At 37.2% G+C, this 276,222-nt stretch overlaps 36 protein-coding genes, 2 long non-coding RNA genes and 3 pseudogenes across 54 annotated transcripts; 26 read left to right on the plus strand and 15 right to left on the minus strand.

Annotated features, from left to right (window-relative positions):
• Window positions 1–13,651: 13,651 nt before the first annotated feature.
• On the plus strand, window positions 13,652–17,269 carry LOC137720800 (uncharacterized). Its single transcript, XM_068459908.1, has 2 exons — window positions 13,652–14,254; window positions 16,221–17,269. Exons 1-2 carry the CDS (start codon window positions 13,794–13,796, stop codon window positions 16,855–16,857), a joined length of 1,098 nt encoding a protein of 365 aa, XP_068316009.1. The 5' UTR covers window positions 13,652–13,793; the 3' UTR covers window positions 16,858–17,269.
• Window positions 17,270–17,383: 114 nt separating this feature from the next.
• On the minus strand, window positions 17,384–20,484 carry LOC137720801 (uncharacterized). The gene is made up of 4 exons (XM_068459909.1): window positions 20,321–20,484; window positions 19,065–19,291; window positions 18,881–18,988; window positions 17,384–18,405 (listed from the first exon to the last, which is right to left on the minus strand). The coding sequence occupies exons 1-4, from the start codon at window positions 20,344–20,346 to the stop codon at window positions 17,714–17,716; spliced, it is 1,053 nt and encodes a 350-aa protein (XP_068316010.1). The 5' UTR covers window positions 20,347–20,484; the 3' UTR covers window positions 17,384–17,713.
• A 4,257-nt stretch (window positions 20,485–24,741) lies between these two features.
• LOC137720855 (GPCR-type G protein 1-like) lies at window positions 24,742–30,265 on the plus strand. 3 transcript variants are annotated; one of them, XM_068459965.1, is made up of 12 exons: window positions 24,745–25,163; window positions 25,298–25,398; window positions 25,512–25,870; window positions 26,099–26,183; window positions 26,449–26,537; window positions 27,053–27,145; window positions 27,330–27,356; window positions 27,475–27,561; window positions 27,926–27,997; window positions 28,496–28,626; window positions 29,367–29,528; window positions 29,925–30,265. In XM_068459965.1, exons 1-11 carry the CDS (start codon window positions 24,949–24,951, stop codon window positions 29,518–29,520), a joined length of 1,413 nt encoding a protein of 470 aa, XP_068316066.1. In that variant the 5' UTR covers window positions 24,745–24,948; the 3' UTR covers window positions 29,521–29,528; window positions 29,925–30,265. The 3 variants fall into 3 exon arrangements, with proteins under 3 accessions (XP_068316068.1, XP_068316066.1, XP_068316067.1); XM_068459966.1 differs by having other exon boundaries at window positions 24,746–25,163; window positions 26,105–26,183; XM_068459967.1 differs by lacking the exon at window positions 29,925–30,265 and having other exon boundaries at window positions 24,742–25,163; window positions 29,235–29,509.
• Window positions 30,266–31,506: 1,241 nt separating this feature from the next.
• On the plus strand, window positions 31,507–40,815 carry LOC137720025 (ASI1-immunoprecipitated protein 2-like). 6 transcript variants are annotated; one of them, XM_068459018.1, is made up of 14 exons: window positions 31,515–31,625; window positions 31,766–31,955; window positions 32,229–32,377; window positions 33,340–33,921; window positions 34,019–34,309; window positions 34,996–35,081; window positions 35,188–35,282; window positions 35,378–35,668; window positions 35,843–36,346; window positions 36,521–37,241; window positions 37,399–37,629; window positions 37,745–37,869; window positions 38,278–38,666; window positions 39,438–40,815. In XM_068459018.1, the coding sequence occupies exons 3-14, from the start codon at window positions 32,375–32,377 to the stop codon at window positions 40,482–40,484; spliced, it is 4,365 nt and encodes a 1,454-aa protein (XP_068315119.1). In that variant the 5' UTR covers window positions 31,515–31,625; window positions 31,766–31,955; window positions 32,229–32,374; the 3' UTR covers window positions 40,485–40,815. The 6 variants fall into 6 exon arrangements, with proteins under 6 accessions (XP_068315120.1, XP_068315119.1, XP_068315121.1 ...); XM_068459019.1 differs by lacking the exon at window positions 31,766–31,955 and having other exon boundaries at window positions 31,507–31,625; XM_068459020.1 differs by lacking the exon at window positions 31,766–31,955 and having other exon boundaries at window positions 31,563–31,625; window positions 32,301–32,377.
• A 464-nt stretch (window positions 40,816–41,279) lies between these two features.
• LOC137721014 (uncharacterized) lies at window positions 41,280–44,373 on the plus strand. Its single transcript, XM_068460138.1, has 4 exons — window positions 41,280–41,364; window positions 41,789–41,970; window positions 42,969–43,049; window positions 44,027–44,373. Exons 1-4 carry the CDS (start codon window positions 41,280–41,282, stop codon window positions 44,165–44,167), a joined length of 489 nt encoding a protein of 162 aa, XP_068316239.1. The 3' UTR covers window positions 44,168–44,373.
• Window positions 44,374–44,892: 519 nt separating this feature from the next.
• On the minus strand, window positions 44,893–56,337 carry LOC137721255 (8-hydroxygeraniol oxidoreductase-like). The gene is made up of 8 exons (XM_068460357.1): window positions 56,060–56,337; window positions 47,123–47,216; window positions 46,839–46,981; window positions 46,614–46,651; window positions 45,890–46,304; window positions 45,536–45,778; window positions 45,245–45,403; window positions 44,893–45,145 (listed from the first exon to the last, which is right to left on the minus strand). Exons 2-8 carry the CDS (start codon window positions 47,172–47,174, stop codon window positions 45,035–45,037), a joined length of 1,161 nt encoding a protein of 386 aa, XP_068316458.1. The 5' UTR covers window positions 47,175–47,216; window positions 56,060–56,337; the 3' UTR covers window positions 44,893–45,034.
• Window positions 56,338–61,550: 5,213 nt separating this feature from the next.
• LOC137720308 (V-type proton ATPase subunit H-like) lies at window positions 61,551–65,283 on the plus strand. Of its 2 annotated transcripts, none has more exons than XM_068459358.1 (12): window positions 61,551–61,629; window positions 61,799–61,908; window positions 62,085–62,210; window positions 62,435–62,537; window positions 62,646–62,718; window positions 62,797–62,862; window positions 62,959–63,076; window positions 63,286–63,447; window positions 63,534–63,659; window positions 63,805–63,930; window positions 64,138–64,317; window positions 64,838–65,283. In XM_068459358.1, the coding sequence occupies exons 2-12, from the start codon at window positions 61,879–61,881 to the stop codon at window positions 65,084–65,086; spliced, it is 1,359 nt and encodes a 452-aa protein (XP_068315459.1). In that variant the 5' UTR covers window positions 61,551–61,629; window positions 61,799–61,878; the 3' UTR covers window positions 65,087–65,283. The 2 variants fall into 2 exon arrangements, with proteins under 2 accessions (XP_068315459.1, XP_068315460.1); XM_068459359.1 differs by having other exon boundaries at window positions 61,560–61,629; window positions 61,831–61,908.
• A 3,572-nt stretch (window positions 65,284–68,855) lies between these two features.
• LOC137721563 (large ribosomal subunit protein uL6-like) lies at window positions 68,856–69,573 on the minus strand (annotated as a pseudogene).
• A 698-nt stretch (window positions 69,574–70,271) lies between these two features.
• LOC137719673 (uncharacterized) lies at window positions 70,272–71,226 on the plus strand. The gene is made up of 2 exons (XM_068458712.1): window positions 70,272–70,493; window positions 71,026–71,226. Exons 1-2 carry the CDS (start codon window positions 70,348–70,350, stop codon window positions 71,156–71,158), a joined length of 279 nt encoding a protein of 92 aa, XP_068314813.1. The 5' UTR covers window positions 70,272–70,347; the 3' UTR covers window positions 71,159–71,226.
• Window positions 71,227–75,099: 3,873 nt separating this feature from the next.
• On the plus strand, window positions 75,100–79,049 carry LOC137720785 (WEB family protein At3g02930, chloroplastic-like). The gene is made up of 3 exons (XM_068459896.1): window positions 75,100–75,280; window positions 75,776–75,998; window positions 76,163–79,049. Exons 1-3 carry the CDS (start codon window positions 75,264–75,266, stop codon window positions 78,479–78,481), a joined length of 2,559 nt encoding a protein of 852 aa, XP_068315997.1. The 5' UTR covers window positions 75,100–75,263; the 3' UTR covers window positions 78,482–79,049.
• Window positions 79,050–81,562: 2,513 nt separating this feature from the next.
• On the plus strand, window positions 81,563–82,912 carry LOC137720786 (uncharacterized). The gene is made up of 2 exons (XR_011066583.1): window positions 81,563–81,861; window positions 82,422–82,912. It is a non-coding gene; the product is annotated as an uncharacterized lncRNA (long non-coding RNA).
• A 3,677-nt stretch (window positions 82,913–86,589) lies between these two features.
• Window positions 86,590–90,316, plus strand: LOC137720784 (WEB family protein At3g02930, chloroplastic-like). The gene is made up of 3 exons (XM_068459895.1): window positions 86,590–86,767; window positions 87,315–87,537; window positions 87,702–90,316. The coding sequence occupies exons 1-3, from the start codon at window positions 86,751–86,753 to the stop codon at window positions 90,018–90,020; spliced, it is 2,559 nt and encodes an 852-aa protein (XP_068315996.1). The 5' UTR covers window positions 86,590–86,750; the 3' UTR covers window positions 90,021–90,316.
• A 3,029-nt stretch (window positions 90,317–93,345) lies between these two features.
• On the plus strand, window positions 93,346–96,058 carry LOC137720766 (uncharacterized). Its single transcript, XM_068459882.1, has 6 exons — window positions 93,346–93,724; window positions 93,891–94,008; window positions 94,300–94,415; window positions 94,802–94,990; window positions 95,392–95,534; window positions 95,718–96,058. Exons 1-6 carry the CDS (start codon window positions 93,495–93,497, stop codon window positions 95,897–95,899), a joined length of 978 nt encoding a protein of 325 aa, XP_068315983.1. The 5' UTR covers window positions 93,346–93,494; the 3' UTR covers window positions 95,900–96,058.
• Window positions 96,059–96,307: 249 nt separating this feature from the next.
• Window positions 96,308–98,571, minus strand: LOC137720765 (cinnamoyl-CoA reductase-like SNL6). 2 transcript variants are annotated; one of them, XM_068459880.1, is made up of 5 exons: window positions 98,139–98,571; window positions 97,560–97,711; window positions 97,252–97,461; window positions 96,667–97,028; window positions 96,308–96,568 (listed from the first exon to the last, which is right to left on the minus strand). In XM_068459880.1, the coding sequence occupies exons 1-5, from the start codon at window positions 98,320–98,322 to the stop codon at window positions 96,463–96,465; spliced, it is 1,014 nt and encodes a 337-aa protein (XP_068315981.1). In that variant the 5' UTR covers window positions 98,323–98,571; the 3' UTR covers window positions 96,308–96,462. The 2 variants fall into 2 exon arrangements, with proteins under 2 accessions (XP_068315981.1, XP_068315982.1); XM_068459881.1 differs by having other exon boundaries at window positions 97,560–97,708; window positions 98,139–98,560.
• A 2,037-nt stretch (window positions 98,572–100,608) lies between these two features.
• Window positions 100,609–104,489, plus strand: LOC137720400 (protein FAR1-RELATED SEQUENCE 4-like). Its single transcript, XM_068459468.1, has 4 exons — window positions 100,609–100,731; window positions 100,887–103,111; window positions 103,264–103,317; window positions 104,118–104,489. The coding sequence occupies exons 2-4, from the start codon at window positions 100,964–100,966 to the stop codon at window positions 104,238–104,240; spliced, it is 2,325 nt and encodes a 774-aa protein (XP_068315569.1). The 5' UTR covers window positions 100,609–100,731; window positions 100,887–100,963; the 3' UTR covers window positions 104,241–104,489.
• A 152-nt stretch (window positions 104,490–104,641) lies between these two features.
• Window positions 104,642–106,597, plus strand: LOC137720401 (inositol-tetrakisphosphate 1-kinase 2-like). Its single transcript, XM_068459469.1, has one exon. It carries the CDS (start codon window positions 105,188–105,190, stop codon window positions 106,313–106,315), a length of 1,128 nt encoding a protein of 375 aa, XP_068315570.1. The 5' UTR covers window positions 104,642–105,187; the 3' UTR covers window positions 106,316–106,597.
• Window positions 106,598–111,040: 4,443 nt separating this feature from the next.
• On the minus strand, window positions 111,041–112,632 carry LOC137721017 (transcription factor MYB53-like). The gene is made up of 3 exons (XM_068460144.1): window positions 112,618–112,632; window positions 112,328–112,575; window positions 111,041–112,103 (listed from the first exon to the last, which is right to left on the minus strand). The coding sequence occupies exons 1-3, from the start codon at window positions 112,630–112,632 to the stop codon at window positions 111,041–111,043; spliced, it is 1,326 nt and encodes a 441-aa protein (XP_068316245.1).
• A 7,759-nt stretch (window positions 112,633–120,391) lies between these two features.
• On the plus strand, window positions 120,392–122,911 carry LOC137721018 (microtubule-destabilizing protein 60-like). The gene is made up of 7 exons (XM_068460145.1): window positions 120,392–120,651; window positions 120,892–120,958; window positions 121,081–121,200; window positions 121,329–121,427; window positions 121,841–121,900; window positions 122,420–122,629; window positions 122,894–122,911. The coding sequence occupies exons 1-7, from the start codon at window positions 120,392–120,394 to the stop codon at window positions 122,909–122,911; spliced, it is 834 nt and encodes a 277-aa protein (XP_068316246.1).
• A 2,939-nt stretch (window positions 122,912–125,850) lies between these two features.
• LOC137719458 (histone acetyltransferase MCC1-like) lies at window positions 125,851–129,226 on the minus strand. 3 transcript variants are annotated; one of them, XM_068458493.1, is made up of 7 exons: window positions 128,972–129,226; window positions 128,360–128,402; window positions 127,794–128,017; window positions 127,558–127,702; window positions 127,208–127,307; window positions 126,899–127,127; window positions 125,851–126,310 (listed from the first exon to the last, which is right to left on the minus strand). In XM_068458493.1, the coding sequence occupies exons 3-7, from the start codon at window positions 127,982–127,984 to the stop codon at window positions 126,121–126,123; spliced, it is 855 nt and encodes a 284-aa protein (XP_068314594.1). In that variant the 5' UTR covers window positions 127,985–128,017; window positions 128,360–128,402; window positions 128,972–129,226; the 3' UTR covers window positions 125,851–126,120. The 3 variants fall into 3 exon arrangements, with proteins under 3 accessions (XP_068314594.1, XP_068314595.1, XP_068314593.1); XM_068458494.1 differs by having other exon boundaries at window positions 128,927–129,226; XM_068458492.1 differs by having other exon boundaries at window positions 128,999–129,225.
• A 326-nt stretch (window positions 129,227–129,552) lies between these two features.
• LOC137719459 (syntaxin-22-like) lies at window positions 129,553–132,357 on the minus strand. Its single transcript, XM_068458495.1, has 7 exons — window positions 131,897–132,357; window positions 131,606–131,699; window positions 131,384–131,523; window positions 131,130–131,204; window positions 130,486–130,643; window positions 130,270–130,370; window positions 129,553–130,051 (listed from the first exon to the last, which is right to left on the minus strand). Exons 1-7 carry the CDS (start codon window positions 132,133–132,135, stop codon window positions 129,986–129,988), a joined length of 873 nt encoding a protein of 290 aa, XP_068314596.1. The 5' UTR covers window positions 132,136–132,357; the 3' UTR covers window positions 129,553–129,985.
• On the plus strand, window positions 132,181–134,821 carry LOC137721019 (binding partner of ACD11 1-like; annotated as a pseudogene).
• Window positions 134,822–135,113: 292 nt separating this feature from the next.
• Window positions 135,114–138,429, plus strand: LOC137719460 (TOM1-like protein 1). Of its 2 annotated transcripts, XM_068458496.1 has the most exons (5): window positions 135,114–135,251; window positions 135,537–135,625; window positions 135,872–136,436; window positions 136,985–137,230; window positions 137,776–138,429. In XM_068458496.1, exons 3-5 carry the CDS (start codon window positions 135,918–135,920, stop codon window positions 138,199–138,201), a joined length of 1,191 nt encoding a protein of 396 aa, XP_068314597.1. In that variant the 5' UTR covers window positions 135,114–135,251; window positions 135,537–135,625; window positions 135,872–135,917; the 3' UTR covers window positions 138,202–138,429. The 2 variants fall into 2 exon arrangements, with proteins under 2 accessions (XP_068314597.1, XP_068314598.1); XM_068458497.1 differs by lacking the exon at window positions 135,537–135,625 and having other exon boundaries at window positions 135,117–135,251.
• Window positions 138,430–138,798: 369 nt separating this feature from the next.
• LOC137719461 (probable arabinosyltransferase ARAD1) lies at window positions 138,799–141,980 on the plus strand. The gene is made up of 9 exons (XM_068458498.1): window positions 138,799–139,342; window positions 139,416–139,589; window positions 139,822–139,979; window positions 140,075–140,222; window positions 140,580–140,695; window positions 140,781–140,919; window positions 141,053–141,163; window positions 141,359–141,427; window positions 141,548–141,980. The coding sequence occupies exons 1-9, from the start codon at window positions 138,884–138,886 to the stop codon at window positions 141,677–141,679; spliced, it is 1,506 nt and encodes a 501-aa protein (XP_068314599.1). The 5' UTR covers window positions 138,799–138,883; the 3' UTR covers window positions 141,680–141,980.
• Window positions 141,981–145,154: 3,174 nt separating this feature from the next.
• On the plus strand, window positions 145,155–150,323 carry LOC137719462 (cellulose synthase-like protein D3). The gene is made up of 4 exons (XM_068458499.1): window positions 145,155–145,543; window positions 146,016–146,924; window positions 147,488–148,295; window positions 148,433–150,323. Exons 2-4 carry the CDS (start codon window positions 146,050–146,052, stop codon window positions 150,188–150,190), a joined length of 3,441 nt encoding a protein of 1,146 aa, XP_068314600.1. The 5' UTR covers window positions 145,155–145,543; window positions 146,016–146,049; the 3' UTR covers window positions 150,191–150,323.
• Window positions 150,324–150,380: 57 nt separating this feature from the next.
• LOC137719464 (protein TORMOZ EMBRYO DEFECTIVE-like) lies at window positions 150,381–156,408 on the minus strand. Its single transcript, XM_068458500.1, has 14 exons — window positions 156,054–156,408; window positions 155,757–155,939; window positions 155,478–155,627; window positions 154,790–155,004; window positions 154,387–154,672; window positions 153,648–153,782; window positions 153,324–153,442; window positions 152,965–153,121; window positions 152,570–152,816; window positions 152,407–152,483; window positions 151,723–151,842; window positions 151,265–151,395; window positions 151,001–151,175; window positions 150,381–150,891 (listed from the first exon to the last, which is right to left on the minus strand). The coding sequence occupies exons 1-14, from the start codon at window positions 156,348–156,350 to the stop codon at window positions 150,562–150,564; spliced, it is 2,622 nt and encodes an 873-aa protein (XP_068314601.1). The 5' UTR covers window positions 156,351–156,408; the 3' UTR covers window positions 150,381–150,561.
• Window positions 156,409–157,303: 895 nt separating this feature from the next.
• LOC137719465 (4-coumarate--CoA ligase 2-like) lies at window positions 157,304–161,673 on the plus strand. Its single transcript, XM_068458501.1, has 6 exons — window positions 157,304–158,698; window positions 160,264–160,462; window positions 160,585–160,730; window positions 160,909–160,976; window positions 161,100–161,202; window positions 161,289–161,673. Exons 1-6 carry the CDS (start codon window positions 157,526–157,528, stop codon window positions 161,418–161,420), a joined length of 1,821 nt encoding a protein of 606 aa, XP_068314602.1. The 5' UTR covers window positions 157,304–157,525; the 3' UTR covers window positions 161,421–161,673.
• Window positions 161,674–163,410: 1,737 nt separating this feature from the next.
• LOC137720121 (uncharacterized) lies at window positions 163,411–167,448 on the plus strand. Its single transcript, XM_068459132.1, has 8 exons — window positions 163,411–164,009; window positions 164,366–164,461; window positions 164,596–164,706; window positions 164,800–165,109; window positions 165,288–165,378; window positions 165,851–166,181; window positions 166,481–166,629; window positions 166,748–167,448. Exons 1-8 carry the CDS (start codon window positions 163,656–163,658, stop codon window positions 167,262–167,264), a joined length of 1,959 nt encoding a protein of 652 aa, XP_068315233.1. The 5' UTR covers window positions 163,411–163,655; the 3' UTR covers window positions 167,265–167,448.
• A 306-nt stretch (window positions 167,449–167,754) lies between these two features.
• LOC137720123 (NADH dehydrogenase [ubiquinone] iron-sulfur protein 6, mitochondrial) lies at window positions 167,755–169,525 on the minus strand. The gene is made up of 3 exons (XM_068459133.1): window positions 169,255–169,525; window positions 168,254–168,338; window positions 167,755–168,108 (listed from the first exon to the last, which is right to left on the minus strand). Exons 1-3 carry the CDS (start codon window positions 169,369–169,371, stop codon window positions 167,999–168,001), a joined length of 312 nt encoding a protein of 103 aa, XP_068315234.1. The 5' UTR covers window positions 169,372–169,525; the 3' UTR covers window positions 167,755–167,998.
• Window positions 169,526–182,534: 13,009 nt separating this feature from the next.
• LOC137719588 (uncharacterized) lies at window positions 182,535–184,011 on the minus strand. The gene is made up of 3 exons (XR_011066417.1): window positions 183,840–184,011; window positions 183,665–183,738; window positions 182,535–182,725 (listed from the first exon to the last, which is right to left on the minus strand). It is a non-coding gene; the product is annotated as an uncharacterized lncRNA (long non-coding RNA).
• Window positions 184,012–206,334: 22,323 nt separating this feature from the next.
• LOC137721229 (pentatricopeptide repeat-containing protein At1g77170, mitochondrial) lies at window positions 206,335–208,046 on the plus strand. Its single transcript, XM_068460329.1, has one exon. The coding sequence runs from the start codon at window positions 206,509–206,511 to the stop codon at window positions 207,943–207,945; it is 1,437 nt and encodes a 478-aa protein (XP_068316430.1). The 5' UTR covers window positions 206,335–206,508; the 3' UTR covers window positions 207,946–208,046.
• A 380-nt stretch (window positions 208,047–208,426) lies between these two features.
• Window positions 208,427–213,462, minus strand: LOC137721228 (pentatricopeptide repeat-containing protein At5g27270). The gene is made up of 8 exons (XM_068460328.1): window positions 212,786–213,462; window positions 211,133–212,525; window positions 210,707–211,018; window positions 210,331–210,435; window positions 210,159–210,246; window positions 209,950–210,071; window positions 209,515–209,579; window positions 208,427–209,276 (listed from the first exon to the last, which is right to left on the minus strand). Exons 1-8 carry the CDS (start codon window positions 213,368–213,370, stop codon window positions 208,719–208,721), a joined length of 3,228 nt encoding a protein of 1,075 aa, XP_068316429.1. The 5' UTR covers window positions 213,371–213,462; the 3' UTR covers window positions 208,427–208,718.
• A 672-nt stretch (window positions 213,463–214,134) lies between these two features.
• On the minus strand, window positions 214,135–218,199 carry LOC137720710 (transcription factor-like protein DPB). Of its 3 annotated transcripts, none has more exons than XM_068459817.1 (9): window positions 217,711–218,199; window positions 217,164–217,240; window positions 216,936–216,979; window positions 216,283–216,345; window positions 216,038–216,187; window positions 215,857–215,925; window positions 215,575–215,673; window positions 214,982–215,052; window positions 214,135–214,731 (listed from the first exon to the last, which is right to left on the minus strand). In XM_068459817.1, the coding sequence occupies exons 1-9, from the start codon at window positions 217,926–217,928 to the stop codon at window positions 214,485–214,487; spliced, it is 1,038 nt and encodes a 345-aa protein (XP_068315918.1). In that variant the 5' UTR covers window positions 217,929–218,199; the 3' UTR covers window positions 214,135–214,484. The 3 variants fall into 3 exon arrangements, with proteins under 3 accessions (XP_068315918.1, XP_068315917.1, XP_068315916.1); XM_068459816.1 differs by having other exon boundaries at window positions 216,038–216,184; window positions 217,164–217,243; XM_068459815.1 differs by having other exon boundaries at window positions 217,164–217,243.
• A 1,062-nt stretch (window positions 218,200–219,261) lies between these two features.
• On the minus strand, window positions 219,262–220,436 carry LOC137720620 (uncharacterized). Its single transcript, XM_068459708.1, has 4 exons — window positions 220,215–220,436; window positions 219,985–220,057; window positions 219,660–219,749; window positions 219,262–219,548 (listed from the first exon to the last, which is right to left on the minus strand). The coding sequence occupies exons 1-4, from the start codon at window positions 220,374–220,376 to the stop codon at window positions 219,472–219,474; spliced, it is 402 nt and encodes a 133-aa protein (XP_068315809.1). The 5' UTR covers window positions 220,377–220,436; the 3' UTR covers window positions 219,262–219,471.
• Window positions 220,437–221,236: 800 nt separating this feature from the next.
• Window positions 221,237–225,246, minus strand: LOC137720248 (D-xylose-proton symporter-like 2). The gene is made up of 14 exons (XM_068459289.1): window positions 224,882–225,246; window positions 224,273–224,370; window positions 224,090–224,168; window positions 223,947–224,006; window positions 223,739–223,805; window positions 223,514–223,638; window positions 223,315–223,416; window positions 222,757–223,125; window positions 222,625–222,672; window positions 222,450–222,512; window positions 222,220–222,300; window positions 221,996–222,094; window positions 221,773–221,910; window positions 221,237–221,646 (listed from the first exon to the last, which is right to left on the minus strand). The coding sequence occupies exons 1-14, from the start codon at window positions 224,924–224,926 to the stop codon at window positions 221,515–221,517; spliced, it is 1,506 nt and encodes a 501-aa protein (XP_068315390.1). The 5' UTR covers window positions 224,927–225,246; the 3' UTR covers window positions 221,237–221,514.
• Window positions 225,247–226,518: 1,272 nt separating this feature from the next.
• On the minus strand, window positions 226,519–228,959 carry LOC137720624 (probable NADH dehydrogenase [ubiquinone] 1 alpha subcomplex subunit 12). The gene is made up of 5 exons (XM_068459713.1): window positions 228,796–228,959; window positions 228,130–228,156; window positions 227,632–227,720; window positions 226,944–227,053; window positions 226,519–226,852 (listed from the first exon to the last, which is right to left on the minus strand). Exons 1-5 carry the CDS (start codon window positions 228,882–228,884, stop codon window positions 226,694–226,696), a joined length of 474 nt encoding a protein of 157 aa, XP_068315814.1. The 5' UTR covers window positions 228,885–228,959; the 3' UTR covers window positions 226,519–226,693.
• Window positions 228,960–229,065: 106 nt separating this feature from the next.
• LOC137720621 (ERAD-associated E3 ubiquitin-protein ligase HRD1B-like) lies at window positions 229,066–232,734 on the plus strand. 2 transcript variants are annotated; one of them, XM_068459709.1, is made up of 8 exons: window positions 229,066–229,183; window positions 229,347–229,997; window positions 230,369–230,545; window positions 230,871–231,020; window positions 231,114–231,322; window positions 231,654–231,792; window positions 231,984–232,251; window positions 232,340–232,734. In XM_068459709.1, exons 2-8 carry the CDS (start codon window positions 229,465–229,467, stop codon window positions 232,496–232,498), a joined length of 1,635 nt encoding a protein of 544 aa, XP_068315810.1. In that variant the 5' UTR covers window positions 229,066–229,183; window positions 229,347–229,464; the 3' UTR covers window positions 232,499–232,734. The 2 variants fall into 2 exon arrangements, with proteins under 2 accessions (XP_068315810.1, XP_068315811.1); XM_068459710.1 differs by having other exon boundaries at window positions 229,077–229,183; window positions 229,437–229,997.
• A 4,763-nt stretch (window positions 232,735–237,497) lies between these two features.
• Window positions 237,498–240,805, plus strand: LOC137720467 (laccase-15-like). The gene is made up of 5 exons (XM_068459535.1): window positions 237,498–237,966; window positions 238,237–238,388; window positions 238,482–238,726; window positions 238,866–239,936; window positions 240,055–240,805. The coding sequence occupies exons 1-5, from the start codon at window positions 237,850–237,852 to the stop codon at window positions 240,183–240,185; spliced, it is 1,716 nt and encodes a 571-aa protein (XP_068315636.1). The 5' UTR covers window positions 237,498–237,849; the 3' UTR covers window positions 240,186–240,805.
• A 5,243-nt stretch (window positions 240,806–246,048) lies between these two features.
• Window positions 246,049–248,756, plus strand: LOC137720468 (laccase-15-like). The gene is made up of 5 exons (XM_068459536.1): window positions 246,049–246,198; window positions 246,456–246,607; window positions 246,701–246,945; window positions 247,200–248,270; window positions 248,447–248,756. Exons 1-5 carry the CDS (start codon window positions 246,100–246,102, stop codon window positions 248,575–248,577), a joined length of 1,698 nt encoding a protein of 565 aa, XP_068315637.1. The 5' UTR covers window positions 246,049–246,099; the 3' UTR covers window positions 248,578–248,756.
• Window positions 248,757–256,413: 7,657 nt separating this feature from the next.
• On the plus strand, window positions 256,414–257,781 carry LOC137720622 (uncharacterized). 2 transcript variants are annotated; one of them, XM_068459712.1, is made up of 3 exons: window positions 256,414–256,613; window positions 256,820–257,073; window positions 257,161–257,781. In XM_068459712.1, exons 1-3 carry the CDS (start codon window positions 256,583–256,585, stop codon window positions 257,317–257,319), a joined length of 444 nt encoding a protein of 147 aa, XP_068315813.1. In that variant the 5' UTR covers window positions 256,414–256,582; the 3' UTR covers window positions 257,320–257,781. The 2 variants fall into 2 exon arrangements, with proteins under 2 accessions (XP_068315813.1, XP_068315812.1); XM_068459711.1 differs by lacking the exon at window positions 256,414–256,613 and having other exon boundaries at window positions 256,670–257,073.
• A 2,576-nt stretch (window positions 257,782–260,357) lies between these two features.
• LOC137720087 (laccase-15-like) lies at window positions 260,358–263,420 on the plus strand. The gene is made up of 5 exons (XM_068459096.1): window positions 260,358–260,539; window positions 261,082–261,233; window positions 261,308–261,552; window positions 261,824–262,894; window positions 263,072–263,420. Exons 1-5 carry the CDS (start codon window positions 260,381–260,383, stop codon window positions 263,200–263,202), a joined length of 1,758 nt encoding a protein of 585 aa, XP_068315197.1. The 5' UTR covers window positions 260,358–260,380; the 3' UTR covers window positions 263,203–263,420.
• Window positions 263,421–276,045: 12,625 nt separating this feature from the next.
• LOC137721020 (laccase-15-like) overlaps window positions 276,046–276,222 on the plus strand; it is a 2,453-nt pseudogene continuing 2,276 nt past the window's right edge.

Below are 276,222 nucleotides of genomic sequence, written 5' to 3' on the forward strand. Positions count from 1 at the left end.
TCTTGTACTCTCATCATGTAGAATATTTGTTATACTATCTTCGGTACGAAACTGAACTTGGTGCATATTAGGAAGATGTATTTGCAATCGCTCAACAAATTGGTAAATTCGATTAATAATGAACTTGAATATCTTCCATAATGGCTCTGGTGCGCAAACACATCTTGCATCCTGAAACTACCTTATTTCATCGTATTCAGGGTATGATTGCACTTCGGCTGTCACTTTATATGGGCCTTTGTAAACATACTTATATAAGTACTTCACACTTTTTATGCTTGCACAAATTTCAACATTGACGTGACAATCATGCCTTAACAGCAACCATGGATTATATGGAATGACCCAACTATTATCAACCATTATGTTTCTTTGTCGATCAAGTGAGATGGGCAATTGATTTGTTCACCTTTGATAAATTGGATACAAATCATTCCTTTGAACAGTGACTGGGGCAAATGGTTTGGGATACTTTCTCTTACAACTCCCATTTTTCATACATGAAGATTGAGGATTATGAATCCCACACAGGCCATGAATCATATGTTTTAACACCACATTGTAAAGTTGAGGCTCTACGTCTTTGTTTGGTATTTCAGCTCTAACAATTCGATCATACTAATCTGAGTTATTGATCTTATCATTTTCATCTAACACCACCAACATATGCACATATGAAAGACCACATTTTTGAAACTTAATAACGTATGCATAAGCAACAACACTGCCCAGTACCCCATTTTCAATGATGTCTTCTTTTAGTTGCTCAAGTTTTGAACGAAATAATCTAGTGAATAACTCATGACGATCTTGTGGTGTTTGTCCAGCGAGTAATTCGTTTTTTATTTCTTCCCAACTTGGGTTACATGTCATGGTAATAAAAAGATCTGACTTTCCGAATCTTTGAACCAAAGTCATTGCGTCTTGATATCGTTGGTACATGTCACGTGGGCTTCCAACAAATGATGATGGTAAAATAATTCTATGCCCGATGTTACCTGGTAATTTTTTATTTTCAATTAGTAGCTCTATATATTGTACACACTTTGAACAAAGTTATATTCCTAAATAATGATGACTTAAACGATATATATACCTGCATTGTGTTGACCTGCATTTTAAGAGTCTTCAAGTCCTTTGTAGAGATTTGCTCTAACTGTGGCTTGATTAGAACGCAATCATTTAAGTTTTTGTGATTCAATTTTAATGTAGTTATCTACAACATATTGTTGCAAGAGACGCCCACCTCGAAGCAAAAGTAATGATCCATTAAGGCGTATCTGCAAAAGCAAATTTCATATATTGCTTTTAATATGAGAATCATCATTCATCTACTGATAGGAAGTAAATTATGTTATCGGTACAAACCTGCAACATATAAGCATAATAGTCGCAACATGTTATTACTCTTCCACCATCTTCACGACTATTAACATCCCAACCATATTTACCGTAAGGTAGCAATAGTGGATATTGTAACGGATCATAAAATCCGACATAGTCTCGGATGTGAGAAAGTCTTCCACTAATTGTCTCCACCACAATACCTCTTCCATTTGCAATTATGGCATTATCTCTATTTATTATAATTGCCGCAACTTGCGATGTTGACGGTAAACTATATTGACGCCGATCTATTGGTTATTCTTTTAGGATCAACTTACAATTTGGCAAATCTTGGCGTTGTCCAAGACTTCGCAATATATGAACAAAAGGATTATGGTTGTTCAACATCTGTTGTATCTTTTCAACCACACGTCTATCTAAAACTTCACTTTCACACATTCGGTTTTCAACTTCATGTTCAATGTCATATATATAAGCTTGTAAAAATCGCGGATTGTTCCCTTCATTTGGTTAAAGTCCACCAATCTTATGATATAATGCACCTTAAGCACGAAATGTGTAAATCCCACGACCACCAATATTTATTCTTTCATCCACGTGTACTCCCATTGAAGTGAATGCAAATGCATGATTGTAAGCTCGAATATTTTGCATGAAGTGTCTACCCTCATTTGTTTGGTTAGAGAAAAGAGCAACCATTTCTGGTGGAGACTGTATTAGGGGTAAAGCAATTCTTCCTTTCAAGTAACACATATTCATTGTTTCTCTAATAAACAATTGTGCATAACAGTATGGGCATGTGGTTGGAGCAGGTAATTGACAACCTAGGATGCCTTGATTCTCATTATAATTTCTAGCACAATTGTGGTTTCTTCTTGCTCTGTTTTGGCGCACATTACGGTTGGCTTTATTTGCATGTCCTCCTAATATTTATACATGAGTAAATATAAAAAATTGCATAATGTTTTAAGTATGAAATAAATACAAAAAAGGGAATTGAAATAAATACCAGGGAATTGTTGTTGTATATTACTGGGGTCGACCTCAGCACCATAGTAATCCATATCAACTTGTTCTTGTATATTACTGGAACCTACTTCTTGTATATTTAAAAGTTCAAAATTAGATTTTTTTTTTTTTTTTTTTTTTGGCATTAGTATGAAACAAAATTTAAAAAAAAACTTCAAGATTAAATAAATACCATGAATTTATTGTTGTATATTACTGGGGCCTGCCTCAGCATCATAGGTACTTACATCAACTCGTTCTTGTATAGTATCAAGACCTACATGTTGTATAGACATGATTTAAAATTTTTGTAGTTAGATATTTTTTTTGTTGCATGAGTATGGAATAAATTTAAAATTTTGAAATTAAAATGAATACCAAGAGTTGGTTGTTATATGTAACTGGGCTCTGACTCAACAGGATAATCAGGTATATGAATTCTTTGTTGTGTATTACTGGTGGCTGCCACAGTATGATCATCACTTACATTTGCAATTTCTTGTCTTTTTTCTCATGCTATTAGACCTCATCTGGCTAGATATCTTTGATGCTCTTCAGGATTCAATGATTGACGCTATTATCTTGCACAATTGTGAGGATGCTCTATGGAAATTATATCTCAAAATATTAATAAACACCATGAACCTAACATTGAATTCGAACTCTGTGATATTTAACGGATACAATAAAGTACCGCAGTACTATATGTTGTAACACTTCCTAAATTATATAATTTTGCAAATATATTAAACTGGTAAATGTAAGGCCTAGCCTCAGCTTCCATGACACACCCCGATCGAGACCAGGGCATGTCGGGCGTCACGTGAAGGTGACGTAACCATGTGCACAGTGCGGAAGCTTATAAAATAGTAATATAAATAGTACGAATAAATAAAAACTAGTCTTACACCAAGTAATAACAAGTGCAAGCGTAAGTGTGACGCTGAGTTCAGAGCATAAAGCCTAAAGCAGTCCAAAAGAAAACGACGCAACAACAGTACACCCAAAGGTGGCCCTACACTGGTGATCGTCTGTCAGATATGCCGGGGAAATCCTCTGGGAAACCACCAAACGTGCTAGCCAACTAGAACCTGGAGGGGCGCAAAACCAAAGCGTGAGTGGGCAAAAACAAAGCTTTTCGAAAACCATTTAGTAAATAAGTTATAACCCTTCGCCGTAAAACCTGTATACTTCCCAGAAAATAGAGTATATATATATATATACCAATCATGCTCAAGAATATGTCGTGCCAAAACCTCAGAATAAAATGCAAGTGCTCAGGTATAATCATATCACTGTCATAGTATCTGGCAGTCGGAGTCACCTAACGTGACCTGTACGGCTGAATCTAGAGCTCAAATCTCAATCTCACTAACTAAATCTGCACACAAGTCGGAACCACCTAAAGTGGTATGTACGACAGGCCTGGGTGTAATACATAATAACGCTCGAGTGCTACGATCACGTGAAGGTTGTGCGAATAATCGCGGGTCACCTACGAGTCGGAACCACCTAAAGTGGTCTGTACGACAGGACTGTGCACCTAACTTGGATCCAAGCTGAGTGTGTGGTGCGGGAGGTGAACATCACGTGAAGGACTGTGCCCAACTCTGGGCGGGAGCACTAACACCGGGGGTGCAGGTTATGAGCTATCTATGCATCTAAAATCACCACTGAACGTAAATATAAATCACCACTCACCTGGCACTTACCTGTGCGTCCGCAGCACCAATACACACACATATATAAATGCAAGTAACTATGCATAACAAATGGCAATATAATATATGGCATATAACGAATAAACCTTTCAAATCATTTTCTGGGAAAATATAAGTATATAGGTATATACGGAAAACCAAAAGCCCACTCACTGGTATGTGGAAGGGTCATAACCCCCCTGCCTCGAGTGACCACGCTCGTCCTCGGGATAGGTATCACCTATATGCGAAACAACTACAAAAACGTTAATTTTAAAGCACATAACCAAACCTAAGAAATAACTTCTCATACAATGCTCAAATGGGGTGTATGAATACACCAACGTGATCTACTCAACCTCAGGAACATCCCCATATTTTTAAAATAATTTTTCACCGTCGCACGCGCCCCCACACGCCGGCCAAGGCACGGCCACATGCGCCGGCCACGCGCCGGCACGTGCCTGGCACGCTGACAGCGTCAGTTGACGCCGTCAGGAATATTTCGTTATCTTTAACGGTAACCGTCAACGGCGTGAGGAATATTCCGTCGTCTTCTTCGATGAGGCTTCGGCGCCGTCGTCGGCGCCGGAAAATCGGGAAAATTTCAAACCTTTGTAACTTCTTCGTTTTTCACCCAAATTTCACAAAATTGGTACCAAAATGAAGCTTAGAACTAGAGGAACACAATCATACTACTTTCAAGTGCTAAAATCCACAAAATCTCACCTGAAAAATCACCCCAACTCCGGCCAACCTTGAAACTCGTGATCTCGACGTCCAAAACCTTCAAACGAACCACCCCGAGCCTCCTAGGGACCTCACCAAGCTTCCTACAAGCTTGAAATTCCCAAAAACGTGAGAAATTACGTGTGCATGAACAGTACCAAAATCGGGCATCGTGAGTTCGACGTGAAAACGAAGGTATTCTCACCTGAAAAAGGTATGGTTGGACTCCTACGAGCCTCACGAGCCTTCTTCGATCTGTGGAGGTTTGATGAGTTTGTGTGTGTGTCCGTACGTTTCAAGGAAAATGGGAAAGGAATGGGGCTCGGGACAGGGTGCAGGAATAGGGAGAAAAAGGTGTGGAGTGTGGGAGAATGTGTGTGGCCCAAAACATGCCAACAAAACTCAAAAACATAACACAAAACGTAAAGGAAACGCACTAGGGGCAAAACCGTCTTATCACGCGTACGTTTTTAAATTTCCGGGACGGGCTGTCACATTCCACATTATGAAATGCATTTGTATCGAGGGTGAAATTATCAGTTCTTGAATGGAAATGTGACAGATGTGATGCTTTAATTATTTCATGATTTTTTTATCCTGACATTGTTGTGATGTAGTTTTGGATAAAAAGAAGAGAGTTTTAACGAAAAGTTCGTGGTACTATTCACTTTAATGAAAAACCACATTTTTACACTAAAAAGTCAAACATGGTACTATTCACTTTACCCTTTATTTTGTCCTTATCGTTAAAACTTAAAGTGTTCAAGCCATTTTCATTAGTTTTCCTTCAAAATAATGTTTGCTTTAAGCAAGTGACTTGGGGAGTTTCCAAAAAAAAAAAAAAAAAAAAAAGAGTTATGTTATTCATACTATGTTTTTATACCACCTTAGCTAGCATATGATGTGGACAGCCACATCATTTGAAAATTTTGCAAAACCCAAGGAAATGAAGAAGAAAGACTTCTCGTATACCTCAATCATTATTTAATTAACTAGTTTTTCTCAATTATTAGTTTATTAAATAATGAACTAAATTTAAAAATCTGATTAATTCAAATGATGTGGCTGTCCACATCAAATGCCACCTAAGATAGTATGAAAATGTGGTACAAAATATTGTATGAATAACATTACTCAAAAAAAAAAAAAAAAAAACATGCGACTTGGGGAGGTGCATGTTGGTAATTTGGGAGGTATTTGATTATAATTTTTTGTCGGATTTGCAGTTGTTGGAATTTGGGAGCATTCTCTATGATGTCCCAATTCGGAAATGCTCATTAATATGTTCTACTTTTGACCACATGATTGTTTGGTAGCGGTCAAATTAAGAAGCACCAAAAATTGGCTTGAGTTTGATGTCCTTCCTTTAGCTTTTGGTTTGTAAAAACATGGGTTATTTCTGAAAAATTAGGCCAAAGTAGGTTCTTAGAGCCAACTACAAATGCTGAATTTGTGCCAATTTAAGTGACGTGCAAATTTTGACTTTTAATTTAATACAAATTCATTTTAGGTGAGGCCATTAAAACAGTTGATTTTTTTTTCAATTAATGGTTGTTTACAAATTTGTCACTTGAGGTGGAAAGAAAAAAAAATTGTGTGTTTTCATACACCTAACTCTAGAGTGCAATAAAACACAAAACATCATATAAGAAAGAACTTCGTACAGAAGCAGGACTATCCAAATAAGATTCCAGGCCAAGAGAATGGTGATACATGAAATACATAGTTATTCTTATTGTACATAGGAATGATGGATATGTATTCGTCCATAAAAAAATGAAAAATAGGAGAAAGGTACCAATTAACAGAACCGAAGGGAGGTAATGTCTCTATTCTTTATTTGTCCCTCTTCTTTCTGTTGCATTTACGTTGGCGTCTTCAACCGCATCATACAATCTCAGTTTCTTGTCGAGAAAAACGGAGGCATATATATCATCTTATCCTTATAATACCACAAAATACAGCTCACGACATATTTGATTCTCTTTGCAGACACGTATGTTGAGTTGCTTAGATTGGGGATTCCAGTTATTGGCCGGAATTCGAATGTAGAATGATTAGATAAGATCTAAGTCTTAATGATAATAAAGATCATTAGATGTATCACACATCTGTTTTAATGATAACAAGGATCATGATGCTCCCCTAATGTAGTGTTATGAGGAAAATGATAAAGATAAATTAAGTTTAAGAGGATACAGATAGAAAAAATACTTATGGATAGGATACCTTAATGATGTTCACGTTCATTATGTCAAAATTTGCATTATTTTTTTTTTATATAGCTCTTCGCATGTATTGGATTGCAAACTTCACCTAAATAAGCAAAAAGAAAGTTCAAGGTCAGACTTGTCAGAGGTTGTAACAATCATGACTTAGTATGTCCCTACTACTGATAAAGAACAAAACTGCATTGCCCAATATATGCGAGAACTGATAGTGACCATCAGAAAGGCTGTAATTAGAATCAATTTATTCCCCAGTATGAACCAAAATACAGTTACAATATCCCAGAGAATTAAATATGTGCAATCTACTTACAGTGAACTTTGGCAAACTAATTCATATCACACATTCATATCCCACCACCATAGCTTTGTTGCTTTGGTATGTGTTTTCACTGAGAAGAAAAGGAAGCATCATTATTCAATTTAGTCCCAATATACAGAGGACGATTATAATACTACAAAGAATAAAAACGCATAAATTAGCAAAAACTCTGCTATCCTAATCCTAATCAATTCAGGAGCACATATATAACTAATGTGCCCTGTCTCCCATTATAACTAAAAACACCCCCAAATAACACTAGCTAGCCATACAAAGCCACCGGCCACATCAAATATTAGGCACAATTTACGTAACCAAATTCAGAGAACAGAATTCAGATAACGAAATTCAAAGAAGTCAAAATAGTAGAAAGTCTTGGCAAGACAAAAATCTGAAGCACAAACCCAGTAAGAGTTTAGTTCAAGTTTTTAATATAATAAAAGGAAAATTTTCAAACTACTGACCCTACAATGTCTCGCCCACACAACACTAGATCACATTTATCTCCACCGCCCGCACCGAATACAAATAATTTGAAAACCTAATGGAAACAAAATCCATTGAAATAAAAATTGCCATACCTTGATGTTGGAAGCCCCCCACGACCCCCTGCATGCATAAAAAAGGGGATATGTGAATGAATGTTCACCACACACTAAGGTGCTGAAAATTGATACATACACTGAAAAAGGAGAAAAAGATTGTAAACTAAAGCATGCCTTGAAATCGTCACACTGAGCAAACAAAAATAAATTTACAAAAGGGATGGCAAAAAAATTATTGATGAGGGACTAAAGGTAGATGAGACCTCAACTTTAACTGTTAAAGATCAATGCTATCAACGTGGGTGTGAAGAAAAGGAAGAGAGTAGTTTCGTTCTCTGTAAAAACGAAGAAACACAGCATTAACAATGATTCCGAATAGAACCTTGAGTAACTGCATTGTTTTTTTATCCCTTTCAACCGAATCTTGAAACGAAAGGAAGAAAGATAACCCAGTTGAGGGAAAGCCTTATAGGAACATGTGGTAACCTACTGAGCCTCTTATTGTTATTTAAGATGATAAACATGCTTTAATTTGTCTAAATCAAAATTCCTTTTCAATCCTTTTCTGTTTGAGAGATGGACCAAATTAGTGACATAAATTGGTGAAAATGGATGAAGAATAATTAAATTAAGGTTGAGAAACCCTTAAAGCATGCATTTTGTTGAATGAAAAGTTGAAATCGAAATCTAAATAGTAATGAAAGTTGGGGTTAGGGATTTGCACAAAATGGAAAACTTACTTAAATATCGCGATCGGGAAGAGAGAATGGAGGAGGAGCAACGGCCAGGAGACTTTTCTGATCTAATTTGTCTTAATCAAAAGTCCATTTGAAATCAATGCAATAAACAAAATACATAATTCAGAAAGTGGTGTACTTGATTTTGAAAAGCCCCTTGCATGCAGAGCACAAAACCCAGAACGACAACAACAAAGAAGGAGATTTGTGACTGATTTTTTCAATCCTTTTTTGTTTGGAATGAATGGAAACCACGCACTAATTTGCTGAAAACGAAAATGGATTTCCTTCCGATTATTCATCTCTAAATATTAATGGGGTGTGGGTAGTTACTGTTGAACCTCCCAATAAACTCAGTCCAGATCGTGGGAATCTCTAAGAGCAGTTCCACCGGGGGTGGGATAGGCCGGCACACAGCCAAAAAAATGGCCCGGCACCTAAGGAAGTCTCTCTATCCCACGGGATTGCCTGGCACCTTGCCCAAGCTGGTCTCCAGGCAGCACAAAAGTGACAGACCTTGGGACCGGCTCATCTGACGCCAGCGTGGTGGTAGAAGGAAGTTTGAGTTGGAGGCCGTCTCCCGTCGACCTCACGAACACCGCTGGCCGCTTCATCTTCCTGTACTCCATCCACAGCAACAGGTCCGTGTGCTCCAGTGTCGTCCAGATCTTCTCCAGGTCCCGCTTCGAAAACCCGATGGCCACGAACACCTTGTTGAGGTGATCCAGGTTGAGCTCTGCGATCATGCAGTGGAGGTTGAAGCCCTGGGTGTTGAGTTCTTGGTCGAAGATTGAGTATTGATTGGTGAGCGGCGCGACATGGTGAGGTTGAGGGGGAGTGGGAACGGTGGATTAAATAGGGTTTAATAAAATTGATAATATTTTAATAAATCAAATTATTATTTTATAATAAATAATAATAATATTTAATAAAATTGACTAGGCTATTTAGTTTTAGGGATGGAGTTCTATTTGGTCTATTACTGTTCATTGGGGTCTAGCACTGTTCACTGAGTGGATAAATGGGCTGGATGCTGGCGCAAAATCTTTAGGGGTGAAATTGCTAGTAAACTGTCAATTGGTTCCTCGTACGTCTTTTTTAGCACGTATTTACTTTTTATTTTTATTTTTTTTCTTTCAACACAGTTTTTTTGTTTTTACCAGTTTATCCTCATTTTTCGATTTTTCTGGATTTTAATTGTGAAAAAAACAAAGGGGCTTTCTTGGCATTTTGAAATGCTTCATTTATTTGACCTTCTCCCTTTATATATGTAGAATAATATTAATATTTATAATATTTAATTCAATACTTGAATGAAAAATGTTTTTAACCGTTTGTATCAAACTGTATTTGTCATGAAGTGGGTGCCATCTTATACAAAGTGGCGTCACATTGAGTAATGAGTATGGACGTATTAAATGGTGCCATCTAAAAGATGTATGCATGCATCCCTTCGTCAATCAATATCTTCGGCTTTATTTAACCTCATGAACCATGGCATTGTAGGTATAGAAAATTAGAGTTAATTTTTACTCTTGAGAAATAGGGTTTCCTCACTTTGTTTCTCTTATGCTTGGTGTGTTAAGTTCCGAGTCGTATCTTGAAAATACGGAATATATAAAGTTTGCCAAAATCCGAAGATTGAAGTGCTTTGACTTCGGATTATGGATTGTTGAATCCTGGGAGATGGTCGCCTATCGAACTACAAGCACAAGAGTAGGGGTGAAATTCTATCTTTAGAACATTGCATTCATACAAGCCTCAATCCTCAAGTTTGTTAGTTTTTCTAACTTTATCTCTAGTTACTTATATTAATCTCACATATAATTCATGTTGTGAATTTCTTTATGATTATTATCATTGGAAATTATATTGTTTTTCCCATATTTTCTAATACATTTCCAACAGGAGATTGATATCCCGATAGCTTAGATTATTGATGCGGTGAAATCCCAATCATGGATCGCTTCACCTGATAGGTGCTCTCTTTCAAGTGACACTATGAAGATTAATTTTGACGTGGCCTGGTCTTCTACCACCTTGGTAGAAGGTTTTGGGGTAATTGTTAGAAATGCTAATAGGATTACGATTAAGGGCTTGGCCAGATCCTTTACTGTTGGGTCTGCCCTTGAAGTAGGGATGGGTTCGGTTTCATTCAATTTGGTTTTTTGTCAAAATCGAAACCAAACTAAAACTTTGGTTGGGTTCAGTTCGATTTTCTTTCAGTTTTTTTTTTTTTTTTTTTTTTGGTTTCGATTTTTCTTATTATATAAAACTTGATCTTTTTTTAATATGGAATTTAGAAAATAGGCTTGCATTGGTAGAGTAATAATAAGAAAATAGAGAAAGTGAGAAGTTAGTTGGACATATATAAGATCATATAAACCAATATTATTCTATGAATAACATCAATTGCAAAAAAAAAAATTGATCACCGTATCCATTATAAAAGCAAACAGATAGAGAAGCTTTTGCAAGTTCCAAAGCCTTCCAAAACTTTATTCTATAACCAATGGAATATCCTCCCTAATTGAACCATATATGCTCATTGAAAAAGCCTTAGGCTTAGTTTAAAACTTGTCGACAAAGTTTCACAAAAGAAATATCATGGGCATACATTCATAAAGTGTAAAGGGATTCGGTTCAGTTTTCAAACCTTCAAAACCGAAACCGAACTAATAAAATTCGGTTTGGTTCAGTTCAGTTTTTCCTTTTTCAATTTGATTTTTTTTTTGTTTTCGAATTTTTGAACCCACCCCTACCTTGAAGTAGAGGCCAAAACTGCCGTACACGTCCTCAACTTTGAAGTGCAGCAAAACTACGAGCAAGTAGTTTTTGAATCTAACTAAAATGAGGTTATTGCCTGTATCAACACCAAATTGAAGCACCCCCATGGAGCATATATAGGGGTGGAAAAAATGCCCGACATCCTGAACCATCCTAATCCCATCCCGAAATTGGACCGAAAAATGCTCAAACCGAAATTCTCGAAATCTCCGAACCGATCCCGAAAGTTTCAATTAGGGTTTTGGGCTTCTCTATGTATGGAATTCAAGGAGGATGATTGACTGACCTTGTGAAGTCTTGTTTCTGCATCACTTATCCTCTTTTATTATCCGTCAGAGGTCATTCAGTAGAATCTATGCAATTTGTTTCTGAGTGCAGTTGATTAATAAACAACGCAGAAATCAAGCCATGTAGTTTGGTGATGTGTTGTAAATATTCAGTATTGAGAATGAAAAAGAAACGATTAATTCGAATAAAAAAATTTGAAACCATAGATTAGCAACCATCTAGCGTCATCAAACTAATCTTGGTTTGTAAGAAATTTTCAAACAAGAGCGAGAGATCGATCTTCCTGGTTGTGAACATGTCTCCGAAAAATCATCGTATGGTAAAATGCTATCATCATAACTAGCAAGTAGCGTAAAAGATGTCGGGCTCAATCAATATCCGTCATTAAACTGTAAACTCAAGAAAATCAAAACAACATATCTAAAAATGAATTAATTACATAAGAAAAATGAAAAATACATAAAGATCTCAACGTTTTACCAACCTCATCCCCACCAAGGCAGCAACAAGAGCAGCTTCTCCATCTCCACACCCGACCGCGGCTTTACCAGCTTTATCCCCACCACATTAAGATCTTTATGCTTCTACGGCTGCTCTAGGGAGAGAAAGGGAGAGCCTAGTTAGGTACAAGGCTGTAGGTGTTCTTCGGCTTCAATTTTCAGCCGCCGCCCTTTGCTCTTGTTTGGGTAGGCGGCAACCCGCTACTTTCTCCTTTTTCCAGTCTCCTTCTTCCATTCTCATCCTCTCCTTCTCTTCTTCTCTCCTTCCTTCCTTTGCCTTTTTCTTCTATTCCTCCCATCTCACTTCCTCTGCTCCATCCCCCTCCCTGCATTCATCTATTCCTCTCCTTTTTCCAGTCTCTTTCTTTTGTTTTTTTCTTGGTTCTCTCTGAGTTTATCTCAATTTTCCATGGGCTAGATCTCAACTATTCTCTGAGCTTGTCTTAGATTTGAACTTCTTGCCCCTTATCTAGCATCTTTTGCCTACTTTTACTGTAATCTGTCTTTTAATTTTCTGTTCTCCCTCCTCCTTAGTTGTGATACTACATCCTCACCCCACCATGTACTTGGATAGGCAGGCTCCAATCAGGAATGAGATACCAATATCACTCCCCTCCTTCACTCCCCACCCCCCCCCCCAAAACAGCATACATTAGCCTCACCCTCTACCCGTATGATACTTTGTTTGTATATATTTGCAGGGGCTCGTGAAGGAGAATTGGATCTAGTGTTTACTTTTTCGGTTTGGAGTTTGGCTTCCTCCGAAGACGTGACGGCGGCGGCAATGTGGTCTTTGCTGTTGGAGATTAGGATTTTTTTATTGCCTATTTTTTGCTGTCTTCGGGCCTAAGTTTATGTGAGCCTCCCATTGTATCTTGGATTGTTGGTTTCATTTTGCTTGGGTTTTTATTTTTCCTGTAGTTGTTTACCCAGTTTTTTTTGGGCCTTGCACTAGTTTTTATTTTAATGAAAGTTGACTTTGTGATAAAAAAACAAAAAAAAATTCATTAAATTTGCTTTATGACTTAGATTACAAAATTTTATAATCTTAAAATGCTCCTTGTTATGTGATGAAACATTTGACTGTGTTTGTTTGTAATTTATTGCAATTTGGTTAATTAATTATTACTTTAAATTTTATAAGAATTAAAATTTTGAATTGATTAAACGTTCATAGGCACTGGTAGGTGAAATTTTCAAATTTTTTTTTGTTTTTAAATTGTATGATACTAATTTACTAATTAGCGATAGGTAAATTGATGTGTTGTACATGAAAATCAAATTATTTTAAAGAGCGAAGTGAGAATATGCATCTTTCAACGGATGAAATTGAGATAAGATAATATAATCTAGCGAACGATTCATAAGTGGTGAATATAAATTTGAACTTTTTAGGGTTGAAGGGTCCAGTGTCATTTGTGTAAATTTGCCTAGCCTGTATAAAAGGAAGTGGGGTAGAAAGGGCGGAATCGAGGCTGAGAGGCCGAGTGCATCGTCGAAAGAGGACTCAACATCGATCTCTTGAGCTGCTGAAGGTGGACTGACATATTATCAGCCAAAAAGCAGTCCTCGCAGTCGCAGGTGAAGAGATCCAGGCTAGGCATGGAAGAGGAGAAGGCATTGCAGCAGCAGCATCTATTGCTACAACAGCAGCAACAGCAACAGCAGCAGCAGCACCATCAACATAACCAGCAACAGTTATTGCTTTTACAACAAATGCAAAGGCAACAGCAACAAGCCCAACAGGCCGCTGCCATTTCCCGTTTCCCTTCCAACATCGACGCCCATTTGCGCCCACTCCGAGCCATAAATCTCCAGCCTAACCCTAACCCTAATTCCGCTCCTAATCTCCAACAAAATCCTGTTGCCAACCCCCAGCAGCAGCAGCAGCAGCAGCCCCAACAGCCCCAGCAGCAGCAGCAGCAGCAGCAACAGCAGCAACAGCAGAGGGTGATCCGACCCGGGAACCAGGCGGAGCTACAGATGGCGTACCAGGACGCCTGGCGGGTCTGCCATCCCGATTTCAAGCGTCCCTTCTCTTCGCTCGAAGACGCCTGCGAGAGGTTAATTTTTTCACTGATTAGGGTTTCTATCTCGTTGAAATCATTGGGTTCCTTTACGTTTCGGTAGTTGTTACACAAATTTAGGTCCTGATATCTTTATCCCTAATTTGCAAATGGTTTTTTTTTTATTGAAAATTACGACTTAATTCAAACATGATAGACCAACTACATATATTGTTGAGGCAATTGCTAATTTGTTGGGTAATGGAAGAATCCTTGCTCTCACACATCACCCCTTTACCTATTCCAGGATATCTGCTAGCAACACATTCTCACATTGTTATCAATTTTATGTCCGTGTCAGTACCTTGAACTTGATTTTCCCTTTGTACGTGTGGTTTTTCAGTATCATGTCCCTGAAGCAAACCCTCTCTGTCTTTGCTTTACATATTCCATGCTGCTTTGCAATTAATAGGACATAGTTTTACAGTTTCTGATTTTTTTGATTGACTTCATGTGCTTCACCTTTTATCGACACGAGAGAGTTACTATTTTTGCATAAAAGATTCGCTTAGATATATTATCTTCTGCACCTTATGATATTGATATCAGCAGAGAGGACATATGGGAGAAAATTCGTTTCTGGTCTTCATTATGGGCTTCAGTTTCAACAGATGTTAAAAACTTTGCCCTTTTTAGTTATTTGGCTTGATTGGAAAGCTGCTGTCAGTTAGCTCCTTCAGTTTTCTTAACTGTTTTCATTTTTTTTTTTTGTGGGGGGTTCATTTTTGTTTTCTCTCTTACGTTTTGAGGTTTTTTTTTTTTTTTTTTTGGGTGGAGTTCTTGTCCACTTGGGAAGGGGGTTCATTTTTGTTTTCAGTTTTTTTTTTTTTCTCTTGTGGACTTCTTGTCCACTTGTGTAACTTTATTGTCTTAAAATATCGTTTCTTTCTTTAAAAAAAAAAAATTTCACTTTCCCCTCCCCTCGTCTAACCCATGATCTCTCTGTTCAAAAGAATGTTATCACTAATGGATGAGGAACCAAGATGACTTCCATTGAAGTCATGTAGAAGGTTATTCAACATGCCTAAGCAGCGCTAATGGATACTTCAAAATAATTACAAGTTTATCTAGTCTTGTGGACATTTCTGTATGGGTTTTTGGATTATTTAGGATTGTGTCTAAACTGATGTCGCACTCATTTTAATTTCACAACTACTGTACAATAAATTCTTTTTAGCATTGTGTCATTATGTCCTAAAGTAGCACCTATAATTCATAACAGAGTCATACCCTGGACTCATTCCCTGGGAGAGAGGAGAGAGAAAAAGGCGGGGGGGGGGGGGGGGGGGGGGGTGTGTGTAATCTTGTGGTAGCCGAACAGTATATATTAGGAGATGAATATAAAGACCTTTAATCTTGTGTTTCATATAAACATTACCCTTTACAGCTATTACGCCCTATAGAATAGATGGATTAAGCAAAGTTAGTCATCATTACTTGTTGCCTTGGGCTCTAAGTTCATTTACCATTAACTTTCTTATTACTCTTCATTTGTTAGTCTGCATACTGCTCCACGCAGTTGATGAAATGTCGTCTCGAGTCAAAGAGGTTGGTTGTGGATGTGAGTGCAGCTGGATTATATGCTCTTTTGTCCCTATAGTTATATTTCCCCTCTTTTCTCCTTTTCTCTGGGGAGTTGGGAGTGATCTAAACCATTTAATGTGCTCAGATCTAATAGTATGAAATGTGTTGATGTGTGTCCCCCGAACCTGGCCTATATGTTTTTGACACTTATTAGCAGTTGGCGTGGTTGATATTTATGAATAAGGATAATGACAAAGTTGTAGACCATTTTATCTTTAAGATGGTGGTACCTACTTCTAACTTGAATCATTCCCAAATGATGGTTGAAAGTGGTAAGCTTTATTTCCAGGTGTTTATTTAAATTGCTTATGCTTGAACTTTTGAGAATTTGTGGCACTTCTGTGGCTTTCTTATATCTATTCTCCTCTTAAATTGGCAGGTTGCTGCCTTATCATGTAGTGGCAGATTATGAGGCAGAGGAGGATGACAGAATCCTCGACTCTGACACCACAGGCACAATTCCATCTCGCTCTCAGCAGTGGGATCACAACATATCTGCTAAAGTTGCAGAGTTTACAGCAACATTTGAGAAACAGGCACTAGCCTTTAACATAATTTCCCGTAAGCGAGCTTTGGGGGAATTTCGGTCCGAAGAGAGACTTATGATTGAGCAGGCTCTTTGCCAAGAAGAAAAAAGGACGTGTCTGGAATTGAAAGCAGAGTTTGATTCAAGAGAGAAAGCTGGCCGGGAAGCTAAATTACGAATGGCAGCAATTGCTCAGGCAGAGCAAGCTCGGGTTGAGTCACAAGCACATGCTGAAATGTTAGCTCGGGCCCCAATAAGGCCAAGTGCACTTGGGTCTCAAGGCAATGACGTTTCGATTGGGCTTGACATGAGAGAGCAGGAACATGGGGTTAACCAAGAAGAGATGATAAATGGATGGGGAAATAATGTGCAAAGAGATGAGAAGGAGCCGTGTGAGGATTTTTTAAATGATGAAGAGACTGAGAATGGATCCACGGGCATGCAGGACGGCTGGCGTGAAGTTGGGGAGTTTGATTTGAACACTCGTTAACCAATAGAGGTCTTGGCAAATCATGCTTGATCACGGACAGAGAAGCTGTTAATAAACAGGAAGGCCCGTTCCGTTTACATGGCAAATGAATTGGCATCGGTTGTCATGGAATTGTTGTGTGTTTCATGCGGCATGAGAATTGGAGAAATGCTTGTTTTAAAATTTGAATCACTCATAGGGGAAAAGACCAATGAAGCTACATACTGCAGTTACAATGGAAGATGGATAGCTTTTATACCTAGTTATATTAGTGGATCGCACCTTCCACGCTGTCACAGAAGAGGAAATAATGGACATTAGATTAAAAAGGTTCTCCTTTGAGAGAATTGAACTTTCTGTATTTTGATCATTTCTTGTATTTTGAAATCTGGGATTGCGCAGAATGTCCTTTGAGAGAATTGAGCTTTCTTTATTTTGATCATTTATTGTATTTTGATATTGGGAATTGCGTAATTTTCTTCTCTAGGTCTGAAGTTTGAACTTCACCATTCGTTTGCAGGACCAAGGTTTATGGTCATAACAAGGTTTGGACACGGCAATTGCAACAAAAATAGAAATAACCAATGGAGGTAGGAAAGGACCACAACATTTACGGGAAAGGCATCTCTTTACCCTCCCACCACCAGCCAAACTTTTGCCACTCCAGACACCAAAATCTCATTCATCCCGCGTAAATGCACAAAGACAGTCATCAAAAAATTAAGCTAAACTAGGTATGGCAAGGAGAGGGAGGAAAATGATGCTTATGAGCAGGAAACCTCGTATCACAAAACAAGCAAAAGAATACACAAAAACGAAAAATTTCCTACAAAATATTGGGGAGTTGAGAATTCAGTCTCTGCTGCAACTCTTTGATTTACAACGAAAGCTCTGCTTTTTGCTCCTTGGAGCTCTGTAGCAAGTATTCCTTTCCTTCCATTACCTCCTTCAATTCTCCTACTTCCCTATTGAGCATCTCAACCCTCTCTTTGTCCCCTCTTCCTCTTTCAGTTGCATTGAAGTTGCTTTCTCCGTCAGGAAATCCATTCACATGACCATTTCTTTCTTCAGGTTGCCAAATAGTGACATGGGATGATCTGTCATTGGGGCTCGCATGTCCCACACAGTGATCAGCAATTGCCTTCCTAAGCCTTTGGATTTCTCTCTCAGAATCAAAAAAGTCCCTGTTTGCTGAATCAAGTTGTGACTGTAGATTGGTTGAATGTGCCAGCTGCGCATTCAGTGAACTCTGCAGCTCTACAATCTGATCCTGCATCTCTAATATCATGTCATCTCTTCTCTTCAGTTGTTGCCTCAGTTTTTGTATTACTTCCCGCTTACTGAAGATGTCGGACCCAGATTCTGAAACACATGGAGAATCTGAGCAGTTTGAATAGTGGAGGAATGGCTTTGGAGGTAACTCAAGGCGATCAGGAGAAGATGCCCAGACAATGCCATTCTCCTTGTTAAATTCAGGGGCTGGAACCATGACTAAAGGCAGGGCTCCATCAGATTCAGCCAGCATCTGGTCATTGGGCAGGCACTTCATCTCCATCATGCCCTCAGTTCCTATTTGAAACCCATTACATATATGAAACAACCAGATTATTATAATGGATTGTCAAATAATATATCAAGCTATTGCACACAAAACAATAAGGGAGAGCTGCAAATAAATTGCATCAAACATAACGCAATTCAAATAACTCAACTAGCATCAATCCAATTACAGATTGCTGTTTGACAACAAATCTTTCCATACAGTTCTTCAGCCTCACTCTTCGGAAAGAGTTTAACTGCTGTTATTCTCAACAAAGCCAAGTTTGATTAAGGTGCAACATTAAAAACTGAACACTGAGTTTCTCATTGTCTTCTTTTTCAATATGGTTGTATCTCACGATATATCATATAACCTTTCACACCCAAAGGAGAACTATGCAAATGAAGGTAATCAACAACTGGCCAAAACTAATTTTGAATCCTGAATGGAAATTACTTGTTTAGACCCTCAGAAATTCCAAGTCAAGAATTTAGTACTCCATACCTGACATGCAATTAAAGCAACCACCATCATTTTGTTGTTTAAAGGAATAAATGTTTGAGTGCACACAGCAACCTGCAGACTTCCTTCGGTCAGAGGATTTTCCACTTCCTGAAATTGACAACAATGTTAAAAGGTAGGAGTCACTGTAATGAAAAAGCTATACACATTAAAGTAACATTCGAACCATTACTAGCATTCTCTTGGGGCTTTGTGTCAAGCGCTTGCTTTAGCTTGTAACCAAGACGAATTGACAACGTACTTAACAAGGCACCACCAGCAATAAGAACCCAATTAGGTCCATCGCCCTGAAAAGGTTTGGATCTCTGAACTCTAGGAACAGCAGTTGTTTTTGGTTTCATTTTAAAAGCTAGTGGTGTCGGAGGAAAAAATTCTGAATCATCCAAGAATGACCTATGTCAAGAATATACCAAATTTCCATGCTATCCACATGAAAGACATCGTCTTAGGTAAAACTGGATCAGGAAAGAGAAGTTAATCAATCTTGACATGAAAATTGCAATCACTGATGCATGAATACTAAGCAAGACAAATGAAACAGAGAAGACAGTAACCTCACAGATTTTCACATGAAAGATTTAGAATTACTAAAATGACTGGATGTAGAAATCAACAAACACGTGGTTAATTTCACTGCCCGTAAGTTCCTCCCAAGGTACATCTTGTGAATATTCTGGAGGACGTGATTGTCCAATGCCCAAGGATTGCCAATTTAACAAAAGTCAAAGCGCAATTGTCTAAAGCTTAATTGATGTTTTAAGTTTAGGAATTTGGGCATTAAAACTACGGTTTAAGCCTTAAATGGTTTCTAGGCAAAAGATGGCCTCAAGAATTTTCCATTTTTTCCTCCACAATATGGTTACTCAGTTTAAAAATTGGAAACAAAGGAATGCAAATGGTCACATGGCAGGTAGGAATGTGGGATTGGGAGGAATGTCTTAGAAAAATCAGAAAGTAGCGATGTCATATGTAGCTAATTTGAATTTTGCCAGAAATACATAGAGCGTCTTCCTCGATTGTCAGTTATATAATGAAAACTGAAGATTATATATTACATTCATACGATTACAATCTACCAAATCAAGCAACAGTGCAATTACAAGTTGCCCGCCCAAATGTCAGCTCGGAAGAGAATAGAAAGTTTTTCCTTTGAATAAGAATGCACAAGAAATTTTGCAGTCTGGGTCTGATAATATAATACAAAACCTCATTCGTTTAAGACGTCAAATTAAAATAATTCCCGAAAACTATCCAGGGACGAAAACCTACAACTCCAATTCAAAATTGAAATGAAATCCACCAACATTAACCAAAAATATCGATTAAAATTTCGAATTTACACACACACAGAGACGACAGACGAGAGAAAGAGACTGCTATTATCTAATCTATCATTCGAAGCAAAAGAAAATAAAGGCATACCTCGTTCGGTCATTGGGTTCGTCCATTTACAGTGTAGCCATTAGGGTTTCTGAGAATTTAAGCAACTGACTCAGTCAGTCCGCCATTTTTGTTTTCCCTTTTTTGCTTTCCCTTTGTATAAACAAAACAAAATACAGGTTATATTACACTACAGACTTGTGGGTGAGGAGGGTTTTGAAATGGCGGCCTTTTTGCTTATTTACTTCTAAAATAAAAAAGAGGTTTTTTTTATATAGATTCAAAGTAACTAAAAATTGTATCTATTTTAAAAAGTAATTTATAAAATTAGATCTATTTCAAATTTTTCCAATAAAAAATACCCGGACATAACTTCTTACATTTTTTTTTTAGTGCATCGTTTTTTATGCCACATCACCTTTTCATCATGGGACCAAGATTGTCTGCCCTCTCATTTTTCATTCCCTTCCTTCCATCCCCTCATATTATTCTAACCATTGATTTCATGTTGAGTTAATTTAATGCTCCAGATTTTACCACCTCACACATTTTCACTCTCCTTTCTTCCTCTTCGCTTATGATGCTGTATTCACACAGACCAAAAAACATTTTTCCTCTCAACCCACAGTTTTTGTTTTGTTTTGGTTTGATTTGTTCTCTCTCTCTCTTCTCCCTCTCCCCTTTCGCCTTCCCATTATGGATCTCCTCGACTCTCTCACCACCCCTTCTCCTCTCATCTCCTTCTGTCTCATGGATTTCTTCTTCTCAGTCTCCCATTGATTTCTTCACCGCCTACGCCTCTCGATTCACAATCGTCATGGTTCCCGAGTGCTTATTTCAATTTTATATAGTTCTCTCTAATCTGTTCATCCCCAAATCATTACTTTCACATGATTAAATTCATAAATTCTTATTTTTAGCAACACTCTGGATTTTGGGTTCTTCTCTGTTTCTGTAAATTTGCATATAATCCCATCTGGTTTTTTTTTTTTTTTTTTTTTTAATTGATCAAAAAAACCATCTATTGTAAAAATTTGGTGTTTGAATTTATGGGTTTCTCTGAAAATTGGTGACTGTGAATATGGGAATGCTCCATTATGTTGTGGACCATATGTATGGTGCATTCATGCACAAAACGAAGATAAGCCCTCAATTATAATTCAATGGCATTCTTGGTGGAGGATGTTGTTGTTGTGCAGCTAAAAATGTTTCTTGGTCTATGAATGCAGCAGCAGAAGCGAAGAGGAAGAAAGGAGAGTGAAAATGTGTGAGGTGGCAAAATCTAGAGCATTAAATTAACTCAACATGAAATCAATGGATAGAAAAATAAGAGGGGATGGAAGGGAATGAAAAATGGGAGGGCAGACAATCTTGGTCCTTCATCATGAATCTTCGCATACTTGGGCTCCTTTCTCTTCGTTCTCCTTCCCACTTTACTTTTTGACTTTTTCCACTTCGTGTTTTGTTTTTTATTTATTTTTAATATGTATACGTATAGAGGGACATTAGTAAAAAATTAAATATATCTTTTTTTAACTGGGACAATTGGTGGCAACTAATGGTTATCACTCTTTCTGGGTCCGGAGAGGCTATAGAGAAATTTACCCTAACTCTTGGGTTGACACTTAAAATCTAGGTTTTAAACTAACTCAATCATTCTCCAATGGTTGGATGTAGAATAAGTTTGGGTTAAAACCTAAAATTTGGGCAAAACACTAAATACCGGCTAGGGTTAAAAGGCTTGCCAACCTTATGCACGTGCACACGTCCATAAAAGTGGAGACTGCAGAAAGGCGATGCACCCAAAACACGAGACCCGCGATGGTTGGCTGGAATTGGGGCATGCCCCTCACAAGAATGTCGGTCATCCAAAACGAGCTTAACGGCCCTTTTTCGATCCGACACTTTTAATTATTGGACTTTTGGTTGATCCTATAGTCCAGATTCAAACCTATCTAATTTTTAAATATATTAAACCCAACGGCTAAGATCGAATATGATCAAATTTAACGGTAAAAAAAAAAAAAGATCTAACGGCCCAAAGTTAAATCCAACAGCTAAAACAATTTAAAATTTTATTTAAATCAAAATTACCCAAAAACTCTATAAATACATCTTTCATGGGTCGGTTTAGTGAATTTTCAACTTTTTATCGAAGTCTAAATATTTTAAGGTAAAAATGTTCATAGAAACTAATTATTATAATCTACATAAATTCTATTTTTTTTAACAGTTACTAAACAAACATTTAGCTTAAATTCATTATTTAATAATCTCGAATTAAAATTTTAACCTGTAACCATTGGAAAAGAAAAACTATTTTTGGGTTAAAAATTTTAGATTTTAACTCAAAGGTTAGAGATGATCTTAGGGGTTAAAGAGTCGGTGAGTATTTATTTTAAAATTGAGTATTCTAAAATAAAATTTGAGTATTTAACTTCTTCTCTTCAATCACTTATTGAGGTTGCTCAAACTTGAAAAGCAAATGTAGTTCAGAATATTTTTTGAAATGAAGTAAAAGTAAAGCGTATAGGGCAAGTCAAACAAGAAGAGTCAAGTATGAGAGCCTATCTAGAATACAAAGAAATAAAGTCTAGCAATAGCTAAAGAAAGAAAATAGAAGAGAAATCACTAGCTAAATCTAAAATGTCTATGCAAATAGTTTTAATTTGCCAAGGCATCAAGCAGCGATGAAAAGACAATCAATAAGAATTTATGAATCACCCTCCACAGTAAGTCTCTACTAGCTAGCACGTTTAGCAAGAATGAGACCCATGTTGAGAGCAAAAGCTTCAAGCATGAATGAGATCCATTTTGAGCTTTTGAAGCCGAATATGTGAACCAACAAATGTGGTATTATCTCAACATTTTAGATCTGAAATTCTTTATGTATTTTCTTTCAGGGGTCAAATATGTAAGAGTTTCGCTTGATGTTAAACTCACTATAGAGTACGCACCTTATTTATTTATAACTAGTTTAAGGACTATTATGTAATTAGTTGGTAACTAAAAGTTTACAATAATATTTTACCAAAGAATAAAGTTTATAATAATAATATTTGGTACATACAATCACTAATGTCCTTTCTACTTCTTGATCTTGTATCCGAAGCCCATCCTGTTACTGTTAGTCGAAAGGAGGATCATCTGTACTGTATATACATAATGTGCCCGCGTGCGCATGCATAATTTCTTAAGCAGACAAGGACAATATCTGTAGTTTCACGATAATCTTCCGAGGCGATGCAAGTAAAAGGGGAAAACTAAGAGCCAACTGAACTTGTACGGCTTGTCACAGACCAAAGGCCACTCTCTGCACAGTCACGACGTTTTTTGCTTGGCATCCGAATGAGGCCTGTAATCTGTAGTTCTGTGATTGCCCTGCAAAATCGTGCTCTGTGAAAAGGCAAGGTTAAGGATCATGATGCACATCCAACTCAAATTTTTTGTAGTCAATACGAGGCAAAACATTACAGAACATAATCCTTGATGCAGGCAGAAGCAATGCATGCTGTTGCTATGCACCTATAAAAACAAAGCAGATATGTGAAAAACGATAAACAAGAGATGTTGGGATTTGGTTTCGTGACTTAGTATTTTGATCTTTCCATAGAAAATAGTAAGATTATGTCTAGCATCATAAACATCTTTGATTAGGTCAGTTCTTTAGCGGATAATATTGTGCTACGGTGGTGGAGCGGGCCCGGGAAGTGATATGCCCCAGGCCGGGATGTGACAGGTAGCCACAACAAAAATTAAACTGTGCATTTCAACTTAAATAGATGGCCTCCTTCTTCTTCCTCACGAATCATTTGAACTGCCGCTTCTGCAACGCAGCTCCGGCTCACATTGGAAATGCCCATATTTCATCTTATTTCTTGGCTATACGCCGATAGTACTTGGGATTTAAAAAAAAACGAAGTCCTTCGCACAATGGATGTTGTACAACAGTAAAGGAACCAGGGCGCGTTTGCAAGTTTTCCGACTGACTAGTGGGGCGACTACCCACTACTGGGCTTCTTTTCCAGCGAGATGAGGGACGATCGCTCCTCTGTAGATTCGCCCATGAGTGTAAGTGTTAGTGGTAATGGTAAGACGATGGCAGAGGTGGTGTGGGTGGGGTGGCGATGATGAGACGACAGAGGCGGTGGTGGCGGCCAAGTGGTGCTAATAATAGTGACAACGGTGGTGTCATATATAATTTTATTTTTTTCTTAAAAACTCTAAATACCCTTATTTTTATTGTCTCAAGTATGTTGTATCAAGTATGTTGTATCAAGTATATCGTATCTAGTATTTTTGAAAAAATTACTTCCACAAAACAATATGCTTCACATATTTTTCACTAACATGCGCACATAAAAAAAAAAAAAAAAAAAAAAAAAAGAAAAGAAAAAAAACGTTAACGGAACGTAATTTTCCCCGCGACAAAAACTTCATTCTCTCTTTTACCGACAAAACCGAAAAAAGATTCCCTCAGAAAAAAAAAAATGAAACAGAAGAAATCGTTCCTAGTTCCCACTTTGCCAGTGAGTTAACGTCTCGAGATTGAATTGAAATTTGTATGAAAAGTTAGGCGGATGCCCTTACGAATTCGATCAGGATAGTCAATACTCAATAGTGAGGAGGGGGATCGAGGATCGAATTCATTCCCAGAAGAGACAGAATAGATGGGTTGGGGTTGGGCAATCTACGAGGGAGTGGTGGCGTTGGGATCGCTTGGGCTGCTGGGATGGGCGGGGCTGTGGTTCTTGAACCGAAGGCTCTACAAAGAGTACGAAGAGAAGAGGGTCTTAGTTCAGATCATTTTCAGCGTCGTCTTCGCCTTCTCCTGCAATCTTCTGCAGCTCGTCCTCTTCGAGATCATCCCCCTTCTCTCCCAAAGGTTTTTTTTTTTTCATTTTCCTTTTCTGTTTACAAGGAAACTATAATTTCATGATTGATTGCATAATTTAATAATTTGCATTTGCGTTTGATTTCTATAAAATAAATACATAAAATTGTATGATTTGGTTGCAGGGCCCGATGGCTCAACTGGAAGCTCGATTTGTTTTGTCTCATACTGTTACTGGTTTTCATGTTGCCTTATTATCATTGTTTCTTGATGCTCTGCAACAATGGTACGCCTACCCACTGCCTCCAGGGCCCCGTAGCCTCTAACAAACACCTTGTACTACCATACTTACTAGTTTACGAAAATTTAAACTCCAATCGTTTCATCTATTCATCTCAGGGTTTCGGAAGGAACGCGCTGCTCTTGGATCCTTCTTGTTCTTGCTCTCCTTCCTTTATGCTTTTTGGCGCATGGGCATTCACTTCCCTATGCCTTCCCCCGATAAAGGCTTCTTCACCATGCCTCAGTTGGTCAGTCGCATTGGCGTCATTGGCGTTACTGTCATGGCTGTCTTGTCCGGTTTTGGAGCTGTCAATTTGCCCTATAGTTACTTATCTCTCTTTATCCGAGAAATTGAGGAAACTGAGATCAAGTCCTTGGAAACACAGCTCATGCATTCCATCGAGACTTGTATTGCTAAGAAGAAGAAAATCATTCTTTCTCAAATGGAGATGGAACGCATTCAAGGACCAGAAGAGGTTCTCTTCACTATCCTATACTTTTCCGTTTCCAAAGTGTTAAAACTCTTGCATCTTGATTTCTATACTTTTGTCATATTTCAATGTGCTAACTCTATCATAATCTTATTCTGTTGTTCTAATTGGTGTTACTTAGAAACTGCATTTTGTATTAGCGTATCTTTAAGGGTTTAGTTATTAGCAGTGTTTATAAACCTAATCCCGACTTGTGCCTAATTAAATTTATAGTTGCAGAAATTAAAAGCTAGATCTTTCTTTAAAAGAATTGTTGGCACTGTTGTGCGATCTGTGCAAGACGATCAAAAGGAGCAAGGTTGGTATTGCTTTATGTTTTTCCTTATGATAAGATCTTGCATATTTTCTTTTGAAAGAATTGATTGCTTAATTTTTAAAGTTCTCTAATACTTCTCTAGCCGTGTTATTTGCATGCATTGAGACCTACTAGATATGTCGTCGTATTAAGCTTTCCAGACCATCAACATAGTGCAATTACTCTGTAAGGACGTCATAGTTGTCTTATTTCACTTATCTCCCCTCCCCCCACCCTCTCCCGTCCCCTTTTCTTTTTGGTTAATCAGATATCAGAAACATGGAAGCAGAAGTGCTAGCATTCGAAGAGCTTTCAAAGCAGCTATTCCTGGACATATATGAGCTTCGTCAAGCAAAGGTTTACTTCCAGTTCTGTAATTTCAGTTATACGATATAGATTTTAAATGATTCCCTATGGGACTGCTGACCTATGTGATTGTTTGTACTGAACCATGCATCTGTTATTTTAGGTACTACAATTTTCAAAAACTTTTGCTAAAATGCACCTCAGCCATTGTGGTTTTATTCAACCTGGGCGCAAGACTGGAAATTAGGTGCTAGCTTGGATGAAGGGAAATTTCTTTTCAAAACCATTAAGAATTCACCGCGATAGTTTTTTAAAAACAGTTGTCTCTTAATTGAAGGTGTTACAACTTACAAGTGAAGATTTCTGAATTGGAAATTTGTGTAGGCTATTTAAAACTCAATTCCATGTGCCATTCAAGAGTGTCATAGATGATAAAAACGACCCGGTTAACTAAAGTTAGGGCATAATAATGTTTACCCATATTTAATGGCCAAAATGTGGTGAAGCATCGCTGATTGAAAATTGAAAGTGGTGAAAAGAAGATTTATATGAGTCTTACTTGACAGGAGGCTGCTGCTTATTCTCGAACCTGGAAGGGTCATATGCAGAACCTACTCGGTTATGCATGCTCAGTCTACTGTGTATATAAAATGATTAAGGTATGAGATGCCTTTTTTTTCACTCAATGAGGTTGTTTGAATTGAAAATTACATAGTTTGCCAACATTAATTTTATTTTCTTCATGTTAACAAAGATGGAAAGTTTCAAACTTGTCCAAGTGTTTCTTGAAGTTACTATTGATTTTTGGAGTAGTGCCTGACTACTTTTAATTTCTCTGTGCAGTCTTTGCAAAGTGTTGTTTTCAAAGAGGTAATTCTTTCATGTCTCTTGTATTACCTATAATCACTTGCTTACATGTCTGTTTCTGATACCTACCCTATTAGTTTCCATTTTTGTTTTCGGTAAATAGTAATTCGTTCTCTGACAGGCTGGCTCTGTGGATCCTGTGACGATGGCAATTAGCATATTCCTGCAGTTCTTTGACATTGGTATCAATGCAGCCTTGCTATCACAGGTTAGCTAGCTTAACATTTACACCTTCATTGGCAGACCTTTTGGTTTCTATCTAAACCTGCATGCTTGCAGTTAAATAATATATATTGGTGTTTTTCCCTCTCAATGGACAAACTTGCAGTTACATAATATATTACTTTTGTGATAATGTGGACTCCCATTTTAGTGGTACAGGCCATATGCAAATCACAGTTTCAAACAATTGTAATCCTGATTTTGGCCTTATTTCATATGGGCTATTTTTCGTGTGACATTTTTACTACTATGGATTGCAAATATGCAGTTGAATCTTATGATATAATCTTATTAGTGGTTGATTTATTGAACACATGGTTGACACTTCATTTGTTCTCATTTGTCGGCAGTATATTTCACTCTTGTTCATTGGAATGTTGATTGTTATATCAGTTCGTGGATTCTTGACAAATTTAATGAAGGTAATCCTTCTTGTGCCTGCCTTACTATTTATTCTTATTTAAGTTGGAGAACCACAATCCGCTGATTGGATTTCTTGAGACTGACTTTCAAAATGCAGTCTGCAGTTTTCTAGAGGGAAAAGAAATGAGTTCTGAATGCTTGGCTTTTTTTTTTCTTGACCGAGTTGCATACAAAAGGGGTAGGCCACTGTATTAAGGAACTCAGAAGCTGAAAGTTGAAACTTGAAAGACAGTTTTTCTGGATCTGGAGATAAGAACCAGATGTCCCACATTGGTCTTAGGTTGTACATGCTAGTGCCGCAATTATATCAAGAAAATAAATGAATTAAGCTGACCCAGGCATTAGTCCCATTTTAATCACTTTCAGGGAATAGGCCTTATTCCCATTTTAATCATTTTCTGGGAATAGGCCTAGTGGTCTGTGGTTGTTGAAGAGCAACTGATGGAAACATAAAACATCACCTTTATGGTTTAACTTTCTTGCTCTGCTGTGCACAGTTCTTTTTTGCAGTTTCCAGAGTTGGAAGTGGATCTTCTAGCAACGTTGTATTGTTTCTCTCTGAAATTATGGGAATGTACTTTGTGTCCTCTATTCTATTGATAAGGAAAAGCTTGGCGACTGAGTACAGGTATGCTGATATTTTATGTTTGTCAACTTTTGGTTTTGTTCTTCTGTCTTCCCTTGATGTTCAATGGCATGGTTATGTTTATGAATTTCGGTCAGTTGTATTGAGCTTAAGTGCAAGTTTATTTTACTCTTTGTGTAGACAGTGCACCTAAAATTCTTACTTTGAAATGAAATTTATGTACAATTACTTGAAATTAGAAGTTGACTATGTTCTTAGTGAAACAAAAACATTTTCTTCTATTACTTGAAATTTATGTACAATTACTTGAAATTTATGTACAATTCTTCTATCTATACTACATATCGAAGTATCAAAGGGGTTTAGTACAGAAACCGGCCAAAATACTTTGGCTTGTAAGATGAACCCATATAATGACAGTAGTATTGGTGCGAAGATGGTATTATAATACCATGCTATATAAAAGATATTATTACTTCATGACTAAATGAAATTGTTTAAAAGGTTAATAACAATCATATTTACTTGAAAAAAGGTTTACAATCCTAGTCATTGTAAAAGTGTATTACCGTATTTGTATTTAAAATGAAAACGTTGAAGCTTGTAAACTGCAGACTCTGGCTTTAATCATGTCCTGTCTCAAAGTGCAGATTTTCCAAATGATGGCCCTCAGAAGTTTTTTGGTCTTTTGTCATATAAGCTTGATTGCATTCAGTCCGTCATTTAGGTAGCTTCTGAGCTGATGAATGAGTTTTAAAGAGTGAGCCATTATCTCTTGGCAGGATGATCATAACAGATGTATTGGGTGGAGATATTCAGTTTGACTTCTATCACCGATGGTTTGATGCAATCTTTGTGGCCAGTGCTTTCCTTTCTTTGCTTTTGCTTTCTGCACATTATACTTCTCGGCAAGCTGACAAACACCCGATTGATTAATACGGCAAGTATGTAACAAATTTACCTTTTGAATTCCAAAAAGAATAAGAATTGGATCAAATGTAAAGGTTAAATTGTTTGTTTAGACTTTTGCGAGCTTATATGCCAGGATTTTAATAAGAAAAGAAGAGAACTAGGGATTTTAAATGACTGATTGCATAATAGTTACTTCAAATTCATTTTAAATATAATTTATTTCGTTATCTGATATCCACTCAGTCTAATTATTCTATGAAGTAATTTGTAGCCTAGGTATCTTTTGTTGTAGCATGACACATATGCAAGATGTTTTGGATTTTGAATTTCAAATATGGACAAGTATAATTTTATATTGAATTTATTGAAGTTTTCGGATGATATGATAGGCTTTCTTGTATTCTCTACTTATATGGAAAAAATTGCAGCCATTGCCTTGCAGGTGCTAAATGGTATGTTGGAGCTAACTCTTCTTACATGATCGACCAAAGGATGACAAATCCGAATGGATTACATCCAACAACAGTCGGTTGTCATGTTGATGGCGGGGATGGTTTTAAACAGAACGGGCCGAAGGGCTGCCTGGTATTGTATGCTGAGAATGGGAAGGGGAAAGGAAAGGATGAAGGAGGTGCTGCTGAATCTGACAACCACAAAAGTTGCTCCTCCATCCTTATTAGTTTGTTTGTCTTATGCTTTTGCCATAATGCCATCATTGCCACGTACAGATTCTCTACTTTTTCCCATCAACGCTCGAATTCTTCCTACACTTTGGGTTTAGTCCCATATATATATATATATATATTTTTTTTTTTTTTTGCTTTACAATTCTTCAAAGCAAGAAGGGTACTAGTACTAAATATCTCATTAATAGAAGTGAATTGTGACGGGGATGGACTAAATGCAAATTAAATTACAGGAAAACTTATCAAAAGGGCTTGAAAATTTTGAGTTTTAATGATAAGGACAAAATAAAAGGTAAAATGAATAGTACATGATTAATTTTTTAGTGTAAAAATGTGGTTTTTCGTTAAAGTGAATAGTATCATGGGGTTTTCGTTAAAACTCCCTTAAATTATTCCTAGGTGTGCCCGCAAATCCATTTCAGGTTGATTGTGATTCGTGAGGCTCACACTTTGGATTTACATTAATGATAAAAACTTACAAATATTTATGTTTTGGGATCAAATCTTTTTTACGCTCAAATTTGTACCAACAATAGCGTTTTGGGATCAACCTTCATGAGAATTAGGGCCGTTAAGATTGCTCAAGAAGTGCTTCAAGTAAAAACATGTTGAAATTATTATTAAAAAAAAAAACCTTAAAAGCAAAAAGCACTTAGAGTGCTTCTTAAAAGAAAGTGATTCTCTATAAATTGTTTTTATTTAATAGAACTTCTGTCAATAGTAAAGTTTGGTTTGGTCTTTGGTATATGAACCAGAATAATGCTTTCATACTACACATTACTACACGATAATGCTTTTAAGAAGAGTCGTTTAGCATGTGCTTTTCTATAAAGCATTTTTAAGAGCCATGATTATTATTACATCTTTTTAATAATTATAGTAAAAAAGGCTTTTGGTTCTCGTAAATTGTTTTGGCTCTACTAAAAGTAAATATCAAACAAACCTCTGGATCGAATGTGAGAAGTGTGGAATCACTAATCAAGTTGGTAAGGATAATATTTTTTTTGTTTATGGGCAAATTTTACCTAATTTTATTTATTTAATATTTGATGTTACTATGAATTTTTTGTTTTCCTTTTGAAATTGTCATATTTTTCTTAGTTTAGTTTTACCATGGTATTTCTACTTTATTAAAATCCTAACGATTTTTCTGCTAGACTTCATAAGTTTTATTTTTGTAACAGTTCGATCGCAACATATCTAATAGAAGAAAAACCGTGATGTTAAATTGGTAAAGGTCAAAATGAAAAAAAATAAAATAAAATAGACAAGGCCCTTTTAATAATTTAAAATACGGGAGACCCGCATTTAAATTCCAAATCTACAAAAGTTCTCATTCACTCATTTTCTATAGAAAATAAATCTCCACAGAGGGAGAGGATGAAGTTGAAATTCCCCAAGCTCACAAGGAATAGAGAGACGCAACAAGAAAATATATATGAGGTATATATGTATATAAGTAGTTTTTCAAAGACATTTATATATTATATACATAAATAAATGAGATTGTGTGTGGTTAGAGTAGATGGTCATTTTGGTTCTGGTCTGAGAGTTGATTTGAATGCCATTTGCTTGAAAGTTAGGGCTTCAATTGAATCGAATCGAATCGAATCGAATCGAAACGTGCAGCAGCATCGCAGGACATTGGACTACCAAGTGTTTGTTTGGGTTTCGATTAGATTAGATTAGGGTTGGGGCTTGGGACGGACGATTGCCTCGGCGAACGAACGAATGGAGGATGGAAGGGATGAAGGGGCAGTTCTGAAATCAAAGGCGCGTAATTTTCAACCGACATGCTTTTCTTCTCGTCTCTTGATTTGATTACTTGATTTTGTTTTGTATGATCGGATTACTTGCTGAATTGATGATTGGATTGATTGGCAATGGGCAGTGGCTTTGTATTGGGAATTTTGGATTTCATGGTATAGGGTTTTTGGGTCCTGATAGAAAACTCTTTTCTTTAATAATTTAATTTGCGTTTGGTTTGCATCTTCACAGCTGCATTAGCCTCTCTCTAAATTGATTTACTTTTCACTTTTCATGCAGTAATTGGAGTCCGCACTCTGTTATTGGGTACCGGAGATTGGGCTTAATGTAATTCTGGTTATATCGCAGCAGTTTGGAGTTTTGAGTTTGGAGAGGGAGTGATTGCATGCAAGGGCCGGCCTGTTGATCATGATATTCAGAGGACTATGGTGAGATGACTCTCGGTAATTTGCCTTCTTTCTTCTTTGTTTATTTTCAGTTTTCTTTTCCTATATCATGCAGTAGCCCTTATTTCAAAGAAAGTAGGCAATTAAACTTCAGCTTTTTCGTTGACCATCCGACGACCATTAGGGTTTTGATAATTTCACTAGCCATTTCTCGCTTATTAGGAGTGTGTTGTAATGGATGATTGAATTCAGATTTTAGGAACATTGGAGGAATTTCCCTTATACATTAATCTAACCATAAGTTTGAACGAGGAAATTGGAGAGACTGAGAAATTCCAAAATGATACAACTTAAAATGATGGAATTCACTGTTCTAGAATTTGTCAAATTTTTTGTTTGGCTAACCTAAAGTGTAATGGGATTTAAAGATGGAATTTTATGTTTTGTTCTTTTATAGCCACCAATTTGTAAATGTGGGGTAGTGTTTGGTAGATGTGTTCAGGGTGGAAGTGATGGTGGTGATGAACAGGTAGTGGAGGTCATGGCTATGGCGGTGTACATAGTTGTTTTTCTTAAAATACTCACTCTTTTGAAATTTTAGAAATTACAACTATTTAGATGGAAAATTATGAACTTCAAATTATACATCTCTTTGTTTATTATAAATCCAAACAAGGGAATGGTCGTATATCAATTTAAAAGTTCTCTCCTTGTTCCAAATTCCAAGTTTAGTAATTTTCATTTGTGGGAATATTACCGGCCAGTTGAAGGGATTCTCACATGCAGCTTCCTGCATATGTTTTTTTTTTTTTTTTTTTTTCCTTACTCCCTTAAGCTGAGAGTGACATTGAGTGTGGGATTTGTCTCAGTTATTTGATTTTTACGTTGCCCATGCTCTGATACGGTCAGTGCTGCAAAGTCAGGATTTTCCTATAACTTTTTAATCCTCCATTGTTAATTTAAGTATTGCTTCGACTACTAATTTATTTCTTTGTATTTATTAGGTGTCATCTAAATTTTTAAAAGAGTTTGGTAAGCATTCCAGAGGTGGGAAGGTTCATATTAGTGGCGAGTCTGGGACTTGCAACTTGTGCTCTGCTCCCTGTTCATCTTGTATGCATCCTAATAGATCTTTTATGGGGTCAAGGGCTGATGAATTTTCTGATGAAACCTGTCGTGTTAATGCGGCTAGTCAATATTCTATCAATGTGGGAGATACTTCATCTTCTTTTAAGAGAAAAGCATGTGACAGTTTACAACATACCACCAGTGAGACAAGTAACCTGCTTAGCGTTAATTCAAGTCATGATTCTTTGTCTGAAAATGCTGAAAGCAAAGCAACCATGAGGTCTTCTGATACATCCGAAAATGCTGTTGAAGTCCATGATGATAACATTTCATGTATAAGCAGAGCCAATGATGCAAATCTGGCAGTCAATAACCATAACAGGAACGTAGAATGGAAGAATTTGTCTTGTAGTTTAGCTTCAGCTGGTAGTATAGGGACAGAAGAATCTGGAAAGGCACATAAGTCAGTCTTGTCAGAGATGGTAAAACCTGCAGATTCTGGTGATAGCACAAAAAAGGTGCAAACTCTTGCTTTTACTAACGGATTGGTCATCTCTTTCCTTTTATGCAATTTTGTACTGATTTAGGAGAGGATGCATCTCTTATCATATGCAGGGAAAACTGCCAGAATTTTTTGGACATGCTGATTCATCATTTAAGAATGAGTCAGATATTATTGCTGGCCAGAAATTCGTTTCTTATAAAAGTTTAGGGGTCCCTACAAAATTGTGTCCAAAGATAGAAGTAGAGAGTAACGGACAAGACCCAAAAGATGAAGCGTCAAAATGTTTGGATCATGGTGACAAAGATGTTATGTCGAATGAGTTGGCCGAAGTAGCTGACATGCAGCCCTTGCAATCTGCATCTGGGGATGACAGTGATGAATCAGACATTGTGGAGCATGATGTGAGTTCCCTCCCATCCCCCATAAAATTTGTATGTATGACTTGTTTGCAGAAATTCTTGTTTATTCTTTGTGTCTCTTCCCCCTCAATATTTTTTCTGGCTTCACGTGTCTCCCTATAAGGTTTCATATAAAATGATATTTTCTTGGCAGTAGTCTGAAGATTTGTAAATACGCTTCTTGATTTATGTTGTCGTTGTAACTTAATTGTTTGATCAAACCTAATGTTGATTAGCATATTTCAAGATAATAAAGAGAAAACAAGTATTTGCAGCTTTTTCAGTGTCATTAAGAAAACATCCCCCTTTATTTGTTAAAAATTTGTAAATGTTTGCTATTTTCATGCTAGAACATCACATTTTAATTTGAAGGATGTTACCCCAGCGGATCGGTGCTCATTATGAGGGGTATGTGTGATGTATTCATCTGTATTGAGGTCTAATTATCTTATGCTTTAAGTCAGAGATAGTAGACTTTGGATGGTTGCATCATGTTAAAGACAAGGAAGGGTTGTCTATCCATTTTTGTTATTGGCTCCTCTTGGAGACTCTATGAATGCTTCAGTTTTATCTTTTTTAGTTTTATCTGTGGGTGACATGCTTTATAGCTTCTCATTTCCTGTATTGGCTTCTTCACTTATGAGCTGAAAAACTAAAAACTGTTGCCTTTTCTTTGGGGTCATAAACAGGTAAAAGTATGTGATATTTGTGGGGATGCAGGTCGAGAAGATATGCTTGCCATGTGTAGTAGGTGCAGTGATGGTGCAGAACACATGTAATAGTCTTTCATCCTATTTTTGCTGTCAGGATTTTTCTTGTGATATTTTATGTTCTCATGCTTTTGATCAAAATTTTCTAAACATTATTATTGCTGAAAGCAGCTATTGTATGCGAAAAATGCTTCGGAGAGTTCCTAAAGGTCCATGGCTGTGTGAGGAATGCAAGTTTACCGAGGAAACTGACAACCAGAAGCAAGGTAAAGCAGATTGAATTATATTAGTTTAACACATGCTAATGTGCTGGTACTTAGCTGTGAAATGCATAATCTTTTTCTGTATTTGAATTCTAAAGGTTCAGATATGGAGGTGAAAAGAAAGGAGAAAGCGATTATGAGTACACAATTCTCTAATAAGAGACTTGCAGAAAACATAGAAGTGGCTCCTTCTGTGAAAAGGCAGGGTCTTGAAATGCGGGTGGGATCACCAAAGCCATCTAGCCCTAAGAGAATGGGTGCTCTATCACGCGAGTCTTCATTCAAAAGCTTAGATAAGGATAGGTTGAGGCCAGCTTATCAGACTTCTCAGGGTACTAATAATATATCAGAAACTGCACGTTCTCCTTCAAATGGCATAGGGGCCAAGGGTGAGTAGTAATTGCTGCAGGATACATGTTTCATGCTCCCTCTCTACCCCTCTTTTTATCTATAGCAACTCTTTTGCTTTCTGATGTCTAGGTGGGGTTGTTGTTTCCCATTTTTGCATTTTTTAGAGTTCTATATTAAGAAAGAACAACAGTTCATCGTATTTCTGCCTGCAGGTACATTTTCAAAGTCAAATTCGTTCAACACGTTAAATTCTAAACCAAAAGTTAAACATGTAGATGAAGTTGTTCCTCACAAGCAAAAGGGTTTTAAAGAACATGCCTCCCTTGATATGAAGGAGAGGGTGGTGCCCAGAATTATGGGCAAGTCTGTGTCTTTCAAGTCTGCGAGCTCAGGGCGTTCGAATGTTTCTGAATCAAAAGTTAAAATGCTCTCATCAAAGTTTAGCCATGTTGCAGATCTTAAAGGATTGAAACAGGCAAAAGAGCGGAGTGCCGTTGAAAGAAAAAATTTGTCCAAACTAGACCGTCCCATGGCTAATTTTACGACAGCTAATTCTGTTGTCTCAACTCCTAAGAGTGACCTAGCATCTCGTGGTGAAACTAGTTTGCTTTCATCTGTGAGCAATCGTGAGCCAAAGGTTGCACTACCTGATGGAAAATCAAGTTCATCAAAATCTAGTGTAACTCGTGAAGGTTTTGACACTCAAATTACTTCAGGTAAATCTTTTCCTTCTTGATTGTGAAATTGGGCTAGTTCTGTACTTCTGTGTTCTTCAAGCTCGAGGTTTTGCCTTACTTTTATGTTTCTTTGTATGGTTTGTTTGATGGTTATGTATCTTGGACTAGATAGTGTTAATAACCTAAAGTATCACTGTGTGTTTTCCATTGCAGGTGGAGGTTCATCTATGAATGGAATGTCTAGTTCTGCTTCTGAACAAAAGTTAAACCATGTTAGCTTTAAGGATGAATCCTTATCCAGCTCCGTGACTGTTGAGAAATTACACTGTAATGTAGATGGAACATCAGAAGATGTGTTACCACAATCAGGGGAAATGATAGATCAGGATGATAAAGCCAGGGAGAGCTCTGTTCGCTGTACGCCTGCTGTTGTAGCTAGTCCAAAATGTAAAGAGATAGGAATTAACGCGGAATTTGGTAGACCTGTAATTTCACAGGCTTCTGGTACTGATGCTTCTGCTCCGAGAGGTTCTAGGGAGGAGATCCAGAGAGGTAACCGGTTGAAAGATGCTATTCATGCAGCTTCACTTAGAAAGTCTGAAATATACAGAAAGAAAAGAGTATTCGATCAGTCTGATGAGTCTTCAACACCGAACATGGACTCGAGTTATGAAGTAGCTGCTCAAGAGCAATCACCTGACGGACGTGCAATCCTTGGGACTTCTACTTCTGACGCTTCCAAGAATACAACTGTCAATAATTTAAAGCAGCTTACAGTGCAGCCCATTGATTCTGGGTTCCCTTCCAAAGTGGCATACTCTGTATCTGTTGTTCCTGGCAAGCCTACAGTGAAAGATTTGCATAATCATGCTTCAGGGGCGATGTCCGTTCTTGTGAAGACAACAGCCATTCCAGAATATGAATACATCTGGCAGTATGGTTCTCTTGGTTTTTATTAGTTATCAAATCTTGTCTGCTTCATATTCTACATTTTCTTTCCTTTTCTTTCTGGTGTTAGTTTTCTCTTTTTTCCTCTTCTTTTGTTCCATTGACAATGTCTTACAAGATAGGCTTATCTTATTTTCATGCAGGGGAAGTTTTGAAGTGCAGAGAGGTGGAAATTTTATGGATTTATGTGGTGGAATTCAAGCTCACTTGTCCACTTGTGCATCACCAAAGGTCCCTGAAGTGGTAAACAAATTTCCACACAAAGTTTCTCTGAATGAAGTTCCTCGCCTGAGTGTATGGCCATCACAGTTCCGTCAAAGTGGCGCTAAAGAAGATAATATTGCACTTTATTTCTTTGCTAAAGATCTTGATAGGTAGTGAATTAGTGATAGACATACACTTTCATTTAATATTTTCAAAGTCTTGTTATTTCCACAACATTTTTTTTCTATATTTCCTATTATGCAGTCGTTTCAATTTTTGATGCAGTTATGAAAGACACTACAACAGCCTGTTGGATGCTATGGTCAAGAATGATCTAGCCCTCAAAGGGAATTTTGATGGTGTTGAACTTCTGATATTCCCATCCAATCAGCTTCCTGAGAAATCACAACGTAAGGAATTCTGAAGTTTCATTACATTGGGTTAGGTGTTCTACCCAGTGATAATATGTTTGATGCGGTTGTGCTGTGTGTAAGTTATGGCTTAAACTGCTTAATGCTTAAATAAGTTCTGATGCTAATATTGCGAACCTGTAATTATGGAGCATATATAGAAATATGGATAATCTTCATGTTCTGTAATCTGTATGATGCTGTCTTCTTTTAAATAATTGGCTGCTTCTCTCGTCTTGCTGATGTTTTTGCCTTTTTGGTCCTGTCCTCAAGTGCTTTCAGCTTGACCTCATTTTTGGTTATTGGTGCAGTAGTTGCTCTTTATTGTCAACTGTTTGTGGCAATAGCATTGTTCTTGCTGACCTAGAGTCATACTGTCTGCTGAAATCTGTTTTCTGTCATTGGCAGGTTGGAATATGCTATTTTTCCTTTGGGGTGTGTTCAGGACAATAAGGGTGCATTGTTTAGATTTTACCGAGACATGTGTTCCTAGCTTGAGCAACTCATTTCATAAAGCTCCTACTGATGGCATGACATTGTCCGAGAACATATGTATACCTAAGCATATAGATGAATCTTCTCCTTCTGACAGATCTTTTGATGTTCCCTCTGCTTCCAATGCCTCTCTGCATATGGCCCCCACAGTTACCAAGGATTGTGAGAACAAAGATACTTATCCTGAAGAAGTGCGTTTAGGTTCAAAAGTGAACTTGGCAGTACAGGATTGTAGGGTTGATTCCAACACAACAAACAATGCCGGCTTGTCTGAAGGAGTTGAATACATCACTCCTTGCCTGGTAACTTTCTTGTTCTTTTTCCTTTTTTCCAGAATGTATAAGGTGCATCATGGTGGTTGTTGTCCTTGATTTTTGTATTTCAGTCCCTCATTCGGGGTGTGAAACCATATTGTGGCTTGGCTGGCCTCTCTTTCTCTCTCATGCTGAGAGATTAATTTCTTTCAGTGTTTTTCTTTGCAGTGTGGTTGTATCTTTCTAACATCTGTGCTAGACTTCATTGATGTTATCAATCATATGGTTGCACCACTTGTTTCCTTTCACTCTTAAAAATGTGAAGATGAACAATTTTGACCAGTGTTGCTATACTTTTTGAGATGTTTTTAGATTATGATGTTCTGCATTTATTCTCGCCAGTGGTCAAGACCTAAATGACATTATTTCTTTAGTCAAAAGATCCTTATTTGCTTAGTCCATGCACTTTGGTGTAGAAGTATAGATGGCATTACTGATGTCACAGAACTTGACTCCACAATGATCATCCATTGGTCTGAGAATGTTTATTGATGCCCGTGCTATGTGTTGACTCGCTGAGTGATATGTCCTATGATGTACTCTACTCCACTAATTAGCTGTGTTATAGAGGGATAATTTATTGGGAAGGTTTGGTATTTTAAGCTTGGCCCTCGTTTCATGGTTCAATTTACTTACCTAGTCAAAATTTGTTTCTTAAATGTTGGTACTGTGATGTGTATATATTTTTGGGTCATTGAGATTTGTGTGTGTGTGTGTGTGTGTGTATTTACTAAAGGGTTATTGTCTCACATTCTGCAGCAGGAAAGTTGTCTTCGAGAAAGCAGAGTTGGTAAAGAAATTAAGTCTTCTATTCCAACAACTGGGTCAAATAGCTCCAACAAGGGTGAGAAGAGGCAAGTGCATTGGGTCACTTCTGTTGATAGGGAAGATACTGATTCTCTGGAGATTCGTCTTGTTTCCAGTCGAGAGGTAGCCGTTTCTAGGAGTGTTGGGGATGACAGATTTCCAGATAGAAAGAAAAGGGTTGGTATCGCAGGAGGGGTTGAGGAGGTGATTCTGGACAGAGTGAGGATGGATAAAGCTGATTTTAAACAAGAGAGGGAATTGAGGAGAGATTATGGATATAAGGAATCAGAAGCAGCCTTGGTGAGAGACTTGACAGCCAGAGTCAACTCTTGTCAGCCTAGTGATAGAAAACACCCAGACATACCTATTTCAGAGAGAACAACTTCTGCAGCCACAACTCAAGAAATGCCATGGAATGAGGTGAATATCACACAGATGGATGTCGAGATTGATAGGAAGAAGCCAAAAATCGGTTCAAGTGGATTTGATGGCTGTAGCACTTCTAGAGGTACAGAAGCTGTGGTTGAGGACAAGAGATGCTTTGAAGCATGTGAGGAGAAAGTTATTCCAGAGGACTTGGGAAATACTGAAAGGTACTTCTTTCCTTTGGATTCACGTCATGTACAGCATTTTGGGCCGGTTGGCAACCCGGTGCCATGGAAAGATTTCTCATCAGGGTATGTGGATAAGACTCGCGAAGGGTTCCCAAGTCTCGAGCTAGCTCTAGGGGGAGAAACAAAACCACAAAATAAGGGAATACTGCCCTTCTTTGTTGGGTTAGCAGACGAGAAAGTTAACAACCAAGATAAGCCCTTAGAAGCAGCGGTGGTGGATGAGAAAGATGATGACGTGTCTGCGTCACTTTCCCTTTCCCTTTCATTCCCATTCCCAGACAAGGAACAACCTGGGAAACCTGTTTCAAAACCGGAGCAGCTTCTGCCTGAAAGACACCATGTGAATACATCACTGCTGCTCTTTGGGCGCTTGCCAGACGAATGAAGTGAAGATGAATTGCTGCGTTATGTACATTACGTTGCGTTTGAAATGCATGTGGCAATCGTGGTTGATCTTGCCTGGTTGCCGTCGTTCATCTTTCTCAAATATAGGATTTGCTGGTACTTTTTCTTAGTATTTGAATACTGTTTTTAGATGTTTGGTAATTGAGTGCGTTACTATTACTGTTACGGCTGTTTGTATATAAAGAGAAATAAGCCACCATAGTTTTAAGAACCATTAGGAATTTGAAACCAATGTGTTGCTGAATCTTCCAAGTTTTGACTCCTACGTTTTCTTCTTCTTTCGTCTTTTGAATCTTTGATGCGTCTGCTAACTACGATGTATTTTGCCGATCCAATCCTGTCCAACCGTCCAATCCAATGGATGCCTTTATAACTCAAGGACAGCAGTAATTAGCCGTACTTCGGAACGTCGAAACAAATTTAAACTCCTTTTTACTAAACAAACTAAAGTTATTTCCTTGTTACTATTTCATCATTTTGCTTCCAGAAAAAGGAACTGAACGTTTAAAAATATGCATACCATAAGTGCATTATCAAACCATGTTGCATCAATCATCAACTAGTACAATAATCTAGTAATATTATTTTTCACTAATAAGTTGTAATCGACAAATCTCAAATCAATAGTAATATTCTCTTTCACTTGTAAGTTATAACTCAAGGACAACACTTACAAGTCTCAAATCAAGCTCGACTCACTTCATTCAATTCAATTATCAAAAAGAAAAAGAAAAAAAACAATGAATCCAATTAAGCCGAATCGGTGTCCGAGGGGATGGCCCGTGGAGGGTGGCGCGAACGGGGGCGGAAGAATCCAATTAAGCTTTGCTGTATAACTTTAAAAACTGTGATTGCTTCCGGTATTGCCCTCCGTTGTTGAGTTATTGTGTGCGTACAGGCAAATTGAAATTCCCTTGTCAAAGCAACAGGGGCAATTAGGGAAATAAAGTGATTCAAATGTGTACCCTAAGAGTGTTTATCATAATTAATTACAAGACGGGCGGACTATAATTAATATGCAACGCCCATTTCTTGCAGCTTCTCTCCCTGTAATTTCTGAGTGTGTCTTTAAAATCTAATGGCGATCTGATTTGCTCCTCTATCCACCTCATTCGCAGGTATGTGACTCAATCAGAAATCTCGAATAGCAGATTCTTATTGTTAATTAATTTATACAACAAACAACAGTGGCAATGTATTATGTATCTGTAAATTGCAATATCGTCTGTGACTCTCTGTGTTGTTTAGGCTGATGCTCTAGTTCGCCGTTCGTGCCGAGTACAGGTTATATTCCATTTCCATACCAATTCCAATTTCTCAATTGCTCTCCGTTTTATTCCATTCCTTTGTATGTGCTGCACTGCAGTGACGACAGTAGAGGCGGCGGCGGCGGTGCTGATTTCGTCGCTGGTTTTGTGTTAGGAGGTGCTGTCTTTGGGACTTTGGCTTACGTTTTTGCTCCACAGGTGCTTCCATATTATCCCACATATAACTCTTCTGAGCTTCAGTATTCATCGTGTTTCGATTTGTGTTCATCATATTTATTTATTAATTTATTTTCCTAAATATACGCTTTTACACATATTCAACACCTAAGTTCCTTACCCATGGATGGAATGTAGTGGAATCTGTATGCTTACCAAAAGAGAACTGAGTAATATTGTCCTAATTACCATGCTTCCTTGGAGTAATCATTGCTAAGATTTTTTTTTTTTTTTTGTTTTTTGTTTTTGAATATTATTTTTGTAGTGCTCTAAACATAGAAGAATTCTTTGGTAGAGTAAATCCATTATTTGACTGTTGTAGGATGTTACTTTTATATCCTTTCCCTGTAGTATTATGTGATTTACTATACTGTTGATGCAAGCAAAGAGATCACTGTAATGATGCTCTACTGCAGAAATTTGAAATTTGTTGCACCAACTTTGTCTGATGACATGCCCAGTCATAATTGATCACGTAAGTTTAGATTTTAGATTCCCATGCTCCCATTGATTTCAGGATGCAAACTGCTCCGTATGAATGAAAAGATTGACAACTTGTGCTCCTGCTCCTTATCCGCAGATTACTATTATCTGTCTGTCAACATTTAGTGCTCTTTATATGGTCTTGATTCCTGTTGGCTACATGTTTTCGCACAAAGACCCTTAATCTTGTGTTTTGATGAATGATTTCCTGGTACCAAGGGGTTTGAAATGCACTGCAAAACATTAGATAGAGGGATTTGTAAATGACTACTAGAAAGGAGCCATTTGAAAATTCTTTGTGGAGTGACTTTGTAATGCTCTTGTAGTGCATTTTCAATCGCCTTATCTAATGTTTTGTAGTGCATTTCTTGCTAATGTTGACTAAATCCCTTGATACAAAACCCTCATCCAGTCATGCCTTGAAGTATAGGATGACTATTCCGCATCTGCTTTTTCATATGGGTTTTTATTCTGGATTTCACTTTTGTCTTATGCAGATTAGACGATCTCTACTTAATGAAGATGAATATGGATTCCGGAAGGCAAGAAGACCTATATATTACGATGAAGGTTTGGAGGTAACTGGGACATGGATCCCGAGTCTTTACATTTAGCTCTGGTGCATTTACGTGCATTTAGAGAAATCTAAATCATTTGATTGATCTAACAGAACTAAGTCTTCCATATCAGCATAATTCTTTTAAATTAAAAACTTCCGTTTTTTGTTAAAAAAAACTCAGGTTTTGTACCGTATCACTCACTACTTTCTTTTTAAGTTATTTTTGTTTTGACTTTTAATTTTGCCCAGAATCCCCACTGCCTCACAATATAAATTTCTTCATCTCCCAACTCACTGCACCCGATCCAAGCAAAGCCAAAATCCACTTATTCTTTGGTTTATATAATAATTATTTTGTTCATGAAGATCTTTTGAATCCCAATGCAATTGAGATTTAAATCTCTTCAAATTTCCCAACTAAGCAAGTCAACAGGTTTAGGAAATAATGGGTGGGCAAGGCCGACCCCTTTTTTGCGATCAAATAAATTATAGAAGAAAACTAGTCAATCATTGTTAGATACGTCTTTAAAAGCTTTTCAAATGTATGAAAGATTGAGAAAGCTAAAAATTGAAGAGATGGACAAACATATGAAAAATTAAAATGGAAAAAGAAAAGGAATATGACTTTACTGTTCGGTTTTCGACTAGTGAGACGGGAGAAAGAGTAGGAATTTGTTTTCTTACTGGGAAAAGATGAACAATCAACAAGGAGCATGGAGGGTAGAAACAAAATAGAACTCATTAAAGAGGGGGAGTGGTAGTAAGTGATACGGTACAAAACATGAGTTTAAATGTAATACAATTATTCTGATGTGAAATAGTGGATTCCGTTAGATGAATCAAATGCTTTAGATTTCTCTAAATGCAGAGACTTGGGATCCCTATGACATCCGCCCTTTCCCACATGTTGGATATGCAATCCATTAAAAAAAAAAAAAATTCCCTTTTTTTTGGCTCAAAAAAATATTAACTCATTTTCATTTTTCTGGAAAGCAGAAGACTAGGCAGACATTGAATGCAAAAATAAGCCAGCTCAATTCAGCCATTGACAATGTGTCTTCTCGTTTGAGAGGTGGGAACAATGATGCGCCCACTGTGCCAATAAAAATTGATCCTGAAGTAGAAGCTACCATGTGAGATTTGTTTCAGTCTCTTGAGGTACCAATGGTGCCTAATTAATGGGGTTTAAAACTGGATGTGTAACCATGTGATCTTGCCATAATTGTTTTGGAGGATGTTGTTTATTTCAGTACTTTGGTTATAGTAGTCAGACTTTGCAAAGGCTGCCATTTCAATCATAATTGTCATTACAAGTTGGAGGATTAATAAATGGATTTCTAGCCTTTTGGAGTTTGTACGTAATGGATAAATTCCTAGTTCAGATGTCTTCTGATTGAGCTGAACCAAGTAACAATTTAGTATATTTTGTTTCACATGAACATGATTGATCTTTTCAAGTGCTGAAGACGTAGCTGATAGGGTATTTGGCTTTAATTGAAATAGTCCTGTGCAAGGCTTTGGTCAAGTTTAGAAAACAGGCCAAAAGAAGGGCAGCTCGATCGCCTTAGTGGTGTTGGGAGTTGTACTTCTCAGTGTCGAATAACATCTCGCTAGTTTTCTTCCAGCTGGCCATGTGTGATCTTTATGTATTCTTTAGTTGCAACGTAGGATTAGGATTTATCCTTCTCTGTTATTTTTTGCTAGATTGGAGAGCTGCAGTTATTTTCGGAACCTTAGGGCTTTGACTTGATTCTTCTAAGGTAGGTTGAGTTGGGGCTTACTTTCCGGAGTTTCTGGTTGCTGGTTGTACTTATCTATCTGTGTGACTATTCGAATATTGTGATACGGGCGAACATTAGATGATGCTTATATATTTCACCACTTATTCAGATTCTAGAGATCCGAAAACATATCAATGTTCGTTTATTCCTTGTGTCGACAATACATATGGGCTCGAATGAAGTCATTTATTTGTAACAAGATGCATACAGGCAAGCAAGGCCATCAAATCTTGATAAGAACCTTGACGCAATCAGGATGCCTTAAAAGCTCGAGTGCTTGGTTTATGTCTAGCAGAGGAACTTCATGAGTCAAAAGTTCGTCGAGCTGCATATCCTGTGGGGAAAATCAATTTTAAAAACAAATGAAAACGGAAATTGTCAATCACAATCCTCATATCTAGCGAGGACTTTGGGTTAGGAGCTAGTACTTCACCTTGTTCATCCATTTGTCGATTATAACGGGAAGGTCGGTCTTCGGTTTGAGCCCTCCAAATATGGAGCCTTTCAAGGTTCGTCCACACAATAGGGGAAGGGAATTAATTTGAACGCTTGTTGCAGTCGAGGTTCCAATCACTATTGCCGTTCCTGTTCCCTGATACAAGCACAACCATGCATGCAATCAAGCAACAGATAAAAAAGATGAAATTAAATGAACAGATTTCGTACTCCTCGTATGGAAAAACAAAATGATAAAAAGAAAAGAAAAAAAGAGTAGAGTATATACCAATTTTGTGGCTTCAAGCGCTTCATTGATGAAGGGGGCAAAGCCAGTGCACTCGAAGCAATAATCAACACCCATTCCGGCTGTTGAGTGTTTGATCAGCTCAGAAACCGATTTATGATCATCGTCATCGTCGGGGTTTATAAAATCAGTCATTCCGAATGCTTCTCCTTTTCCTCTTTTCCTCTCATTTTTGTCGATGCCAATGATCCTACCCGCACCTTGCGCTCTAGCCCCCTCAACGGCCTGTCGCCAGGCCATTTAATTAATTAGTTGTTTACAGCTGATTACTCGGATGAATACAATAGTTAGTCATTTAATTACTAGTAAATGTCATTACATAGTACTGGTACTTACCCCTAATCCAACAGCACCAAGACCAACGACGGCGACAGTTGATCCCTTTTCAAGCTTTGCTTCCTTCCAAGGAGCCCCAAATCCAGTAGAAAATCCGCACGAGAGGAAGCTTGCGTGGGGGAGACTAGGACTCGTCGTACTAATACCAGGAAGCTTGAGGAGGTAGTTAACATTAACCACCATGTACTCGGACAATGTGGAGCAAGAAAAGAGGTGGTAGAGCTTTTGTCCGGCAACGGACATTCTCGAAGTGCCATCCGGCATTAGACCGCTGAAGGATAAAGGATTTTTCAGGCACAAGTTTGTCTTTCCCGACACGCAATTCTCGCATTCTTCGCACTCTGAGACAAACGTTGGAATCACCACGTCTCCTCCGTTTATGTTTCTTACATCCTCCCCGATGCTCTCCACCACACTGCATGTGCGCGCAAATATGCATGCAGCAAAATTAGTTGGCATATACAGGGTTAAGATCCACGCTTTTGACACACATTGTGATATCTATTTTGTAGGGCTGATTTTATGATGTATTGCAACTCTCCGAACAGTCTAAATTTTAGTACATTATTTATGGACTATCATTGCAAAAAATTAGACAAATCTAAAATTATTAAGGCATACGAAGTGAGCCCCACAAAAACATGTGTCAAAATATGTGTAAAAAAGTGTGTCTCTATATATATATATATAAATGAATAATGAACAATACTACGTATGTACGTACCCAACGCCTTCGTGACCAAGAACTCGAGGGAAGAGAGGCTGAAAAAAAAAGCACACCCGCAGGCCCTCTTAATTAATTGTCAAAATATTTTCACAAGACCATCTTAAATTAAGAAAGAAAATAAACCCTAACTACAAGATCAAATTAATTAAGTAAACGATATAATGATTATTACTGTTATAAATTAAGGGATGAATATTGAGTTGAGGTAGTAATAGTAATTACAATTGGGTGTCCTTTGGAGATCAAGATATCAGTGTGACAGAAACTGGCATAGAGCATCTTCACCCGAACTTCAGACCTCTTTGGAGGCTCTACCTCTATCTCTTCCACCTTCCATGCTTCTCCTACTCCCCAGCATACCACCGCTGCATGCATGCGCCACCACATCACATTTAATTAATTATTATATGTATTAATGAACTTAATTATATATATTTGTATGCATATTATATATGCAATACCTACTGCGTGCAGGCCGTAATTCATTCATTAGGCAATAGACATACCTTTGCATGTTATGACTTGTGATGTGCGGCTCCTCTCTGATATTGATGACATTGTATTTCTGATCGAATATAAGGATCAAACAGGAATCGACATCTGCATGTATATATAGGATTCTGAGTTTAATTTAATTAGTCCCGGTCATGAAAAGCGTCGGAATAAAATATTAATACTCCATATGGAGGCTGATAAGCGATCCCTCCCATACGCCCAGTTGCGATATGAACGCTCTTTGTCTGTCCGTCATCCATGGGACCAGTGTTGAAATATTAATGTAAAGTTGTATTAATTGTTAATGCAACTAGAACTGGGAATTGTGGCGTGTGAGAGAAGTCCTACAAAGGAAAAACTATCGTGTAAAACCCTTGAGAGAGGGAGAACAATGTCTCTCTCCACTGGGAAAATACAAACGGATGGCTAAGAGCTCCCTTTACTAAATTGTTAAAATATTTCTTCTTCTCTTCCTTGTCAAAATTCAAACAACCAGGACTAATTAATATGCAGTAACTATGATAAGTACGTAATTGAACTACTGTTAATCCTTTTTAATAACAACGACTAATGGAAACTTGGAAACCAAATTATTAATTCATCTGGATCGGCGGCTGTCGACCGATCGAATTGAATTGGATAGACTTCTACACTTTTAAATTTTAATTGTTTCTCTGACTTTGACTGACTGACATCATGCATGCATAACATTTACGTATGTTCTTAGTACAATAATGTTTAAGTTGTATGTAGGGTCCAACGGACCATGCAAAGCAATTATGCGACCACATTCAAGTTGAGAAGGTCAGAGATTTTTTTAACGCGTTCGATAAATATGCACATGTACCGTAGGATACTTTAAAAAATAAATTTTTTTATTTGTATAATAATATATAACGTATTATCTCATATTTAAAAAATAAAGATAAGCACATTTCTTACATGAAGAATTATGGGAAATACCATAAACAAAGCAGCATGGGAAATACCATAAACAAAGCAGCATGGGGAATTCCTTTAACAAAGCAGTATGGGGAATCCCATTAACAAAGCAGCATGGGGAATTCCTTTAACAAAGCAGTATGGGGAATCCCATTAACAAAGCAGCATGGGGAAGAAAATATAAAAAGACTCCTTAAACAAGAAGAAGATAAGCACAACTCTTACATAGAGTAGGAACATAAATGTTTCTATAAGTAAAAACTAGCTATCTAGCCAAAACGCTACCAAAAAATCTACCTTAACAGGGGCTATTTTCACCCCAGCTTGGAAATAGCCCCTACAACCAAGAAGGGGGACAAGGGATTCCATCCCTAGACAAAACACCAACAAGAAAGGGGTGGGGCACATAGTCCCATCTCGAAGAGCACACCCCTCCGTATCACTAACGATGCAGCCATATGAGTAGACCTGGCAAACGGGTCGTGTCTGTCGTGTTCGTGTCGTTTTCGTGTAACACCTGTTATCTTAACGGGTCGTGTCGTGTCACACCCGTTATCTTAACGGGTCCTTAACAGGTCGTGTCACTTTACCCAACGGGTAAAGTGACCCGACCCGTTATGACCCGTTATGACCCATTAAGAAAAAAATATATTTTTTTTAAAATTTGCACATACCACACATTGCGACATAAATATTACTTGAAAACATTAAAACATTTCTCGTTCAAGTACTATATCTACACTCGAAAATGAAAGCCTAATAAAAAAAATAATACATACACTACTAATCTATTACAAATATTAAATGTGCAAGGATAAAGAGTTTTTGTTTTTAAGATTGACTAACACTTAGAGTTTATTTATACTTTTATTAAGTATAACATAAGATTTTGTGGTATCCACTTGTGTAAATATTTTAAATTGAAGATCGAATTCATTCATTGTATTCATATAGGGTCAAGGAGTGTAGTTATAAAAAATCATCAAAATCGGAGTTAAAATAACCGTTAAATCGTGATTTTTCGTTTATAACCGTTGAAAAGCTTTGTCCCGTTACTTGATCTCTGAATGTTTATTTTTTTGTGATTTTTTGCTGATGTAATCTCCAAGCATATACAAACAATTTTGACGGTTTGGATCGTTGAAATTAGTTTTGGAGAATTCGTAAAACGATAGATTGACTAACACTTAGAGTTTATTTATACTTTTATTAAGTATAACATAAGATTTTGTGGTATCCACTTGTGTAAATATTTTAAATTGAAGATCGAATTCATTCATTGTATTCAGATAGGGTCAAGGAGTGTAGTTATAAAAAATCATCAAAATCGGAGTTAAAATAACCGTTAAATCGTGATTTTTCGTTTATAACCGTTGAAAAGCTTTGTCCCGTTACTTGATCTCTGAATGTTTTTTTTTTGTGATTTTTTGCTGATGTGATCTCCAAGCATATACAAACAATTTTGACGGTTTGGATCGTTGAAATTAGTTTTGGAGAATTCGTAAAACGATAGATTGACTAACACTTAGAGTTTATTTATACTTTTATTAAGTATAACATAAGATTTTGTGGTATCCACTTGTGTAAATATTTTAAATTGAAGATCGAATTCATTCATTGTATTCATATAGGGTCAAGGAGTGTAGTTATAAAAAATCATCAAAATCGGAGTTAAAATAACCGTTAAATCGTGATTTTTCGTTTATAACCGTTGAAAAGCTTTGTCCCGTTACTTGATCTCTGAATGTTTTTTTTTTGTGATTTTTTGCTGATGTGATCTCCAAGCATATACAAACAATTTTGACGGTTTGGATCGTTGAAATTAATTTTGGAGAATTCGTAAAACGATAGATTGACTAACACTTAGAGTTTATTTATACTTTTATTAAGTATAACATAAGATTTTGTGGTATCCACTTGTGTAAATATTTTAAATTGAAGATCGAATTCATTCATTGTATTCATATAGGGTCAAGGAGTGTAGTTATAAAAAATCATCAAAATCGGAGTTAAAATAACCGTTAAATCGTGATTTTTCGTTTATAACCGTTGAAAAGCTTTGTCCCGTTACTTGATCTCTGAATGTTTTTTTTTGTGATTTTTTGCTGATGTGATCTCCAAGCATATACAAACAATTTTGACGGTTTGGATCGTTGAAATTAGTTTTGGAGAATTCGTAAAACGATAGATTGACTAACACTTAGAGTTTATTTATACTTTTATTAAGTATAACATAAGATTTTGTGGTATCCACTTGTGTAAATATTTTAAATTGAAGATCGAATTCATTCATTGTATTCATATAGGGTCAAGGAGTGTAGTTATAAAAAATCATCAAAATCGGAGTTAAAATAACCGTTAAATCGTGATTTTTCGTTTATAACCGTTGAAAAGCTTTGTCCCGTTACTTGATCTCTGAATGTTTTTTTTTGTGATTTTTTGCTGATGTGATCTCCAAGCATATACAAACAATTTTGACGGTTTGGATCGTTGAAATTAGTTTTGGAGAATTCGTAAAACGATAGATTGACTAACACTTAGAGTTTATTTATACTTTTATTAAGTATAACATAAGATTTTGTGGTATCCACTTGTGTAAATATTTTAAATTGAAGATCAAATTCATTCATTGTATTCATATAGGGTCAAGGAGTGTAGTTATAAAAAATCATCAAAATCGGAGTTAAAATAACCGTTAAATCGTGATTTTTCGTTTATAACCGTTGAAAAGCTTTGTCCCGTTACTTGATCTCTGAATGTTTTTTTTTTGTGATTTTTTGCTGATGTGATCTCCAAGCATATACAAACAATTTTGACGGTTTGGATCGTTGAAATTAGTTTTGGAGAATTCGTAAAACGATAGATTGACTAACACTTAGAGTTTATTTATACTTTTATTAAGTATAACATAAGATTTTGTGGTATCCACTTGTGTAAATATTTTAAATTGAAGATCGAATTCATTCATTGTATTCATATAGGGTCAAGGAGTGTAGTTATAAAAAATCATCAAAATCGGAGTTAAAATAACCGTTAAATCGTGATTTTTCGTTTATAACCGTTGAAAAGCTTTGTCCCGTTACTTGATCTCTGAATGTTTTTTTTTGTGATTTTTTGCTGATGTGATCTCCAAGCATATACAAACAATTTTGACGGTTTGGATCGTTGAAATTAGTTTTGGAGAATTCGTAAAACGATAGATTGACTAACACTTAGAGTTTATTTATACTTTTATTAAGTATAACATAAGATTTTGTGGTATCCACTTGTGTAAATATTTTAAATTGAAGATCGAATTCATTCATTGTATTCATATAGGGTCAAGGAGTGTAGTTATAAAAAATCATCAAAATCGGAGTTAAAATAACCGTTAAATCGTGATTTTTCGTTTATAACCGTTGAAAAGCTTTGTCCCGTTACTTGATCTCTGAATGTTTTTTTTTGTGATTTTTTGCTGATGTGATCTCCAAGCATATACAAACAATTTTGACGGTTTGGATCGTTGAAATTAGTTTTGGAGAATTCGTAAAACGATAGATTGACTAACACTTAGAGTTTATTTATACTTTTATTAAGTATAACATAAGATTTTGTGGTATCCACTTGTGTAAATATTTTAAATTGAAGATCGAATTCATTCATTGTATTCATATAGGGTCAAGGAGTGTAGTTATAAAAAATCATCAAAATCGGAGTTAAAATAACCGTTAAATCGTGATTTTTCGTTTATAACCGTTGAAAAGCTTTGTCCCGTTACTTGATCTCTGAATGTTTTTTTTTTGTGATTTTTTGCTGATGTGATCTCCAAGCATATACAAACAATTTTGACGGTTTGGATCGTTGAAATTAGTTTTGGAGAATTCGTAAAACGATAGATTGACTAACACTTAGAGTTTATTTATACTTTTATTAAGTATAACATAAGATTTTGTGGTATCCACTTGTGTAAATATTTTAAATTGAAGATCGAATTCATTCATTGTATTCATATAGGGTCAAGGAGTGTAGTTATAAAAAATCATCAAAATCGGAGTTAAAATAACCGTTAAATCGTGATTTTTCGTTTATAACCGTTGAAAAGCTTTGTCCCGTTACTTGATCTCTGAATGTTTTTTTTTTGTGATTTTTTGCTGATGTGATCTCCAAGCATATACAAACAATTTTGACGGTTTGGATCGTTGAAATTAATTTTGGAGAATTCGTAAAACGATAGATTGACTAACACTTAGAGTTTATTTATACTTTTATTAAGTATAACATAAGATTTTGTGGTATCCACTTGTGTAAATATTTTAAATTGAAGATCGAATTCATTCATTGTATTCATATAGGGTCAAGGAGTGTAGTTATAAAAAATCATCAAAATCGGAGTTAAAATAACCGTTAAATCGTGATTTTTCGTTTATAACCGTTGAAAAGCTTTGTCCCGTTACTTGATCTCTGAATGTTTTTTTTTGTGATTTTTTGCTGATGTGATCTCCAAGCATATACAAACAATTTTGACGGTTTGGATCGTTGAAATTAGTTTTGGAGAATTCGTAAAACGATAGATTGACTAACACTTAGAGTTTATTTATACTTTTATTAAGTATAACATAAGATTTTGTGGTATCCACTTGTGTAAATATTTTAAATTGAAGATCGAATTCATTCATTGTATTCATATAGGGTCAAGGAGTGTAGTTATAAAAAATCATCAAAATCGGAGTTAAAATAACCGTTAAATCGTGATTTTTCGTTTATAACCGTTGAAAAGCTTTGTCCCGTTACTTGATCTCTGAATGTTTTTTTTTGTGATTTTTTGCTGATGTGATCTCCAAGCATATACAAACAATTTTGACGGTTTGGATCGTTGAAATTAGTTTTGGAGAATTCGTAAAACGATAGATTGACTAACACTTAGAGTTTATTTATACTTTTATTAAGTATAACATAAGATTTTGTGGTATCCACTTGTGTAAATATTTTAAATTGAAGATCAAATTCATTCATTGTATTCATATAGGGTCAAGGAGTGTAGTTATAAAAAATCATCAAAATCGGAGTTAAAATAACCGTTAAATCGTGATTTTTCGTTTATAACCGTTGAAAAGCTTTGTCCCGTTACTTGATCTCTGAATGTTTTTTTTTTGTGATTTTTTGCTGATGTGATCTCCAAGCATATACAAACAATTTTGACGGTTTGGATCGTTGAAATTAGTTTTGGAGAATTCGTAAAACGATAGATTGACTAACACTTAGAGTTTATTTATACTTTTATTAAGTATAACATAAGATTTTGTGGTATCCACTTGTGTAAATATTTTAAATTGAAGATCGAATTCATTCATTGTATTCATATAGGGTCAAGGAGTGTAGTTATAAAAAATCATCAAAATCGGAGTTAAAATAACCGTTAAATCGTGATTTTTCGTTTATAACCGTTGAAAAGCTTTGTCCCGTTACTTGATCTCTGAATGTTTTTTTTTTGTGATTTTTTGCTGATGTGATCTCCAAGCATATACAAACAATTTTGACGGTTTGGATCGTTGAAATTAGTTTTGGAGAATTCGTAAAACGATAGATTGACTAACACTTAGAGTTTATTTATACTTTTATTAAGTATAACATAAGATTTTGTGGTATCCACTTGTGTAAATATTTTAAATTGAAGATCGAATTCATTCATTGTATTCATATAGGGTCAAGGAGTGTAGTTATAAAAAATCATCAAAATCGGAGTTAAAATAACCGTTAAATCGTGATTTTTCGTTTATAACCGTTGAAAAGCTTTGTCCCGTTACTTGATCTCTGAATGTTTTTTTTTGTGATTTTTTGCTGATGTGATCTCCAAGCATATACAAACAATTTTGACGGTTTGGATCGTTGAAATTAGTTTTGGAGAATTCGTAAAACGATAGATTGACTAACACTTAGAGTTTATTTATACTTTTATTAAGTATAACATAAGATTTTGTGGTATCCACTTGTGTAAATATTTTAAATTGAAGATCGAATTCATTCATTGTATTCATATAGGGTCAAGGAGTGTAGTTATAAAAAATCATCAAAATCGGAGTTAAAATAACCGTTAAATCGTGATTTTTCGTTTATAACCGTTGAAAAGCTTTGTCCCGTTACTTGATCTCTGAATGTTTTTTTTTTGTGATTTTTTGCTGATGTGATCTCCAAGCATATACAAACAATTTTGACGGTTTGGATCGTTGAAATTAGTTTTGGAGAATTCGTAAAACGATAGATTGACTAACACTTAGAGTTTATTTATACTTTTATTAAGTATAACATAAGATTTTGTGGTATCCACTTGTGTAAATATTTTAAATTGAATATCGAATTCATTCATTGTATTCATATAGGGTCAAGGAGTGTAGTTATAAAAAATCATCAAAATCGGAGTTAAAATAACCGTTAAATCGTGATTTTTCATTTATAACCGTTGAAAAGCTTTGTCCCGTTTACTTGATCTCTGAATGTTTTTTTTTTGTGATTTTTTGCTGATGTGATCTCCAAGCATATACAAACAATTTTGACGGTTTGGATCGTTGAAATTAGTTTTGGAGAATTCGTAAAACGATAGATTGACTAACACTTAGAGTTTATTTATACTTAGATTCACCACTTCTATTAATTTTCATTTTTCCCTCTCTTTTTTGTTTCCTTTTCAATTTTTTCTTATCATTTTCACTTTTCCCTCCAACATCTTTCCCTAATTGAATTCCCTCACTTTTTTGTTTTATTTTCAACTTTTCTTAACATTTTCATTTTCCCTCCATTTTTTTTTTCAAAAAGGGCGGCAAGTTGGCAAATGGCAATGGCAAGAAATTGATTATTGAAATTTGAGAATGGAAACAAATCACATATGAGTCCTGACGCATCAAATTTCAATGGATGCAAAATCATGCAAATATGCAATGCATGATCATGCATATTAAATTATTAATTAATAATTATTATAGTTTTTATAAAATTTAATATATATATATATATATATATATATATATATAATTAGTATAGATAGACTTAATATTTTGGGGGTATAATTATTATAGTATATATAATTATTATAATTATTATAAATTTTATAGTTAATTTAATATATATATATATATATATATTTATTATAATTTTTAGGGGTATAAAATTGTAAAATTAATGTATATAATTATTACAGTATTTTTTGAGGGTTATAAAATTATAAAAATAATATTCTGCTTATCGTGTATCGTGTTTACCCACGTGTATACCCGACCCAACCCGTTATCTTAACAGGTGCTTATCGGGTTACCCGATAAGACCCGATTCGTTATCGTGTCGACTCAAACACCTGTTAATTTCGTGTCGTGTCGTGTCGGGTTATCGGGTCGTGTCAGAAATTGCCAGGTCTACATATGAGCCTGCTTTGTTTGCAGATCTAGGAGTAGGAATCCAGTTCCAACGAAGAGAAGACAACAAGCAAGCATGTCTCCTTATTTCTTCCGCAATTCTAATGAAAAGAAAAGAACAAACAAGCATGTCTCCATAACATTTTTGCATCATTTTCCTAAGCCACCCTTGATTGGTCATGCTATTATTGCCTTCTTTTTATGTTCCACGACCCCCACCCCCTACAACCATTGGCAAAGCTACAACATGCCTAAGAGCACTTCCACCGTGTGCTCCAGCCCGAGGGACAGGCTCAGGAACAGGGCTTGAATACCCGAGTGATGAAGCCCAGCGTGTGCTGGTGAGCGAGCCCGAGCAGGCCCGAGGGAGAGGCCCGACGATTCGTGCCGTCCCGAGCGCCCGAAGGGAGTATGACATGGGTTGACGTTAGCCACAATATAAAATTAATAAATATTAAAAAAAAAAAAAACCCAAGCTTCAAACTTAACGGCTCTCATCGGAGTTTGTTGCTAAGGCTGATGATACACCCACAGACAAATGGCAGAGACTAAACCCAAGGGTTTCAACTCGAAACACATAAAAAAACCAGAGAATAACTCAAGCAATTGAAGTAGGGCAATAACCTCATCTGGGTTTGAGCATTAGAAGCTTGAAGCTCTCAGCTTCAATGGTGGATCACCCAAATGGTGCTCTGATGATGCATGCAAGGATATATTCAAGTTCCTTTCATCCAGGGGATTGAGATTTCAGAGTTTGTTAGTTTGATTTGCTTCGGTTTCGAAGAAGATGAAGGATGAGAGCTCTCGGAGCTGGAGAAAGAGAATGAGAGAGATTAAAGAGATAGAGGTTTCAGAAATGAGAGAGAAGGAGTGTCGGTAGAGAGAGAGAGAGAGAGAGAGAGAGTGTGTGTGTAAGGGAAATGATAGAGGGTATGTGAGGGAACCGGTCAAATGAAAGGGACAAAGAGAGTGCACTGGAAAAAAAAATGAAAGGGACAAAGAGAGTGCACTGGAAAAAAAAAATGAAAAGGAAAAGGAATAGGAAAAAGGGAATAGGAGAAAAATTAAAAATTGTTTTGTATTATTTTATAATTAAAAAAATACTAATATTTTATTGCCTATTGCCAGGGTTATTGAAGTGCAATGGTAGAGATGCAAAAGGCGATTGCTGTTCATTAAGGGCAGTTACTGTTCACTGGGTGGATAACATAGTGTATTGCCTAGGGAGGCCTTTTCCACGGTGGATCTGCTCTAATGTGGCCAGTTCCGCCCAGTTGAAAAAAACTGTAAGAGTTGCTTCCAATAGAAACTCTAAATTTTTATTAAATTAGCAACAATATTAAAAAAACTATTTTAGCTACTGTTGACTCTGAAAATCACAACGCCCACGTGGCGTGCAGTTCGAACAACTGCTAAGCTAACTTTGTTCTTCTTGTGAATATAGTCGTGCCATTGGCGAAACTAGGAATTTTCGAGGAGAGGGACTAAATTTAAAAGCATAATAGGTTCCAAAAAATGTAGGTAATCAAATTCTTTTAGATAATAGACAATATTAATGTTGTTAATAATTTATCAATACAAAAAACTTGCAATTGTTGTCGGTGATGCTTCATATCCTGAAAACATCGCATAATAGGTTCATTATCAATAAAAGCATCTCAATATAAAAATCAAACTATCACACAATTATTATATATCTATTGCAATGTAAACATCTCTCTCAACGGTTCCTGCATTCTGGCGATTTTCAACGATTTCTGTATTTTGGCCACGTCCCACCTTCCATTGGTCCACTCCCAAAGACAGAATCCAACATACGCTAGCTAGCTTCTTTTTATAGAGAAATTTTTAGGAGTGCCTTCCCTCACTCCTTAGGATTTAGTTTTTTGGATATCCTTCAATTTTATATTTCAATAAATATAAAAAACTAAATCCTAATGAGTGAGGGAACACCATGTGTCATGATGTTCCAGGCACTCCTAAAAATTTCTCCTTTTTATGGGTGAACACGCTAGCTCGCTTTTGCTGACCAACGTATGGCGGAAACGACATTACACACATCATAGATCCAAATTCCCAAGTCAAACAAACGTACATGTATACATAAATGGTGCTTTCTTTCTTTTGCTGCCAAGCTTTATGGTGGTTTTGCTAAACATTAATATTTCAATATAAAAGAAAAAAAAAGATTAGACTATATTGGATTAATAGTTCTTACGGTGATAAGTAATCAGAAGATAATTTTTATGGTGAAATGTTTGGATTTAAATCCTTGTAGTGAAAAATTCAGACTTGAATCTTCATGATGAAGTCTAATTCAAACCCAGAATTAACATTTCCATCGAGTATGTTAACTCATTCAAACTTCATAACCAAAGGGAAAAAAATCTCATTCATCCCAAGATATGAATTCTTTGCTCCATCGATTCCATTCAAAGCTCCTTTGTCCATTTGAACAACTATTTTTTTTTTTTTGCAGCATTAGATAATTGAAGTAACATTTAAAATCTTAGTTATGGTTTCTTACGTGGAACTTTAATTGAATTGTTTGTTAATTTTGTAGGAATTTGGATTTAAACGTAAAACCAAGATATAGCTGAATTTTTTTTAAACAATTTCGCAACCTGATTGAAAACGGAGAATCGAGATTGATCGACGGACGTTGGGTAGTAGTGAGATTGGTTTGAATGTTGGTGAGGAGTGATTCGAAATCAAAACCAGTTTTCAAACACCATTTTTCTGCAACTGAAAACAGAGAGCTGAATCTGAAAATCGAGTCAAAGAGCCCTGTTATCTGAGGGAGTTGAAGCATTTCTGCTTCAGCAACCGAATCTGATTGGACCCAGAAGCTGATTTCACACGCCCGAGTGGAAAAATCGGGGAGAGAAGATCTCTCATCCATTAAACGATCTCTTTTTCAGAAAATTGAAAAAAATTAAAAGTAGTCAACTTCTGATGTTCAGTGGCTTCACGCCTCTAGTCGTCGGAGCCGAAGTGGCTGTCAGCCAGTCAGCATTCAACAACAATTTGATGCAGTAAGATTCTCTCCTTTTATTCTCGTTCCATTCTCTTCCCTCCTTTCATATGTTTTCTTTTATCTCGTTATCTCTATAAAAAAATCAATATAAGATGTTGACGTGACTTAACCGTAACCGTTTAAGTAGAAAGGGAGGAAAGGGAAGAAAATTTATGAGATGAGAGAATTCTCCTCCCAATTTGACAGGGCTTTTAGGGTTCATGGACCACTTGGGTTACCTGGAGAAAAGATGGGTGAAGATGTTAACAAAGAGTTGACGGATATGTTAATTTTAAGTTTAAACCTAACGGACTTCGCGAGAGTTTAAATCCGCGTTTTTTCACCACGAAAATTATGTTCCGATTAACTTATTACCAAGGAGCCAAAAACCCATATTCACTATAAGGAATGACAGTTGCCTATTTTTATTTATTGGCCGAGTGAACTTCATTATGTAATAGATGTCTTGAAAATAGATTTATTTTCTTTCTTGATATACCTCTCATTTGTATGACCCGCTTGCAAGATTTTTTTCTTTTTTTCAGCTATGATTCTTGATACGTGGGTTTGAGAATTTGATTTGGTAGGTTGAGTGCTTGATTTATGGAACCAACAAATTACACATGACTTGGATTAATTATAAGGAATTTTAACGAAAAATTTTCGGTACTGTTCATTTTAACGAAAAACCATATTTTTACACTAAAAAGTGAATCATGGTACCATTCACTTTATCCTTTATTTTGTCCTTATCGTTAAAACTCAAAGTTTTCAAACCATTTTCATTAGTTTCCTTTAATTATAACAAACATTTGCTTACACACTTGTGTGTATGAATATTTTTTATTTTTATTCCTCTATCATTCACACTTTGGAAGAGACTCTAAGAAAAGACTTAGAGTACTTGGATCTAACGGAAGATATGACACAAAACAAAGCGCAATGGCGTTCTAGGATTCATATAGCCGACCCAACTTAGTGGGAAAATGCTTTGTTGTTGTTCTTGTTGTTGTTTGTATCATTCATCTTTATCTTGTCTTGCATTTTAGCTATTTTTGTTGACAAACAGGGTTCTATTAATAGGTCGTTTAGATAAATATTGTTGATATATTGTTAATATTGTAAATTTTATTGACTTTTATACAAAATCACCCATTTTTATTTATGATTTTTTTTATAGAAAAAATTACATGAGTATACTGTTAATACTTAATTGTATATTAAGACAATACTTTTTAAACATTTTAAGTAGAGACAAAAGTTAATACATATGAAAAATAACTATGATTGCCTTTTTTTTGCTCTGGAGTGTAAGTTACAAAATTACTCTGTATAGTGAAAAAGTTTTTTCCACACTTCTATCACTACAACTGTTGCTCCCTTCTCTCTTTTTCTCTCTTCAAGAAATATTGGTTCAATTTAATTATTTGTTGAGCTAATTTCTATTTGTACTAATCTAACAGTGGGATTAGAGTTGAAAAAAAAAATCAATCTAAATGGAAATTTTCATATCGAAATATGCAGTCCAACTTTTATCCAGTTTTTTTCGAAAATGTTTGGATTTATAAGTTTTAGGATTCGAATAAGGCAACTGCGTATATAACAAGGTTTATTAGTATAATTGTCATTCTTTTTCAGTTTGGACTTCCAACAAGGTTTATTAGTTAATTCACATCTTGATAATTCATTAGGGCACCATTTGAATGGAGGGCGGTTGCACCAAACTAGTAAATGGTTTCTTAATGAATGAATAAACTTGTGGATCTACGACCTCTACCCAGCTTGCCACCCCATTTTCATCTCCAATTGAACAGTTAAAGTTTCCATCTAGTTTTAATTATTCTTATTCCCTTTTTTTTCCCTTTTCAAGTTAATGTGCCTTGAAAATGGATTAAATAATGTTCTTCCTGCTTTATAGTATATGATATTCAAATCAAACAAGGTGAGAAGCATTTTAGATCCATTTCGATATTGTTTTGATTTCTCTTTTTTTTTCATTGATTCGACATGTGGGTCGTGTTACAGGTACAAATTCCTAAACTTTTGTACTTTACTTTCTTCCCCATTTTTTCGGTAGCCAAACAGAGCACAAACAAAAAAACCATAAAGGAAAAGCAAAAGGCACATATGGATGAGCAATCAAGAAGCCCTTGAAGGAGTCCCAGCGAAAGGGGCAAATACCGAACTAGCCGAGTCTTTGACCTTGAAGTAATAGACGTCAACGCAGTTGAACAGATTCTGTAAAAATGGTCGAAGAGAAAAGGGCAAACACCAAACTAGCCAAGTCCTTGATCTTGAAGTAGCAGACGTCATCGTGGTTGAACTGATTATGCAAAATGGTTGAAGACAGATTGAACTGTTTCTACAAAAATGGTCGAAGATGGGTTGAATTGATTATACAAAAATGGTCGAAGATAGATTGAACTAATTCTACAAAAATGGTCGACGATGGGTTGAACTGATTTTGCAAAAATGATCGATGAGAGGTTGAACTAATTCTGTAACAAATGGTCGAGGACTAATTGAATCGATTATGCAAAAATGGTCGAGGACGATTGAAATGATTATGCAAATATGGTCAAGGACGCGTTGAACTGATTATGCAAAAATAGTCGATGATTGATTGAACCGATTTTGCAAAAATAGTCGATGACGGATTGAACTGATTCTACTAATAAATGATACAAATTGATTCTACATATAGTTTCAAAACTGATTATGCAGAAAGAGTTAAAAATGGGTTGAGCTTATGGCGTATATTAATTTTGTTGGAGGTGTGAGGGTTAGGGTGTCTTAATGGTCCTAAAGCATTAGGGGTATGCCTGCTATTTTAAAATTGTGTTTCCAAGCTTTTTGGATGGGCTTTAGTTGTTTTAATGTTTTTTGTTCTCCTCGATATGTTTAAAAATTAATTGATAATCTTGAAATATAGTGAAAGTTTTTGTCTCCATATACGAAGCTTTTTTTTTTTAATAACAATCATATTATTATTATTATTTGTTTTGGGCTTGGGCCAGCCCATTGGGGCAACACAAGGCACTCACAACATGTCGCGTCATCATTATGCCACGTATACAAAATAAAATAATTGCGGTTGCCCCTCTCCTCTCCTCTCCTCTCCTCTCTCTTTCTTTCTTTCTTTCCCCGAGTCCAGACGAGGCCACACAGACACAGAGAGGTAAGCTCCCCCGCCGATCCAGAATTGGGATTGGGATTGGGCGTTTCAATTTAGCACTTACATTTGATACTTTCACATTGTTTTAATTCATCTCTAGATACTCGAATTGTTTTAGTTCCAACATGTTGTAATCAATGACTCTGAAATTGTGAGTAAATCTGTCTGATAGATCGATCTGGCGGCTTCTTTCTCCATCTCTAGGTACTCGAATTGTTGAAATTCTGAAATTGATTTTGGGTACTTAAAGCAATGGACCATGCTGAGCTCACGACTGAACAGGTTCGTTGTCCTTCAATCACTTGTTACCATACTTTCCACGAGAATTGGAAATTGGGAATTACAAGTCGAAATCTCGTCATTGAATTGTGTGTAATGTATTGTATTGTATTGTGTCACTGTCTGTCTGTTTGTTTTGTTGACGGAGCTGTTTGATTTCCTATTTTTCCCTTGTCAAGGTTTTGAATAGGGACATCCCATGGGAGACTTACATGACCACTAAGCTCATCACTGGAACCTGCCTTCAGCTCTTGAGGCGCTATGATAAAAGATCCGAGAGCTACAGATCACAGCTTCTCGATGATGTAATTCCTCTTCCTGCTCCTTCCATCTCTATTTCATTTTTGCTTATTTTGATTTGTATGTTCATCCCACACCATGTTGCTCAATGGTGCCTGGCTTCATTCGATCCTTTGCGTTTCCTTAATCTTAGTGGAGATATCTTCTGGATTGGCTGAAAAGATTGATTTATCTTTTTCTTCTGGTTTGTATCTCACCATGATGTTGACAAGCTGTTCAAATGTGGCAGGATGGCCCTGCTTATGTTCAAGTGTTCGTTGGCATTTTACGTGATATTTTCAAGGAAGAAACGGTGGAATATGTCCTTGCTTTAATTAATGAAATGCTTACAGGTAACAAACTGGAACATCTTTTGGATTTCTGATTGCGCGCCCATTCGCAAAGCCAAGAGAAAAAAAGTAAGAAAAAGTAACCATTTTTTACTTTTCTTTTTGTCCCAGCTAACCCAAAAAGAGCAAGATTGTTCCATGATAGTAGTCTTGTTGATAAAGATATCTATGAGCCTTTCTTGAGGTCAGCACATATTTACCAATTATGAGTAATGCTTTATCTATGTACAAAAGAAAAAAAAAACATTGCGTTTCTTTTCAGATTGCTCTGGAAGGGTAATTGGTTCATACAAGAGAAGAGCTGTAAGATACTTGCTTTAATAGTGAGGTACTCAAACATGACACACATCTAAAGTGAAATGCAAATATTCAAAGAATCAACTAAGTGCAGTTTATTTTCATTAATGTTTCCCTTTTAATATAGTGCCAGGCCAAAACCCCAAGATGGCTCTGCTGCAAATGGAGAAGCCTCAAATTCAAAGAGGAAAATAACTACTATTGATGATGTGTTGAAAGGATTGGTGGAATGGCTTTGTGCACAGGTATGCTTTCAGCTTTGGGTTACACATTCTACTAAATGCAACTGGGTCACTCTTTTGTTTTCGGTACCTAGGAAATAGAGCACTTAAATTCCACATTTCCTCAAATTCAATCAGTTACTCTGTTGATATCGCAGCTATTACTTAGTGGTTATCAGTTTGGATGATATTGGTTGTCTAAGCATGCTTCTTATGGTATATGTAATTTGCAGTTGAAGAAGCCTGCCCATCCCAGTCGTGGTATCCCAACTGCCATCAATTGCCTTGCAACCTTACTAAAGGAACCTATAGTTAGATCTTCCTTTGTTCAATTAAATGGGGTGAAGTTGCTTGTTCCCTTAATTTCTCCAGCTTCCACCCAACAATCTATTCAGGTAACTCTAATTGTACTGTGGATAGCTTCCGTATTAGTTCTTGAGTTTGTGATATTTTTATTGACAATATATTTTGTTTCAAACAGCTTCTTTATGAAACATGTCTATGCATCTGGCTCTTATCTTATTATGAACCTGCAATTGAGTACTTGGCTACTTCTAGAACTCTTCCACAACTCATAGAAGTTGTCAAGAGTTCCACAAAGGAGAAGGTGAGGATCTTGACTCCGGGATGCTATATTGTTTCCTTCGAGATTAATTTGTGTATGCTTGTCCATGTTATACTTGTCCTTGTAACAGAGGAGTACGTGTAAATTCATCTTTTATTTGTAATATGGGTTTGATTATTCGTGGTAGGTTGTCAGAGTTGTTGTTTTGACCCTGAGGAACTTGCTCTCAAAGGGGACATTTGGCGCTCAAATGGTGGACCTTGGACTGCCACAAATCGTTCAGAATTTGAAAGCACAAGCATGGAGTGATGAGGTAAGAAACCAAGACACTGTATGCTTCTTTTGATAGTTTGTATTTTATGTGGTCGGACCGGAAGGAAGGCATTTAGGCTAACTTGGTATAACAAGGTAAATGAAGGGAACCAACTAGCTCGTGGAGCTATTGTTGTTCTTGTACATGCGTTCTTTCAAACTATAAATCATTGGTGTAGTTTCCTTAATGAAATGAAGTTTGTTGTAGGATCTCCTGGAGGGATTAAATCAACTGGAAGAGGGTCTGAAGGATAACATCAAGAAATTAAGTTCTTTTGACAAGTATAAGCAAGAAGTCCTCCTTGGCCATCTTGACTGGTCACCCATGCACAAGGATCCAATATTCTGGCGAGAGAATATTACCAACTTTGAAGAGAATGACTTTCAGGTATTAATTTGTTTTTTGCCCAAGATTTCTCTCCTAATTTGCTTTTTTTTTCCTTTTTTTTTTTGTATGTGGAAGAAATTAGATTATTTGCTTAGTTGTTGTTGTTGTATACTTAATTTCATGGTCTATTGTGCTTAGTTAATACAGTGGGGCTGAACTAATCCCTGAAATTATTTGTGCCCCATAAGATGTGTCGCCCATTTTGTGTTGTTATTAATGGCAATAGGGTATCTGTCATGAGTCATAGGTTTATAGGTAAAAATTGGTAGTAGCCACTCAAGGTGGTTCTTGTGTTTTGTTTGTTTGTGTTTTCCTGGATAGCTCTGTTTTTCCAAGACAGTGTTGGCTTCCATTCCATGGAAAAGTGGTAGTAAATTGGGTCCATTTACTTGGTTCTGAAGGCAGTATTAAATTATATAGTGAAAGTAATTGCAGATGTCAATGCTGTTGACTCTTGAGTAATCTTCTGAAGAAGCTTGTGGCTTCCGTAGTACTAATAATGCATGACCTTGTCTTGCAGATTCTAAGAGTCCTGATTACTATCTTGGACACATCCGGTGATCCTAGGGCATTGGCCGTAGCCTGCTTTGATATCTCACAGTTTGTCCAGCAGCATCCGGCTGGAAGAAGCATAGTGACGGACCTCAAAGCCAAGGAACGCGTGATGAAACTGATGAATCATGAGAGTGCCGAGGTCACCAAAAATGCGCTGCTATGTATCCAAAGGCTTTTCCTAGGTGCCAAGTATGCTAGCTTTTTGCAGGCTTAGAGATGCTTTCCTTTGAATGGCGGAGCCGAGCAATGCGGCAGCGTTTGTCTAAATGGTATTGTCCAAAAGAGATGTTTATGAAGGACCGGCAGGGGTGTCGCTGTCACAGTAGTAGTGGTTTACATATTATTGTGTTCTGAGTAATACATTTCGTAGGGCTGTTTGGTTATTTGAAAATTCATCTGTTGCTGTGTTTTTTTAGCTTTCTTGGTTGGTACGTGGTACTGAGCTATAGAGAAATAAATTCCATCTGTAATCTCGCCGGGGGAATAAAATAAAGGGAGTTTTAATGAAAAAGGCTTGAGCTAAGTTTAATTTAATCAAAAACCATCTTATACTATTATTTAACCAAAAAAACTTTATATTTAATCATAAGGACAAAACCAATCTATATCAAACTTCGAACCCATAAACATTTAACACACATGGACTGAACTAAAAGTCCAAAAAGAAATGATTTTTTTTCCCACAATTGGCCCTAACAGCAATGCTATTCTGTCAGCCAATTCCGTTAGAAATAAACTTCCTTTTATTTACAAGTATGCCATTATGCCAGCTGATTCTTTCTCTCTTTCTTTTTTTCTTTGGGTAAATTACATTTTCATACCTCAAGTTTGGAGTCTATTTCAATTCCTTACAACATCTTCAAAACATTTCACTTTCATTACTATTTTATTTCAAAATAATACATCTATTATATTTTCCATCCATGAATCCGTTAAGTACTGACGTGACTGCCAAATGTGTGCCACACGGCAAAAAAAAATTGAAACCCATCCCATCTCCCCGCAACCACCCCCCCCACATCCCTAAACCTGCAACAACAACAACAACAACAAAGAAGGAAAAAAAAAAAAAAAAAACCTAGGAAACACAGATCCCATCACCCCACCCCCAGCTGAAACCCCATTTGAATCTTCAACCAGGAAAGAACAAAGAAAAATCAAAAACAAAAAATAACTTACAAAACCCAGAACCGCCCCATCCCCTTTAGTTTTCATCATCTTCCCCCCTTCCCATCTGTAACCCAAAAAAGAAGGGGAACAAAAAAAAATAAAATAAAACCCATCCCATCTGCAACCCAGAAAATTCATCTTGCCATCTGCAACCTAGAAAAGAAGGGGAACAAAAAAAAAAAAAAAAAAAAAAAAAACCTCATCCCATTTGCAACCCAAAAAAGAAGGGGAACTAGAAAAAAAAAAAGAAAAGAACAACCCATCTCCTTTTCTTTGCAATCCAGATCCCGTCTTCCTCATGAGTGTGAATTTAAGGAGTGGGGTGTGTAGAGGAGGTGCGAGGGTGGGTGCGCAGGTGGGTGCCGAGGAGGACGTGGAGGAACAAGATGTGTTTTTTTTTTTTTTTTTTTTTCTCTCCTTCTTCTGGGGTGGGGGAAGGAAGATAAAGTAGGGGTTGCGTTTGTTTTTGGTTTAAAAAAAAAAAAAATAAATAAATAAAATAAAAAAGAAGATTTAGGTTTAAAAAAAAAAATTTAAATGATTTTTTTTGCCACATGACACACATTTGGCAGCCACGTCAGCACTTAAAGGATCCATGGATGGAAAATGTAACGGATGTATTATTTTAAAATAAAATAGTACTTAAGGTATGAAAATGAAATGTTTTGAAGATGTTGTAAGGAATTAAAATAGGTTCTAAACCTAAGGTATGAAAATGTAATTTACTCTTTCTCTTTTGACCGTTCGTTCTCTCTTTAGGTTTTGCTTTTTTTTTTTTTTTTTTTTTTTAGTTCTTGTTTTCTTCTTGTCGTCCCCCTTCCTCCTTAAAGGAAGGTAAAGCTCAACATTGGTGAAGGATAGTGGCCACCTCCTCAAACCATTTTGCTCGTTTAAAGAAAATGGGTGCAATTGCTTCCCCAATTTCTTTTATTATATATATATATATATATATATATTATATTATATTATATATTGTTATTATTTTATTAGTTTATTATTTTTTTGTAATTAGGTGGTTTAGATTCTTTTGTTGATCAATTTCCATCCTTAATTTCCTTACCACTTAGAACCCATTCTCGTAGAATGCAAGAGCCACTCCATTGGAAATTATCCCAATTTCATTTTCAATTTGTGAATCTTTGTAGATTTGCCAGTGGGGTCTCAACTCTTGACGGATAAAACAATGGTCTTATAGATTTGCTCGTAAAGCTCTGGTATTTTCCGGCTCAGGTGTTTTCAACATCACCTCCTTCTTCTTATTATTTGCCTTTACCGACAGTATTGTTCGTGACTTTATTCTGTCCTAGCAACAACCTAAAAAACAAATCAACAAAAAATGCATTGATATCATACTAACAATTTGATACTTTACGTTTTCAAGTAAAAAAAGGAAAATCAAATAGCTACATTATTTCCCCAAGTAAACAAAATTATCAATTATAAACATTGAACACTAACTATTTCTCGAATTGGATAGGGGTATCAATACTATTTCTTAAATAGAACACTAGCACTATTATTATTTCTAAACTGAATAGTGGCACTATCATTATTTCTTAAACTGAACACTCACTATTTCTTAAACTAAGTAGTGGTACTATCACTATTTCTTAAATTGAACATTCACTATTTCGTAAACTGAATACGAGTATTATCAATATTTCTTAAACTGAATACTCACTATTTTGTATACTAAACACGGATATTATCACTATTTTTTAAACTTAAGACTAATATTATCACTATTTCTTAAACTGAATACTGATTATTTCTTAAGTTGAACACTGACTATTTTTAGAATTGAACATAGGTACTGTCACTATTTCTTAAACTAAACACTAACTATTTCTAGAACTGAAAACTGACTATTTATTAATTGAAAATTGACTATTTATTAAATTGAAAACTTGTACTATCATTATTTCTTAAACTAAATACTAACTATTTTTTGAATTGAACAAATATACTATCACTATTTCTTAAACTGAGTACTAATGTCATCACTAATTTTTAAACTAAACACTATTTATAGAATTGAACATGTGTGTTGTCACTATTTCTTAAACTGAACACTGTTATTATCACTATTTCTTAAACTTAACATTGACTATTTCTTAAACTGAAAATGGGTATTATCATTATTTATGAAACTGAACAGAATTACTATTTATGAAAGTGAACAAGAGAACTATTTATGAAACTGAACACGAGTACTATTGCTGAAATTGAATACTAACTATTTCTAAAATTGAACATTAACTATTTATAGAATTGAACACGAGTAATATCACTATTTCTTAAACTAAACAACGATTTTTTTGTTATGCATGAAACAAAAACACAATTTTAAAACACCTCCAAATACACCACATAAATTTTCATTTACAAATTTATTATTTTCATTTACAAACACACGACACAGCACCCCAAATGCACACATATAATAGCCATCCATCATCAAAGGTTTATAAACTACATCACAAAACAAATCCTTGAGAACATGAGATATTACGTACAAACAAACAAAAAAAATTAAACGAACCAAACTCTCATTTTTATTTTAGCATTCTAATGGCTTATTTTCCAAATCAATACAACTTTGCCTTAAATCTGCCTTCCATTCCAATCAATGCTTCCTCGTACCCAAAAGTAACAAAAGAATGTTCACCCATACTTGCAACGTAACACAGTAGCTTAGTGATTACAAAAGGGCAGCTTTCCTTCAAGTACTTAAATCCATCAGTTTCTCCATTATTCCTCTATGAAATGAATCAAATATATCAACCATGACATATATTTAATATTTTTCTCTCTAATTTCTTACCAAAAACAGCAACACAATCAAACATTCAACAGAACCCGCAGCCCGCATCTGCCCCTTGATATATTTTCTTCCATTGGAACTCTCCAACAAAAGGAATAACTAGCCAATCCCATGAAGAAATTAAACTACATTCAGAAAGAACACAAAAACAAACACCCTTCATTCCTCTGCAACAATGGTTCCCCTCTCGCTCACATATATACCATCAAGAAACTTCCTGATATACAAGATGGCATTTCTGGTTAATCAGGGCACAAGATCGAGAAAAATTCATTTCCATCCAAGATGGGGTTATCCTTGACCTTTTCACATTGGGTGATAGAAACATCATCATATCCACCTTACTCACCTTCTTTCAAAAAGTTACGTGTGTCGATCAACTTGGCCTCATTAGTGATGGAGGCATTGATGGAAAAATTAGCATACACAAACGCATCTTGTAGCGATACCCCTTGGTGATTTCGGTGATGAGATTTCCGATGTGGGAGAGAGCGGTGCGGATGGCAGGGCTGATTTTGAGAGAGCTAAACTAGGCCTTGACCTTCAGCTTCCGCTTTCTGGTCGTATTCCCGTGAGGACCTCGATGATCTTGGCATGGACCTTGATCTTGACACCGTTGGGGATGTCCATGGTCTCAGAGGAGAGGATGGTCATCATTTTCGCTGCTCTGGTTGTTTCTCTCTCTCTCTCTCTCTCTCTCTCTCTCTCTCTCTCTCTCTCTCTCGCTTTGCAGCTCCGGTTGGTGATGAAAGGAGATGAGGAATTTGAGGTTATGGAGGTAGGGAATAGTAGAGAGAAGAAAGGAAGAGAGGATAAACGAACAAAGACTTGCCGTCTGGGTAAAATCGGAAATCTATAGTTTGGACCATTTTAATATTGGGTTTTGATAAATCATTAAATAAATTTAGTACATGATTTTTTATTAACATTTAAAATTTTCTAGCCCTTATCATTAATTTTCTTTAAAATGAATTCTGTGTATTCGTTGCAGCGTTATGTTTGTTGTCAAGATTTTACTTTTACCTAAATGCGTCCGTCCATTGGACTATGTATTGTATAGTACATTGCGATCACTTGATATACGAAGTTGGTGATAAATTTTTGAAAATTAGCTTAATTTTGCTTAATCATAATGGGATTTCTTTTTAATGAAAATTATTAAACGAGGGGAGGAGATTGGCCGGTAATGCGTTCTTACTTTGGTTGGAGGAAAGACTTGGCCGGTCATGCGTTCTCACCCTATCAATTAGTGTTAGACTAGATCAGGTTTTAAGATTTATGTAACAAATAGATTAATAGGGAGCATCACCCTTTATGGTGAGAGTTTTTTTTTTAATAAGTGCTTTTTTACTCACAACAATGAAGTAAGTGACGATAATGTTTCATGAAAAGAGATGAATTTCCTTATATTGCAATTTTCTTTAACGGGTTTTCATATCAATTGCAATTTTCTTTGCCACCGTATCTAAGAATAGAGAGAGATGGAGAAAAAGAGTGGGAGTGAGGAGCATAAGGGAAGGGTACGCAAAAGGTGCAACGACAGCTACAGGGCCTCCTTTAACACCTCTTTCTCATGCCGCTTCCACCCTTCTTTCTTCGTCTGTCGCCGTCACGACGACCAGAAGAGGTACAGCACCTCTCTCTCCCCCCTTTCCAATGAGTTCTTTTTTACAGTAATTAATTTCGTTGAGTTTCGATCTTTGATTAGTGCAGTGGATGGTTGGTGTGAGAAATTTTGTCTTTGTTTAACTGACTAGTGGATGCCAATTTGCATAAACTGTGTTTCTGATGCATTTGGGTTTACTTACTTTCTTCCCCCTTTCGATTTCTATTTCAATTTCGGGTTGCATATCACAATTCACAGAAAGGAATCAGGAGTTTAGGATGGGGTGTGGGTGTGCGACAGCATATATTCTCATACTCAAGTTATTCTTCTTGGCCTTGAAGATTCAGTGGATAATAAATTAGATGAAAGGGATTGATCAAGTGAAAATGTGTATGTCCCATTGTTCTTTGTCTCTTTCATGTACTAGTTATGGAAAACTGTGAATGTTTTCCAGTCGACAAGAAATATTAGGAGAGAGAGATTGATCCGCAATAACTATGCTTCTATCTTTCCTTACTGGGCTGATGTTTTATTATTCTTGACTGGATTGAAGGTACTATGAATTGGGATCCAACGATCCGCCATGCGCTGCCAAGTTCTACGACTGTTGCGGGGCTGAGGATCCTGAGGCATCTGGCTGCACTACCAGTTTCCATGTTTCGTATGATGACGATCGATCCGTGTAACCAAGTTTCTTTATCTCCAATAATGTCATCTCTATTATATGAGAATGAAGTTGATGCATAATTCTTAATGTCCGTGTTTGCTTGCATGGTTGTTTCATGAGGTGATGGTTTGTATATATAGTTTAGATTGCTACGGTTCAGATAAAGTTAGAAGAAAAACAAAGTTATGTAAAGAAAATAAAGCAGGAGACACGATGACGAGGGATATCTAGGCTGGTTGGTTGTTGTTGGTTAGATGTAAGATTGTTACTTTACCTTTTGCATGTATATAATATGAAGATTTGATTCCATTTCCACCTCATTATACTCCACCCCTGACCCATATTAATTCTCGTATGGTCGGTGTATGACATATATTCACAGTTGGTTTGGCATTGTAATTAGTTTGTATGATAGATTTATTCATTGGAATTGGATCTTGTTTCTTTTTCCGATTTCCTTGTAATGAATAAATTATTGCACTATTTTATTTTGAAATCGAAGGCCAAATGGGTTATGTGGTTGTCATCCCTGAAGCTGGAGCTGGAGCTGGGTCTGTATGTATGTGTTGACTCTATAAATTACAAAGCTTACGTGGCGCGTAGGTCGAGTAACTAATTGCCTAACTAAGTCCTTTGGTTGAATGCGGGGCGTGCCAACTTGTCGGCCGAGCTCGGCCAAGGAGTAAAATTCGTTGTTGTCGTGTTGAGCGCGTTGCTGACCTCTTAATCTTGCGACTGCGACCGAGGAAGGAACACTCTCGGTCTTTGGGTTCTAGAGCCTGAAGACGAGGCTGCTAGTTCTACGAAGTTCACAAATCGTCGGTACCTGATTCGGTCACCGTGATTATATTCGTAAGAGTATAAGCACGTCGAATCAACACCAGACTATACGGACACAAATACTCAAAGGTGATGTATATCTTGACAGTGAATGTGGTTCGGCCGTCAGAATGCTGAACTCTAAAACTCACTTATGAATACCCGATCATAAAATCACTCGGCGTCCGATACGCCGAATGTCGTAATTCGTGACACCTTACTCCGTCGAGAAGGCTGATAAGATGACCCTTGCCAATGAGGATTCGAAAACCCCCCTCAGCCGAGACTTGGATAGGTAACCAGTCGGCCTCGACGCAATGCTGTTTATCCAAACTGAAGATGTTCCTTAGTCGGCTGATTCTACGGCGACAGTGCTGTTTATCCAAACTGAAGATGTTCGCCGGTTGCCTTCACAGTGCTGTTTATCCAAACTGAAGGTGTGTTGGCGGAAAAAGAAAATAAAAGATCTCAAGATGTTTGAGAGGTTTTGCGCAGGGCAGTTGTGTGTTTAATCGAAGGTCCTTCTTTATTGCATGATTTCTTGTATTTATAGCACCCACTCCTTGAGACCGAATCGAACCCCTATCTGGATTGGGAGTCCCTGTCCCGTTCCAATTTTACTTCGAACAAACCTACTCCCATTAGGACTTTGAACTTTCCCTCCTTTCGAGGCTTTATTCCTCGCTGCCCGGGAATCCTGGTTGCACCAGGACTTCCTCGACCCCTTTTATTTATCTGGACTACTCCTTCTTAGGATAGGACTCGACTGACCCTGCTAACTGGTCCGGAATCTATTAAGCAGCCCATAGTATTTGACATAGCTTTGGGCCGAGTACAACCCTATGCTCGGCCCAACAATATTATTTCGGGCTCAAACAATATGTAAATTAATTAAATGTTGTTTTCCACCCAAAGAAAACATATATAAATTAAATTCTAAACGGGTTATATAGTTGTCATTCATGGAACGAAAATTCATGGTAAATTATGATGTGACAAATAATTCATAAAGAATTTCACTTTAAGAGAATCTTCTTAACATTTCTCAAGTGACAAAGGTCAACTTTAACCTAACTAATACAATTTAATCATAATTGCTTCATTTCCAATCTAAAGTAATTTGCCTCAACTACAAGATAAAATGAACGTTTTGTTGGTCGGTTTGCTAGTCCGCTTCCCACCTTACAAAACCCGAAAGTGTTTACTTTATCCCCATTTTTTTTACTCCATCATCCATGTAAACTGTCAAGCACTGGAAGTAAATTGAAAAATTCAATTGGCAATTGGCGCGCTACCGTTGGTGTGCGCCGTTGAGGAAATTTCAGATGGCTGAATTAATGAGCAAAGATAAATTAGAAGAAATTCACTCTTAAAAATAATATGCTCTCTCTAAGTAATTAAAACATCTCCTAACAATTATATCTTAATTCAGCCTAAATATGTTGACACTTCCATTTATAAATGATGTAGTTTGAGTCTATATCCAAATCCAACGTCCATGGAAATAACGAAGTTCTCAAAAAAAAACCCATTGCTTTTGAGTTGATTTGTCCTTTATCCTTTTGAATAAGCATTCGTTCTCGTTGAGTTTGGTACTAGCAATTTTTTGGTACACTCAGAATGATACACAACCTAACATGTTTTTCAGTAGGCAGACAAATCTCTTTGGACCCTCAAGCTCACAACATGGCCTGCCCTGAGAAATTGGGGGCCCTAAGCGAGCTTTTTAAGTTAGGTCTTAGAGTTCTTTGACTCCTAACTTTTTGTACATTGATATGTATAAAAAATAATTCTCTAAATACATGAAAAAATTCTATTTCTACATTAAATATCAATAAAATTAATATCAAATATCACTAAATACGTCTATCTTTTCCTTTTTTGAAGACCTAGACAGATACTTTCTGTTTTTGTTAGTAGGCTTACTATTCTGGTGAGAGGCATGATAACTAACTCGTTTCCATACAAATAAAAAGATTTAGAATATGAAGAGAGATGGGAGGGAAGGGAGCGAGAGAATTTAGGATTCATATTAGCTGTTGTGAGGGATGCTAGCTAGCCACGCCAGAAACAATTTTCTGGGTACTGCTTTCCTACAATGCGGGTAAAATCGAATCCATGCTGACATGCTGTAAGATTAAAACAACCGCTGCTTTCCACCATAACACAAATGAATAATTGATATTTCATTTAGTTTCCAATAAAAAAAAATAAAAAAAAGAATAATTGATATTTCATTTAGTTATTTGTTATTTATACTTAACCCAACCATATAAAATAATTTTTTTTTCGGAGCCCCTAGAGGGTCGCCTATTTCAGCTACCTTTAGAGTCAACTCTCAACCATATATATAATGTTTTTTTAATAGGTCAACTTTGGAGGCAATATTCCAGTCTACAATTTAGGAATGTGTACTCACATGATATAGGATTCCCGAATGTTTACTATAAAAATAAAAATAAACATGTAAGAGAAGCAATGAAGAATGAGAAAAAAGGATATAAGTTAAAGAATGCCTTTATATTAACGCGATATCTTTATTTTTTTAGTGTAAAAATATGGGTTTTCATTAAAGTAAAAAATATTATAAATTTTTCGTTAAAGTTCCCTACTTCTTTTGGCTATTATACAGAAGAGCAGTATACTTTTTTACCCAAAGAAAAAAAAAGCATTAATTCTCTAATAAATTTCAGTTGTTTACAAATAAGGAGGTTCTAGTCTCAGACTCGTGTTCCGTTTTAACTAAAGCGATGTGTTATCTATGCATACATATTTTTACTTTTCCCACATTTTCTGTTAATATTTAATTTTTTTAATTTAACGATTGAAAATATATACAAAAAAAATGTGTGAATATCACACTGGCATGTCGAGTGATGAAAGAAAAAACAACAAACAGTGAGCGAGCACAACTACAAAGTAAAAAGTGGAAGCTGAGTTGTGTGTGTGTGGCCAGGGCCCAGGACAGTTGAGAGAACCGACCCAAATACCATTTTCTTGTGTAAATTCCTCCCCGTTTGGGTTCCTCGTCACGTCTGGTCAGTCCAACCGTCCAAGTCCAACTCCTGTTGTCTCTGCCTGCTTCATCTCCTAAATGCTCCTTTTTTAGAGTTTTCTTTATTTTTCACTAAGAAAGTAAAATATAGCAACATGTTATCCGCCATGAAAAAATTGCAAATTACACACACTGAGACTGAGGGAGAGAGAGCAGCATAATTAATTAGACAGCACAAGTGCTCCACTACTACCAGTACCACTCCTCTTCCTCCGCCACTTTTCCCCGTTCTTCTTCCATTACCTTCGCCATGTCTTCCAAGCCCAAGTAAGTCCACTCTCTCTCTCTCTCTGAGACTGAGATGGAGATCTGATTTTGATTTTGATTTTGATTTTGTGTTTTCGGATTTGATGTATGTCCTTTTCCATTTCGGATTTTCTTCTACATATCCCGATTAGTGCGCGCCACGGATCTGCTTTTATCATCTCCACTACCACTACCACTACATTTTTCTCCTCTTCTCTTCAACTCAAAATCTAATATTTGCTCCAATTTTCAACCTTTTACTTTCGTTGGTTCCAAATTGGTTGGTTCTTTTTGCACTTGGCTTGTACTTATTTTTGGATCTGTTGTTGAACAACTTATGCCATACTTTCACATCTACATTTTTTTCTGTCTGTCTCTGTGTTTTTGTGTGTGTGTGTGTTGATTATAAATTTCCAAATTTTGTGGCTGATCCATCTGTTTTTTTATTGGTTGTGTTTGCATTGTTTTGTTTGATGTTCAATAATATGGTTTCTTCTTGTTGATATACTTGAACAGATCTACTGTATCTGATACTCCTAAAAAAGCATCACCAGCAGCAACCCCTCCTCCTCGAGTTAGTAAACTCAGCCGGGGAGTTGCTAAATCCGAATCCGATTCACCTTCTCCTTCGCAAAACTCTCGCCTTTCAGTTGATCGCTCCCCGCGCTCTGTCAAATCCAAGCCCGCCGTTGAGCGTCGGTCACCCAAGATCACCACCCCCACCTCCATTCCCCCTGAAGTGAGTTTTACTTTTACCAACTACACCTACTTGTAGTCTTCTTTTTTCATTTTTGGTACTACATTTCATTTAGTTCCTTTGAACTTATTACAGCAAACGTAAGGGATGGAACCAGTCGTTATTTGTGTATTTTGATCCACATTGTTGCTTTATATTGTTTTCAGAAACAACCGTCACGGGTTGCAAAGGGATCAGAGATACAGGCTCAATTAGGTCTTGTTCAGGAAGATCTGAAGAAGGCAAAGGAGCAGATAATTTTGATTGAGAAAGAGAAGGCAAAAGCAATTGACGAATTGAAAGAAGCGCAGAAAGTGGCCGATGAGGCACATGAGAAACTCAGAGAGGCTTTGGTGGCTCAAAAGCGAGCCGAGGACAATTCTGAAATTGAGAAGTTTCGCGCTGTTGAGTTGGAGCAGGCAGGAATCGAAGCATCCCAAAAGAAGGAAGAGGAATGGGTGAAAGAGCTTGAAGCTGTGAGGAACCAACATGCTCTTGATGTGTCCACTCTACTCTCTACCACTCAGGAACTTCAAAGGGTGAAGCAAGAACTGACCATAACCTGTGATGCCAAAAACCAGGCACTGACTCATGCTGATGATGCAACCAAGATTGCCGAGATCCATGCCAATAGGGTGGAGATTCTTTTAGCTGAGTTGACTCAGTTAAGGGCCTTGCTAGATGCAAAGCTTGAAACAGAGGCTAGCGAGAGCAACAAGATGGTGGTTAGCCTTAAATCGGAGGTAGATTCTCTCAAACAAGAGCTTGATAAAGCAAAAGGTTACAAGGAGAGACTAATAGAGAAAGAGGCTTCCATTGAACAGCTCAACGTTGAGCTAGAATCAGCCAAGATGGCTGAATCTTATGCACGTAGTGTAGTTGAGGAGTGGAAAATTAGGGTTGAGGAATTAGAGATGCAGGTTGAAGAAGCAAATAAGTTGGAGAGGTCTGCATCAGTGTCTTTAGATTCAGTCATGAAACAACTCGAGGGAAACAATGAGTTGTTGCATGATGCAGAATCTGAAATTTCTGCTCTTAAGGGGAAGGTCAGCTTGCTGGAAATTACAATTGGAAGACATAGAGGGGATCTTGAGGACTCAGAACTTTGTCTTGAGATGGCCAAAAGAGAAAATTATGAAATGGCACAAACGGTTGAGTCGCTTAAGTCTGAGCTTGAAACTCTGAAGGAGGAGAAAATGCAGGCTTTAAGCAATAAGAAGCTTGCCTCATCCAGTATTCAAACCCTATTAGAAGAGAAAAACAAACTCATAAATGAGTTGGAAAATTCTAGGGATGAAGAAGAGAAGAGCAAGAAAGCAATGGAAAGCTTAGCTTCAGCCTTACATGAAGTCTCCGCAGAAGCAAGAGAAGCCAAAGAAAAGCTGCTGTCTAATCAAGCTGAGCTTGAGAGTAACGAGTTGCAGATAGAAGACCTGAAAATGGTCTTGAAAGCAACCAACGAAAAGTATGAAGGCATGCTTGATGATGCAAAACACGAAGTCTATCTTGTTACAAGTAACCTTGAACAATGCAAGACTGAGTTCCAAAACGCAAAGGCCGACTGGGAGAAGAGAGAACTTCACCTGGCGAACTGTGTGAAACATTCAGAAGAAGAAAACTCTTTGAAGGAAAAAGAAATAAACAGGCTGCAAAATTTGCTCACAAAATCCAATAAAGAAGCTTGTGCTCTGAAGGACGAAGAAGCCCAGTTGGAAGAGAGCCTGAAGGAAGTTGAATCTGAAGTTATCTATTTGCAGGAAGCTCTTGCAGAAGCAAAGGCCGAGAACATGAAATTAAATGAAAGCATATTGGACAAAGAAAATGAGTTCCAGTGTATTGTTCACGAAAACGATGAACTCCAAGACAAGGAGGCAGCTTCTCTTAAAAAGGTTGAGGAATTGTCTAGGTTACTGGAAGAAGCTGTGGCGAAGAAGCAAGCCGAGGAAAATGGTGAGCTAACAGATAGTGAGAAAGACTATGATTTGCTTCCAAAGGTAGTTGAATTCTCTGAAGAGAATGGGCATGGAGGAGAAGAGAAACCAAAAATGGACCTTGCACCAATTCAAGGTGAGGAGCACAAGACGGAAAGCTTATGGGAAGAGAATAATAATGTTGTCATTAATGGCAAGGCTGAGGAAATGGACTATGCTAAAAGTGATAATGTGAAGGGCAAACCACAAGAAGATGAGAGCAAAGAGAAGGAAGATGAATCAGTAGAGGTGGAGTATAAGATGTGGGAGAGCTGCAAGATTGAAAAGAAGGAATTCTCGCCGGAGAGGGAACAAAAGCAGGAATCGTTTGAAGAGGAAGTGGTGTCAAAGGTGGGGGGTGGCGAGGGGTTTGATGAGATAAATGGAGTAACTTCAACGGAATGTGTGGACGAAAGCAGGACCTCTCCATCAAAGCAACAGAAGAAGAAGAAGCCTTTTCTCCGCAAGTTCGGAAGCCTACTGAAGAAGAAGGGCACAAGCAACAACCAGAAGTAGAGAAGGTTGTTGCATGAATTGTGCCCAACTAGAAGGCAGAAGGCAGGTTAATTCACTGGAAATTGTTTCATGGGTTTGATTTTCGTTTTTTGGTGCTGATTTTCAGAATAGGTTAAGAATGAAAAAGTTTGTATTACGTTTAGGGGTTTTTATTTTATTTATTTATTTTTTTTTTTAAAGATTTGATTTCCGATCTGGGCAGTATCTTGTATGTGATGGGACTTTCATTTGGTTATTCCTTCTCCCTTCTACAATCTTACATAGATATTGTGGAAGGAGTGGTAACATGAACTTGTATCTTGATGTGCTTTCATCTGTTATAAATGGAGATATATAAAAAAATATAAATATATCATTGTTATTTGTTATTTGTCCCAAGGAGTGGTGTGGACATGAACTTGTATCTTTTGCTTTGATCAATCACCCCTCCGTATTTGATATTATTGAACTCCTGGATTGGTGGAATGGCTTTATGCACAGGTACGCTTTCAGCATCGGGTTACACATTCTACTAAATGCAACTGGGTTACTCTTTCATTTTCGGTGCCTAGGAAATAGAGTACTTAAAAAGTTGTTTGACCAGTGGTTTCTACATTTCCTCGAATTCAATCAGTTATTCTGTTGATATCGCAGCTATCACTTGGTGGTTATCAGTTTGGATGATATTGGTTGTCTAAGCATACTTCTTATGGTATATGTAATTTGCAGTTGAAGAAGCCTTCCCATCCTTGTCGTGGTATCCCTACTGCCATCAATTGCCTTGCAACCTTACTGAAGGAACCTTAGATCTTCCTTTGTTCAGTTAGATGGGGTGAAGTTGCTTGTTCCCTTAATTTCTCCAGCTTCCACCTAACAATCTATTTAGGTGACTCTTATTGTACTGTGGATAGCTTCCGTATTAGTTTCTTGACTTTGTGAATTTTTTATTGACAATATATTTTGTCTCAAACAGCTTTTCTATGAAACATGTTTATGCATCTGGCTACTTCTAGAACTCTTCCAGGACTCACAGAAGTTGTCAAGAATTCCACAAAGGAGAGGTGAGGATCTTGACTTTTGGGATGCTATATTGTTCCCTTCAAGATTAATTTGTGTATACTTTACTTGTCCATGTTAAACTTATCCTTGTAACAGAGGAGTACATGTAAATTCATCCTTCATTTGTAATATGGGTTGGTTATTCATGGTAGGTTGTCAGAGTAGTTGTTTTGACCCTGAGGAACTTGCTCTCAAAAGGGACATTTGGCGCTCAAATGGTGGACCTTGGACTGCCACAAATCATTCAAAATTTGAAAGCACAAGCATGGAGTGATGAGGTGGGAAACCAGACTGTATGCCTCTTTTGATAGTTTGTATTTTATGTGGTCGGACTGGAAGGAAGGCATTTAGGCTAACTTGGTATAACAAGTTAAATGAAAGGAACCAACTAGCTCATGGAGCTATTGTTGTTCTTGTACATGCATTCCTTTAAACTATAAATCATTGGTGTAGTTTCCCTAATGAAATGAAGCTTCTTGTGGGATCTCCTGGAGGGATTAAATCAACTGGAAGAGGTTCTGAAGTAGATCATCAAGAAATTAAGTTCTTTTGACATGTATAAGCAAGAAGTCCTCCTTGGCCATCTTGACTGGTCACCCATGCACAAGGATCCAATATTCTGGCGAGAGAATGTTACCAACTTTGAGGAGAATGACATTCAGGTACTAATTTGTTTTTTGCCCAAGATTTCTCACCTAATTTTGCTATTTGTTTGTATGGAAGAAATTAGATTATTTGCTTAATTGTTGGTGTTGTATACTTAATTTCTTGGTCTATTGTGCTTAGTTAATTCAGCGGGGCTGAACTAATGCCTGAAATTATTTGTGTCCCATAAGGTGTGTTGCCCATTTTGTGTTGTTATTAATGGCAATAGGGTATCTGTCATGAGTCATAGGTATACAGGTAAAACTTGGTAGTAGCTACTCAAGGTGGTTCTTGTGTTTTGTTTGTTTGTGTTTTCCTGGATAGCTCTGTTTTTCCAAGACAGTGTTGACTTCCATTCCATGGAAAAGTGGTAGTAAATTGGGTCCACTTACTTGGTTCTGAAGGCAGTATTAAATTATATGGTGAAAGTAATTGCAGATGCCAATGCTGTTGACTCTTGAGTAATCTTTTGAAGAAGCTTGTGGCTTCCGTAGTACTAATAATGCATGACCTTGTCTTGCAGATTCTAAGAGTCCTGATAACTATCTTGGACACATCCGGTGATCCTAGGGCATTGGCCGTAGCCTGCTTTGATATCTCAGTGTTTGTCCAGCAGTGTCCGGCTGGAAGTAGCATAGTGACGGACCTCAAGGCCAAGGAACGTATGATGAAACTGATGAATCATGAGAGTGCCGAGGTCGCCAAAAATGCACTGCTATGTATCCAAAGGCTTTTCCTAGGTGCCAAGTATGCTAGCTTTTTGCAGGCTTAGAGATGCATTCCTTTGAATGGCGGAGCGGAGCAATGGGGCAGCGTTTTTTAGTCTAAATGTTATTTTCCAAAGGAGATGTTTATGAAGGGAAGGGCAGGGGTGCTGCTGTCATAGTAGTAGTGGTATACATATTTATGTGTTTGAGTAATACATTTCATAGGGCTGTTTGGTTATTTGAAAATCCACTTGTTGCTGTGTTTTTTATGCTTTCTTGGTTGGTGTAGGTAATGAGCTAGAGTAAAAAAAAAAAAATTTCATCTGTAATCCCGCTGGGGGGGGATAAAATAAATTATGTGTATTCAGTGAGGCCCATATTTGTTGTCAAGATTTTACTTTTACCTTAATGCATGCACCCACTGGACTATTAGCTGAATTTTACATAATCGTAATGGGATTCCTTTTTAATGAAAATTATTAAAACGATGGCAGGGACGCACGACCAAGCGGCCGGTCATGCGTTCTTAATTAGTTGAATGAAAGATTTGGATTTTGTCATGAGTGCATTTTTGCCCTACCACTATAAAGTGGTGGCGATATCCACCCTATCAATTAGTGTTAGATTTATTTTAAAATTTAAGATTTATGTTAATTCAAAATTATTCAAAGGTACCTGATGGTGAGCAAAATTATTTTTTTAATTTTTGTTTATTAGTGCATTTTTGCTCACAACATTAAAATAAGTGACAATACGTGGGGAATTTCCTTATATTGCAAATTTCTTTAACGGGTTTCATATCAATTGCAATTTTCTTTGCCATCGTATCGAAGAATAGAGAGAGATGGAGAAAAAGAGTGGGAGTGAGGAGGATAAGGGAAAGGTATGCAAAAGGTGCAAGGAAAGCTACAGAGCCTCCTCTAACACCTCTTTCTCATGCCGCTTCCACCCTTCTTTCTTCGTCTGTCGCCGTCACGACGACCAGAAAAGGTATAGCTCTGACCCCTCTCTCCCCACTTTCCAATGAGTTCTATTTTACAGTAATTAATTTCGTTGAGTTTCGATCTTTGATTAGTGCAGCGGATGGTTGGAGTGAGAAATTATGTTTTTGTTTAACTGACTAGTGGATGCCAATTTGCATAATCTGTGTTTCTGATTCATGTGGGTTTACTTACTTTCTTCCCCTTTTGGATTTGGATTTGGATTTGGATTTGGATTTGGATTTCGGGTTGCATATCACAATTCACGGACAGGAATCAGGAGTTTAGGGTGGGGTGTGGGTGTGGGTGTGCGATATCATATGTTCTCATAGTCAAGTTATTCTTCTTGGGCCTGAAGATTCAATGGATAATAGATGGGATCAAAAGGATTGATCAAGTGAAAGTGTATATGTCCCATTGTTCTTTGTCTCTTTCATGTACTAGTTAAGGAAAACTGTGAATGTTTTGCAGTCGACTAGAAATATTGGGAGAGAGAGATTGCTCTGCAATAACTATGCTTCTATCTTTCCTTACTGGGTCGATGTTTTATTATTCTTGATTGTATTGAAGGTACTATGAATTGGGACCCAACGATCCGCCATACGCTGCCAAGTTCTACGACTGTTGTGGGGCTGAGGATCCTGAGGCATCCGGCTGCACTACCAGTTTCCATGTTTCGTACGATGAGGATTGATTTAAGTTTCATCATTTCATTCAGTCTTGCTCTTGCACTCTAGCCAAGTTGTAGATATCATTCTGTATCTCCAATAATGTCCTCTCTTTTATATGAAAATGAAGTGGATGCATAATTCTGAATGTTTGTTTCGTGAAGTGATGGTTTGTATATATAGTTTAGATTGCTACAAGTCAGATAAAGTTAGAAGAAAAACAAAGTTATGTAAAGAAAATAAAGGAGGAGACACGACGACGGGGATATCTGGACTGGTAGCCTAGTTGGTTGTGTTATTGTTGATTAGATGTAAGATTGTTCACTTGGCTGTTGTATTTTTCTAATAAAGACTAATGGTAATATATAATGAAGATTCTGATTCCATTTTCCACCCCATGAGACCCATGACCCACTTTTAATTCTCGTATGGTGGGTGGATGTGGATGACATATATATTCACAGTTGTTTTAGCGTTGTAATTAGTTTGTATGACAGGTTTATTAATTGTAATTGGATCTTGTTTCTTTTTTGGGTTCCTTTTAATGAATAAATTATTGCACTATTTTATTTTGAAAATAAAGGGCAAATTCCTGGAGCTCTGTAGAGCAGCTCAAAATTATTATTTCATTCATATATGTGAATGTATGTATGTATGTATATTAATTAAACATCGTTTTCCACCCAAAGAAAGCATATATAACTCAAGGAAAGATATGAGAAACAGAGAGGATTCTTTCTTCGCTTTTTCTTTTTTTTACTTTTCTCTTCCCACAGAGAGAGAGAGAGAGAGAGAGAGGGCAGTATAGCATAGAAAGACGTATGAATTTGCTCTCCTTTAATTTCCCTTCATTGCCTGAGTTGTGAGGTGAATGATTCATTTGTTGGAAACATAAATCATGAAACATATTTGAAACATGAAACAGGGCATATGCTAGGAGGATGCCGATATTTTAACGCCTTTCTTCCTTCCTTGTCCTGCCTACAGTCCCACCTCCACCCCTCCAGAGACGGATGATGATTCTCTTCGGATTCTCTTTATGCTGATCTTAGAGATCTTCACATCCTACTCATTCATTGTATATTATGTGGTTAGTTTTCGTTAGTTACTATTTGTGTTTAATTTTAAATAATTAAATTCAAATGATTTTTTACCGCACGATGTATGATGAACCACTAAAATGTGAAGATCCCTTGGATCTTCATAATTTAAATTCGGATGAGATCCAAATCCTCCAGAGACATCCTTCGTCAAACTCCCTCCCTCTTGTTAAAATTAAAAAAACAAAATAAAACACCGTGGTGATGACCCATTGTCATGTGGATGTGGTTGTGGATGTGGAGTGGAGGGAGTCGGAGGCCCTAATCCTATATAGTATTGTATATAATTAATTGCAGCTTGATAGGCTGGCTGCGCATACGGCATAGGGGAAATTGAATTATGATATGATTTTATCGATCGAGTTCGAGAGAGAGAGGAAGCAAAGCATGGATTATTGATTATTCATGATCATGATTGTCCCTCCCACTTCATCCATTAATTAAATGACGACCCCTTGCAATTTTCCATTCTCTTCTCTTACAAATGATTAAGATCCGACTCCGACTCCTATCCACATATGATCCACATAACATTGCCTACTAGTACCTCCTTCAATTCCTTATTAGCAGTTTACTAGTTGTACATATTTCACGTTGGCCTTGTTATTCTAATCAAGAAATAATACTACTCGTATCTTTATTAATGTGTGTGTGTGTGTGTGTGTGTGTGTGTGTGTGTAGACGAAGGAAGGAAGGCATGCAAATTACACATACAACAGTAGCTAGGTTAAATTGTTACTTAATTTTTCCAACTAATACAACGTTTCGCCATTTCATTATATTATTTATTTTACTTGTAATAGAAATAGTATGAAGTGCAATTCTTTACTCTAGCGACTAGTGGCTAGTCTACCAGTCAATATGCATGCATGGAAAAACAGCTATATTATATCTTATCTTTACAATTGTTATCTTTCTTCAAATCATAACATGTCCTAGTTTTTATATTTTACCTATTACTTTTACACATACAATAGTACCTACATCGATCAAACTAACTACATATATACATATGTGTGCGCGCGACATCTAAAATTGAAGGCATGCATGCATGCACATCTAAGAGTAACTAAATTGGTAGCCAAAGATATTAAGAGGGATGCCAAAAGTCTATAAAACTAAGAAGCTAGCTAGCACCTCCTCCTCATGCGTGAATCATGAATCGTGATCAAGCAAGTTTTAACTAATTAATTAATATTATATTTATTTGTGTACATGTTTTCAACATTTCTACTAAATCCTAAACCATAATGATAAGACGACATTTTACGTTAAATTGTAAAATGACAAAAGATTCATAAAGAATCTTATTTTAAAAGAATCTTCTTAACATTTATTGAGTGAAAATATCAACTTTCACCTAACTAATACAATCTAATCATAATTGCTTCATTTCCAAACTAAAGTAATTTGCCTCAACTACAAGGAAAAATGAACATTTTGTTGGTCGGTTTGCTAGTCGGCTTCCCACCTTACAAAACCCAAAAGGTGTTTCCTTTATCCCCACCTTTCTTTTTTGCTCCATCATCCATGTAAACTGTAAGGCACTGCAAGTAAATTGAAAAACTCAATTGGCAATTGGCACACTATCGCTCGTGTGCGACGTAGGAAATTTCGTATGGCTAAATTAACGAGTAAAGATATCTTAGAAGAAAGTCACTCTTAAAATGAAATTGTCTCAACATTCAAGTAATTAAAACATATCCTAACCATTATCTCTTAATTCAACCTAAATATGTTGACACTTGCATTAATAAATGATGTAGTTTGAGTATATATCCAAATCAACGTCCATGTAAATTACGAAATCCTCAATAAAACCCATTCCTTTTTGAGTTGATTTGTCCTTTATATTTTGAATAACACATTCGTACTCATTGAGTTTGGTACTAGCAATTTTTTGATGCACTTGAACTAATGCACAACCTAACATATATTTCCGCAGGCACAAAAATCTCTTTAAACCCTCAGCTTTCAACCCCACACACACACACACACACTCTCATATATATATATATATATATATATATTACCTTCTCAATTATTCCCGGATAATAATTCTTTTAATAGGTCAACTTTGGGAGGCAGTATTCCAATCAACAATTTGAGAATGTGTACTCACATGATATTAGATTCCCAAATGTTTACTATGTAAATAAGAAGAAACATGCAGGAGAAGGAATGAAGAGTGAAAAAAAAAAAAAAAAGGGGATACAGAAAAAGAATGCCTCTATGTTAATTAGATATCTTTATTTTATAAGTATTGCGTCATACCCAAATCCTATTGGACTTCACATACTTTTCTATTTCTTAGTTGCTGTAAACACAGTACGAAAAATGACAGTTGTTTTTTTATACTTAATTCTTTGTAAGCAAAAATGTCATTTAATTTTATTAAAATAAAGAAAGACTAAAAAAGGGAAAGAAAAAGTAAAGGTAAAAGTGTTCCATCCAGTTTTTATTTGTATGTCTTTGGCCGTGAATTCATAGTACACTTATTTTGGCTATTATACAGAAGAGCAGCATACTTTTTTACCCAAGGAAAAAAGAAGCATTAATTCTCTGATAAATTTCAGCTGTTTTGGTTGGGTTAATAATAATATGACTAACTAAATTCAGTTACAAATAAGGAGGTCTCAGGACTCGCATTCTGTTTTTACTGAAAAGCCTGGCAAGCGATGAAAGAAAAAGAAACAAAGTGAGAGAGTCGTACAAAGTAATAAGTGGAAGCTGAGTTGTGCAGTGTTCGTGTCTGTCGCCAGGGCCCGTACAAAGTAATACGATCTTTCCTTCCCTGTGTAAGTTCCTCCTCATTTCGGTTCCACGTCACGTCTAGTCGGTCCAACTGTCCAAGTCCAACTTCTGTTGTCTCTGCGTGGTTCATCTACTTTATGCCCCTTTTTTATTGCTTTATTTTTCACTAAAAAGGAAAATATAGCAACACGTTATCCGTCATGAAAAAAATTGCAAATTACAAGCAGGGAAAGAGAGGGAGGGAGGGAGGGAGAGAGCATAATAATTAATTAGACAGCACGACCCCAGCACCGTCCTTAACCCCCATTTCCAAACAATCCCAGTGCTCCACTCCTCTTCCTCCCCCACCTTCCCGTTCTTCTTCCATCACCACCGCCATGTCTTCCAAGCCCAAGTAAGTCTACTCTTTCTTTCTCTTTCTCTCTCTTAATTCTCTCTCTGTATGAGACTGAGATGAAGATCTGATTTTTATTCGGTGTTTTCGGATTTGATGTATGTCCTTTTCAATTTGGAATTTTTCTTCTCCATTTCCCGATTAGTGCTCGACACGGATCTGGTTTTATCAACTCCACTACCACTGCATCTTTTTTCCCTTCTCTTCTCTTCAACTCAAAATCTAATATTTGCTTGTAACCCAACAAAAATACTCTGATATTTGCTCCAATTTTCAACCTTTTACTTTCGTTGGTTCTAAATTGGTTGCTTCTTTCTGCACTTGGCTTACTTATTTTTGGATCTGGTGCTGAACAACTTATGCCATACTTTCACATATTATTTCCATTTACATTTTTTTCTGTCTGTCTCTGCGTGTGTTTTTGTTTGTGTTTGCTTATAAATTTCCAAATTTTGTGGCAGATCCATCTCTTTTTGCTCGATTATGTTTGCAATGTTTTGTTTGATGTTCAATAATATGGTTTCTTCTTGTTGATATACTTGAACAGATCTACTGTATCTGATACTCCTAAAAAAGCATCACCAGCAGCAACCCCTCCCGCTCGAGTTAGTAAACTCAACCGGGGAGTTGCTAAATCCGAATCCGATTCGCCTTCTCCTTTGCAAAATTCTCGCCTTTCAGTTGATCGCTCCCCGCTTTCTGTCAAATCCAAGCCCGTCGTTGAGCGTCGGTCACCCAAGATCACCACCCCCACCTCCACTCCCCCTGAAGTGAGTTTTACTTTTACCAACTACACCTACTTGTAGTCTTCTTTTTTCCTTTTTGGTACTACATTTCATTTAGTTCCTTTGAACTTATTACAGCAATCGTAAGGGATGGAACCAGTCGTTATTTGTGTATTTTGATCCACATTGTTGCTTTATATTGTTTTCAGAAACAACCGACACGGGTTGCAAAGGGATCAGAGATACAGGCTCAATTAGGTCTTGTTCAGGAAGATCTGAAGAAGGCAAAGGAGCAGATAATTTTGATTGAGAAAGAGAAGGCAAAAGCAATTGACGAATTGAAAGAAGCGCAGAAAGTGGCCGATGAGGCACATGAGAAACTCAGAGAGGCTTTGGTGGCTCAAAAGCGAGCCAAGGACAATTCTGAAATTGAGAAGTTTCGCGCTGTTGAGTTGGAGCAGGCAGGAATCGAAGCATCCCAAAAGAAGGAAGAGGAATGGGTGAAAGAGCTTGAAGCTGTGAGGAACCAACATGCTCTGGATGTGTCCACTCTACTCTCTACCACTCAGGAACTTCAAAGGGTGAAGCAAGAACTGACCATGACCTGTGATGCCAAAAACCAGGCACTGACTCATGCTGATGATGCAACCAAGATTGCCGAGATCCATGCCAATAAGGTGGAGATTCTTTTAGCTGAGTTGACTCAGTTAAGAGCCTTGCTAGATGCAAAGCTTGAAACAGAGGCTAGCGAGAGCAACAAGATGGTGGTTAGCCTTAAATCGGAGGTAGACTCTCTCAAACAAGAACTTGAGAAAGCAAAAGGTTACGAGGAGAGGTTGATAGAGAAAGAGGCTTCCATTGAACAGCTCAACATTGAGCTAGAATCAGCCAAGATGGCTGAATCTTATGCACGTAGTGTAGTTGAGGAGTGGAAAATTAGGGTTGAGGAATTAGAGATGCAGGTTGAAGAAGCAAACAAGTTGGAGAGGTCTGCATCAGAGTCCTTAGATTCAGTCATGAAACAACTCGAGGGAAACAGTGAGTTGTTGCATGATGCAGAATCTGAAATTTCTGCTCTTAAAGGGAAGGTCAGCTTGCTGGAAATTACAATTGGAAGACATAGAGGGGATCTTGAGGACTCGGAACTTTGTCTTGAGATGGCCAAAAAGGAAAATTATGAAATGGCAAAAACGGTTGAGTCGCTTAAGTCTGAGCTTGAAACTCTGAAGGAGGAGAAAATGCAGGCTTTAAGCAATGAGAAGCTTGCCTCATCAAGTATTCAAACCCTTTTAGAAGAGAAAAACAAACTCACAAATGAGTTGGAAAATTCTAGGGATGAAGAAGAGAAGAGCAAGAAAGCAATGGAAAGCTTAGCTTCAGCCTTACATGAAGTCTCCGCAGAAGCAAGAGAAGCCAAAGAAAAGCTGCTGTCTAATCAAGCTGAGCTTGAGAGTAACGAGTCGCAGATAGAAGACCTGAAAATGGTCTTGAAAGCAACAAACGAAAGGTATGAAGGCATGCTTGATGATGCAAAACACGAAGTTTATCTTGTTACAAGTAACCTTGAACAATGCAAGACTGAGTTCCAAAACGCAAAGGCCGACTGGGAGAAGAGAGAACTTCACCTGGCGAATTGTGTGAAACATTCAGAAGAAGAAAACTCTTTGAAGGAAAAAGAAATAAACAGGCTGCAAAATTTGCTCACAAAATCAAATGAAGAAGCTTGTACTTTGAAGGACGAAGAAGCCCAGTTGAAAGAGAGCTTGAAGGAAGTTGAATCTGAAGTTATCTATTTGCAGGAAGCTCTTGCAGAAGCAAAGGCTGAGAACATGAAATTACAGGAAAGCATATTGGACAAAGAAAATGAGTTCCAGTGTATTGTTCATGAAAATGATGAGCTCCGAGACAAGGAGGCAGCTTCTCTTAAAAAGGTTGAGGAATTGTCTAGGTTATTGGAAGAAGCTGTGGCGAAGAAGCAAGCCGAGGAAAACGGTGAGCTAACAGATAGTGAGAAAGACTATGATTTGCTTCCAAAGGTAGTTGAATTCTCTGAAGAGAATGGGCATGGAGGAGAAGAGAAACCAAAAATGGACCTTGCACCAAGTCAATCTGAGGAACCCAAGAAGGAAAGTTCATGGGAAGAGAATAATAATGTTGTTACTAATGGCAAGGCTGAGGAAATGGATTATGCTAAAAGTGATGATGTGAATGGGAAACCAAAAGAAGATGAGAGCAAAGAGAAGGAAGATGACTCAGTAGAGGTGGAGTATAAGATGTGGGAGAGCTGCAAGATTGAAAAGAAGGAATTCTCGCCTGAGAGGGAACAAGAGCAGGAATCGTTTGAAGAGGAAGTGGAGTCAAAGGTGGGGGGTGGCGAGGGGTTTGATGGGATAAATGGAGTAACTTCAACGGAAAGCGTGGACGAAAGCAGGACCTCTCCAGCAAAGCAACAAAAGAAGAAGAAGCCTTTACTCCGCAAGTTCGGAAGCCTACTGAAGAAGAAGGGCACAAGCAACAACCAGAAGTAGAGAAGGTTGTTGCATGAATTGTTTCATACGTTTGATTTTCATTTTTTGGTGCTGATATTTTCAGAATAGGTTAAGAATGAAGAAGTTTGTATTATGTTTAGGGTTTTTTTTATTTTTAATATTTGATTTCCGATCTGGGCTGTATCTTGTATGTGATGGGACTTTCATTTGGTCATTCCTTCTCCCTTGCACAATCTGAGATTGATATTGAGGGAAGGAGTTGTAACATGGACTTGTATCTTGACGTGCTTTCATCTGTTTTAAAAGGAGATGCATGTATCCATTGTTATTTGTTATTTGTCCCAAGGAGTGTTGTGGACATGAACTTGTATATTTTGATTTGGTCAATTACCCCTCCCTATGTGATATTATTGACCTCCTGGATTGGTGGGGATGGCTGTGCACCGGTACGCTTTCAGCTTCGGGTTACACATTCTACTAAACGCAACCGGGTTACTCTTTCATTTTCGGTGCCTAGGAAATAGACTACTCGAAAAGTTGTTGGATCAGTGGTTTCCACATTTCGTCGAATTCAATCAGTTATTCTGTTGATATCGCAGTTATCACTTATTTCACATTTGAGTAATGATACGAAGATTAAATTTGTAGATAATGTTTTGGAAACTAAATGACATGAAAGTTGATGATTGATTTATTACTTAAACGTTGATAAACGTATTCATTCTTATCATTCAATTTGCAAATTTAATCTCCAAATTTAATTCCTAGCATTCATTACCCTTCACATTTTCGTTCCCTCAAATCTCAAACTCCCAATCCGAACCTATCTGGGTCAATCTCATGGGTGGGCCTGTCTTATGCACTCATTTCAATTTCAAATGCACGTCAATTAATATGCAGTAATAGTGGAAGAAAAAGAAAAGTAGAAAATATAGAAAAAAGTAGAAAATATAGAAAAAGACCAATCCATCCCCTCGTAGGTCCTCCTCCTACACGTGAAATTACTGATTTAGACATTTCTTTTTTTCAAGTGTTTTTTATATAAATTTTTTAACCTCTTACCAATCTATTTAACTCTTGTTAAGTCTCGTTAGAATGTGTGTTTAGAATAACAGAAAATACATTTAGTAAAATTAATTTTAAAATTAATCATTAATACAAATTTAAGTTCTGAAAAAACAATTTAAGTACTTTATACAAGTGTTTCTTTTAACAAACACACTTAAAAGTACTTTGAAATTCAAAATAATTTCATCAAAACTCTTTCAATAATTTCAAAAAGGGTAAATTACATTTTCATATCTCAGGTTTGGGGTCTATTTCAATTCCTTACAATATCTTTAAAACATTTCACTTTCATACCTTAAGTACTATTTTATTTCAAAATAATACATCTGTTACATTTTTCATTCATTGATCTATTAAATGCTGACATGACTGCTACATATATGCCACATGTCTACCAAATGTCTGTCACATGGCAAATAAAATATATTTTTAATTTTTTTTTTAAAAACCTGAATTTTCTCAAAAAAAGAAGGTAAATTACATTTTATCCCCTCAGGTTTTGGCTCGATTTCAATTCCTTACAACATCTTTAAAGCATTTCAATTTCATACATTTACTATCATTTTATTTCAATTTCTTACATTCATTAAGTGATGACGTGGCAAATATGAGATCCACATTTGTGCTGACGTGGCTGCCAAATTTGTGCCACGTGGCAAAATAAAAAATTTATGCATTTAAAAATATTTAATTAAAGAAAAGTTTAAAATAAAAAAAAAAAAACCCCAGAAACCCATCTCTTCCCCTTCCCTGCAACCCCCCTCTCCTCCTCCAACCGATCTGTTCCCCTTCCTCGCAACCTAAACCCCCCCCACAACCCCCCCACCCCACCCCTTATCATGCGCACCCCTCATATGGTGCTTTAGAACCGGCGATTTCGCCTCCGTTGCGAACACTTGCACCCCATGGACAGATTCGGTCGGCTCAGATCCAGCAGTCACCATTGCCATGGCATTCTTGTTCTCATCCAGAGCCTGCACCACGTGCATCACCCCGGGGTGCCTCAGCCTCGCCGCATCAGCTCAAATGATCTCCAACAACCCATCTTCCGCCGCCTTGGTCAATCCAGTGCACATGCGCGCCTCCGACAGAGCGACGTATACAGTGGGGTCGGGCGTGAGTTCTTCTATGGGATCTGGGTGTGAGTTCTTCTAGGCGTCGGGCATGGAGAGAGAAGGGAGATCTCAAAAACCCCGAAAGGATTCTCAAATAGCCGCTGCAGAATCAGCAGATCGAACACCGCCGTCTTGCCATTGTCGGTCTAGCCGATGCCCAGCACGTCCAGGCCTGCTAGGATTTCAGGGTGAATGTGGCAGCAGAGTCGGGGTTAGGATTTATGGATATTTCGATTTAAAGGTCAGGGGCGGAGGGTGCGGCGGAAATAGGGTTTTTTAAGGGTTTTGAGGATTTGGGGGCGTAGGATTTGAAGAGAGGGAAGTCAACGGCATGGATCGGTTGGGGGAGGTGAACAGAGTGGAGGAGAGGGGTGGGGGGTTGCAGGGAAAGGGATGGGTTTCTGCATTTTTGTTTTTGTTTTTATAAACTTTTCTTTAATTAATTATTGTTTAATGTATATAAAAAAAATAAAAAAATTTGCCATGTGGCACAAATGTGGCTACCACGTCAGCTCTTAACAGACCAATGGATGGAAAATTTAACGGATGTATTATATTGAAATAAAATAGTACTTGAAGTATGAAAGTGAAATATTTTAAAGATGTTGTAAGGAATTGAAATTGACCCCAAACTTGAGATAGTAAAGTGTAATTTATCTTTTTTTTTTTTGAGAAAATTCAGTTTTTTTTTTTTTAAATTAAATTTTTTTTTTGCCACGTGGCACACATTTGATAGCCACATGGCATATATATGGCAACCACATCAACACTTAACGGATCCATGGATGGAAAATGTAACAGATGTATTATTTTGAAATAAAATAGTACTGAAGGTATGAAAGTGAAATGTTTTGAAGATGATGTAATGAATTGAAATATGTCTCAATCCTGATGTATGTAAATGTAATTTACCCTTTCAAAAAACCTTTTCCAATTAATTTTGTTAATTTATTTAGAGAAGTGTTATTCGCACTTAAAAAATCTCATTCTACATCCCTCTCGTAAGTAAGTGTATTTTTCTTTCTTAATATAAAAAAGTTTGTAGTATAAAATAAAATTTTTGAAATGTTAATAATAATTTCTTTTATTTAATTTAAATCAAAACATAAATGAATTTCATAAGATGTGAAAATCACTAACCTTCGCAAAATTTAACTACTACTAAGTAGAGGATTGGCAGATAAATCGATACTGGTTGTTTTCTTTCTTTCACCAAAATCAGACGAACGCGGCGAAGAAATTAGGTACTTTTTTAAAAGCTCATGAGTCAGATTACAATTCAGAATTGAGAGAATTGAGAGATAACAACGAATCGAATCGAATCGAGAGGATGTGGTTAGAGATCATCTGCGGGCTGATAATATACAAGTTTTACAGGTGCTTCGTCTCCTCCGATGACGACGACGTCTTGGACGTGGAGACCTCTGATTCCAAGGCTCTCTTCTCCGTCGGCGACAGACTTGCCAAGCTTTACGGCGGCAAGGTCTACGTCGGCCTTCGCATTCCCGATGCTGATACCGCTTCCCCTCAGACCATCGATTTGGTCCTCGTCTCCAAAGGGTAACGCCTAAACTAAACCCTCCTGTATTTTTTTTTTATATTATTTTCAATTGTTTTTCTTTTCTTTTTTCTGTCTATTATGCTGATGAATCTATCTGTTGTTTGTCTTCGTTTGTGTTTTTTCTTTACAAAAAAATCAAATTCAAAATAATAAAAATGAAAAAAGGGAGGCAGTGGTCGTGAGTGTAAAGAATTTATCAGGATTAGTTTCAGTGAATGCGGATGGCAGCTGGGTTTGTGAAAGCCACAGTAGTAATCACAAAACGCACCACCTACCTGACCCTGTAAGACCCTTCTTCTTCACTCCCTTTAATTTAGCATTTCTTCTTCTACTCCTAAGTCCTAGCAAGCATCGTTGTGTGGACTGTTAAATGCGATCGCAGATCGCAAATCATTTGTAACGGGGCAACACTTTGGTTGAAGGTTTATTTCATGACTCACCAGCGCACAGTTTGCATTCTCCATTCATTTTTATGTGTGCATTCCATTTTCCTAGGCAATGGTAGCATGGATATTCATTCATGACAGTCTCCCGTTTAGTCTTTCTCATCATTGAGTATTACACTTCTTTTCAGGTGTTGGAGACCAAAAAACAAGCTTCAATTCTTGAATCATATTTAGAACAAAGAGGGTGTGCTTTACCACAAGGATATTTGTCTTGCAAAGTAATACTTTCCCATCCAAAAGTTTGGTACGTCTTGGAGTCCTCTCATGTTTTCAATTGCTCTAATTTATTATTACTTGGTCTTTTCTAAGTTCTATTTCCCTCCAAATTGCTAGTGCTTTGCTTTCTCATGTTTCTTGCTTCGAACATGACTAGTGAACAAAGACTGATTCCTGAACATTTCTTCAACTATCAAGGAGGGTGCTAAAGAGGGTTTGAAATGTAGGTGTAGATATATGTGGTTGAGAGGTATTGACGTTTAAAGCCATGCATTGCAAATGGTTTTTAAGAAGGAATTTTAGGATGGTGCAACTGCATTCGAATCTAATTACTTTTCATGCTAATAACATTTCTTACTTTTCTGTGCTTCAAACTCTCAGTGTCTTACTTACATATACGTATTTTTTTTGTAGCACCACTCAGTCAAGCAATTTTCCATCAGAAGTTGTAACCTATGACCAGTTGATGCAGCTGAAACCGGAACCACAAAACATGTTTTCTGGTTGGATTAAAGGTGCCTTCCGTGGTGGAAAGAAAGAGATGCAAGAATCTATATGTCAGAAGCTTGATTTCATTCTTAGTACGGCTCCAATGTGGGATAGGTTTGTTGCCCTTTACTTTTAAAGTTTTCTTTTCAATTTTCCTGGGAATTGGGATTAGGTGTTATCTTATAAGCCATGGCGAACCCGGCTCAGCGCCAACCTCATCTGATTCTCAATTATAATACTCAATACACACTACAAACAACAGGACTAAAACTAAATATATATGGGTAAGCAGATATCCAAATGTCAGTAAACCAACTACGAAGATCTTTAGGGTCGAATTCCTTAACACCGGAGGCAAAGTCAGTGGGGATTTGGGCAGCCTCCTTAACTCTGCTGACTCGAATCATTAAGTCATTCCTTTCCATGCAAGTTGGAATTACAGGGAAATAGGCTGCTTGATGCATGATGAATTCATTTATGTGGATACTGTTTTGTGTTTTTTGATTGGCCTGCAGGTTGGAGCTCGAAGGTAGTAAGTATATTCTTGGTGAATTTCTGGAATTTAAGGGTAAGAAGGAAGATGTTCAAGCTTTGAAAGGTATCAAAAGATCAAAAATTGGCCGCCTTGTTGTCCAAAAGACAAGCATTCTTGGATTTGGTAATTCTCCAAGTTCTTATCTCTCTCTCTATTGAGCATTATTTATGCTGAAGTGATAGAAAATGATCAAGGATGCAAGGGCATACATCTTGATTAAGGTTTGGAACTTGGAATTTTAAAATCGTTGGAATACACATTGCATTTAGGCACATGTTTAAATATTGGCCCTTTTATTTGTGGCAGCCCCTTCAAGGCTTCAAGTTCTGTACTCTCCTCGTGATTATCGGAGCGAAGGAGCTTCAGCTTCCAAGTGGATGGAGGTAAATGTAAGGTCTAGTACAGAGGTCCTCTTCCAACCAGAAAATTCTTCTAAAGTCCGCAAGTTTAAGCTCTCTTCAGTCGTCTCTATGTCACTGAGTGCTTAAAGATTCCTCGTGCTGAATTCATCCACACATCTGTAGTAGCCGTGAATTATATGTGTAATTGTTTCAACCCTTGTACCGATGTTGATTTCTTTTGGATATTGCAGGCATGTCGATATGAAAATGCTAATAGGAATTTGAATTAAACATTACAATTTTTTTTTTTGAGGAAAAATACTTGGGTGTGACTGTAGAACTGTCATGTGGTTACTTATTGCGTGTGAAATGAAACATCATGTGGTAATGTCGCACCCAAGTAGTTATGGTGTTTTAGGCCATTGTGTAATTTGTGTTGAAGAATGAATGATATAGTATAAACTAGACGGATCCAAACATGGGATGCATGCGTGATGCATGTGCATGCCTTGCAAGTTAAGACTTAAAAGAGTAGGAAAAGAGAAGATTGGATGGTTGAAAGTGAAAATTCCTGTTAAGGGTAGTATATATAGATAAAAGCAAAGAAACTCAAAAAATTCTTATGAAAGCGTTCATATCTAACGCACACTTAATTCACAAGCATTCGAAGTTTCGTTATCCACTGTAGTATACTGGTACTAGATTCAAAATTAATCGCGGAGTTGAAGGGCAGTGTCAAAGTTGACCATGAGTTCGTTGAGTTTCTTGTTGCTTATCTTCTGTTGGTACACCACCATTGTCTCTGCCTCCTCCAAACTGCAAATGTACGTTTCAAGTTTCAACACAAAATTGTCTAAATCATTTCATTTCAGACAAGACAGGGAGGGAGAGAGAAGCAAAGCATGAATTCAAACCTTTGGCTTTGGCTTTGGGGTTGCGTTTGGAGAGATGAGGTTTGAGAAGGTGGCAACAGCATGCGGGCAAGCTCAACGGCATCTTTGTAGCAATTGATGACTCTGTCGAAGCATACATATCTTCCGTAGGATGACACGTCTTCAAAGACGGAGATGTGCGCGTCCACAATGGACTTGAGATCAACAGTCACCAACAGCCCGTCTTGGTACATCTCAGCCGTTCCTTTCAGATAAGGGTCCGTGATGGTGAGATCGGGGCCTAGCAACAGCCCCCCATTGATGGACACCATGTTCAGTCCTCGGTCCATTGCTAGAGCCCACGCTGTCCTCTCGGCTAGGGTCTTGGAGAGGGCGTGCCAAAGCTGATGATAAAACAATTTTAAATCATGACGGTCAGCCTACGGTAGAGACAGATTGTAGCATATTCGCCATGTAAAATTACCCAACTGTTAAAACTGAAAACCCATTTACTAACATGCTTTATGCGGTCAAAGACAGGGTAATGGCGCTCAACTGAAATTCAGCTAATTTTTTCATCTACACGATAACAAAAAGACATGTTTATGAAATGAAATGAAATAGTACCTTGAATTTTCTACAAAAATTGACATCGCTCCAGTTTCTCTCATCATCAATGCCACGGGACGAGGAGGACGCCGATGACGCATTACGGTCGTCCCTCCAAATGACAGCTGTTACAGAGGACGTAAAGACTACTTTGTGTATGGTATCAGTTTGGGCACAAGCTTCCAGCACATTATGAGCTGCTCTCACCTCTGCCTCTGCCATAAATTCCTGCATCAAGTATCATATATAAATATAATCAGCATAATTAATCTGGATTGAGTAAAGGCAAATGAGTCCGTCCATATTGAAAAGGATGGGAGACGTACATCATAAGTGGGGTGGTCTGAAGGAGGCTCGAAGGAGTAGAAAAGGGCAGAGCATCCTTTCAAGGCGTCCACAATGCTGTGGTAGTCAAAAGGGTCTGAACGGAATACTCTCAATTTCTTCTTCTTTACCAATTCGTCATCAAAACACTCTGCTTCATCCATCCCACCCCCGCATATAATAATTCATTAAACAACGGCTTTACTATTAATTTAATCAATTCATATAAACAAATGGAAATCGGAAGACTAAATCCTGAAGAAAAGAAAAGAAAAAAGGACCACTTACAGTTACAGCGTACGTATGAGCAAGATGATGATGATGATGATCGCATCATGTACAATTCATGGCACATGCTATAGGAATCCTAAAACATTTTAGAATGTTTATATCCTAAGTTGTAGCTAAAAGACTTGGATATATCCAGCTTGCTAGTTGTTTGGTTTCTATTAACTATGACAAACAGGATTGGAAATCAAATAACATAAAAGACTGGATTTCCAAGGAGGAGGAAGAAGAAAACAGTTCATCAAGATGTACGTGGATTATAGATAAATAAATTAATAGTCTAACATACATACTGTGATGCTTTTGGAGTGCAGCATGGACTGCATAGCCTCTGTGCAAGAGGCGGTGGACGAGAGTGGAGCCTAGGCGGCCGGACGCATCCATGACGCAGACTGTGGTCGTCTTTGAACATGGACTGGTTTCATCAGCATCATCATCATCATCAAAACTACGAATAGCTTCTGCGGCAGGAGGCATCGATGGATGGATGGGATGGGATGGGAATGAGGGACGTATATGAATTTCTGAAAAAGGGATGGATGAATCATGAATGGGAGTCTAAATATAATATAGGGAAAGCAAATGGGATATGGATTGCAATTGAATTAGGGGCCAGCAGCCGGTGCAAGGTCCAAGCACTTAATTATGGAATTGACGCAGGTAGGTGGGTAGTTAGCTGCAACCTACAACTAGTACAAACAAGAGCAGTATTTAATGCGTTTTGGGCATCAGAGGATAGAGGAGGAGAATGAGAGGACTCAGAGGATCTCTCTCTCACACAAACACACTCTCTCTTTGTATTTAAGAAAGAGAGAGAAAGAAGGAAAGTCGTAATATTAAATAAATGAGGAGAAGGAGAGCATTGAGAAAGAGTGTGGTGTGGTCTCTCTCATTAATAATATATAAAAAAGACAGTTTGGAAGATGAGCGTTGGGTTGGACAATTTGGAGAAGGGTAGGGACACCACCAATGCCATGCCATTTCCTACTAGACTAGACTAGGACGTATGTAATTATCATGAATAATATGTACAACTATCAGGACAGGACAGGACAGGACTCCTCAGAACCAGATTCATCCATCAAACCAAACAACTCCTTAGGACTCAGGACCAGATTAGATTACTCATGATAGAAGAGTAGGATTTCAAGTCGTGGATTTTATAGTGCGGTGCAGCTAGTTCAACCACTAGACGATCCAGGGTGCCAGTGATTATATCAAGAGGCTCGCACCTATGACCTCTCCAAAATTCAGTAAGATAGATGAGATCTTGTCATCTTTCAACTGCAGAACCACGTAGAAAGTTTAATTGCTCACATATTTGATAAACGCATAACCAAATCCATATAAATGGGCACAGCATATTATTAGAGAACAATTATTGCTTGATCTGGGACACAAATGGCGTAGCTAGTTCCATTGGATGAATAGACCAAGGGCCTTTTGTTGTATGCAGGGCGGGCATGAACTTCCCATTCTGATAACCAGCCAAGAAGTGACAAGCCGCCTGGCCAGGGGAGAGCTTTGAAACACAAGGCCATCACACGCAGGACACCTGAAAGAAAGCAGCGTGCGTGGATTCAGCCCAAAGATTACTCATGTACAATAAGGGGGCGTTTGTTGTGCCGGACTATCTCGGATTGGATTAGCTTCAAGGACTAAGCTGGACTGGCTTAGACTAGACTAAACTGCACTAACTTAGTGAAGCGTTTGGTGCAGTATTGGACTAAGAAGCTGGATAATAACAACTTCTAATATTATATTATTTAATATATAAATTATTAATATTTTATTATGATCTTATCTTTTTCTTTATCTTTTCCTACCATTTCCGTCCCACTCTTTTCCTCTTCTCTCATCGTCCCACCCTCTCCCTCTTTTTTTCCTCTTAGACCTCTCAATTCATGTCTCTTTCTCATTCCTGGTCAAACTTCTTATTGATTCAAGTCTCTATTTCTCTGTCCTCCCTCCCTCTCTAGCTATGCGTTGTTCGAACGGAACCTCACGGCTTCAATTTTCCCGACGAGTTGCAGGTTTCCCGATGTGTTTTCCGGCCAACCCTCATTAAATTGGATGAAGTTAGCACCGCCAAAAAATTCATCACCATCCCTGGATCGAGATCTTAGCTTTGAATGCTCGAATCTGTCATGGATTTGAAGAAGCCCAAACAGGCCGAGACTTTCAGACCATTTTCCGGCCACATTCGACCACATTTTAGCCTTGATTTAGGTAAAATCGTAATCTTGTCACTCCCAGCTTCAATTTGGTATATTTTATATGAAAGTTGGTTGTGAAATGGATCTGAAAGAGAGTCGGAAAGTTAATGATTGATCTAGGTGACCGAAGATGACGAGGAGTCTGTCGGGAGTGGTCGTTGAGCATGACGAGGACGAGAAAGAGAGGATAGTCTTAGCTAGTCCCATGGTTATTGGGGGGTCTCGCTAAGACCTCTTAGTGAAGGGTTTTGTCCATGCTAGTCCCCTTTAGTCTCATTAATGTTAGTCCCAGCATGGAACAAACACAGTATTGGACTAATAGCTAGTCCAGTCCAGTCCAGTCCAACTTAATGAGGGCAAACAAACGCCCCCTAAGATGCTTAGAGTAGATTACAGTATTAGACGCCGGCAGCAGCGAGCCCATATAAATATTATATGGGCCTATTGGGCTGTAAACCAAGTCCGGGCCTTTCTGGACTCTATCTCTCACTAGTCACCACTACAGTCTACAGTAGCTAACAAATATATAAAAATATAAATATAAAGAAAAATCCCAAAGGGAAGGGGCTGGCTGGGAGGAGCTTGACGAAGAAGAAGCTGACAATTGAAATCGGAGCTCCAAGTCAAGCGGATCTCATCTCATCTGTTCATCAATCTGAAAAGTGAGCGAGTGAGTTGCCTTCAACTTTCTTTCTTCACTAGTTATTGGGGTAGGATTAGGATTAGGGTTACTCTGTCTCATCACTTCCTATTTGTATTTGTCTCTCTCCCTCTCTCTCTAAACCCTATTCAAGCAGTAAAATTGCACCTCCATCCATCAATCAGGCTGGCTACCTTGGTGATGGGAACACTGACCTCCCAACTTTTGAATTTATGTCCATGGGAGAAGCTTCTTTCCTTCCATGTCTGTGGGACACATGAAAACTTTTGCACCCCTTTCCTTCCCTACCACTTTTGAGGGCGGATGCGGAGTCGATTTGAATTTCCCCACCGCCACCACCACCACCGTCATGGATTCCTCTGGTCCTGCCCTCGCCCTTGCCACCACTTCAATTGCAGAGCCTCATGACGCCATGGAGTTTGAATCTCATGAAGCCGCATACACCTTCTACAAAGCATATGCCAAGTCCGTGGGTTTCGGCACTGCTAAGTTGAGTAGTCGTCGCTCTAGAGCATCCAAGGAGTTCATTGATGCCAAATTTTCATGCATCCGGTACGGAAACAAGCAGCAGTCCGATGATGCTATCAATCCTCGACCTTCTCCCAAAATTGGCTGCAAGGCGAGCATGCATGTCAAGCGCAGGCCGAATGGTAATTGGTATGTTTATAGTTTCGTGAAGGACCACAACCATGAGCTTTTACCAGATCAAGCACATTTCTTTCGCAGCCACAGAAACACCGACCCCCTTAACAATGATGTTAGAATCCGGAGACGCAAGAGTTTAGCTGCAGTGTCCAGCCTCTTCAGTGCCTATCAAAATGTTGATTGTCTAGAGAGTTACTTGAGAAATCAGCATGACAAGGGACGGATTTTGGTTTTAGAAGCAGGGGATGCTCAACTGCTGCTTGAATATTTTATGCGCCTACAGGAAGACAACCCAAAATTCTTCTATGCAGTTGATCTGAATGAAGAGCATAGGTTGAGAAATGTGTTCTGGGTTGATGCCAAAGCAATGGAAGATTACACTAACTTCAACGATGTTGTTTTCTTTGACACCACATACTTCTCAAACAAGTATAAAATACCGCTGGTTCTTTTTATAGGAGTGAACCATCACATTCAGCCCACATTACTGGGCTGTGCTTTGATTGCAGATGATACGGTTTATACTTTTATGTGGCTAATGCAAACATGGTTTATAGCAATGGGGGAACAAGCTCCACGAGTAATACTCACTGACCAGAACGATGCCATCAAAGCAGCTATTCCAGCAGTATTTCCAGGCACACGCCATTGCTTTTCTTTATGGAACATAATGGAGAAGATGCACAGGCAGCTCGAGTTTCTAAGCATGTGGCATGATAGTTTTATGGAAAAATTTACTAAGTGTATATTCAAGTCCTGGTCAGAACAGCAATTTGAAAAGAGATGGTGGAAACTTATTGATAGATTTAATCTTAGGGAGGTTGGATGGATGCAGTCATTGTATGAAGATCGTACTCATTGGGCCCCTACTTTCATGAGAGATATATCCTTCGCTGGGTTGTCTCCAACTTCACGGTCAGAAAGTTTGAACTCTTCGTTTGACAAATATATTCAAGGGGAAACTTCACTGCAAGAGTTTATGGAAAGATACAGAGCAATTCTTGAAGATAGGTATGAAGAGGAAGCGAAAGCAAATTTTGATGCTTGGCATGGAACACCTGAGTTAAAGTCTCCATCGCCGTTTGAGAAACAAATGTCGCTAGTGTACACACATGAGGTTTTCAAAAACTTTCAAGTTGAGGTTTTGGGAGCAGCTGCTTGTCATCTTAAGAAAGAAAATGAAGATGAGACAGCAACAACGTTCAGTGTCAAAGACTTTGAAGACAATCAGAATTATACTGTAGAGTGGAATGAATCAAAATCAGATATATATTGTTCTTGCCACTCCTTCGAGTATAAGGGCTATCTCTGTAGACATGCTATTGTTGTTCTCCAAATGTCTGGTGTTTTCATCATCCCTCCCAAATATATATTGCAGCGATGGACAAATGCTGCTATGAGCAGGCATGCCATTGGTGAAAGAGTGGATGAGGTTCAGTCTAAAGCCCGTCGCTACAATGATTTATGTCGACGAGCCATAATATTGGGTGAAGAGGGGTCACTCTCTCAAGAAAGTTATGATGTAGCATTATCGGCCATAAAAGAAGCGTTGAAGCAATGTGCAAGTTTAACCAACTGTCTTGAGAACAATGCAAAGCCTCATGATTCAGCAATACATGGTGTTTGCGGTGTAGATGAAGAGAATCAATGCAGCACTACATCTGGTGCCAACAAGACTCCTAGGAGAGCCGGGTCCGGGAAGGAGGTGGCTAGGAATGGGAATAGCACAAGCAAGAAAGGAAAGGTACCTGATGGTTTATTGGTCATTTTTTTTTGTACTGTTTTTTCATTTGGAAAATAGCTTTTAATTTTGTTGTCCGAATTTGGAAAATAGGTGAGTAGTGAAAAATGATAGAGCATTACTAAGGACTCAAGTTTGCTTAATTGGCATAACAGGTACCTCAGCTGGAAGTTACGAGCTTTGGAACGCAAGTCGGCCATTTCCAAATGGTATGTTTCCTGATAGTAAGTTGCACGCAAATTTAATAGAGGTATTCCTAAAAATGGAGCCACTTCAGAAAACTTCTACTTTTGAAGATTTTGGTCTTTCCAATCAAGACACTTTTCACTGTGCAGAAAACAAAAGCATTAATGCTGGACATGTATCTGATGAGGGGCCATGATCTAATTTGGAAATAAATTTAATCACGGATTCTAATACTGATGCTATAATAGCAGAATTTTACTGACCATAAGCCCATGTAATCGATGTCAAGGGTTTCGGTTGAGGATTCTGACCACCTTTGGTAACCTGACCTGAGAATACTCGAATCTGTATCCCCTTGCAGATTGACAGGGTTGAGTTAAACCATTGGAACGCAGTGGTTTTGTTAACATATTGAACAGTGCTTATACGTGTGCTATTTGAAATATATAGAACCCTTTCTTTGGTGTATGATGTTTGAGAACCTTTTGAACTTGGGTCTTGATGGGTATTGGACAGTGCTTACAGATGTTAAGCATAACTTACTTTCCATTTTATATCTGGTAGATATTTGAATCCAAGTTTAACTATCACCACATCAATAATTTTGATTTGAGTGTGTATCATTATAGTATACCATAACGTATACGGCACTTTTTCTGTTGCTGTGTGTGTGATGTGTGATACTGATATTATTAGTAAAGTGTTGAGTGTTGATCTCCAAGGTAGGATTTTGTATTGAAATTTTCTTCATTGGGGAAGAAAAAAAGGAGGTGGGCATGGAGTTGAGCATATGAGACTAATGGAAACTTGTTACTTGTGGCAGCAACTTTCTGACTCAAGGCCCATGCAGTTGCATAATGCGGTGCCAACAATGTTTCAGAGTGTTGCATCAACACAGCTCCATAATGCGGCATCAACGCATGTGCATGAAAATCTCCCCCAATAACTCAAACATTACCTTCTCCTTTAAAGAGAGACCAGTATGCCTGTACAGACAAACCGCTGAAGGACTGAGTGAGTGAGTGACTGCAGTAAAAGTAAAAGTCGGGTGCGATTGCTGGTAAATTATATGTTGTGCATTTAGGTGGGCAGCAGTTAGATTTCAATTGGTAATGCCCGTGTGAAACAGTTGTTTTGTAAGTTGTGCATTTTATTTTGTTAGCTTTTTGTTCGAGAAGTTGACTAGTTTGTGTGAGCTGTTAGAGTCGTGTGTGTATTTCATTAGGGGTTGGGTTGGGTGGTTTCAAAGTGAGTAGTATAGAAAGAATCATTTACTTGCAGAAACTTGATTGAAGAATGAATGAGACGCGAGGGAAGGGAAGGGCGGGTAATTTTCAGCTTCTTATTCGGACTCTAAATTTGCCTTGGTATGAGGAGAATAAAATAGAGTAAATGTATCTACGCTTTTTCTTTTCCAAATCAGCATCTGATCATCCCAGAATCCGATTCCTATTCTGTAGTTGTTATTAAGAGCGACGGTCGCTGTCGGAGTCACAAGTCAGAGTCGAATACGAACCATGGATCGGATCCCGACGTGTTTGGAATTGAAAGTGAAAAAAGAGGAGCAAACAAAATGAAAAAAGAATTGCCACCGTGGGGTTGGGCGGGGCGGGGTGGACCGAAAGGAAAAGGAACAAGAGCCCAGCTAGTAACTAAACAAACGTTGGACAGAATATGGGATTGTCCGATTGTTCTTGTCCCCATCCATAAAAAGAAACGAAAAATATCAAAGGAAACGGTTTGAGACGTAAGTGGGTTCCCTCCCACCGAAGGTAGCGGCAGCGCGCAGCCTATATATGCCGAGGGCCGCCCCTCCTCTCTCATATACCAATATACCAATATACGATACCAGGTCCATCAGATCCAGCAGGAAGAAGGAGGAGGAGGAAAGAGATGGCGCCAAGAACAAACTCACCAGTATCACAATCAGAAGCAGCACCGGTCCGTCGCTACCGCATCGGGTATGCCTTCGCACCCAAAAAAGAGCAGACCTTCATCCAGCCCTCTCTTCTCCACCATGCCTCCCGTTACGGCATCGATTTCGTCCCCATTTCAATCCCCGTTTCCACCGCTACCGCCAAGACCCTGATCGAGCAAGGCCCCTTCCATTGCATCATCCACAAGCTCTACGGCCCCCACTGGAACCAACACCTCAAGGAATACTCGTCAAAGTATCCACAAACGCTCATTCTTGACCCGCCCGAGTCCATCGAGCGCCTCCACAATCGGGTCTCCATGCTCGACGTCGTCACCGCCTTTGAATCGAAGCCGCGTCGGTCAGGCGACAGATTCCAATCGAAGATCTCGGTGCCCAAACAGGTGCTGGTTGACCATTACCCGGAAGGTGAAGAAGCAACTAATTTGTTGGCGGGGTTGGAGTTTCCGGTGATTGCAAAACCGTTGTTGGCGAATGGCAGCGCCAAGTCGCACGAGATGTGTTTGATTTTTAGCCCCAAGGGGTTGCGCAGTCTTCTGGCCGATACTGATAGTCCCATTTTGCTGCAACAGTTTGTGAACCACGGCGGGGTGGTGTTCAAGGGTTACGCAATCGGAGAGCACGTCCAGTGCGTCAAGCGGAGGTCGCTGCCGGACATTTCGGAGGAGCAGGTGACCGCACTGGAAGGGGCGATGCTTCCTTTTTCACAGATATCAAATTCTGCGAATGACGAGCATAATCTGGCTCATGATCCTCACGAAATGCCTCCGCTGGAGTTTGTTGAGGAGGTGGCGAAGGGGATACGCGTGGGCCTCAAACTCAACTTTTTCAACTTTGACGTGATAAGGGATTCGAAGGACCCCAGCAGCTATTTTGTGATCGACATCAATTACTTTCCTGGGTATGCCAAATTGCCTAACTATGAGCATGCCTTGACTGACTTTTTGCTGAATCTGCTTGCAACAAGTAGTCATCCCCAAAGCCAAAACCAAAACCAAATGGAGCTCCTGCAGCTCAAGGAAGAAGAAGCTGCCACCACTTTGGAGTCCGATGTCAAACAACACAGGAGTCATAAGCAGGAGTAGGAGGAGCCGAGCAAGAGGAGGGAGATTGACAATTGTGTTACTTGGATTGGGTTTTTCCAATTTAGGTAGCTGTGAATTTCTTCTTGTGATGAGAGGCATACAGTCAATGTAGTGGAGAGTGGAAAGCGGTGAGTGCATGATATGATATGAGAGGGGTACGGTCACCATCATCGTGAGCATACATGTAGATACGAATTGCATGTAAGCTGGGTAACTGTCACATATATCATCATGTGCACCAATAAATTTCGAATAATTGCAGTAGCTACCTTTAAATTTGCAGATCACATGTCTATATATACATTTATGGTTTTGGTCTCGTCTTATTTTCCCAGATGCAGATGGAGCGACTGGTTGTCCATGAAATGAGAGCCTTTATAATTTTATGCTTAATTCTCCATCACTTCTCTCTCCCTTCCTCGTACTCTCACTCACTCACTGCCTCTCAGAAGAACAAATCTGAAACAATTAATGTTGATAACTAGAAAAACAAGTGCAACCTCCTTCCGTTTGATCATTTTGAGAACTAGTTCAGATTAATGGGATACAAAGTTTTAACTTCTTCATATTCCATCCTAAGGTATTGAAATTGTTTCGATTTGTGCCTTTAGTCTGATTGAATGCATGATATTCTTAAATTGATAGTGTGGTGAGTTCGAGAACCTTACGTAGGCTAATATGTAAGACACATCTGCACCCGCAATCACAAAAAAAAAAAGAACTCATATTTTAAGGAGAATTAAATGTTCAAAAATTAAAGCTTCATGCCCCTTTTAAAAATCACCACTTAGTATTACAGTTTAATGGTATTTCTTTTCACTTGTAAATGAGAGATATTAGGTTTGATTCTCGTCAAAGACGAATTTGAACTACATTCTTGCTAACCCATTGTAAGGCTAAACCTATTCCCCTAGTGTTGATAATATCGTTTGCTAAAAAAAAAAAAAAAAAAAAATCACCTTAAATTTGAAAGATGTAAAATGTAGTTAGCCTTATAACTAATTAATGCATAAGTTGAATTGAGGTGTTAATATCATTTTTGAAACAAAATCGTTGAGTTGATTCATTCTTAAATAAATTATATTACTCTACTCAGTATTCAGTAGTCATCTTCCACAAACGATATTATGTACTTTTAGAAGAAATGAGATGGACTTAACTTCATAATGGGCTAACAATAATGTAATTCAAATTCACTTTTGACGAGAATCGAACCTAAGACTTCTCACTTACAAGTGAAGAGCAATACCACTAGATCATATCAAACAGGAGTCCTTGAATCAACTCATACAAGATACAACCTAAGTATAGCACCCTTCTATTTGTCAAATATAAAAAATGTTAGGAATATCATATTTTTATACCAGTTACATGATGTGGCACATCAATTAATGATAGTATCTCATCAAATATTGTTGTATGCATCACTTGACACATTATATGATCTTACTATCATTTGTTACTCATATGTTGTTCCGTTATTAACATATACATACATACATACATACATATAAGGAGTGTATTTTTGTTGATGATTATTGTATGATACTAGTAGATTCAAAGTCCTTATATATATATATATATGTATATATATGTATGTATGTATGTATGTATGTATAGCTAAGCAAGGAAATAAGCAAAGACAGCTTATGGTCGTGTGCGGACAAAAAAGTATCACAATATGCTTATATAAATAAATAGCGTACCTATGATCGCTTGCTTGATTGCCCTCTTTTTAGCTACTTATTCGGGAACTAGCTTCGCTCCTCATTTCGAGAACTCAAAGGTGCGTAGCTTGTTTCACAATTAAACGGTTCTGCATGTATCCCCTCACCTAATACCCCTACTCAGGGTTGAAAGAAAGTAGCTAAATCGCCTGTATGACAGATCTATGAATAACCAGCGCCTCTAACAACTTATTTTACGGCGGTTCCTTAGGCATCTTCACATCTACATCTAGTTATAACAAGCACATACATACAAGCAAACTTGAATCCTGTTATTTTAACTTAGAATGCCGTTACTTATAATTACAGCAACACTATTTGTGTGTATCCCGATCATCTGATTGGCATGACAATCATGAAAACTTAGGTGAGAATCTATACATATTTGGCAAGGTTAGGTATAGGGTTGGTTGCGTTTATAGGTCAATACTCAATATATAGGGTACCAACCCTTGTTGTCGTTGTACAAGAAGGTTAGCTTGCTTCTAACTGGGATTTCTCTTTAGAAATCTTATGAATATATTTTGGGTAAATTACACTTTCATACCTCATGTTTAAGGTTTATTTCAATTCCTTACAACATTTTTAAAATATTTCACTTTCATACCTTAAATACTATTTTATTTCAAAATAATACCTCCATTACATTTTCAATCCATTGATCTGTTAAATGCTGACGTGGTTGCCACTATATGCCATGTGGCTGCCAAATGTCTGCCACGTGGCAAATATATATATATTTTTAAATTTGAATTTTCTCAAAAAAAAAAAAATGAAAAAAAAATTGAAACCAGTGCCTTCCCCGCCACCCCCCCCCCCCCCCCAGCGACCCTAACCCAAAACCCAAAAACCTGCAAGATGAAGAAGAAGAAGAAGAAGAAGAAGAAGAAGAAGAGGGAGAAGAAAAAAAAAAACAAAAAAGCCCCAGTTCATCCCACCTGAGCCACCCCTTTCTCCCATCCCCCATCACCCATCACCCCTCCCAAAAATCCCTCATCACCCACAAAAATTCCACCTGAGATTAGGTGGATCTACCACAAAACCAGTCCAAAAATCATCTCAAACTCAAAGTATTTTCAAAATCCACCCGTACTGAAAATCACGAGATTCTTACCCGAGGGGGGCGGAGAAGGGGGGAAGGTCACACGGCCCCACGGGGGGGGGGGGGGACGAACTGGGTTTGGGGGTTTTTTTTTTCTTCTTCTTCTTCCTGTTGCTGCTGCTGCAGGTTTTTTTTTTTTTTTTTTTTTTTTCTCTTCTTCTTCTTCTTCTTCTTCTTCTTCTTCTTCTTCTTCCTGCTGCAGAGGTTTTTTGGGTTTTGGGTTAGGGATAGGAATGTGGGTCGCTGGGGGTGGGGGGGGGGGGGGGGGGGGGGGGGGGGGGGGGGGGGGGGGGGGGGGGGGGGGGGGGGGGGAGGGATAGTGGGTCTGTTTTTTTTTTTTTGTTTTTTTTTTTTTTAAGAAAATTCAGGTTTTAAAAAAATTATTTTATTTACCACGTGGCAGCCACGTAGCATATATGTGGCAGTCACGTCAGCATTTAACAGATCAATGAATGGAAAATGTAACGGAGGTATTATTTTGAAATAAAATAGTACTTAAGGTATGAAGGTGAAATGTTTTGAAGATGTTATAAGGAATTGAAATAGACCCTAAACCTGATGTATGAAAGTGTAATTTACCCAAATATTTTTCTTAATTACTTCAAAATCAATTAAATGGGGTCTGCATGTCACCTTTGCATCCTCCGACACATATATCATAACAAAGTTAAATATACACCCATATATCATGACAAAGTCTTAGCTTTTTTTTGTTTTTTTGTTTTTACAAATCACTCACTAAATACTGGCAGCGGAACTCAAATTTAACCCTTGTTCTAGCAAGTGAATAAACCTTACCAACTCAATGAGTAATGTAAAGTCTCGGGTTTTTTTTCTATCAAAAGTTTGATATAAGTATGAATTAGTTTTTTGTCAAACATCAAATTTGTTAAATTAGATGTTACATCAGGTAGTCAATGAGACTCAAACTCATATCATAATGCAAGAACAACACTCATGTCCATTAATATGGTAGAGGATCACTTGCCGTATTTGATTTGTTGTAGCTAGGGTTTCGTGACTGTACACGTTAAGGAGATGTTTGACATGAGGTTCAAAGGTCAAACCCTATTTTTACTTTTTACTTGAATTGTCTTTTTCACTTACCAATTTCAATTCGTGCCTGGTTTTGTACCATGCACCCACTGTTTGGTCACCATGGCAAGGATCCCCTCTAGGCTCTAGCTCCAATGTCAAATTAAATGAAAATTGGGATTGGAGTTGTGGATTTACCAACAGGATCCTCTCCGATCTTTTTGGTGAGGATTTTAGGAATCAGTGAATCGTTTTTTTTTCATTGTACATCGTGCGGTCAGTTTTTATCAAATATTATTTGTGTTTAATTTTAAATAAAAATATTTAAAATGATTTATGACCACACGATGTACGATGAACGATGAATGACCACGATTCACAGATTCCCAAAATCTTCACAAAGAAGATCTAGCGTGGATCCGGATTCATAGATTTATAGCCAGATCAAGAAACCAAAAAAGGATACATAATAAAAAACGGATCAGTTCAAGCTGATACTATATATGTGGTTCAATAAATTTAAAAAAACTATTACACAAGAAAAATACCATGGGTATACCCATTTTTTTGTTTTTACATAATTGGAAAGCCATCGGTACGTATATGTAGATGAACATACTAAAGTTATTGATCTGGTATACTATATAATTAAATGGATCGATCCAGCTGGGACATGAAATGAAACTGATCTTCTACGAGATTGGCCATGTCTGCAAAGATGCTAAGCTGCAAATTAATGACAAAATATATACATCATTATTCATGCATGCAAAAGAATTAAAGAGCAAAAGCAACAGTTCATTATTAGATAACTAAAGAAAAGGAAATAAACAAAAAAGAGAGAACAAGATTAATATATTATTAGTACTTACGATCTAGGATGATGTGTTTCCAGTAAGAATGATTAGTTGATTCGTCATGATGATCCATAAGATCCCCCCAAGCTTCAAAGGTGGTTGAAGTAGTTGAAGTACTGGGTGAGTTTGGGTCAGAAATTACATGATCTTGATTAGTATTAGGGTTATTAGTACTAGTATCAACAATGTTATTTCCCGTCATTAGATTAATATTGGCAGCAGAACACTCGGGTGAGGGCACCAAAAGACGTAGTTGATGATGATCTGAAGTTACTGTTGGAGTTACATATGAATATGATCCTGATGATGGGCCACCAAGCTGCTGGCCGATCTTGTTCATCATCGTGCCGGCCGTATAAATCAAGTTTGAGGCTGGGCCTGCGCTGCTTGCCACGTATACCGGCAGTGGCTTCTGATCGTGGTCAAGAAGATGAGGAGGTTTAGGTATTATGTTTGGAATAATTAAGTGGGAAAATTGAGTATTAGTATGAACTGGGGCACCAATATTGACGCTAAAACTTTGGGGATGATGATGAGAATGATATTGACCACATATCTGTTGATGATGATCATCGGGAACTGAATTATTATATGAATATGATGATGACCCTAAAAGATAATCAAGAGCGGCCTCCACATAATTATTATTATTTGGAGGACTACTGCCAGTGCTTAGGAGTTGCTGTTGAAGTATGGTTTGCAAGACTTCGGTTTTGGCGTCGGACAAGTGGAGCCCCAGGAGAGCATTCATATTCACATTATTATTGATGTTGTTAATACGGTCCCATTCCCATGGATTATTCAGCATCAGAGGATTACATGTACTAGTGCTTGAACAAGAAGAAGAAGAAGAAGCAGCAAGCAACTGCGGAGCCAAACTGGAAAGAATTTGATTGATGATCATGAGATACTGATGATGATCAATGTTAGTACCAGTGGTTGAGATTGGTTTGTGGGTGACAGGGTCGATTCCCATTTGGAACAGCTTCTTTTTTAAATGGGTATTCCAAAAGTTCTTGATTTCGTTATCCGTCCTTCCAGGAAGATTGCTAGCTATCGCCGACCATCTGCATATATGCGCGCTTTAAGGTAAGTTAATTGCCATGCACTCGATTAATTAACAAAATTTTACATGATATTAATTCCATATGTTTAAATTAGTCTTTATAGAGAGAAATGCATGCATATGGATCATTAATTTAAAGAAAGAGAAGGAGAAGAATTAATACATAATTAATCAAAGATATATTTAGGGACCACCAACGACTGGTAGTTAATCATTAGTACGTACTTGTTGCCAAGAAGAGAATGGAGGTTGATGATGGTTTGCTCTTCTTCCTGGGAGAAGTTACCCCTCTTGATGTCAGGCCGGAGATAGTTGGTCCAGCGCAGCCTGCAACTCTTACCGCACCTGTTCAAACCTGCCAGCTTGGGGAGTGCTCTCCAACTCCCATGCCCATATCTTTCAAGGTATTCCACCAGCTTTTGATCCTCTTCTGGTGTCCATGGCCCTTTCTTTATCATTGTATCTGTGCTGCTCTTTTCATCTTGATCATCATCGCACCACGCTGATGCTGTTGCTGATGATCTCCCCATCATTAATAATAAGATCGATCAATTACCTTTAATATATTATGCACCCAACAAAAAAAAAAAAGAAAAAAAAAAAGAACGAGTTAGGAAAATTGATGGAGGAAATATATACATATCAAGTTCAATTTACATTACAATGTATTGTATATGCATGAACTACTTTTTTTACTATGTGGCAGTTAATTCATTAAGGCACATTTATATATATGATTGTAAAGTACCTAACGATTCAAGAGCAAAAACAAAAAATTCGACAAAATATAGTGTATATGTACGTACATAATATATTATAATTTTCCGACCTCATATAGTATATATCAGTTGTTAGATCGGGCGACGATAGATCGAAGATAATTAAACGGTAGGATTAGCTAGCGTTGGAAATATGCTGCCGAGGAGTACTATATATAGAGCTAGCAAGTGTGTATATGGACTATGGATGCATGCATATGCATATATATATATATATATATATATATATGTATATACATGGTGGATGATGCCTTGGCAATGCAAAGCTTTGACCCCTTGAAAATAGCTTGACTTCTTAAGGAGAACGGATCGAGGACACGTCGATAAAATTTCTCCAACACGGGAAGAAACCTTAGCTCCCTCTAACCCTAATTCACTCCGACAAACAAAAAAAACCTAATTCATTTTTATTAATTTCAATCAATGAATTGGGGCTTGTATTATATTAACCTAATACATAAGCACACGCAAATTACACCATCGATGGACCATTCTTCTCTAGAAAAGTGAGTATGAGGGTCCCGTCAAAGCCTAACTCTAACTTCTAACTTCTAACTTCTAATGTCTAACTACATATTTTTATTTTGTTTGCTATAACTATAATATACAGATACTAGTATATATTTTGGTATCAAATTCGCCGTTAAGATTTTTTACTTACAAATAAAGATCAAGAATATCAATAGACCGTATTATTATGTAACAAAAATACTACTAGCACTAACCAACAATATAACTTGAAAACATGTACCCTAACCATTAGCACTATTCATAATTAATTATTCGTGGGACGTTATATATGTGTTTTTTGTTAATCGACGTTATATATGTGTTTTGTGTGTGTGTGTGTGTGTGTGTATTAAAGGGAGACTCGAATTAGTAAACTTGGGATCTTTAGTTCCTAACGATGAGAGAGAGAGAGAGAGAGAGAGAGAGAGAGAGAGAGAGAGAGATATCATGTATATATGGAGTATTAGGTGGGATCAATTTCAATTATATTAATATATTGTAAATTTCAAGGAATTCTATCAGTGATATAGAAGAAAGTAAATTAATTTTCAAACCATAACCAACTTTATTTCACAGAATATAGTAGGGGTGTGCTATCCAGTCCCCACCGCACACTCCACACTTTCTGGTATATTGATCGTCAGCAATGCTATGCTAATTGCTAGGTCTCTCTCCGTACAAAAAGTTTTGATATATTCGTATATAATATAGAATATAAATATATAGGTCCAGGGAAAGCAATCTCCAATCTCCATCCTCCAACTAATCAACGTCAGGATTGTTGCACAGTTGATCTTCTTTTCACCAGACCAATCTTTGTTTCTTTTTTTTTTTTTAATTCCAGTCTTTCTTTCTTTTTCTTTTTCTGTTTTTAAGAAGAAAAAAAAACCATTAATTTCCAAGTCCACTAACGTAATAGTTTCAGTCCAAAACACATGTATAAGGTGCTCGACAAGGGGAAGCAAGTAATTATTATATCAAATAAAATAAAGTTGTAACCATTCATCCCCAAAAATAATGTAAATTATAGAGACAATAATCATCAATATCATGCCGACATTCCCAATCATAGATATACTACTTACGTTCCAACAAATTAAAAGCTAGAAAATGATTTATAGCAAAGGACCAAGTCGGATTGCCTCCTTCTTCCTCTTCTTCTTCTCTTTTCTATATATCCCTGTAGGCTAGCTGCAGCCTGTAGCTACAGAATTACGGATTTCGGCTTCTTAGCTAGCTGGTGATGACATCATTGCTTACTAGTAGTCAATGTGTGCGGGGGTTAATTAAAAAGATAGTAGTGTGTATGCTGGGCGTTATCCAAATTTACAAGTCACGTTGCTTTTATTATATAGTTTATTGGGCGACCATTTTTATCTCATGAGTTCTATTTAGTAACACACACAAAAAAGAAGATTAATTAGTCTAATTAATTAATTAGATGCTGTGTGGGGAAATGATTAAAAAAAAATTGAAAAGAAGAGGAAGTCGACTAAAAGAATATAAAAAGCGACAAAAAAAAAAAAAGACTAAAAGAATATAAAAAAAGGCGGCCTAGCTAGCTAGGACATACTTTTTCTTATATACTGATTTGAATTCATAAGCAATCGTAAGAACGTTCCGTAACGCCAAGGCATGCGAATAGGTAGCAAGGTTAAAACTTAAAAGGTAGTTGTATACAATTTCAGAGCATGCAGTAATATTAATTTTGGGAGGTATCAAAATTCATCCCGGCAAGGTAAAGCCTCATCTGGGTTCTACCTAGGACTTCCTTATATCTCATTTTCAGATGAGAATGAATCTTGTAGATAGAAAGTTGATTAGCATATATATAATTGCAAGCATGCATGTGGAACAATTAAAAAGGTTAATTTTGCTCTAAAATTCAATTACTGTACTACGAATAAATCATGGCATGACCAAATTAAGCGAGTACTTGCTTGCTGGTCGTGTACGTACGTACTTTCCCTTTTTCTGAAATATAATTAACAATATATATGAAGCAATTTCATTATCCAAACCAGGCCATTTTGCATGCTTAGTCAACGTATATTTATCATCACTTCCGCATAGCCACTCCCTGGGTTTTTTTATTGTTCAAGATGAATGGAGTAAGGTTTTTGCTTGGCAGAGATTTTAAGAATTACTTAAAAGAATTATTGCTATATGACGATTTCAGGAATCAAAGCTTCAATTAAGCTAAAACTCAGAGACCAATGTTCCAATTTTGATAAAAATCCACTTCCAGGATAAAATAGTTTAAGGTTAAATTTCAAAATTCTCTACTAATCACACACAATTCGGAATGCTCCATACAAAAGAGAAGTACTATGAAGTAAGGAAATCTAAACGGTAGCCTGGAATACAAGTAAGATGAATAAGTAAAATGATGGGGTTTTTTACCACCTGCAAAAGTAGGGATAAAAACACCTAAAATACTTGCAAGAATACAAGGTAATCGTACTATAGTCGGCTCTAGCAAGGTTGTTCTCTACAAAAATTGAATGAATATTTATGCCAAACCAAATCTTAATTAATTACTTAAAACAAAGTTCGAGAAAAGGTTGATTTTTGATTTAAAATAATAAAAACGAATTTAATAGAAATAATTAAATAAATCGGCAAAATAAAATAAATTGAAAGAAAATGGTTTTTGAAAATTGAAGTGTAAAAGTACTAGGATTCCGTCATCACCTTAACAATCATATGTAGTTCTTCCAATTACTTATGACTTACACATGCATATTATGAAGGTTAGGTTTTCCTAAAGTATGCCTACTTGGACCTCTAACATAGAGGGTATATCAAACATGCAATCCGTTTGTGGTATTCAAATCAAATCTAAACACGCATGACTCATTAAGTTTTGTGAAAACCCTCTGAAAAACCATGCAACCCTTAGGATGTGGTATTCATCCTAAGTGAACTTGCACATATTAACCACAAGAAGTCTTCGTCAATTTCAGGGACCGATCTCCGACCAAAACTGCATCAAATTTCTTTTCTAAGTACCCTAATGGTGATCAAGCATTAAGACAAATAGATAGCTTAAACACGGTGATTAATATTTCAAACTTGCATGCATAATATCATAAGTAAATTGAAAAGAAATTACATATTCTTGCTAAGGCTCGTGGTCTCGCCCTAGCAAAAGAGAATTAGTTACGAACAATCATAAAACAATTTATTATTGAAAATAGAAAAATGATAGAAAACACTTTGAAGGAAGAATACAAATCCTCAAAGCCTAGCTAAGTTCTCCAAATCGATGCTTCTTCTCTCTAAAACTCTAATGGCTAAATAGCCTTATTTATACATACTACTACATAATAAAATCTTTACTAGAAAAAAGTCTTCTAAAATTAGGAAACATAGCAGAATAAGATAACTAGGAAATACATTCATATTCTAACTTTAAGAAATCTCGCCAGCCACAAAGAATCTTAAGTTTCTGGATCTTTAGGGCTCCAAAACAGGTCCAAAATGACTTGAATTAAAGCTTAGGACGTCCCGAACATAATTGCAGAAGGCCTTGAACCCAAAAGACATCATCTTGGATGCCAAAAAGCCCAAATAAGCCCAAAATGTCACTTTGACAACACTGCGTGCTGCTCTTTTATTTCTTCTCCATACATAAACCACTTGGTAGAAAAATATGAAACTTTGATATGATCAAGCTGAAAGACTAATGAACATCTTACAATTGGAATCACTCCGAAATTCATCCGTTTGCCACTTTTTGCTCAAGAGGAAGTCGAATGTCCTACATTGGAAATATAATTCAAAGTATCAAAATTCTTACAAAATAACCAATAAATTAATACTAAGCTAATGGTAAAATATATAGTATGATATCGACTCATCATAAAAAATTAAAAAAAAAAGTAATTAGTTAGAAAATAAAGAAAACTCTAATTACAACCATTTTGTTGGTGTAAAAAGATTATTGAAGTACTTAAAAGGGTACTATGTCTTTTGATCTTATTTATAGAAAGGGGGATTCGGATTTAAGAGCGTATAGTGATGTAGATTGGGCCTGGAAATTCCTTATAAGTTACTTAGAGTTCTGTTTGAGTTTAGGGTGATGACATTTCAGGCAAACATATGGACAACATATAATTGATTGATATGAAGCATGCAAATAGAAGTATCTCTTACAAAAAATACGCATGTACTTATATATAGATATGTATAACATTATATATACTTGTAGGAAATCCCAAAATTAAGTGAGCTGCATCAGTTCATATTTGGTGCACTTGTATAGACAATATGCTTGCATTTTATATGGACTTGAAAGAGTGGCACACACAGGATAAATGCCATTATGAGAGGGAAAACTTAAGAAAACTAACTATTTGAATTAAGAGCCAGTTGAATGACTGAAAACTGCTTGTAACTGATATCCTTGATGGAAGGAAGAGTTGCAATACATAATATCTTCTCGGTCCCTCTTCTCGGGTGTGGGATTTCATTTCTTGTAAGAACTAGTTCCATTGAGAGTTCAGAAATCCATTTTATATCCAGTTGAGGAGAAGACAAGATTGACTAATGGCTTTGTGTTCTACTACGAGTAAGTGACTAAACTTCGTAATTGAAACCTTAAGCATGCATATAAACTGACTTAAATGCAGTACATGCAATATTGTGATTAATATTGCAATGTAGTTCATTAGGGTTTAGTTGTAATCGATCCTTGTAAACTCCAACATGTGCTATCAGAGCCACACAATTTAAACCCTAATTGAGATTATGTTTGTTTATATGTTTCCGCTGTGCAAGATGATGTTTCGTTTTTGAACTTCTTGTTGTGTATAAGTTACTGCATTTCAATTTAGTATTTTTTGACTGAATAACGTATACATGCTATAATCATATATATATATATATATATATATATATATATATATATATATATATATGTATATATATATAGAGAGAGAGACACACACACACACACACACACTTTCTACGGAAACTATACATACACATATAATATAGAAGAGGTCTAAGAGAAATATATAGAAGTGAGATGATCTATATTATTTTGTGTATGTCGCTCTCTGTCACATGGGAAGAGAGAAGTCAATGTTCGATCGGTGCTTGATCGCATGGGTACACTGGTCGATCGGTCGCAAACAAGTTATAATGACATTGATGTTAGGGCAGAGAAGTAAGAACCACACGATTGACCAGGAGAGAACGACATCAATCACCAGTCATCAGAATGACTAAATATGGTATAGACAACATGCAACTATTAATGACTTGTCTTAGGATTTGAATATTCAAAGTCTCGAGTTTTATTTCAAGGTTTAATTTAAAAACCTCGACATGTTTTTTTCTTCTCTTTATGACTAATTAAATTCATAAAATGGTTTCCACAAATCAAAACCAATTAGCTTGAACATCATGAGTTTGACAAAGAAAACTCAATTTTGTTACAACTTGAAACCTTTGCCTCACTTGACGGATTAACTAACCATACAAATAAAAAATTGAGTGAACTTGAAAAACTATTTGTGCAAATATTAATATTAATTTTGACCTTAAATAGATGAAGTGCAACGCGTACCATCAGAGGAGACGAAACACTCCAATCCAGTAACTCATGATCCACACACGTATTGCATAATATATATATATATATATATATATATATATATATATATATATATATATATATATAAAATCTTCTTGAGTTATCATCTTGACAATATATATAAAACAGAAGTTTTAATGACACACACACACACACACACACACACACACACACACACACAGAGGTATATAAAATCTTCTTGAGTTATCATCTTGACAATATATATAAAACAGAAGTTTTAATGACATACACACACACACACACACACACACACACACACACACAGAGGTTGATGCGCACCATGCATGACTGACCTTGGACTAGCTACCATTGTGACGTGGTTGTGTATATATCTACTAATCAACCAGTTAAAAGAATAATACCGTGCATGGTGCGATTCATATAATCATTCAATTTTTTAATCTTTTTATTAAAATCATTCTTATAAAAGAATTATTTGAAAAGAAGATTGTTTATTTATCCAAATGTTCGCATTTGAAATACATTGTAGATGTTGTAGCTATTTTCTAATCATGAAGATAGAACGCGGATTGAATTAATGGCATTCATACGTCTTAATTAGGGAGTAATGTTATTCATACCATATTTTTGTACTACATTTTCACACCATCTTACACTACTAGAATTATAGTTATAGGACACCAATATTTACACACCATTTACAATTGGTGACTATAGACATTAAGATGGCACTCTTGGCCTTTTTTTTGGTGTCTTTTTAGTTAATGCCACTAATACTAGTGGCCTTCCAATTTGAGATTGGTGGCCTTTTATTTTTGGTGTCTTTTAAGCTGAGATTGGTGTCTTGCTTTTGTGTAAAAATCTAAATCATCTCTCTCCCCCTTCACAAACGTCCAACACCTCCTTCGCTTCATTCTCTCTCTCCTCTCGCTCTTCTCTTCACGCAATAGTGCCAACAACCGGAGTCGAACACAAACGACGGCGATGAGAACACCAATGACCGTCAACTTATGCCTCCAAAATCCTCTTCCCGTCCTCTTTCAAACTCCCAAGTTAGTTTCATCAAATTCGAAGTTGAATTTCCTCAATTTCATATCTAAGAAACGGTAACCACGGGTTTTTCGGCCAATTTACGGCCAAGCTTACCGGAATTGGACCTCGACCTAAGAGGTAAAGATAATCCTCTCCTCATGGGCTGTCCTCCAGTGTAAGTTCTTTTCCAAAGTAAAAACGTTCAGTTTTTTGATCGATTCTAGATTTCAAATCTTAATTCCATTTTTTGTATGCATGTCGAAGATTGGGAATGAGGAAGGTGAATCAAGGTTGCATGCGACCTGGGCCAAGAAGGATGGAAGCTTTTGTAGGTCTTAGTTGCTAGAAGAGGCGAGGAAGAGCGTGCCGAGGAGTGGGAAGGTGATGCATTTTGTTCTGGCGTTTGAGAAGCTGCTTTCGATTATGAACTCCAAGGATTCGAATGGGGAGGAGAAAGCGGCGGAAGAGATTGGGAAGAAGGTGGCGAAGTGGGCATTACCCGGGATGCAGCCTCTTTGTAAGGCGCCGGAAACACAGGTCTCGTCTTCTTTGTTTTTCCCGTCGGACTTGTTCTTAACGTTGAATAATCTCGGTCTGGATCGGCGAACTTCAGTCTCTTCTTCTTGGGATGGAAGTCTGGGAAGGTTAGCAATTATACTTGATTAAAGTTAGCATGAGAATTTGATGCACATCAAGTGTTTGTTGTATGTCCTAACTGAGTTTGGTTGTGCTCTTTTGACTAAACAGTGTCTCAAGCAGGACTTCGAATGGGAGGCAAAAGAGCCGAAGAAATGTAATTCTTGTCCTTACTATTTTTACATTATTTGGAGATTGAAAATGATTGACTAACTCAGGTTACCTCTGTATTCCGATTTGAATTTCAGAGCTCTGAATCTTCTAGCACAATCAGATGAAGGAGATGGAAGAAGAAGAAGCAATAGAGAGCCACTAGTGCTAAGCCATTCAAGCTAACAATAGAGGTAAAGTGTGCTGAAAATGAATGGTATCGAAAAGCACTCGAAAGTTTACTTGGTTTGCGTTGCTTGTAACTTTGTTTTGTGATATCACTGCAGGAAATGGGAAGTCAAAAGGAGGAAGAGTTCACGAAGAAGCTACAAGAGATGATGATGGAGGAGGAGAGACAGCGGATACCAATTGCTCAGGGCCTCCCATGGACAACTGACGAACTAAAGGTATAGATACCAATTCAATGTCCCAAATCACATGAAAAAGACTATATTTAAGTGATTTTATTGCTATTGCAAGACAGACAAGACCGAACCACTAACTTGTATGCATATCTTTGTATTTGTCATCTCAGTGCTTACTGAAACCTCCAGTAAAAGAAATAACAATACCAACAGACTTGAAGCTCCACAGTGACGTGCGGGCAATAGAGCGAGCAGAGTTTGACCATCAGGTGATTTTGAATACTTCACACTTAAGAATATGCGCTTTGTCTCTATATTTTCAATCACTCTCAGTTTAGTAGTGCATATAAACTCTGTTTGAAAAAATTATTTTCAAGTAGCATTTGGGAAATAAGTTTTGACTCGATTTTGTAGAATTAACTTTGTGACATCATTCTAACACGTAAATTACTTGTGGGGACAAATTTTGTAGTATAAATGTTTCTGTTTGCGTCGTAACATGGAATGACAATCTTAACATGAAATGAACAACTGTGAGATATCTGTAAGGACAACTTCATGAAGTTGCTCTCCTTAAATATGTCGCTTTAGAGATAACAGATGTATACAAGTGTTGGTATGTTGGGCATGTGACAACGAATTGCCTTTCTCAATTTGGTTTTTATGTGTGTGCACCCATCAGGTGGCAGAGAAGATGAGCCTGTTTAAGCAATACAAGAAGGACAGAGAAAGAGCGCTGAAGGTAAAGAGTTATTGTACTTGATGAGCAATTTAGTTATTGAGATGATTAAACTCTTGGAAACAAGGTGTTCGAAAGTTTGGTTCCAACATTTGTACAAAATTCTATAAAATATCAGTTATGCAAATTTATAGTTGTATTCTTATATTTTAATGATATAACAATTTGTTTCTCACCAAAAATAGAAAAAGAAATATGATACTCCAATTTGGGTGCCCACAGAGGGCATCCTTTTTTTTAATATTATTTTGCAACTTTGCCACCGATGTGAATTAGGGTGGCACTACAGGAAAGGCACCAATGCAATATTGGTAGCCATTGTTACAATAGAGTCCTCTACATAGGCCACACTCTCTAGTTTAGTGGGTGCTTGGTGGCCATAGAGGTTTGCCACCAATGTGAGTGGCAACACTTGACAATAGTCACCAATGGAAAGGGTGGCTTATAGCCAAATTTCTAGTAGTGTTAGGTGATATTTGATGTGGATAGCCACATCATTTGAATTAAGATTTGCTAAGGCAGTCCCTTCGCTTTGTCTGCTCGTACCAGACCACTGCGACTCTCTCCCTTTCTCCTCACCCCGAACCCAGAATCAAGAACGACCTCATATTCAAACCTCCGAGGAAGATCCCGCTCTCGCCATCTTTCGTTTCACCTCCGAGGAATCAATTTGGGAGTGGGGGGTGTTGGGTCTGTGCAGAGGCTGTGTCTGTAAAGAGGGAGAGGGAAATGGTATATTGGATTTTTTTTCTATTTTAGCACCAGTTTCAGAGACGCAACGAGCCCTCCATTGAATCCTCCACCAAAAGTAATTTATTCAACTGGGTTTTGCATTTTGCTTCAAATTTTGAGGAATTGATGTCCAAGGAGCTAGCTTTAATTAGCTTTGTCAATAAATGGATCTTGTTTGTTTCTTCAGATTCTGAAATTTTGAGAAGCAAATTTAGCAACTTGGAATTAATTTTGTTAATGGCTTATTGGAAATGGTTTTCTCAGGTTAGGTATGACGCATGAAGCTGGATTTCATTTTTCATGTCAATCATGCTTCTTAATCTGACACTTCATTAAATGTTTCATTAAGTTTATACAACTTAGTTTATTCTAAGTCAGTACAACTGTACAACTTAATTAATTTTAAGTCAGTCTAACTTAATCTGTGAAGTTAATTCAGTTCGAGATAATCCGATGCAATAAACTCATCTTAGTATCTTTGACAATGCTTCTTGGCTCCACCAGTATCTTGCTATTTATTTTCCCCATATACTTTTTCGGTTTATCTTTGTCCACTAATATTTCGACATGGGATTTCCACTATTTGTGCAATGAACTAAAAATTACATTACCAAAAAAAAACAAATTGATTTGGGAACATCGAATGAATTAATGTGAAGGATGAATAAGACAAAAGGAAAGAAGGAGAAGAAAATTGCAATTGATCTCAGTTTCATAAATGCGTGGAAATTAAATGACACGAGGTCGTCATGCATGCATGCATGGCTAGTAATCATGTCAGGTGGACAATTAAATGATAAACAAAAAGGGAAAAATTACATGGATCAAGTATCAATTAATACCTGATCATCATGCGACTGGGGGAAGTACTGTCCTCAGTCAGGACTCAGGACTATATAGTAAGAGTAGCATTTTTGAGGAGATAAATTACATTACATAGATGTCCAGCAGGAAGAAGTTCGTGGGTCCCAGACGGCCGGGAGCATGAACTTCATACCATTCTCTCCTATGGCATTGTAGGAGGCACCGGTAGCGGGGTCGACCTCAACCTTGCCGGTCTGGCCTGGGACGGCGCCGCTTCCGAAGATGTTTTCGCAGGCCGTGACGGCTTCGATGGGGTCGCTCTTGGGTCCCGGCTTGAAGAATCCAGTGTTGAATGGGTTGGTGACGGCGGCAGCCAAGCCGGAGGCGAAGTGGACGACCATGGCGTCAATGCCCATGTCGCCGTTGGGGGGCTTCACCGGCACTTGAATAGGAGTACCGTAGTCCAGCCTCTGGAATGGCCAAGCGCAACTCCCGGCGCACAAGATTTCGGGGTTGCCGACGACGATGTAGGGTCTGTTCTCAACCAAGCCATGCTCGTAGCATCTGCCACGGCACAAGCTGTGCACCGTCACTTGGCTCCCGGTAAAGATCACGGTAATAGTGTTGGGCTTTCCGGAGTCGGCCTTCTTTAACAGTCTCTTGATGAACTCATAGGTTATCACTTTTCCGATCGAGTACTTGTCGTCGCTCTGCTGGGTCCCCACCTTGATGCGGAGTTTGGGTGGGGTACCCTTACCGGGGGTTGGACTAGCGAACAATTGGTAGCTCTCGACGATGTCCCACCACCTGTGCACCGCCGCTACGTGATCGTTCTCCGTGTTCTCGAGGGACCTCAGGAAAGTCCGAATCACTTCCCTCTGTTCGGTTTTGAACTCACCATAAAATAGGATGGAAAGGTTAATGTCGCCGGTCATCAGAGGCCCTCCGTGGTATGTGATGGGTCCGCCAACTCCAGGAGCAGGGACGGTGCCGCCGGTAGCATGTGCTGCACCACCGGCGTTTGGAGTTGGAGTTGGATTAACACCACCGGGTGGGACGGTGCCGCCAGAAGCGGGTACTGTACCACCGGCGTTTGGAGTTGGAGTTGGAGTTGGATTTGCACCACCAGCGTCTGGAATTGGAATTGGATAAGCACCACCAGCGTTTGGCATTGGAGTTAGATAAGCACCTGGACCAGCGTTTGGAATTGGAATTGGATTAGCGCCAACAGTTCCAGGTGCTGGCACGGTGCCGCCGGCAGCAGGTGCTGCACCAACAGCGTTTGGAGTTGGAGTTGGCTTAGCACCACCGGGTTTAGCGCCAGCAGTTCCATGTGCACCACCTTTTTGTGGACCGCCATGTTTCTGTGCAGCACCTTTATTTGCACCGCCGCCTTTGCCATGTCCGCCCCCGCCACCTTTGCCATGTCCGCCTCCGCCACCTTTTCCCTTTTTGGAGGCCAAAACCAACGTAGTGGTAGTAACATCGAGGAGCAATACAAGGCAGAGAGCGAGGGCTGCAAGCTGCCGGTTCCCCAGGCGATTACCCATCGCTGGGAGAGAAGATGATGCTGTCATTATAAATTTATTCCTTTTTTTTTGTTATTTTTTCTTCAATTCCAAGTTTATGTGGTTTCTTCTATTCTGTACCTCACCCCTATATATACACACGCACACACATATTAATTGCAAGAAACATGCATGCATGCATGTGTGAGGCTGGAGGCTGAGTTTCCCCCGCTCCACAAATTAAGGGCAACTCTCCCTCCAAATATTTCATTACTTAATTAACGGACACACCAGAAGACTTGATCACACACTAATTTTGTTTCTATTTCCGCCAATTAAAGATGAGTAGTCTATTTTTGGTTGGGGTTAGGGATGGGGATGGGGATGGGGAGGAGGAAAGGAAACTTTATTAGTATTATTATTATTATGATGGTTCGGTTCGATTGGAGATTGCTTGGATACATTTGGAGGCCCCTGCCATTTACATTCTGGACGATACATACTTGCGTGCCCTCCAAGAATTTTTAGGTTTTTTCACTCTAGGAGCCCGGAGGCCAAAGGCTGGAGAAATTTTTAGTTGTAACGAGAACACAAGTGGTACACCACGTGTTTTAATAGGAATGGTGGGAAATTTTATTTTTCAAGTTATTAACTTTTTAGCACGCATATCTCACCATTTGTTTAATAACACGTGATGTACCACCTCATGTACCGATCACACTTAAAAATCTCTCCAGAAGCTGGAGGCGAAGTAAGTAATGTTTTATTTAGCTTATCAGCGACTGAGATGACCTCGTCCTAAATCTTATACCATACGCGAGTCGACCTTTCATAAAGAACAAATGTAACTATTGTGTGGTAGAGGATACCTTGAGAGATCAACAAAGAAGAAAATAACAAGTAAATAAGGATCTCACAAGTGACGCCCTGCTTCTTGTCTTTAAATAACTTCATCCAACTACAACACAACACAACCCAACAACGTTTATTACATCGGGGACGTTATTCCGCGGTAATTTAAAATGTAAAATGTATATTGGTATGGTTCAAACAGAAAGCATGGGGGCAAAGCAACGTTTTATTACTTTGCATCAACATAACCTCCCCTCCTGCTCGCTCATTGCTCCTCTCTCCGTCTCTCTCTCTCTGTCGATCCAACTTCTAATATGAACAAACAAATCAAACACACTCGTACCCTGTACACTCTGCTGCAGTCAGGTTTCTCCTGTTTGGTCCCGTCGATATAAGGCTATGGTTTTCTTTACATTTTGCCCACTTTGACACCTTCCTGTCTTCGTTCTTCCGTAGCATTGCAAACACAGACTTAAGACCATTCCTCATAAAATTCAGCGTCCCTGCAACCAGCTCCCTGCAACATAAAACAATCCCAAAACAACAATCAATAACCTGATCAGTTTAGAAGTACTTGACAAGACAGAGACTTTATTTTCGACAGGTATATAAAACCAGAATGTCACATGCATCTATGCTATGGTTTTCTCGGCTAATGCACGTTTCTTATTATCTTCTACCAGAGAATCCTTTTTTCCCTGCATCATTTTGCTGAGGAATTTCAACAAAAACATGTAAACTCTACGTTTTAAATAGCTGGATGTACAAGTATAATAACTTCCAACTTCAGGAATTCAAGATACCAACATCTAGCAGATCAATGCACATCAATAACAAAAGTTAATTGAAAACTTGGTTTTTGTTATGTCTTCTCCTAATTTTTTAAACTTGTTTATATATTCACATTGCCTCTAAAGAATGAAAATCCATGCCGTAGGTGAAATGAGGGAGCTAAACATTTCCACTGCAGGTAGCCAAAATGTTCAGAAATTTATTCTCTACCAATCTGCAATCATCTTTTATTAAAGAAAAAGGAAAATATTATCTCCATATGTAACAACATGGCATATCAGAATGAACCAAAAATGAAGCATGTTATACTTACAATGGCGAGCAAGGAGATCGGCCACCATTTACATAGTACACAAACAGATATGAATCATAATGCTGACCATTGATCAAGTAAAAGCCTTGCAACCTTCTGACACACATGAATGACATTTTCTTGTACAAATGGATTGCAGAATTATTGTAAGAAATGACATGCAAGTAAATTGCTCTGCAGGTTGGAATACTTGAGGCATATTTTATGACCTCCCGAATAAGTGCTGAAGCTGCAAGTCCAAGGGAAACAAATTACCATATAGTGAAAGAAATTCTTAGACTCCATAACAACAAAGAGACAAACTTTTACCTATGCCAAGATTTCTGAAAGATTCTACTACTCCCAGTGTCAAAATGTAGACTAACGTCTGATCTGAATTTGATGAGTCGAAACTGAGCAAATCCCCTATCTACAACACCAATCATTTTTTCATAAAAGAGTTAGGGTAATTCAGGAAAATTGAACAAACAATGCAGCAAACCATACTTTCAAATACTTGCAAAATCTGGAGTGTCAAACTCTGTAAGTACTCCCAATTTTCCAATGACTTCAGTTAAACCAGAAAGACCAAATAATAACCACAATAATTTACGGTTGTGGTGATTCCTCCCCACAGATTCACACAGGAAAGAAAGAGGCTAGGAATATAGAAGACACACCTCACTTTCTCTTGCAAGAACAATTCGTGCGGTTACAAATCCAATAAGTTCATCACTTTGACCATTTGGACGACTTCGATCAACAGCTGCCCATGACACAATATCATGTCCATTGACGACATTTTGGAAAAACTCAGCCTCATACCTGTAGAGAGATTGGCAAAACCTTTTGTAGAAAGCAGTGTCATGGTAGCAAAGAACATGCCCATGAGACAGTAGCGAATGAGATTATGTACCTAATGGGAAATAAATCGTCATGGATTTTCTCTAAGATCTCAAGGTCAGACGGTTGTATAGGCCTATAGGATATTGCTGGACGACGGGGAAGTTTTGGGTTCACCATTGGGATAGTGTTGTCAATCCCCAGCAAATACTTGATATACTTGGATAATTTGCTCATGAACTTCTCCTTCCATTTATGCCACATCAGCCACAGAGGCCATGCAGTAGTTTACGTCAACTGCAAAAGAAAAGACGCCTTTCAATAATTTTCATGTTGGCAGATCATAAATACAAAAAGCAATACGACATGCACAGGTTTGAATGTAACTCTGTTGTTCCCACAATTGATAAAAAAAAAAAGGGGTAAATTTGTGTATCTTATGGGAAAGCAAATTGAGAATAACAAGTTGAGTACATTATCTACTACGGTTGAAGGCGTGTAGTGTACCATGTGGAAGGTAACCAGTGTAATGGCATTGTTTGCCAAGATAATAAGCACAAGATGTATTACAGAGCAGGCATGCTTATGCACTGTTACTGGAATATAGGTGAAACATAAATTCATGGGTACAAGTATTACCTTGACAATGAGTGGGAAAGTTACCGGACTCTTGAGACGCGACCTGCAGAGTGAAATAGGGATGCCATTGTTATTGTCTTACCAAAGAATCAAGTCTGGAAGTTTATTCCAGAAGAAAGATTATCAGCAAAGGTTTAGGGGAGTTGAATACGGACAGGGATCTTGTATAATCAAGTCAAGATAATGAAGACGATATATTTGGAATTAAGAACATGATATAATAATACTTAAGTAGAAGCAAGAGAAGAGGGCAATTGAGTAGTTGGGAAATCGTGAAATGGTCAAATTGAATCGAATTCTATGAATTGGAAAGGCCTGTAACTGTAAGAAGAACATGTTACGATGAGAGAGGCCAAAGGTCAATTCTTCAAGTGCATCAAATCAAAGTTTGGAGGAATGATGAATTGTCATGGACAACTGATAACATGACACAAAGTGCAAAGACAAAAGAAAGAAATCACATCATCGGGTACAAACTGAATCGAATGGAATCGATTTGAATTCTTAGAAACAAGGTTAATTCGTATTCCACAGAAAATAAAAGAATATTAACAAGTAATTCCTGACCTGATGAATAATTTGATAAAAAAAATTATAAGACAGAAAGCAAACCCAGGTGAGAGATCTCAGGCAGGTAACCTTGGTGGGGTGGGGTGGGTGGCTGAGACGCCGGAAGGAAGGACGGATGGGTTTCTTAGAGAAAATGGTGATTTGGAATCCACTGAGTTTGTCGTCTCAGCTCAGCTCTGTCGAACAAGGTAACATCCATCCATCAAAATTCCAATCCAAGAGACCAAGACTTTGCAGCAAGGAAATTGTTCCCTTGTTTTTAGTTTATTCTTCGCTTTTCAAGATGGTTTGGCTGAGCCATTTATTATTTTCTTGCTTTATTTGATTCTTGTTAAAAATAAATTTGATATTATTTGTTAAGTAAAAAAAAAATATATATATATATATATATATATATATATATATATAAATAAAGAAAGATGCGCTGGGTTGAGGTTCTTGGGCTCAACTCTTACTCTCAAACGGGCTTACAATAACAATCCTGGAATGGGCTCTTCTTACTACTTGTTTTGCCTGCCAAGTGCTAAACTTTCCTTTTTATTTACTTTTTTCTTCTGCGTAACTCAATTAAGGGCATGTTTTGTTATAGAACATAGGAATTCATAGGATTTTATTTAGGGATCTTAATGAAACACTCCACATACTATTCACTTTTAACATTACAAGCAAGAAGAATAAATACAAGCAAGAAGGATTTGACTACAAAAGGCCAAAAAAAAAAAAAACGTGTGAAAATCACTACCTTCAAAAAGAAAAGGATAAATACATCATTAGTTTACGGAGAAAAAAATGATAAATACATTTGTTTGCTGACTCTATGCTTCTAGTCTTGGGGAAGGTTGTACACCCAAGTATACATAGTAACTGTGCATTTTGTTTACAGCCGACGAGGATGCCAACCACTCCAACACCAAGAGTTGAGTCTGAGTCATTTGGCATTAGCATCAGACCCAGCTCAAAGTTGAAGGAGAGGAGAGGAGAGGATAGGAGACGAGACAAGGAAAAGATTTGTTCTTGCAAGGAAATACTTTATATATCATTCCTTTTGATCACTGCTCAAGCCATGATAACTATAATCACAATGATGAGGATGACTCCAAATATCACCAACAGCAAACACGTCTGCCCAAATAACACAAATAATTAGCAACCTCTATGAATCCAATGCTTTATATAATAATAACTGAAATAAAGAAATTAACCAATTATGTATGTCAATCCAGCCTATATATCGCACCCTTTGGTTAAAATTTTTTATAGCAACTTAATCTTGGAGTTGAATACACAAAACAAGATAAAACAGGAAACGGGTTCATGCGTTGGAAGGAAAAGAAAATTACCAGGGACGAATTGGATCTTTGGGTCTTGGATGCCTTCACAAGGTGGGAGGTTGCTTGCACAGTTGCAGCGTGGGAGTTCTCAATGTTAGCACCAATATCATCTGAAAACACACACATGTACAGACAGTGTCTTTCAAAGTAGGGCACACAATGTACAAGTGACTCAACAAACACGAATTCAATTTCTACGTAACAATGAACAGAAACTGGACTAACCGATTATAGCTCCTTGATCATGGACCAGGACAGCTAGATCTTTGAAAATCTCATTAACCTCGCTGATCTGTTGTTGAATTTCTTGGATCCCTTGCTCCCTTTCTTCAATAATGGCTTCATTGAATGCAATCTCATTGTCTGCAAGTACAACCCCTTGTCTGCATACAACATATCAAATCTATAACTTAACCATGGATTCCAGTTGTATCACGATAGGCACTCAACATCAAAGGCAATAACTAGTTTTCAGGGCAAGCCCAGATTACTAGAGAACCTTATGCAGTTAGAAAATGTGTTTCCATAAAAAATAAAAAAAATTAAGAAAAAAAGGGAAAACATCTCCATGGGAAGAAGATACATTCATCTGGCCTATCAAAGCTCGCAAAACAATAAGATTGCTTAACACAATCCGTTTTAACAATGTTATCGAGGAAATGGAGATCCTTTATGATCAGGCACAGAAGAAAAATCCCTTAACTAGTTAAGAAGGTATTTCTTTCCTTTTAAGGGAAGTGACTCTTTTACTTGACTATCTAGAAACTCGAAGATTTCTTTGGTTTTAGGATGATGAATTTTCCTTCAGGGTATTATAGATAGAAATAACAGAAGTTTCTCAACTTATGCAAGTATATTAAGTTGCCCACCTTTTTGATTCTAGAAGAAGAGCTTGGTGTTTAGAACTCCTAGAAGAACTCATCTCCTGCTCATGGGCAGGATAACTGCACAATATGATGAAAGGCATTGATGAGTAGAAGATGCAAGTAATAGAGAGAAAATTAGAGTAAAATCATCGAGAAGAATTACGTAAACTTAGACGTGCAAGTTTACACTTTATAGAAACTCCAATGTTTGTGTTAAAGTGTGTTCCTCTCAGTAACAACATGTGATAAGATAATACCTGGATGGAAGAACATCCTTGGGAACAAAGGGAGCATATGTTGTTTCCCTTTCAGCTGCAAGCCTCTGAGCCTTCTGGAATTCTTTAAGTACGGCCTGGAAATCCTTTGCAAGCTTAGCATCCGCAATCTTCTTGACAACCTGCAGTTTGTCAGCCAAAAGGGGTGAAGTCTGATAATAACAACTTACATAGTTAGACAAGTAAAATGAATTGAATACTTACAGTAACTTGGGCATGGTGATCGGTTTCACTAGCTTGCTTGAGTTTTTGAGAAGTATCTTTCACCAACTGCCCAATATGCGCCCTTGTCTTATGCCTGCCAGTGCCAAGTGCCAAGTGCCAATTTCCCATTGAGATAAACAGTGGATTAGGTTGGAACATTGATAACTCTCATCAACGTACAATCAATCAATCAAGCAAATACTACGTCTAATCATACAAACCTAATAAGAAATAGAAAAAGGGGAAGAATTATTAAGAAGAAGAAAATGGAATATGAAAAGTAGTACTGACAGCTTGTCTCGGAGTTGAAGGGTGTCTCTGGGGGTGCCGAGGGAATTGACGAGGCGGTAAAAAGTGGATACGGCGGTGTTGATTTGGAAAATCCCGGCAGACAGGGCCTGGGACGGCTCGTAAAGATTTTGACTTGGATTTTGCTGCTGGTTCTGAATCGCATTCGAGTAAACGAAAGGTCGTCGTTGTTGGTGTTGCTGTTGGGGAGAAGAACCAGCCTCGAGATCTTGGAAACTCATTCTTGCTCCTTTTTCTTTCTGTGTTGCTTGTGTTTTGGGGGGTTTATGGGGGTTGCGGTGTTTGGTGGTTGGGTGCAGACAGAGACTCAGGAAGGAAATGTCGTTGGTTTGGTTTGGTTTGGTTGTTTGTGTAACCACTTAGAATAAATACCAGAGTTGAATCAATCCAAATATCCAATCCAATCACTTCTTCTTCTCCTCTCAAATCAAAATTCACCTCCACTTCAAAGGAAAGGAAAGGTCAAACTATGCTATTCCGCAAGCAAGGACGACTTAGACACCGACTCTCTCTCTCTCCTGTCCGCAGGTGGGCCCCCACCATACGACATTGTCTTGTTAGTCAACGGACCACGGCACAACGGCTGTTGAAGGCTTTAGGCCTTGATTAATAAGCCCAATCTTATAGCGTTGGATTGAGTCAGCCCAATTGGTATCAACTGACTGACTCGTAAGTTAACATACTTTGCCTTGCATCCCTCCCAAATATTTGTTGGTTGTCCCTCTGACCCTCTCCCTTTTTCTACGTTTTGTTTGTTTTCTTTAATCCGATCCAACTTCTGGCACAAACCAAGTTGTAAATTTTCCAATCTACAAACATCAGTCACTCCATATTCATGCTTACATACATTCTCTCGCACTTTGACATGACTGACAGATAAGGACATTGAAAGTTGGCAATGTCTCCCTCGCTGCAACGGAACATGATTTAAAGGATTTCTTTTCCTTCTCCGGTGAAGTTGAATACATTGAAATTCAACGGTTGCTTTTCTTTTCTCCCTCTCTTTCCTGTTTACTGTTCTCTTAATTAAACACATCGTGATGCAGAAAGTTGATTTCTTTTCTTCTTTACTGCAGCGACAATGAGAGGTCTCAGGTTGCATATGTTACCTTCAAGGATTTCAAGGGGGCAGAAACTTCAGTGCTTCTTTCGGTCATTCACTTCTCAACGCTTTTTTACATTTCTTTTTCTCTTCTTGTCCTTTTTCCCTTCTTTTTGTATAACTTATGATTCCGGAGTTTGGACTATTTTTGTTGTAAACTTGTGTATCCAGTGGAATTTGAGGAGAATCTGATATTCTGATACTCTTAATCAGTTTTGTTGTGATCTCGTCTGGTTTTCTCAATTATGTGTGTTTATCTTTCAGGGAGCAACAATTGTCAATCAGTCCGTTACCATGGATCTGGCTCCAGATTACAAGCTTCCAGCTGCTGTGGCTTCAGCACTTCCAACTGTAATATTATTTTCTAAGGGCACTTTTCCTCTAACATCAATAACAATTGCTTCTGACGGTGTTCAGTTGTTCATCCACCTCAGGCAACGGAAAATGTAAATCCTGGTGGTGCGCAATCTGCTGTACACAATGCAAAGGATGTCGTGAGCAGCATGCTCGCCAAAGGATTCATTTTGGGAATAGATGCGATCAACAAGGCAAAGGCCTTTGATGAGAAACACCAGCTTAGTTCCACTGCGATGGCCACAGTTTCTTATTTGGACCAAAAGATTGGTTTCACTGACAAACTTAGTGCTGGCACAAGCATGGTAAATGATAAGGTGAAGCAAATGGATGAAAGATTTCAGGTTTCTGAGAAGACCAAGGTTGTGTTTTCAGCTGCAGAGCCAACGGCCAGTAGTGCTGGATCTGCAATCATGAAGAATCATTACATATTAACTGGGACATCGCGGGTAATAGGGCTGCCAAGGCAGCAACTGAAGTGAGCCAAAAGACAATTGATAAGGTTTCAGCTCAGGAAGAGGGTGGAAGGAAGTGGTCCAGTCCATTAGTGAGTCAATCCTCCGACATCTGCAATGCTAGCTACTAAAAAGCAACACTCCCATCCTAGCACAGAATCAAGGGTTCATCATCTCATTTGCGTAAGCTTTGAAGTGGTGGCAAATATAATTGATACTTCCTTCTACAACTACACGGTTAGCAGCAGCAGCAGCAGCAGCGGTAGTACTTTCCTGTTTCTTTGGAATTAGAAGTTGTAATTTAGAATAGGAGGGATTGCTGGTCCGTGTGATTTTCTTATGAATGACAATTTTGACGTTCTTTTGTTGCAGCTTATATAAATTCAAATTACGCAAATACAGCTTATGTACAACATCCGTTGTTTTATCCATGTACCAGTCGTTTGTTGAATACAAGCAACCATGTACATCACAAACCATATACACACATATCCAACGCAATTAATTAATATTTACATCGACGTGTTGCAAACTTGCAAATGACTTGATCGAAGTTGTCCAAGCACATTAAGTTAATAGATTAGCAGAGAAAGAAAGAAAAGAGCTTGAATTGTTGCTCCCAATAGTATAGATAGTAGGGCACTCTTTCTATCATCGGTGGATTCTGAATTCAAGTAGAACTCATCTGTTGCTGGCAGCGGCGGCGGTGGTGTCTTACGATTATAGTAATATGGAGGCGTCTGATAAGGTGCATGTGGTGTCTTCGCAGGAGATGAAGGTTGTGGTTTCTGAGATGGAGGCGGAGGCGAAGGTAGTAGCGAACAAGACATTCCAGAGAGGGAATCATCACTCACCCTGTAAACAATGCGTATAAGCTTAAAATTAAAATCAAATAATTTGGAATCCATGAATGCATCATATGTATTCATGTAGATGTAGTACGTATAAAATGAAGTTACAGTAATTTCAACATCTTGTTTCTCTTTTAAGGAATAAAGATAAATTTTTTTATATATTCAAAATATCAAAATTTCATTAAAATATGTCAAATTCAAACACAAAACTTCATGTGCAAAATGAATGATATTAGTCAATTTTCGTCAAAAATGAATTTAAACTACATTATTATGATTAGTCGGTGTGAAGCTTAACTTAGTCTCTCACATTCTTAGTGCAAATAATATCATTTTTTAAATAAATAAAGCAAATATTAAGGTAAAGCTAATTAGGTAGCGTAGAAGAGAGAGAAAAAGGCGCATAAAGGCTGAAACTCCAAGGAATTTTATCGCTTTACAGAGTCGTTGCGCCTTGTCGTCTCAAGAGGAAGACTCCCAAACCCAGGCCCACCCCCGCTCATACTCAGAGAGACAGAGAGAGCTCCCATTTCCTTGAGAATTCTCCTTCCTTCGAGAGACAAAAGAAAGAGGTTAGCAAGCACTCATTTCTCACCCTCTGTTTTCTTATTTACATATTGTTTCCATCCAATATTAATCGGATTCTTTTTCATTCATCATCACTGTTTCTGGTCTGATCGATTCCTTTTTTCATAAATACTTGCTTGTTTGCTGATAAAAGCGTAAGAAAAGTCATCAAACAAAAACAGAGAGCATAAGCAACTAAAATATGGATTGTTGACTTGAACTTGGCATATAGGTAGGGTTTTTATTCGAGGAATCTTTCAAGTAACCTCCTTGAATTGTTGTCTGTTCAGTTTGGTTGTCAAGAAAATTGAAGGCCAGAAAAGAAGGGGATTTCGGGGAAGAAAAGTTGCAGCTTTGCCAATTCATTTTAGGGTTTAAGGTCGATATTCCTCGCAGTTTTCTGCTTTCAATTTCATTCTTTTCGTTTTTGTGATTTTCCTTGTAGTTTTCTGCTTTCAATTTCATTCTTTTTGTTTCTGTGATTTCGCTGTTTCATGAGTTATGCATCTTTTGGGTTTTGAGTTACTCAAAGATAGATGAATATATCAACTTGACTTCTTATGTGATATTTTTATATCCTTCCATCTTTGCAACTCAGCTAAGTGGTATTATCATAAATTTTCAGGAAATTTTCTGAAGGTTTTTGTTTAAGAGTCAAAAGGTCTGCAGCGATGAGTGACAATTTGATGGAGAAAGTGAGCGCTCTTGGTGAGCGCCTCAAGATCGAAGGGACTGAGGTCGGTCGAAAAATGAGCGCTGGATTTAGCTCAGTCAGCTTTAAGGTGAAGGAGCTCTTCCAAGGCCCAAACCAAGCAGATAAGATCGTTGAAGATGCCACATCAGAAGCACTCGAAGAACCTGACTGGGCTATGAATCTTGAAATTTGTGACATGATCAATACTGAAAGAGTTAACAGTGTTGAATTGATTCGTGGATTAAAAAAGCGGATTATGTTGAAGAATCCTAGGGTCCAGTACCTTGTGCTAGTGCTGCTTGAAACATGTGTTAAGAACTGTGAAAAGGCTTTCTCTGAAATAGCAGCAGAGAGAGTTCTTGATGAGATGGTGAAGCTGATTGACGACCCTCAGACTGTTGTTAATAATCGCAATAAAGCTTTGATGCTGATCGAAGCATGGGGGGAATCGACCGGTGAGCTCCGCTATTTACCTGTTTACGAGGAAACATACAAGGTATCTTGTTTTTTCATGACTAGAACATTGTTAAAGACAAATTCCATTTCTGTAACTCCTGAGTTTAGTTGGACTAGTATGAAGTACTTAAATATTTGATGGCCATCACAATTTGTCCTAAGATTCTTCCTATGATTTATGATGTTAGGAAATAAACAATTTAGCCATGGTACTAGAGAGAACAGAAATGAATTTAGCTGGCCAGGTTACTATGGGTAAGGAATACAACGCTAATGTTGAATAAGAAACTGAGTAACACTCAAATTTGAAAGTACACAGTAATTCAGAATTTACATGGCTTTTATGCTACTATAATCCTTATTCACAGAAGACTTGGCACAAAACCAAGTGCAGTGGCGTTCTAGGATTCATACATTAGTGGGATAAGGCTCTGATGTTTTTTTTCCTGTTATTATCCTTATCCACAATCTGATTTTCTCGAGCCTCCATTGCGTTGGGTGGTGCAGTTGTTAGATCTATATTTCTGATTTTTGAAGAAGTGGTTTCATGGTACTTAAACTTTTATGCTTGGACCACCTCCATTTCAGAGTTTAAGATCAAGGGGTATTCGGTTTCCCGGTCGCGACAATGAGAGTTTGGCACCAATATTCACTCCCCCTCGTTCAGTTTCTGCTTCAGAGTCAGATGCTAGTTTTTCCCAGCAGATTCCGGTTGAGATTGCTGCTCAAAGCTTTACGGCTGAACAACCAAAGGAAGCATTTGATGTTGCAAGAAACAGTATTGAGCTACTTAATACTGTTTTCTCCTCTTCACCCCAACAAGATGCTTTACAGGTGATTTTTATATTGTTTTCTCACTTGTATATCCTCTTTTGACTCCTGCATCTAATCTGTTAATATATGGGATTTTTGTCACCTAATTTTGTGAGATGCATGGAACTTTCAATATCGCTACTTTTTTTGCGTTATCGACTGATCAATATGATTTTACTTGCTTTTTGATTTTTTTAGGCAAGACAGTTTTAGGGACACTACCTATACTCAAACTTAAAATGGGCCTTTGAAAATAGGTGAATTTACTACTTAGCCTGTTCCATAAGACCATATCCCATCCAATCTAGAGCCAAGTGGTACGGGGTTGACCTTAGGACAATATCTTCCATGTGGACTGCCAGTTCAAAGCTAATTTAACTCATTGTACAAGGTCAGCCCAACAAGGAATGTGAAAACCCGATGCAATTATAATGCTGTATGAGGGCATATGTTTTCTTATGCAATTACGTATCTTTGTTCAAGAATAACTAGTTATGCATTTATATTTAGGAACTAAGAATTAGACCAAAAGAGAGATGGACTAAATGTTGTTGTCTTATTGGCAGGATGACTTGACGACCACACTTGTACAACAGTGTCGTCAATCTCTATCCACTGTCCAGAGAATTATAGAGACAGCTGGAGAGAACGAGGCCTTGCTGTTTGAAGCGTTGAATGTGAATGATGAGATCCATAAAGCTCTATCCAAGTATGAAGAACTGATAAGGCCTTCAGTTGTTCCAACTGCGCCAGAACCTGCAATGATACCCGTAGCTGTGGAGCCTGATGAATCACCAAGTCATGTGAAAGAGGATTCCTTGATTAGAAAACCAGCTGCTTCTCGAGGTTTGGTTCATGCAGGGAGCAACGATGACATGATGGATGATCTTGATGAGATGATATTTGGCAAGAAAGGTGGAAGTTCATCTGAAGGAAGCCAAGATCCGAAGAAGCAGCAGACGCCAGCAAAGGATGACCTTATCAGCTTTTGAGATGGCTTAGATTTATAATTCAATATACTTGGACAGGAAAACTTTGCCGGTGTTAATACCAGGCTATGTAGGTGTTGATTGTTGGAGACGCTGAAGTTTGATGTTTGAATGATTTCACCTTCATGAACATAAATGTCGGTCTTCTTTTTTTTTTTCTTTTTCCTTTCTTCCTGTTCTTCTCAGTACGTTGACCATTGTTTGTATAAGTAACCAAATTTGGATGCACAATATCTGATGGAGTTATACAAGTATAACACTCTATAGACTTAATTCACGAAGTATCTATACAGTGGCCCTCATAGGTTAGATATCGTTGAGGTGTATACGTACAATCACGTGTTTATCTCTCTTAATATGTAAATAATGGCATAACTCACGTGAAATCCACATGGGCTAATGCTTCCTATTTTTCAAATATGTTAAACAACCTACTTCCTTGCTAACTACCGAAGCAAGGTTTCTATATTTTTATCTCTCGTTACGTGATTCATGTCATTGTGAATTTATGTGAAGGACACAACTAAACTACGGTCCAAGGAAGACTCTAGTGTGTACTAGATAAACAAGTGGGCAATTTAATTTGGAGTAGCAGCATCGCTTCGTCCTTGGAGATGAACAAAACAACGAGGAGTTAAGTAGAAGAATAATAGGGCAGAGAGAGTAGAGAGTGCCTGCGAACCAAATGGCGAGATCCAAATCCCCAGTACTTCTCCTATTTCTGCCTCTCCTCGCCCTCTCCCTCATCTTCCTACTCTTCTCCTTCCACAGCCCCTCCCCCTCCGAACCCTCCGCCATTCTCCACTCATACCAGCCCATTTACAAACCCGAAACCTCCTTCGTCGCCTCCCTCGAGCGCTTCCTCCTCGCCCACAAATCCCGCCCTCCCAAGCCCCGCGATGACACTGTCCTCACCACTCCCACCCAATCCCAACTCACGCACCTGGGCCATCTGGTCTTCCAGAGCGACAGCCACAGGTTGTACGCCGATCCGTACTACCCGCTCAGCTTGCCGATTAGGGTTTACGTGTACGACATGCCCAGCAAGTTCACCTACGATCTCCTCTGGCTCTTCCGAAACTCTTACAAGGAGACCTTCAATCTCACCTCTAATGGCAGCCCAGTCCACCGCCTCATCGAGCAGGTTTTACTAACTCTTTCTTTCTCTTTTTGATTTGATTTGAATTGAATTGAATTTCTGGGGGTATTTTGTGCAGCATTCAGTCGATTACTGGCTGTGGGCGGATTTGATAGCTCCGGAGTCGGAAAGGCTGTTGAAAAGCGTAGTGAGAGTGCATAGGCAGGAGGAGGCAGACCTCTTCTACATCCCATTCTTCACCACCATCAGCTTCTTCTTACTGGAGAAGCAGCAATGCAAAGCACTTTATAGGGTCTGACTGCCACCCCCTCCAAGGTTTCCCTTAATTGCTTGCTAATTGGTGCACATCATACATACATACATATATACACACACACACATATGTCATAAGTTCATATCTCACGTTGTTAGCATCAGACAATGCGCAGTCAACTAAACCTTTTGGCCTTCGAGTTCGACTGTATTTTGAACCCCGTTCATAACGTAAGGTCATCTAGTGTTATTGTTGTTATTTGTGTATGAAGGAAGTCGTCAAGTGGGTTACCGATCAGCCTGCCTGGAACCGATCCCAAGGACGTGATCACATTCTTCCTGTTCACCATCCCTGGTCTTTTAAGTCTGTTCGCCGTCTCATGAAAAATGCAATTTGGTTGCTTCCTGATATGGACTCCACTGGCAACTGGTCAGTATTTCACTCGATTTCTTTTTTAAGTCCTAAATTCACTAATATCATTACTCAGCTCAAGCTTGTTTAACTGTATTTTGCTCTACTATTAGGTACAAACCTGGACAAGTCTATCTGGAGAAAGATCTAATTCTTCCTTATGTTGCCAATGTTGATTTTTGTGATGCAAGATGCATATCCGAGACTCGATCCAAGAGAACAACTTTGCTCTTTTTTCGCGGCCGGCTTAAAAGAAATGCTGTGAGTCTTTTTATTTATTGATGTATTTCTTTTGGCTTCAAAATGTGTTGATTTGAATTGAATCTGCTGAAAAATGATATAACAATTTCTTTCGGGATTAATTAAACCAGAGCCACGTACACTAAAGGAGTTAGGCTTGAGTGCATTGAAAACGAGTCTAAATGATAAAAGAATGCGGCATAGGATATAGATGCGAGGTCTTTTCTGTAGTTAATGGATATCATTGTCAGTGGATCTTAGAATCATTGTGGGATGAAGTTTTTTCCCATTTTCAGCTTAAGAATGTCTGACTCTTATTTGCATGCGCACAAATTGTATTTCAACAGGTATAGCTAATTTACTGTGTTTTGCTTTCAGGGAGGGAAGATACGCTCACAACTTGTAGCAGAACTAAATGGTGCTGAGGGTGTAGCTATAGAGGAAGGGACAGCAGGAGAGACAGGAAAGGCAGCAGCTCAGAATGGAATGCGCAAGTAAAATTTTTTAGATCCTTGCCCTGCTTTGTGAAGTTATTTCATTGTTTCATCGTTAATTTATTTGAGTTGGTTTCTCTGTCAGGTCTGTCTTTTGCTTAAGTCCCGCTGGTGATACTCCATCCTCCGCTAGATTGTTCGATGCCGTTGTTAGTGGTTGCATACCAGTCATAGTTAGTGATGAACTGGAACTTCCTTTTGAAGGGCTACTAGATTATAGGAAGGTATTTATGTCTTAAATTTCAGATAATTGCTCACAGCTTAGTTTCTGCCGAAATCCATATGTCATGGCGATTACTTGTATTGTTAGCCTTATACCCAATGTTCTCAACAGTTGCTTTTTATCTTTGCCTGCAGATAGCTTTATTTATTTCTTCTAGTGACGCTGTACGACCAGGTTGGCTTGTAACATATCTTAGAAACATTAGCCATGCTCAAATAGAGGAACTGCGTCAGAATCTTGCCAAGGTTTGTGACTGAAAAATTGAAGTGAATGTTATTATTTTGTTGTTGCTGCTATCTGTATTTGTATATTTTTGTCAAAACATTGTAGTAGACATGCTTTTTAGGTGCCATGCTTTACTGTTTCTTTATCTTGTCAAAAGGTTGGAGTAGGCATAAATCTTCATGGGGACTGATTTATGCTATTTTTGTCTTTCCCAGTACTCAAGACATTTCCTCTACTCCAGTCCAGCCCAGCCCTTGGGTCCGGAAGACTTGGTTTGGAGAATGGTATGATTATCTTGGTCAATAAACCTGTATTATTTATTACGTGCAGCTGCATTAACAAACATAAGAAGCCTAACTCCAGTTTAGAACTATTGATTTAAGGTTTTTTTTGTTGTGCAACAGATGGCTGGTAAGTTGGTTAACATAAAGCTTCACACTCGGAGATCTCAACGAGTGGTGAAAGAGTCAAGAAGTATCTGCACTTGTGAGTGCAAGCATGCCAACTCTACAACTGCAGGTCACTTGCAACTGTAATTAATTTGTAGAGTATTCTTGTGCGGTCTTATACTTTTGATTCTTCTTTATAGTTGATTTCACGAAGTACACTTGCGCTTTGTATGCATATAATCGATATGATTCTTCTTTACCCAATTTATATGTTGTAGCAAAGGGCTGCTTGACAAAACAAAAACAGGATCATATGATTTGTAGTAACTAGCATGGTATGGGATCGGTCATTGGTGTGTTCTTGCCTTAGTAGTAGTGACATCTCTCTCCCAATACTCTAGGGTATTCTATATTTTGGGATTTTTAACTTTTATATCTCCGGTTAAAGATCCAATGACCAAGGTCTAAAGGTTTAACAGTCTCAAAGTAGCATAGAATTTTCAGTTGCAGTTGATTGTGTGGGAATTGGTAATTCTTCAACTAGTGAGCTGCACATGTTTGGATATTGGGCTGGTTATACTCTCATATTGGGTGGACCGTAATCGAGTTTAGGCATGTAGAGCAGGGCCCAAAGTAGCAGTGTTGATAGTGACATGCTCTCTGTCTCTACCTCAATTCTCAAGTTCAAATTTCAAATGCGTGTTTGGAAAAGGAAAAGGCATCATCTCTCAATATAAAATGAATTTTCTATTTTCATGAAGGCGATCGTTATTCATTCGACTTTACGAGCTTGGTTTGGTAATTGGTTGGTTTGGGTTGGGTAAAGAGACCAAATAATTTTTTTTTTAAATTGTTTATTGGAATAGGATTCTCTCACTTGTTCTTCTCCTTCTTATTTCACAATTTATTTGTCTTTTGTTTTTTTTGTAAATTAATATACTTCATCCGATATGCCCTTTGACGGCTATACATAACATAGAGGTCACACTTGAAAAGGATGGACAATTAACTAGAGCGAATTGCAAAAGAGAAAAAATCGGTCATATTAAAATTATTTTTTAAGGAGGTCTGTTTGATATTCCAAAATTGCTCGGCAACAGTCGAACAAGTGAAAAATGTTGAAGTGAATTTTTTTATATTAACATGATTTAACGGTAGCCGTTGAAATGGAAATACAAACAGACAGAGAGGAATCCCTCTCCTTTTTTCACTCTCTCAAAACAAAAAGGGATGTGGGTGGGAAAGCGGTGGGAAGGCATGTGCTTGCTTGAATGGCGGCCGGTGGGGGGCCCACGCGGTCACACTCCTTCCATGATTACGCCGAGGCAGGAGGCAGGAGGCAGGAGGCAGGAGGAAGGATGGTGTGGGGGCCAACAACAAGAATGACAAACCATGGAGTAGACGTGCCCAACATTAATCGGATTTTGGTCCTCCTCTCATAAACTGCCTATCTTATTATGTTATTATATAAAAGAAGCACTATTACATGGCAGGTGTTAACAAATTAGTATGACAATGACTAAACAAGTACTTAAGAATCTGTTTGGTACTTTACTTGAATTTAACTTTTTAAATTCAAAAATAATTTTTAAATTTTAGACCTTAAAAACTTGTTTTATAGAACTATTTTAAAAAATTAAACTCAAGACTAACTAAAAAATATAGCATATTCTCTAAAAACATAAAAAGTGAGTTTTTAGAGTTTTTAAACTTAAACTCGTTCATTTTCTATCCTTCCTCCTCTCTCACTTCAAATCCATCTCTCTCCCTTCTTTTTTTTTATTTTTAACCTTTTTCATCTCTCTTCCAATCCGCTATATTCATTCTCTCGGTTCTTTCTCTCACTCATCTTTCTCTTTACCTCGTTTAATCCTCTTTCTTTTTTCTGTTTCCTTCAATCATCTCTTACCTTCTTTCTTTCTCCTCTTTCCCCCTCTCCTGCAACCCCCTCTTTGTAGATCTCTTTGTCTAGTTTAAGTCATAAGATTTAAAAATTTTAAATCGCAAACCAATCAAGTTTTTTAGTTTTAAAGAAAATTGTTTTCAAGAAATATTCTTAAAAAATCTTTTGAAAAATGATAAAAAATTTTAAATAAGATACCTAACAAACCCTAATCATTTTTCATTTCACATAACGCGTAAATAATTAACCAAGCGATGGATCTAAGATTTTGTGTTTTATTTTACATAGAGAACATGACTACTCCTGCTGATGCTACTGATTATCATACACTTCATTTGTTTAATTAGTATTATAGCTAATGCTAAGCGAGTGACAATAGATTATGTTTGACAAAACAACACGACTGGTAATCGTAATAGTATAATTTTACACGCTTCTCTTCTTCTTTTTTTTCTTGTTCAAAACAATCACACGTACAAAACACCCAACACGCATAAAACACCGAGCCAGCTCATTATTCACTGTCAGTATCTCTACAAATCAATACCTTTTTATTTTTATTTTTATTACCTACCAAAAAAGAGATAAAAGCAATATCATTATCTCTTCAATCAATACCCTTATACATTTTCCGTGTCCAGTTTCGACCCATAAACAAGGATTAAAATTCTCACTCTGTCCATTATCTTCCATCCATTCTTTTTATGTTCTTTATTTTGTTTTTTTCTTTCTATAAAAAATTACTATAAGATGTTTGACGTGACTTAACTACGATCGTTCAAATAAAAGAAGAAGGAAGAGAAAGGAAAAAAAAAAAAAAAGAAAATCCTACTCCCTCGTACAAACACCTACTCAACTCCATGTCCGCATCCACAAGTATGAACAAGAGAGTCAAAACTTCACCATGTATACACTGCAAAATCTTAGACTTCCCATTTTCGTAATGAGATATCAACAATAAAAATGAAAAGACGCCTAATCTAAACTTAAAGAGTGTCACACGCAATTAATTTGACACCACCATAACCATTAAAACTAAACACCGATGAATGATTCCTTCTTTCTAAATAAATAATGATAACTAAATAAATCCAGAAATTCACAGTTGGAGGAAATCCACCACAATTCTAAGTTATATCCACCAACTCGGAACATTCTCTTTAATTGCCACCATAAATCCCATTGGGTATTATGAATTTTTTGTTTTTTCTTTTCTTTTTTATGAAACACTGTAATATTATGTGAATCAATAAAATATACAAAATGCTAATTATACTTTGAGGTTACTTTTATCCCCCAAGCGAACCTATAAGGTTCACAACACAAAATAAATATTTTTTTTTTTACGAGAGAATAGATTTTGACACGGTACACGTTATATGGACAACAAGTATGATGCTCAGGCTCACATTAGGACGTTTGTTAAAGAAATAAAAGAATTTTTCTTTAAAAAAATGGGCAAAATGATACAATATGAATACTTGTGCTTGTAATTGCATCTTGACAATAATATGTTAACTTGAATGGTATTTGCTAAATTTTGAAATACAGGGTCCAAATTATTACAATCCCTAAACTATCGGGGGGGTCAAAAGAGACAGCACCTCCCCCCGTACGTATTGAGTCATTGACGTGTTTTTATTTTTTTATATTTTTATGAAAAATATTTAAAATTTGAAAAAGAGAGTAATAAAAAAGTGGGGAAGGGAAAGCCGACAATCATGGGCTATTAGTCCTGCTCACGACTCACTCACTAAGTCCCTCCCAAACCCATTTGAACCCATTTCAGACAGGCGGAGATAGAGGTTTTGTTTTCTCTTTCTTCCATTCCATCTTTTGTTCTCGAATGCTGCTGCCGCTGCCGCTGCCTCCGCCTCCGCCTCCTACTAACCCTGCTGTCTCCTCCTTTACTCTCCCTTTACTTGATAGATAACGCAACCCAACGGACAGTTATAGAGAGAGAAAGAGAGATTGTTTTGAAATTTGAATTGAACACTTGCCCTTCTCTCTCTCGCCTCCAGCCAGAGCTTCGCTGAGGCTCTTTGCTACCTGCATCCTCATCCCCCTCCAAACAGATCTTTCAGATCTCTCTTACAAAGACGACGCAGGTAACCCTTCCTCCTTCTTGTTCGACCTTGCTTTCCTTTCTTCTCGCATTTTGTTTGACCACTGTCGCAGCTCTTTCTCTTTTTTACTCTTACAGATTCGGACATGCTCCGCTTTTTTCTCCATTTGACCAAAAAAAAAAAAATGTATAACCATTATGTTTTTCTTCTTGTTGCTCTGTTTGGTTTCTGAGGAAAAAAATGTCCATGGATTTCTGATGAGTTTTAGTTTTACACACTCGATGTGATTTGGATTGGATTCCATCTGGTGTTGGTTTTCAGTGTAGACTTGGTACTCCATACTGGGTGTTTCGTGATTTGTTGTCGAGTTTATGTTTGTGGACAGAGGATCATCTTTTTACTTTGCTTTGCTCTCTTTTCGGTTTTGATATTTACAAGATCCGCTGTTGATTTTTATTTTCCTTTTCAATTGTGCTAATGCAGTTTTGAATTTCTCTTTCTTTGTGAAAAATAGGAACTGAGGATTAATCACTGGTAGTGGTTCGAATATGGCTTCCAGATCGTTCAAGGCGAGCCGATCGAATCTGTCATCAAACTCTGATATGCCGGATTCAAACAACAAGCCTCCCATCCCTCCGACCGTGACATTTGGCCGCAGAACTTCCTCGGGTCGTTACATCAGCTACTCTAGGGATGATCTTGACAGTGAACTCGGGAGTGGTGACTATATGAACTATACAGTGCACATACCACCAACCCCGGATAACCAGCCCATGGATCCCTCCGTCTCACAGAAGGTTGAAGAGCAATACGTGTCTAATTCCCTTTTTACTGGCGGATTTAATAGTGTTACGCGAGCACATCTTATGGACAAGGTGATCGAATCTGAAACAAACCATCCTCAGATGGCTGGTGCTAAGGGTTCATCATGTGCAATTCCTGGCTGTGATGCAAAGGTGATGAGCGATGAACGTGGGGAGGATATTCTTCCTTGTGAGTGTGACTTCAAAATATGTCGGGATTGCTATGCGGATGCTGTGAAAACTGGGGGTGGTATTTGCCCTGGATGCAAGGAACTCTACAAAATCACAGATTTGGATGAAGTGGCTGCGGATAATAATGCACGCCCACCGCTCCCACTTCCTCTGCCAAAAGTGTTGTCTAGAAATGAAAGGAGATTGTCGCTGATGAAGTCAACAAAGTCAGTGCTAATGAGGAGTCAAACTGGGGATTTTGATCACAATCGGTGGCTCTTTGAAACAAAGGGAACTTATGGGTATGGCAATGCCATATGGCCCAAGGAGGGAGGTTTTGGAAATGATAAAGAAGACGAGGTCGTTGATAGAACAGAGTTGTTGAACAAACCATGGAGGCCACTCACACGGAAATTAAAGATACCTGCAGCTGTTCTAAGCCCATATAGGTACATATATTACCTTATACTTATCCAATCCTTACCTTAAGATATACTAGGTTATGATGGCAATCTCATATGCAAAACTTTAAACTTCAGAACATCACCATGCCACATTGAACTTTCGTTGAGATGCATTTCTACATTAAGTGATAAGAAGATCCACAGATACATATATGCAGTTCCGTTCCCATTAGAAGATAATAGGACTATAAGCATAAGTTTAGTGATCGCATGCTGTGATCAATGGTTAATTTTTGAGATTGGAGAATGCATTCGACCTATGTGTCACCGCACCAAAATTTAAATGTCTAATGAGCAACATCTTGGTTTAGTTCTACTGATAGATAGCTCCATGACCATTTAGCCTCTTGTTTGGATTATAAATGTGCTACGAATACTTACTTTTGACAAGTACTGATTATGTAGGATATGTAGTGTGTATTCATCAAGTGGATGGTTATTCTATTGTTTATCTGCCTGGTGACATTCCTGATATTCCTTTTGAGGTCATTCTTTTCTTTGTATTGGGACTAATTGTCTTTTGCTCTCTGTTGCTTTTGTGTCCACAGGCTTCTGATTTTTGTTCGTATGATTGTCCTTGCACTGTTCTTGGCATGGAGGATCAATCACCCAAATACTGATGCAATCTGGCTCTGGGGAATGTCAATAGTTTGTGAGATATGGTTTGCTTTTTCTTGGCTTCTTGACCAACTGCCAAAGTTCTGCCCAATCAATCGTTCGACAGATCTTAATGTCTTGAAGGAGAAATTTGAAACACCTAGCCCCAACAACCCCACTGGCAAATCTGATCTTCCAGGCATAGATATATTTGTTTCCACTGCAGATCCGGACAAAGAACCACCACTTGTCACTGCAAACACCATCTTATCTATTCTAGCTACTGATTACCCTGTTGAAAAGCTAGCTTGCTATGTTTCTGATGATGGAGGTGCCCTTTTAACTTTTGAGGCCATGGCAGAAGCTGCTAGTTTTGCTAATATATGGGTACCATTCTGCCGTAAACATGCTATTGAACCGAGGAATCCTGAATCGTACTTCAATTTGAAGAGGGATCCATACAAGAACAAAGTGCTGCCTGACTTTGTCAAGGATCGAAGAAGGGTAAAACGTGAATATGATGAGTTCAAGGTTCGGATTAATGGACTGCCTGAATCTATACGCCGACGATCTGATGCTTATCATGCTCGGGAAGAAATCAAGGCCATGAAGCTTCAAAGAGAGAACAGAGAGGATGAACCAGTGGAGGGTGTGAAGATTCCCAAGGCAACATGGATGGCTGATGGAACCCACTGGCCAGGGACTTGGTTGACTGCTTCATCTGAGCATTCTAAGAGTGACCATGCTGGTATTATACAGGTATTCCTCTAGTCCCGGTAACCTATATTATTTTGTTCTAACTGCAGATGGTAGATTGTTCATGCATATTTTGTATGTGCACACTATAACAAGTAGGACAACATGAGAATTAACATTTATTTGCCCTGCTGATGCAGGTGATGTTAAAACCTCCGAGTGATGAACCGCTGCATGGAGCTGATGATGATGCTAGGCTTATCGACCTCACTGATGTTGATATCCGCCTTCCCATGCTTGTTTATGTGTCACGTGAGAAACGTCCAGGCTATGATCACAACAAGAAGGCAGGGGCCATGAATGCCCTCGTTCGAGCCTCTGCCATCATGTCCAATGGCCCGTTCATTCTCAACCTTGACTGTGACCATTATATTTACAATTCTCAGGCAATGAGGGAGGGCATGTGTTTCATGATGGATCGTGGTGGTGACCGCCTATGTTATGTCCAGTTCCCTCAGAGATTTGAGGGTATCGACCCTTCAGACCGATATGCCAATCACAACACTGTTTTCTTTGATGTCAATATGCGAGCTCTTGATGGACTTCAGGGCCCAGTGTATGTTGGAACTGGATGTCTCTTTCGTAGAGTTGCCCTGTATGGTTTCGACCCACCTCGGTCAAAAGACACTCACCCAGGTTGTTGCAGTTGCTGCTTTTCTCGTCGCAGAAAGAATGCCTCAGTAGCCCACACCCCCGAAGAAAACCGATCCTTAAGAATGGGTGATTCTGATGATGAAGAGATGAATCTGTCACTGCTGCCTAAGAGGTTTGGGAACTCAACTTTCCTCATTGATTCGATTCCAGTGGCAGAGTTCCAAGGTCGTCCGCTAGCAGATCACCCAGCTGTGAAGAATGGACGCCCACCTGGTGCTCTCACCATTCCCCGTGAGCTTCTTGATGCCTCTACTGTTGCGGAGGCAATCAGTGTCATTTCGTGCTGGTACGAAGACAAGACTGAGTGGGGAGAGCGCGTAGGGTGGATTTACGGTTCAGTTACTGAAGATGTGGTCACTGGGTATAGGATGCATAACAGAGGATGGAAATCAGTTTACTGTGTGACCAAGCGAGATGCATTCCGTGGAACTGCTCCTATCAATCTCACAGATAGGTTGCATCAGGTTCTGCGCTGGGCTACTGGCTCAGTTGAGATTTTCTTCTCCCGCAACAATGCCCTCCTAGCCAGCACAAGAATGAAGCTTCTGCAAAGGATAGCATACCTCAATGTGGGTATCTACCCTTTTACCTCCATCTTTCTTATCGTCTACTGCTTCCTCCCGGCGCTTTCCCTCTTCTCTGGTCAGTTCATTGTGCAAAGCCTCAACGTTACTTTCCTGACTTATCTTTTGATCATTACTCTCACTCTGTGCATGCTTGCCATCCTTGAGATTAAATGGTCTGGGATCGAGCTAGAGGAGTGGTGGAGAAACGAGCAGTTTTGGTTGATTGGAGGGACTAGTGCGCACCTTGCTGCTGTGCTTCAGGGGCTACTGAAAGTTATTGCAGGGATCGAAATCTCTTTCACTTTGACTTCAAAGTCAGGTGGCGAAGACGAGGATGATGAATTTGCCGACCTCTATATTGTCAAGTGGTCCTCTCTCATGTTACCGCCGATAACAATCATGATGGTGAACTTAATCGCCATAGCAGTTGGGTTCAGCCGCACAATATACAGTGTGATACCGCAGTGGAGCAAGTTAATTGGTGGGGTGTTCTTCAGCTTCTGGGTATTAGCGCATCTGTATCCGTTTGCGAAAGGGTTGATGGGGAGACGAGGGAGGACGCCCACCATTGTTTTTGTGTGGTCGGGGCTCATTGCGATAACCATCTCTCTTCTGTGGGTGGCAATCAATCCGCCTTCGGGTGCGAACCAAATTGGGGGATCATTCACATTCCCGTAGAAAGGAGGTCATTCTTTTACTGTTAAAAATCTTGTGTGGAGTTACATTCCTTAATTTGTTTGATACCTGAACAAGTTCCTCCTCCATTTGAATTTTGTCTAGCAGTAACCAACTTTTGGACCAATTTGAGTAATGACTGTAACTTGTGAAGTTATGAATGATGGGGACCAAAAGAGATAGGAGCGGGAGGTTGTTTTCTTTTTCTGGCTTTTTATTGGATGCCTTTTTAAGTGGAGAATTGTTAATTTCAATGTCCCTCAATTTTCACTGCCATTACTTGCTTGTCACCCGCAAATATTCTCTCGACTGGCTGAAATTACCAGTAAATACTCTAGAAATTAATTACAAGGACCAGAACAAGCAAATGCGTGCTATGCCTTAACTTTCTTATTGCAAGTGGAACCATCCTTTGATTTCTTTGACTTCCGTTTCTTCGTAGCTGCCTCTTCTTTCAAACGTTGAGAGCTTTTTCGCTCCTCATCTTCAGGTTCGTTTATTAAAGTCCCTTTCTCATCGTCCGCAGAGGAGTGCATCAGAGACTTGTCATGCAATACTCGCGTATCTGTCTCTGGTTCAATGACTGACATTCCAGTCAGAGTGTAGTTCACCAAATACGTGTTTGTTTCGTGCCTGTCCATTCGGCTAAAATGCCTCTGAGAATATGAGAGGAGACCTTCAAGGATTTCCCCAATGCCTTTTATCTGACGAAACAAAAAATCACTGTCAAGCCTTAAAGCTATTTATAGAGTGCTGCGCTTATCTATGTAACCATAAATAGACGTGGGCGTAAAGGTATGTGAAGACAACTACCTCGTTAATCTTTGTTGGACTGAGGATGTTGAAAACTTTTGAAAGCACAAAGTGAGCAACATGACAGAGCTTTGGCTTTGTATTCCATTCTCGAACATATTCAAATAGTAGCTTGATCTCTTCCTCGCCAAGGGCAAGAAGGGCTTTCTCCATCTGCTTTTCAGTCTCTCTCTTCCTGCAGACAACTTGAATAGTTACGTTCTCAAAGTTTTAAGAGACAACCAGTAAGTGATGAAAAAACATAAATAGAAGATAAAAGCAAACCTCCAAATTTCAGAAAAGCACTGATAAAGCTTATGAGGCCTGCGAAGCTCAAATGCGACTTGGATTGCTTTAGAAAAGTCGGCATCTAATACAGCATTTTCTAGCTCTTGATTCTTTAAAACACCTTCCTCCTGTATAATCATGAAAATTTGCATTATATAAATAATGTCCATCAAGTAAATTTGACATAAACAGATAAGGAGAATACAAATATATAATCTGGTGCCATGCGGGTAGCCTAGGAGCAACATTTGTCCACATTTAATATCATAAGATTTCACCTATCGATATAACTATAAATCTTTGGACAAAACCCTACAATAACCTGATTTATTAATGAATTCAGTTAATTATAACATCAATGGGATTAGATGAACCCCTTCAACTTTTAAGATTTTGCATTTGATGAAACTGTATTACCTCTACACACCAAAAATAAAGGCAATGTGATAACTCACCTCTCTACGAAAAGCTTCCTCTTTATCAGAAGCAGTACAATCATACCACATATTGATGACAGCATCGCTGCTGCCACTTGCAAGCATTTCTGTCTTTTTTCCAACAGCCAAGGCATAAACCTGTAGGGTAAATCCTGTCAATGACAAGGAAAGCAAAAATCTACTTGGTGGGAAGAAAGGAAAAAGTAGCTTGAAAATCCCGGTTATGATTGAAAATCATTTTGAATGTTCCACTAATCATGCATAACAGTAATCGAGAGACCCAACAATCCATTTAAACGGATCTCAAAGGCCAAATCACAAGAGAAGATAAGATGCAGGCTGTAAGGTCTGTAAGGAGACCAAAATCAAGATATCTGACCCAACATATTTTGTTTCTATAATCCAAATGTCCAATCTACAATTTGACTACTACATGTTGATGATCACAAATTGATTGCTACATGAATATCACATGTTTTCCGGTGCATTATCAAATCCCGTACTGGACTTGCAATGAAATGATTAGAACATTCTATATGTGTGATTGCAACATGACGGTCATATGTAAATGATAGACAATGACGAGAATTTCAAACTCCTAACTTCTAACTTTTAACATCTTGTAATATTTGAATATCTCTAATGATGTAGCCTATAATATGCATTATAGTGACAAGTAACTTGAGATACTATTTTCAGCACCTTGTTGTCATGCTGATCATATGTAGCAATGCATTCATCGGTTTTGACCATCCACAGTTTTACCAACCCATCAGCACCTGAAAATGATAACACAGTCAATGCGTATATAATCGGAGTTTCAAGGATGCGAGAAGAACCAAAGTGGGAATTGAGCCTAGTTTACCTGAAGAAATAAATTGGGTTCCACGAGTAAGAAATGATGCTCTTAATACGCTTGACGTATGCCCTTCAAATGTTTTCAAGCACGAACCATCAGATATGGCCCATATCTTTATTGTATTATCACCAGAAGCTGTTATAACACATTGATCAACGGGAGAGAACTCTACAGACCAAACCCCCCTTTTATGACCCTTAAGTACAACTACTGGTACAAGATCCGGAAGCCTCCATACACAAGCAGTGCGATCCTGATCAATGAGAAACCCAGAAAATTTTATAAGGTAGTGTCATTCAACATATTTAGGATCCTCCTTTCTTCCAAAGAAACATCAACTATAGATAGTAATATGATAAATGCAAGAGAATCAAAGAAGCACTGCCTCAAAACCTACAAACCTGTGAACCACTACAAACTAAACTATCATTTGGTGCAACAGCTACTGAATTGATATCCTTATCGTGGGCTGCTACACCAGCCTTTGCTTTCAGATTCACTGGCTTTTCTGTATTGTCTGAAAGCCCATCCAAACTCCACACCTTGATGGTACGATCACTGACAAAGAAATGATATAGGTCATTTTAAGCACCTAATAGAGCTCAACAGAAGTATCCTCCTTGGGGTTGCAAACCATAGGGTGATCTTTTTAACTATTGAAGGCATCACCAGTAAACCCAAACAAAGATAGTTTAGGTAACAATTGTGAACAAACTGTAAGACAGAATTTGGTAAAAGGATGAGCTGCATAAATGCTCACCTACTGCCACTAACGAAGAAATCTTTCCGCTTTTTTGAGAAAGCAATAGCTCCAATACCTCCCATGTGACCTATGCCAAGACCAAGGCAACATTTGCTTTCTGAATCCCACAACCGAACCTAAATGCAAACAAATAACTTATTAACACAGAGATATGGGGAGGGAGAGAAAGAGAGAGAGAGAGAGAGAGAGAGAGAGTCACAGGGGAGGGGTGAGAAATGAGAATGAGGTAAAGGGAAGTGTTTTTCACAAGGCTGGCCTTTCTAATAGAGTTATTGCAATCTATACGACTACCCTATAAGAAGAAAAGAAACTGAAACTTACAGTGTTGTCTTTGCTCCCAGTCACAATAAGTGGTTTTCCACAACTCAATACACAGGTGTCAAGGCATAGAACAATTCCGGTATGACCTGCCAATACATAAGAACATGACATAGACGCAATGTCATATACTCGTACCTGCATGTTTCCAGATTAAATAATAAATCAATAACCAAATATATAACAGATATCATAATTCATAAACACACATACTTGAAGCATGCACCCACATGGTAACTTCACCCAACTAGATAGGAGCAGGTCACCAGGAAAACAACAAAAATGTATGTTTCTGAACAATGTCAACAACAATAATTCCCCAATAAAAGACAATTGGAAATGAACAGATGGATGCTGAGCTACAAAACTCACTAAGAACAGAGAATTTCTTCATGTATACCAGAATATTCATAAAAGAAAATTTGCATGCACAAATTCTAACTCCTCGTCAGTGAAGCAAGGATTTTTTGTAAACATACATGGTGGAAATACATAATGGTAAAAGATTGAAAAAGGGCCTCTTGTAGAAGATTTTAATGTCAAAAACCAATTTTCACCAAAATTGTTAACCAAGAATTCAGTTCAAAGGCCTTTAAGATAACAATGAAGCAACAATCGATTAGCATTGAATATTTTCCTTTCAGAAGAAACTTGCATATTTAGTAGAGACCAATTCTACTTGAGAGTCACCAATATACATAACTTAAGACAGATATGAATCCAGTAGGACCGGTACATTTACCTGTTCAAGATTTGTGGCAACAGCAAGGAATTGTTCCTCATCTCCTACAAACTTCATATCCACAATCTCATCGTTGTAACCTACAAGTCTTTTGCTCAATTCAAATTCCAACGTCCCCTCTGGCAACTTAACTGGGGAATATAAAAGGAACTCCTGATCAGCAGTCACACAAAGCAACCCTTTATCTGAAGGAAGCATGGCGGCTGCGGTGAATCCCCTGTTTGATTCATCCACATCTGAAGATGGAGTGACATCTGAGGACTTTTGCTCATATAGGCAAACTGCACTGTCAAAATCAATAGAGTACCAGCAAACAAACTCACAATTATTAATGCATAAGTAAAATTAGTTATAACTTAAATTACTTCAAACGAAATAGTATAAGAATGCCCTTAGGATTTACCCTTCAGAATTCCAAATCCGTACAATCCCACGGTCACCAACTGTTATAAAACAAGTTTCACTTAATCCACTTTTCTTCCCATTCTGCTTCTTGCAGGAACCCAAATAGGATGACAATGGAGTTCCAGAATAGATTGCACACACAGCTTCAAGAACCTCATATGTTGTTACAGTCTTCATGCAGCTATAGTCATGGAGGTCCCACAAAATTACAACCTAAAACCATTCTGCAATCAATACCTTGTTGACATATCAACAGCAATGGAAACTAAAGAGCATGACAAATAATGCTCAGTGAACTTTCCAGTGAGACACAATAAAGTAGGCATTTGAGAAAATAAGTCAACAAAACAGAAATTCAGGAGTGCATAACAAATAATTGAAAATTAGACAAATGCATATCTTATGTCAAGATAGACAATCTAGTTAAGGTTCGCTCTGAAACCCTTCACTATCCATGATCTACTCATTCATGACCCAAAAAACCCGTCACAATATTTAATTGGGGCAGACTCATATCAAACTTAGCCACCTCTATTGCAAAGGCTAAGGCTCAGAACAAACAAAGAGAGTACTAGTGGGTACTGAATGAAAACATAAAAGTGTAAACTGAGGCATACAGATGCATGCGTATGTAACAAAAAAAAAATAGCATTAAAGTATTGAGCGAACCCAAGTTCAGGCCTTACCTTATCTCTTCCAGCTGTGAGCAATGTCCATCCGTCTTCAGAGAGTGCCATAGAAGTTACTGTGGAGTTATGCCCATTAAGCGTTGCAACGCACTTCTTCGTTAACAAGTCCCAAACATGCACAGTTGTATCATCGCTTGCGGAGAAAAGCTAATAAAATAGAGACAATCAGCATGATGAGTTGTTACAAAATGGACAAAAGAAGTAGTTTCAACCCACTTCATCTGGAAAAATAGAGGCGGAAAAGAGAGTTAAGAGCTATGTGGAGATTGAGCTTACAAGTTGTTTAGTAGGATCAGGATGGAAGAGAACACTAGAAACAACCCCTTTGTGGCCTTTAAAGTAATGAGTGCAAAAGCTGCCATCAACATCCCAAACAAGAACCTTCCTATCAGCTCCGGCGGTCGCAAGCAATCCTCCAGACGGGTGACAAGCCATTCCCATCACTGGCCCCTCATGACCCTAATCCAAAACCGAGAATGACATACTCAATAATTTTTCATTTCTCTTGGTAACCAATTAATATCCAGTCAAAGTGAAGCATTTGATTTAATTTTAACTGAATTAGGAAATTACCTTCCAAGAACGCATGCACTTGAGGGTGGAGAGGTCCCAAATCCTAATTTGGCGACTGTGACCGGCAGAGAAGAGCAGACTGTCGTCGGGGCTGAGGGCCAAAGCGGTAACTTCGTCTAAGTCGGCTTCAATAGTGGAACGAATCGAGGCGTCCAATGAATCCACGATCTTAATGGACTCGCCGCATTTGCAGGCGATGAAGGAGCCGTCGGATGAGACGGCGAAGGGGCCGCCGGAGTAGAACTGTTGCAGAGAGGGCACGCACCGGTAGTTCTTCTTCAAAGGTAGAGACGCCATGAGAGGATTGGTGGAGCTCCGCTGTCAGCACAGGGAGAGAGAGAGAGAGAGAGAGAGGGGGGGGGGGGGGGGGGGGCGGGGCGCGGAAGAAGGGGGCTGTCGAAAACCGTTAGTTGTGTCGAAGCTCAAGTAGGGTTTAAGGTCAGTTACCAACAGAAACAAAATAGGGTTTAACGAAAAGAAAGACGGAGGCAGCCCAAAATATGGGCCGAGGAGGTGGTGGGCTTCAGTTGGGCTGGTGAATTGTAAAATATTGTTAAGATAATAATCCATTTGTGGCTGGGGCTGGAGTTTGGAGAATGAAGGATGAAAAACAATGAAAGTGAAATGGAGCATTACTTCCCCTCTTGTTGTCATCAAGTGGTACCCTGAGATTGTTTCTTCTTTTAATGGATGCTTTGTCAGTTTATTGTTTTAATGCATGGTTTGTTCGTTGGTAGGCAGGAAAAACACTATCTACTTTCCAGCAACAAAACTAGGAAATAAGAACACCGTCGGTGAAAATTCATTTCTTTTGGCAAAATACTAGATAGACTAATTATATCTTAATCGTATGGGAAGGTTTTAGTAATGGCGGCTAAACTGCGCGGATGGTAGGGTGAGTTTGTTTAAAAATTTAGTTTTCATTTAAACACTATATTTCTTTCTATTTTAATTGAAAAAAATAAATATATATATATATATTTTTTAATAGATTATAATAATTTTTTTATAAATTGATTATGATATATAAAGCCTTGGTTGGTTGGTAATTGAATTTGAACGTGAGGTAGGCATGCTGTCCCTCTAACCCAACACAGTACTCAACCTCCATCCGCCAGACCTACCCTTCTCTCTCTCACACACAGCAACGCTTGTTCCTACCTACCTCCTCCTTCTTACCCAACCTGGCCTCTCCTCGTATTTATCACTTCTCCCTAACTCCACTTATCTGTGATCAACAACAACAACAACAACAACAACGCACACGTACGTAGCTACTCTCTCTACCTATCTCTCTCTCCTCTCTCTCCTCTCTCTCCTCTCTCTCTCTCATCAGTCATCATCATTTGATTCATTTCCGCTCCCTGATAAGCTTGCTATTATATATCAAGCCTCCTCTTTCCACCACTTGTTTTTTCTGTATATTGCAATTTGTTTCTTGGTCGATCACGCATAAAGAAGTAACAGACACCATGACCATTGCTTCCAATTCCGTCCAAACTCAAAAGCCGGCAGACATACCTACCAATCTCATGCCGTCTGAAATTAATTCTACCTCCCAACAAAACCTAACCCAATTGCAACCCCCCGCCTGCACCAACAATATTATTGATTCCACCACCGCCACTGCCACCACTAACCATGTATTCAGATCAAAACTACCAGACATACTCATCCCCAACCACCTCCCTCTCCACAGCTACTGCTTCCAGAACCTCCCCGAGTTCTCCGACAGACCCTGCTTAATCGTGGGCTCAACCGGAAAATCATACTCTTTCTCCGAGACTCACCTCATTTCTCAGAAGACCGGCGCAGGCCTCTCCAACCTCGGCATCCAAAAAGGTGATGTCATCATGATCCTCCTCCAAAACTGTGCTGAGTTCGTCTTCGCCTTCATGGGCGCTTCCATGATCGGCGCCGTCACCACCACCGCCAACCCCTTTTACACTGCCGCCGAGATTTTCAAGCAGGTCAAGGCCGCTAATGCCAAACTCATCATCACTCAATCCCAGTACGTCAATAAGCTCCACGAACATCCCTCCTCCGCCGACGGCGCTGACCAAAATAACTTCCCGAAACTCGGCGAAGACTTTAAGGTTGTCACGATCGACGATCCTCCAGAGAATTGCTTGCATTTCTCAGTGCTCTCCGAGGCCAACGAGAAGGAGCTTCCGGACGTGGTGATCGACACAGAGGACCCGGTGGCCCTCCCGTTCTCTTCGGGGACGACCGGGCTCCCCAAGGGAGTCATTCTAACACACAAGAGCTTGGTCACCAGTGTGGCCCAACAGGTGGACGGAGAGAATCCAAACCTCTACTTGAAGGAGGACGATGTCGTATTGTGCGTGCTTCCGTTGTTTCATATATTCTCGTTGAACAGCGTGCTTCTGTGCTCGCTGCGAGCAGGGGCGGGAGTTCTGCTGATGCACAAGTTTGAGATAGGTACGCTGCTGGAGCTGATTCAGCGGCACCGAGTGTCAGTGGCGGCGGTGGTGCCGCCGCTGGTGATAGCACTGGCGAAGAACCCAATGGTGGCGGAGTTCGACCTGAGCTCTATTAGGGTGGTGTTGTCTGGAGCGGCGCCGCTGGGGAAGGAGCTGGAGGAGGCGCTCAAGAGCCGAGTCCCTGAGGCAGTGTTGGGTCAGGTTAGTTGTACAAGTACACATGACTTGTATTTCCGTAACGCATACATACATACAATGACAGTAGCATGTTTTTCGTTTCTCAACGGATTCTTCAATCATTCCTCTCCTCACTTTCATTTCATTCGTGCTAGTTAATTAGCGCCGCCGATCCAGACAAAATCACTGGGAATATTGAATGATCAACTGAAACCCCCTTAATTTTTTTCCATAAATTATTTTCCCGAAACTAAAGGGAACGAGTAGCACTAGGAAAATGGGACCACTCATCAATTACTAATTGGTTAATATGGTCGATTAACTCTTGTTTACTTGTAATCATAGTATGAATGAAGAAGCGGAAAAGAAGAATGGAAGTTGATATCATTCTCGAGTTTTTCAATTGATTAAGGAAATTGTATTTTGGGACTGTAGCTATATTAATAGAATTGGAGCATCTAGTTTAAGATTAATTCGCAATCATTATACATTCTACTCGAGTATTGGGTGTTTAATAGAACTAAATCATCCAACTTAAATAGCATGTCATCACATACTTATATTTGGTAATGTGGAAAAACATGCACCTGTTTGTTTTTCGGCAAAAAAATAGTATTAGTGGGTTAAATTATTAAATATTAAGGAGAGTATCAGTGTGGATGAAACTCGCAATAAAACGCATAGACATTATTAATTCTCGCTACTGCATTAATTTAAACACGAACTATGGATGTGTATGTTTTATTTACCTATTGATTTAGTTGTAAGGCCCTTATTTTCCGGTGTGTATACCACTCTCAAAACATATATATTATAAAAATTCTAGGTCGGATTGGATGACATTAATGCCACTACCCCCTCCATACAATATTCTATAGGACCCAGGCTGAGCATATGAATTGTAAATCTAACATTTCTTTGGCATTACTCACAATTGTTTACAGACGGAACCTAGAACTTCTAAATTATCAATTTCAATGGAATGTCGTGTTAAAGTGGTGTTGTAGGGTAGAGGAAAACGAATGTTGGGTGGTGACATTTGCTGTTATTGTTGATATGGAAATACGGCGGCCGGCATGCTGGCCAGTCAATTAATGTGACATGTGTACACAAACAGTACCACTAACTCTCTTGTTAAAGTGCGTGTTGAAAAACAAATTTACGTGTTCCGAATAATTTTTTCAAATTAATTTAATCCACACCATGGCACCTATATTCCTCTCGTGCACCCCAAAATTTAGCTAATTCCCTACAAAATTTGTTTTATGAAATTTTAGGATCACCTTATTTGATTTCGGGTTATTAGTTTTGTTGTGCTTTTTTTAGACCAATAAATGCAAAAAAAAAAATTAACGAAAAGACATACTCGGAAAAAATAATGATTAATGAAATTAAAGACTGGCGTTGTAAATATTGTTAAACCAAAATTTAATAGCTAATGATTGATCGTTTGTTCATTCAAGTACTAATTAGAATATGCTTACCAGTTATCTTAATTGAGTTAAGTACGTGTAAATCGTAATTAGTTGAAGTTAAGTGTTGTTAAATGATGGTTAACTAATTAATTACTGTGAATGAAATGAATGTAGGGTTATGGGATGACGGAGGCAGGGCCTGTGTTGTCAATGTGCATGGCATTCGCAAAGGAACCGATGCCAACCAAGTCAGGGTCGTGTGGGACGGTGGTCCGAAATGCAGAGCTCAAGGTCCTTGACCCTGAAACTGGTCTCTCACTTGGCTATAACCAACCCGGCGAGATTTGCATCCGTGGCTCACAAATCATGAAAGGTATAATTATTAACTACCTATATATCTTAAATATTAATCTGCTTTAATTAATAACTAATTGATCTCTGATCTTGCTGATGATTAATTTCCCCCAAGTAATTAACCATGCATTAATCTACCAGGATATTTGAATGATGCTGCGGCTACGGCAACCACCGTAGACACGGAGGGCTGGCTTCACACTGGTGACGTGGGTTATGTGGATGATGACAATGAAGTTTTCATCGTTGACAGAGTAAAGGAGCTCATCAAATTCAAAGGCTTCCAAGTATGCACGTGACGATAATATATTTTTGTTAATGATATATGCATGCATTAATCTTTATTCGAGCTTTTTAACAATCATTCGTGAATGACATACATACATACACACACACATATATATATATATATATGTATGTATATTCGGGGGCTTATATATACATAATCCTGTTTCATCTTTACAGGTGCCACCAGCTGAGCTGGAGTCCCTACTTATAAGCCACCCATCCATTGCAGATGCAGCCGTTGTTCCGTAAGTATTTTTACACAATAATGTCTAGTTAATACCATTAATTAATCACTAAAAATGTCCGCAAAACCTTGAACGAAACATAAGATTAACGTATTTGTATATTAATGATACTGCAACGAGCAGGCAAAAAGATGATGCTGCTGGTGAGGTTCCCGTTGCATTTGTGGTTCGGTCTAGTGGTCTCGAACTTACTGAAGAGTCTGTAAAAGAATTTATAGCAAAACAGGTACCTTATATATAAATACATAAGTTTGCGAAGGAATTAATTATAGTTAATTCTGAAATAGTGAAATTGGATGAATGAAAATGCAGGTGGTGTTTTACAAGAGACTGCACAAGGTGCACTTCGTCCATGCAATTCCAAAGTCTCCGGCTGGAAAGATCTTGAGAAAAGACCTCAGAGCCAAGCTTGCAACCGCAACCCCTGCTGCCCTAGCTAATTAAAATTATTTCTGCTGGAAAGATCTCTCTCTTGATTGATGCGTGTTGACTTTTATATGTAATTTTGATGAATCTTCTTAATTAATAATTAGCCTGTCCTGTGCTGTATTGTTTCATATGTATTTATCCAATTTGGAGGGCGAGCCTTGATGTAACGGAAAAATTATTTTTCGGTCATAGATTCGAGTCGTGAAAACAGTCTCTTGCAAACCAAGAGTAAGTGTTCAGGCAAATAAGACTGTGTATCAAAGATGTTCTTCCGACTCTCGCAAAATGAGAAGTCTTGCTAGTTTGGGGTTGTCCTTTTTATCATTTATCCCATTTGATTTGACACAGTGAATTAAACTCATCAGCTCCATCGTGTAATCCTTTGAAAAACTATATCAACTTTGGTATCCAACATCCATATCCTATCAAATTTTGTTGATGGATACGAGTACCGGATTTTGGTATTTTAATATGATTAATATCTCTAGCTTAGCTAGTACTGCTCTCGCACCTTTTATGTGTATTGATGGTTGAGAAGGTTAACTTATCTCATTAAAATTGTATTTTAATTATCTAACAATTTCGTTTTAATTAATTAGCGAATGTTTTAATTTCAACGAAGAATAGACAATTTATAAGCAAAGAAAAGAAAACAAATAAAAATGGTGCAATCGGGGTAAAGGCCCAACAGTGACATCGACAAGAGCAGAAGATGCACTTGCAAAAGCTGTATGGGTGGAAAATAGGGAAATTGAATTGCATTCTTCTTCTGTTGACAATAAAACAGCTTACACCCGAGGACCTAAAACCAAAAGACCAAATGCGTTTTGTACTTGGACCTGCAGGGTTGGCTCAATGTCGTTAAAACCGTTTATCCATTTGGACAAATACTCGTCATCCATTAGCATAAAACTTAACGGAAAAGAGAAATGTTAACGTCAATTTTCATGTTAATGTTATGAAACATTATGCCAAAAACATTAGACAATGGAGAGTCTATGGCAGTTCCACTTTTGAAAGAGTTTTCTTAGCATTTTTCTACTGAAAATTATTCTATACTACATAATATTAAATGCCACGAGTAGTGGATGATATGAATTGATTTGGATTACTTTTCACTTGGTCCTGTGGATCCATGACTTCCAATATTTATAATATCTAATGCTACGAAACACCAAAATGAAACCCTTCTAGAGACACTTACAATTAAACATGATCATCAATTTTTGTTTTTGTTTTTAATACGAGCAACATGAGGGAAGAATTCTTTTGGTACACGCAATACGAGGGAAGACAAGAATTGGACTCAGGACTATTTTGAGTGCATGTGGATTGTTGGGGATATTGAGAGAATGAATCTCACATGGAAGAAATAAGAGACCTTACATATGTCTACAAGAAGTTTGGATAATGATTTTAAAGTGGAACTACAACTTACTTCATGATATTATAGCATATTAAATTGAGCTTAGTGAACCTCGTGCTCACAGGTTACCCAATTTATGTTATCCTTGTCCACATATCAGACTTAAATGAACTCACTTGTTAACAGCTATGTTGAATTTAAGTTAAAACCTTAGCTTCATTTTGGAAAATATTTGATCTATTTGAATTCGATAATTCTTCAAATTCCCTCTAGTGTTAGAGTAATTTAAAATATCACTTTATCAAAAGAAAAAAGAGTGAGACATCAAAAATTGGGCTGGGCTGGGCTTGGCTTTCAGAGATCTTGCAGAAACAGACAGAGGCCTGGCCACTTAAACATCTGAGAAGCCCAGATTATAGAAACAAGCCAACACCCGGTCGCTTGCCCCGCCCAAGTCCTAGTAGCAAGTGTGATCGGCACACGACGTAGTATATCATGTGTTACTATACAAATAGTAGAATATGTATGTTAAAAAATTAATAATTTAAAAAATAAAACTTTACACCACTTACATAAAAACATGTGATATATCCTGTTACAATAAAAAATTTCTCCATTCCCAAAACCCTACAAAAACCCTCAACTGAGAGAGTCTGAACTCTCTACCGCTTTCCATGGTTAGAAAAGAAGAGCCATGTGAGAAAGAGAGAAAGAGTATTAGATAGGTTGATTTTCTTGGTCATCACGACAACATTTTTCTCCCCACAAATATAAATTAATCAAAACCTCTCTAAAACCCTCCTCTCATTTCTCTCTTCCAAAGATCCAATTAATTCCAAAGGGTTTTACTTTTCACTAGAAACCCCCAAAAAGGGATTGCAAAAATGGCCAAGCCCACATATGCATTAGGGCTTGTCGCCGCCGTGGCGGCCTCCGCCTCCTTTTCCAAGACCAACTCCAACTGTGCTTATGCCGACGGCCCTTTCAACTTCTCTCCCTTCTCTTCTTCTTCTTCTAATGCTTCCCAACAACCCTCCACCACTCCTTCTCATCTCCAATCTGCGCCGTCGGTTCCTCCCCCGCCGACCTCCTCCACCGGAGGTGCTGCCGAGCCCCCTCCCCCTCCCAAGGTTCGCAATGATCAACCCAGGACATCTGCCGCTGGCTTCGATCCTGAGCCTCTGGAGCGCGCTGCTAAGTTGTTGGACAAAATCGCCAAATCTTCTAATGCCAAAGAGGTTTGCATTTTTTATTTTCGGAAATTAAATGTGTTGTTTTTAATTGGGATTTGATCTTCCAATTTTATTGGCGGGCTCCATTTGTTATTTAGTTACTTGATAGCAATTGGAATTTTAGTATTGATGGTTCATGTCTAAATTCAGACGTTGGAATGTATGGTTCATGTCTAAATTCAGACGTTGGAATGTATGTAGCTATGGAGTATGCCATTTAGTTCGTCTTATACCTTATCCATGTTTGTGCTTAGAGAGAAGTAACAGGATGTGTTTGAAATTTCATCAAGCAGCCCTTTTGTTTTGATGGTTTTCCGTGAATTGATGTTTGCTTTAATGGTTGCTCTTTGGCCACTGCATAGGTCATTGGAGCTACGGTGAAGCACGAAGAGACAAGGCAGGCTGAGTTGAAGGCAAAGGCTGCGGAGTATGCTGCAATGAAAGCCCAAATTGAAGCGGTAAGTTCTACTTATTTCCCCAATTAGGGTGTTTTTGGATTAGTGACACCCTATAGGCTATATGTTTGTAAACTCCCCAATTGATTTATCTGGCATAAGTTTTTGCTGAAGTTATCTACTTCATCACCTGACAGGATACTAAGAAGGCCATCTACGAGGAGCAGAAAAAGCTAGCTCAGTTTCAAGCCCAAACAAATTCCCAAATGGCTAGGTATCAGGATGAATTAGCAAAGAAGAGGATGGAGGCAAGCTGACTTGAACTTTTCTTGGGATTTCACACAGAAGCTTTTCAGAAAACGAAATTCAATTCTAAATTTAATTCGTTGATGTTACTGCAGAATGAAAATAGATTGGCAAGAGAAAGGAACCAAGAGATGGTAAAATGGCAAGAAGAATCAGCAAATAGGCTGGAACAAGCTCGTCGACAAACAGAAGCGCAAATCCAACATGAGCGTCGACGGACTGCAGAGGAGCAGGCTAAGCTAGAACGTGAAAATTTCGAAAAGAAGGCTTTGGCAGATGCAGAAGGGAGAGCCCTTGAAGCAAAGCTGACTGCAGAAATTAAAAGGGACCTGCTGTTAGAGAAAGCAAAAGCTGAGAAAGAGAAATGGGTTTCTGCCATAAATACCACCTTTGATCATATTGGAGGTACTGTCCATACTCATTACCTTTTTCTCTATTGTATACAAAGAAATATGATTCTTCTTCAAACCAAAAATGGGCGGCTCTTCTATTTGGCATCATATACTCGTTTGAAGTTTGAACTAATGAAAGTTAATGTTATTTCTTAAAAAACTGTTGATGCAGAATTAGCTATTTTCTGCAGGTGGCTTGAAAGTGATTCTGACAGATCAGAATAAACTAGTTGTTGCTGTTGGGGGAGTTACAGCTCTAGCTGCAGGTGTTTACACAACAAGGTCTGTGTTGATATTTTAAACGAATACTTGAAATACTGTATTTTCCCTTTACCTATTTGTGGCCTTTCCTTTGGAAGCTAGGGATCTATTTGTTGCTTTCTATATCCTGGTTCATCTTCTCTTAATTTGCTTAGTAACTTTTGTTTGTTTTTGGGGAGAAAGGAAAAAATAAGAAAAGCTTTGTTGGCATTTTACTCTCTCTCCCCTGTGACCAACTCCCTAGGACATGAAACTCTAGAGTTGGTTATTCCCCTAGTAAATGCCATGAACTGTTAAGTTCTGGAACTTAGTTTGTTTTTTTTTTTTTGGGTATTCTGGTCTGATATTTGATTCACGGAGATAGGGTTGCGTTTAAAGTCATAGCAGGTTACAGTCTACCTTCGCGAAATAATTTGTGTGGGATATTAATTTTACCTTGCCATTTGCTCTCCACGATGCCATAACTTATGCACGTGTTATTTATCCAATGCAGAGAAGGTTCAAAGGTGATATGGAGCTATGTGGATAGAATATTGGGACAACCATCACTTATCAGAGAGTCCTCTAAAGGAAAATACCCTTGGTCAGGATTATTCTCACGTTCTATAAGCGCCCTATCTCCCAGTGGCAACAAAGGTCAAACACAAAATGGGAAGGCCTTTGGTGATGTTGTTTTACACCCTCCTCTTCAGAAAAGAATTGACCACTTGGCTAAGGCAACTGCTAATACAAAATCTCATCAAGCACCGTTCAGAAACATGCTCTTCTATGGTCCTCCAGGAACTGGGAAAACAATGGCTGCTAGAGAGATGGCTCGTAAATCTGTATGAGATCTGATCCTATCTTTAAACCAATCACGTATTCGGTTTTGATTTTCATTTTGTTGCTTCTTCTGCCAGACAATATTGAACACTCCTGGCTGTGCTGTTATTTAGGAAAGTAGTTACTTGCCCTTAACATGAAATAATTTTCTAGAACTGTGTATATGATTTGCATGTTCCATGATGGCTCCATTCATACTCAGATGGTTTTGATCTGCCAGCTTTTGTTTTATTTTCATCCTTCATCCTTAACATATTCTTCCTTCTCATACGTTTCTTTGCTTGATTTAAATTGTCTTTAGGGATTAGACTACGCATTGATGACGGGAGGGGATGTTGCTCCACTTGGACCAAGGGCTGTTACCAAGATACATGAGTTATTTGATTGGGCCAAAAAGTCACGGAAGGGTCTGCTACTTTTCATTGATGAAGCCGATGCATTTTTGTGCGAGTAAGTCATTCAATTAACAGCCATGAAAATGGTGTTTTTAATTTTGTTGTAGTCTCGTCGAAGAGAACTTCCAGTCTCTGTGATTGAGAGGGTTGAATGTGTTTAACATAACTTGCAGGCGGAACAAAACCTATATGAGTGAAGCTCAAAGAAGTGCGCTTAACGCTCTCCTATTCCGCACGGGTGACCAATCCAAGGACATAGTCCTTGCCCTTGCCACAAACCGCCCCGGTGATCTCGATTCAGCTGTGGCCGATCGTATTGATGAAGTGCTTGAATTCCCCTTGCCTGGGGAAGAGGAACGCTTTAAGCTGCTGAAGTTGTATCTGGACAAGTACATTGCTCAGGCTGGTTCATCAAGCAAATCTGGTTGGTTCCGTAATTTGTTTAAGAAACAACCTCAGAAGATAGAGATGAAGGGGTTGACAGATGACATGATTAGAGAAGCAGCGGCAAAGACCGACGGGTTCTCTGGGAGAGAAATAGCGAAACTAATGGCAAGTATCCAAGCTGCGGTTTATGGGAGCAAGGATTGTGTGCTTGATCCAAGCCTATTTCGTGAAGTTGTAGACTACAAGGTTGCTGAGCATCAACAGAGAAGAAAATTTGCAGCTGGAGATAAAGGTAGCGTGTAGTAAGACAGCGTGTCCATTGGCAGGCACTCTTCTTGCTATTAAGTTAGTAAGCCGGTTAGAGAGATAAGGCTGACCTTCACTTTTATTTGGAGAGAGATTCACACAGAAGCCTGGGTTTTCAATTTTGAGCATGAACAAATGATGTTATTCATTATTTGCCCCCTATCAATGGAGGGCTTTTTTTGAGACGTTAACCCGCTGGTATCCATGATGCGCATAATCCCAACATCAACAACAATGAAATACAGTTCATCATCTTGAACGCCGAAGCTCTCTGAAAGTAAGCGGAATGACCAATAAAACAGCACGCATCGGCCATCATATTATGATCGGAAATTGGCACTGCCTTACTTGAGCGTTGTGTGCTTCACTTCAAAGCTTGTCAAAGATGTTCGGCAAGGGGCCCTATCAATCATCCCAGAGCAACTTAACAATCCAATATTTCTTCTTTGGTATTCTAACATTAACACCCAAAAAGCATCTTTGCAAGTGACAAACAATTCATCATAACATATCTTAAATCAGGTAACAAAAATGACAGACAAATTAAGTGCATATGCGCATTCCATGCCTGAAGAATAGCACGAATGGCATCATGCCAAATCCTTATTTTGCCAAATTAGGAAACACAGTATTATCATTACAAACTGAACCTTGTTTATGAAATGGCTTCAACGAAGGTACGGACATAACAGGAATGAAATTTGCTTATCGAATAATCACTTCCAGATTTTCTAGTGGTGGTGATCTTGCACATATCGAAGACCACAATACTTGCAGATAGCTGGCTCATCCAGGTCAAGGCATATGAATTCAATTGGGTGCCCAAGTGAGGGATTGGTGTCTGCAACCAACAACAGTTTTACCCAAGTAAATTGCAGCCCTTGTCTACGTAGTTTATTGAGCTGACCTTGCAGCATACAAATGCACAAGTAGCTTTGTGCTGGATAATCGTAAAAGAAACTAGGTAAAGAATAATGTAAACTAACCTCCTTCACATGCAACAATCCTGCCCTCAACCTTGATGGGTGGGACTTCATTGATCAACTCCATGGGAGATTTCTTGCTTGTATCCTATCAGTTAAGAAGAACAGTGAACCACAATGACTAGCACCTTGTAATCAATACGACATTAAAATCAAAATGGTTTTTGTAACATTGGAAATAGACGCCCAGAAAGAGAGACATTATAATTGTAAATAGGAAAACGCCGCCAGTAGAAGCTTGTGGATAGAACATAGTCATTGTTCTAAAAGTAGGCTGGTCACATCATTGGAGCCGAAACAAGTCTTGGTCGAGTAAAAGATGCTGAGAACTTGATCGATGTTTTCATTGAAATGCAGGATACACGAGTGCACACATACACACCCAGTTACAGTTGCTTCCTCAATCTAGTTTTGTTGGCATATCTGTTTCATTTCCTGCTAAATCATTGCTACGCTCGCTGTCTCCCTAGATTGTTGGTTACTAACCATATTGCAATGATAACAAATAAGGTCGGTCATGGGAACTGGATTGGAAATCCAAAAAAGTTTTTGAAATTCAGTTCTTGTTGCTTTAAAGCTTTACAGCATACCGTCCAAGGGTTTGTTCAGCAATGTTAATTGGTACAAATAAAGAAGGCTGAAATTCAATTCTGAAGAAATTGCCAAATTAATTTATAATAAATATAAACTAAACAATATTCCACCGAGTTTTGAATTAAAAACATGCAAAAGCTAATCAATACTAGTGAAAAAAATCAATATATTGATTGTCTAATCACACACAAAATCAACATCTTTGTTCCATTTTTACTTGATGAAAGATTGGATTATCGTATAAGGGAAAAACTGATTCATTCGCACCGTAAGATTAGACGAATGTAAATTTTTGTACTAATTAAAGGAGATAACGATTAAAGTCGATTAATTTCATAGTCAATCAATTTTAGGGCAAAGATAAAGATAGAAGAGGAGAGAGGAGGGAGGAGGGAGGAGGGAGGAGGTACCTGCATCCATTTGGCCGTGTGCTCGCTGATTTGAGTCCTGACGAGGCTGAAATTTCTGGTCCCTGCTGATCCCAATTTGGACGATCTTATTAGGGTTCTAAATAGACTGGACGCCATTTCTGAGTGCTCCTCCGACTGCTCACGCTGAAGGGAGAGAAAAGGAGAGAGAACCGTGAAAATGGTAGAGACCGACAGAAACAGGGGAGCGAGCGACAAAGTTTAGTTAATCGGGTCAAAAGGCTTATTGGAAGCCCGGGTGTGTATGGGCCTCACTTCCGTGCGCCGGCCTGTCTCGTTTCGTTTCGGCATTTTTCTTGGGCCGAGCCGGCCACAGTTTGCCCGACGGGTCTTGCCTCGTTTTGCGTGTCTTCCTTTTCGTGCGTAGAGCTTGTAGGTTCACCTCGTTTTCCATACTCACAGATTCGTTTCGTTATGTGTGCACGGTGTCCGTCTAACATCCATGTTTTATTTCTTCTGAAATTCAAATTTTTTATTTTCATGAAATATTTTTTGAGAACATTAAAGAAAGCTTTATATACCATTTGGAAGTGGTTTTACGATTTATGTAGAATTAAATGTATATTTAGTATAATAGTTAAGCCAAAAGCTAAGAAAATAAGTAAAAAATTATAGTGGTGAGGCCCAAAACATTGTTAAAATGAGGTTACACCTACAAGAATATCATCGAAAAGTCTTAAATGGGGTTCCACACACAAGAATATCAACGGAAAGTCTTACTTTCATTTTCAAAAATTCACGGTGAGGCTAGGGTGAAAATAAATAGTTTGAATGATAATTTATGTACGAATTAGCAAAGCCGACTAAAAACTATGACCCACGTTTTTATGATCAAAATGGCAAATTTTTTTTTTTGCGAAATATTTTCCACGAACATTAAAGAAAACTTTATAAACTATTTGGAAGCAGATTTACGATTTATTGAGCAAAAAATGTATAGTTAGTAGAATATTTAAGCCTAAAACTAAAAAAATAAGTGAAAAATATAGTGGTGAGGCCCATAACATTGTAAAATGTGGTTCTACACTCAAGAATCTCAACGAAAAGTCTCACCTTGATTTTCAAAACTTCACAGTGAAGCGAAGGTGAAAATAAATATATTGAACGGTGATTTATATACGAATTTGCAAAACCGATTGAAAAGCGTGAGTTTAACCCATGTTTTTTTTTGTGAAAAATGCAAATTTTTTATTTTCGCAAAATATTTTCCGTGAGCATTAAGGAGAACTTTATAAGGTGTTTGGAAGCATTTTTATGATTTATTGAGCAACTAATGTACACCTAGTAGAATATTTAAGCCGAAAACTAAAAAAATAAGTTAAAAATACAATAGTGAGGACCAAAACATAGTCAAATGGGGTTCCACCCTCAATAATCTCAACGGAAAATCTTACCTTAATTTTTCAAAATTTTAGGGTGAGGCAAAGGTGAAAATAAATAGACTGAACGATGATTTATGTACAAATTTGCAAGGCCGACCAAAAATCGTTAGTGTTAACCCACGTTTTTTTTTTTGTCAAAAATGAAATTTTTTATTTTTGCGATATATTTTTCACGAGCATTAAGGAAAACTTTATAAAGTATTTGAAAGCATATTTATGATTTATTAAGCAAAAAATGTATATTTAGTAGAACATTTCAGCCGAAAACTAAGAAAATAAGTGAAAAATATAGTAGTGAGGCCTAGTGACACACCCCGACCCAGAAAGTCCACTTGGACCCTGAATCGAGCTGTGCTGGCCGACACCTGGAAGGTGACGAAGCCATAAAATGTGATAGAGTGTAGAAAAAGTGAATAAATTTGAATCTAAAAGTGTCAAAGTACCAGAGTGCGCTATGAGTAGGAGCGAACCCATATCACATGCGATGTCAGAGTATAGGTAAGGTACAGTAGTGCGGGTAAGAATCATACCCTCAGAATTATCCATCAATACTAAGATTCGCCACAGATTCTTTTCGATACAAACTCAGCAGCTAAAACCTGGAGGGCACTAAACAGAAGGTGTGAGTAAGCAATAAAACCAAACTTCCCAAAGTTATTACCTCTCTAAAAGTAATGCCCCTAATTGTAAAACCCGTATCGTTTTCCATAAGACAGTATAACATACATACATATATCCAAACCATACTCAGAAATGACCAAAACCACGGTTTGCCATCAACTCCACCATACATTAATAAGTAGGCCAAAATGAACTAAATCAATACAAAGTGATATATTAGTCAGAGTCATCTAAAATGACGTGTACAACTTATCCATATCTCATCAATCATGGCTAGCATATAAGTCGGAGTCACCTATAGTGACCTGTACGACTTATCCATATCTCTAGCATATAAGTCGGAGTCACCTATAGTGACCTGTACGACTTATCCACATCTCATCAATCCTGGCTAGCATATAAGTCGGAGTCACCTATAGTGACCTGTACGACTTATCCATATCTCATCAATCATGGCTAGCATATAAGTCGGAGTCACCTATAGTGACCTGTACGACTTATCCATATCTCATCAATCCTGGCTAGCCAATAGCTCAATAAGTATACCTGCACACGAGTCGGAACCACCTAAAGTGGTCTGTACGACAGGACTGGGTGTAAATAAATACGCTCAAGTGCTACGATCACGTGAAGACTGGGCGAATAATCGCGGGTCACCTACGAGTCGGAACCACCTAAAGTGGTCTGTACGACAGGACTGTGCACCTACCTTGAATCCAAGGTGAGCGTAAGGTGCGGGAGGTGAACATCACGTGAAGGACTGTGCCTTGGCCACGGGCGGGAGCACTAACACCAGGGTGCAGGTTTATGAGCTATACTATGTCTCAACACAATCGTACTCACTACCATCACTAACATCAACATATACTCACCTGAAGCTTACCTGGGTGTTCTGCGTCCACCTTTGCACTTGAAAGCATTCCCAATAATTATATGCAAGTAGTATACATATGGATATACCATGATGCAATCTAAAACTCAACCATGTTGTAGCATTTTCAATTATAAACAATACGGTGTGAAATGTACAATCAATAACGCTCTACTCCCGAACTACTTATTTTCAGGGATAATTATCCATAATAACCCAATTAACACTAATTAACTAATTAATTCACAAAACTAAAACTTGTCTTTATCAATTTCCTTCGCATTACTCAATTTCCCAAATAAGGCTTTTGTCTCAAATATTTTATGGTTGCATCTAACCTCTCGTTAGACTGCCTACGTACCCTAGACAGGGATCAAGCCATTCGTAGTTCATATTGGTACTTCAAGCATTCACAATAATTATTTATGAAAGTAATATGCCTAATCAATTTAAAAGTGTCGATAGAACTCTCAACAATATGTACGATAAAAAGGAAAATATGCACTCACCTGGAGTCCACACTATGATTCTCTAGCGCACGCATCAAGGCGTCCTGAATGATTGGTCCCTGTGACCAATTATCAAATCACATCTCAGAACTCTTATCCGTAGAATATGTAATTCACATAAAACACAACCTCAACGACATTCTAAAATAGTTTGATACCCATTGACCATAAGTCAACCGTCGATCAAAGATCGACGGTAGGGTTTACAACCCTGTATAACTTGACCCGGAAGATCCGCATATCAGATTTCTAATCCGCAACCCCCAACAATCCACAATATTTTTCTAGAATAACATATTAAAATTTCATTACGATCCAACGGTCAGATCTCCGCCAATTGCCTAAAACAAGTGGCCGTGAACATTTATTTTACTAACTTACAAATCCAATTCAGGAAGATCCGTAAGTCGGATTCCCGATCCGTAAATTCCTATAATCTTTAAATATTACGTATTATAATGTATCCAATTTTGGTGACGATCCAACGGTCGGATCATCGATTCACATTTTATCAAGTAACGTATCGTAACGAATTTAGGTTCCAACTATCAACCTACGTCATTCAAATGACAAAACTGAATTCAAGACATTTGACATAGCCTAAAAATAGCATTGGCGGCCCACTGGCCACGCGCCGCCGCAGGTGGCGGTCGGCTGCCCCGACTCGCCGGAAAATTCAACTATTTCCAAAAATTCTCAAACTTCACATAAATGAAGATCTCAGTGAGTGGAGCAACTTTCATACCTGCCACGAAGTCCAAAAGTGGACGGAAGATGGTCAATTTTGCCCACGAAGCCGACGGGTGCCTAAAACTTCCTGACATCGATTCGTCGTCTACGGTGGTCCAACGGGGTCAAGGTTGGTTGGGTTTTGCTCCTGGGATGATGGGCTACAAAGCCCAAGTGATGGCATCGGCTATTGCTTTGCCGATTTGCCGGAAAATCGAGAAGGGTGGCCGGAGCACCATTGATTTTCGTCAACTTTCGTGGCCTCAAACCGCCTCATACCATGGTTAATCAAGGTGGTTCTTGGGTGGGTTTTGTAGAGGGTAATGAGAGCTTCAAGATGGTGGTGGTGGCATCGAAAAACTCCACCGGAGTTGGCCGGAATCGGCCTTGGAAAATGGATAGTCGTGCATGTCGGGTCACGGTTTTGGGGGAGCTTTCCCATTTTTTTTTTTTTTCTTTTCTTTTCTTCCTTCTTTTTGATTGGCTGCCAACTTTACTTCTTCTTTCCTCCCTCCATTTTCTGATTGGGTTTCCCCCACAAAGTGGGGATTTAATTTAAATAAACATTAAACCTTGAATAACCAATTTCGAACGTCCGTAACTATACCGTTATAATCCGGACTCGCAAACGGCTTTCGCCTCTGCGTTCACATCCACGAGTATTATGATAATATGTTAAAAGAATAAGTCATACGTCTCTCTAGACGATGCTCAATATAAGTCAAAGCCCTTGCCTCTAGGGCAATTTAGTAAATTCACGCTTTTAAAATAAAATAAAAACGTAAAATTTGGAACGGGTTGTCACACCTAGAACATTGTCAATTGGGGTTTTACACTCAAGAATCTCAATGGAAAGTCTTACCTTAATTTTCAAAACTTCAAAGTGAGGCGAAGGTGAAAATAAATAGATTGAACAATAATTTATGTCAAATTTGCAAAACCGACTAAAAACCTTAACACCCACGTTTTTTTGGGAAAAATGCAAATTTTTTATTTTCGCGAAATATTTTCCAAGAGCATTAAGGAGAACTTTATAAGGTGTTAGGAAATGGTTTTATGATTTATTGAGCAACAAATGTATACTTAGTAGAATTTGTAAGCAATTTTATGATTTATTGAGGAACAAATGTAAACTTAGTAGAATATTTAAGCCGAAAACTAAAAAAATAAGTGAAAAATACAATAGTGAGGACCAAAAAATTGTCAAATGGGGTTCCACCCTCAAGAATCTCAACGGAAAGTCTTACCTTAATTTTCAAAATTTTATGGTGAGGCGAAGGTGAAAATAAATAGATTGAACGATGATTTATGTACGAATTTGCAAAACCAACTAAAAATCGTGAATGTTAACCCATGGTTTTTTGGTCAAAAATGAAATTTTTTATTTTTGCGAAATATTTTCTGCGAGCATTAAGGAAAACTTTATAAGGTGTTTGGAAGCGGTTTTATGATTTATTGACCAACAAATGTATACTTAGTAGAATATTTAAGCCAAAAACTGAAAATGTAAGTGAAAAATACAATAGTGAGGGCCAAAACATTGTTGAATGGGGTTCCACCCTCAAGAATCTCAACAGAAAGTCTTACCTTAATTTTCAAAATTTCACGATGAAGCGAAGGTGAGAACAAATAGTATGAACGATGATTTATACACGAATTTGTAAAACCGACTAGAAATCGTGAGTGTTAACCCACATTTTTTTGGCCAAAATGTAATTTTTTATTTTTGCGAAATATTTTCCGCGAGCATTAAGGAAAACTTTATAAGGTGTTTGGAAGCGGTTTTATGATTTTTTGAGCAACAAATGTATACTTAATAGAATATTTAAGCCAAAAACTGAAAAAAATAAGTGAAAAATACAATAGTGAGGAACAAAACATTGTCAAATGGGGTTCCACCCTCAAGAATCTCAACAGAAAGTTTGACCTTAATTTTCAAAATTTCACGATGAGGCGAAGGTGAAAACAATTAGATTGAACGATGATTTATGTACGAATTTGTAAAACTAACTTAAAATTATGAGTGTTAACCCACTTTTTTTGTCAAAAATGCAAATTTTTTATTTTTGTGAAATATTTTCCATGAGCATTAATGAAAACTTTATAACGCATTTTGAAGCGGTTTTTTTTATTTTTTTGAGCAATAAATGTCTATTTAGTAGAACATTCAAACTTCACGGTGAGGTGAAGGTAAAAATAAATAGTTTGTACGACGATTTATGTACGAATTTGTAAAAACTTACTAAAACCAATCAGTGTTTACCCACGTTTTTTTGTTAAAAATGTAAATTTTTTATTTTCACTAAATATTTTATGTGAGCATTAAGGAAAATTTTATAAGGCATTTGGAAGCGGATTTACGATTTATTGAGCAACAAATGTATATTTAGTAGAGTATTTAAGTCAAAAACTTAAAAAATAAGTGAAAAATATAGTTGTGAGGCCCAAAACATTGTTAAAATAAGGTTCCACCCTCAACAATGTTAACATAAAGCATTACTTTAATTTTCAAATTTAATGGTGGGGCGAAAGTGAAAATAAATAGTTTGAACAACAATTTAAGTACAAATTTGTAAAAACTGACAAAAAACCGTGAGTGAAACGTAACACCCATGTTTTTTATCAAAAAGGAAAATTTTTTATTTTCGCGAAACATTTTCCATGAGCATTAAGGAAAATTTATATAAGGCATTTGGAAGCGGATTTACGATTTATTGAGCAACAAATGTATATTTAGTAGATTATTTGTGTCGCAAACTAAAAAAATAAGTGAAACATAAAGTTGTGAGGCCCACAACATTGTTAAAATTGGGCTCCACCCTCAAGAGAACTAAAACAAACATAAGCAAGAACCAAAAACTAAAAAACAAAAAAGACAAAAAAATTGAAAAAAGGGGTTTGGTATGAAGATAGTGATTCGTAACGAAACTATTGCTAACAAGATAGCGACAATTCTTGTGGTCAATCGGTAGCGAAGTACTGATCGTATCCTTTTCTATTTCATTTATTTATTTGGAAGCAAGTTTACGATTTATTAAGCAACAATTGTATATTTAGTAGATTATTTAAGTCGAAAACTTAAAAATAAGTGAAAAATATAGTAGGAAGGCCCAAAACATTGTTAAAATGGTGTTTCATCCCCAAGAATATAACAAAAAGTATTACTATAATCTTCAAACTTCATGGTGTGGTGAGGTGAAGGTGAAAAATTAACGATTTATGTATGAAGTTGTAGAAACTGACTAAAAACCGTTTTTTGTCAAAATTGCAATATTTATTTTTTCGCAAAATATTTTCAATGACCATTAAGGAAAATTTTATAAGACATTTGGAAGCGGATTTACGATTTATTGAGCAACAAATGTATATTTAGTAGAGTATTTATGTCGAAAACTAAAAAAATAAGAGAAAATTATAGTAGTGAGGCCGAAAACATTGTTAAAATACGGTTCCACCCTCAAGAATATTAACGGAAAGTATTAATTTAATTTTCAAATTTCACGGTGAGGTGAAGGTGAAAATAAATAGTTCTAACGGCGATTTATATACCAATTTGTAAAAATAGACTAAAAACCGTCAACACCCACGAATTTGGCAGTGGATTTATGATTTATTGAGCAATAAATAGATATTTAGTAGACTATTTAAGGCGAAAACTTAAAAAATAAGTGAAAAATATAGTTGTGAGGCCCAAAACATTGTTAAAATAAGGTTCCACCCTCAAGAATGTTAACATAAAGTATTGATTGAATTTTCAAATTTAACGGTGAAGTGAAGGTGAAAATAAATAGTTTGAACAACGATTTAAGTACAAATTTGTAAAAACTGACAAAAAAACCGTGAGTGTAACGTAACACCCATGTTTTTTTTGTCAAAAAGGCAAGTTTTTTATTTTCGCGAAACATTTTGGATAAGCATTAAGGAAAATTTATAAGGCATTTCGAAGCGGATTTACGATTTATTGAGCAACAAATGTATATTTAGTAGATTATTTGTGTCTAAAACTAAAAAAATAAGTGAAACATATAGTTGTGAGGCCCACAACATTGTTAAAATTGGGCTCCACCCTCAAGAGAACTAAAACAAACATCAGCAAGAACCAAAAACAAAAAAACAAAAAGGCAAAAAATTGAAAAAAGGGGTTTGGTATGAAGCTAGCAATTCATAACCGGAACTGTTGCTAACAATCTAGCGACAGTTATGGTGGTGAATCGGTAGTAAAGTACTGATCGTATCCTTTTCTATTTCATTTATTTATTTGAAAGCAAGTTTATGATTTATTAAGCAATAAATGTATATTTAGTAGACTATTTAAGTCAAAAACTAAAAAAATAAGTGAAAAATATAGTAGGGAGGCCCAAAACATTGTTAAAATGGCGTTTCACCCCAAGAATATAACAAAAAGTATTACTATAATCTTCAAATTTCATGGTGAGGTGAAGGTGAAAAATTAACAACTATTTATGTATGAAGTTGTAGAAACTGACTAAAAATCGATTTTTGTCAAAATTGCAATAGTCTTTTTTTCGCAAAATATTTTCAATGACCATTAAGGAAAATTTTATAAGGCATTTGGAAGCGGATTTACGATTTATTGAGCAACAAATGTATATTTAGTAGAGTATTTATGTCGAAAACTAAAAAAATAAGTGAAAATTATAGTAGTGAGGTCGAAAACATTGTTAAAATACGGTTCCACCCTCAAGAGTATTAACAAACAATATTAATTTAATTTTCAAATTTCACGATGAGGTGAAGGTGAAAATAAATAGTTTGAACGGCGATTTGTATACGAATTTATAAACACAGACCAAAAACCGTCAACACCCACGAATTTGGCAGTGGATTTACGATTTATTGAGCAACAAATAGATATTTAGTAGACTATTTAAGGCGAAAACTAAAAAAATAAGTGAAAAATATAGTTGTGAGGCCCAAAACATTGTTAAAATAAGGTTCCACACTCAAGAATGTTAACATGAAGTATTACTTTAATTTTCAAATTTAACGGTGAGGCGAAGGTGAAAATAAATAGTTTGAACAACGATTTAAGTACAAATTTGTAAAAACTGACAAAAAAACCGTGAGTGTAACGTAACACCCATGTTTTTTTTGTCAAAAAGGCAAGTTTTTTATTTTCGCGAAACATTTTGGATAAGCATTAAGGAAAATTTATAAGGCATTTCGAAGCGGATTTACGATTTATTGAGCAACAAATGTATATTTAGTAGATTATTTGTGTCTAAAACTAAAAAAATAAGTGAAACATATAGTTGTGAGGCCCACAACATTGTTAAAATTGGGCTCCACCCTCAAGAGAACTAAAACAAACATTAGCAAGAACCAAAAACAAAAAAACAAAAAGGCAAAAAATTGAAAAAAGGGGTTTGGTATGAAGTTAGCGATTCGTCACCGGAACTGTTGCTAACAATCTAGCGACAGTTATGGTGGTGAATCGGTAGTAAAGTACTGATCGTATCCTTTTCTATTTCATTTATTTATTTGGAAGCAAGTTTATGATTTATTAAGCAACAAATGTATATTTAGTAGACTATTTAAGTCGAAAACTAAAAAAATAAGTGAAAAATATAGTAGGGAGGCCCATAACATTGTTAAAATGGCATTCCACCCCAATGAATATAACAAAAATTATTACTATAATCTTCAAACTTCATGGTGAGGTGAAGGTGAAAAATTAACAACGATTTATGTATGAAGTTGTAGAAACTAACTAAAAACCGTTTTTTTTTGTCAAAATTGCAATATTTTTTTTCGCAAGATAGTTTCAATGACCATTAAGGAAAATTTTATAAGGCATTTGGAAGCGGATTTACGATTTATTGAGCAACAAATGTATATTTAGTAGAGTAGTTATGTTGAAAACTAAAAAAATAAGTGAAAATTATAGTAGTGAGGCCAAAAACATTGTTAAAATACGGTTCCACCCTCAAGAATATTAATGGACAGTATTAATTTAATTTTCAAATTTCACGATGAGGTGAAGGTGAAAATAAATAGTTCAAACAACGATTTATGGCCGAATTTGTAGAATTTGGCAGTGGATTTACGATTTATTGAGCAACAAATGGATATTTAGTAGACTATTTAAGGCGAAAACTAAAAACATAAGTGAAAAATATAGTAGTGAGGCCTAAAACATTGTTAAAATTAGGTTCCTCCCACCAGAATATTAACGGAAAGTATTACTTTATTTTTCAAACTTCACAGTGGGGTGAAGTTGAAAATAAATAGTTTGAACGACGATTTATGTATGAATTTGTAAAAATCGACTAAAAACTATGAGTGTTAACCCACGTTTTTTTGTCAAAACTACAAAATTTTTATTTTCTCAAAATATTTTCTGTGACAATTAAGCAAAATTTATAAGGCATATGGAAGTGGTTTTACGACTTATTGAGCAACAATTGTATATTTAGTAGACTATTTAAATCGAAAAAAAAAGAGTGAAAAATATAGTAGTAAAGCCCAAAACATTGTTAAAATGGGGTTTCACTATCAAGAATATAACAAAAAGTATTACTATAATTTTCAAATTTCACGGTAAGGCGAAGGTGAAAATAAATAGTTTTAAGGACAATTTATGTATGAATTTGTAGAAATTAACTAAAAACCATGAGTATTAATCCACGTTTTTTTTTGTCAAAAGTGCAAATATTTTATTTTCGCGAAATATTTTCCGCGAACATTAAGGAAAAATTTATAAGGCATTTGGAAGTAGATTTACGATTTATTGAGCAACAAATGTATATTTAGTAGACTATTTACGTCGAAAACTAAAAAAATAATTGAAAAATATAGTAGTGAGCTCAAAATATTGTTAAAATGGGGTTCCACCCTCAACAATATTAACAGAAAGTATTACTTTAATTTTCAAACTTCACAGTGAGGCGAAGGTGGAAATAAAGAGTTTGAATGATGATTTATGTACGAATTTGTAAAAATTGACAAAAAAACGTGAGTGTTAACCCACTTTTTTGTCAAAATAAAATTTTTTTATTTTCACAAAATATTTTCCATGAGCATTAGAAGCGGATTTCCGATTTATTGTGCATATTTAGTATACTATTTAAATCAAAAACTAAAAAAATGAGTGAAAAGTGTAGTAGGGAGGCCCAAAGCATTGTTAAATTGGGTTCCACCCTCAAGAATATAACAAAAAGTATTACTATAATTTTCAAACTTCACGGTGAGGCGAAGGTGAATAGTTTGAACGACGATTTATGTACAAATTTGTAAAAACCAACAAAAAACCGTGAGTGTTAACCCTTTTTTTAAAGCAAATATTATATTTTCGTGAAACATTTTCCGTGAGCATTAAGGAAAATTTATAAGGCAGCTGGAAGCGGACTTAAGATTTTTTTAGCAACAAATGTATATTTAGTATACTATTTCAGTCGAAAGCCCAAAATATTGTTAAAATTGGGTTGCACCCTCAAGAATATAACGGAAAGTATTACTATAATTTTCAAACATCACGGTGAGGCGAAGTTGAAAAGAAATAGTTTTAACGACGATTTATGTACGAATTTGTAAAAACTGTGAGTGTTAACCCACGTTTTTTTGGTCAAAAATGAAAATTTTAATTTTTGTGAAATATTTTCCATGAGTTTTAAGCAAAACTATATAAGGTGTTTGGAAGTGGGTTTATGATTTATTGACCAACAAATGTATACTTAGTAGAATATTTAAGCCAAAAACTGAAAGAAGTAAGTGAAAAATACTGTAGTGAGGACCAAAACATTGTCAAATGGGGTTCCACCCTCATGAATCTCAATGGAAAGTCTCACCTTAATTTTGAAAACTTCACATTCAGGCGAAAGTGAAAATAAAATGATTGAATGGTGATTTATGTACGAATTTGCAAAACCGACTAAAAGTCGTGAGTGTTAACCCTCGTTTTTTTGGTCAAAAATGAAATTTTTTATTTTTGCAAAGTATTTTCCTCAAGCATTAAGGAAAACTTTATAAGGTGTTTGGAAGATATTTATGATTTATTGAGCAACAAATGTATGCTTAGTAGAATATTTAAGCCAAAAACTAAAAAAATAAGTGAAAAATAGAATTGTGAGGACCAAAACATTGTCAAACGGGGTTCCACCCTCAAGAATCTCAACGGAAAGTCTTACCTTAATTTTCAAAATTTCACGGTGAGGCGAAGGTGAACAAAAATACATTGAACGAATGATTTATGTACGAATTTGTAAAATTGACTAAAAATCGTGAGTGTTAACCCACGTTTTTTGGTCAAAAATGAAAATTTTTATTTTGCAAAATATTTTCCGCGAGCATTAAGGAAAACTTTATAAGGTGTTTGGAAGTAGTTGTATGATTTATTGAGCAACAAAAGTATACTTAGTAGAATATTTAAGTCGAAAACTGAAGAAAAAAAAAATGTGAAAAATACAATAATGTGGACCAAAACATTTTCAAATGGGGTTCCACCCTCAAGAATCTAAATGGGAAGTCTCAACTTAATTATCAAAACTCCACATTGAGGTGAAGCTAAAAATAAATAGATCGAACGGTCTTTTATGTATGAATTTGCAAAACTGACTAAAAGCAGTAAGTGTTAACCCATGTTTTTTTCGTCAAAAATGAAAAGTTTTATTTTTGAAAAATATTTTCTGTGGGCGTTATGGAAAACTTTATAAGGTGTTTGGAAGTAGTTTCATGATTTATTGAGCAACAAATGTAAACTTAGTAGAATATTTAAGCCGAAAACTGAAAAAATAAGTGAAAAATACAATATTGAGGACCAAAACATTGTCAAATGGGGTTCTACCCTAAAGAATCTCGACGGAAAGTCTTACCTTAATTTTCAAAATTTCACGGTGAGGAAAATATGAAAACAAATAGATTGAACAATGATTTATATACGAATTTGTAAAACAACTAAAAATTGTGAGTGTTAACCCACATTTTTTTTGTCAAAAATGCAAATTTTTATTTTTGCGAAATATTTTCTGCGAGCATTAAGGAAAACTTTATAACTTGTTTGGAAGCGGTTTTATGATTTATTTTGCAACAAATGTATTCTTAGTAGAATATTTAAGCCCAAAACTGAAAAAATAAGTGAAACATACAATAGTGAAGACCAAAACATTGTCAAATGGGTTCCACCATCAAGAATGACACACCCCGTCCCGAAGGAGGGCATGATGGCCGTCACGTGAGAGTGACGTAACCATTTACACAGTTCGGAAGCTTTAAAATATACAACTTCTAAGATGAACCACCCGAAGGTGAGTTCTCATTTGGTCCATTCTGTCAGAACACCGTTGAATTTCCTCGTAGTTACCACACCTTTGCAATTCTTGAACCTGGAGGGGCGCAAAACCAAAATTGAGTGGGTCAGTAAAACAATTCTTTTCCAAATCCAAACACTTCTCAAAACTTTGTAACCCCTCTCCGTAAAACCTGTATACTTTCTCAGAAAATAAACATATATACGTATGTATAGATATGCCAGTCATGCTCCAAAGTATGCCATTCATGCTTCAGAATATGCCACATCAGAATCTCATAATAAATGTAAATGCTCAAGCATAACTCATATCAATGTCATATAATCTAGCAGCCGGGAGTCACCTAACGTGACCTGTACGGCTGCATATAGAGCTTCAATCTCAACTCAATATCTGAATCTGCACACGAGTCGGAACCACCTAACGTGGTCTGTACGATAGGCTGGGTGTAATATATATATGTATGCTCTAGTGCTACGATCACGTGAAGCTGGGCGATAAATCGCGGGTCACCTACAAGTCGGAACCACCTAATGTGGTCTGTACGACAGGCTTGCACCTAACTTGGATCCAAGGCGAGCATGCGGTGCTGGTGAACATACACGTGAAGGTTGTGCCCTGGCCTCGGGTGGGAGCACTAACACCGGGGGTGCAGATTATGAGCTCTCTAAACATCTCAAGCTACTACTGAAATACAAACATGAATACCACTTACCTGTGCGTCCACATCACCAATTACACATATATAATTTATGCCACTACTAATGCATGTGATGATAGTATTTCAATCGTATTCCAAACGTATTTCATACGTATATTAAATATATTTCAAATGTAGCTTACCTGGGCCTCCTCAGCACCATGCAACAGTATGCATAATTATGGTAATGCACATATTAAAATATGATGCATATATGACAGGATATTTAATTCGTATTTCTTTTAAAATATGTTTTCTGGGAAATACGTCAAGCATACGTATATATATATACTGAAAAGTAACTGCCCACTCACAGATCACATCGACGTCTCGTAGGTCCCTGAGCCTCCCCTAGATTGGTTACATTCTTCTTCTGTATAATTTTCACCTATACAAAAAGTAACCAAATTGACGTTATTTAACGCACATACACCAAACATTCGTCCATAACTTTCTCATACGTTACTCAATTTGGGTGTATGAATATACCACGGTGATCTACACGACGTCACGAACGCGTGACAATTTTCAGAACTTAATTTGGAGCTCTCACGCGCCCCCACGCGCCCTGTTCACGCGCTGCCCACGCGCGCGTCTTCTTCCTCGCGTCGCCGGACTGGTTTCGCTGGCGGTGGGTGTTTTGCCGGAATTTCTGGGTAAACTTCAAAGTGTCATAACTTCTTCATTTCTTAACCATTTTCGACGTACTATATATCAAAATGAAGGTATTGACGAGACGAACGCATCCATACCTTCCTCGACCCCTAACTCGCCGTGGATTCGCCGGAAAAACCCTCGAAAGCTCCGGCCAAACTTTGAACTTGTCGTTATCCGTGTTCCTACGTCCATTTTTCACATAATCTATACCAAAATGAAGCCCTAATCATAATCTACCACGTTGGACTAGTTTTAGGGCCTAAAAACAACGGAATCAAACTTTTCCAAAAATACGAAAATTCGGCCGGACTTACAGTTCGTGATCCCGACGTCCAAATCCTTCAAACGAAGCACTCCGAGCTTCCTTAGGACCTCACAAAGCTTCCTACAAGCTTCAAAATCCCAAAAAACATCAATCTTTACGTGTGCATGAACAGTGCACACGCACAGTGAAATTGAAATCCATGTTTTCCGAAGTGAAACTCACCTGAAATTGGTACCATCGTGTTCGTGTGGTCTTCAGGAGTACGATGGTGGTCTTAGATCCTTCGTTGGTATAGTTTTGGGGTGGTTTGTGGGTGGTCCGTGTGAGTTCGAAGGAGAAAGGGAGAACTGACAGAGAATGAGAGATTTGTGAGGGAGGAGAGAGAGAAAGACAAGATGCAGAAATGGGGGAGAGATTTGAGGGATGTGGGGTTCCTACCCAATCCCCAAATCATCAAGTTACAACATATTTTACGCCCCTTAGTCCCGTTTAAGGGCATTTTCATAACTTCACGTCCTCGGAATTAAAATTCCGGGACGGGTTGTGACAAAGAATCTCAACGGAAAGTCTTACCTTAATTTTGAAAATTTCATGTTCAGGCAAAGGTGAAAACATATAGATTGAACGATGATTTATGTACGAATTTATAAAACCGACTAAAAATCGTGGGTGGTGGTTAACCCACGTTTTTTTGATCAAAAATGTAAATTTTTATTTTTGTGTAATATTTTTTGCAAGCACTAAGGAAATATTTGTAAGGTGTTTGAAAGCGGTTTGATGATTTATTGAGCAACAAATGTGTACTTAGTAGAATATTTAAGCCGAAAACTGAAAAAAAAATTTGTGAAAAATACAATAATATGGACCAAAACATTGTCAAATGGGGTTCCACCCTCAACAATCTTAATTGAAAGTCTCTCCTTAATTTTGAAAACTTCACATTGAGGTGAAGTTGAAAATAAATAGATTGAACGGTGATTTATATACGGATTTGCGAAACTGACTGAAAGCCGTGAGTAGGGCTGCATCGATATGGGATCCTATCCCAAAAATGGGATCCCGAAACCCAAACTGATCCTTTTTGGGATTAAAATCCGAATCTCGATCCCAAACCGAAATTTCGGTATTCCTGAATTTTGGGATTCCTGAAATATTTTCTGGATTTCGGTATGGTTTGGGTTTTCAATTCAATAAAAATTTGGCTTCTTGTTAATGGAAAAAGCTGATAATTTCAATTTAAACTTGAAGATTGAGCATGCAAAGCAGAAAAGAAATGGAACTTGCAAAGCAAAAATCGACCAAGGAAATCCAGAAATCCAAATCAACCAAATCCATATAAAATTAATCCAGAAATCCCCAGAAAATTAATGAAGAAATCCAAATCCAAATAATCAAAAGCTCTAAATTGTAAATCCCTAATTTATAAATCCTCATTCGAACCCTAATTCAAAAAAAGCTTCAAAGAGGATAGAGAAAGAGATAGGTCGAGCTTTGAAGATTTGTTAGAGCTTTCGATAGTAGCTCCTTCCTCTATCTTCCTCTCTTGCTTCTCAACACGAAGAGTATTGTTCTCCGCCCCAAGAGTGCTGCTCTCTGCCTCAAGTGTTGCTCTCTGCGCCTTATGTTAGTGGTAGCCAAAAGGCTTCTGCTTTTGAGTTGGGAAGTGGGAATCGAAAGCCAAAGCCAATTTTGTGCCATTCCTTTTTTTTTTAAATATTATTTTTGTTCCTTTTGTTAGTGGTAGCCAAAAGGCTTCGCTTTTGAGTTGGGAAGGGGGAACTGAAAGCTAAAGAAACAAAACATTTAGGGATTTTGGGAATATTGAACAAATGGGATTTGGAAACCAATCCCAAACCGATTACTTTGGTATTTTTTGGGACGGGATTACCGAACTTTAGGATAGTTTTAGTTTGGGAATTTTCGGTTTGGTTTCAGGATTTTTATGAATTTTTTCCAGCCCTAGCCGTGAGTGTTAACCTAAATTTTTTTGGTCAAAAATGAAAATTTTTATTTTTCCGAAATATTTTCCATGGGTATTAAGGAAAACTTTATAAGGTGTTTAGAAGTGGTATTATGATTTATTGAGCAACAAATGTATACTTAGTGGAATATTTAAACCGAAAACTGAAAAAATAAGTGAAAAATACAATAGTGAGGACCAACACATTGTCAAATGGGGTTCCACCCTTAGGAATCACAATGGAAAGTCTCACCTTCATTTTCAAAACTTCACATTGAGGCAAATGTGAAAATAAATAGCTTGAATGGTGATTTACGTACGAATTTGCAAAACCAACTAAAAACCGTGAGTGTTAACCTACGTTTTTTGGTCAAAAATGAAAATTTTTATTTTTACGAAATATTTTCCACGAGCATTAAGAAAAAATTTATAAGGTATTTGGAAGCAATTTTGTGATTTATTGAGCAACAAATGTATATTTAGTAGAATATTTAAGCAAATTACTGAAAAAAATAAGTGAAAAATACAGTAGTGAGGACCAAAACATTGTTAAATAGGGTTCCACCCTCAAGAATCTCAACGAAAAGTCTTATTTTAATTTTCAAAATTTCACGATGAGGCGAAGGTGCACACAAATAGTTTGAACGATGATTTATGTACGAATTTTTAAAACCGACTAAAAATTGTGAGTGTTAACCCACATTTTTTTGTTCAAAAATGAAAATTTTTATTTTTGTAAATATTTTCCACAAGCATTAAGGAAATTTTTTTAAGGTGTTTGGAAGTGGTTTTATGATTTATTGAGCAACAAATGTATTCTTAGTAGAATAGTTAAGCCAAAAACTGAAAAAATAAGTGAAATATTAAATAGTGAAGACCAAAACATTGTCAAGTAGGGTTCCACCCTCAAGAATCTCTATGGAAAGTCTCCCCTTAATTTTCAAAACTTCACATTGAGGCGAAGGTGGAAATAAATAGATTGAAAGGTGATTTATGTACGAATTTGCAAATCTGATGAAAAACCGTGAGTGTTAACCCATGTTTTTTGGTCAAATATGAAAATTTTTATTCTTGCAAAATATTTTCCATGAGCATTAAGGAAAACTTTATAAGGTATTTGGATGCGGTTTTATGATTTATTGAGCAACAAATTTATACTTAGTAGAATATTTAAGCTGAAAATTGAAAAAAATAAGTGAAAAATACAATAGTGAGGACCAAGACATTGTCAAATGGGGTTCCACCCTCAAGAATCTCAACAAAAAGTCTTATCTTAATTTTCAAAATTTCACAGTGTGGCGAAGGTGAAAACATATAGATTGAACAAAGATTTATGTACGAATTTGTAAAACGACTAAAAATTTTGAGTGTTAACCCATGTTTTTTTGGTAAAAAATGCAAATTTTTATTTTTGCAAAACATTTGCCGCGAGCATAAGGAAAACTTTGTAAGGTGTTTGGAATTGGTTTGATGATTTATTGAGCTACAAATGTATACTTAGTAGAATATTTAAACCAAAAATTGAAAAAAATTAGTGAAAAATACAATAGTGAGGACCAAAACATTGTCAAATAGGGTTCCACCCTCCAGAATCTCAATGGAAAGTCTCACCTTAATTTTCAAAACTTCACATTAAGGTGAAGTTGAAAATAAATAGATTGAACAGTGATTTATGTACAAATTTGCAAAACCGACTAAAGGCCATAAGTGTTAACCTACGTTTTTTCAGTCAAAAATGAAATTTTTTATTTTTGCGAAATATTTTCCGCGGGCATTAAGGAAAACTTTATAAGGTGTTTGGAAGCGGTTTTATGATTTATTGAGCAACACATGTATACTTAGTAGAATATTTAAGCCGAAAACCGAAAAAATAAGTGATAAATACAATAGTGAGGACCAAAACATTGTCAAATGGGGTTCAACCCTCAGGAATCTCAATGGAAAGTCTTGCCTTCATTTTCAAAACTTCACATTGAGGCGAAGATGAAAATAAATAGATTGAAAGGTGATTTATGTACGAATTTGCAAAACCGACTAAAAACCGTGAGTATTAACCCATTTGGTCAAAAATGAAATTTTTTATTTTTACGAAATATTTTCTACGAGCATTAAGCAAAACTTTATAAGGTATTTGGAAGCGGTTTTATGATTTTTTGAGTAACAAATGTATACTTAGTAGAATATTTAAGCCGAAAACTGAAAAAAAATTAAGTGAAAAATACAATAGTGAGGACCAAAACATTGTCAAATGGGGTTCCACCCTCAAGAATCAAAATGGAAAGTCTTACCTTAATTTTTCAAAATTTCACGATGAGGCGAAGGTGAGAACAAATAGTATGAATGATGATTTATGTACGAATTTATAAAACCGACTAGAAATCATGAGGCGCATGTTTTTTTGGTCAAATTGAAAATTTTATTTTTGTGAAATATTTTCCGTGAGCATTAATGAAAACTTTATAAGGTGTTTGGAAGCGGTTTTATGATTTATTGAGCAACAAATGTATACTTAGTAGAATATTTAAGCCGAAAACTGAAAAAATAAGTGAAAAATACAATAGCGAGGACCAAAACATTGTCAAATGGGGTTCCACCCTTAAGAATGTCAACGGAAAGTCTGAACTTAATTTTCAAAATTTCATGATTAGGCGAAGGTGAAAACAAATAGATTGAATGATGATTTATGTTGGAATTTGTAAAACTGACTAAAAATCATAAGTCTTAACCCACATTCTTTAGGTCAAAAATGCAAATTTATATTTTTGCGAAATATTTTCCGCGAGCGGTAAGGAAAACTTTATTAGGTGTTTGGGAGTGGTTTTAAGATTTATTGAGCAACAAATATATACTTATTAGAATATTTAAGACGAAAACTGAAAAAATAAGTGAAAAATACAGTAGTGAGGACCAAAACATTGTCAAAAGGGGTACCACCCTCAAGAATCTCAACGGAAAGACTTACCTTAATTTTCAAAATTTCACGATGACGTGAAGATGAAAACAAATAGTTTGAACGATGATTTATGTACGAATTTGTAAAACCAACTAAAAATTGTGAGTATTAACCCAAGTTATTTTGGTCAAAAATGAAATTTTTAATTTTGCGAAATATATTCCAGGAGCATTAATGAAAACTTTATAAGGTGTTTGGAAGCGGTTTTATGATTTATTGAGTAACAAATGTATACCTAGTAGAATATTTAAGCTGAAAACTTAAAAAATATGTGAAAAATACAATAGTGAGGACCAAAACATTGTCAAATGGGGTTCCACCCTCAAGAATCTCAATGGAAAGTCTCACCTTCATTTTCAAAACTTCACATTGAGGTGAAGGTGAAAATAAATAGATCGAACGATGATTTATGTACAAATTTGCAAAACCGACTCAAAGCCGTGACTGTTAACACCCACGTTTTTTTTGTCAAAAATGAAATTTTTTATTTTTGCGAAATATTTTCCGCAAGCATTAAGCAAAACTTTATAAGGTGTTTGGAAGTGGTTTTATGATATATTGAGCAACAAATGTATACTTATTGGAATATTTAAGCCAAAAACTGAAGAAAAAAATGAGTGAAAAATACAATAGTAAGGACCAAAACATTGTCAAATGGTTCCACCCTTAAGATCTCAATTGAAAGTCTCACCTTAATTTTCAAAACTTCACATTGACGTGAACGTGAAAATAAATAGATTGAACGGTGATTTATGTACGAATTTGCAAAACCAACTAAAAACCGTGAGTGTTAACACCCACGTTTTTTTGTCAAAAATGAATTTTTTTATTTTTGTGAAATATTTTCTGTGAGCATTAAGGTAAACTTTATACAATGTTTGGAAGCGATTTTATGATTTATTGAGTAACAAATGTATACTTATTGGAATATTTGAGCCAAAAACTGAAGAAAAAAATGAGTGAAAAATACAATAGTAAGGACCAAAACATTGTCAAATGGGGTTCCACCTTCAAGAATCTCAATCGAAAGTCTCACCTTAATTTTCAAAACTTCACATTGAGGCAAAGGTGAAAATAAATAGATAGACCGGTGATTTATATACGAATTTGCAAAATTGACTAAAACCCGTGAGTGTTAACCCATGTTCTTTTTGTCAAAAATGAAATTTTTTATTTTTGTGAAATATTTTCAGCGAGCATTAAGGAAAACTTTATAAGGTGTTTGGAAGCAGTTTTATGATTTATTGACCAACAAATGTATACTTAGTAGAATATTCAAGCCGAAAATTGAAAAAGTAAGTGAAAAATACAATAGTTAGGACCAAAGCATTGTCAAATGGGGTTCCACCCTTAAGAATCTCAATGGAAAGTCTCACCTTAATTTTCAAAACTTCACATGGAGGCGAAGGTGAGAATAAAAAGATTGAAGGGTGATTTATGTACGAATTTGCAAAACCGACTAAAACCAGTAAGTGTTAAACCCACGTTTTTTTTTTTGTCAAAAATAAAATTTTTTATTTTTGCGAAATATTTTCCGCAAGCATTAAGCAAAACTTTATAAGGTGTTTGGAAGCGGTTTTATGATTTATTGAGCAACAAATGTATACTTAGTATAATATTTAAGCAGAGACTGAAAAAATAAGTGAAAAATACAATGGTGAGGTCTAAAACGTTGTCAAATGGGGTTCCCCCTGAAGAATCTCAACGGAAAGTCTTACCTTAATTTTCAAAGTTTCACGATGAGGCGAAGGTGAGAACAAATAGTTTGAACGATGATTTATGTACGAATTTATTAAACAGACTAAAAATCGTGAGTGAACCACCTGCATTTTTTTGGTAAAAAATGCAAATCTTTATTTTTGCATAATATTTTCTGCGAGCATTAAGGTAAACTTTATAAAGTGTTTGGAAGCGGTTTTATGATGTATTGACCAACAATTGTATACTTAGTGGATTATTTAAGCCAAAAAACTGAAGAAAAAAATGTGTGAAAAATACAATAGTGAGGACCAAAACATTCTCAAATGGGGTTCCACTCTCAAGAATCTCAATCGAAAGTGTCACCTTAATTTTCAAAACTTTACATTGAGGTGAAGGTGAAAATAAATTGGTTGACCGGTGATTTATGTACGAATTTGCAAAACCGACTCAAAGCCGTGAATGTTAACCCATGTTTTTTTGGTCAAAAATGAATTTTTTTATTTTTGCGATATATTTTCCGAGAGCATTAAGGAAAACTTTATAAGGGTGTTTGGAAGTGGTTTTATGATTTATTGACCAACAAATGGGGTTCCACCCTCAAGAATCTCAACGGAAAGTTTTACCTTAATTTTCAAAATTTCACGATGAGGCGAAGATGAGAACAAATAGTATGAATGATGATTTATGTACGAATTTGTAAAACCGACTACAAATCGTGAGTGTTAACCCACATTTTTTTTGTCAAAATGCAAATTTTTATTTTTGCGAAATATTTTCCGTGAGCATTAAGGAAAACTTTATAAGGTGTTTGGAAGCAGTTTTATGATTTTTTGAGCAACAAATGTATACTTAATAGAATATTTAAGCCGAAAACTGAAAAAAAAGTGAAAAATACAATAGTGAGCAACAAAACATTGTCAAATGGGGTTCCACCCTTAAGAATCTCAACGGAAAGTTTGACCTTAATTTTCAAAATTTCACGATTAGGCGAAGGTGAAAACAAATAGATTGAACGATGATTTATGTACGAATTTGTAAAACAAAGTTAAAATCATGAGTGTTAACCCACGTTTTTTTGTCAAAAATGCAAATTTTTTATTTTTGTGAAATATTTTCCGTGAGCATTAATGAAAACTTTATAACACATTTTGAAGCGGTTTTTTTTTTTTTTTTTGAGCAATAAATGTCTATTTAGTAGAACACTTAACAACGAAAGCTAAAAAAATATGTGAAAAATGTAGTCATGAGGCCTAATGTAACAACCTGTCCATAATTTTACGATTTTATTAGTTTTAAATGTGTGATTTGACCAAAATGCCTTTAGAGAGGTGATTGTTGACTTTCGTTTACCATTATTTCATGATGTGTATGAGTTATTATTTTACGGTATTCCTATAGTACTCGACAGTACAAATGCATAGGCGCAAATAAAATCAAATTTGGAGCTACGATGTAAATTTTACGAAACTACAAAACAGAAGAGCATTTTAGTAAATTCATTATTCTAGATATTCCTCCTTATTATTTTATTAATTTCTTAAAGGACATATGTGTCTGTGGGACCCACCCACGTGGGTTTCCTCTCCTTCCCACTCTTCCTGACATCTCTCTCTCTTTTAAACTCTCAAACCCTTTCCTCTTCTATCTTTTTGAACACTATTTCTCTTTCACTTAAACTATATCTCTCTCCTCTTGGTAAAACTTCACTAAGCCACCACCACACCTTCGCCATTCCAGTGAATTTCAGACCACCAACTCATCTCTCTCTATCACTCGCCACTACCTTAATCATCTTTGTCACTCGTCCTGCACCTAGGTCCCTCAGTCCCTTTCATACTTTCATCTCGGCAAGCATAGTACGACCGTGAGGCAGAGATCACCACCATCAACGTCGCTATACTTGTTACCCTGATGAGATCTGCGAGTTTTTCAACCTAGAAACTATAACTTCCAACTATGAATATAACCCAGCCATTGAACCTACACTGTACAATGGTTGTATCACTATTCATTTCCTTCCCCAACTATGGTGAGCCTCAAGACCTTCACATCCTTCTTACTTCAAAGCCTTATATTGTTTTTAACCTTAAAATGAGATATGGGGGGGGGGGGGGGGGTGATATAATGTAGAAAGCATCTCGGGGAGTTTTTCCCCTAGATCTTTCGGCGAATGATGCAGCCACTTTCAGGCCTTTTTTGGGCCAACGCCGGCCATGATTGGGCTTTCAATGGGTATAGTTTTGTTCCCTACATTCCTAGCTTTTATTTGGTTCTTAAATCATTGATTTTGGCTAAGAAATGAGCTCAAACGGAGCTTTGAAAGTTGGATTAAAACTTGCAAAATTGCAGGAACTTGCGAGGAAGGCCAGTAAAGTCGTACCCGCATGGGCGCTTGTGGACGCGTGTGGGTGGTCGGCTCGTGGAAAAACCCGAGGTCCCTCTTTAGGTTTCTCGATGTGCCGAATCCAAATCCGCCGTCTGTTTTTCGAAATTCGACCTTTTTAAAATAGTTTATTTATTAGCCGTACTTTGTACAAATATGCGAATTTACGTTATTACGTTATATATTTACGTAAATGGTTTCGTTTCTAGGTGAACCGCATCGAAATAATCTTCGTAGCCCGTGGGGTGGGTTCGACCCAACGACATGATTTGCAAGGGGAACTTTTCTTTTTAAATATTACATATTTATTTAGTTTCCATTTATATATTTGATAAAGAATTTTCCACATTACGCTTAGATTAAAATAACATTTAAAAGAATTAGTGTATTAACAAAATTTATGAAATTATGCTACGTTCTATGGGATGCACATGTATGCGTATTATTATTGATGCCTTAATTGAATTTACGGTCATGAATAGTATTGCATTGACTAGAATGATCAATTTACCATTATATGATTATAATTACGTTATCTGCTCATCGTGTGCTACACTAGTGTTTGTACTCGTCTAGGTTAGGGTCAGGCTTCACATGTATGTTCACATCGCATCGTACCCTCACTTTGGATCCATTGTAGGTGCCAGTCATGTCCTAGACTGCTATGGGCAATTAGGACTCGTATGTGACGCATATAGTGCCATTCTTCACATGATTGTAGTACTAAAGCGTAAATCATTATTACACCCAGTCCTATTCATGTCAGAATACATCTGTATGAACTCGTGTGTCAGCATATGTCGATGAGCACCCGATATTATATGTTTGTTCATTCAAGTTATGGTGATTACCGATGGTCATGCGTTTTATATGCTGAATATCGTGAATTGTTGCATTATGGTGATATTACTGTTTATGATAAACGTTTTCATAATATATGTAGTATATATATTTGGAAACTATACTTGTTTTACGACGAGGGATTATTACATTTTTGAAAAGGTTTTACAAACTTTATTTTTAGGCCCACTTATCCTTATTTTTCGCCCCTCCAGGTTTTAGTGGTTGAGCTTTCATGTCGATGAGGATTCTTGACAAATCTTGGTTAGGAGTTTACCTTCGATGGTAGAATTCTCGTTCTACTTAACTATACTTTACTTATGCTCTGACATCACATGTGAAATGGGTTCATTTCCGCTCACATGCGCACTCTTGCATTTAAGCACTTTTAGGTTTAAATCTATTTATATTTTCCACATCACAACACTATATGGCGTCATCACCTTTCTGGTTGTTGAATATTTCAAGAATATATATATATATATATATATATATATATATATATTTATATATATGATTTGGTGCTGCATTGTGTAGCATGTGTGTGGTGCTGCAGTGAGCAACATGTGTACAGTCGGCAACCCTTTACCAAAGGTTGGGTTTCATTCAACCTTTGTATATTTTGTTGAATGGTTGCAACTTTTGATTAAAAGACATGATACTTACTCAAATTGTATGAGTAGAATTAAAAGATGTAATTAGTCAAATTTATTTTCTGAAAATTCTAAATAGAAGACATATCTTTTGGATCAACACTATTAAGAAGGGTTGTATATCTTCAACTAAAATGAAAGGACTCGATGAACGGGTGCTTTAATGCCTATAAATACCTATTGTGACATAATGTTTCACACACAATTTTAGAAATTTATTTCTACATTCCTTGCTCTCTACTCTCTCCATCACATTCCTATAGTTTCTTTCTAGTTATTTCTAAGCGAATATAATTCGGTTTTGTTAATCGAATATTCCATACTTTGTTGTATCCTGGAAGTGATTTACCAAAAACCCCTTAGCAAACTCATTTGAGTGGGTGCAAATAACACTTTAAGGAAACGATTCAAGTCGTACCTCAAAGTCATCATTCATATTATTCTCTAAATTTCTACATTTACTCTAACACTGGTATCGGCTAGCACAGCTCAATTCAGAGTCCAGGTGGACATTCCGGGTTGGGGTGTGTCACCCAAAACATTGTTAAAATTGGGTTCCACCCTCAAGAATATCAATTAAATGTCTAACCTTAATTTTCAAAATTTCACGATGAAGCGAAGGTGAAAATGAATAGATTGGACAACGATTTATGTATGAATTTGCAAAACGGACTAAACACGTGAGTGTGAACCCACGTTTTATGTCAAAAATGCAAATTTTTTATTTTTGGAAAACATTTTCCATGAGCATAATGGAAAACTTTGTAAGGCATGTGGAAGTGGATTTACGATGTATTGAGCAACAAATGTATATCTAGTAGAATATTTAAGCTGAAAACTAAAAAAAGAAGTGAAAAATATAGTAGTGAGACCCAAAAATAGGGTTCTACCTTCAAGAATCTTAACGGAAATTCTTACCTTAATTTTCAAAACTTGACGGTGAGGCAAAGGTGAAAATAAATAGAGTGAACGATGATTTAAATACGATTGGGTGAGGATCGGTAACGTGGTACTGATCTTTCCCAATTCCATTTTATTTATTAATTTTATGCTTTGTTGTTTATTTCTTTGAGTTTTTTCTTCGTACATTGCTTTATCTGAGTAACCACTATTAAATTCAAATATCTTTAAAATCATTGATTACAAGTGTTTAAATATGTACGATAATAGATTTTCCATGAAAAAATATATTTTCAAGAATATGAGTTTGATAGTTTGTTGTTATGGTAAGAGAACTAAAACAAGGGTAATATGAGTTTGATAGTTTTAAAGATGTTGTAAGGAATTGAAATCGACCCCAAACCTGAGGGGGTAAAATGTAATTTACCCCTAAAACAAACATAAGCAAAAAATAAAAACTAAAAAAACTAAAAAGAAAAAAATTGAAAAGAGGGGTTTGGTATGAACCTAGCGATTCATCCCACGAAATGTTGCTACCAAGATAGCGACAGTTCCTGTGGACAATCGGTAGTGAAGTACTGATCGTATCCTTTTCTATTTCATTTATTTATTTGGAAGCAAGATTACGATTTATTGAGCAACAAATGTATATTTAGTAGACTATTTAAGTCAAAAACTAAAAAAATAAGTGAAAAATATTGTAGAGAGGCCCAAAACATTGTTAAAATGGCGTTCCACCCTCAAGAATATAACAAAAAGTATTACTATAATCTTCAAACTTCATGGTGAGGTGAAGGTGAAAAATTAACAACGATTTTTGTACGAAGTTGTAGAAAGTGAATTAAAACCGTTTTTTTGTCAAAATTGCAATATTTTTATTTTTGTCAAATATTTTCAATGACCATTGAGGAAAATTTTATAAGGCATTTGGAAGCGGATTTATGATTTATTGAGCAACAAATGTATATTTAGTAGAGTATTTAAGTCAAAAACTTAAAAAATAAGTGAAAATATAGTTGTGAGGCCCAAAACATTGTTAAAATAAGGTTCCACCCTCAAAAATGTTAACAGAAAGTATTACTTTAATTTTCAAACATAATGGTGAGGCGAAGGTGAAAATAAATAGTTTGAACAACGATTTATGTACAAATTTGTAAAAACTGAGAAAAAATCGTGAATGTAATACCCATGTTTTTTTGTCAAAAAGGCAAATTTTTTATTTTCGCGAAACATTTTCCATGAGCATTAAGTAAAATTTGTAAGGCATTTGAAAGCGGATTTACGATTTATTAAGCAACAAATGTATATTTAGTAGATTATTTGTGTCGAAAACTAAAAAAAATAAGTGAAACATATAGTTGTGAGGCCCACAACATTGTTAAAAATTGTCACATCCCCGCCTGGGGTGGATCTTCCGGGGCCCGCTCCACCACCGTAGCACGATATTGTCTGCTTTGGGCCCCGACCACGCCCTCACGGTTTTGTTTCTGGGAACTCAAACGAGAACTTCCCGATGGGTCACCCATCCTGGGAATGCTCTCGAGCGCTACTCGCTTAACTTCGGAGTTTCCATGGAACCCGAAGCCAGTGAGCTCCCAAAAAGCCTCGTGCTAGGTAGGAATGAGAATATACATATAAGGATCACTCCTCTGGGCGATGTGGGATGTCAGAATCCACCCCCCTTAGGGGCCCGACGTCCTCGTCAGCACACACGCGGCCAGGGTTAGGCTCTGATACCAATTGTCACATCCCGGCCCGGAGGGGACCACTTCCCGGGCCTGCTCCACCACCGTAGCACGATATTGTCCGCTTTGAGCCCCGACCACGCCCTCACGGTTTTGTTTCTGGGAACTCACACGAGAACTTCCCGATGGGTCACCCATCCTGAGAATGCTCTCGCGCGCTACTCGCTTAACTTCGGAGTTCCCATGGAACCCGAAGCCAGTGAGCTCCCAAAAGGCCTTGTGCTAGGTAGGGATGATAATATACATATAAGAATCACTCCCCTGGGCGATGTGGGATGTCACAAAAATGTGCTTAACCCTCAAGAGAACTAAAACAAACATAAGCAAAAAACAAAAACTAAAAAACAAAAAAGAAAAAATTGAAAAGAGGGGTTTGGTATGAACCTAGCGATTCGTCCCTGGAACTGTTGCTGACACGCTAACGACAGTTCTTGGTCAATCGATAGTGAAGTGCTGATCATATTCTTTTCTATTTCATTTATTTATTTGGAAGCAAGTTTACAATTTATTGAGCAACAAATGTATATTTAGTAGATTATTTAAGTCCAAAACTAAAAAAATAAGTGAAAAATATAGTAGGGAGGCCCAAAACATTGTTAAAATGGCGTTCCACCCTCAAGAATATAACAAAAAGTATTAGTATAATCTTCAAACTTCATGGTGAGGTGAAGGTGAAAATTTAACAATGATTTATGTACGAAGTTGTAGAAACTGACTAAAAACCGTTTTTTTGTCAAAATTGCAATATTTTTATTTTCGCAAAATATTTTCAATGACCATTAAGGAAGATTTTATAAGGCATTTGGAAGCAGATTTACAATTTATTTGAGCGCCAAATGTATATTTAGTAGAGTATTTATGTCGAAAACTAAAAAAGTAAGTGAAAATTATAGTAGTGAGGCCGAAAACATTGTTAAAATACGGTTCCACCCTCAGAATATTAACAGAAAGTATTAATTTAATTCTCCAATTTCACGGTGAGGTGAAGGTGAAAATAAATAGTTCAAACAACGATTTATATACAAATTTGTAAAAACAGACTAAAAACCGTTAACACCCACGAATTTGGCAGTGGATTTACGATTTATTGAGCAACAAATAGATATTTAGTAGACTATTTAAGGCAAAAACTAAAAAAATAAGTGAAAAATATAGTAGTGAGGCCTAAAACATCGTTAAAATTAGGTTCCTCCCTCCAGAATATTAACGGAAAGTATTACTTTATTTTTCATACTTCATAGTGGGGCGAAGGTGAAAATAAATAGTTTGAACGATGATGTAACATCCCACATCGCCCACGGGGAGTGATCCTTATATGTATATTCTCATCCCTACCTAGCATGAGGCCTTTTGAGAGCTCACTGGCTTCGGGTTCCGTAGGAACTCCGAAGTTAAGCGAGAAGAGGGCTAGAGCAATCCCATGATGGGTGACCCACTGAGAAGTTGCTCATGAGTTCCCAAAAACAAAACCGTGAGGGAATGGTAAGCCCAAAGCGGACAATATCGTCCTACGGTGGTGGAGCGGGCCCGGGAAGTGGTTCCCCTCGGGCCGGGATGTGACAGACGATTTATGTACGAATTTGTAAAAATCGACTAAAAACTATGAATGTTAACCCACGTTTTTTTGTCAAAAATGCAAATTTTTTATTTTCTCAAAATATTTTCTATGAGCATTAAGCAAAATTTATAAGGCATTTGGAAGTGGTTTTACGACTTATTGAGCAACAATTGTATATTTAGTAGACTATTTAAATCGAAAACAAAAAAAAAAAGAGTGAAAAATATAGTAGTAAGGCCCAAAACATTGTTAAAATGGGGTTCCACCATCAAGAATTTAACAAAAAGTATTACTATAATTTTCAAATTTCACGGTAAGGCGAAGGTGAAAATAAATAGTTTTAAGGACAATTTATGTACGAATTTGTAGAAACTAACTAAAAACCATGAGTATTAGCCCATGTTTTTTTGTCAAAAGTGCAAATTTTTTTTTTTTTGCGAAATATTTTCTGTGAACATTAAGGAAAATTTTATAAGGCATTTGGAAGCGGATTTACGATTTATTGAGCAACAAATGTATATTTAGTAGACTATTTACGCCGAAAACTAAAAAAATAAGTGAAAAATATAGTAGTGGGCCCAAAATATTTTTAAAATGGGGTTCCACCCTCAACAATATTAACAGCAAGTATTACTTTAATTTTCAAACATCACAGTGAGGCGAAGGTGAAAATAAAAAGTTTGAACGATGATTTATGTACGAATTTGTAAAAACTGACAAAAAAGCATGAGTGTTAACCCACTTTTTTTTGTCAAAAATGCAAATTTTTTATTTTCGCAAAATATTTTCCATGAGCATTAAGAAAAATTATGATAAGGCATTTAGAAGCGGATTTACAATTTATTGTGCATATTTAGCATACTATTTAAGTCAAAAACTAAAAAAATCAGTGAAAAGTGTAGTAGAGAGGCCCAAAACATTATTAAATTGGGCTCCACCCTCAAGAATATAACAAAAAGTATTACTATAACAATAAGTTTGAACGACGATTTATGTACGAATTTGTAAAAACCGACAAAAAACTGTGAGTGTTAACCTTTTTTTTTATGCAAATATTATATTTTTGTGAAACATTTTTCATGAGCATTAAGGAAAATTTGTAAGGCATCCAGAAGTGGACTTAAAATTTTTTTAGCAATAAATGTATATTTAGTAGACTATTTAAGTCAAAAGCCCAAAATATTGTTAAAATTGGGTTGCACCCTCAAGAATATAACGGAAAGTATTACTATAAATTTCAAACATCACGGTGAGGCGAAGTTGAAAAGAAATAGTTTGAATGACAATTTATGTACGAATTTGTAAAAACTGACTAAAAACTGTGAGTGTTAACCCATGTTTTTTTGGTCAAAAATGAAAATTTTATTTTTGTGAAATATTTTCCGTGAGTTTTAAGGAAAACTATATAAGATGTTTGGAAGCGGGTTTATGATTTATTGACCAACAAATGTATATTTAGTGGAATATTTAAGCCAAAAACAAAAAGAAGTAAGTGAAAAATACTATAGTGAGGACCAAAACATTGTCAAATGGGCTTCCACCCTCAAGAATCTCAATGGAAAGTCTCACCTTAATTTTCAAAACTTCACATTGAGGCGAAGGTGAAAATAAATTAATTGAATGGTGATTTATGTACGAATTTGCAAAACCAACTAAAAGTCGTGAGTGTTAACCCTTGTTTTTTTGGTCAAAAATGAAAATTTTTATTTTTGTGAAATATTTTCCTCAAGCATTAAGGAAAACTTTATAAGGTGTTTGGAAGCAGTTTTGTGATTTATTGAGCAACATATGTATACTTAGTAGAATATTTAAGCCGAAAACTAAAAAATAAGTGAAAAATAGAATTGTGAGGACCAAAACATTGTCAAACGGGGTTGCACCCTCAAGAATCTCAACGGAAAGTCTTACCTTAATTTTAAAAATTTCACGGTGAGGCGATGGTGAAAAAAAATAAATTGAACAAATGATTTATGTACGAATTTGTAAAATTGACTAAAAATCGTGAGTGTTAACCCACGTTTTTTTTGTCAAAAATGCAAATTTTTATTTCTGCAAAATATTTTCCGCGAGCATTAAGGAAAACTTTATAAGGTGTTTGGAAGTGGTTGTATGATTTATTGAGCAACAAATGTATACTCAGTAGAATATTTAAGCTGCAAACTGAAGAAAAAAAATATGTGAAAAATACAATAATGTGGACCAAAACATTGTCAAATGGGGTTCCACCCTCAAGAATCTCAATGGAAAGTCTCACCTTAATTTTCAAAACTCCACATTGAGGTGAAGCTAAAAATAAATAGATTGAACGGTGATTTATATACAAATTTGCAAAACCGACTAAAAGCAGTGAATGTTAATCTATGTTTTTTTGGTCAAAAATGAAAATTTTTATTTTTGCAAAATATTTTATGCGGGCATTATGGAAAACTTTATAAGGTGTTTGGAAGCAGTTTTGATGATTTATTGAGCAACAAATGTATACTTAGTAGAACATTTAAGTCGAAAACTGAAAAAATAAGTGAAAAATACAATAGTGAGAACCAAAACATTGTCAATTGGGGTTCCACCCTCAAGAATCTCAATGGAAAGTCTCACCTTAATTTTCAAAACTCCACATTGAGGTGAAACTAAAAATAAATAGATTGAACGGTGATTTATATACAAATTTGCAAAACCGACTAAAAGCAGTGAATGTTAACCTATGTTTTTTTGGTCAAAAATGAAAATTTTTATTTTTGCAAAATATTTTATGCGGGCATTATGGAAAAATTTATAAGGTGTTTGGAAGCAATTTTGATGATTTATTGAGCAACAAATGTATACTTAGTAGAATATTTAAGCCGAAAACTGAAAAAATAAGTGAAAAATACAATAGTGAGGACCAAAACATTGTCAATTGGGGTTCCACCCTCAAGAATCTCAACGAAAAGTCTTACCTTAATTTTCAAAATTTCATGGTGAGGCGAATATGAAAGCAAATAGATTGAATGATGATTTATGTACGAATTTGTAAAACAACTAAAAATCGTGAGTGTTGAACCATGTTTTTTTTTTTTTTTTGTCAAAAATGCAAATTTTTATTTTTGCGAAATACTTTCTGCGAGCATTAAGGAAAACTTTATAACTTGTTTGGAAGTAGTTTTATGATTTATTGTGCAACAAATGTATACTTAGTAGAATATTTAAGCCGAAAACTAAAAAAATAAGTGAAAAATACAATAGTGAAGACCAAAACATTGTCAAATGGATTGCACCGTCAAGAATCTCAACGGAAAGTCTTACCTTAATTTTCAAAATTTCATGGTCAGGCGAAGGTGAAAACATATAGATTGAACGATGATTTATCTGCGAATTTATAAAACTGACTAAAAATCGTGAGTGTTAACCCACGTTTTTTTGTTCAAAAATGAAATTTTTTATTTTTGTAAATATTTTCCACGAGCATTAAGGAAAACTTTATAAGGTGTTTGGAAGTGGTTTTATGATTTATTGAGCAACAAATGTATATTTAGTAGAATATTTAAGCCAAAAACTGGAAAAAAAAATGTAAACAATAATGTGGACCAAAACATTGTCAAATGGGGTTCCACCCTCAAGAATCTCAATTGAAAGTCTCACCTTAATTTTCAAAACTTCACATTGAGGTGAAGCTGAAAATAAATAGATTGAACGGTGATTTATATGCAAATTTGCAAAACTGACTAAAAGTCGTGAGTAGGGCTGGATCGGTATGGGATCTCATCCCGAAAATGGAGTCTCGAAACCCAAACCGATCCTTTTTGGGTTGAAAATCCAAATCGTGATCCCAAACCAAAATGTCGGTATTCCCAAATTTTGGGATTCTCGAAATATTTTCAAGATTTCGGTATGGTTTGGGTTTTCAATTCAATAAAAATTTGCCTTCTTGTTAATGGAAGAAGTTGATAAATTCAATTTCAACCTACAAATCGAGCATGCAAAGCAGAAAAGAAATCGAACAGGCAAAGCAGAAATCGACCATGGAAATCCATAAATCCAAATCAACCAAATCCACATAAAATTATTCCAGAAATCCCCAGAAAATTAATCAAGAAATCCAATTCCAAATCCAAACAATCAAAAGCTCTAAATCGTAAATCCCTAATTTATAAATCCTTATTCGAACCCTAATTCAGAGAAAGCTTCAGAGAGGATAGAGAAAGAGATGGGTTGAGCTTCGAAGATTTGAGAGAGCTTTCGACAGTAGCTCCTTACTCTCTCTGCTTCTCAACACGAAGAGTGCTGCTTTCTGCCTCAAGAGTCAAAACCAAACTTAAGAGCTTTCGGCAGTAGCTCCTTCCTCTCTCTTCCTCCCCCTGCTTCTCAACACAAAGAGTGTCATTCTCTGCCCCAAGAGTGCTGCTCTCTACGCCTTTTGTTAGTGGAAGCCAAAAGGCTCCTACTTTTGAGTTGGGAAGTGGGAACCGAAAGCCAAAGCCAATTTTGTGCCTTTCCTTTTTTTTTTTTAATATTATTTTTGTGCCTTCTGTTAGTGGAAGCCAAAAGGCTCATGCTTTTGAGTTAGGACGTGGGAACCGAAAGCTAAAGAAACAAGACATTTCGGGATTTCGGGAATACCGAACAAATGGGATTTGGAAACCAATCCCATACCGATTACTTTGGTATTTTTCGGGATGGGATTACCGAACTTCGAGATAGTTTTAGTTTGGGATTTTTTGGTTTGGGTTCAGGATTTATTCGGTTTGGTTTGGGATTTTTGGGATTTTTTTCCAGCCCTAGCCGTGAGTGTTAACCCATATTTTTTTGGTCAAAAATGAAATTTTTTATTTTTGACAAATATTTTCCATGGGCATTAAGGAAAACTTTATAAGGTGTTTGGAAGCGGTTTTATGATTTATTGAGTAATAAATGTATACTTAGTAGAATATTTAAACCGAAAACTGAAAAAATAAGTGAAAAATACAATAGTAAGGACCAAGACATTGTCAAATGGGGTTCCACCCTCAACAATCTCAATGGAAAGTCTAGCCTTCATTTTCAAAAATTCACATTGAGGCGAAGGTGAAAATAAATAGCTTGATTGGTGATTTATGTACGAATTTGCAAAACTGATTGAAAATTGTGAGTGTTAACCCACATTTTTATGGTAAAAAATGCAAATTTTTATTTTTGTGAAATATTTTCCACGAACATTAAAGAAAACTTTATAAACTATTTGGAAGCAGATTTACGATGTATTGAGCAAAAAATGTATATTTAGTAGAATATTTAAGCCAAAAACTAAAAAAATAAGTGAACCGTATAGTGGTGAGGCCCATAACATTGTCAAATGTGGTTCTACACTCAAGAATCTCAACGAAAAGTCTCACCTTGATTTTCAAAACTTCATAGTGAGGCAAAGATGAAAATAAATATATTGAACGGTGATTTATATACGAATTTGCAAAACCGATTGAAAAGCGTGAATGTTAACCCATGTTTTTTTGTGAAAATACAAAATTTTTATTTTCGCGAAATATTTTCCGTGAGCATTAAGGAGAACTTTATAAGGTGTTTGGAAGCATTTTTATGATTTATTTAGCAACAAATGTACACCTAGTAGAATATTTAAGCTGAAAACTAAAAAAATAAGTGAAAAATACAATAGCGAGGACCAAAACATAGTCAAATGGGGTTCCACCCTCAAGAATCTCAATGGAAAATCTTACCTTAATTTTTCAAAATTTTAGGGTGAGGCGAAGGTGAAAATAAATAGACTGAACAATGATTTATGTACAAATTTGCAAAGCTGACCAAAAATCGTAAGTGTTAACCCACGCTTTTTTTTTTTATCAAAAATGAAATTTTTTATTTTTGCGATATATTTTTTACGAGCATTAAGGAAAACTTTATAGAGTATTTAGAAGCAGATTTACAATTTATTGAGCAAAAAATGTATATTTAGTAGAACATTTAAGCCAAAAACTAAAAACATAAGTAAAAAATATAGTAGTGAGGCTCAGAACATTGTCAATTGGGGTTCTACACTCAAGAATCTCAACGGAAAGTCTCACCTTAATTTTAAAAAAATTCAAAGTGAGGCCAAGGTGAAAATAAATAGATTGAACAGTGATTTATGTTGAATTTGCAAAACTGACTGAAAACCTTAACATCCATGTTTTTTTGGGAAAAATGCAAATTTTTTATTTTCGCAAAATATTTTATGGGAGCATTAAGGAGAACTTTATAAGGTGTTAGGAAAGGGTTTTATGATTTATTGAGCAACAAATGTATACTTATTAGAATTTGTAAGAAGTTTTATGATTTATTGAGGAACAAATGTAAATTTAGTAGAATATTTAAGCCGAAAACTAAAAAAATAAGTGAAAAATACAATAGTGAGAACCAAAACATTGTCAAATGGGGTTCCACCCTCAAGAATCTTAACGGAAAGTCTTACCTTAATTTTCAAAATTTCACGGTGAGGCAAAATTAAAAATAAAATAGACAAAATAAATAGGAGTAAAAAAATAAGGGAAAAATACAATAGAATATTTATGCCGAAGCTAAAAATAAATAGACAAAAATTGTAGTGTGATCCAAATATAGCCAAAATGGGACCCCCATCTACAAAAATATTAATAAAAAGTCTTACATGAATTTTGAAAACCTCACGTTGCGGTGAAGGTGAAAGTAAATAAATTTTGCAATGATTTTTGTACAAATTTATAAAATTGCCTAGAAACAATGATGCTTAGCCTACGTTTTTTTTTTTTTGAGAAAAATGAATTTTTTTTAAAAAAAAATTTGCCTAATATTTTCCGTCAAGATTAAGAGTAACATTATGAGGCAACTAAAAGCGATTTTACCATTTTTTTTAGTACATCAACATTTTTACACTAAGGGGGGGAGTTCGGCTAACCACACAATGGGCAGCCTAATTTGGTATCGAATTCGCCATCAACGAGATTCGAACCTAAGACCTCTCACTTCCAAGTGAAGAGGAATACCACCAGACCGTAGTACTGAGTGGCGAAAACGATTTTACCATTTATTGAGCCACAAATGTATTTTAAAAAGAATATTTAAGTCGAAAACATAAATGAACAAAAATTGAAGTGAGCCCTAAACATTGCCAAAACGGGGCTCTATCTACAAGAATATCAACAAAAAGTCTTATATGAGTTTTGAAAACCTCAAGTTGAGGTGAAGATGAAAGCAAATAAAGTTTATGATTTTTGTATAAATATGCATCGCCAAGAAACCGTGATGGTTAATGACACCGTTTCTAACTACAATCTCTCATTTATATATTAATGACTATAGACATGAGAGCCTAACTCCCTCTTTTGAATGGTCAACGCCTTTGATCTTTATTCTTGCATGTCATTATGTCAATTGATTACGACAGTGTGTTCGATTGTCGTTCCTACAAGTTATAGCAGTTTCGATTTTGTTTTGATTCAATCCAGCCATTAAATTCCCAACAAAAAAAAAAAATATTATGCTGGTGAGGCCCTTGCCTTTAATGGCTTAGTAAAGAGTGGCACATGCTCATTACAACGTTGTTGTTTTGTTGTTTGAGATGATTAGGAGGAGTTGCAGCATTTTTCAAAGACCCAGCAAGAACAACACCCTTTCCATTTCAAACCATCTTCTCAACCAAAAGACCTTCCTCCTCATCTTCTTCTCCACTGCAACGCCCTCTGTAAATTTGTATAGCAGCCAGGACGACCCAGCAAAAGTAACAGCAACCCAGTTGTCAAATTGCACCACCTTACGAGAACTGAATCAAATTTACGCACATGTTATCAGAACCCACATGCTACGCTTCTACCCGGCCCCATTTCACTGGAACAATATTATACGATCCTACGCTCGACGAGATGCTCCCACCAAGGCTCTCTTTGTCTACGTTGCCATGTCTCGTGCCGGCGTTTTGCCTGATTGCTACACCCTCCCCATTGTTCTAAAAGCCCTCTGTGAGCTATTTGCTGTCCATATCGGCAGGCAGCTTCATTCCCTTGCCATCAGGCTCGGCCTCGACACCAACGAGTTCTGCGAGAGTGGGTTTATAAATTTATATTCCAAGGCAGGAGAATTTGAAAATGCACGCAACCTGTTCGACCAAAACCCTGACAGAAAGTTGGGTTCTTGGAATGCCATCATCGGAGGCCTTTCCCAAGGCGGCCGTGCCAAGGAGGCCATCGACACCTTCATCCAGCTCAGGAAGTGTGGATTCTTGCCTGATGATGTGACCATGGTGAGTGTCACTTCTTCTTGCGGAATTTTGAGTGACTTAGGCTTGGCTTTTCAGTTACATAAATGCGTTTACCAAGCAGCAAAAAACGTCGATAAATTGAAATTGAATACCTCCTTGATGATGTTGAATTCGCTTATAGACATGTATGGGAAATGCGGGAGAATGGACTTGGCTTACAGGGTGTTTTCAAGGATGGAGCAACCGAATGTTTCATCATGGACGTCTATGATCGTGGGTTATGCAATGCACGGGCATGTGAATGAAGCGCTTGAATGCTTTCGGTGCATGAGAGAGGCAGGAGTGAGACCAAATCATGTGACCTTTGTTGGGGTACTCAGTGCATGTGTTCATGGCGGGAATGTGCGAGACGGAAGATTTTACTTCGACATGATGAAAAATACATATGGGATAAAGCCCCACTTGCAACATTACGGATGCATGGTGGATCTTCTTGGCAGAGTGGGATTGCTTGAGGAAGCGAGAAAGATGGTTGAGGAGGAGATGCCAGTGAAGGCAAACTCGGTTGTCTGGGGGTGCCTGATGGGTGCCTGTGAGAAACATGGGAATGTGAAGATGGGGGAGTGGGTGGCTGAGCATTTGCAAGAATTAGAGCCTTGGAATGATGGGGCATACGTAGTTTTGTCTAATATATATGCCAGTAGAGGTTTATGGAAAGAGGTCGAGCGGGTACGATTGATTATGCATCGGAGAAAACTCGCCAAGGTTCCCGGTTATAGCATGTCAACAAGTGCAGATTGAGCGACATTCATGTATCACAAATGTGCCTGGAATTTAACAAGAATGAGCTAATAAAACAGTTGACATTATTTCTGTGGTAAATGCAATTTTTTTATGCATGTTTTATTCTGACATCCAAAGAAAGAAATTCTGTACAAATCAAATGTCCTAATTGACATAGCTGCTACAATATCTTCAACAATTCTATGAACTTTTATGCTCTAATGAACACGAACTTTTGTACAATCTACGCAATCAAGCTGTAATGTTGGTGCGGAAGAAATATCAAGGCTGTGATCTATTCTTCTTGGTCTTGACTATTTCCAGAAAGCTAACAGCTACCTCCTTATAGATACGAAGGATACCGAGTTAATATTTGACTTCCGTATCCATTGACCACGACTCATGCCAGCTGAAACAGTTTCCATATGACGGACTATGGCCCTTCCAGCGTTATTGTCCACTTCTTAACCGTTGAGCATAAGCGTTTCATGTCAACAGATTTCTTCAGTCACTAATTTCAAGTCGTAAACAACTGACAAGCTATTTCCCACACTCGAGCAAAGGACTGGGAAAACGAGTCTCAACCCAACATCTGGTTGCTGCTACCATGCAACCTCTTAATGTTTGTTCGCCACTGGTCTAGAAGAAATGTATTTTGCTTTTCTCCCAAATTCGATTCTTGGTACACCTGAGCTATGCATAAATAAGCATACAATTACTTAGGATCGTTCTATCCCTCTGATTTATCATCTGCCGCATAGCATCCCAAAACTAAATCAGTTCTGGAATATTTACGAGGCCTTTAGCTTGGATCCAACTTCTAGGTTCTCTAGAAATGAAATACCCAAATTACTCATGGAATGCAAAACATTTTCAGCTTCAAGTTCCTTTCCCACAGATTTATAACAATGCACTGCTGCGCTCAAAATAAACCTGTCTGCCTCTCCAGACTTACTGATCTGTTCAAAAAGCTTGATCCCTTCTTCTAAATGTCCATAGTCCATGTAACCTCTCAGCATAGTCTGATAACATGCCACGTCAGGGTTCAAACCAGCTCCATGTAGTTCTCCATAAATTCTTTCTGCTTCACCTATCAAACCCATTTTGGCAAAAGCGGAGAGTAAAAGGTTAAAATGCGCACAGGAGGGATGGACACCGTTTTCATGCATAGAGTTAATGGTTTCCTCTGCTTCTGAGTATTTCAGACTCTCTGTGTAAGCTCGAATTAGGGACAGGTAGGTAAAGGAGTCGGGTAAGCAACCATCTTGCTGCATGGCTTTGAATAATTCCTCTGCTTCTTGATAAAGGCCCCCAGCAGCATATACATTGATCATTATATTATAACTGACCTGATTTTCACGTAAAAGACAAGACATTACACTCAGATAGCAGCTTTACACTTCCAAATAATCGTGAACGTCAATTCATAAGAAATGTAATATTTTTCAACCACCAGGTTGCTTGGGATAAGCCATCCTGTTGCACCAAGATGTACCCTCTTGATTTATTAATGAGTAATTACTAATTAGTCAAAATAAATCTTTATTTATCCCTTTTTAAGTTTTAAATAATCTCAATTCTGCATACCATCCCAGGTTGTATCCCTTCTTCCCGCATTTTGCTGAATAGCATGGATGCTTCATGCCTTTTTCCTACAAAACAAACACATTGAAGCTATGAAGAATTACAATTTACAGACAACAAAGAAATTTGATAGCTGAAGAGTCTACGAGATATTCACTAGAAAAAGGAATGGGAACTTACCTGCTATGTATAGTTATAAAAGGTTAATTCCATTGACTGGTGAAAACGGCATTTAGGATTATATAATATTCCATCTTACTTAGCACCAATGAATTATATAAACTGTCAAGAGTGCCCACTTATAAGTGAAATGCTTCATAAATTCATGGAAGGTCTTTGTTACCATGAACTAAGCCAATAGAAATACTGTGGAACACCATTCAAATTTTTGTGACAATATCTAGAATTGTTTACATGGAGGGGGATTTAGAATAATACCAGCTTTCCCATAGTAGCTAACCAGATTCATATATGCCTTCTCATCCAAAGACAAACCCGAGTTGCGAGCCGTAGTGAGCATCTCTACAGCCTTTTCCAGCTTTCGACCTCGACCGTAAACACTGCACCCATAGTTCGCCAATATGAGCAGCTTTCGATATATCATTTTTACTAATCGCACAACAGAAAAAAGTATACAAAGCTATTACCTGATCATGGTGCTATATGTCCGAAGTGATGGAGCAACCCCCTCAGAAAGCATGCGCTCATAGATACTGGATGCAAAATGCAACCTACCTGCATCATGAAAATTACCAAGTTAATGCAAGCTTTCTTCTACTCAAGCATTTTTACTGAATAACTGAAGCAGCCCATATCAACCTGCTTCCAGCATAGCCTTAATAAAAGTATTGTATGCCACAGTATCAAGCTCCAAGTGGTGCTCAAGGCTTTCCCGGATGACATTCTCTGCTTCTCTATGTTTCCCTGGAGATGAGTTTTATTATGATTAAAATTGGTGCAAGGAAAAGTTATGTAGTAAATTAACAGCAATGATGGGCATGATGGTTTTATGCAGCTACGATGTGGTGTCATATTCGATTCTGAATAACACAATGATATTAGGGAAGCTGAAAAGCCTATTTATGCTATTTCTTATAAGATGGTCGAAATGATAAATGATGTATAAACTCGGTTGCTCTATCATCTGATAATCTATAATCTTTTGCTAGGCTAACAAAGCCTTCCAAATTCGTACCACTGTTAGTCAAAGCATTGACAACTATGCTGATGGCAACAGCATCCAGATCATGTCCTTCCTCTGTAAGTTGTCTGTAAAGTGCGTATACCTCCTGTGGTTTACCACACTTGGCATATGCATCAAGCATTGAGTTACATAGTAATTTTTTTGCTGAAGGAGAATCTGCAAATGCTGTAAATATTTCCAGGGCCTTTGTCAGCTTGCGTTTCTTTCCATATAAACTAATCAAAGAAGCAACTGTGGCATCATCCACCCTGCAGCCAAGCTTGGCCAATTGATCGATATGAGTTTCTGCTTTAAATGCATCACCTGCATGGAAATTGATGTCAAACTTCTTTAGAGGCATAAAAACTTACTCAGAGGTGACTTGCATCATAAGTGTAATGTTTTACTGAAAAAATTGGTAAGATTGAAGTTGCTTGCCTTCTCTAATAATGTTCTTAATGAGCTGACTAGCTATTGATAAGCCAACAGAAGTCACAGGCAATGATGCTAGAACTTTTTCTGTCTTACTGATATCGCCATCTGTCAGATAGAGACCGAGCACCAGCCCCAGGGCCACAGTGTCAGGCTGGTCAAAAGTCACAAATTTGCCTTCCTTGTGTTCACACATAATACTAGAAATTGTTTGGACGAATCTACTATCCTGGCATAATCCGCTTGTACCCAGTTCTTCTACAAACCGTTCAGCATCTCTAAGCATTCCCTCCTTGCAATATACTCTCACAACTGTCCTGCAAAGCTCCTCGTCAAAATCTACTCGGTCTCTTCTTATCTGAGTAATAAAATCCTTAGCCTTTTCCAATAAGTCCAGTTTTATATACAAATTGAGCATATCATTACAAGATCCTGCATCAGGGAGTCCAGTCTTGGATAGAGCCTGAAATGTTACTTCAGCAGAACTCAGATCCTCCTTCATAACATAACACTGCAGTAAGACAATATAAGCAAATCTTGAGAGCCAAATGTTTTTTCTAGACTTCATTAGTTCCATAACTTCTAAAGCTTTGTCGCAATTCCCTGAATTGAGATGGACTTGTGTCATTGCCAAATATGTTTTCTGGTCACCAAGTAAACCCAGCTGCTCCATCTCTTCAAAAGCTTTCTGAGCATCCTCGTAAAGACCAAGTTTTCCATATATTCTAATGAGCAAACCATAGATCACTTCATCCGCCGCAATTTTCTTCCTTTCCATTTCTGAAAAGAGAGAAAGGGCTTTGGAGTAATCCTCCTTCTTGTAATACAACGTCAGAAGTGAAGCACAAGTGTAGTTGCTCGGAACTATTCCTAGAGACCTCATGTCTTCATATAGTCTAAGAGCTTCATCGAATTTGCCATGTTTGGTGCTTAAACTGATGAGCAAACTATAAGTTGCCTCCTCAGGAACGATTCCAGCATTCTTCAACTCAATGAAATTCTTAAGAGCCTCCTCGTGGAGGCCTTCTTTGACGAGGGAGCCAATTACTACCGTATAAGTAAATTTATTAGGTACCACTTCAATGTCCACCATCTGCCTCCACATTTCTATGACCATTCCGTGGAGTGATTTCTTCTGCAAGGAGGACAACATAAAATTATAAACAGCAACAGAAAGTAGAATCCCCCTTTCTTGCACGGCTGAATAAAACGCCAGCATAGCCTTGTGACGCCCCCATCTGGCGTATGTACAGAGCATGGTACCGCAAGCAACTTCATCCGGTTCACACCCAGATTCGAGCATCTCCAAGAAGGTTTGCTCAGCCAGCTTGATCTTCCCGACTTGGCCATATGCCCGCAATACTAATGTGTAGACAATAACACTTGGGCGGTAGCTTAACTGTTGAAGCACAAGGTTGTGTATCATTACACATACACACACAGAAATGTACTACTAATCCCACCACAAAACAAAAACCCACATGAAAAACACGACGAAATTTCAGAGTCTTAAGAGTATTTACCAAGAAAAGCACAGTATTTTCTTTTCCTTTTCGGAGTTAAAAAAACAAATGAAATTGAAAAATTGAAAAAACGAAAAACATAGTGGCAGCTGAATTAAATGAAATGGAAATGGCTGAGAAAAAGGCAGGAAATTACCTGCAATTTCATCCAAGAGAACAAGTCCCTGACTTGCCTCCAGCTCTTCTGCTCCTTGAGCACCACACACATTTCTCTGAAGCTGAGCTTCCCGACGAAGGAGGCCATGACGGCGCGCATGTCGTACTTCCCCTCGGACTTCTCGGACAGCGCTCTGACGTGCTTAATGGCGGCGACGACATGGCGGCCGTAGAGGTGGCCGTTCCTGTCGTCGTGCAAGTAGCTGACCATCTGCTCGGGGGTCCGCTTAATCCACTTGGGGGTTTGGGCCTGTGGTCCCTGGTTCCGGCGGAGGGCGCTGAGGTAGTTGGCCTTGGCCTTGATGATGCGGCGGGCGTTGTCGTCGGAGAGGGGCTTTTTGGGGTTCTTGGACCTGGGTTTGGGGCGGTCGGGGTTGTTGCCGTCGCTGAGAGACCAGGGGTCCGGGCTCACCGAGGACTGTACTACGATGTTGGTGAAGGTGGTTTTAGGTTTCGTGGAGGTCGAGGGAATTTTGAAGGCGGTGGTGTTGGATTGGGAACAATGGGAGGACAGCAGTGGACAGGTGCACAACAAGGAAGAGGAGTACGTTGTCAGCGACTCCATTTCCTTTTCCACGGGAAAAGACGCCACCACAAAAACCACCGCCGCGACTCTACTCTACAGACACTAGAGGGTCGAGTAGAGAGGATAACAATGGTAATATCAGTTAATTCATTAAAAAAATGAAATTGGACCATTCGTCCTAAATTAAGACCAATCTTGAAGATTTTTTTTTTTTTTTTTTTTTTTAAGTACAACGATATATTTTATACTAGATGAAGGAGGAAGTTCGGTTATGACACATAATAGGTAATCTAATTTAGTATTGAATTCAACATTCACGAGATTCTAACATAAGATTTCTCACTTACGAGTGAAGAGAAATACACTAGTTGCTGTTAGAGTTTTGGTTTTTGAATTAAAAGTCCGACTGTCATGCACTTAATTGTTAAAACTATAATAGAATTGGCTCAAAACTACAATTAATCAAAGTTGGATTGAAATTCAACCTAGTAACTTACTCGGAAGTGAAATGAAATTATATTTATTTCTGATTTCAAATGTGCGTGCGTTAATTTTCCCAATTCATTCTCTCTCTCTCTCTCTCTCACGATATTTCGAATTTTCCTGATTCATTATCTGATGCCCTTGAGGTTCACGATTCATGACTTCGCACATCCCATCCCATGTAAGTAGAGGCGTGTGACACAGAACGTTCATGTCGCACATATTATCTGGACACCACCATATCATGAATGAAACCAAGCATTCGAACGCTGAAAGACAGACGATGAACAATAACTTGCGAAAATGTAAGACGCCGTACAGAAGAAACTGTCGAATTAATCCTATCATTCTATTCTTGTAGGTGAACAATTCTCTTCAGACTACGTAAACAGTCCACTTTGAATTCTACTACGACGGAACGGAGGCCTAAAAACAGTAAAACTAGCAAAAGAATGGGATAACAATTACAATAGCACATATTGGACATGCAAATCATTTGCCACGGCCAACATCCTCCCGAGTATATCAAACCAACCAAGACTCATCTGCTTCTTTGTAACCTAAACTACATCCAACTTATGGCAATATCTACCGACGACAATCATGAGGGTGCGGGATGACCTATTCACTTCCGGCAAACTACTCTCCACAATATACACATATGCTTACACTATTGTCCATGGTGCTCATGCTTGACACGTGATTTCAGTATTCCGGGACGGGGCGGTGACATGGGCGGTGCTCTAACTGGTGTGTTCATTGAAGCAAGAGGGATCTGTGGCTGATACATGCCTGACATGCTACAACCTTCGCCTCCATCTACCGTCAAATTTTGTGTCGCATCATCACTCTGCTGCCTATTACAAAAATTCATTGCCTTCAAAACATAATTATCATCATGGAGCTCAAATGGGGTGCTGCAAAAACAAGACGATATACAATCAAAACATTAAAAAAATGATGACTGCAAAACTTTAACGATTGAAAAAACTTTTTCTTGAGCTATTACACAGAGACAGAGTTGACCCATTAACAGCGCTTCGGGCTCAAGTGCCATACTACTTGCGTCAACTATCTCTACTTGTGTCCTCAGCGGACAATCATGTATACATGTTACTACCAACTATCACGTCGCTCTGTTTGCAACAATATAAGAATGAAAGTTACCTATTGAAGTCAAAATGCACCAGCTGCATATCTTCTGATATTTCCACCTCAACAGTTGCATGAGGGCGAGTCTAGGGATAAAAGAAATAGATAAATAATAAGTACAAGGCATGATAAAGCAACTCAGACTATAGGTAAAACTCAAACGCCAAACGATAATATAAGGCACTTCTGATCTCTCCAGGTAAAAGTTAAAAGAAAAATACTAATACACCTGCTAAAGCATCTAGGAAAAGAAGGGTACAATCAGTGACCAAATTATTAGTGTGACAACAGAAGTAATCAAGAATCAGATAACAACAAACTTGCAAAAAAGGATTCTGACAGCAAATTAGTCAAGTAAAGCTAATCATGTGCTTGTTCTTATTTAGAACGGGATTGAAGAGTTATAGTTGGTATAAAATATGGTATATCTTGTATCAAGCAGAAGGTTACGTGTCACATATCCCAAACCAACCAACCAAATCATACCAACCCATCAAATACAAACCATTTTGTTTTCGTGCACCATACCTCAAAAAAGCACTACTTTCTAAACTATCGCTCAAAATATGTAGTCATGAAACAAGGGAAACCTTGAGAAGAAAACTTGCCTGCACAAGAATGAAAGGTAAAGCCACGCCTCCACTGGGCGCATCTCCAGTGTGGTATAATTCCTCATTCCGTTGTATCAGATTTTGAAGACCTACGTACTGATAAAAGAGATAAGAAGTAAGTGTGTGCAGACACTGATCTACATGGTTCAGCGCATCCTATCATTCAGACATGTTTTCACAGAACATTAGTAATTATAGTCGTCAAATCAAGCACATACAAAAACCTCAACTGAGCCAAAGTCATGAAGCATGAAATAATAGACAATAGCTATTCATTACTTGTTCCTCCAGCTCTTGCAGATATGCAGCTTTCTTTTCGATCCTATTCCTCAATCCCATGCGCTCGGTCTACATTTAATACAGGTATAAGTAGTTTTATAATCTCAAACTTGGTCTACAACGGTCAAAAGACAATAAACCACTTAATATACAAGAGACCAAATATAGACTGCAATCAGACCTTCAGTTCTTCAATATCATTCAGGCTTGTACGAGGTAAACCCTTCCATTGTATTTCTTTTTTATCTTTAGATATAATATCCATTGCCATAAGAACATTCAGGGCATCATATACCCTTCGCCTGATGTTCTTCTCATCATCTTGTTGCTGCTAAATAAATTTGAACCCAAGAAAGGAAAAAGTCAGCAAATTCATTCCCCTTTTCTTCCCAGACAACTGCAGATGTATCAGCTTAGTTATCAAACCTGATCAGGGGATGTAACAGCATTACTAGGGTCGGCAAACTCCGCTACAAGTTCATCTGCAACCTGGAATGCACTTCAAACTCTTAGGAGCAGAACTTATTTACATGCGGATCTTGAGAAAACTCTATTATCTGTTATGTCAATTTTAAATCACATTGCACCCCTCTATTAATGATAACAACATTGCCTAATGGCTTCAGATGATGTTGATATTTAATTGACCTCTGAGATTATACCACCCTCTGTAACAACAAGGTCATTCACTCACTATGACTAAGGACTAAGGAGTAAGGAACACCTCAGTAGTTAGAGGAGAAACGTTAGAGGAGAAACACTAGAGTCACTAGCCTGCGAATTAACTTTCTTGAGCACCAAACAGGCAGCCACACATGTCAAATGGTTGTTTGATGAAAAAAATCCAAATTTTTTAATTATCAATCCTTGATTTGATGGATGCTAGAATAACCTATTAGATCAAGATATGCATGAACCCTACCAGTTTAAACACGCAAACAAGTACTGCAGGGAAAGAAATGCTCCCTGATATAATACTTAATCCATTCGATATATAGGACAGGACCAGGAGTGAGCACTAATAGGGCAAAAAGGAAAAAGAACAAAATGCACAAACAGTCAAACTGAAACCATCTAACCTCATTATAAGTGGTTCTTCCCTTGCTCTCCACTTTCTCACACACTGGACACAAGCAACACAGAATCAGAAAATCAGGGGAGAAGAAGTATAAGCATGGATGAAAATAACAACAACGTCCATCCCTTAAATGCAATTCATAGCCAGCTAAATTCAACCACCTTTTTGGAAGGCAAAACAGGATGTAAAGAGAAAATAAGATAAGACAAGATAGCGATCAATGAAGCACCTTTCATGCTGAATTGGCGTAGTCCTCTTCCATTCTTATCACCTGCCACGGCCCGTTGCCCTCGCTTCTTCTTCTTGCTACTGTTCAAAGCAATAATCATTTAGGGCAACTAAAAAATTTAACAAGTGCCGTAAATGAATCAATGTCAATTGTCAAACAAATGTTTTACAAACATGTCCACAACTCAGCGTCCTGATTTCGGCTCTTCATTCCCATATATTTAGCCTAAAGTAGAGCGCTAGTTATCTCAATCTAATCGATGATGAGAGAGCCGAAATCAGGATTCCGAAACTAAACAATGTGGCTGCATATTCTACGAATGTATGCGGTGGACATGCATATAATCAGAGATTCAGAGGACTCAAATGATAAACAAAACGAAGTAGTAAACAAATAAACTATATACAAGCCAATAAAATTAGACAAACAAGAAAATGAGCAGCATATGAATATATTTATAATTACACAGAAATAAATAAAATAATTCGTTTCTGTGCCCTAATAAGACCTGAAGCAGAAAGAGAAGGGAGGGAGGGAAGTGACTGACCCAACGGCGCCTTGGGAGCCAGCGTCATCGCCGTGAACGTCGGGATGGTTCAATCGAAGAAAACTGTTGTCGCCGGCGGGCGTGGCCATGGTCTGCTCACTGCGGCTGGAGGGCGAGCCCACGCTGCCGCTCATCGACACGGACTGACCCCCGGCCATGTCGTCGTCTTCCTGCCCTACTCTCTCTCGTCCTGGTTGCTGCTGGGACCTTGTCCCCATCCTAATTCCAACCACACCACACCACTGGAATCTGGTATTAATCGGAGAATTAATTAATTAATAATCCGTATTAATCTGTATTTACGGGACGAAACCAATTGAATTCAAATCAATTAGGCGAGCTGATCTTTGCAGTTTATAGGTGTCTGCGTGAATCTTGATTCTTCAAACCTCCTTCAAGATTCAAATAACGAAGAAGAAGAAGGTGAAATCAATCAGTCGTGCCAGTCCTAGAGAGAGCCCTAATAAAGCTCGCCAAACCAAATGCCACGACTAAAGTTTTTTAGTAAATATGGTTTTTTTAAGTGCTGTTACATTTATTATTTATTTGTATTATCTCTTTAGTAAAGTTAGGATTTACCAACATATATAGATCTCACTTTGATTAATGATAGTAAATATAGCAGTTTTGTTATTTTTTAGGGTATATTCAGTTAGGAGTATCTATGATTTAAATGAGTTTATAAAAGTTGATGAGTATTCAATCAAGATTTTAAAATAATTTAGGCTCTCTAAAAATCCCAATATATTCATTCTGGACTTTGAATCCGGATCCTCTTTGTGAGAATCTCGGGGATCTGTAAATCATATTCATTCATCGTACATCGTACGGTCAGAAATCATTTTAAATATTTTTATTTAAAATCAAATACAAATAATATCTAACAAAAATTGATCATACGAAGTAAGATGAACGAACACAATTTGCGGATCCTCACCAAAAGGATCCGGAGAGGATCCTGGGCTTTAAGGGTGTAATGAATTTGGATTTCAGATAATTTAATAAACTTTATAAGTGATAGATTTTAAAGAATTTTAATAAACTCTATAATGGATTTTAGCACATTTATATGAATTTGTATATGGAAATAGAAACCAAAGTATATATATGATCCACCTTTGTTTGTAATCCCAACAAAGAATAAAGATGAATCCCCAGGAGGTAAGCCCGAAAGTTATACCAAAGTTTGTATAGAAACCACAGTTTGTATATGGTCCACCGGTGACGGAACGCGACTGGTTGAAGAATTCTGCCAAGATATGGGAATTGGTGAAGAGCTCTCCGGTCATTGCAGAATACATACAGCAGAATACTTCTAAGTTGTGGAATGTTTAAGAGATAAACAGCTCCAATGGCCGATGCCTGCCCTTCGTAACTCTCCTCTGGCATTCAGTGTCTAGTTTAGCTCTCGATCAGCGAAGGAAATCGATAGTTGGAGAATTTGATGTCTTTTTTCAAAGATTCAGTGACATTTTTGTACTCCTGTTTTCCTTTGCTTGGTGGTTCGTCTACTTTTGTCGTAATTTACAGTGAATCGAAGCCGAGTATACGAGTATCGAATGACCTGAATTTCATCGACACAGAGAATTTGATCGTGCAACAAAATCCGTTCCAAATTGGTAAACAATAACTTTTCGCTTGAAATGGATAGTGCAGCAAGGTGGCAAGTTTCGATCTAAAATTCATTCGATTTCCAATTAGACAAAAAAAGCATTACAATGGGATGGGGTTGAGTAGAGCGTTGACAAGTTATCTCATAAGCTACTCTAACATTGCATCCACTGAAGCTTCGGGGGTGGCAGCAGCAGCCGCCTTAGAAGATTTTCCTTTCTTCTTACCTGTCCGTTAAGAAAACCAGAAAAATTGAGCACTTGCGAAGATCACAACGGCAAAACAAACATAACAACGTATGAAGGGATGAGAAGCGAGAATATCAAAGTAAAACTTACCTTTGCCTTTTAGTTGTTTGATCTTGAGACTCTTCTTCTTCATGGGAAACTTTGAAGAAGAAGTCTTGGTGTCTTTAGATTCTTCTACTCCTACAAACAAAAGACCTTATGTCAGCTTCTTGGTATAAACTCCATTGAATTTGACAGAAGCAAGTTAACTAACAATGCGTTGTTTAATTTGGCATACAACGATTAAAGAGTTAATTAATCATGATTTTGGAGCTTGATTATGTAATAGCAAAAGTCGCGCATGAATCCGAATATCAAGTAAGACGTTGTCGACGAAAGATTAAGAATAAACGGAGAGATTGAGAGGAGGAGTTACCATCAGCATCGGCAGCAGCCATTTCGATATCTTGCATAGTTATAAGTCCCTTCTTCACAGCCTCGTTCTGATCCTGAAAACAATTTTTTTTTTTTTTTTTAACACAACAATTAACGAATTATAACAACAAATACACACAGATACAGTAATTAAAATTAGATTTTGACGGAGTGAGTAATCAAGGGGCAAACGAATACGAATATAAAATTAGTAATGAGAGGAAAGCGTACTCGGCGCCATTTTTTCAAGAGCTTGCGCTTGCGCTTGCCGGAGATGGAGAGGGGTTGGGCCTTGTTGTGGAGCTTCCCGGTGGTTGGGTCGCCGTGAACCGATCTCTTCTTCTCTGCTTTCTGCGCTCTCCTCCTCTTCTGCACCTCATTGAACTTCGCCATCTCTCCTCTCTCTCACTAACCCTAGCCACCGCCAACTGCTTCAACTTGAAAGGAAATTATTGTCGAAGTTGTTTTACGAGTTACAACTACGACGGCTGATGTGGATCGGATCTTCTCAGTAAGCCCAGTCGAATACAATAAAAGGTTTTTGAGCTGACCCCAAGGCCCACACGAGTTTCAAATTTGGTTGCTGTTAAGGGCACCCAAAAATTTCTGAACACCACACCCAAGACTTCTTCAAAGAGTTTTAAATAATTTTTTCTTAAAAAAAAAAAATTAAATAAAAATACACATGGCTCTGTCGACCTAAAAACTCTTAAAAATTCTAACCCTTTTGGGTTTTTTTTCTTTTTTCTTTTTTTGAGTATATCAATATTTTTACATTAAGAAAAAAAAAAAAAAAAACCCAGCAAAGCCACACAATAGGCAACCTAATTTGGTATCGAATTTGACATCCACAAGATTCGAACATAAGACTTCTTGACATCCACAAGATTCGAACATAAGACTTCTTACTTTAAAATGAAAAGGAATACCACCAAACCGTTGTACTAAGTGGCAACCGTCTCTTTAAAATTGAAGAAAAATAAAAATTATAGACAATTTAATAATTACATGTAGCGTGAATTTTGCTCTTTTTACTTCATCCTCAAAGCCATGTAAACAAAGTAGGAAACCCTCTGTTGGTGTGGAAGCCAGACTTGTAACCAATGACAGGTTGAAATGCCTCTATGAGTCTTTTCGACCCCAAAAAGGGTGGATAATCGTGGCTTACCACCAGTTATTCCTCTTTATAAAAAAACAAAAAAAAAAAACAAAAAAAAAAGCAAAAAACCATGTAAACATAGTAGGTATCTTCCTCATTGGCAACAAATTTCCAACACCATTAATTCTCTCATTTTTTATAACTGATTACACTTCCCATTTTAAAAACAAAAATAAAAAAATGTCGACATACGCAAAATGTGGAGGCATATGCTGGTATATGTTACAATATTATTTATACAACATGCTATTTAGGTGAACTATAATACATAACATAGATGAAGTTTGGTTTCTCAACTTTTATGACTAATGTTTGGTTGCAACTTGCAACACCAGGAGTCCAGAAGTCCAGAAGTCCAGAAGTTCAGATTGCCTAAAGGCACTTGGCCTCAATTTCCTCAAGAGTAAGCCCCTTGGTCTCTGGGACGATGAAGAAAATGAAAACTAGAGATGCCACTGCTATTGCTCCAAATACATAAAACAATATTCCAGCTCCCAGCAATGCCTGTTTCAATCAACGTCAATATTCGTAATTATCTCACTCACGACACGATACAAGAACGAACATCCCCAAAGACAATTTAATTAACAAAATTCCAAAAGAAATAACACGGCTGGTAATCTTAATTACCTTTAGAGGAGAAAATGCAAATGTCACCAGCGCATTTGCAGCAAAATTCACAAGCACTGCTATACTCAGTCCTCGCCCCCTTAACCGTAAGGGGAATATTTCTGATATCATTAGCCAACCAATGGGACCAAAAGATATCTGCACAACAAGTTTCCATGGGTTACACTACAGAACTAAAACCTATCTAAAAAGAAAAAATGTACGGTATACAACTTCTGATTACCTGATAACACCCAACATACAGCAGCAGAGCAACTACAGCTGCAACCGGTGCATTATCAAAGAAAAGGTAATACGATCCCAAAAGGAATAACGAGATGACCTGTCATATGAACAAAGTACATAAATTCCTCATGATACTCAAACACTCGGAAGATAGTTGGTTCTAGTCTTACAATATACAAAAAATGAATAAAAATGAAAACATCAACCCAAAAGAAGCCTTACCATCCCCGTAACACCTCCTAGTAGTAGAGGTCTTCTCCCGAGTCTATCAACAAGAAGAACAGCTGCTCCAGTCATTATCAACTACAACAAGAAAAAGATTGAGTCAGACATATCTGTTTAGAGAGTCGACTTCTTCAACAGAAATAGATGAACACTTTTCAGCAGGCCAAAAACAGAAAAGTTTTTAAACCACGTCCGGATAAATAGCATGGCATGTCATTTGGAAATACCTTGAAAGCGCCAAGTAAAATTGAGACCCGTGTTGCATCAGACGCTTCAGAGAATCCTGCACTCTATTATATTATATGGGTTATGGTGAGAGACATTTTCCTACGAAACCCTTGTAAGGGATAATCTTTTCAACCAATGTCCAATCTGTACCCCAGATCTAAATTAGCAGGGTACCTGAAAAATCGATGCAGCATAGTACAGCACACTTGGTTGCCCTGTAATCTGTCATAGTATAGAGATGCCATGTATAAGCCAAAGATTTCAACAGATCACATCATATCATATTCCTTTCCCAACTGAAACTACCTGTTGGAACAAGACTAATCCAGCACCAATCACAAGGGCCTTCAAGCATTTTCCATGAAACATCTCCCCTAATGTAGCTTCTTTCTCGTCACCAACATAAGCAAGCTCAGCCAGCATCTCATCTACGTGTTCAGGAGCTGAATCACCAATGGCTCTACCCCTAAGCCGGCACAAGCAACTGATTGCAGTCTCTTTTAACTCATTCATATTTCCTCTCCCCTGTATGGCCCGCAGAAGCATCCATCTAGGTGATGCTGGTAGCCACCACATTCCAATACCCATAATTATTGCCAAAGGGGCACTAACGCCATACATATAGCGCCAACCAGCTACTATGTCAACTAAAAGGCTACCAATTCCATAACCCGCCTGCACAAAATTCAAGTGCTTATGATTTGCTGGCCTTCGTGAATATACAAAAAAATAGTAAGATAAACTTTTAAAGAATAAGCTACAAAAAAGAGGAGCAAACTTGAAAATAGCTTTTAGTTGGCTTCATTGCATATCACGGCAGAAAAAAAATTCATAGACTCTCAGATGGAATGTAGAAGAACTTACAACCATCCCAAGTACAATGAAGAACTCTTTGAGCGATATTAGGCGACCTCGTATAGCACTTGGAGCTGTCTCAGCAATATACATTGGAGCTGCATGCATTGCCTAAAAGAGAAGAAATTGAAAATTTATACATCTCCAGTTTCATAGAAGGAGCTAAGTATAGCTTTGCATTGAAAAAAAAAAGCATTCTATTCATTACCAGTCCAATTCCTATACCATATACCAAGCGTCCAATCACCATAACAGGCAAGTTGGGTGCTACTGCTGTAACTAGAGCTCCAAGAAGATACAATAAAGCAGCCAAAATCAACTCCCTCCTTCTTCCTTCATACATATTAACCATTCAAACTTCATCAGTAGTGGAAGACGTCATCAGTTTTACTTGTATAACTTGGAATGTATTAGAAAAAAGGTGAAACCTCACCTAAGAAGTCAGCAATGTTAAAGGCCATCAAAGATCCAATCAAGGCCCCGTATAATGAGCCACTGGTCTGCAAATGAAACAGGTACCAACTAGATACATTAATCTTCTCTGAAGCCAAAGAAAGATGCACAAGGAGCTGGCATAACTAAAAAGAAAAAACACTCATAGAGTTTTCAGTGACAGCAAGGAAGTTTAGTTATAAACTTACTATGAGACCAATTTCCACAGATGATAAGTTGTACCATGATACTCCGCTTAATGTGGCCGACTGCATTGAGTATGTTCTAAGTGAATCAGCAGTTACAAATAAAGTACAAAGAACGCACTATATGATTAATAGCTCATGTATACCTCTACGGAGATTGTAGCACATGATGTTGCACCAATATCATAGCCATATAGTAGTCCTCCGAGAGCTGGGAATAGAAATCTGAAATCATCAAGGAGCAGTGTAGAGCCAGAATAATGTGATTATCTGTAAAATTTTCAGTCTAAACAGAAGAATAAAACAGCTAAAACCGAAAAAATACTCACGGTAGGATTGCGGCAATAAGAGAATAGTTTTCTGAATTGTGAACCCCGTTAAGAAGTGGCTCCTGTGTGTCGCCAATTTCACCTGAAGACTTGCCCACCTGAAAATTGGCAATGAACTAACAACTTTGAACGGGGCAGATATCTAAAACAAACAATCACACTCAAGCCGGTATTGTTATCAAGCGACACATGTTAATGTTCTTAATTGTCAGCGGAATCAAACAGAACACACATGTTAAAATGTAAAAGGAACCAAGAATTTGCATAGGTAGAATCGAACACTAGTGACGATGAAGAAGACAAAATCCTTGTCATTTTCCTACACTTTGTCAGGCATCAAACTCGAATTGAACTAATCATTAATAAAACACCAATACCAAAAGTACCAAAACCCCAACTCACAAAACCAAATTATACAAATTTTCAGTTTTATCAAATGGGGCCTTAAAGCTTTGTTCTTCCAACAGAATTAAACAGTATAAAATCCAAATAATCTTCTTAAATTTGTTTTAATTCAGCTGAACGATTCGTAATACGTTCCATAAGCACAAAGAGAGAAGGAAATTAGAAAGTACAAAAAAATCAAAATTGAGGGCAGAAAAATGAAACCTTTGCGAGAGAAGAGAGCGCGGGTTGCTCAGGATCGGACGCCATTGCTGCCTGCAGCTCACCACACCAAAGAGCTCCCCAGAAATTGAATTAAATGGAGGTTGCTGTCGGCGTATGAACGAATACCAAACGAAATTTAGGAGCTTTTTTTGGTTTGGTTTTTTAGGGTCACGTGGAGATCGATAGAGAAGGTTATCGAAACTGGCAAGGGAGATAAGAAGAAGTCGTAAATAAAACAGTTAATATGCTGTTAGTTAGGTGAGTCCAAAATGCGGTTGCAGTGGTCATGCAGAACTGAGTCGTGACTCGCGACTCAAAAACTGACTCAAGCAGAAACAGATGAAGGAGGTTGCTTTGCTGCGAAGGCTTTCTTTCGTCTAATTATTTTTAATTTTTAAATCCCACTTGGGTTTTTATGAATGAGAATTCTATCTGATTCTTTTGTGAGGATTATCTTTAAAGTCTGTTACTTGTACATTATATGATCAAAAATTATTTTAAATATTATTATTTAAAATTAAACATAAAAGTTTTTTTTTATTTTTTTGTCAAACAATAAATTTTGTTATATTAGACGTTAGATTAGTCATCGATAAAGTTTGAATCCACATTGTTATGCAAGGGCCAAACATCTTTCGACCTCTATGATAAAGGACCACTTGCACATAACCAAAAATTGACCGCATGATAACGAATCGGCGTTTATCGGTTAATAGAAGTCGTGATTAATTAGCTTACCTTTACTCTCTTGCCTTTTAGTAATTTTCCATGACAAATTTGGCACAAGGCCTTTTCTGTTTATTTATCTGGTCTTTTGGATAAAAATTTGGCACATGATTTTGAAAGGGAATTGTTATTAACACTCCAAATTCCTTATTATACACTTTAAACTTTCTATATTTAGAAAGAAAAATACACTTATGAATAGTATAAAATGAAACTTTTAGAATTATAATAACACTTTTCCTTTTAAAATAAAGAAAAACTAATAAAAATGGCTTAAAAACTTTGAGTTTTAACGATAATGACAAAATAAAGAATAAAGTGAATAGTACTAGAATTGACTATTTAATGTAAAAATATAACTTTTCGTTAAAATAAACAGTATCAAAAAAATTTCGTTAAAATTCTTTTAAAATAATTGCAAATGCATAGTATTAGAAAAAATGTAGCAGACAGACTGGCAGTGTCTGTCGACTGTAAGCTTCTCCTTCACTAGCTTGTTAGGGAGACTCGTGGAGAGTTTGAGCTCGCGGTCTCCACTTACCGGTCCATTCCACTCCCATCAATTCAGACAAATCCTTTCGCCAAGCTTACTTATTTGAAATTATCGGACAGGTCATGAATCGGTAGAAGAAAAACCGAGAATAAGAAGAACCGGGTATATCATAAACGACACTCCTTGTCACTCCGTACATGTATGTTTCTGTATTGCCATAACCCAAATCAATGTGCAATCCACCTACTTTTTCATTCATGCTCTTCATGTCTGCTCTTTTTATGTATCTGGTTCGCTCAGCAACGGACATTTCAGCCCTTGAGAACAACACCAATTAGCACTAGCAGTGCTCAGTGCACATTGCTACTACTCCTACCGTGAAACACAACCCTTTTGAACTGATATTATTCACCCAAAAAATCAAAATACCAGCATTTCATTGAACTATGAAGTTTTTAGGACTCTTCTCCACACGGCAAGCATTCCAAAAGATTCACAGCTAACACAAGTACAAGCCATTTATTAACTGAATACACAGCACATTAGTGCCAAATCTTTTCCAAGTTTGAGCACGTACGTGCCACAGAAACAACTCACTCCTTCTTGGTTGGTTCCCAAGGTTGGTACCTGGTCCAGTCTCTCTGCCCTGGATTGAGGCTGTGGCCTTTGGAATGGTAAATAAACTCATCACCCTCCCCAGTGAAATTTTCTTTGTGTTCAATGCCATACCTCTTTGGTTTTAGCATCAAAAGCTGCAACAAGAATTCATTTGTTTGTAAGCTACATGTAACAAGATTTTCACAGCATACACGATCAAATATTTAGAAAGGAAGCAGGACTGGCCTCATCTCCTGTATGATCAGTTATGTAGTGCAGCCAACCATGCCATTCTGGTGGTACTTGAGAAGCGTTGTAGCGACTCTTCTCTGCATATTCAACCCATCTGTGTCTTCCTGTAAAATCCCTCTGGTCAATTGTTAGCTGTGAGCATTCATACCACAATAACCTTGAAGCAATGCAAAACTTTGAAGAATGGCATCTTCCCAATGCATCAAAGAGGAAAATTAGAACAGTCGTTATATCTAACTCATGGCTGTAACTCGCATGGATGTGGTGAAATTTTATATACCAAGGCATGTAAGCATCTAATACGAATTGTCCAATTGCACAAAAACCCGCTAGGAGGCTAGCACCATTAATTTCCTTGCATTCTTATAAAGAAATATGGGACCTTTGTTAAAATTTGTTCAGCCTACAAAAGAGTCGAACCATTTTACCATGGGGAAGAGGAATTTGCACACTTCCTAGGAAACTAAAATTATTTCTTTACCTTCTTCCATAACCTTAGGAATATGGACAGAAGATTTGAAAAGATCCATAAGATTAAGATTTGTTTCATGATTTGAATATGGCTTGTTCTTGGAAACGATAGTCGACACCAATGTCACAACTCCAGTGCAATATAGTAAAGAATATTTTTATGCTAAAGTAAGAAAGGCATCAGAAGGTGGGGAATGAAGAAAACACTAACCATATTGAGTGTCAAGCTTCTCATAATATTTATTGCCAATGTTATCAACACCTACAAGCCTTGCCCCAATATTGTGGATCTTAGTTTGCCTACAGCATCAAACAAAAAATTGCTAGATATGCTAAAGAAACAAAGATGACCAACACAATTAAAAAATGAAAACCACAAAGAAGCAAAAGTAATCCCTCATTCCAATGTTCATTTTCTTTACAAGAGAGAAATTGTTAACTATATCAGACTCCCAGAATTATGAATAACTTATCCTTATGGGGCTGTTGCTTTTTGCAGCATCCAAGTAGCAACTAGCCTACCGGTCACAATTCAACGTTTTAACTTTTATGTTCTCTTCGAATAACATGGCATATAAATTTTAACACACGTGACTTTTTCTGTTTTTCAAGATCTTTACTCAAAATATTAACACTCTAAATATCATGTAAACACGCAGTATGCTTGTTTGTCAAGGATTTCAAGTAAAGGGGAAGTAATGTGACTTACGTAAGGTTTCCATCGAAAATACAATTTCTGCAAGATTTGGAACAGTATAAACAGTCAGCACGGTATAAAGATATAGGATACGAAACCCAAAAAAGCAATTTAAGAGCCATTCAACGAGCTACTAAAAGACGTCTCAGTGAACCATGTACATCAGAAAGTGCTCCAAAACAATAATTATAACAAAAGATATCGTCCCTGAGCGCCAAAGAGTAAAGCATTTGGACAAAAGGTTTAGCTTTTAATCTGTTTTCCTTCCTACATTTTCCTACCAAGCCAATAGATATAACATCAGAGAACAGACCAACAAAATTTTCTCATCCCGCCCAGCTCAAGAGCTGTTTGTTTCAGCACCTCTTCAACTTTTCGGACTTCCGAAAATTATTTCTTTCTTCAATGCAGCAAAAATAAGAAAAACCCAAATCGAAAATTCAAAATCTAAAATTGCCATCCCACATTGATTTGTCTTTTATTTATCAGGTACCAAGGAGGACAGATTGGATTCAGAAACATTACTTGCAATACGGAAAACACCAACGATGTTCTTGGCATCCAATCACATACATCCAACAAGAAAAATTGAGATCCTTGACATCTCCAGAAGCATTATATTAACAAAAATAAACAAATAAATCAATTCGAAAAGCAAAGGATGGAGATAGAACATACAAGAAGCCATCCTCCTTGAGCTCCCTTAAGTAGCTGCGGAGACCTCTCTCTCTGATCGCCTTCGCAACGCTCTTTACCACCGTCGCCATTTCTCTCCCTCCTCTCCTCTCTCGCTCTGCAGGGCCAGGCTCTCTCGATCTCAGCCCGTTCCTAATATTTGACGGGCTCGGGGTCGGGTCAGAAAAAAAATACTCGGATTGGGTTTAGTTTGCGTCCTTCACCACGTGGCATTTCCCCATTGGGTCGACAACATCATTTTTGTTTTCATTTTTTAATTTGCCTGACAGCATTTTTTTTTTGTTTTTTTAAGGTTCTGAGAAAATAAAAGACGGGAGGAAGAAGAAGAAACACCAGAAAACCCGAAATTTCAACAGAGCGAACTTCGCAGGTACTCTCAGTTGCTTCAGTTTTTCTATGAATTCTCATTTTTTAAGATGAAATTATTATTTACTTTCTTAAAATTGCTTTCCAATTTTTAATTTTAATGTTGCTTCGGATTTAGGGCTCATTTGATTTGATTGGGATTTCATTTGTGTTGTTTGAAATTCTAGGTCTCAACTCGATGGCACTGTAACGTTCTTAAAATTGAATCTGTTTGGAAAACGCGCATCAAGAAGTTGTTAATTGTTGTCTTGTAACAGCAACCTTGATCGATTAGGTTTGAGGAAAATGATGAAGCTGCAAACCTATGCCGGGATTAGTTTGGTAGCAACCCTAGCGATTGTTTATCATGCATTTAGTAGTAGAGGTCAGTTTTATCCGGCAATGGTGTATTTGTCGACGTCGAAGATCAGCTTGGTGTTGCTTCTCAACATGGGTCTGGTCATTATGTGTACTATGTGGCAATTGACTAAAAAGATCTTCCTTGGATCACTCCGGGAAGCCGAGGTGGAGAGGCTTAACGAGCAATCATGGCGGGAAGTCATGGAAATCCTCTTTGCCATTACTATTTTCAGGCAGGACTTTTCGGTCTCGTTTCTTGCTATGGTTACTGCTCTGTTGTTGATCAAGGCTTTGCATTGGTTGGCTCAGAAGAGGGTTGAGTACATCGAGACCACTCCTTCCGTGCCCATGCTGTCTCATGTTCGGATTGTGTCCTTTTTGGGTTTCTTGCTTGTTCTAGATAGTCTCTTTTTGTACAGTTCTGTTAGCAACTTGATAAGGACACAAAAGGCCTCGGTTTCCCTCTTCTTTTCATTCGAGTAAGTGATCCATCTTAATTATTCTCTTTGTTTTCATTTTGGAACATCCTACATTTTATTTGATCAAACTTTGATAACTTTAGCATCTTTTTATCTGATAATTAATACTGCATTTAGCTTCATTATATTGGAAATGAGTTGAGCAAGTTTATTATGTGGTCGTGGAAAGTGGTTGATAGGGCAGATGATATGATGATCCATTGAATGATTTATGTCGAGTACAAAATGCAATAAGGGAGAACTAATAGTTGTGATGGGATTATACGGAAAGGGAAAGCCTTAGATATAAAAGCCAATAATATGGATAAGTCATCAATTTCTGCATTCTCCAGTCTTTCTCATTTTAAAAATGTCCATGATTTTGTATCCAGGTACATGATACTAGCAACAACAACAGTGTCAACATTTGTGAAATATGTTTTCTATGTTACTGACATGCTTATGGAGGGACAATGGGAGAAGAAGCCTGTCTACACGTTCTACTTGGAACTTATTCGGGACTTGCTTCATTTGTCTATGTATTTGTGCTTCTTCCTCGCAATTTTCACGTGAGTATTCTGTTTATATTTCGGTTTAGATAAACAGCTGTACACACAATTTTTTGCTAAATATGACACAATTTTGGGAATGTTTTGGGCTCAATCTGTGATGAATGCAACATGTTTGGTTCCCAAGTGGCGGAGAAGCTGTGGACCTGAAATGTTTTTTTTTTATTTTTTGCCAAGGTGGACCTGAAATGTTAGAATATGATACAATAGTTGGGCCGAAATCCTATGAATTTAAGTTTTAAGCATGTGGAGATTTTTTCTTGTTGATTAGCATAAGCTGAGGTTATTCTTATCTTGATTGACGTGAAGTTTTGTCCCATCCCAGATACTATGGTGTGCCACTGCACTTGATACGTGAGCTCTATGAAACATTTAGGAACTTTAAGCTTCGCATTGCTGATTACATTCGTTATCGAAAGCTCACATCAAACATGAATGATCGATTCCCAGATGCTACGCCTGAAGAGCTTAATGCGTAAGTTTAAAGTCTCATTAGTTTCAAGTGTTTTATTTTGTAATCATCAAATTCTGCATAGTGGAGTCTTAGTTGTTTATGATGGATATGCAGAAGTGACGCGATTTGTATCATTTGCCGTGAAGAGATGACAACAGCCAAGAAACTATTATGTGGACACCTTTTTCATGTGTCGTGCCTTCGATCATGGTTAGAGCGACAGCATACCTGCCCTACTTGCAGGGCTTTAGTTGTACCTCCTGACAGTGGTACAGGTACAGCTGGCGGACATAGGGCTTCACGGTCAGATGCTCATCAACAGGGTAAATTTCTGAGCATTGCAATTGTTGTTGTGTCTTTTAATTTCTGTGTGACATCGGAAGGTCTGATATTTGGTCATTAAAGGAAAGGCACTTTGTTGTTTTTAATTTCAGAACTTTGTGGTTTTTAAACTTACATTTCCTTTTCCTTCATACATGAAAGATTATTATAGAAGGAAATGAAAAATGAAGGCACCAATAAAATGCCAGTTGGATTTCATGTTTCATGGTCACTCTTTTTTTTCATTCTTATAATATATTTTTTATCATATGGGACTCTGATCTTTTGTTCAGTATAAAATGTGAGTTAACTGATGATTTTAATTGGGAACAGGGACAGGCACAATGGCTCAGGGTGGTGGAGTTGCTGGTGATAGTGTGAGCCAACATGAAGCCAGGCTCCGAGCTGCTGCTGCTGCTGCATCGATATATGAGAAGTCTCATGTATATCCTTCTGCAAACAGACTAGTATGGTAATGACACATTTATCCCAAGTTAGCGTTTACATTTTTATTGTTGGAGAGGTCATATGTTCCCATTGTATTTTAGTTTGTTCCTAGTTTGGTTGTGAGAGTGTGTGCTTGATACATATGATTTGGATATGTTGCACTGCCATAGAATGCTGCGTACTAGAGTCTTACAAACTACGCCCTCTTGTGTGTAGGTCTCCTGGATATGCGGCACTTCCTCAGGTACAAAGACATACGACTGACTCCCCTAATACTGAATCTAGTGGAGAAGCTTCTAGTGGACAATCACAGCCGCAGCTTGCAACCCCTGGTGGAGCTGCAAACTTGTCCTTCTCTCAGTTCCCACCTTACATGTTTGTCCCTGGGGCCAATGTGGCCTATGGGGGGAGGCTGAGCAGTGATCCAAATCTGACAGCTTCTGAGCTGGAGGCCCAGAAAAAGTTTCTTCAGCACCAGATAGAGGTATTAAAGAGAAGATTAATCACTTCTGTTTTGATTTGTGGTCGTTACCCCCATTTTCTCGTGCTTAGTAACTGCTTTTCTTGTACAGATACTGCAGAATCAGCTCCAAGTTTTACAGAAACCAAAACCTAAGGAAAGTGTGGACATGGGTCCAACAAGGCCATCTTTGGATGGCAAAGGAAAGAGCGTTGCAGCTCCTTCATCTGTTTCAGATTGTGGACGTCATGAAGATCGGGTTGATACGTAGACATGGCATAACTTCAGGTATATTGTAAGAAAACAAGGGATGAGAAAATTAGTATAGGGATGGATGAATAACTGGAGTATTGAGTTTGAGCATATTATTGTACAAGTCAACTCTTTTCATCTTTATGAAAAAGAAATTTATCTTCTTGTACTTGTAACATTTACCATTACTGTTCGCGAATGGTATAATTGTGTAGAACTCGTAATGTTGCCTCTATTCTATGAGAGATTTTTCAATTTGATCGAAATACTGATGGTACATCACGTGTTTTTAGATAAATGGTGGGATATATGTGTTAAAAAGTTAATAACTTAAAAATATAAATAATGGGATATGTTTATGTTAAAAAGTTAATACCTTAAAAAATAAAATTTTAAAGGAGTGTTATGTAACGCTTTGAAGAAAAACAATCTTGTATCCGGCTAAGATACCCTTTTTCTTCATTTTTGTTCAAAGCGGGCTGTGGCTTGTTTAAAAAAAAAAATTTTAAATTAAAAATCGTAAAATAGTTGCCTGCTCCTATTTAACGGAGGCAGATTGTCTTCCTTTCTGTTTCTGTTTGAATGTCGTTCCCATCCCCTCCTATTTTATGCGGTTACGGTTAAGCCACGTCAACATTTTATATTGATTTTTTTATAGAGATAATAAGACAAAAAGCAATAGGAATATAAAATATTAACGTGGTTTAACCGTGATCGCACAAATAAGAGGGGATGAAAAAGGCATCCAAACATAGGGCAAATAATCTGCCTCTCTATTTAAACGCCCTCAACATCTTTAAAATTTCAATGCGGTCCTTAAAATGACGCTTTTCCAATCAATGCTACTAGAATAAAAATTAAAAAAAAAACCTGCAGGAGTTTTTAGGGAGAACATCGATGATTGGCTTAGCGGGTTATTTGTCAACTTGGACAAAGGTTGGTGGTTGGTAGTTGATGTTGAAATTTGGGAGCCATATTTTGGACTGGAACTTGTAGTCGACAATAGCATTTTAAAATTATAGATGAAGATAGATTCAGCTCTAGTGGTTAATTTAATTAATAATATGATTGATACTGGTTTTCATTTTCTTGCTAACATCATTAATCATTGCAAATAACTTGTGACACGTATAGCTGAATGCGAGTTAGTGCATGTTTACCAGGAGAAGAATATGATGGTTTATGAAATTGCTAGTGGGAGCTATAATATGAATCTTGGATATCATTTTTTAATAATCCTCCAGACTAGATTGGAACTCAGTTATTTGATAATATGATGTGAGTTTCTAGAACTCGAACTCTATGTAATAACTCTTCGAGCTAGTTTTGGAGGTATCCACCCCCTATGTTACCAAAAAAGAAAGTGATTATAATCTATCATATTATCTTTCAACCATTTTAATACGTGAGAAGTTTTTATTGGATGTGTAGTTCACTTTTTAAACACGTAGAAAATATTTATTGACTGAGTGACGTTACTATAGAACTATGAAGTAATTGCAAGAGAAAATGTCTCCTTCACGGAAAAATGTCGGGTGTCCTTCGACCTTATTTGATGTTTGATCTCTCATAAGTTCATGACCATCGGAGTAGAAGCCTAGGAGTGGGTATTGTGTTTTGTTGACTCATTACCTAACTCCATACCCACAACAATTCACCTTACCTTGTTACTATTTTTGTTTTGGGTTGATCCCAAAGCTCACATCGCAATTAACTTAACATGCTGCAATCTGCATGTTGTGTTAATTCCTCAAATTTCGTTATCAGGTTTAATTTGGACATATAAGATCGATCTTCATTGAGTGTTAATTATGCAAATTAATTTCCTGAAGCTCTAAGCACCAGAAATATAAAAGTAGAAGCAAAGTAAATTGTCTGTGACAGCCGTGAAACCAAAAAATCTGTGACGGCATGAAACGAAAAGTAGTGGGGGTTGGTGGGGAGGGGGAAGGAATAAAGACAACACCTTTTGGGTTTTGTAAGGTGGCAAGGAATAATAGCTGACTAGCAACCGATGGCCAACAAAACGTTCATTTTTCAGATTTTAAATGAAGGAATTCTGATTAGACTATTAATTAGGTGAAACTTGACCTTTCGAAATAGAAAGGTAGAAAAAAAGCTACAAAAATAATTATATTATGGATGAATCAATGTCGTAGTCTTATCGCAGCAGCACCAGATTCAAACCGCTAACTCTGGTCGTATTTGTATAGATATTCATTAGTCCTACGGCAGTTGAGTTAAAACCTAAAGAAACTAACTAGTCCAAATCAAGTTGGACTGGTCAATCTTCCCGTCCCATAGCCTTGAATTTCTTATTGCTCCTGAAAGCATCAGAAAGTGACCAAAAGGGGTGTTATCAAGCTTTTCCAACCTGCAGGTCTCACCCACTCCTTTACTTAGCCTCAGAAGATCAAGCTTTTCCAACATGGTAATTGCATAAAGCATGGCTTTATGCCAATATCCTGGAAACCTAAATGATAAATTAATTCTCGCCAATTCTTATTAATTTTGATTTATGTTAAATCATGAAGAATTAAAAGGGAAGACGATGGACTTGTGGGAAGGAGAGAATGTGAGAGGAGAGAACATATGAATTGATTTTGAGTTTTATTTTTAAATGGGTGTGGAATTGAGTTTGTGAGAGTAGTTTAGATAGTAAATTAGGGTTTAAAGAGATATTAATAGTTTAGTTAAAAATAATATGGGTTAAAGAGTAAGTTGGGTGTAAAGAGAGGTTATATGGATTCAAATAAAATTACTCATTATATGATTAATTATTTAGTAATTGCGATTTTGGCATGAGAAGGAGGATTGAGGGAGGTGGAAGGAGGAGGAGTGCTAGCTACCTTCTTAGTTTTAGATCCTTTTCACCCTCCCTCTGAATAATTGGATACCAAATTAGTGATGATATGAAGCGCAGTGTTTCATGAACACTTCTTACTTAGTATTAAGGTTCTAAAATACGCTAGACTCTAGTCGGGATGTGAGTTGAGACCTAGGCGGATTTAAGTGAATTTATTATATATCGTATATAAGTGTCTATTTATATTGGAATACATAAATTGCAAAACAAAATGACATATAGATTATAAAATTCTAGAACATATTAAAAACATGGGAAACAAGTATATAATGATTGTTCATCCTAGTATTCAATAAGTCTCTTACATTTTATTGAACAAAATAAAACGCAAAATGAAAGTTATCAATTTTCTGTTTAAGTAAGAGTTACAATCTATACAGGTGCCTAGACATGTTGGCAGGCTAGGCGGATGCCTAAGTAGGTCTAGGTGTCATTTCTAAATTTTCAAACGTTAGAGATTATCTGGATGATAGCCAGTCGTCTAGCGCCTAAGCGGAATTTTTAGAACAGTGATTAGCATTGCATTCACTATTAGCTTTAAACTTCACCATTAAATTAATTAATTTTTTATTACATACAATCGGCTTATGTGCTTTTATCTCTCTTATATAATATACTAGCCTTCACGCACGCCCTCATGCACGTGTAGAAGACATTTTTTAAATCACGGCATGTTATGCGTGACTTACACGTTTTAAATGTATTTATATGCGTAAATTGACAAAAGGAAAGTTAAATATTTGAAGTAAATAAATAATTTTAGATTATGCTAAAAGAAACCCCTCATAAACTAATTAAAGCAACTGAATTCACATAATAAAATCGGTTTTCAATCACATTATTGCTAGCTCATTGTGAGGCTAAGTCCACTCTCTCCCCCTTAGTGTAGATAATATCATTTGTTAAAAAAAAATAAAAACAATCATTTGACAATTAATTTAATCACATTATTATCCACGTACGAAAGACCTTTTTTATAAAGAAAATAATATTTAATAAACAACTAATTGAATCATATTATTGCTAACTTATTATAAGATACTAATTTTAAAAAAAAAAAACTTTACTAATTGATCACTGGCACTACGCGCCTCTAAAGATGTTTTAAGCACAATATTCATCATTTTTCTTATTTTTTATTATATTTTTCTTCCCTTCACATGAGCACCATCAACTTTCACTTATCCTTTCATTTTTTTATTCTTTTCTCTCTTCCCACTTATATTTATATTATATTTTATGATAATCAAATTACCAAATTACCCTTGTATTACTTGATATATTATATTAGGCTGCTTTTGAATTTTTTTTGGTTGAGGGGCAATTTTTCCTAATATTTTTTGTCAAATGTGTGACCCAAACTTTTTGTCAGCATGCGTGACCCCAAATTGGGGCTCTCGCTTTCTATTATATAGTTCTTGAAATTGACTCACCCAATCAAGATGATCCCTGAAATTGAAAATCGACCAATTTAGTCCCTAAAAATATGTGCCGCAAATCGATGTGGTTCTTCTGTCATAATTCCTTTAGCTACTTAGGATCGATCTATCCTCTGATGCGTTTAGCTTGGATCCAGCTTCTAGGTTCTCCATAAATGAAATACCCAAATTACTCATGAATGCAAAACATTTTCAGCTTCAAGTTCCTTTCCCACAGATTTATAACAATGTACTGCTGAGCTCAAAGTAAACCTGTCTGCCTCTCCAGACTTATTGATCTGCTCAAAAAGCTTGATGCCTTCTTCTAAATGTCCATAGTCCATGTAACCTCTCAGCATAGTCTGATAACATGCCACGTCAGGGTTCAAACCAGCTCCATGTAGTTCTTTATTCACCTATCAAACCCATTTTGGCAGAAGTGAAGAGCAAGAGGTTAAAATGCTCACAGGAGGGATGGACACCGATTTCATGCATAGAGTTGATGGTTTCCTCTGCTTCTGAGTATTTCAGACTCTCTGTGTAAGCTCGAATTAGGGACAGGTAGGTGAAGGAGCCGGGTAAGCAAGGGAATTTTAATAAAACACTTCCGATACTGTTTACTTTTAATAAAAAACCATATTTTTACCTTTTCTAGTACTATTCACTTACACATTTATTTATCTTTTTTTCATTAAAACTAATTTTTTTTTTTTCCTTTGAATAATTCCTCTACTTCTTCATAAAGGCCCCCAGCAGCATATACATTGATCATTATATTATAACTGACCTGATTTTCACGTAAAAGACAAGACATCAGACTCAGATAACCTTTACACTTCCAAATAATCGTGAAAGTCGATTCATAAGAAAAATGTAATATTTTTCAGCCACCAACTTGCTTGGGATAAGCCATCCTGTTGCACCAAGACGTACCCTCTTGGTTTATTAATGAGTAATTACTAATTAGTCAAAATAAATCTTTATTTATCCCTTTTCAGTTTTAAAGACTATTTGTAATAAAACCCTTATATATATCCATCCTCAACTCATCATGCTAACTGCATCTGTTAAAGGCATCAGAAAAGAATGTCGTCGTCGATCAGCATGAAGATTTTAATTAGCTTGAAACTTGTAGTGGGCTTGTTATTGTCTACTGGTGGCAACTTCCATTGCCAAGCTTCGCCTCCTCGTTACACTTTTGTGGTAATTAACTCCAGTTCAGTTCTGAATTCTGATGCATGTGTATGAATTGCACGAGAGACCATTTACTTAAATTATATTTTGTAAATTACATGATATGGTAGTTGATAGTTGGATTCCTTCTTTTAAATTATTAAAAAATTAATCTAATCATCAACTGTCATATAATTTGGTATAGTATATTAACTTATAATGCATACGTATACATATATCAGTAATTTCAAAGATATTAATGAATTGATATCTTCTGTTTGTTGTAAAAATCAATTTTAGGTCGAAGAAACTCCATACAAACGACTGTGTAGCACAAAAAACATCTTGACTGTAAATGGCCAATTTCCTGGACAAACAATGTATGTTCATGCTGGAGATACTATCGTGGTGGATATCTATAATAAGGGAAATCGTAACATTACCATCCACTGGTAATTAATCAACTTTATACAGTGCATGTAATCTCATCTGGCTTTTACATAAATGTGTGATATGATTCTACAATTTTGAACCATCTATTTTAGGCATGGAGTTAAGCAACCGAGGAATCCATGGTCGGACGGTCCTGATTACATCACGCAATGTCCTATCCAACCAGGAGCCAGGTTTACCCAAACCATTATATTTTCCTCAGAGGAAGGGACTCTATGGTGGCATGCTCACAGCGAGTGGGATCGAGCCACCGTCCACGGTGCTATAGTCATATACCCCAAGAAGGGAGCCACTTACCCTTTTCCCAAACCTCACGCAGAATTTCCAATCATCTTGGGTATGCAAATCAATTCAAACTTCAGTTTCAAAAACATTAATGAAAAGATTTCTGACATTATGAGCATAGTGATCTCTGTATAAACATTTCCAAATTACGGTCCTAATTTTTCTGCAAATTGTTGATTTGAAAATTGTAGGAGAGTGGTGGAAAGAAGATATCGGCCAACTGTACAGTGAAATGATTCAAAGCGGAGGGGACGCAAATACTTCAACTGCTTTCCTCATCAATGGTCAACCAGGCGATCTCTATCCTTGCTCAAAACCAGACACATTTAAGCTCAAAGTTGTTTCCGGCGAAACCTACCTGCTCAGACTAATCAACTCTGTAGTGCAAGAGATGATGTTTTTTGCCATTGCCAATCACAAAGTCACGGTTGTAGGCTCAGATGCTAGCTACACCAAGCCATTTTTAACAGATTATGTGACCATATCTCCCGGCCAAACGATTGACCTCTTGTTAATTGCGGACCAAATTCCCAACAACTACTACATTGCTGCTAAAGCCTATAGTGCCGGGGCTGGGGTTCCCTACGACAACACAACCACCACTGCCATACTCCTATACCAAGGAAATTCTAATTCATCTCCTACTTCTTTGCCTAATATTCCTTCCCGTAATGACACCAAAGCATCGGTTCACTTTACCAGTAAACTCAAAAGCTTGGCTGATAAAAACCACCCCGTTGACGTGCCGCACAAGATAACAACTCTTTTGTTCTTTACACTCTCCGTCAACATGCTACCCTGCCCGAATAGTTCATGTGCTGGGCCTAACGGGACTCGTATTGCCGCCAGTGTCAACAACATTAGCTTTGTCAACCCCACCATTGACATATTGCAAGCTTACTATTACCATGTAAATGGGGTATTTGGAACTCGCTTTCCAAATTTCCCACCCTTGCTATTTAATTTTACAGCTCAGCACTTGCCGTTGTACCTACTCCCGGCGAAGCGAGCGACAGAGGTGAAGATACTGGAGTACAACTCAATGGTGGAGATTGTGTTTCAGGGGACAAATATAGTGGATGGAGATGACCATCCGATGCATCTCCATGGATTCAGTTTCTACGTTGTGGGATGGGGGTTTGGGAATTTTGACAAGGACAAGGACCCTTTGACGTATAATCTTGTCGATCCTCCTCTTCAGAGCACCATCGCTGTCCCTAAAAATGGTTGGACTACCATTAGATTCAAGGCGGACAATCCTGGTACGTAATTAATGAAGACGTTCATCATCTCCCGTAATTAACCGCCCTTAATTAGTTGTATTAATGAATGATAATTAGATCATATGATAAATTGTTCTTGTGTTGTCCTTGTGTGTAGGTGTTTGGTTTATGCACTGTCATACCGATCGACATATGTCATGGGGCCTAGTCATGACGTTCATAGTGAAAGATGGAAAGGGCCTAGGAGCGCAAATGTTACCTCCGCCGCAAGGAATGCCTCCGTGCTAACAATTTTTATAAAGAACTATTTTCCAAAATGTGCGTACCATATATATATAGTCCCACTTATTTGTAGTCAATACAAGAAGCTTCTTAGCATTGACTAGGGTCATGTTGAAATTTCCTCGTAAAAAGATATTAAAATTTGAAATAAATAATCTCGATTGATTAAATCTTCACGTACTATGTATATAGTCCCACTTATTTGTAGTCAATACAAGAAGCTTCTTAGCATTGACTAGGGTCATGTTGAAATTTCCTCATAAAAGGATATTAAAATTTGAAATTAATAATCTCGATTGATTAAATTTCTGCAACTTCATTGTCTTGAAATGTCTTTTTCAAGTGCCAGACCAGGTCGATACTGGTCCAAAATCATATAGTTTTCAATTACCAGGGCCAACTTGTATTAATATTCAAATGACTAGTCCAAATCAACGAAGTTGCAAAAATTTAATCAATCGTGATTATTTATTTCAAATTTTAATATCTTTTTATGAGGAAATTTCAACATGGACACAGTCAATGCTAAGAAGCTTCTTGTATTGACTACAAATAAGTGGGACTATATATGGTACTATATATGGTACGTACATTGGCTATTAGATGTTTCTTCCCTGCACCCCTATACTGGAAATTTGTTTATATGTTTGATGTAGTGTCTACTAGTTTTTCTATGATAATAACTCTATCCCTGGTTTATTTCCGAAATAATATTGTGATCTATTCACCCCAATCGCCGTATCTCCTACTGCAGAGTTCTCTGACGTATACATATAGACTCGTTATTATCTCATCAAAGAAATTGATGTTAATTTTTTCAATTGTTAAACAAAGGAGGTTAAGGAATTTTACCCCAACATATATTTGAAAGCACAGGTGATCATAGTAAGCGTCATCGCTCCAAAGATGACTCAAACAAGGATTAACAAAAGAAGTTAATACAAAGAGCTGATTTCCATTCAAGTCTGAGTTCTTATACAGGATACACACATATTTATAGGTTAAGGAGGAACTCTCCCGAACCTCTTCTAAAACTATTTGGGAACAAGAGGAATCTTTCTCCTTTGTCCATTACTTACGCAAGATAAGAAGGAATTTTTTAGGAGTTCTGAGAAACGTTGAAGCCACACACCTTTTACATTGAACAGTCGTCTCCCAAAATGATGTAGAAATGTCCTACATTGACCGTATCTATAAGAAAATAAGAGTTTAAATACCTTAATCTCACTCAAACTAATATGAGGCATTTGGTGATAAACTCAAACCTGACGGATTGTGCATGTAGTAATTACCAAGCTAATACGACAATGTTGATGTTGTTAAAAGTAGACATTTGATCCGTCTCTCTGATAATTCTACAAATGATTTCTATTTTAAGGACATTCCTGTTAGACAAGATCAGCATGCTAAGCTTATTGCCGAAACTTGTGGAGTTTGACTTGGTTCAAACTCTTATCGTTCCAGCCGTTCCTAGTTTATAGGGTTGTTTAGTATTTGTTCTTCTGTTGCATTTTTTTGAACCTGTGGATGTAATCCTTTCCTTGGTTTCTGGTTGTAATCCTTTCCTTGTATCTAGGGTTTTCAAACCCAGTCTGTAATCATGAAACTATTATAAATACATGCATCCCACCATTGTTTGGGTATGCAATTGAAGTGAATATTACAAGTGATTAAGTTTTACAATTCCTACACGCAAGCTTCGATTTTACTGTTTATAAATGTCCAACAAATGTGTTGGGCTCAATCTGTGTTGATTGCATCATGTTTGGCACCCATGTGGCGGAGAAGCTGTGGACATGAAATGTTAGAATATGAGACAATAGTTGGGCCGAAGTCCTACCGATTTAAGTTTTAAGCATATGTAGCTTTTTTGCTTGTTGACGTATTAGCCGAGGTTATTCAATGTTGATGGACGTGAAGTTTTGTCCCATCCCATGTACTATGGCGTGCCACCGCACTTGACACGTGAGCTCTATGAAACAATTAGGAACTTGCAGAAAGTGATGCAACTTGTATCATTTGTCGTGAAGAGATGACAACAGCCAAGAAACTATTATTTGGACACTTTTTTCATGTGCCTTGCCTTTGATCATGATTAGAGTGACAGCATTTCCTGCCATACTTGCGGGCTCTAGTTGTACCTCGTGACAGTGGGACAGGTACAGCTGGAGGACATAGGGGTTCACCGTCAGCCAGATGCTCATCAACAGGGTAAACTTCTGGAACAAGACTTCGCTGCTGAAATTCCAGCAAAAGATCCTATTTACATCTAATTCTAAATGAATACGTGTTCATCCGAAATTGAGTGTAAACAGGAATTTCTGCTGAAATGTTTAGCAGGAAGTTAATTCCAAACTTCTGAGCACTGCAATTGTTGCTTTGTCTTTTAATTTCTGTGAGACGACGTAAGGTCTGATATTTGGTTATTAATGGAAAGGCACACTGTTGTTTTTAATTTCAGAACATTGTGGTTTTTAAAATTACATTTCCTTTTCCTTCATGCATGAAAGATTATTATACAAGGAAATGAAAAATGAAGGCGCCGATTGGATTTCATGCTTCACGGTCGTTCTTTGTTTTTCATTCATATGGAACTCTGATATTTTGTTCAGTATAAAATTGTGGAGTGTTAACTGTTAGAAAGAAATCATAATCCCTTACAATCAGGGAATAGAATAGGCGCGTATGTTGCAATTGTTTGACTTATTTTCATTCCCTTATTGTATAGCTGTCGGGAAAGTAGTTCCTAGTTTATAGGTTCTTTGCTGTATATAATGATTCTATTATTAACAGAGTTATTATTTTGGCCAAATATTGTGTTTGCCAACCCTAATTTTACATTAACTGATGATTTTAATTGGGAACAGGGACAGGCACAACGGCTCAGGGTGGTGGAGTTGCTGGTGATAGTGTGAGCCAACATGAAGCCAAGCTCCGAGCTGCTGCTGCTGCTGCAGCATCGACATATGAAAAGTCTCATGTATGGTAATGACACCTTTATCCTAAGTTAACGTTTGCATTTTTATTGGTGGAGTGGTTATATGTTTCCATCATATTTTAGTTTGTTCCTAGGTTGCTTGTGAGAGTGTGTGCTTGATACATATGATTTGGATATGTTGCACTGCATAGAATGCTGCGTACCAGAGGTCCAGAGCCTAACAAACTACGCCCTCTTGTGTGTAGGTCTCCTGGAGACGCGGCACTTCCTCAGGTATATTGTAAGACAATATATGTGGATAACAAGGGATGAGGAAATTAGCTCAGGGATGGATGAATAACTGGAGTCTCAGTTTTGAGCATATTATTGTATAAGTTAACTCTCTTCATCTTTTTCGAAAAGAAATTTATCACTTGTAACATTTACCAAATTTATCACTTGTAACATTTACCAATAACCGATCGCGAATGGTAGAATTGTGTAGAACTTGTAATGCTGCCGCTATGTACCCTATCGGCTTCTTCTGTATTAATTCAAACCCCATAGAAAGGAGTGATTTTGAGAGATTTTCAATGTGACCGGTACATGAGATGGTACATCACGTGTCATATAAATAATGAGATATGTGTGTTAAAAAATTAATAACTTAAAAAAAAAAAATTAAGAGCAGGCTGTGGCTTGTTTTTTTTTTTTTGAAAAAAAAAAAATATATATATATGTTGAAAATTAAAAATCGTAAAATAATAATATGCTCCTATTTAACGCCCTCTAGATCTATAATTTAAATGGGGTACTTAAAGTGATAGTTCACGAATCATTGCCAATGGAAATATATGTGCGGAAGGAGATTTTAGAGATAACACCGATAATGGGCTTGACAGGTTCTTTTATCAACTTGGGCAAGGGACATGTGGTTGATGCTGTAATTTGGGGGCCATATTTTGGACGGGAACTAGCAGTTGACAAGAGCATTTCAAAAATATGCGTGAAGATGGATTCGGCTCTAAGTGTTAATTTAATTGATGATATGATTGATACCAGCTTTTATCTCTTGCCAACATCATTGATTATTGTAAATAACTTATGACACGCATAGTCAAATGCAAGTTAGTGCATGTCTACTAGGAGAGGAACATGGTGACATATGGTATTGTCACTTGGAGCTATAATCTGAATCTTGAGTACCTTTTTTTGAGAATCCTCCTGACTGTATTGAAACTCGGTTATTTAGTGATATGATGGGAGTCCCTAGAACTAGAACTATATGTCATAACTCTTCGAGCTAGTTTTTTAGGTGATCCACCCCCTTACCTTATGTTACAAAAAAAGAAAGTGATAAAATCCCTTAATATGCAAGATCCGACTATTGTTCTCTCTTTTAACCATTATACGATGTGAGAAGTTTTCATTGGATCTATGGTTCACCTTTTAAACACGTGAAATATATTTATTAATTGAGTGACGTTATTAGAACTATGAAATAGTTGCAAGAGAGAATCCTTCCTTCATGGCAAAATGTCGGATGTCCCTTGACTTTATTGATCTTTGATCTCTCATAAGTTCATAACCATTGGAGTAGAAGCCTTGAAGTGGGTATTGTGCTTGGTTGATTCATTACCTAACTCCATACGCACAACAATTGACCTTCCCTTGTTACTATTTTTGTTTTGGTTTTGGGTTGATCCCAAAGCTCACATCGCAATTAACTGAACAGTGAAAGAGGCAAAATCCTATCTGCATGTTGTGTTAATTCCTCAAATTTCGTTATCAGGTTTTATTTGGACATATAAGATCTTCATTGAGTGTTAATTATGCAAGTTAATTTCCTGAAGCTCTAAGCACCAGAAATATAAAAGTAGAAGCAAAGTAAATTGTCTGTGACAGGCAGGAATAGAAAAGATCCGTGACGGCATGAAACGAAAAATTATTGTGGGGTGGGGTGGGGGCGGGGGCGTGGAATAAAGGAAACACCTTTTGGGTTTTATGAGGTGGCATGGAAGCTGACTAGCGACCGACAGCCAACAAAACGTTCATTTTTTCTTTTGTTTTAGTTGAGTTCAATTACTTCAGATTGGAAATGAAGGAATTCTGATTATACTGTATTATGTGAAAGCTGACCTTTCTCACTAATAATTTATTTAGTAATCGCCATTCACGCATGACGGCGTGAGGAGGAGGATTGAGGGAGGAGGAGTGCTAGTTACTTTCTTAGTTTTAGATCCTTTCACCCTCCCTCTGAATATTTGGATACCAAAATAGTGGCGATATTAAGGACAATGTTTTATGAACACTTCTTGCGTAGTATTAAGATTTTAAAAGACGTTAGGTGCTAGTTGAGTGATGGGTTGGGACCTAACCAAACTAAGCTGATTTAATTGAATTGATTATATCTCATATTAATAAGTGTTTATTTACTTAAAAACATGCATAATTGTATTGTTTTTATACAGTTTTAGAACATATTAAAAACAAGAAACAAGTGTATAATGATTGTCCATTGTATTCAACAAGTTTCTTACATTTATGGAACAAAATAAAATGCAAAATGAAAGTTATCGATTTTCAGTCTAAGTAAGAGTTACGACTTATGCGGATGCCTAGATAGGTATAGGCGGTCTAAGCCCGTGTCTAGGCGGACTAAGTGGATGCCTAAGTAGGTAGCGTCATTCCTTAATTTTCGAACGTCAAGGAATTAATCGGGACGGTGACCAGCCGCCTAACGCTTAACGTGCTTACCATAGCATCCGCTGTTAGTTTTTTTTTTTTTTTGGAAACTTTAGACGGATATTGATTATTCCTTTCCTATGTCTTTAACCTTCACCAGTAAATTACTTAATTTTCGATTACGTACAATAGGCTCCTGTGTTTTTATCTCTTATATATAATATGTGTGTGTGTATATATATCCATCCTCAACTCATCATGCGAACTACATCTGTTAAAGACATAGGAAAGGAATAATCAATATCGTCGTCGATCAGCATGAAGATTTTAATTAGCTTGAAACTTGTAGTCGGCTTGTTATTAGCTACTGTTGGCATCTTCCATTGCCAAGCTTCGCCTCCTCGCTACACTTTTGTGGTAATTAACTCCAGTTCAGTTCAGAATTCTGATGCATATGTATGAATTGCATGACTGACAATTTATTTATTTTGTAGACCATACGACGTAACTGATGATTGAATTGATTTTTTTAATAATCCCCTTCCATTTTCCGACTATAATATGTTAACTTAAAATGCATATATATATAGGTACACACACACATACACACATATATCTGTGATTTCAAGGATATTAATGAATAGCTTCTGTTTGTTTGTAAAAATCAATTTTAGGTCGAAGAAACTCCATACAAACGATTGTGTTGCACAAAGAACATCTTGACTGTAAACGGCCAGTTTCCTGGACCAACGTTGTATGTTCATGCTGGAGATACTATCGTAGTGGATATCTATAACAAGGGCAATCGTAACATTACCATCCACTGGTAATTAATCAACTTTATACAGTGCATGTAGTCTCATCCGGCTTTTACATAAATTCATCATACGATTCTACAATTCTGAACCATCTATTTTAGGCATGGAGTTAAGCAACTGAGGAATCCATGGTCAGACGGTCCTGATTACATCACACAATGTCCTATCCAACCAGGAGCCAGGTCTACCCAAACCGTTATATTTTCCTCAAATGAAGGGACTCTATGGTGGCATGCCCATATCCAGTGGGATCGAGCCACCGTCCACGGTGCTATAGTCATATACCCCAAGAAGGGAGCCACTTACCCTTTTCCCAAACCTCACGCTGAATTTCCAATCATCTTGGGTATGCAAATCAATTCAAACGTCAGTTCCACAAAACACTTATAAAATAGCTTAAAGCACTTTCAAATAACTACAAACGCTTGTGACAGCTAAAGTTAAACGGTTTTTTTGGGCATTTTCTATTGCATTTTCATTAAAATTTTCACTGTGTTCTATTGCAAAGATTTCTGACCTTATGAGCATTGTGATTTCTATATAAACATTTCCAAATTACGATCCTAACTTGTCTGCAAATTGTTGATTTGAAAATTCTAGGAGAGTGGTGGAAGGAAGATATCGGACAACTTTACAATGAAACCATTCAAAGCGGAGCGGACGCTAATACTTCAAATGCTTTCCTCATCAATGGTCAACCAGGCGATCTCTATCCTTGCTCAAAACCAGACACATTTAAGCTCAAAGTTGATTCCGGCAAAACCTACTTGCTCAGACTAATCAACTCTGCCGTGCAAGTGATGCTGTTTTTCGCCATTGCTAATCACAACGTCACGGTTGTAGGCTCAGATGCTAGCTACACCAAGCCATTTTCAACAGATTATGTGACCATATCTCCCGGCCAAACCATTGACCTCTTGTTAAATGCCGACCAAATCCCCAATAACTACTACATTGCTACGAAAGCCTACGTTGGCGGGGCTGGGGTTCCCTACGACAACACAACCGCCACTGCCATACTCCAATACCACGGAAATTTTAATTCATCTCCTACTTCTTTGCCTAATATTCCTTTCTATAACAACACCAACGCATCGGTTCACTTTACCAGTAAACTCAAAAGCTTGGCTGATAAAAACCACCCCGTTGACGTGCCACACATGATAACAAATCCTTTGTTCTTTACAATCTCCGTCAACTTACTACCCTGCCCGAATAATTCATGTGGTGGGCCTAATGGTACTCGTTTTGCCTCCAGTGTCAACAACATTAGCTTTGTCAACCCCACCATTGACATATTGCAAGCTTACTATTACCATGTGAATGGGGTATTTGGAACTCGCTTTCCAAATTTCCCCCCCTTGCTATTTAATTTTACAGCTCCAAACTTGCCGTTGTACCTACTCCCGACAAAGCGAGCGACAGAGGTGAAGATACTGGAGTACAACTCAACGGTGGAGATAGTGTTTCAGGGGACAAATATAGTGGCAGGTGATGACCATCCGATGCATCTACATGGATTCAGTTTCTACGTTGTGGGATGGGGGTTTGGGAATTTTGACAAGGACAAGGACCCTTTGACATATAATCTTGTCGATCCTCCTCTTCAGAACACCATCGCTGTCCCTGTAAATGGTTGGACTACCATTAGATTCAAAGCAGACAATCCTGGTACGTAACTAAAAAAGACGTTCATCATCTCTAATAAATATATTATCTAAGGGGCCGTTTAATAATTACCATATGAGTTTTCAGTTTCTAATTTTAGTTAACCGCCTCTAGTTAGTTATATTAATTAATGATTAGATCATATGACAAATTGTTCTTGTTGTTGTCGTTGTGTGTAGGCGTTTGGTTTATGCACTGTCATATCGATCGACATATGTCATGGGGCATGGACGTGACATTCATAGTGAAAAATGGAAAGGGTCCAGGAGCACAAATTTTACCTCCGCCACAAGGACTGCCTCCGTGCTAACAATTTTTTTAAGGCTTTGAAGCTGGTTCAATGTTCATGGCAATAAATTGGGACATCATGTAGTTAGTCCCTTCTATTCCGGATATTTATGTCAGTAGAATTTAACAGGTTTTGTATTGTCGCCTATTTGGTGGCGATCAACGACTCAAGAATAAGAGGAAAGGTTTCCATCAAAGAAATATGATGATCAATGCGCTTTGTATCGTACTAAAATTAAAATTTACCTGGCCTTATCTTCAGAACACCATCAAAGAAATATGTGAAGCAATACGCTGTTTTAACAATAACCCTCCATTTTGCTGGAAGAACGTGGCTTTGAGATTAAAGAACTTCCGTCTCTTCACACTGGAATAAACCTCAGTGATCCCAAACGACATAAATAAGCCAAAAAAGCCCAGACCTGCAAGTTTAACTTTAATTATATACTAACATATTCAGCACCACTGCTAATAAATTGATCAAAATAATTTTTTTTTGCTTTAATTATATACTATCAGTCTAGGCACGTGATCAAATTAATTTTTTTGCTTTAATTATATACTATCAGTCTAGGTACGTGCCTAGACTGGAAAAACTTTTATGTGTTTGATGTAGCGTCCACCAGTTTTCCTATTGATGTAGCGTCCACCAGTCTAGGCACGTGATCAAATTAATTTTTTTGCTTTAATTATATACTATCATACTCCTCTTGAAAAAGAAAATACAAGAAAAAGATTGAGTGGACATATACCCAAACCCCTCTATAAACCTTAAAAGGTAAGAACCTGCAAAACAAGCTGCAAAACAAAAAAGGAAATCCAAAAAGATTAGGTAAAAAAGGGAAATCACACATCAAGAAGGGGAGACAAACCTGTAGGCTGGCATGCTCAAGAAATCTGAGGTGCAGAAGAGGAAGAATCTCTATAGGAGGAGCGGAATGCCAAACAAGTGAAGATGAGAGAAGCCCTAATTGGCTAATTTGTTAGTAACAACATTCCCTTCTCGAAATGTATGAGAGTAACAGAAAACCATGTTTTGCAATCGGAGAATACAATTGTTCCAACATGTCTGGAGTGACCAAGGAGGAGAGAAGGATCCAGAAGCGAAGCAGGATATTAATTTTTTTCAATTGTTATACAAAGTGAGTATGTTTTAGCTTGAGTGTTTATCAATGGAGGCCGTGAGAATGAGTCCTGCAGATTTGCAGGTTGCTCGAAAATGACAGAGAGAAAAGGAAGGTGCTAACAATCCTTGGATTCCATTCACAGCTCACACACTAAGTGTAATGAGCATATTACCGTTACAAAGAGAGAGGAAAGAGATGAGAGTTTCTCTCTTACATCAAAGTAAATCCAACAATTCAAGCAATCTATCCTATAAGATAGTTACATGTAGAAAAAACAATCACTTAACTAAATGAATCTGAAATGCACACTTGGACTATGATCCAAGGGCTCAAATTTAATCAAGGCTTTTAAATTTGCAGAGACCAATATTCATTTCTTGCAAAACACTTATGCACTAACAGAGGGTAAGGAATTTTACCCCAAGACATAGTTGAAAGCACAGATGATCACACTAAGACCTGGTTTGGTACTGAGGTGATTCTGAAAAAAGCTGGTATCAAAAAAAGTTGGGAGCTGTTTTTGTGTTTGGTAAACATTCAGCTTCAGTTTTTTTTCACAGTTTTGGGTGAAAAAAAGCCAAAAACAAGAAGCTGCAAAACCCAGCTTTGAAAAATCGGCTTTTTTTCACATCTGTTTTACATAAAAGTTTACCAAACACTATAATACTGTTTTTTTTTTTTCAAAAGCACTTTTACAAAAAAGTTTACCAAACACTCTGCTGCTTTATTTCACAGCCGCTTATTCTCACAACACAGCAGAATCAGCTTTTTTTCAAAGCACAGCAATACCAAACCAGCGTCACCGCTGCAAAGATGACTCAAACAAGGATTAACAAGAAACATTAATACAAAGAACTGATTTCCATTCAAGTCTGAGTTCTTACAAAGGATACACACATATTTATAGGCTAAGGAGAAACTCTCCCGAAACTCTTCCAAATTTATCTAGGAAGAAGAGGAATCTTCTTCCTTTGTCCATTACTTACACAAGATAAGATGGAATCTCCTTGGTCCACAGCTTCTTCTTCGTGATAGCTTTTGGTTTAGATAAGTAGCTATATACACAATTTTTTGCTAAATATGGTACAATTTTGAGAATATGTTGGGCTCAATCTGTGTTGATTACAACATGTTTGGCTCCCATGTGGCGGAGAGGGTGTGGACATGAAATGTTAGAATATGAGACAATAGTTAGGCCGAAATCCTACCGATGAGTTTTAAGCATGTGGAGAATTTTGCTTGTTGACGTGCATAAGCTGAGGTTATTCTACCTAGATTGACGTGAAGTTTTGTCCCATCCCAGGTACTATAGTGTGCCACTGTGTTAGACAAATAAGGAATATGGTTGGAGTCCTTGTGTAATTGTATATAATATTATTATTGGAAGAATAAGCCGTCCTACAGCCGTCCTACCTTGTCCTACCTACACACTAGCCGTCCTACGGCCGTCAAGCCGTCCTACAGCCGTCCTACCTTGTCCTACCTACACACTAGGACGGCTACCTTGTCCTCTACAGCCGTCCTACCTTGTCCTACCTACACACTAGGACGGCTACCTTGTCCTACCTACACATTTGTATCATGTATATATATCCTTGTAATCTTGTAGAGAAAGATAATGAAAAATTAAGCATTCTCTTCCATTTGCATTCTCTTCCATAAGCATTCTCTTCCATTTGCATTCTCTTCCATTTTTCCACATTCATGTATCAATAACAAATATAATTTTTAGCCTACATACCTTTTTCTACATGGTATACAGAGCAGGTTTATAACCCTAGCCCTAATTTTTTTTTCGGCAGCTTTCTCTGCCGTTCCCATGGCTGTTTGTGGCCCGTCCCGTCCCTCCTCTGCTCGTCCTCCCCTCCACTGCACCTACTGCAATTTTGATTATCATACCCGAGACACCTGCCATCAACTTCATGGCTATCCCGTTGGCCATCCCCTCCATGGCCAACCGTGGCGACCACCGCGCCGTGCCACTGCTTCCAGTTCTTCCCGCAGCCATGCACCTTCCAGTCCTCCCCGGCAGCCACGGTTTTCTGCTTCCCGGCCCCATAATTTCACCCAGGCCCATCACGTGCAAGGCACCCAGGCCCCCGCCTCCTCTTCTACTCCAACGACCCACCAAGTGCACGGGACCCAGCCCACTTTGCATGACTTGCAGCTTGCCATGCTTGACCTCTCTGCCGAGCAGCACTCCCGTGTTCTAGCTGCTCTACGTGACACCACCACCCCTCCTCAGGCCAATGTCGTGCTCACTACTGATTTTGCCCAAGGTTTGTTACCTGTCACCTCTCGTCATGGTCAATGGATTCTTGACAGTGGTGCTACGGATCATATTACTTCTTCCACTTCATGTTTGGTTAATCGTTCTCCTTCACATTTGCCGCCTGTTTCTTTGCCTAGTGGTGCTTCCGCTCCCATTACTTTTACTGGCACTCTTCCTTTAAATTCCTCAGTTACTTTGAAGGATGTTTTATGTGTCCCTAATTTCCGAGTGGACCTTTTATCGGTTGGTAAACTTACAGATGGATTATCGTGTTCCATAACCTTCTTTCCTTCTTGGTGTGTTTTGCAGGACTTGGTTTCGAAGGCGATGATTGGTGTGGGTAAGCGACGTGGCGATCTGTATTACCTTGTGGCCCTTACCTCTTCTCTCCCCACCCATCAACCTCTCTGCAACATCATTACCATCCCCTCCTCCCTCTGGCGTAGGCGTCTTGGTCACCCCTCCTCCACTCGTTTGCAAGCTTTAGCATCTAGCTCTCTTAATTGCACTTTTGATTCTAGTCATATTTGTGATGTTTGTCCGTTGGCAAAACAAACTCGTCAACCTTTTCTTTTGAGTTCAATTTCATCAACTTTCCCTTTTGCTTTAATTCATTGTGATATTTGGGGCCCGAATCGTCAATCTTCTCTTTCTGGTGCTAATTATTTCTTAACCATTGTGGATGATTTTTCTCGCTTTACGTGGGTCTTCCTCATGAAACATAAATCCGACACTCAACAATTAATTAAGGATTTTTTTGCTTATGTCACTACCCAATTCCGCACTAGCATCCAATGTATTCGTACTGACAATGGTGGTGAATTTTTATCTCTTCGTAGTTTTTTCTCTGATCATGGGGTGCTTTTACAAACTTCTTGTGTTTATACCCCCCAACAAAATGGCGTTGTTGAAAGAAAACATCGTCATCTTCTTGAAACCGCTCACGCCCTTCGTTTTCAATCCCATCTTCCTATCAAGTTTTGGGGGGAATGTGTTCTTACCACTACTTATCTCATCAATCGTCTCCCTACCCGTCTTCTCCATCATAAATCCCCATTTGAGGTTCTCTTTTCGAAAACCCCATCTTATGACCACTTCCGCGTCTTTGGTTGTCTGGCATATGCCACCTCTGTCACTCCCACCACCAAATTTTCCCCTCGGGCTCATCGTTGCATTTTTCTCGGTTATCCTCATGGACAAAAGGCCTATACCCTTTACGATCTCGACAATCACCGCATTTTCACTAGTCGAGACGTCATCTTTCACGAAAGTACTTTCCCTTATGCCATTTCTCACCCTCCTATCCCATCTTCTTCGCCTACCCTACCCATCCCACCCCCTCTGGACTTTACATATAACCCACCCCTTCCTGCCCCAACGCCTCACCCTCCTCCACCTTCCTCCCCTTCCACGCCTCCCACAGATTCCCTTGTTGCCCCATTACCCGTTCTTCCCCATGCCCCTGCCCTCTCGGCATCCCCTCCTTCCCCCCCCCCCCCCCCCCCCCCCCCGCTACTTCCTTACCTTTCTCCCTTTTACCCACGGACATCCCTACCCCCCCCCCCCCACTACCTACCAATCCTCCCCTTCCCCGCACCTCTTCCCGTGCCCATAAACCTTCATCCTATTTAAAAGACTACGTTTGCTCGCAGGTGATTCTGCCATCCTACCCATCTTCGACTTCGCAACCCGGTTCTACACAAGGTACGCGATATCCACTTTGTAATTTTCTCTCTTATCACCGTTACTCTCCCAGGCATTTTTCTTACATTAACTCTGTCAATCGGACTGTGGAGCCTTCCTCCTTTGCCGAGGCAGCCACTGACCCCAATTGGCAACGTGCTATGACTGAGGAGCTTCAAGCTTTACATGCTAATGGTACTTGGACTTTAACTTCCTTGCCCCCTGGCAAAATTCCCATTGGTTGTAAGTGGGTGTACAAACTCAAGCACAATTCCGACGGCTCTATTGACCGCTACAAAGCTCGTTTGGTTGCTAAAGGCTTCACTCAGGCTGAAGGTATTGATTATCATGACACTTTTTCTCCTACTGCTAAGATGACTACGGTGCGTTGTCTTCTTGCTCTTGCTGCTAGTCAGTCTTGGTCTCTTCATCAGCTTGATGTTAATAATGCTTTCTTACATGGTGACTTACATGAAGAAATCTATATGTCTCCTCCTCCTGGTCTTCGGCGACAGGGGGAGAATCTTATGTGTCGCCTTCATAAGTCACTTTATGGTCTTAAGCAGGCTTCTCGCCAATGGTTTGCCAAATTCACTAGTGCCATCATTTCTGCCGGTTTTCAACAATCCAAAGCTGACTATTCATTGTTCACTAAAAAGTCTGGTATTTCTTTCACAGCTTTGCTCATTTATGTGGATGATATTGTGATTACAGGCAATGATGCTAGTGCCATTAATTCTCTGAAGTCTTTTCTCCGTGATCATTTTCGGATAAAAGACCTTGGTGATTTAAAATATTTTTTGGGTATTGAGGTTTCTCGTTCCAAACAAGGGATTTATATTTCTCAACGCAAGTATGCATTAGAGATTCTCAAGGACTGTGGTTTTTTGGGAGCACGACCCATTGCTTTTCCTATGGATGACACAAAATTATCTGATAAAGGAGAACTTCTCAAGGATCCTGAAAAGTATCGACGATTAGTAGGTCGGTTAATATATCTCACTATCACTCGGCCGGATATCACCTATTCTGTGCATGTTCTAAGCCGTTTTATGCACGAGCCAAGGATATCTCATATGGATGCTGCGCTTCGTATTGTTCGTTATTTGAAGGCTACTCTAGGTCAAGGTTTATTATTTCGTTCTGACAACCAGACCAAGTTAACTGCGTTTTGTGATTCTGATTGGGCAGGTTGCCCTATCACTCACCGTTCGACTACTGGGTATTGTGTATTCTTGGGTGGTTCTTTGATTTCTTGGCGGACGAAACGACAGAAAACCGTTTCGCTCTCTTCAGCAGAGGCGGAATATAGGGCCATGGCAGGTGCTTGTTGCGAGATAGTTTGGCTTCGTTTTTTGTTGAAGGATTTGAACATTCCTTTGGATGGTCCTTCCATTTTATTTTGTGATAATCAAGCAGCGTTACATATAGCTGCCAATCCTGTTTTTCATGAACGAACTCGTCACATTGAGATGGATTGTCACTTTATACGAGATAAGATTGTAAATGGCACAATAGAGACCAAGCATGTGGGTACGGCACAACAGTTGGCAGACTTGTTTACCAAACCTCTTGGGAAAGAAAAGTTTTCGGGTATGTTACGCAAGTTGGGAGTTCTTGACATCCACTCTCCAACTTGAGGGGGAGTGTTAGACAAATAAGGAATATGGTTGGAGTCCTTGTGTAATTGTATATAATATTATTATTGGAAGAATAAGCCGTCCTACAGCCGTCAAGCCGTCCTACAGCCGTCCTACCTTGTCCTACCTACACACTAGCCGTCCTACAGCCGTCAAGCCGTCCTACAGCCGTCCTACCTACACACTAGGACGGCTACCTTGTTCTCTACAGCCATCCTACCTTGTCCTACCTACACACTAGGACGGCTACCTTGTCCTACCTACACATTTGTATCATGTATATATATCCTTGTAATCTTGTAGAGAAAGATAATGAAAAATTAAGCATTCTCTTCCATTTGCATTCTCTTCCATAAGCATTCTCTTCCATTTGCATTCTCTTCCATTTTTCCACATTCATGTATCAATAACAAATATAATTTTTAGCCTACATACCTTTTTCTACGCACTGCACTTGATACGTGAGGTCTATGAAACATTTAGGAACTTTAAGATTCGCATTGCTGATTACATTCGTTATCGAAAGCTCACATTAAACATGAATGATCGATTCCCAGATGCTACGCATGAAGAGCTTAATGCGCAAGTTTGAGGTCTCATTAGTTTCAAGTGTTTTATTTTGTAATCATCCAATTCTGCATATTGGAGTCTTAGTTGTTGATGATGGATATGCAGAAGTGACGCAACTTGTATCATTTGCCGTGAAGAGATGACAACAGCCAAGAAACTATTGTGTGGACACCTTTTTCATGTGCCTTGCCTTCGATCATGGTTAGAGCAACAGCATAACTGCCCTACTTGCAGGGCCCTAGTTGTACGTCCTGACAGTGGGAAAGGTACAGCTGGCGGACATAGGGGTTCACGGTCAGATGCTCATCAACAGGGTAAACATCTTAGTGTTGCAATTTGTGTTGTCTTTCAACGTAAGGTCTGATATTTGGTTATTAGAAGGAAGGCACTTTGTTGTTTTTAATTTCAGAACTTAGTAGTTTTTAAACTTACATTTCCTTTTCCTTCATACATGAAAGATTATTGTAGAAGGAAATGAAAAATGAAAGCACCAATAAAATGCCGTTGGATTTCCTGTTTCATGGTCGCTCTTTTATTGTATAATCTATTTTGATCATATGGGACTCTAATATTTTGTTCAGTATAAAATTGTGGTGAGTTGACTGATGATTTTAATTGGGAACAGGGACAGGCACAACGGCTCAGGATAGTGGAGTTGCTGGTGATGGTGTGAGCCTATATGGAGCCAGGCTCCGAGCTGCTGCTGCTGCTGCTGCATCGATTATTAGAAGTCTCATGTATATCCTTCTGCAAACAGACAATTATGGTAATAACACCCTTATCGTAAGTGTTAGTTTACATTTTATTGGAGGAGTGGTCACATGTTTCCATTGTATTTTAATTTGTTCCTAGGTTGCTTGTGAGAGTGTGTGCTTGATACATATGATTTGGATATGTTGCACTGCATAGAATGCTACATACTACACCCTTACAAACTACGCCCTCTTGTGTGCTGGTCTCCTGGATATGCAGCACTTCCTCAGGTTCAAAGACATATGGTTGACTCCTCTAATACTGAATCTAGTGGAGAAGCTTGTAGTGGACAATCACAACCGCAGCTTGCAGCCCCTGGTGGACCTGCAAAGTTGTCTTTCTCTCAGTTTCCACCTTACGTGTTTGTCCCTGGAGCCAACGTGGCCTATGGGGAGAGGTCGGGCAGCGATCCAAATCTGACAGCCTCTCAGCTGGAGGCCCAGAAAAAGTTTCTTCAGCACCAGATAGAGCTGGTATTAAAGAGACGATGAATAACTTCTGTTGTGATTTGTGGTAGCTACCCCCGTTTTCTCTGCTTAGTAACTGCTTTTCTTATACAGATCCTGCAGAATCAGCTCCAACTTTTACAGAAACCAAAACCAAAGGAAAGTGTGCACATGGGTCCAACAAGGGCTTCTTTGGATGGCAAAGGAAAGAGTGTTGCAGCTTCTTCATCTGCTTCAGATTGTGGACGTCATGAAGATGGGGTTGATTCGTAGACATGGCATAACTTTAGGTATATTGTAAGACACAATATATGTGGATAACAAGGGATGAGAAAAATGTTGAGAGTTGTCCCAAATCGGTGAGGGACAAGGTTTGCTATGTACTTATATGGTATTGGGCTACTCCCCATATAGCTAATTGGTTTTATGATGGAACCCCAACTTTCTTCATAGTATCAGAGCATGTTGTCCTCGTGTGAAGCCAAATGACCATACGCGCTCCACGTCACCCAGTTATTGTCCACGTGTAGGCTTGAAAATTCGCTACATGTGTGGGGGCGTGTTGAGAGTTGTCCCACATCGATGAGGGACAAGGTTTGCTATGTACTTATATAGTCTTGAGCTACTCCTCATATAGCCAATTGGTTTTACGGTGGAACCTCAATTTCATCAAAAAATAGGTTAGGGATGAAAGAATAACTGGAGTTTGAGCATATTATTGTATAAGTTACACTCTTTCCCTCTTTTTGAAAAAGAAATTTCTTATCTTTTTGTACTTGTAACATTTTCCAATACCGTTCGTGGATGATAAAATTGTGTAGTACAGTAGCAGGACGTGAAATGTTGCCTCTATCGGCTTCTTCTGTATTAATTCAAACCCCATAGAAAGGGAATTCGGGTTCAGCTCTGAGGCTAAAAGGACTGACTTAACGTAAACATATCGGGCAGATAAAGGAACATCTTCCTAGTAATTCAGACACAAATGAAACGATCCATTGATTGATAATCGCTGAATCCAACTATTTGTTAGAAAATAAATGGAGTGATCTGCAACGCTTCAAAGAAAAACAACCTTCTATCCGGCTGGGAGACCCTTTTTTCTTCGTTTTTTTTGTTAAAAGCAGGCAATGGCTTCTTTTCTTTCTTTTTTTTTTAGTAAAAATTGTAAAATAGTAGTCTGCTTCTATTTAACGCCCTCTCCATCTTTAAATGGGGTGCTTAAAATGTTAAGAGTATTACTCACATTCAGCGAAATGAAAGTTTAAAATCCCTTAATATGCAAGAGCCAGTCATCATCACGGTTCTCTCTTTCAACTATTTCGCTATTTAGAAAGTATTTATGAGACATGTGGTTCACTTTTTAAACATGTAAGAGATATTTATTTATTAAGTAACGTTACTAAAACTATGAAATAGTTGTAAAAAAGAATCTCTTCTCCAAGACTGAATGTCGGGTGTCCTTTAACCTTATTGATCTTTGATGTCACATAAGTTCATATACACATTGGACTAGAAGCCTGGAAAGTGGGTATTGTGTTTGGTTGATTCGTTACCTAATTGCTTACGCTCCAAAGTTGACCTTCCCTTGTAATTATTTTTCTTTGGGTTGATCCCAAAGCCCACATGGCAATTAACTAAAAAGATGCAAGACCCCAATCAATCATACTCTCATTGAGGCCGAAGCCTTTTCGGCTTTGACATGCCGCAATCTGCGTTGTGTCAAATTGCATGTGGTGAGAATATTTTAGTAAAGGGGATGTTGAGATTTTAACTATGCATTCCGAATTTGAAACTATATCATTCTCTATATTATTGTAATAATTTTAGAATCTTTCTCTTTCCTTAATAATGATAATAAAGTTTTTTTAAAAAAATTGCTCAAATTTCGTTATCAGGTTTAATTTGGATTTATATATTCGTTGAGTGTTAAGCTAATTTTCTGAATCTCTAAGCACCAGAAATATAGGAGTAGAAGCAAAGTAAATTGTCCTAGGTTAGGATGGTTGGGTCTAATTAATTAAAATATTACAAAGGTAATATTCAAAGACACGGAATGGAGGACAGGACAGGCGCAATTAATTGCGAAATTCCAACTTGCTTCTCCATTCCTTTTTGCTTGGTTGATTATTCCAGTAGAAGTATGACCAGTGGTACAAGGTAATTGCTCAACCATATAGAGATTATATAGTAAGTGAACCAAATTAATTATAATAAAAATGCTAAGAAAATTCTCTCAAAATAAAACTTATTACTTTACAATTTAACATTAACTTCCATATCAATTTCATAAAGTATTGTACCAAAAACATAAAGTCGGAATAATCTCACTTTAAAATGGATCCTACTAATATATGATCATTTCTGATAGTTCATTTACACAAGCCTAACCTCTTTGTCTTCTTTTGATAGATTAGGTATATTTCTCTTCTTTTGATGGATTAGGTATATTTACACAAGCCTAACCTTTTTGTCCTCGTATGGCTCTAGGCCGTCTGGGCCTGTGCAAGTCAATCTTGATCAGCCTTCTCAACATCTGGAATATATGGCTGGCTGACATACAAATTTCAAATTAACATAGGGTAATTAAATAGTATAATCCAAGCTTAATTAATCAACATAATGTTAATTAATTAGTAAAAATTATCTGTGACTGCATGAAAAGAAAAGTATGGGAGAATTTGTTGATTTATCCAATAGTAAAGATATTATGAACACATGTTTTATCAAGATTGTATATGAGATTTCGGAGATTTTGTGTGAAATTCATAAAAATGTTGACCCTCCTTAAGCTAGTTTTTTGGAAAGAAAAAAAAAGTAGGACAATGTATTATGTTAGAAAACAATAACTTAAATCAAAACAAATTTTATGTCTCACTGATTATAAATTGACATATGTCATTAAAAAGTAAATAAAAAGAGCTATAAACATAACTTTTAATAAATATTAAAAGTAGTTCAGTTTTAAACAAACAAACAAGAAAAAAAACCTTTAAAAACTCTGAACTTTTAAATTTTATGGTGTAGTTACTGGCACTCTAAATTTTTAAGTTTAGAAAGAAAAAAATTATATAACATTATTACATATTAATATTAGATATAAAAATTTGTAGGGTCCTCTAAATTCGGGTAACTGTGCGATTGCACTTTTGGCTTCCGAAAGCCGCCTCTGTGGTTCATGAACACTTCTTACTTAGCACAACATCCACTGTGAGCTGTAACCTTCACCAGTAAATTGATTAATTTTCGATTACGCTCTCTCTCTCTCTCTCTCTCTCCCTATATATACTCACACTCACACACACACACACACACCCACATCCATCCTCGACTCATCATGCGAACTACATCTTCTGTAGACATAGGAAACGAATCATCAACGTCGTCGTCGATCAGCATGAAGATTTTAATTAGCTTGAAACTTGTAGTTGGCTTGTTATTGTCTACTGTTGGCATCTTCCATTGCCAAGCTTCGCCTCCTCGTTACACTTTTGTGGTAATTAGCTCATTTCCTTTCGATGCAGTTCAGTTCTGAATTCTGATGCATATGTGTGAATTGCATGCATCATGCATGTTGTTATAGAGATCATTTACTTTAATCATGTTTTATAAACCACATGAGATGATAGTTGATGGCTAGATTCCTACTTTAAAGCACTAAAAGAATAATTCAATCATCAACCGTCACGTCATGTAGTCTATAAAATATGATTTATAAACATGATCTACTAGCATTTTTCGGCTATAATATATTAACTTAAAATGCATAATACACATCCATGGTGTGTATATATATAGGGGTGTGCTATCTACACACCCCTTTTACTTCTCACACACCATTTGTTAATTTATGTATGTTGATCTTCTTCAATTCATCCGATCCGACGGCCGAAAATTAGAAAAGTGTGTGAAAAGTAAAAAGAGGTGTGTGGATATCACACCCCTATATATACACTTTATAACCGATGACTGTGTATGCTGAGTTCAAAAATATTGATGAATTCATATCTTCTGTTTGTTTGCAATAATCAATTTTAGGTGGAAGAAACTCCATATACACGACTGTGTAGCACAAAGAACATCTTGACTGTAAACGGTCAGTTTCCAGGACCAACGTTCTATGCTCATGTCGGAGATACTGTTGTAGTGGATGTCTATAACAAGGGCAATCGTAACATTACCCTACACTGGTAATTAATCAACTTTATCGCATGTAATCTCTTTAGAATTTTACTTAAATTTATGATATCCATCTATATTTCAGGCATGGAGTTAAGCAACTGCGGAATCCATGGTCGGACGGTCCTAATTACATCACGCAATGTCCTATTCAACCAGGAGCCAAGTTTACCCAAACTATTATATTTTCCTCAGAGGAAGGGACTCTATGGTGGCATGCTCACAGCGAGTGGGATCGAGCCACAGTCCATGGTGCTATAGTCATATACCCCAAGAAGGGAGCTACTTACCCTTTTCCCAAGCCTTACGCAGAATTTCCAATCATCTTGGGTATGCAAATCAATTCAAACTTCAATCCCATAAATGCTTATATAATAGCTTAAAGCGCTTTCAAATAACATAAAAACACTTGTGATAACATTGTCATGTAAAGTCAAAAGGTTTTTTCGGGCATTTTGTACTTGAATTTCCATTGAAATTTCGATGTGTTCTAATGGAAGGATTTCTCGTAAAAGAGCTTATGAGCATAAGTGATTTCTATATAAACATTTCCAAATTACGATCCTAATTTTTCTGCAAATCATTGATTCAAAAATTGTAGGAGAGTGGTGGAAGGAAGATATCGGACAACTTTACAATGAAACGATTCAAAGCGGAGGGGACCCTAATACCTCAAGTGCTTTCCTCATCAATGGTCAACCCGGCGATCTCTATCCTTGCTCAAAACCAGACACATTCAAGCTTATAGTTGATTACGGCAAAACCTACCTACTCAGACTAATCAACTCCGCCGTGCAAGAGATGATGTTTTTCGCCATTGCCAATCACAACGTCACAGTTGTAGGCTCAGATGCTAGCTACACCAAGCCATTTTCAACAGATTATGTGACCATATCTCCCGGGCAAACCATTGACCTCTTGTTAAATGCCGACCAAATCCCCAACAACTACTACATTGCTGCCAAAGCCTACGTTGGCGGGGCTGGGATTGCCTACGACAACACAACCACAACCGCCATACTGCGATACCATGGAAATTCTAATTCATCCCCTACTTCTTTGCCTAATATTCCTTCCCATAACAACACCAACGCATCAGTTTTCTTTACCAGTAAACTCAAAAGCTTGGCTGATAAAAAGCACCCCATTGACGTGCCACACAAGATAACAACTCATTTGTTCTATACACTCTCCATCAACACACTGCCCTGCCCGAATAATTCATGTGCTGGGCCTAATGGAACACGTTTAGCTTCCAGTGTCAACAACATTAGCTTTGTCAACCCCACCATTGACATATTGCAAGCTTACTATTACCATGTCAATGGGGTATTTGGAACTCGCTTTCCAAATTCCCCACCCTTGCTATTTAATTTTACAGCTCAGGACTTGCCTTTGTACCTACAGACGCCGAAGCAAGGGACGGAGGTGAAGATACTGGAGTACAACTCAACGGTGGAGATTGTGTTTCAGGGGACAAATTTGGTGGCAGGAGATGACCATCCGATGCATCTCCATGGATTCAGTTTCTACGTTGTGGGATGGGGGCTCGGGAATTTTGACAAGGACAAGGACCCTTTGACGTATAATCTTGTCGATCCTCCTTTTCAGAATACCATCGCTATCCCTGTAAATGGTTGGACTACTATTAGATTCAAGGCAAACAATCCTGGTACGTAATTAATAAAGATGCTCATCATCTCTAATTAAATATATTATCTAAGGGGCTGTTTTATAATAACCATATCAGTTTTCCGTTTCCAATTTTAGTTAACCCCCCTAATTGGTTATATTAATGAATGATAATTAGTTCATGATAAATTGTTCTTGTTCTTGTTGTTATATGTAGGCGTTTGGTTTATGCACTGTCATCTGGATCGACATATGTCATGGGGCATGGACGTGACGTTCATAGTGAAAAATGGAAAGGGCCTACAAGCGCAGATTTTACCTCCGCCACAAGGAATGCCTCCATGCTAACAATTTTTATAAAGCTTTCGAGCTGGTTCTATGTTCATGGCAATAAATTGGGACAGCATGTAATTCGTCTTTTCTAATACCATTTATACTATCAACTATTTCGACTGGCCGTGGCCAGGATATGTATGTCTTAAAAATTCACCTGGCTTTGTATTGTCACCAATTTGGTGGCCGTCACGACTCAAGATTAACACGTGGAAAAGTTTCCATCAAAGAAATATGATGATCAATGCGCATTGTATTAGTACTAAAATTATTGGCCTTATTTTAAACATTGGTTCAACTGCAATGGATTATTTAAAACAACTCATAAGAATTTTCTAGTTCTATACTCTGAAGTTTTAACCGTTAGATCATTGGTCAAAAATATACTATTAGTCAAGGCTTCCCTTCCCCTACAGTGGATTCTCTCTCAATAATTGTCGACGCGAACTAGCCGGCTTAGGGATAACTAGTGTGTTTTGGCTTTGATACCAAAATGGCCCAGAGACGTGTCAAAGTAATTACACAATTTTAATCTTGTTATACTTTATTATTAAGTTTATAAACAGGCAGTGAACATATATAAAGATAACAACACAATAATTATGAATTGAAATAAACAAAGATGAAGTAAAGGATAAGTAAATACAGCAATAAAAAATGATAAAATAAGCATAAAGTAAGGAAGCATACTCACATTAATTTATTAAGGGAAAATTAGGTTTACATCCTTCTTTTTGTTACCCATTGATTAAAATCCTATTCATTTTGAATTTTTGATCAAGATCCTTGGGTATTAATAACATCATTAATTATTTGAATAATAAAATATTTTTATTTTTAAATATATTCCTTTAGTGTTAAAAATGTTACAATTAGTATATTTATATTTATGGCTAAATTTTTTGTCATATATTTTTATTTTTAGTTTGTACCTATTTTTAATTTGCAAATATTTTTTAATTTGTACCAATTTTCTTTTCATTTTTAATTTGTACCCATATATTAGTTTCTTTTTGTGCCCGTATTTTTTAAAAGTTTTATTTGTGTTTGTACCCACGTATATACCGTCACGTGACATTGTATATTTAATCAATGATAGAAAAATTACATATGGTTTATTTATGTTTTATGCCTAAACTTTGTATCATATATTTATATTTTTAGTTTGTACCCACTTTTAATTTGCAACATTTTTTTTTAATTTGTAGTATTTTCTTTTTAGTTTTATTTTGTACCCATGTATTAATTTCTTTTAGCGCTTATATTTTTAAAAATTCATTTTTACTCATAATTTTTAATCTTTTATTTGTACCCTAATTTGTTTATAATGTACCCATTATTCTTCATTAATGTACCACTTTGTTATATGTGAAATGTACCAATTTTTTTAACACCATGGATACATTCTTTTGCCATTTATTATTTCTTATTTTTACATAGTTTTTATTCATTTATTCAATCAAAATATTTGAATTTTTTTATTGTAACCGTTTCTAATTGTATTATAATGAGGGATTTTAAATTTATAAGATTATAAATCTTATAAAATATCAAACAATTAATGTCAAAACTATAAAAATAAAAATATTAATAGTAATATAATAAGGTGTACAAAGTCAAGGAACCTTGATCAAACTTTGAATACTATTAAGGTTTTAATCAAATAATATTTAAAGATTAGGGACCACATTCAAAGTATCCCATTTATTAATCTTCAACTTCAATGTTACAAGATAGCATCAAAATTGAAAAGAAAGACATCACTCAAACACTCAGAAGTTCTCTCTCTCTCTAAATATATTTATCCAGACGTAAAGATATATATATATATATATATATATATATATATATATGTATATATGTGTGTGCGCGCGCGCATGTGTGTATCTAGACGTAAAGATCTAGCTATATATATATATATATGTGTGTGTGTGTGTGCGTGTGTGTATCTAGACGTAAAGATCTAGCTATATACATAGCTAGACGTAATGATCATATATGATTAATCAATGACATCGTGATTAAGAAATTTAATATATACTAAAACTCAAAACTAACTGATTCACTGTTCATAAATACAGTGTGCTTCCTATTTTGTCCCAGCTAAGTTTGTTTTATTACGTTTCTGCCACGCCTGAGAAAATATATATAAAATTTAGTTTTTCTTTTTCTTCTTCTCTCTTCCCTCTCGCTGCCCCGTTGCGACTCACCGTTTGAACGAGAAACCCAAAAATCATCAATTTGATCTCCTTCTCCAAATCAACACAACCATACCTTCCAAAAATCTTAATCCGCACCCGAACCCTCGAACCCAGTTTGGGTTTGACGTTCCCGGCGCCTTTCATAAGTTTTCCGGTGGCGGCCGGCCCTGCAACCACATCTATTCGACTCAGGAGAGTCCCAACAACAACATTCGAGTTTTGCATGCTCGAATCTGCCCCTAGAACGAGGATTTCCATACACCCAGCTAGCGGTGGCGGTGGGTTTTTCCGACGAAGATCTTAGTTTTCTCTGACGGGTTTCAGGCCTTTCCAACCTTTTTTGGGTCCGGCGAAGGTGATATTCTTACTCTACAGCCTAAAATTAGCTTAGGTTGTGAATTTGGTATGAAATGGTTGAGTTTTAAAGCTAATCGGAATCTCTGTGTTTTCCGGTAATTAGCATCCCCTGGGTATGGCACAAGTTGCTTTTCAATTCTGGCAAATTAGCATGGGAGTCTGATTGCTGCATTGCATGGATATGTGCATTTCTTGAGTTTTTTTTGTTTTGTGTGTTGGATTAGTTATTGTTGTTATATTTAAGAATTTGAATCTGTTCATAGTTATTGATTTCGTATTATTATAGCATGATGCATGAATTGTGGTTTTGTGAAATTTTCTGAATAGTTTGTTCTGCTGCTGGGCTTGGAGTATCAATTCATTGGGGATTCTGAAATCAATTAACTGAGGAAAGAAGAAGTAAAAAGGGCAAGGGAGCTGTTGAGATGGTTCTCTTCTCTCTTTTTTAAAATTTAAATGATGTATTCTGGTGGTATCCCTCCTCAATTCAAAGTAAAAGATCTTAGATTTGAATCTCATGGATGGCGAATTCGATACCAAATTAAGCTGCTTATTATGTGGCTTAGCCAAACTCGCTCTTACTTTAGTATAAAAATATTGATGTAACAAAAAAAATAATAATAATAATGATGTATCTGATTTTATTTTGGTGGGTCATGAATTCAATTTCTACATGGGCTCATGAGAAGTAATCTCTCATGACGGTTTGGAAATGATAATTTGTTGAGAAACTTTTTTTATATTCTGGTTGGACAAAATAGGCTGATTATCTGCAAATTTCATGAGGTTTTCAATAGGGCTGTTTACCAACACTTCTGCATGTAAACAGTATGTACATACACATTAGCAATTGTACTTTTTCAATCCCGCAGCATCACGCGCGGGCAATGGTTGTTGCTAGTACAATCTAAAACCTTTGAAAGACTCTTTGATTTCTCAAATTTTGACAAGCCATGTTTTCTCCTCTGGTTCGAAAACTGAAAGCCAACAAATCAACAACCAAATTCGGTAAAGTAACAAACCTCAACGAAAAATCAAATATTTAGCTTCTGGGTAGTCGAGAAGAAGTAAGATTTAATTACTTGTGGAAGGTTAGAGAAATTGGGAGCAGCATGAGTGAGGACATCGAGAAGCAGAGATAAAAAAGATGAGGAAGCAGAGATCGAAGGGATCACAAAGCAGAGATAGAAGAGATTGCGAGGCGGAGTGTAGGACGCATGATCGAAATCGCGAATCCGTTTCAGAACAGCCGAGATAATGAGGAATAAAGATATGAAACAGAGGGTAAACAAAATTGTAAATAATTTGAACAATTAACATTAAAAAGCACATAACACCAATTGAAAGCAAAGAAACACCATTGATCAAATTTTTACCTCTTTTCTTCTGCCTTTGTATCAATTGTGAACAAAAATTATTTGGCTTCAGCCAGGACAGAGGGTTGAAATTTTTCGGATACCTATACACCAAAGAAATTTGTTACAATACACTGACACGACAAATAATCATTCATTAAACCTAATTAACAAATATGTACCCATTATCTTTATTCAACCATACAGTTTACCTCATCACTTGTTCTTTACTGCCCTCTAACTAATAAAGACTAATTATACATGCATTTGACGAACAATACTTAAAGTAAAAGCAAGAAGAAAGGTATTGACAATACGTCACATTTACAGTCCAACAAATAGTATTAAGGATGGTTTATACATATTTTTTGCAACTATATAAAATGATTTGATCTGGCTAGGTCAAATTCAATAATTGTTGCATTAGCAAATGATTATATAGATAATAATTTTTCTCTAAAAAATAATAAACAAAGAATGGGCATTGACGGTTTCCTTACGATCTAAATCCAATTGATTAGTGGTAGGTGGTCCATATCTCTTGATATATATATATATATATATATATATAGGAATCCTTTTACAAGAGGGATCTCATTTTTTTTTTTTAAATTAGAGACATCGTCTTAACCGTTGGATTTTACTTCAATGAAATTATGTGGTTGAGATTGTGTGGCCTATGTTTTAATCTCAATCACACAATTTCATTAAAGTTAATCCAACGGTTAAGAGGGTGTCTCCATTTTTTTAGAAAAATGAGGACCCCTCTTGGTAAGGGGCCTATATATATATATATATATATAAATCTTTATCTTTGTTTACCTTGACTTTGAGATATTCGATGAATTGACTGTGAGTAAGAATTTTGTGTCATTCAAAATCAGTTGTTATGAAAATAATGATGCAGATATACTTTGAAAATAAGTTTTATTGCAAAACTTACATTGGGACTTACAATTAATTTACTGACGATTGAGTCAGCAAATAAGAAATTGACTAGTGAAAAAGATATTGGTGCACGCAAACATCCTTGACATTTGAGAATTTAAATTGTTTACAATTTGATTTTCTTTGAATGCAGTGTGAACCCAAAGAAATTTTGATTGAGAAAAGATTTAGCTACACACACACACACACACACACACACACACACATATATATATATATATACACGTAAAGATTTAGCAAATTATTATTACCATCCACTGATTTAGCTATATATATATATATATATATATATATATTTGCAGTACAGGATGATCATGTATGATTAACATTGGAAATTATTACTGATCTGCTTTGGATTTTCACAGAAAGGGGGTCTTGTTTCAGTACTTAAGTATTATCATTACCTTACAACCACTGAAATTAATCAAAATATCCTAATAAAAAAAGATGAATAAGGATCTGATTTGACCATTTATGTCTTGATTGCATGCACAAATGCAGCGCTTGGTGTTTGAGAATAACAAAAGAAAACCCTTTTGAAAAGGTTTTCGCTAATTGGACAGAACGAGGTAAGTAACATTTCATCACGACCATGTTAATTCAGTACAGCAGTCTTTTGTGATTAGTAATTTAGTATGGATAAGGATTAAGGGTGGCCAGAATATCAAAGTTGCAAGCATGACCTGGTTCTCGGAGACGTTATGTCATGGAACCAAGTTTTAGTTTTATAGGTTATGCCATGCAACCAAGTTTTAGAAAGACGTTAATAAAAATAAAAATCCACCCAGAGAAGCTGATCCTCTATCAAAATCATAAATCAAATTCAGCAAAAATTCTCAAAAATCTTACAGAAATCCACTGGAATTCTCAGGAATTTTCAAGTCCTCTGAAATCTCTCACTTTTAAAATTCTAAAGATCCATCACTCCAATCTCTAAACTAAATTTTGATTTCATCTAATACTCTAGCAGTAAAGATCAAACACTCAAATGTCATGAAACCAAACCAAATCTGCTCGAATTAAATTCTAAACACTTCAATTCAATCTCAAAATTGAAAACGAACACTTCACTTTTACAAAAGTTGAACAGAGGAAAAACAAGACAAAACAAAGTCTCACAAACGGCCACATCGACAGCAAAATTGCAACAGAAAGAGGAAAAATGTTCAATCAAACCATTGGATAACATCTTCTCAGGCAGCCAAAAAAAAAACCCACAAATTCAAAACCACAAAAATCCAATCTAAAACATCGAATCACACACTGAGATGCACAAAAAAATATATTAACAAATGCGATCCAGAAGACTTCCTCTTTGATGATTCAAAGAAAAACCTCTATTTCTGCGATAACCGTATCGCACAATACCGATTTCAACCCTTTTTTTTTTTTTTTTTTTTTCAGCAAACGCCAAAAAACGCGAGCCAAAAATGAAATTTCTAGGAATCCAATTCCTTTAAACCACAAAAAACACACTGGCTAATTCACTTGGGCAAAGAAAGATGAGAAAATCAAAAGCAGCGAAAGAGGAAGCTTTGAGGCACAAAGAAAAGCAAGGCAAGAGCAGGCAACAACAGCAAGACAACCTAAAGAAGAACCAACAAAATCGAAGCAGGAGACCCGGCGTTGATGGACGCGTAGCCTAGGAGGGCAATTCCGTCATTTAACTGTGCAACAAATAGAAAAAACGCATGTTGGAAAACCAAATGAAGGGCATTTTAGTCCGTTCGCTTTGAGTGAACACTGAACGCAGGTTTAGGTTTTAGTATAGGAATAATGTGTGAACGCAGGTTTAGGTTTTAGTATAGGAATAATGTGTGCCGCCACACAACCTCCTCAATTCTATTGCCGCTTCTTCCCTCGCAGGCCTTTCGGCACTACTCAACTTGATGCAACTCTTTGCAAGCTCCGCAACTGCTCTGAGTTGCTCTCTGTTTCCCTCGTTTACAAGTTGTGCCACAACGATCTGAAAGATGTCATTTTGTTCTACAGAAGAAACGAAATGGGACGTTATGATTCTTTGATTTTCTGGTCTGTTAAAAGGCCAACGGCATCTCCCCAGTTTGAAGCCCCAGCAATACGATTCCAAAGCTATAAACATTGCTCTTATCTGTCAACTGGCCTGTACAGATATATTCCGGGTCTAGGTAACCAAGTGTTTGCTGCACCAATGTGTTCATCTGGATTCATTACTAGGGACCTGGACCAACCTCGAAGGACCAAAACCAGAGGCATTGTGCACAAAACAATCAGTTAAAAGTATGTTGGAAGAGTTGACATTTCCATGAATCATAATTGGTTTCAACGAGTCAACTGCAGAATGCATATAAGCAAGAGCAGCTGCAGATTCTGAGGCTACCTTTAAAAGGACATGCATGCCAAGGCAATGCACTCTTCTCGTCAGCGTGATGAATGTAGTCGGACAAGGTCCCATTGCAAGGGCAAGAGGGACGATCTCATTTACGTACATGCCTAGAATGAGCTTTACCGGAAAGACTTTTATGTGTTTGATGTAGCATCTACCAGTTTTCCTATGGTGATAATTATATGCCTGGTTTGTCTTTGAAATGCCATCATAACTGCAGCGTCTGAGTTCTGTGGATTTGTTGGCCAGTATACGCCCGCAGTTCTGTCAGAAGTGTTACAGTTCGGAAGCTGGGCTTAGAGTTCAGAAGCTAAGAGTATTGGAAGACTAAATTTGTAGATAAAATTTGTAAACTAAATGATGTATCATAAATAGGAAATGAACACGTTTATCAACGGTTAAATAATAAAGGAAAACTAATGAAAATGGTTTGAAAACTTTGAGTTTTAACGATAAGGACAAAATAAAGAGTAAAGTGAATAGTACCATGTTTGACTTTTTAGTGTAAAAATATGTTTTTTCGTTAAATTGAATAGTACCACGAGTTTTTCGTTAATACTCCCAAATAATAATCCATTATCAAATTCCATATTATTTTACTGAAAATATAACTTTAGCCCTTGAAACTAAAGTTTTTTTACATAAAATCCGATATAATCTTTTTATCTGAATAAAACCCAATGATTAGGCTCCACATAAGCAAATTCATTAATTTTGTTTGCCTTTACACCTTTTGCATTTTTCAGATGCCTAAAATACCCCTAATAATGTTATACGTTCCTTGAGATTTCGTCATTGTTTTTAAAATTTGCATAAAATTAGACAATTTTAATTTAATCTTGTCATTTTCTTACCAAATGAAAATCTGAAAGAGCATTATAAGATAATCTATATTTAAAAAATATAAATAAATTATTTGGACATGTGTAATAGTAATAAATTTGCCTTGTGTATGTAATGACACATGCAAAATAATTTACCTATAAAATAAAAAATGTTTTTTGATTCAAAATAAATTTATCTATATTTTATATAATAATATAGGTAAATTATTGCACACATATATATTAGTAGTAAAATGTGCCCAATATATATAATAATGCATGAAAATAATTCATCTACAAATAAAGGAAATTTGATTAAAAAATAATATATCTATTACTTTTTGTTTATGAATTTCAATTTCTTTTTTTTTATTACAAACATAATGTACCTATAATATAATTTACCTATTGTTTAATCTTATAAGAAAATAATGTATCTACTGTTTTATTTTAATGGAGATAATTTGTCTTGGTTAAATTTTTATGAAATAATTTAGGCATTGTTTAACTTTACTAAAATAATGGAACTACTATTTTAATTTATCTACAAAATTAATGCTATTTGATTCAAAATTAATTTACTTATATCTTACATATAGATATAGATAAATTATTTTTAACATGCATATATAATAACAAACAAAAAATGCCTAATGTATGTAATAATCTAGGTAAAATAATTTACCTACAACATAAATAATATTAATTGGTTCTTTATTGTTTTTATCAAACAATATTATTTGATGCAAAATAACTGATTGTACAAAGGAGTTTTTTTTTTTTTTCCATACGAAAAATGTGCCCATAATTGTTTATGAACATGGCTAATTTAATATATATATATATATATATATATATATATATATATATATATATATGTTCCTAATATTTATCACACAAGAAATGTAAAATTTTCATAGGGGGTTAATTGCTAATCATAATTAGGGTGAGTAATAATATTTATTGGCATAATTAGGGTTTTGTGGCATAAGTTGTAAATATGTGATAATAATTAGTTACATATTTGTCTACATGGTATTCTATTTGAAATTTGAATTTTATTTGGATGTTATTTGAATGTTTAATATTAGATGGATTTTTGTTTGGAAAAGAGGAGTCTCAAGGGCCTTTTTCTAAAGAACCCGTATAGTTTAGGAAGTGTTAACAGTTCGGAAGCTGGGCTTAAAGTTGGCTTCTGATAATGGTGCCAACAAAAACAATGATATTGAGCTAAACAAAGAGAGTTTGCGCAGGAGATGATGTCCTAGTTTCAGAATCATCCCTTCCATCTCCATTTTTATCTTCCCTTTTATTTTTCCTAACTTACTCTTTTCTATTTTTTTAAATTTGACGTGGGATGCTCTTTCTCTCAAAGTTTTGAGAGACCAACTCCTTAATTATTATCTCCATCCATGTGTTCACTTGCGCTCCTCCTTCCGGTTTCTTCCCTTCACGCGGCATCAAATCTCTAGCTTTTTTATTCGGAGGTCAACGGTTAAGCTTAGTATTATATATATATATAAATGCACGTCATGAATCTTCCTTGGTGCAGAGAATATAATATTTTCAAGCAGTTTTATCACTAACAAGCTACAACATATCATGTATTATTAATTTAAATTGTTAATTTATATTTCAGTTTTGAGGTTATTTCTGTTTTTTGATCGACTTATTTTGACACTTATTGGCCTCGTTGTACATAATGGTTTATCTGTGTGGACTGCATTCAGAGGATAACTTTTTACGCCTCTCACATATATCCCAAAGGAAATGTTGTTGCGGACAATTTTGTTAACATGTGCTTGTCTCCAACTTTGGTATGGTATCATTCCCCTCCACTGGCAGCTCGTGCTACTTTAAAAGGACATGCCAAGGCAATGCACTCTTGCCGTTAGCATGATGAATGTAGTCGAACAAGGTCCCATTGCAAGGGAATTCATAGACTATCTCAGTTTTGATTTATACACAGGTTGTCTAGATTAATATATTTTAAAGGAATTTTTTTTGAAATGTCATATGAACTTAAATGTCTTTTTCAATTTGTCATATGAACTTAAATGCCTTTTTTTAATTTGTCATAAAAACTAAAATTTAAGCTCATACCAAATTTTTTAAAATCATTATTTTGATATCTAATCTTAACTCCGTTAAGTTTTTCATAAATTGATATGCCAAAACCTATCATTGACTACATGAAACTAAAAATAATGGAAGAATTCGTCGAATTCGTCGATTTATCCTATAGTAAAGATACTAAGCACACGTGTTTAATGAACACTTCTTGTACAACTAGAAAAAGAATATGTTTGCCATAATGTTTTTCCCTGTTATCGATAGAGGTATATATACAGCAGTATTTTCTGCAATTACATTTAAAGATCTATAACCTAATTTAATAGAGGAATACATAGCAATATTTTCTAAATTACATTTACAGACCTACAATCTAGTTTAACAATGTAGAAAAGAATCAACTAGCTGATTATACTGCCACCATTGCTCAGTATCGGCCCTACTCTTGCTAACTTTCTGTTCAAAATTATTCCTAAAATTCTTGCTGATCGACTCAGCCTTATTGCCACTCGTATTATTTCTATCTAGCAAGTGATATTTTTGAAAGGTAGACGTATTTCTGATTGCATTGGGCTAGTTTTAGAAGGGTTCCATTTTATGTACAAAAATGTTTTTGGTGGTAATGTCGGCATAAATGTCTATATTGCTAAAATTTACTTTGAATTGAAAATTTCTTCTCCATATGCTTTTTAGCTTTGGTTTTTCTCGTATTTTTGTGGACTGGTGCATGTTTTATTCAATTTTGGTAAACGGCACATCACATGTGTTTTTCTCTTGCTGTCAGGGAGTACATCAGGGAGGAGAAATTTTTAGGTGTACCGGGTACACCAAAAAAATTTCGTGTACCCTCACTCATAAATGGTGGACCCTCACTTTTTGTACCCTCAATAAATAAATAAAATCAAACCATTATGAGTGAGGGTACACGGAATTTTTTTGGTGTACCCGGTACACCTAAAAATTTCTCCATCAGGGAGACCCTCTTTCTCCACTTCTTTTCTATCTACCAAAGAAGGCTATGAGCAGGGGATTATCTTTGCTTTTCTCTACTGGACGGATGCTGCTATTTCAACTCCACGGGATTGTTGCTTGCTTCTATTCACATGTTATATATGATGATCCTTTTATTTTTTTTGTTGTGGGAATGTTCGATCTTTTCGTGCTCTTCAAAATTTCGTGGATAAGTATGGTTGTGCATGGGGGTAGTTTGTTAATGCAACTAAGAGTACTGTTTATCTTGACTTCACCTCTACCCATTGTAGAGCGCATGTTTCGAGACATCTTGGCTTTCGTTGGGGTGTTGTTCCTTTCACTTATCTTGGAGTACCCATTTTTTTTGTAGCAACCCAATGAGAGTTCACTTTCAAGCTTTTAATGCTAAAGCTCGCCTCTTGGGTTGGAAATGTAAACTTTTCTCAATGGCTAGAAGCCTAGACAACTTCAACTGGTGCAATTTATCAAATTTTGTTTCTCAATACTTTCTCAATTTATCAATTGCCAACTTGCCTTTTAAACCATTTTTTTGCTTGTGCAAAGAATTATATCAGGAGACTTGGGTTCCGAAAGTTGGTAACTGTTGATTGGAGTATGGTGTGTGGACTTAAGCAGGAAGGTAGGTGCTTTGGTCTACTCCTTGGTTTCCCCGGAATAAACTTAATACATATGATTTGGTTAAAAGAAACCTTGGTCCTGTTGCATGTGGATGAGTTTTAAGGGATAACCAGGGTCAGTTTCTGCTAATGGATTGGTCGTTACAACTCTTTTTTGCATAATTATCAACGATTATTATTGGTGTAGAGTTTGCATATCAGCAAGACTGGCATTGTCTTTGGTTGGAAAATGACTCTTTTAGTGTTATTTTCGCTCTCTAATCGACTGATTTTAGTCCTCCTTGGCCTCTTTGTATCCAATGGCTATCTGTTGACCACATTTAGAAGACGATTTTCTATGCCTCTCACATATATGTTGCGGACAATTTTGTTATCACGGGATTGTCTTCTCCAACTTTGGTATGGCATGATTTCCTTCTGTCGACAACTCATGCTACTTTGTTTTTGGACTATATTGACTTGCATGGCTTCCACTTTTCAAATTAATGTGCATCTTGGCATATAGGTTTGTCTCACTTTTTTTTTTTCCCTAACCTTATGGTGTTGTTCAACTTGTTTTGCACGTTTAGACATTTTAGGGTTGATTTTAGAGGGGTTAGGTTTCATTTTCTCACCTCTTTTCCTTGTATCTTCTTTGTTTTCATTAAAGTTTATGTCCTCCATTCTTTTTTATGTAATTTTTCTCCTCTTTTTATCTTGTTTTATGAGGAGTAAAGTATATTTTCCACTTACTAGGTGTAACTTCTTGTTTTGTTATCCATAAATTTTACCACATACACCGCTGAGATTTTATAAAAAAAATAAAACATATAATCTAGTTTAACAATACAGGAAAGAATCAACTAATAAAAGGCTGTATCAATTGCATATTCATAGAGCTGATTATACTTCCAAGTACATGGGATGTCGTAGACTTACCAACACTTCTTACTTAGCATAGCATCAACTGTTAGCTTTTAATTTTCGATTACGCATCATCGGCTCCAGCGCTTTTCTCTCTCTCTCTCTCTCTCTCTCTCTCTCTCTCTCTCTCTCTCTCTCTATATATATATATATATGTATATATCCATCCTTGTACTCATCATGCGAACTGCATTTGTCATAGGCATAGGAAAAGAATCACCAATGTCGTCGTCGATCAGCGTGAAGATTTTAATTAGCTTGAAATTTGTAGTCGGCTTGTTATTGTCTACTGTTGGCATCTTCCATTGCCAAGCTTTGCCTCCTCGTTACACTTTTGTGGTAATTAGCTCATTTCCTTTCGATGCAGTTCAATTCTCAACTAGATGATGTGCAGTTGAT

Source organism: Pyrus communis, chromosome 16, assembly GCF_963583255.1.
Source record: "Pyrus communis chromosome 16, drPyrComm1.1, whole genome shotgun sequence".
NCBI lineage: Eukaryota > Viridiplantae > Streptophyta > Magnoliopsida > Rosales > Rosaceae > Pyrus > Pyrus communis.

Excerpts from the sequence above, each read along its gene's own strand:
- LOC137720800 (XM_068459908.1), top strand. The coding sequence starts at position 13,794 with ATGGAAGAGGAGAAGGCATTGCAGCAGCAGCATCTATTGCTACAACAG. Across the intron at positions 14,255-16,220 it reads CTCGAAGACGCCTGCGAGAG|GTTGCTGCCTTATCATGTAG; the intron begins GTTAATTTTTTC and ends TTAAATTGGCAG.
- LOC137720801 (XM_068459909.1), bottom strand. The coding sequence starts at position 20,346 with ATGGACGAACCCAATGACCGAACGAG. Across the intron at positions 19,292-20,320 it reads GAACCCAATGACCGAACGAG|GTCATTCTTGGATGATTCAG; the intron begins GTATGCCTTTAT and ends TTCTTGACATAG. Across the intron at positions 18,989-19,064 it reads CCAAGAGAATGCTAGTAATG|GAAGTGGAAAATCCTCTGAC; the intron begins GTTCGAATGTTA and ends TGTCAATTTCAG.
- LOC137720855 (XM_068459965.1), top strand. The coding sequence starts at position 24,949 with ATGGGTTGGGGTTGGGCAATCTACGAGGGAGTGGTGGCGTTGGGATCG. Across the intron at positions 26,538-27,052 it reads ATGAGCTTCGTCAAGCAAAG|GAGGCTGCTGCTTATTCTCG; the intron begins GTTTACTTCCAG and ends CTTACTTGACAG. Across the intron at positions 27,562-27,925 it reads ATGCAGCCTTGCTATCACAG|TATATTTCACTCTTGTTCAT; the intron begins GTTAGCTAGCTT and ends ATTTGTCGGCAG.
- LOC137720025 (XM_068459019.1), top strand. Across the intron at positions 35,082-35,187 it reads AGTGATGGTGCAGAACACAT|CTATTGTATGCGAAAAATGC; the intron begins GTAATAGTCTTT and ends TGCTGAAAGCAG. Across the intron at positions 38,667-39,437 it reads AATACATCACTCCTTGCCTG|CAGGAAAGTTGTCTTCGAGA; the intron begins GTAACTTTCTTG and ends CACATTCTGCAG.
- LOC137721014 (XM_068460138.1), top strand. The coding sequence starts at position 41,280 with ATGGCCCGTGGAGGGTGGCGCGAACGGGGGCGGAAGAATCCAATTAAG. Across the intron at positions 41,365-41,788 it reads AAAAACTGTGATTGCTTCCG|GTTATATTCCATTTCCATAC; the intron begins GTATTGCCCTCC and ends TGCCGAGTACAG. Across the intron at positions 41,971-42,968 it reads CTTACGTTTTTGCTCCACAG|ATTAGACGATCTCTACTTAA; the intron begins GTGCTTCCATAT and ends TGTCTTATGCAG.
- LOC137721255 (XM_068460357.1), bottom strand. The coding sequence starts at position 47,174 with ATGTCATCAATATCAGAGAGGAGCCGCACATCACAAGTCATAACATGC. Across the intron at positions 46,652-46,838 it reads TCTCCAAAGGACACCCAATT|CCTCTCTTCCCTCGAGTTCT; the intron begins GTAATTACTATT and ends TTTTTTTTTCAG. Across the intron at positions 45,146-45,244 it reads TCGACAAATGGATGAACAAG|GATATGCAGCTCGACGAACT; the intron begins GTGAAGTACTAG and ends TTTTCCCCACAG.
- LOC137720308 (XM_068459358.1), top strand. The coding sequence starts at position 61,879 with ATGGACCATGCTGAGCTCACGACTGAACAG. Across the intron at positions 62,538-62,645 it reads AATTAATGAAATGCTTACAG|CTAACCCAAAAAGAGCAAGA; the intron begins GTAACAAACTGG and ends TTTTTGTCCCAG. Across the intron at positions 63,448-63,533 it reads CCACCCAACAATCTATTCAG|CTTCTTTATGAAACATGTCT; the intron begins GTAACTCTAATT and ends TGTTTCAAACAG.
- LOC137719673 (XM_068458712.1), top strand. The coding sequence starts at position 70,348 with ATGGAGAAAAAGAGTGGGAGTGAGGAGCATAAGGGAAGGGTACGCAAA. Across the intron at positions 70,494-71,025 it reads CGTCACGACGACCAGAAGAG|GTACTATGAATTGGGATCCA; the intron begins GTACAGCACCTC and ends ACTGGATTGAAG.
- LOC137720785 (XM_068459896.1), top strand. Across the intron at positions 75,999-76,162 it reads CCACCTCCATTCCCCCTGAA|AAACAACCGTCACGGGTTGC; the intron begins GTGAGTTTTACT and ends TATTGTTTTCAG.
- LOC137720784 (XM_068459895.1), top strand. Across the intron at positions 87,538-87,701 it reads CCACCTCCACTCCCCCTGAA|AAACAACCGACACGGGTTGC; the intron begins GTGAGTTTTACT and ends TATTGTTTTCAG.
- LOC137720766 (XM_068459882.1), top strand. The coding sequence starts at position 93,495 with ATGTGGTTAGAGATCATCTGCGGGCTGATAATATACAAGTTTTACAGG. Across the intron at positions 93,725-93,890 it reads TTGGTCCTCGTCTCCAAAGG|GGAGGCAGTGGTCGTGAGTG; the intron begins GTAACGCCTAAA and ends AAATGAAAAAAG. Across the intron at positions 94,991-95,391 it reads ACGGCTCCAATGTGGGATAG|GTTGGAGCTCGAAGGTAGTA; the intron begins GTTTGTTGCCCT and ends ATTGGCCTGCAG.
- LOC137720765 (XM_068459880.1), bottom strand. The coding sequence starts at position 98,322 with ATGCCTCCTGCCGCAGAAGCTATTCGTAGTTTTGATGATGATGATGAT. Across the intron at positions 97,712-98,138 it reads TGCACTCCAAAAGCATCACA|CAGAGTGTTTTGATGACGAA; the intron begins GTATGTATGTTA and ends GGATGGATGAAG. Across the intron at positions 97,029-97,251 it reads ATTTTTGTAGAAAATTCAAG|CTTTGGCACGCCCTCTCCAA; the intron begins GTACTATTTCAT and ends TTTTATCATCAG.
- LOC137720400 (XM_068459468.1), top strand. The coding sequence starts at position 100,964 with ATGTCTGTGGGACACATGAAAACTTTTGCACCCCTTTCCTTCCCTACC. Across the intron at positions 103,112-103,263 it reads GCACAAGCAAGAAAGGAAAG|GTACCTCAGCTGGAAGTTAC; the intron begins GTACCTGATGGT and ends TTGGCATAACAG. Across the intron at positions 103,318-104,117 it reads AAGTCGGCCATTTCCAAATG|CAACTTTCTGACTCAAGGCC; the intron begins GTATGTTTCCTG and ends TACTTGTGGCAG.
- LOC137720401 (XM_068459469.1), top strand. The coding sequence starts at position 105,188 with ATGGCGCCAAGAACAAACTCACCAGTATCACAATCAGAAGCAGCACCG.
- LOC137721017 (XM_068460144.1), bottom strand. Across the intron at positions 112,104-112,327 it reads CATTCTCTTCTTGGCAACAA|ATGGTCGGCGATAGCTAGCA; the intron begins GTACGTACTAAT and ends GCATATATGCAG.
- LOC137721018 (XM_068460145.1), top strand. The coding sequence starts at position 120,392 with ATGCATTTTGTTCTGGCGTTTGAGAAGCTGCTTTCGATTATGAACTCC. Across the intron at positions 120,652-120,891 it reads TGGGATGGAAGTCTGGGAAG|AGCTCTGAATCTTCTAGCAC; the intron begins GTTAGCAATTAT and ends TTTGAATTTCAG. Across the intron at positions 121,901-122,419 it reads ACAGAGAAAGAGCGCTGAAG|TCCCTTCGCTTTGTCTGCTC; the intron begins GTAAAGAGTTAT and ends TTGCTAAGGCAG.
- LOC137719458 (XM_068458493.1), bottom strand. The coding sequence starts at position 127,984 with ATGTGGCATAAATGGAAGGAGAAGTTCATGAGCAAATTATCCAAGTAT. Across the intron at positions 127,703-127,793 it reads GACGATTTATTTCCCATTAG|GTATGAGGCTGAGTTTTTCC; the intron begins GTACATAATCTC and ends ATCTCTCTACAG. Across the intron at positions 127,128-127,207 it reads TTTCAGAAATCTTGGCATAG|CTTCAGCACTTATTCGGGAG; the intron begins GTAAAAGTTTGT and ends TTGGACTTGCAG.
- LOC137719459 (XM_068458495.1), bottom strand. The coding sequence starts at position 132,135 with ATGAGTTTCCAAGATCTCGAGGCTGGTTCTTCTCCCCAACAGCAACAC. Across the intron at positions 131,205-131,383 it reads AAGGATGTTCTTCCATCCAG|TTATCCTGCCCATGAGCAGG; the intron begins GTATTATCTTAT and ends CATATTGTGCAG. Across the intron at positions 130,052-130,269 it reads AAAGATCCAATTCGTCCCTG|ACGTGTTTGCTGTTGGTGAT; the intron begins GTAATTTTCTTT and ends TTATTTGGGCAG.
- LOC137719460 (XM_068458496.1), top strand. The coding sequence starts at position 135,918 with ATGAGTGACAATTTGATGGAGAAAGTGAGCGCTCTTGGTGAGCGCCTC. Across the intron at positions 136,437-136,984 it reads TTTACGAGGAAACATACAAG|AGTTTAAGATCAAGGGGTAT; the intron begins GTATCTTGTTTT and ends CCTCCATTTCAG. Across the intron at positions 137,231-137,775 it reads CCCAACAAGATGCTTTACAG|GATGACTTGACGACCACACT; the intron begins GTGATTTTTATA and ends TCTTATTGGCAG.
- LOC137719461 (XM_068458498.1), top strand. The coding sequence starts at position 138,884 with ATGGCGAGATCCAAATCCCCAGTACTTCTCCTATTTCTGCCTCTCCTC. Across the intron at positions 139,343-139,415 it reads TCCACCGCCTCATCGAGCAG|CATTCAGTCGATTACTGGCT; the intron begins GTTTTACTAACT and ends TATTTTGTGCAG. Across the intron at positions 139,590-139,821 it reads AATGCAAAGCACTTTATAGG|GAAGTCGTCAAGTGGGTTAC; the intron begins GTCTGACTGCCA and ends TTGTGTATGAAG.
- LOC137719462 (XM_068458499.1), top strand. The coding sequence starts at position 146,050 with ATGGCTTCCAGATCGTTCAAGGCGAGCCGATCGAATCTGTCATCAAAC. Across the intron at positions 146,925-147,487 it reads GCTGTTCTAAGCCCATATAG|GCTTCTGATTTTTGTTCGTA; the intron begins GTACATATATTA and ends TTGTGTCCACAG. Across the intron at positions 148,296-148,432 it reads ACCATGCTGGTATTATACAG|GTGATGTTAAAACCTCCGAG; the intron begins GTATTCCTCTAG and ends CTGCTGATGCAG.
- LOC137719464 (XM_068458500.1), bottom strand. The coding sequence starts at position 156,350 with ATGGCGTCTCTACCTTTGAAGAAGAACTACCGGTGCGTGCCCTCTCTG. Across the intron at positions 154,673-154,789 it reads CGGATTTGGAATTCTGAAGG|TGCAGTTTGCCTATATGAGC; the intron begins GTAAATCCTAAG and ends TGATTTTGACAG. Across the intron at positions 153,443-153,647 it reads CTGGGAGCAAAGACAACACT|GTTCGGTTGTGGGATTCAGA; the intron begins GTAAGTTTCAGT and ends GTTTGCATTTAG.
- LOC137719465 (XM_068458501.1), top strand. The coding sequence starts at position 157,526 with ATGACCATTGCTTCCAATTCCGTCCAAACTCAAAAGCCGGCAGACATA. Across the intron at positions 158,699-160,263 it reads CTGAGGCAGTGTTGGGTCAG|GGTTATGGGATGACGGAGGC; the intron begins GTTAGTTGTACA and ends AAATGAATGTAG. Across the intron at positions 160,463-160,584 it reads TGGCTCACAAATCATGAAAG|GATATTTGAATGATGCTGCG; the intron begins GTATAATTATTA and ends TTAATCTACCAG.
- LOC137720121 (XM_068459132.1), top strand. The coding sequence starts at position 163,656 with ATGGCCAAGCCCACATATGCATTAGGGCTTGTCGCCGCCGTGGCGGCC. Across the intron at positions 164,462-164,595 it reads TGAAAGCCCAAATTGAAGCG|GATACTAAGAAGGCCATCTA; the intron begins GTAAGTTCTACT and ends ATCACCTGACAG. Across the intron at positions 166,630-166,747 it reads GCCGATGCATTTTTGTGCGA|GCGGAACAAAACCTATATGA; the intron begins GTAAGTCATTCA and ends CATAACTTGCAG.
- LOC137720123 (XM_068459133.1), bottom strand. The coding sequence starts at position 169,371 with ATGGCGTCCAGTCTATTTAGAACCCTAATAAGATCGTCCAAATTGGGA. Across the intron at positions 168,339-169,254 it reads ACACGGCCAAATGGATGCAG|GATACAAGCAAGAAATCTCC; the intron begins GTACCTCCTCCC and ends CTTAACTGATAG. Across the intron at positions 168,109-168,253 it reads GATTGTTGCATGTGAAGGAG|ACACCAATCCCTCACTTGGG; the intron begins GTTAGTTTACAT and ends TGTTGGTTGCAG.
- LOC137721229 (XM_068460329.1), top strand. The coding sequence starts at position 206,509 with ATGATTAGGAGGAGTTGCAGCATTTTTCAAAGACCCAGCAAGAACAAC.
- LOC137721228 (XM_068460328.1), bottom strand. The coding sequence starts at position 213,370 with ATGGAGTCGCTGACAACGTACTCCTCTTCCTTGTTGTGCACCTGTCCA. Across the intron at positions 210,436-210,706 it reads CAATGCTTTGACTAACAGTG|GGAAACATAGAGAAGCAGAG; the intron begins GTACGAATTTGG and ends ACTCATCTCCAG. Across the intron at positions 210,072-210,158 it reads ACATATAGCACCATGATCAG|TGTTTACGGTCGAGGTCGAA; the intron begins GTAATAGCTTTG and ends CTATGGGTGCAG.
- LOC137720710 (XM_068459815.1), bottom strand. The coding sequence starts at position 217,928 with ATGGGGACAAGGTCCCAGCAGCAACCAGGACGAGAGAGAGTAGGGCAG. Across the intron at positions 216,980-217,163 it reads ACGCCAATTCAGCATGAAAG|TGTGTGAGAAAGTGGAGAGC; the intron begins GTGCTTCATTGA and ends GCTTGTGTCCAG. Across the intron at positions 216,188-216,282 it reads CTGTTACATCCCCTGATCAG|CAGCAACAAGATGATGAGAA; the intron begins GTTTGATAACTA and ends AAATTTATTTAG.
- LOC137720620 (XM_068459708.1), bottom strand. The coding sequence starts at position 220,376 with ATGGCGAAGTTCAATGAGGTGCAGAAGAGGAGGAGAGCGCAGAAAGCA. Across the intron at positions 220,058-220,214 it reads TCTTGAAAAAATGGCGCCGA|GATCAGAACGAGGCTGTGAA; the intron begins GTACGCTTTCCT and ends AATTGTTTTCAG. Across the intron at positions 219,549-219,659 it reads CAAACAACTAAAAGGCAAAG|GTAAGAAGAAAGGAAAATCT; the intron begins GTAAGTTTTACT and ends CTTAACGGACAG.
- LOC137720248 (XM_068459289.1), bottom strand. The coding sequence starts at position 224,926 with ATGGCGTCCGATCCTGAGCAACCCGCGCTCTCTTCTCTCGCAAAG. Across the intron at positions 223,639-223,738 it reads TAACATTGCTGACTTCTTAG|GAAGAAGGAGGGAGTTGATT; the intron begins GTGAGGTTTCAC and ends ATATGTATGAAG. Across the intron at positions 223,126-223,314 it reads TCATTGTACTTGGGATGGTT|GCGGGTTATGGAATTGGTAG; the intron begins GTAAGTTCTTCT and ends AATTTTGTGCAG.
- LOC137720624 (XM_068459713.1), bottom strand. The coding sequence starts at position 228,884 with ATGGCGACGGTGGTAAAGAGCGTTGCGAAGGCGATCAGAGAGAGAGGT. Across the intron at positions 227,054-227,631 it reads GAAGCTTGACACTCAATATG|GAAGACACAGATGGGTTGAA; the intron begins GTTAGTGTTTTC and ends GGGATTTTACAG. Across the intron at positions 226,853-226,943 it reads CTGATCATACAGGAGATGAG|CTTTTGATGCTAAAACCAAA; the intron begins GCCAGTCCTGCT and ends TTCTTGTTGCAG.
- LOC137720621 (XM_068459709.1), top strand. The coding sequence starts at position 229,465 with ATGATGAAGCTGCAAACCTATGCCGGGATTAGTTTGGTAGCAACCCTA. Across the intron at positions 231,323-231,653 it reads GTCAGATGCTCATCAACAGG|GGACAGGCACAATGGCTCAG; the intron begins GTAAATTTCTGA and ends AATTGGGAACAG. Across the intron at positions 231,793-231,983 it reads TCTGCAAACAGACTAGTATG|GTCTCCTGGATATGCGGCAC; the intron begins GTAATGACACAT and ends TCTTGTGTGTAG.
- LOC137720467 (XM_068459535.1), top strand. The coding sequence starts at position 237,850 with ATGTCGTCGTCGATCAGCATGAAGATTTTAATTAGCTTGAAACTTGTA. Across the intron at positions 237,967-238,236 it reads CTCCTCGTTACACTTTTGTG|GTCGAAGAAACTCCATACAA; the intron begins GTAATTAACTCC and ends AATCAATTTTAG. Across the intron at positions 238,727-238,865 it reads AGAATTTCCAATCATCTTGG|GAGAGTGGTGGAAAGAAGAT; the intron begins GTATGCAAATCA and ends TGAAAATTGTAG.
- LOC137720468 (XM_068459536.1), top strand. The coding sequence starts at position 246,100 with ATGAAGATTTTAATTAGCTTGAAACTTGTAGTCGGCTTGTTATTAGCT. Across the intron at positions 246,608-246,700 it reads CGTAACATTACCATCCACTG|GCATGGAGTTAAGCAACTGA; the intron begins GTAATTAATCAA and ends CATCTATTTTAG. Across the intron at positions 246,946-247,199 it reads TGAATTTCCAATCATCTTGG|GAGAGTGGTGGAAGGAAGAT; the intron begins GTATGCAAATCA and ends TGAAAATTCTAG.
- LOC137720622 (XM_068459711.1), top strand. The coding sequence starts at position 256,741 with ATGTTGCACTGCATAGAATGCTACATACTACACCCTTACAAACTACGC. Across the intron at positions 257,074-257,160 it reads TTCAGCACCAGATAGAGCTG|ATCCTGCAGAATCAGCTCCA; the intron begins GTATTAAAGAGA and ends TTTCTTATACAG.
- LOC137720087 (XM_068459096.1), top strand. The coding sequence starts at position 260,381 with ATGCGAACTACATCTTCTGTAGACATAGGAAACGAATCATCAACGTCG. Across the intron at positions 260,540-261,081 it reads CTCCTCGTTACACTTTTGTG|GTGGAAGAAACTCCATATAC; the intron begins GTAATTAGCTCA and ends AATCAATTTTAG. Across the intron at positions 261,234-261,307 it reads CGTAACATTACCCTACACTG|GCATGGAGTTAAGCAACTGC; the intron begins GTAATTAATCAA and ends TCTATATTTCAG.